This window comes from Limanda limanda, chromosome 17, assembly GCF_963576545.1.
Source record: "Limanda limanda chromosome 17, fLimLim1.1, whole genome shotgun sequence".
Classification (NCBI taxonomy): domain Eukaryota; kingdom Metazoa; phylum Chordata; class Actinopteri; order Pleuronectiformes; family Pleuronectidae; genus Limanda; species Limanda limanda.
In genome coordinates this window covers 3,446,400-3,734,757 of record NC_083652.1, presented here as the reverse complement: position 1 = coordinate 3,734,757, position 288,358 = coordinate 3,446,400, and the positions used below count along the sequence as shown (strand labels likewise).

Below are 288,358 nucleotides of genomic sequence, written 5' to 3'. Positions count from 1 at the left end.
GCACATTATCTACACCAGTGTCTGTTTGGCTTCACAACATGAACCCCGGTTCAGTTTCATGATATTTAAGACTTGTAAACACCACAATACAGATGTACTTATTTATCTGCACGTTGTTGATGCACATTTTAAGAATCTTCTTTGACATAATTCTTTTTTTAAGACGACTGCCTCCTTATCTTCTATATCTTGGGTAAGCACTCTCTGCAGCCGGAAACACTGGGCCCTCGTTCAAATGAATGGCTGCTGCTGACAAACTTGACAGAGAGAAGGGAAGTGCCGCAGTCGGACCGCACACACCTTGATGGATACCTGATATAGCTGACCCGAGACAGAGCGGGAGGTCAAGGTGACACAGGTACACCCACACCTGCACAATAGAACAGAATAGAATAGAATAGAATTAAGGCTAGGCTGGATTGTTTTCCTACTAAACGCTACAAAAAATATAGGATAAATAAAATAAAAACGATGCTACATCTAATCCGTGGATTAAAGCAGTATTATTTCCACGGTGACAGAGACTCTCCCTCTTTCTCTGCTCCTCTTGTTCCTCGTGTTGATGTATGGGCAACTTTAGTAGGAAACGGAGAACAGCAATGTCGCCTGCAGCAGCGAGGGAGTGTCGGTGTCACAAAATCAATGTGGGAGCGGCACAGGAGCAGAGAGAAGTGACACTGAAAATATCAAAAAACATTTTCCGTGGAGAAAAGCTTCAAAATCCACCCTTCTCAGATGTTATATATGAATAATACAAACCAGTCCAGGGCTAAATACACGACAACCCCTGTTTTTAACTGGACACCATGTGTGTTTTGATGTTAATGATTTATTTATTGAAAAAGAAAGAACGAACGAAAGAAAGAAAGAAAGAAAGAAAGAAAGAAAGAAAGAAAGAAAGAAAGAAAGAAAGAAAGAAAGAAAGAAAGAAAGAAAGAAAGACTCTAGGATATTTTAATGGAGTTAAAAAAGTCCAGTGCATTTGCCAAACTGAAGGGACGTGGATTCATTTCGTTATTGCTCCATCCATTCTTCAGGGCCATCAGTCAGAAGGGCTTGCGATGGGACAGTGTGTGTGTCCGTGCCAAGTCATCTGTCTTTTCTTTCATGCCCACCCTTTAGGAACAGGCCGAGACTGGAGCTTCTTTTTTTTTAAGGAATTAATTTTCAAATAATTACATGCTGCTTTAATCAAACCATGGATGGAAACTGAACGAATGTTTTGGATAAAAAAACAGGCCTGATGTTTAAACAACCCCAGTCGTACACATTTTGCATTTACAGTTTGATATATAGCTGTCTTTTTATTTCCCACAGTCGTAAATTATTTCTCTGTATTTAATCCTAGATAAGGAAAATAATTTAAGGGGCCAGCTTGGGGGCCCACTTGCACCTGGCCATCTCTCTGGGATTATTTTTTTTTATTTGTTAGCTTTTTTATTATTTTCCTGGACTCACATAGGAAGCGTTGGGGCATCGACCTGTACGTTCATTTCTCAGTTTTCCTTCAACGCTGAGCAGACAGTACAAACGGAGGAAAAATATTCCGCTGGGGCCACGACAGTGACTTTATGAAATCAATTCAGGTGCATATGGACGCGCTCAGCTTGTGCCTCCAGAGAGCCTCTGTCTTCTATATCTACCCTGTAGATCCGGATTTGTGTACAAATCATTAAAACAATCACAAATTCGCTTCTAGGGGAGTATATAGTGGATTTATACCCGGCGGCGGCGATGGATCAGGACGCAAGGAGCAGAAGGAGCAGAAGGAGCAGAGGGAGGCCTGCAGCTCCTGTTACTCCGCTGTGACGCATTTAAAACCTGCGCCCTTTGGATTCGTTAGTAGAGCAGTAAAAGTGCAAAATAAGAATGAAGAAAAAACGTGTCTCCTCCTCTAATGTGTATTTATTTTTTGAACACAGTAAACACAGATTTATTCCATTGGATTTATTTTAAGGAATGTATTAAATATTTTCGATTGATAATGTCTGCTCTCCTCCTGAGTGCCTTCGTTTAACCTCATACTTTTAAAAGCCAACTCCAGGTTGAACAGGATGGAGCCTTTTTTTCTGGGTTTAATTTAATTGTATTTTTTTTTGTAGTGGGAGGCCTGTTGAAAAATGATGCGGTCTGCCTGCTGAAAACGACGAGGGGTGGTGGTTTGGGGGGGAGGAGGTGGGGTCGATTTAGAGACGGTCAATTTTCTCGAAACAAAGGACTTGGATATCTCTATCATCTTGCCTGTGTGTCCCATGGTCCTACAGTGATAAGACTGCAGGACGAGCACAGAAGCTGCCTTCTGATTGGGAAAAACATTCCTCCTGTTCCATTCACCGCAGTGTTGCGTGTTCCCACAGTGATGCACACGCACGATTTTGTCCTTGAGTTTTCTCTCGATGCTGTAGGACGCAGATTTACTGGTATAAAATAGGGGTTTATCATAAAACTCGTTGGCTGAGAATGAATATTGTGTATTCTCTGTGCGCCCCTGGTGCTGCTCGGGTCTTTCACAACAATAGGAAAGTGACGAGCAGACAGGGAGAGCGTGTCAGGTGTGTTAGGACTTGAAATGTGGAGGTGCTGGGGACATGAATTCTCTCCAGGAGGAAGGGAAAAAAAACAAAGAGGCTGTATGTGTTCAGTAATGCAGCTCAAGGGCAAAACACGCACATTCGGCGCACAGGGACCTGCCATGGCGGTGTGGTTCATATCGAAATCTGGATGTGGAGGGGGGGTTACAACTGTATTCAAAAGGCTGAGGCTGGATTACTATGCACCAGGAGTTAAATGCAGATTCGGCGCCTGTGGGAGCGACGCGGGTTTCAAACCAAAGTGGGACCCGGTGCTGGACTCTCATTCTGAATGCAGAGGTCTGCCCGTGATTTAGGAGGCCGTGGAACCTGAATTAGTTGATGAATTTTCTATCGATCCTAAACAAGCCAGATTTATCTCTGACACGGTGCCGCTGCTGCTGGGTGGCGCCCGAGTCAGGCCACTCTCCCACTCCTCGTTATTAGCGATTTTAAAAAAAAACAGAAAAAGAAAAAAGGAGCAGGGCAAAAGCGAGAGAAGGAAAAAAAAAGAAAACTTTGGCAATCACGTCCCGACACACACCCAATATATACAGAGGAGGTGGTGCAGGCGCCACTACCACCCCCCCTCCGGCGCTTTCTCTCTCCTTTTTTTTTGAATGTGTTGTATTTGAAGTTGCAGCCAGGAGCCTGGTGGGGGGGGGAGCAGAAGGACTCGGTACCGCAGCCTGCATCTGTCCGTGCGTGGCCTCGGCTGCAGAAGTTTTTTTTTTTTCTTCTTCCTTCCACTGCTTTGTTATTGTTGTGATTCTCTGGCTGCTCCGGACGGCATGCGTGTCCAACATGTGGCGCAGAAACAGGCTCTAAATGGAGAACAGTGCATATGGAGAGAGACTTGGGGAAAGGAGGCGGGAGTAGGGGGGGGGGGGGGTTATTGTAAGACTGAATACCAACAAACTGAGGCCATATGATAATGCGCGTGCGGGGGCTCTGTGTATGCTTAATCCCATTTCCTTATCCGGGGTTTGTCTTGGAGGATCGCCATTGGCCGGGCCGCCGTCACGTGGCTTCTTAACTTTGTTCACTTGACAGAAAAGTAGGAGGGTTCAACGGAACAGGAATAACCGAAGAGTAAAGGGATGAGATATAAATTTTAGTTATATATTTCCCGAGTAGGTGCAATTCCACAAAAAGACTCAAATTAATGGCCATGAGCTCCTATTTGATCAACTCCAACTATGTGGACCCGAAGTTCCCCCCGTGCGAGGAGTACTCACAGAGCGACTATCTGCCCAACCACTCTCCGGACTACTACAGCTCCCAGAGGCAGGAGCCGGCCGCTTTCCAGGCGGACTCCGTCTACCACCACCACCAGCTCCCCCCAGCACACCCCCAGAACCCCCACCCGCACCGAGGCGAGCCGCCCTACACGCCGTGCCAGCGCGCCGGGCAGCCCGCCTCGGTGCTGATGTCCCCCCGGGGTCACGTCCTCCCCCCGGCCGGGCTGCGGACCAGTCCCGTCCCGGAGCAGAGTCTCCGCTGCGACTCGGTGACACCCAGCCCGCCTCCGTCGTGCGGCCAGACGCCCCACAGCCAGGGCGCCTCGTCCCCGGCGAGCAACCGCAAGGACCCCGTCGTCTACCCATGGATGAAGAAAGTCCATGTAAACATCCGTAAGTGCTGCATGCAAACTTCTTTCTCTCTCCCCTCTCTCTCTCTCTCTCTCCCTCTCTCTCTCCCTCGTTGCGCCTTTGTGCCTGCGGTTGAAACCCGTGCAGTCAGCTAGGTGTCCACCGTCAAAATCTATGGCTTCCCCTCCCTGTTTTCTGTTAGAAGTAGAAGAGTAGCCCTTGGGTCAAGATTTACGATCGTCTGTTTGCAGGGCCAATATAATTACACCCTCCATAAATTTTTATTACACCTCTGCGCTGAGGTGCCTTTTGAAGTCCGATCTCAGGCTCGTCTGCTCTAATACCTCGCCTTATGACAACTCCGAGCGAGCCCATAAGTTAGATTTTATGCTTTGGTAATTTGATTTTAAGTGGTCGGGTTGTATAAACGGTGTACTTTACTCTGTCGAGCCTTCCTTCCCCACTCGTTGTTCCAGGGGAGGGAAAGTTTTATGGCAGCTGAAATATTCATGTTTATGGAGCCGGCCGTAAAACACCGATGTAGCACCGAATAGCTCCAGTCTCTTATGGCTTCTCGGTAATGTTTCTAATAGACTTGCTGCCTTTTTGTGCACCGGGATAATCGCAGCTCAGGTCCGCGCGACGACAAAGTGCCTCTTTTGCAAAGTCACCGTATTGCGTTCGCTCCACCTGTTTACTCGGTAAGAAAACTATTTTATGCATTATTTGTTTTTCACTCCATGTTCTCTATAGCTGCCATTTTTTTTTTGACACACCGCTGCCGCATGTCGGGTTCGTACTGTCCTGTTGTACCATCAGGATTTGTGTTGAATCATCACCGCCTAATGCCCTTGTGTGTAGCTGCTGCTGCTGCTGCACCCCCCTCCCTCCACACCCCCACCATCTTTATTCTCAACGAGCAGTTTACACAAGACAGACAACGCTACCATCAGTGTCCGTGGCATCCGTGCGTAAAACTGAAAATAAAAAAAGGCGAAAGCGCTCGGCTCGCCTGTTTTCACGCGTTCCCATTATCCAGTGCAGTGTGCGCGCTGACGTGTCGGAACACTCGTCATTTTGTTGTTTTGTGCTTTTATTTTTGCACGCAGCCGTGGCCTCGATTTGCTCTCAAATCACATTGTGTAGCCCGGCGTCAGGCTGGCTGTGCTCGGAGGATTCACACCATCTGACAACATATAGTGTTCAGTGGGAACAAGCAGGGCTCCGACAACAGAGCGTGGCGTTCAGCTGGAACAGAGCTGAAGGCACATGAACAATAAAGGCTCTGTTGAGAAAACAATCACTGCAGGGTCCTGCAAACCTTACAGTCCGCAGAGGTCCTGTCACGGCTGCCATGCCTTTATTTATCTTCGTTGCATGTTCACAATGCAAAACTATTTTCTCTGCCTGTGTTTTCATGGGCTGTTTTCAGTATGTTCACGTTTAGTATTACTAGTAGCTGCGCTTAATACACATGTAGCTAGTCTAATTAAAATATAACAAAATGATATTGACCAGCAATGTATTTATTGCATATTATAATTTCTGAGGCGGTTGTGTTTTTATTTTTAAGTCGTTGCTGAAATGATGACCATTTGCCTTATTTATTCCCACAGTGAATCCAAACTACACAGGGGCTGACGCGAAGCGGTCCCGGACGGCCTACACCCGCCAGCAGGTCCTGGAGCTCGAGAAGGAGTTCCACTACAACCGGTACCTGACGCGCAGGCGCAGGGTGGAGATCGCGCACACGCTTTGCCTGTCAGAGCGGCAGATCAAGATCTGGTTCCAGAACCGGAGGATGAAATGGAAGAAGGACCACAAGCTGCCCAACACTAAGGTCCGCTCCGGGACAACCGGCAGCAGCAACACAAACTCCCAGGCCCTCACCGGCTCCCAGAACCGCTCCGCCGGACCTCTATAGCCCGGCGGCTCGGCTCTTTGTCTCACGCGTCCTGTTTCCTAAACCCGATTCCCAAACTGAACGTCAGACCGGCAGCCACGCTTGTAACCCCCGGAACCTGCACTTTGGACCGGATTAACGCTTTTACTCTGGAGGGAGGGGAGGATGGATGTCTGATGTTACACACTGTTATGACGTGGGAGGATGGAGAGAGAGAGAGAGATTTCCCACTCATGAAAAAAAAAAGAAATGAACAAAATGAACGAGGTGGCGAGGAAGGAGAGTGACAGAAATGAAAAAGAAAGATGCGGTCGCTTCTTTGCTTTCATCCCCGCCATTCTTCCCTCTCTGCGTCTCTTTCTCTGCTTTTTATATCTCTGTCTTTTTATACCCCCCCTCTCTCCCCTCTGTGAGAGAGCATAAGACAGGAGGCTGACTATAGCGTGCTCCAATGTGTGTGTGTGTGTGTGTGTGTGTGTGTGTGTGCGCGCGTTTGGTTCCTGTCTTTTTTTTTCTATCCGAGACATTTTTTTTGGTGAAGATGGATCCTCGTTTTCATCTTTAATCATGCCAAACTCGGGCCCCATTTGTCATGTTTACTCTGCGGGTACAAAGCAAAGGGGTGAACCGCGGCTCTGCCCATTACCCCTCGCGTCTACACCCCCCACCTCCATCTCACACACACACACACACACACACACACACACACACACACACACACACACACACACACACACACACACACACACACACACACACACACACACACACCCTCCCACCCCACTCAAGCACTCAAACACGCACGTGTAATAAATGGAACTCTCGTTTCGTATTAAGTATTCTTACACACACACACATACACACACACACGCACACACACACACACACACACACACACACATACACACGTGCTAAAAAATAATAACTGTTTTTTTTTTTCAGTTTCTGTTTTTGTGTTTGCGGTTCAGAACAAGCTAGCCTGAGAGTTTTTTTTTAAATTGGACTGGTAGTTCCTTTTGAATTGCGTTGTTGGTTGTTAAATGTTGAATGCAGTCGGTCAGGATGACGTGCGTGTAGTTGTGTGGTCCGTTGATTGTTCACGTTGTGTCCATGTTGTGTACAGGGAAACACACTGACAGGGTGAGTCCATGAAGCCTAAACAAAGGACACTGACGTTCAAACCAAATTCCTGGTACAAATAGCCCAAGAACACACTATAAACGCAGCACTATACAATGTACTACCTATTACCTCAGCTGTACTTATATATATATATATATATATACATATATATATATTATTATTGATAATATTATTATTTTGTAATCTTATTTCTCTTACTCGTTGAATGAAGTGACCGCTTTTCGAGCTTTTATATTTTTTAAATTGTGTGACCAGTTATTATAATAATTATTATCACTACCTGCAATACAGAAAAAGCGCTATTAATTTCTTCTATGTGAAAAGTTATTTAATTCTAAGTGAAACGGTTCAAGCCAGAGACTTTGAGAAAAGTGAGCAGCTTGTGATTGCATGTCCGAATGATGTGGATTCTTTTTCTTCTTCCTTTTCCGCTTTTTGCTCGTTGTCTCATCTTTGTTGTGTCCGCACATGAAATGCGCGCACACCTCTCCTCTTCCTCCTCTTCCTCCTCTTCCTCCTTGTGCAACTTTTCTTCTGTAATTGTATTTTTCAGTTAATGTTATTTTTTACATTCCAAAGATCAGTTTCTTCCTCATTGATGATGATGTGTATGATAACTAATGATAGTATTGTTGAACATGTGTTACCTCCCCAGAAATGTAAGTTGCGCCTTCCTCTGCTTCTGCCCACTCAGTGTCTACCTTCTTATTTGTGAATAGTCCATTGAAATTTAAATAAATGGCTGAAAAGTGTTTTTATCTGTCCTGTTTTATCGCCTTTTCTCTCACGCTACGATTCCTTCACGTAAACGTCTTCAAATGTTTTGTTTTATATCAGATTTTCATTAGATTTTGTTCTTGTTTCTAAAATTTTGTAATAGATTAACATCCATGTTGCTTTATAGCGACAGCATCCTCCTCCTCTCAGGTTTAACAGTGAATGGTCTGTGTGGGTTTGTGTGTTTTGTGCGTGTGTGTGTGTGTGTGTGTGTGTGTGTGTGTGTGTGTGTGTGAAATATCCACACACACTCCTCCACCTGCGCACACACATTAAATAATTCCATTTAATTTCAGTGTTGGTTTAAGCCAACAGACGCACAGAGACCTGACGGGAAAAAATTTAGGAGCCAGCGATGATGAATCAGCCCCGGCCCGGACTGATCCTGGTACATTACGTCCTGTAATCTCGTTTTAAATCACAGAGCCGTCTCTCCGTTTCACTCCCGTTCTCCCGTTAATTTAACGGCTGCTCGGGCTCGCGTGCACCGGCCCGACAAAGAGTATGCCCCCCCCCCTCCGCCCCCCTCCCCTCCCCTTCCTTTCCTCTTCTTGATTTGGAAAAAAAAAAACAATTAAATAGCACCTCGGTTCGTGGTCTTTTAACGCTTTAATGAGTGTAATTTTTGCACACGTTTTTTTTTTTTCTCTCCTTATCGTTGTTTTGTGGACCGGTGCCGTGCGCGCATGTGTGTTTTATTTTTTTTATATATTACAAAAAGGGAGCAGGCCGGCGCCATAGCTCAAACCCTGACAACCAAATAGATAATCAACAAGACGAATGGCTTCTTTTGTAAGGCGCGGCTCCCGTATTAATTTTCATTTTCTTTTCTTAGAGCTGGTATCGAAAAAATATAGAGCAAGAGGTGGGGGGAGCGAGAAAATAGCATTCCTCTCGATGAACTTTAAACAAAAAAAAACCTGCCCCCCAAATTGGTCCGTTCGTATTTCTCGGCCCAGAGAAGATTCCCTATTACTTGTTGGTTGATTTCTCCCTGGGCTTCTTGCCACAGAGACTCCCCCGGCCCATTTATCTGTTTTCTTCCTATTTATGAAAGAAGGCTCCTGCAGCAGAAAACCGCCCTCACATCAAACTGTATGTGCGCGCACACACAAACATACACACACAAACATAGACACACACACATACACACACTGCACCAAAATACGTAAACCTTTAGGCTACCTATGGAAACAAGGCTCTTGAACCTGCATTTATAATAATAATAATAATAATAATTGTTGTTATTATTAGTATTCCAATTTGAAGCTTTTCCAGTTCCTGTAAAGTAGCCACACACATATTTTCCTTACAGTGAACACAATAAGATCAGAGAGGAGCTTCCTTACACACACACACACCCCCTCATATACCCGCGGGCGCTGCATCTCTCCTCACATAATATTTGTGTCTAAATCCTGTAATTTTCACTACACAACAAATGTCCTTTATATTGGTACATCTTAACAAAAGCCTCCCCCCCCCCAAAAAAAATATATCCACACATGCACACTCACACATGTGCTTCCACAATAATCACGTAAAGCCCCGGAGCCGTTTGCGGTCCCAGTATAAAAATAAATGGATTTGCGTGCGGGGTGACTCCGCCGTACAATGAAATCCACCCAAAGAATTGTAATTCTTTCTTATTTTTCAGCCACCTTTATCAGCCAGGGCCTTCTGCTGCTTATGTGAATGGGAGCAGGTTTTTTGTTTGTAAGGATCCCCCCCCACCCCCCCCCCACCCCACTCCTTGAAAAGTTCACAGCCATTATTTTCCGGACAGGGCAAGAGGGGACGACACCTCAAGAAAAATGCGAGAATTATACGAGAAGAAATCATTAATCACTTGTTCTTCTTTTAACACTTCTTCTCCGTCTTCTTCTCCTTCTCCATTGTCACCCGACAGCCGCACACAAGAGCCCTTCTGCCAGGAGACGCACAGGGGCAGCGAACAGAGGGACGCACATGGAGGAGAGGAAAGAAAAAGTAGACGTCTTGGAAGACACTCTGGAAGATACCCCCCCCCACACACACACACACCCCTCCTCCCCCCCCTTCCTTATACACATAAACACTAGTACACACACCTCCCCTCCCCACGCACCAGCCAGCTATTTTTTTACACCCCACAAGTATCCCACCATAAGAAAAGAAAAACTTTCTTCCCCCCCCCCCCCCCCCCCTCCTCTTTCATTTGGAAAGAAGAAAATCCCTCCAAAGAAAGTCCCAAGAAATCAGTCGGAGAGCCCACCCGGCGCAAAGGGAAGATGGCCCAGAGGTCGCTCCCAGTGGTGACGTCCAAGGTAAGAGGCCTGGGAGTTTCATTTTGCCTCCACTGTTCTGCCTCTGGCGGGTTGGAGCAGCGCAGGCAAACGGCACCGAGCCAGCTTTTATGGTTTTATTGCCCCCTGTGCGCATTTGGCGAGGTCAGGCGAAGGGGGCATTTATGGCCGCGGGGGCTTTCATTCTGGAGCTGCGTGTTTGTGTTGTAAGGTGTGTGAGAGTGGAGTGTATATACAGCAGCTCCAGATGACTGGCTTTTGTGGTGCTGTTGTCTGTTTTCTCCGAAGTTTGTGCAACTGTTCCTCCGCCACCCTTCGCCTAGGCGGTGTCACCTCTGTGTGTGTCACTCGGGAGGTGTCACATCTGCTGTTGTGCGTAACATGTGCCCGAGTGCGTCTTTTACGCGCAGGGTTTATCAAATCAGCTGGAATAAATTATTTTTTTCAGATTCAGCTGAAGGTGTATTTTTTATTTATATGGCGCATATGATAGAGTCGGACTACCACGGTAATACAGTCATATACACAGGCTTCCAGGAAAATTCATAAATGCTCCAGCTAATATATGGCAGAGTGGCCCACGTGAATTATTCCTGGTTCACCCGGAACTCATTATGCATTTTGTCTTGGCTGTGTTTCTGTGGTCATAGAGTGTTGCTGTGGTTTAGGCCCATAGCTTTTAATGAGCTACTGTTCCATATATGTATGTGAGAATGTGTGTGCGTTTTGTCGGCCAGGTGCAAACAAGGCACAGACACCGAGGTGGGGATATGAATAATATGGCACCCATGCGAAAGGGAGGGGGAGTGGCTGAAAAAGAAAAATTAAAAGAACTGGGGGAGCTCTGGTTAATGGATCTCTCCCGGTTGTGCTCCAAAACAATATACCAGGAAAACAAACGATCTGCAAGGCTTTTCCAAATCAACTTCGAACGATCGCGGGTCGCCATGTGCGCTCAGGCCTCCTGGATCCGCTGAGCCGAGCAGCAGCGGCCTCAGGAAGCCACTCACTTCTGCCTGACCCCTTCAGAAATCAATTTTCCCTGAATTAAAAACAAGAAAGGTGGAGGGGCTCCGGCCTCTCGTGGGGAGAAGGCAGGTCAGGGCGTGATGCGATGCGTGGAGAAGGAAGAGAAACAAATGGCCGGTATATAAGCGGCACGTATCGAAGGGAAGGAGGAGAGGGAGGAGGTGGAGGAGGTGGAGGAGGAGGGGGGTAGAAATCGATGGTCATGCAGGATCAGCGGAATGGCCAAGCTGCGGCCGCGGAGGGTTCAACCAGGGGACAGGTTTTTCTGACCGATGAGGTCGACTGGCTCTGAAGCCAGAGGCTGACCTCCACGCCACACCAGGCCCACCCCCACTCCTGGTGGAGACAAATGACCTATGTGGTCGTTCAAGTTGGAGGACTTGTTGGAGAAACTGCAAGTTTCCCAGCCTGCACCCCCCAGCAGAATGAGGAACTGTGTAGTTTTAAATAGCTAACAATGGAACCCAAACAAGTCTGACATCCAGTGACTTTTGGATCTACGTTTTCCATTAGTTCAGTAGTTTATTGTAGTTATGGAGGCTTACTTATTGATATGATTATTTATCTGACCTTTATTTATTGTAAAATCTGTGTTTTTACTCCAAAGTCCTCACACATTCTCAGGATGGCTTTGAGGACAGTCAACTGAAGTGATGCACTTTGAGCAAATAACTGCAATGTGTACACAAATATGTGGTTGAAGCGGCTGTGTGTTGTTTTGAATAGTTTAGTGGTCAGTGTTCGTGTGTGATCACTTCCTCTTGTTGTTTCTGTCTTGTATTCTACTGAGGACCAACATGAGCGCGAGCTAATACACACCAGGCACTGGCTTCTTCTTCAGACAGCTTTGCACACATATGTCTGCTCTTTGCTGTACACTCTTGTGCTTCATGTTGTGCCACAGGATGCAGCGCAGCAGTAATAAGGGAGGGGTAAACCAATGCTCTATAGCTTTAGTCCTAACAGATTTATGCACAAATCCAGTGCAGTAGTTTGTAAAGTTTCTCAGCCTGAAACCTAGAATGGGGTAAATCTAATTTCTGCCTTCATGCAGGTTCATTAAAAACATGCTTGTTAAATTAAAACCCCTGCTGCTCTGCTGCTGCATAACAGCCCACTGAGCTGTTAGTTAGTGGAAGCACACAGTGATCTCAAGTCTGCCTCTTGCCCCTGCATGTCCTCACGAGCTGTAATTTTTATCTTCTGCAGCTTTATGACTCGTCCTGATGCCTCTCCCCAGCCGCGGGTAGAACTTGTGTGTAGTCTCTGAGGGATTAGCAGTTGAATAAGTGTGACGTGAAAGTGTGGAGCGGTCTGTGGCTCTGTCCAGCAGGCAGCTCCCACTCCGGCCCGGAGTTTACAGAGAAGATGCTTTCGGCTTTACAGTTTGCTGTCAGTGTGGTGACAGTGGATTTACACAGGAAGCTGCATGGCTTCACAGACACACAGACACACACACACACACACAGACACACACACACACACAGACACACACACACACACACACACACACACACACACACACACACACACACACACACACACACACACACACACACATTCACACAGGTGATGGAATTGCACATAAACATGCACTATAATGTTCACATAAGTCTCAGATAACAGAGACACTTACCCAGAAAAGTTCCAACAACCCCCCCCTCCTCTCTCTCTCTCTCTCTCTCTCTCTCTCTCTCTCTCTCTCTCTGTCTCTCTCTCTCTCTCTCTCTCTCTCTCTGGCCTGGGAGTCTTGCGGTGGTTTGCTAATTGCCAGACAAATCGCCCGCGTGTTTTTCCTCCCTCTCTCTCTCTCTCTCCCTCTCTCTCTCTTTTCTTTCTCTCTCTCTCGCTTGTTGCCGCTTTGGCCAAGAAATTTATTATTTTGGAGAGCGCGAGGAGTCGAGGAGGTCACGGTGCAGGCGCGCGAGCTGCAGGAGGAGGTCGTCACCAGAGATATATGGCTGCCAGGCTTTTTACAACTGCAACTGTGTGTGCGTGTTTGTGTGTGTGTGTCTGTGTGTGTCTGTGATCCATTTAAAAGGAGACGTGTATTAAGTATTAGAGAGAGAGAGCCAAATAATGGTTACCAAACGGCCACACGCACATACACAACGTGTTGTTGTAAGCCTATAGGCTGTTGTGGTACAATGCTGTTGCTGCGGGGCTGTGTAGTTACATACAATATTTTAAATCATAAATAATACATAAGATCTGGTTTAGATGTGATCGAGCTCGGAAGGCTTTGAAGAACCAAACCGCAAATAACTTGATGAAGAAAAGACGACACAGGATCTGGGAACAAATCATGAATCACTGTCTATCAGTTGTATGTGCTGCTTTGATTTTAATAATTTAAATAAATAAAGACAACGCATACTTTTACGATTATTATTTCCTCTCCTCTATTTTACGTCAAATCATCACACCCTCGCGACAAACATGCTTCATATTGAGATCACCATGAAGTCTTATCACAGATTGAATATTACTCATTTCATTGCAATTACTCATGAATCATATAAATCAGTCCATGAGTCTTTTTCTGAATCTCTGCTTGCAGCGCGGTGTCGATGCTGCTGCTGCGCACACCAGTGACTGGAGACAAGCGGTGCCACATTCAGTGGGATGATCCTGCGCCTTGTTTGTTACAGCAGCGCTCATATCCGTTAGATGTGAGTGATAAATACGATTCCGCGGCCTGTGTGACTAATGGCGGGGCATTAGGCCCGTGAACGCGTATTGATACCACAGTATTAAACAAACTCCGCCGCCCCCCCACCTTTTACTTATCAATATCCCCATGACAAAGACGCGCAGGCTCCATAATAACATCCTGGATTTGGCAGATTCAGCCTCTCTCATTCAAAGTTTATTGTGAGTGATTTTGGTGAAGGCCTCGTCATGAAATATTTTAAATATCACCACAGTTGCAAGGAGACAATTAATTTCCAGCGTGGCTTTTTTTTTTAAATCTCCAGTGATAATTTATATTCGTTATAAGCCTTCAACAAATTAAAAATGAATAATGCACAAAACAGGAAATGCAAGATTCTCTTCAGATAGCGAGGAAACGTTTTACTCATTAGTTACGCAGATTCCCTCATAAGTAGGAATCTGGGCTCTTTGTTCAAATTGCAGTTACAAATGCAAAATGTGGTGCGAAATATTTATTTTAGGATGCTGCATAAAAACACCACACGTCAATTCATTGTACAGTTTATATCAGCAGTAAACCAGAAGTGCTCATCCATTAGTGTTATGACAAAAGCATTTGGTCAAACTGTGTGAGAACACATGTTCATAATGTGAATCACAGCACATCAGTCAGTCCAGAGAGCAGCGTGGAAACGTAAAACTGTAATAAACACGCAGAGTGTAATGGATGAGTACTGTAACCCAGCGGGCTCTCCCTCAGCCTTTATAAGGCCAACAATGCTCAGGCTGTTTTTTACTGAGCTCAGAAGTCACATATGACAGGATCAATGATGGGACGTGTGTGACAGCGGCTCACACTCACTGCAGCCTATTAAACTGCGCTCTGTCTCCCGTTCCAAGTACAGGCAGGCGGCGTCCACACAATATCTATTATAGATCCAGGCTTTTTTTCATATAATAATGAATCAGCAGCTGCACCGCAATGTGCATTTAAGGGAAAAAATGTTTGATCACGCAAATGTTACTGCGTATTGATTTGGATTGGTCCTTAACATTTACTTGTGAGGAGTAGGGGGTGTTTGGGATTCAACCCCATATCGGAGGAAAGCCCTCACGTCTGGCAGAAAAGAATATATTATATATATATAGAGGGAGAGATTTTTTTTTCTTTTGTTGAAAAAACTGTTGTGCGCGTGCTGCCGTCTCCAGCAGATTTACGATCCTCGGGACGAGTCGAGATGTTCTGGGTGAATCCATCTCTGTCTCTGCTCGACTCGCATCTGTCAATAACTTTAACAACAGCAAATATAATAATAAAAATAATGATAATATTAATAAGGAGAATAATACCATTTTATGATGTAATAATTAACCATTTAATCACGCCTCGGACACTTTAATTTTACGACCATTCTACATCTTAACAAAGAGACATTTTCAGTTTCTCTCCTTTTATTCAAAGGCCAGTTAATCATTAACGAGGAGGAAGAATTTACCTTGTCTTAATCCATCATGGACCACGGGACCCCCAAGATTGCACACAGCTCCCACATCACTTCAACTGGCCCATGCACTGGCACGCTAGTGTTATTCTGCACCAAGCTGATAAAAGTTAGAATAATAATAATGATAATAACCATCAATTAACACATAACACACAGTGGCAGGTGTGGAATATCAGTAGATACTACGTTTTTAAAATATATATAAACATGTAAGAAAGACATTCCTTTCTGTCCTCTGTTCTCAGACATAACAATGGCTGTGGTCGACTATCACACAACACAATTGTTATTAATATTATTATTATCATTATTATTATTATGTTTATTATTATAGTAGTAGTATAATCATTGTTGAGTCATAGTTAAACGCCTGTGTGTCTTTCTGGATGATTTTATATTTGTTCCAAGTTTACGTTGCTGCTTGGCATTGTGCTGTCGACCCGCTCCCAGGTCTCTGCTGCGACTTATCATAGCTGCTGGTTCACACTGTGATTGCCATAATTTATGGCCGTCATTACGCGCGCCATCATCACCACCGCGAATGTTTGATTTCAATCTTGTTGTGGGTAAAATCTCGGGGACCCGCCTCTGTGTTTCCTTCTAAGCAACTTTAAAGCACAGATTGTGTTATTTTAGTACACGTGAAAAAAATCAGCTTGCCACTAAACTGGTTCACTGTTAACACGCCGAGAGTTACAATGCCTCCTTATTGATTTGTACATTTATTTAATTTTGCTTTGCCATGTAAGGAATTTTATCCCAACTCTAAGCTGCATCTGTGAAATGAACCAGCTCCACTGGCCCAGTTGTTTCAATGTGGCAGTGTGGAATATAAAAAGGGAGTGGGTTTGGTCTTAATGCGCAGAGGAGCTCGGGTATTTTCAGCTCCTCCACCTGAAGGCAGGTGCTGTTGTTAGGGTTCTTTTTTCCCTTTTTTTTTTGAAACCCCCTTCTCGCACTGCAGCCGCAGGTCTGGAGGCGGCTGCGGCCCTTTGTGTGACCTTGAAGTGTTCCTTGTTGGCCGCTGTGGAGCTCGCTGAGCCCCGGCACAGACTTCCAGCGCCGGCTCTCGATCCTCCAGCTCCATTGTTCTGCAGCTCCAGCTCCTGATCCTTCTATTGTTGCTGCCACGCGCGGCCTCGCCACGGGTGGTTCTGTCTCTCCGGTGTTTCTCTGTCGGTCTACACTAACACACACACACACAAACACACAAACACACACACATTCTCTCTCTTTTATTCTATGTGCCTCTTTAACATCTTTCTATCTGTGTCCATCTCTTTTTGGAACAGCTCTGTTCTCCTGTGCCACCTGTCTGCCACCTCTCTCCTCTATAAAGACTCATCCTGTTTAAATGAATCACAGCAGTTATCACCAGGGTTTAAAAAAATATATATATTTATGAAAATTTAGTCCAGATAAAATATAATTTCTTGATCCATGTGATCACACAGATGTTGGTGGAGAGCTCGATCTGGTCTGTTTCAATTTCGACGCGGAACATGAATTATAATTGTCAGAAGAATCCTCCGTGATTCATTTCCACTGACACAGTTTTGCTCTTGAATGCGCGACGCGGCTGTTCAATATTTAGTTTAGCTCCGGGACGCACCGAACCTGACTCCGAGCGGGAGGAATGAACTCCTCTGCCATAATCGAACATTTCCTACTTTAGCTGGAAACGGATCCGTTGAAATATAAGACGGGACAGTGTCAGGAATCCCCCCCCCCCCCTCCCCTCCACCAGCACCCGAGTAACGGCGAGCTGAGGCAGAGGTGACAGTGAGGAATAACGAAGAAAGAGTCTGAGGCGGGCAGTCATTTTTTAAAGAAAGGCTGGAACCGAGTTGGTGACAATCATCTTTTATCGCTCTCCCTCTCTATTACAGACCTACCCTGGTTTACTCTACGCACATTACGCCCGGTGGCTCCCAGGCAAGAAGCTGAAAGGTGAACACAGGTTCTCTCTTAATATTTGTGTTTAACAGTCCCTTCCTTTTATTTTTTGAAAAACTCCAACAGAGCCCCTGCATCACGCAGCCCTCCCACTCCCACGAAGTAAGAGGCACCCCCACCCTCACCAACCCCCCCGCCCCGACCGACACGTCACGTGGTTCATTAAATTATTAATGCCGAGGTTAAAGAATAGATATGTATTCGTCAGGAATATAACGGTGAAGCAAGGTGCTCCTCCGGGGTGTGTGTTGGTACGTGTGTGTGCGTGCGTGTGTGCCTGTGTGTGTCTGACGTGGAAATCTCAACTGTCTTTTCAAAGAAAAAAAAAAGAATACAAGCCCCCCTATAGCAGCGGAGAGGGGGGGGAGAGAGAGAGAGTGAGGGAGAAGAGGAGTCACTGAGAAACGCCAACAGAGAGAGAGAGAGAGAGAGAGGAAGAGAGAGAGAGAGAGAGGAGGAAGAGAAAAGAGAGAAGGAGGCTGCAATAAAACAAATTTGGACGGGCGCGCGTCTTGCGGGTCGCTGTGGACACCGTGAGTACTGCGGAAGGAAGCCAGGAAGCAAGGGGACCGCACGGGGGGAAACAGCCACGCGTCTTCCTCCTCATCTCCGCCAGCCGCGATCCCCCCCCACCACTGACTCATAGGCTATTTTAACATCGTGGTAAATATGCAGCCCCCCAAACAACTACCCATCTTCCGCCGTGTTTTCTCATCGTGCATGTTGCTGTTTAGTGTTGTTTACACATGACCCCCCACCCATCATCATCATCACCAGCCATTGTTTATAGGTTGAAGCGGTGCAAAGCAGAGGGGAGAGAGGAGAGGAGGGAGGGAGGGAGAGAGGGAAGAGAGAGAGAGATGGAGGAATGCAATGTTAGCCGATGGCTGTTTATAGTTTAAGAAGCACTTGGATATTCTTCTCCATCTTTCTCCCATCACCTCCTGTCTGCCTCTACATCTCTCTCTATCTGGCTCTGTCTATCCCTCACCCTCCCTCCCTCGCGCTCTCCCTCTCTCTCTCCTCTTCTTCTTCCTCTTCTTCTTTCCCCCCACAGCTAGCTACTTCTCTTGATTTATAGTGAGGCAGGGTGTCAGCGTGCGGCCAGGGCTGCCATTGTGTGTTTGTGAGGGAGTGCTGTTGTTTATGGTGGTGCCCGCGATAAATCATGCTTCCGCGTGCTGTGGGCAGACGGTGGAGAGAGAGAGAGAAATGACGGTCGATGGAGCGATGATGCACCGGAACTAGGAAGCAGGAGGAGAGGGAGGAAGAGATCTCTGCTGCACAGACTCCTCTCCCGGCTCTCCTCCTCTTTCAGCTCCGGTTGTGTCTCCATCGCCTCTCTCCCTCCATTCCCTCACACACACACTCCCCTCTTCACTTGATTATAACTCGGGGTGGGTTTCCTTCTTTCCCCTCCCTCGGTGTGACAGTAGCTGGCTGTAGCTGCGGGTCTTGAATTACTGCGGCGACCAATTAACGGGAGATTTGTTTAAATGTGGCACTCCGGGCGCGCCTCGGCCGCCGTGGAATCTCATAAAGCAGAGACCCGCCGTCAGGAGAATCTCATCTATCTAGCCAGGAGGTGTGAGTGAGTCCAAGTAGCTGAGCCAAGGAAGCTGAAGCCTGCAGAGCTGAACGATGCCGGTTCGACTCCATGACTTTTACATTGAGCAAAATGAGTCCATGCAGGCCCCGTTTGTTTTTTAATCTTTGTGCATTGGCAGTAGAAATTGGCTGTGGAATTCATCATTTATTCGTGTCACCAAAACTACCAGCTGACTGTTGCTTACCACACCAAAAAAAAACGTTTTCTGCTGCGAAATGATTCATCTGCTGCTGCTAATTTTAGAAGCGAGCGGGCTTGTTTATATGGGATCCATTTAAGTTCATGGAAGAAACCAGGCTGCACACTTCAGCCTGGCTTCATTTTTTATACCTCCTCGTTTCTCCCCAATGTGTTTTTCTTTGAATGTTTGCTGGATCTGAGCTGGGCGCCATTATTCATGTCAGCACTCAAGTGTTTCTGTTTTTGCTCAAATCCTTCACCGTGAATCGGAGCTTCTTCTTCTTCTCTTTTAATGTGGCGAGGAGAGCAAGATGCAGAGATTAACCGCCTCCTCCTCGACATTTATACCCACGAATATACATTTAGTTGCATTCTGTAAATGTACAATTCTCCTGCTATCTGAAGTCCAATGCTGTGACTCACAAAGTGAGTGGTTTTGAATTTGGTTGAGGTGTAGCTATCAACTTTTTTTTAAATGTTGCCTTTACCATTGCCAGTAGCATTGGGGTGGTGGAGGTGACTGGAGGGTGGGTGGTGCATTGGGGGAAACGTAATTTCATCCGCTAACCTCATAACGCCCTATAATGGTAGATGACGCTCGTTTTTGTGTGTGTAAAGCCTGGTGGTAATATAAGCTAAATGCAGGACAGTGGACAGTGAACGCATCAGGAAATAATTTTATTATATAGGCTACATACGAAACACATACATTAAAATACATATTGCATTAATAACAACATCAATAATTATAATAATAACTAAAATAATAATAATAATAAAATACACTTGGCTGTATATTGTGCAGATGGATGGATGGGCATAGGGAAACTCTTTACAATTAAATTTCCAAGGCTGGGCTCTTGCACTCCTCCCCCCTCTCTCCCCCCATCTCTCTCCCCATTCGGCCATCACTACCAGTGTAAACCTTAGTGTAACCAAATTAGATCGTCTCCGCGGCTTCCCATCCCATAATAATGGCAGAAGCAGCAAGAGGGGAGCGCTTTTTCGAAATGCGTATTCCTCTCTGTCCGCTGCCGTGTCAGGAGCAATATCCCGCCTCATTTCTGTGGACAGAAAGAGACGGGGAGAGAGATAGGGTGGGAGGGGGGAGGGGGGTTGACAAGATTTCCTTCCTTCCCCTTTTTTCATATATATTTATATAATTCGCCGCGTATCTCCAGCTCATATCTGATGTGGGTGTAATGGAAGCGTCGGGCGCGCATTTGCAGAAGCCACGCGAAGCCGCCATGCTGCCGCGGTGAAGGCAGGTAGGTGAGCGTGGAGGAAAGTTTCAGATGGAAGCACGTTTGGTAAATGAATCAAACCGCAAGTTCCCAACATCAGGGGAGAGGACTGCACGCCAGCAGAGGCAGCAGCCGCTTTATCTTATCTTATCCCGGGCATGTGTCCACGGTTAAGTGTGTTTTGTCTGGCGAGATATAGTCCCACATCAAACCGCGGCAGAAATAGTTCAAATGTTTGAAACGGTGGTGAGAAATGATATCACTGCGTCGTCTGACATCCATTATGGCTGCTATCCGAGCTGCAGGAGGCGGATCTGAGCCCCTGTGAGGCCTCTCTGCAGCCACAACTCTCTCTGCTTCTCTGAACACGGTTCAGTTCCTCTGCCTGAGCTGCTGCACCGCCAGCCTCTCCATATACACGGTTGTTACATGTGGAAAACACAGATAGCCTGAACGACTTGAACGCACCATGAGGCTGAAATTAATGTTTACACCGAAAAACCCTCTGAAGGCATTGTCAGCCCGTTGTGACGTCAGTGGTATAAATGAGGCCGCTGAAAACGTTGCAGTTTTGTTTGTGTGTGTTGCTACAGGCTGTTACACCTTCTTTATTGTGGGACTGAAGCATTTTGCTGAACAGGAGCAGAATCATCTAAGCGACTGGTTTCCACCTTCCGGTGGAGGCTATTAAAGGAATAATGGCGCCTTTTACTCCGATTTGTATTAAAACCCTCGTGAATTTAACTGCGCTCTGGTTTAAAATGGAGCGTCTTGCGCAGTTAAAACCAGCGAGTGAGTCTTTGGCTCAGATTTATTGTTGGTTGAAATCTTATTTTAAATCTTGGTGCAGCAGGAACATTCATCTGCAGCTCTCTTTACTTTTGGGGCGGAAACCCTTAACGAGATCAAGTAGCTACACAGCAGAACGGCACAAATCTGTTTGTATACACTGGGAATAAAACATTCTTTTATTGCATGTGGTCAAAGACAAGGTCGGTGCAGACCCACGCGTCTGGAAGAGACAAGTGTTCACACAAAGCGCATCTTCCCACTCACGGCTTCGGCAGCCATGTTGTTTCGCTCGCTCAAAAACGAGGACAAAATACAGAAGAGATATTTAAGAAAAAAAAATGTATAACTAACTTATGTAACTTGGCCTGTGAATTATATCGAATTTATCAAATTACATGTAATTCATAATATGTAATTTTACATTAGGCTCTGTTTATATCAAGATAAAAGCAAAGCTTAATTGAAAAAATATATACGTAGGCTTTATTTGTAATGTATGTATTCGTATTTTTACTTTGACCACATTAATTTCCTGCAAATACGATGTAAGAAGGACGGAAACGTTATTAAAAATTAATAGAAATGACATAAGTGAAAATAGCGCCGAAGGAAATGTGTTCGATATCCATAAAAGTGGTGCTCATCGCTCCGATCCGCCTTGAGCTATTCCCATAAAAACGCTTCTGCTGAGTTAACTTGTCATTTTAGGCTCGCACATATAATCGTCGCTTGAAGACGCACCCGGTGTCTTTCCCTCAAGAGGAACCACGGGAGCGCTGGAGAGAAACCTTCTCGGTGTCCTTTAAGGAAAGGAGCAGTGATTCTTTGAAAGCAGTTCGACATAAATCAGAGAACCGCTGGGCCTCATAAATCCACAGCGGCTGGACGTTAACAAGCTGAAGATTTAAGTGTGCAGGGCAAAGTAATGTGAACAGCGCGAGTTAACATGGGCTTAAATCAGGAGATGTTTTAGAAAAACAAATGATTATTATTATCAATAATAATAATAGACAATTTTGTAGCATTTAAATATTTTGCTTACATTATCTTTATTATTATTATTATTATTATTATTATTATTATTATTATTATTATTATTATTATTATTATTATTATTATTATTATTATTATTATTATATATAGAATCTATAGCATGAATAGCTCTGATCTCTTACAGGCTGTAGATATCCCGTCTGCACCGGACGCTTCCTCGCCTCGCGCGGTGACGATTATCCGTTTGGGAATAAATCTGGAAGAAGACTCGTGCTAATTTATAATCGTCAGTGTTTCAAGGCGCGTAAAAATTCCGTATCCTGCCCCCCATCCACCCATCTACCCAGCCTCCTCCAACCGGCCGCGGAGCTGCAGCATGCGCCGGAGCGATAAGAAAGAGAGCGAGGGAGAAAGAGGGAGAGACCGAGCTGCTGAGCCGGACATGTCTCCACGGGGACAGGACCGGGACCGGGCGTCCTCCCGCTCCCATTCTGTTCTTTTATCAACCCGGGGACACACGGAGAATAACGTGCAAATGAACGAGCGCTTCGGTATAATTGAACTTCTATCTTTTTCTCTTCTCCTCCTGTTCCTCGCTTTATCTCTCAAGCTCTGTGTGCAGTGTGTGTGTGGCGGTGAAGGCATGTATTTATGTGTGGGCTGATAACACTAATACACGCACAGAGGCAGAAAGAGAGGAGAGAGAGAGAGAGAGAGAGAAAGTCATGTGCGTCTCTTTGAGATTTATTTCGTCTCCACAGATGCGCAGAGGAAAACTCTTTGAGTGTTTACGCGCAGGACAGAGAGAAAGATGTCCAGTGTGTCCAACATGTCCCCACAAGCAGCCTGTAGACGCTCACGCTGCATTTCACTGTTTTAACATTTCAGTCCGCGTGGTTTAAATGTAACAAAACAGAAGCAGCGGTATCTATTTCCCTAATATTGTCCTTCCTGGGGTTTTGCAGGCCCCATAGACCAGAGTGTGGATTAATAACACATTTGTGACATCTGTATGTGTTTAAGCGTTGGGTCATCATGTGGGAGGCCTTGAAATCAGATATGTCTGTTTCATTCATCGCCTTTTTATAATTGTGACATTACGCTGGTTTGATTTTGTTTTCGTGCTATAGGCAACCGTGTGAATAATGTTCGAGACGTGGTCCTGACTGCGGGCCGATGTGTAAACAAGCCTCGCACAGCGGCGGAAACACTTCCCCATGTTGGATGTGCACAGGTCAAATCACAGTGGAATTTCTCCTCTCTCTCTCTCTCTCTCTCTTTCTCTCTCTCTCTCTCTCTCTCTCTCTCTCTCTCTCTCTCTCTCTCTCTCTCTCTCTCCCTTCAAACCTCCTTCCTCATCTCCCTCTCCTCTGATCGCTCGCTGTTGGACGCCATGTAATAACCAACACCTGGCCCCCTGGCGCAGGCGGGACGCACGGGCAGGTCAGACTGAACTCCCCTCACCCCCTGTCTCAGCCCCCAGACCCCACTACAATCGGACAGGAACACGAACCAGAACCAACTCAACCCCCCCACCCACACCCTCCACCCCCCTCGCCTCCCTTTCTCCAGCTCCCTGTAGGATCTGGTGAGCTGTCTAGCTGCCAGTCAGCAGCCCGGTTCAGAAACAGTTCACGGTGTCAGTTCTCCTGTCCTGGGGCGAGAGAGACAACCAAGAGGTCCGAGCGGGGAGAGAGAGGCGGGGAAGACGCGGTGGGTAAAACAGATATTCCATAATCTATAATCAATCAAATCATGAAGGGACGAATCTAAAACCTCTGGGTCTGTAAAGGTCACAGGTCAATGAGGACTCACGGCCACTAGTGAGGACAGTAAGAACTCCAGCGTGGACGCATGAGACGCTGAGCAAGATGCCAACCGGCGGGAGGAAGGAGTAGAAGAAGCGACTGGATGGTACAGGAGGGGTGAGGAGAGGGAGATGCAGAAGAGGAGGAAGGAAATTGGCAGTGGAGGAGAGCTCAGGGAATGCAGAGAAGTCCAGAAAAGCTCTTGCTGTGGAGGAAACCACGTCCAGCTCACTAGGCTCCAGGGAGAGAAAAGCGCGAGCCCGGAGCGCGGTGCTGGCCAGGCGCGCACCGGCCCGGCTGCACGGGGGATTCTGCAGAAGAAGCAGGGGTGGGTGGGTTGCTGTGTTGTGGGGGGGCGGGTGAGCGCGCGCACACAGTGTGTTTTTTAGGGCAAAGTATAGCACCGCGAGCCCCAGCACCGAGCAGTCCCCGTCTGCTCTGGCGCTGCGGGTGGAGCCTTTAAGTGTCGGAGTTCTGCGCTGCGTTATGCCGCGGAGGTATCTCAGTGCGCGCGGCCGGAGCTCTGCAGCGGACCCGCGGGGTGGACCGGCACGAGTTCTGTTTGATTGCCATTTTTAAACTGGGTAGAAAAGACTCGACCTGTCAGGCCGCCTGCGCGTAATTACGCAGCCGGGATCATTGAAGAATAGGTCCAAGGTGTTCCAGTCAGGGTTTCTGTGGTCCTCCATACTCCAGCCGGTGAGTCCGTCCGGGTCCGAACCCTCTGCAGCCAGGAGGGGATCAACCAGGAGATCCAGCAGAGATCCAGGAGGAGAGGTTCCGCGGGACAGCAGGTACGGTCCTCCAGCCCGGGAGGTGTCTCCTCGGTCCGGGTCCCGGTGTGTGTTCCCGTGCACTCCCACCGCTCCACGTGTCATTAATTATCTGTTGTGTGACCGGGGTCGCTCTCGAGCTCTCGAGCTCTCCGGAGCATCCGCCGGGTGTGCCCGTGTTCAAGCTCCACTGCTATCCCAAAAACTTTTTTTTCTTTCTTTCCGTGTGTGTGAATGCAGCTGACGACAGATGCCTCAAAATAGGTAACAGACAAGAGGGCGCTTCGCCATGCTTCGCTCTCTCTGCCCCCCCCCCCCCCCCTCCCTCTCTCTCTCTCTCTTCACTGCGGTGTGGACAGCAGAGAGGTGTGCGCCTGGACTCTGTGTGAGAGAGAGAATGAGTCGTAGTAGAGAATGGCGACCTGACGGCTAGGTGTAAAGAGAGAAGATGCATGCTATAGCCACGTCGTGATTTATGATAGTGTGAAAAGATTGCTTACTCAAGAAGCCGCCACCCCCTCTGTCATTCTTTCTTTCTTTCCCTCTCTTCTCTTCCACATATTGTCATGCGCTCTTATGCCTCCCAGCCCAACCCCCCAAACACACAGCAAATGGTCCAACATAAACAGACTGTTCATCTAAACCACATCTAAGAAAGAGCAGGCCAGTTGTATAGGGACCAAGGCGTTATTACACTCTTAATATTTTAAATTAAGAACAATTTGAGGTTTATTCCACATTAATTGTGATCATTAAACTCTCATTGTTACAGCAGCCACATGTGGAGTTGGATCCATCAGCTTGTGTAAAATAGGAATACAGTCAAATCAATTAATTGGCTGGATGGAGGAGTAACATTGTTATATTTATGTATTAAATATATTTTCATCAAGCAGGTAGGGCCAAAATCTTCTGATCCTTTATTTTTCAGTATTTAAAAATCATTCAAACCTACTTCGTTTTGTCTTGTTGTTGTTTGTGTACTGAACTGCAGGCCGGTGGTCACATGGCTAAATTCTTTCAATAGATTCCAGCACATTTTATCCTCAGACCTGAACAGCAGCCTGCATTATTGCACTGTATCAGCATGAGAGAAAACAGCATTTCTTCTTGTGTTGAATTGTACTGTGAGTAAAGCTCACATGACCTTGGTGGTTTTCACTGGCTTCCAGGTACAGAGACTTAAAAGTCATGAAAAACCCACAGCCGCTGCGACACAGCCACGCTTTAATAGATTTTTTCATACATCACTGACAAACTCTGGGCAAAACAGCCATCAGAGTAAAATATTGGGGGCAGGCGTTCCTAACACTGTCACAGTGTATAAAGGCTGACAGCTCTGGCCCAGATCCATACAGCCGCTCCATCCTGCTCTAACAGGCTTAATAGCAGACCTATCTGCTGCTGGGCCAAGTGGCCTGATTATATTACAATCACTGGCTTCTTATTCTTATCCCTGTGTCATAAGAGGAGCATGTTGTTAGGAAATGGACACCAGCCTGTTGTGCTGCTGCAGGTTGTTCAACACTCAGTGCAAAGGGGCCTCGCAGCAATTTAATAACATCTTAGGAAAATCCATTTTTAAGGGCACTGCCAAACCACAGATGACTACAAACACATATCACCGAGTGCTACTGTCCCCGCGCCAATGCTGGAAATGTAACTTTTGTGAGCAACATGCAGCCACAGGGCCTGACTGTCCTGAAAAGCAACATCCGTTTTGGGTCACACAGCTGGAGACCCAATGACAAACCAGCTGAAAAAGACATTCAGTCATTGGACAAAGTGAGAGGCAGAGCTGCAACTAAACCAAAGTAACATGGCTCTGTTCTTAATATAATCTGAGTTAAACATTGATGCTTAGAGCCTCAACACATCCTCCCTGATCCTTCGGTTGCTTCTCTCTTTGTTTTGAAGGCGAGCCGAGGATCCAGCAGCCCTGGTATGTTACTGTGCATTTAACTGGAGGGCCAGCTGTGTTTTTACACATGGTGACTTCTGTTGTCACTAAAACACCTCTGAAAAATCACTTGCACTACTGTTTCCTGTTAATATAGCTTAAATATGCTCATCAATGTATACGCCTTTAATTTACCTACAGATATATAACCAATATATCCTTTGATCACAATTGAAGATCTAAAATCTTTTCAAAATAATTACTTGGACAGCACTCACAGTTCATAGTGACAACTTAGTATTTAGATTTTGTACACACCTACTCTGTCTTTGGCTTTGAATGCAACATTTAAAAAACTATTGTCTTCAATATCGTGTTAATATTATAATGGTCTCTCTACACTTCTTAGAAAGCACACACACACACACTCTCTCACACACACAGAAGCAGTAACATCCATCCCTCTTCACCCCCTGCCCTGACAGACTTGGTGAGCTTGGCACTTTTCATGGCCCAGGAGCAAAAAGGGCCATTTGACCCCCACACCCCACCTTCCTCTCAACTCCCAAACACCCCCCACCCTCCTTCTCTCTCTCTCTCTCTCTCTCTTGGCACCGGGGCTTCCTTTGAGCTCCAGGTTAAAGATTAGTATCTCTGATAAAGATTAACTCCCTGTCAAAGGAAGGTGCTGATGGCATGAGTTTGTGGTTCAGGACTGTTGGTGACACGGGGTCGAGCACTTCAGGGGGAAAGAGAGCAGGGCTCAAACCATGGCTTGCTGGGTAATGTTGTATAATCTAACATGGCTGCAGGGCTGGGCAATGTGGCCCAAATATTATCAAGATACAAATGTCCATATCAGTCAGTATTGACTTTATTTCTTGGAAGTTTGAAGACTGATCTTGATGAAGAGTGAGTGATTGCAGGTTGTGGTTTTAAACTCTTATATGAGCAGAGAATGACAAACACTTGATAAACAGAAAAACATTTTACAAACATGAGGTCGATCAATTATGTGTTATACCTCCTCACTGTGTTCCCACAAAGCTCACGCATTTGAACAACCCTACATAGCTGGTTATGCTTTTGCAACTGGTGTCAAGTTAAATTATTCAAACAAGGTTCATATGTTTCACTTTATGTTAATGTCACAATATACAGATTTGCATGACCATAATGTTAGATTTCTGCGAAAAGTGTTTTTTGTTTCAAAGAACAGACAAACAAATTCAGCTGTAAAGCCACCACTTGTTCCTCTCTTGCTAATGATTCACTGAAGCCTGTGATTGTTATACGTCCTGTGCATGCTCCCCAGAAACTCTCGTGAGACTGTGAATTGGGAACCAACTGATTTTATTCAGCAGAAGCTTGTGGCCTAAACAGGGTTCAGAAAGGTCAGTAGTATAATGTCTCAGTTATGTATCTACAGCCAAGAGCATCAACAGACCTTATGTGAGGAAGATCTGTTCCGATTTGATGAGCCTGAGCCAAAACAATGGGAGTCGAATCATAAGAGCAGACCTATGGTATTTCTAACGTTTCAGCTCACATCCTGCTATTGTACAGCAGACGTAGAGCTGTGTAATGGCAGTGTTTAGACTGGAGCTTTTTATCATTTAGGCTGGTTGTGAAATTAATAGTCTGTAATGTGTACTAAGTGTACAGGGGATGGGCAGCTCAAAATCAAATCAAAACAAAAATATTGGATATTCTAAATGTTCCTCTCACACAACTGTCCACATCAAACAACTGTCCACATCCAAATGCTTAATGGTTGATACATTTTAAGTTGATTTCAGGTAATTTTTTTAATACCAGTTATTTTCTGTCCTAGATTTGAACACGCACATAGGCAACAAACCAAAACTCTATTTAAACAGAAATAGGGACATGTAAGGTGTCTTCTCCCTCTCCGGAGTGCATATATCTGCTTTATGTGAAAAACTGTGTTGAAACGTGTGTGTCGTCGTCCAAAAGTGGAGGAGATGAAATGTGTTGCAGAGCTCGGTTTGTTTGTCGTCGCTCGCCCATTTGGTGTGGCTGCGTCCCTGGTGTTTGCAGGGATGCTGCATGGCCGTTCGACCTCATTACACTTGAAGGAAAGCTTCCAACGGACTTGATGAAAAGGTCTTTTCAGGGAGACTTGAGGATATTGAATGGTCTTTTTTGGGGGGTGGTCAGATATAATGTGATGGCAGTCGGTGTTCTGGTGGCCTTATGGTATAAAGCGACGGAGAGATAGAAATTGTGTTTTGTTTTTGGAGGAAACAAAAACGCAATCTATTATTGGAAGCGTGCTATGTGAACACATTTTTTTGTAAATCAATTTTTAACCTTTGAATGTAAAAGTTAGTTTTAAGTCACACTAGATTGTACAATGTACAAAGGTATCCTCCTACATTGTCCATAAGTATAAAAATGTCCTTGATTTAAAGTTTCCAGTTTTTGAATGTGACTTATTTTGCACTTAAAATGAGACCAAAAACAGAAAGGTTCAGCTTCTGGAAAAGTGAAGCTTGATGAATCCAAACCAAAATAAATGAAATTCTAACCATGGAGATCATTTGAAAAGAATGTACGTGGCTGGAAGGCCAGTGACGCTGCATCACATGACGTCACATTCAGAGATCTGATTCACTTGGGGGAGAGGGGGGGCTTTGATCAACAGAGAGGTTGTTTCAGCACAAATGTTTTTCAAATTCTCATTCGTGTCAAAGGTTTTTCTTTTTTACTACTTTATATTTTTTAGCTTCAGAGGTTCAATTTATACTGGAAAAGGCTTCTGCTCATCAGAAGATTCAAGGTTCGATCGAGATCAAATTAGGGAGTTTTGTTACTTTATGGCACCAAGTCTGATAGTTTGGTTGAATATATACCTGCAACAACAGTCAGATACATTCACATGCTCTCATATCTTGTGTGGAGTTTGTCAGCTCACATCACTGTGATTATTTTAGGTTCTTTAACAGTGTCCATTAGTGTCTTTGGGCTTTTGTCTCTTCTGTTTTTCGGCTTGAAATGATTCCTATATATTTATAACTGACGTTAAAGTTAGATTAAAAAATACTTTCTGTAAATGTAAGTCACCAAGCAGATTTATGGATTAACACATAAAACAAATGGGATTGTAGGGCACTTTGCCAATGGCTTCATCATTAAAGAACTGAGCTATCACTCCTCCGGGTCAAAGGTCACCTTTGGAGAGCAGTGCCGCAATATGTCACTGTGTGAGTGCTTCAGTGAGGGCTTCCAGTTCCTGTGGTAATACCACAAGCTACTTGCTTTTTTTTACCAAATCTGTGAAGCAGCAGCACTGACATGTGGAGTGGTTTTTGTGGTCGTATTTTGTTTTTCGTTTGGTCAAAGTATGACAAAGAAAAAGACAGAATAAAGCTTAACAGCAGTTTATTTACATTCAATACACCATATTTTACATACCGTGTGTGTGTGTGTGTGTGTGTGTGTGTGTGTGTGTGTGTGTGTGTGTGTGTGTGTGTGTGTGTGTCAGAGTGAGTCGGTGGCCGGCACCACCAGACCAGGCAGAGATAAGAGCAGAGAGGGGTGATAAAGTTTGTTCAGAATATGTGAGACTTTAGAGATGAAGCTGCAGCTGCAGTGAGCAAAAACATTGACCCCACAAAAAAGAAGAGAAAATAAATACTTGTTTTCATGAACCTCAACATACAGACACATGTGTCTAGTCTCTGCACCATTGTTTGAACACGGGATTCATCCAGCAGTTTTCTCTGTGGGGTATAAAGTCAAATTCAAACATGACAAGTGCCAGGATTATTTGAGTCAATGGACTTTGTAACTTCCAGCTCTTGGTCCACATCCATCTCCCAGTCACCTAATACTCTATCATTCTGCACTAACACACTGTGTTGCTTCGTTGAACTCCTGCAGTATGTTTCTGCTGCTTCTGCCTTTTTTCCCAAGCTTTCACTTCATCAAGCGTGAGAAAAAAAACCCTCTACCTTGTTTTTCTTTGGATACGTGACTTCACCCCCTCCTCTCAGCCTGCTCTTGCTCTCAGACATTTGGCTCATCAGCTGTTCTGGGGCTCTGGAGGCGGCCTCCTCCCTTTGTCTCGGCCTATGGGCTAGCTGGCTAAGCTAGTCGGCTCCCGTCATCACTTTGTGGCCAACTTTAGACTAGTCCACTCCTGCTCCGAGGCTCCAAAATTTCCGCACTAACCCGCGGGGCTGAGGGTGGGAGGGGGGGACGCAGGGAGGACTCCCCGGCCGGTGTTGTGATGGCGATGGACGGCAGCCAGAGCTGTGAGTGAGTGAGTGCACGGAGGGAAACAATAAATAACTTTATAGCAGAGGAGCAGGAGAAGCTGTGGTGGTACAGGCTGGTACGGGGAGGTCGGGGGATCCTTGCTTGTGATTTATGTGTTTGGGGGAAGCTGTCAGGAGCAGAAACAGAGGCAGCCGGAGATTTTATTCCAGCACTTTAATAATCACAAGCCACTATTCAACAACGCGGACAGCCCTTTTCATCCCGCGGTCGTGGACGCTATTATACAATTATGCAACTTACATTTTTGAAAAAAGGAAATCTTTATCGCCGCACGCAGCAGCGGATGGATGTTTATTTATCGCTGGATGTGTGTGTGAGGCACATGAGGATATACCGGTGCCCTGTAGCACTCAGGATCCGCGATGTGTGCTGTTCTGTCTGAATGATGCTCAGGTTATCTCTGGGCTGTGTGGAGAGCTATTGGGAAACAGCTGCTAGCATCAGTTTGATATATTTCTCCTTTTATTTGTCCTTTGATGTTTAGCAACATTTCTCGTTTTCTTCCGTGCAAAAATGCGTGTTAACATTAATGTCCGTCACAGGGTTTTGAATTATAACGTCTTAATGATAAAACCTAATTAAAAACAATCGGAGGCAGGATTTAGACACAGCTTCGATACTGACTTTAGCTCTCTCGTTAGAATGAATGCTTGGTGTATGGTCATATTTAGCCTGTATTTATATAATTTAGCAGGTCGCAGCAGTTTAGAGTGAGATAATGATGGTGTAAGGCAGCAGTGTATTTGTTTATTTTCGGTCTTTTTTAGGATCATACCCCCTCACACAGAGATATTTCAGTATTATTTATTATTTGCTAATATTTGTGTGCCTCCTCCATGACTTAATTACCACAAAACTCTTCCAATTTTACTCGGGATTATTTTCTAATCTCTCCATCCCGACTCCAATCTGCATTACCGGTGGGAAGCAGCGCCATTTTTCCACGTTAAACGTCCAGGACTTTCCCACCGTTTCTTTTTAACGCATGCAGAGAAAAAACATGGTAGACCTATTAGGGTGTGTAATATGATAACCAGAATCAATAATATCTGAGATCACTTCCAGCCAGCCTTCAGCCTTCCTTCTCCCCGCTCTTATTACTTTTATTCCGGGATTTCAGCGGGAATCATTTAAGGTCAGAAATACCTGACAGCGGTTTTCTCCTGTCGCAGCCGCTCGATAGACTACAAGAGGTCTGTGCTCTGTATCGGATTTTTTTTTACCAAGACCTTTTGATTGCATCTCTCTCTCTTTTCTCCCCCCCTCCCCTGTACTGCAGTTCTTAGGAGCTTTCTGGAGGCCGTTCTTTTCCATCCAAACATTGGGAAGTAGGAGAAAGTCTTCCGGTGAGTTGGACTGTTTTTCCTCTCTTCCTCGTGAGTCTGTGTCCTACACCGACACATCACTACACCCAATCTGTGGACAGCTGAATTCTGTGCCTCTCTGCTGGACTAATAACATACGAATATTAGAGCTTCACACCGATGAGCTGGTATTTATTTATCTGTCTATTTATCTCATTATTTATTCATGGTAAAAGTTTTTGAAGTGTTTTTTATTCGTCCCCTTGGTAAGGGTTTCGATCTGTGGCTCAACTAATCCACCCCATCATCATGGAATTAATTAATGAGAATGAAAATAATTAGTTAAGTACACAACAATAAATAAATGAATAAATAATAGATATCGTTAGTTATTATTTAAGCTCTTATTATTATTATTATAACTATTATTATTACTATTATTTAGTTAAGGCCATAAAATAGGAATTTTGTAGTTTGTCAAGACTGTGCAGACAAAGTGCGGACTCAATGAAATATCGAAGGGATTTTTAAATGACATAAATATTGTCGGAAAGTACATCTGGAGGAAATATTGGTTTTGTTTTTAACTAATAGTTTATCTTAAAATAAGTTGTCTTATCTTTAAACATCGAATTTAAGTTTAGCATCTGAATACATGCGAAATATTCCTTCCTTGTGTGTGTGGGTGTGTGTGTGTGTGTGTGTGTGTGTGTGTGTGTGTGTGTGTGTGTGTGTGTGTGTGTGTGTGTGTGTGTGTGTGCGCGTGTGTGTGTGCGTGTTTGCGTAGTACATAGTGTAATGTAATGACACGTGCTAATGTAATATAATCCAGAGGTGTGAGGGCCGCGGGTTAGAGTCGCAGCAGGAAACATGCGGGTCAGTTCATCACTTGATAGGACAGTTATTAAAACAGCGCTTTGTACCTGCAGTAATGACACTAATGCTGTAACGCTACAAGTCATAACAGCAACGACACTGCAGCATTAAAACAGTATAGTATTTTCTATCAGACCACATGTAAGCTATACATATATACTGTTGTGAACAGGCTGCTTCATTCATGTGTAATATTTTATAATTGGCATCATGCAGCAGTCTGGTGTTTCCACTGCACAACAGTGAAGCTGTGTGGAAAATATCATTTCATATCTCGTAGTCAGAGGAAATTCCTTAGTGGCATCCTCAGTGTCCTACGTGTCTAAAGTCCCCGAGGGGAAAACGAAGAAAAACAGAAAGAGGATTTCCATTGCTCTGCAGGGCAGAGAGTTTCAGTTGTGAAACCCAATATCCGTGACTCAATCCGAAACACGGAGGCGCCGGTGCGCGTCTGCCATCCAAGGAAAATAAAGAATAAGTCCAGCCTTTACAAGCACCGGCGTGCTCTCACAAGTCAACACATACATGTAATCCCCACCGCCTCGTCCTCCTGCAGCTGCCCTCCTCACACACCCAGGCTCAATGGGAAAAAAGAGAGAAAGAAAGACGTGGACAAAAAAAGAGCTGATTAGAGGTTTGGTTAATGAGTGCAGAGGATTTTCAGCCGTAGTTAGCAGATCCCTCTGTCCAGACACAAAGAGGCCGGGAGGGAAAGTTGCAGCCGGACACATTTCAGGCTCCCACCTCCCCACCTACACCGAGCTCATCCTCTCTTTCCAGCAGCCCACTGCGAATGCTATCTGTTTTAAAGTTGGGCTGTGTATACACACACATACACACACACACACACACACACACACACACACACACACACACACACACACACACACACACACACACACACACACACACACACACACACACACACACACATTCACACACACGCACACACACACACACACACACACACACACACACCGCTGGGTGCGAGAGAACTCATAAATCTTACGTAGCCATAAACGACAGGGCTAGTGTCCTGAATAATAAAAAATACAGTGAAGTGGGAGAGAGAGCTGCAGAGACTGTGTGTGTGTGTGTGTGTGTATGCCTTCATATTTTCATTTCCATTTCGATCTCACCTCTGTGTCTCTTTTTCCTGTGGGGATTCTTGTCATTCTTGTTTTTTTTGTTTTTGTTTTTTTTAGCCTACTTCACCTTTCTCTTCGCATGTTGTTGCACTTCCTTGTGTCTTCCTCCCCTGTGTGTTTAAGTCAAATCACATGAAGAACATGGGCTCTTGTAATGTTTTCTTTTGGTAGGCAGACCTGGAAGGGAGGGGGACTCATAGAGCTTCTCATATGATGTGCCTTTTTGTCCTGTCTTGATTTGTTACTGATCTCTGTGCCTTTTAGGCCACTCTCCTCCTTTTTTTGTTTTTAATGTACTTTTCCTGTGCATATGGAGCAGTGGGGGGAGAGGAGGTGATGGTGTGTTAACATTGTAGCCCTACATGTCCAGTTTCTGTAGGGGAACATGGAAGCAGCTCCAGGAGTGGCTTTGAGAACAAAAAGAAAAGTAACATTTCCTGTAAATTCAGGAAGGAAAGGAAAGGAAAGCCTGTTATGTTTCTGAAACATTAGCAAATTATTCCCTAAAGTTGTCACACACACCAGTTAATGATGAGCACATTTTAGTCTTAAGACCCCCAACCCCCCTAAAACAAACAAAGGCTACTATATGACTTTGGGTTCATATGATGCCATATTTAATCTATGAATATGACTATGAGTAGCTGTAGCTATGCTCTGATCTACTCTTAAAGAACAAATGCATTTCCAGTGACCGTCTAAGATGTTGTCAAGAGTCAACCTCTAATTAAAAATAGTCATTAACGACATAATTAAAATATTCAACTTAGCATTGGCTATGGTGAACGAATTATGAAGTTATGAAAGTTATTTTATTTGACTCAAACCAGGTCTATTCATCTGTCCATTACATTTTCAGAGTTATGATCCATAATACTAATACAGCTTCTAAAGTGGTTTTACCATCGATTAATTTGACTGGATTATCATTGCTTCTCCTTAGTTGGAGACTTGTTGTTTCCTTTTCATGCATATTTATTTATTAAGGTAGAGAACCAATCATTTTAATTAAACATTGCTAAACTAAGTAGCCTATTTACATAAATTATGACCTCCCAACCAAAGCAATCAAAAGCAGCTCGGCTTATCCCAAATTGTAAACTGTAAATATGGCTGCACTACCACAGGCATCTTTTTCCACCTTAAACAGAACCTTGGCCTCCACTTCACACTTGTATAAGGGCCTAATGTAAGACCTATAATTAGTAGAGAAAGAAAAGGGCAAAGAGGCCAACCAAACAAGAGGTGCTTTTTTCACAATAACAAAGTCAAAATAAAAGTTAAGATAATTTAACCCCCACTCCCTCAAAATGATTTCATATTGTATAAAAGTTTTGTCAGAGTTCCCCTGGTGAAACTAGTCAGATGTAGACTTGTAAGGCGGGCACAAGATGACATATTAAATATTAAATATTAAGCTATGAGTGAATGCGAACACATAAACTCTGTTAGCTTGTTTGTTCATAACTGAGGCAGTGACATTAACATAAGTGACGCTGAGCGGATCTGAAGGGGGAACCATCTCCTCCGTGAGACCCGGGCTCGTGACCAACACCACCATAATAATCTGCTACTATAGTAGTAGTAATAGTAGTAGTAATAGTAGTAGTACACTAGTAGTAGTATAGTAGTTCCTGCTGCTGGAGTAAGCCCACCATTGCAGCCTGTCACAGACCGACGCGAGGCGAGAACTCACAGCCAGGAGACAGAGGGGTAGAGGCGGCCGGAGAGAAGCGGGAGACCGGGGAGGACGGAGGGAGAGAGAGAGGAGGAGAAGTAGAAGGCGAAGGGGGAAGACAGACGGAAGAAAACACTGAAAATCCCCTCAAAGGGAATTGCGATGGGGTGACCGTTAATGGTGGACTCGCTCCTCAGAGGCCATGACTGAGTGAATGGCTGGTGGAGATGGAGGCTTAAAAACAGACAGAGATTTGAGGCCATTGTTGTGAGGCGGTGCAGGCAGGACTGCTGCTGCTGCTGCTGCTGCTGGTGGTGGTGGCTGCTGGTGGTGGTGGTGCTGGGGCGGAGGTGGAGGGGGTGGGGGCGGAGGTGGGGGGGCTGCGAGCAGGCAGGCTCCCGGTGCGCCCCTTCAGCTGCTGTGTGCTACAGCTAGCCTGCCGCGTAGCCTTCACCGAACCCGGCCGCTAATTCCGGCCGAGCACACCGAGCGAGCCTCCGCCCCCCCCCCACTCCTCCTCCGCGACCGAACCCGTCCACCTCACTCCTCCGCCGGGCGCTGGTGCACCGCGGCGTCCGGTCTGCAGCCAGCACCGCGCATGCAGCCCGGTCCGCCGCCTCCTCCGCGGGCTCCGGGAGGTGTTGTTGTGGTGCTGGTGGTCGAGAGCAGCAGTGCTAGTCTGGAGGCAGCACCGGAGGGTTTGCGGAGAGGAGGAGAAGAAGAAGGAGAAGAGAGGGGGAGCGGGGAACGGCGGAGAGAGCCATCGGAGTCGTCGCTTATTTATTTATTTGTTATCGATCACCTCGTGGATGTGCGTGGGGACTACTCTGTGATGCTGCCGTGCTGCGGGGTCCGCGGCGGAATGGACCGGGACCACCGGGGCTAAGGAAGGTAAGGAGGAGCACCATCACCACCACCACCACTGCCGGCGGCCGGACAGGCAGGCAGGCGGGCAGGACATGTCGCTGATGCCCGGGCTCGAACAACAAACCCACAGCAGCTCCACAGCGTGTTGGTGTCGCTGAGCAGTTTGTGGAGTGGCTCAGTGATTTATGGCCCAATAGACTTCAATCCCGGTTCAAGAAGAGTTCACAATGCTGGGAGCCGCCGCAGCTCCCCGCCGCAAGCAGCCCCCCTTCTGTCGGCCTTCCATCTCGGTCCTTTTCTTTTTTCCTCCTCTCATTTCTTCTCCTTTTCTGTGCCTGCCTCCTCCTCACTTATAGAGCTATTTATTTACAAAGCACGGGACGACCATTTTTTATCTCATGCTGATCCACTTCTCTCCCTCCTCTCCCCGCGGGTCTCAGTTTGATTATTTTGTCCATATTTGACATTATTATTATTATTTAGATTTTTTTACTACAATATTTAGATATTGTAATTTCATCCCCACGCACATGCTTCACTGTTTGAGCCCAAACGGAGGACACGGACAAACAGCAACATTAACAGCGACCAGGCCGATCCTTCATTGTTTCTGGGCACAGCTCAATATAATTACAAGCCCCCACTACAGCCCCCCTCCCTGTGTGTGTTAATGGGATAAGGAATACGTGGATTGTCCAAGTTAATGCATTCACTGTGTGTGTGTGTGTGTGTGTGTGTGTGTGTGTGTGTGTGTGTGTGTGTGTGTGTGTGTGTGTGTGTGTGTGTGTGTGTGTGTCTCCCTGCCTGCAATGCTCTTCATGGCAGGCGCCATTTGTAATTTTATATCCCAGGATAAAGCACAGACACTGGACACCAAGGCCTCTCTCTCTCTCTCTCTCTCTCTCTCTCTCTCTCTCTCTCTCTCTCTCTCTCTCTCTCTCTCTCTCACTCTCTCTCTCCCTCTCTCCGTTGTTTTTGTTTGGGTGGCTGCTCCTCTGTCAGTGTAAGTGGATTATTCAGGGAGGCGTCTAGTAAACTTGGTGATTGTATTAAGCTCTGGTCCTACAAGCTATAGTGGCAGAGACATTACGTGTCCTGTTTAATGGCGAAACAGCGATATGATTTAATAACATATTCCTCCTACACTCAGTGCCACGGCCTCTCTCTCCCCCCTCTCTCCCTCTCTCTCTCCTTGGGACTATTCCTCAGAGTAAATAATTAGGATTCCAGCTTGTCTCCCAGAAAGATAAATGGCTGACATGTGTGACGTGCTGAGAGCTAGAGTCGGGCTGCTCTGTCTAATCTTTGAAAGAAAAGGAATAATAGTAAAACATCAAGAAAGAGGATTTTGAGTAATTGCATTATTATAACGCTATTTAGCCCGTTTTATAAACATTTAAATGCTACACTTGGGTTATTTTGCGTAGCCCATGTGTTGTTGTTTTTGTAGAAAACCTATCACACATTATTTATTTACTTATTCATTCAGTGATGATTTTCATATTTGCTCTTTTTACCAGCTGCCATTGACGGATTCATTTATTTCTGATAAATAGCATGAAGGCCCAGTGTGCTGCTGGTATTTTTTATTTTCTAACTAAAACACATTCATGAATCTCAAATAACAGCGAGGATTAAAACATGCTACACAACAGGATTTGTTTCTATATAATATGTATTTTTATTCTAGGCCTGACGTCTAAATGATGTCACATATTCAGCCAGTTGTTTTTATTCCAGTCTCTCCACAGTGACGTGTGCGATCGCTGTGATTTAATGACGCTATAAAGCAGTAACAGTAACATGTGTGTGTCCGCATGAACCCAGCGGACTGTTAATTGGTAACAGTTCAGGCCTAAAACACTTCAACCTGCGCGGCTGCAGCACACAGGGGCTCCGGAGGCTCCGCGGCTCCCCCGCTCCCCGTGTTATCTCTGCGGAGGAGAAATGAATGCCAGGTGCTCCCTTGCCTGACAAGCCGGCCACAGGCCCACCCCAGCGGTGAGCTCCAGATAGGGAGTCCACGGGGGCTCACACACTGATTCTTTTTTTTTTTTTACTACCTCCTTTTTTCCCTTAAGGGGCCATGATAGAGCACTCTGACCGCCCGACCCTAATGGATCACTGACTCGTGAAGCTTCTTCCGAGCTTTCTTTCCTTCTTTATCTTCCACCAGCATCTTTTGTCCAAGCCCGAGTGTTTTCGTTTGATTGTTTATCTTTTCGTGATTTTTTTTTTCAAGGCGCACCATTTTAATTAAACAGAATAGGAATAAAGAAAAGAAAATACTTAGCCAAACGCGTTAAATGTACTCATACAAAATCTATCTTTTAAAACAATAAATAACAGTTTCTCACATGCCACATTGCCCACGTGATGACATTCACCGTCAAAACGTTATTTATCAGTCAGCTTCAAACGTCTTGATAATGTGCAGTAATATTCATTCGTTTATTTGATTTGACTTGTTTATTAAAGTCCAGTGTGATGCGGGGACAGGCCGACATTGAGCAATGTTCGCTGCCGCAGACAGACTCCTCTGGCTGGAGGATGAGTGAGGTAACAGCCGAGCAGACTGAATACAGTAAATCACATGTGGGAGGCAGAGGTTGACAGAAATAGGCTACCTACATCAGTCACAAGGAAAACGTAACACAGGCCGCATTCACTGCCACTTATTGCACAACAGCGCGTCACGACCAGATCGAACAACACCTGACACGGTGGGGTAGTGCTTTATTGCAAAAACAAATAATGAATAAACATGAAAACACTGCAGATAATACCTTTGAAAATAATTATGGAAGGAGCGGGGGTTGTATTTGATTTTATTTATAAAAGGAAAAGCATAATATTGCCCTCACATTATTTAACTGAGGAGATAATTAGTAAATTACATAATAGGAAATAAACAATGCTACAACTACTATCACTGTCAACAGTAAGAGTAGGCTAATACCACTAATCATAATTATTATCATTATATATTATTATTATTATTATTATCATTATTATTATTATTATTATTAACCGAAACACTAGCTCATAATAATAATCAGCATTATAATAACCATATAATAATAGTATTGGAAAGTGTGGCACAAGGCACTGTTACGTTGAGGATAGAATATGTATCAACCCATTAATGTTTTCAATCCTAATCTTGTGCCTTGTTAAAAAAAGGAGTTGTTTTGTTTATTAGTCCCAATATTAATAAAAACTGCCCCTTTTTTACTAACTACTTACTTAACTGCTTTTACCATAAACAATGACAATAATGGTAAACGAAGGCAATATTTCTATTTTCTATAACTATTAATACAAGAGTGGGACCACAGTTTGCCCTCCTCATGCCCCCACCACCAGAGCATCTGCAGGCTGTGCACCGGGCTCAGAGGGGAGGGGGAGGGTAAGGGGGGGGGGGGGTGAGGGTGAGGAAAGAAAAGCAGTGGTTTCTATTCATGTCATGGCGCCTTTCATTGAAGGAAGATGGATTTATCGCTCTCATTTCTTTATTCTGCCTCTCCTAACCTTTCAGGTCAGATTGCAGGGGACCGTTGGAGAGACACCGTCACGTGACCCCCGGTACCAAATGGTCTTCCGGCAGAGGTTTTCAACAAGGACCGGAGCACAAGCAGACGCTGCCACTTCTCTCAGAAATGCAGAAGACCACGTACTACGACAACTCCTCGACGCTCTTCGGTGGCTACTCGTCCTACCAGGTGCAGGGGGCGGCAGCGGCGGCAGCAGCAGCCGCCAACGGCTTTGGGGGCTATGATGCCCCGGTCCCAGTGTCCCACCACCAGCCGGCCTTCCAGTCGGCGACCCATCTGGATGTGGATTCGTACCAGCGCTCTGCCTGCTCTTTACAGTCGCTGGGCAGTAACAGTGGCCACCAGCAGCAGCAGCAGCTAGCCAAGACCAAGGAGCTGAATGGCAGCTGCATGAGGCCCAGCCTGCCACCTGAGCACCACCCTGGCTCCCAAGTGTCCCCTCCACTACCCCCCAACCCCAACAACGGTAATACAGGGGCTCAGCAGCCGGGGGGCAGCAATGCGGCCTCCTCAGCCTCCAAATCAGCCCCCAATAAGTCCTCTAATTCCTCCTCCTCAACATCCTCCTCCTCCTCTTCACTGCCCCCGAACCCAACCATGGCCAAGCATATCTTTCCCTGGATGAAAGAAAGCCGCCAGGCGACCAAGCAGAAAAGCGGTTCACCCAGCAACAACTCTGGCAACGGTGTGTTAGATTACACTTATCTCTGTCTTTCTGTCTGTCTTTGCTTTGATACCCCCCCACACACACATGCACAGCCTATACCACATCATCAACATGGCTTAGCACAACAAATTCTCCCTCTAAACCAGTCTGCTTTCTCTCTCTCTCTCATGGCTCCTTCTCTCAGCTTTTTCTGTCCTCCATCTATTTCTTTCCTCCTTCATTTTACTTCCTCATTAGTGTCGTTGTACCTATTATCCAGCCTTCTCCTTCCCACTGCCACTTCCCTCTTTCCTCACCTCTCTTATCAACATCCTCTTTCAAGGCCTAAATCCCGAGAGGATTGAAAAAAGGTTTCTCAGACTATTATGGCAAAATAGGTTTCCACAGGCTCTGGATTGGATGGGGAAATGAACACAGGCAAATAGTCTAGCTTGTTATTATGTGTCTGGCTGATGGGTTGTTTCCTCTAGTCTAATTTTACCCATTGCTTTTTCAAAAGTAACTAATGTTATTAATGGGCTGGATTCACTTAAGCATTTATACATCTCCCCAAGAATGTTTACGTAGAAGCTGAAAAGCATGAGCCAAAAAGTACACATTTGAGTCTTTTCACTCTTTTGATACTTGAGTTACTTAAGTTGTAGGGTGACCTTAAAATTCATTGTTATGTATTGCTAGTAGTAAAATAGGTCAAAGGGCAGATGCATGGCAATCTGACAAAAACTTCTGAAAACGCAAAGCATTTCATGAGTGAGATGAATCCAACTTGTACACTGGAAATTACAGTCATATGCAACAGCAATTCCATTTAAAAGGAAATTCAATTGTGATTTCTTTATACCCTATTTGTCCATTTACAAAACAGTTTCATACCAAACAAATCATTAATATGATAAAAGGCAACATATCATTTTCCACCATAGCATCTTATCATGAATGTCAGGTGATATAAGTACCACCTGTATTGACATTTTTATATCATTGTATGGTTCTGTTTAGACCCTCACAACTTGGTTAGAGTTAGCGAAAGATCATGGTGTTGTTTCACGCTGGCTTCAGACACAGAGCTAGATTTGACCAAAACCACCAGTTTCCCTTAACTTAGCCCTTTGATGCCTAAAGTGTGGATGTGAATCTCTTGCCAGGTCTCTGCCTTGTTTTCACCTCCTGGTGAGTCTGCGGCCCTTAATAAAAGACGCTCTTTATTCATTCAAAAAGAAAAAAAGCCTAGTGTTCATTTAGAAAATAAATATTGCTTACAGTACTCCAGTCAGAGGTTACACTGTCACCCCAAGTAACTGAGAAATCAATTGACTAGTATTATGGCTTTGTTAAGTGCAGAGAGGGAGTCAGGAGGTTGTTAGCCTAGCTTAGCACAAAGACGCAGAAGAAGGCAGGAGGAAACAGCTAGCCAGCACCATATGTGAAGTAAAAAAAAAAAAAACTTAACAGCAAATTTAAATTTGACGAAAAAGTAACAAATGACCTTGTTGTTTAAACTTTACACATGCACAAATGTACAGACAACTATTTGTGGCTTGTGGTTACATTTTAAAACAACTCCCTGGTCAGCAGCAGCCGAGTGGAGTTACTTCCTCAAGCCTCCCTGTAACCGTGTCTGTACAGGCCTGTACCACAGCCTGTGTTCACAGACCATATCTGGCAAGATTAGAAATAGTTTCAAGTAGGGCTGGGCAATAAAACGATGGAGATAATATCACAAAATAACTGATACAACGCCGATAGAGCTCATTCCATCCATGTAATGACGGAAAACACAAACAGCCAATGATAATGAGAATAGCGCCGCACTGAAACCAATCATGTTGCTGGAATGGAGTTACAGCCATGTCCGGTTAGTTTGCTGCACACAGAGTAGGAGAAGCAGCTGGCAGCAGCACACTTGCAATGTTTGGTCTACTGCAGCCGTGCCCACCAGTACATCAGGATTGGGAGCGAGATAAAGGAGAAAATAATGACGGAAGAACGAAAACTCAAGCGACAGCCTTATTGAAGAGGACACACCATCGGACACAGCCCAAGGTTTAAAATACAAGGACGTTGTTGAAAAGAAGGGTCGGAGTAATTTGGTTGTGAGGAAATACTGTGGCTATTTATAGTTTGACAAGATGCAGAGTGGTAGTAGCTGCAAATAGTGTCGAAAGCATGTTCCCAGTAAAGTTATTTACCATCTGAAGCAGTCATTTTAGAAAAATTGATTTGAATTATATCTTGATATATGTATCAATATCGACTGGTATGAAAAAAATATTACGATAAGTATTTTCCCCTATCGCCCAGCCCTGTTGTTTAAAGGCATAAAAAGAAAAAAAGTTGTATGTTTAATGACTGAAACAGGATAATCACATGATGAGGTCAGCGAGGAAATAGATTAATATTTGTGCTTTAACGATTATTCATTGACAAATCTTCAGTAAATGGTACTAAACTCGATGGAGACACTCCCATGTCCTTCTGTCTATAAGCTGGTTGTGTCATCAGTGACAAGTGAGCAGTTGATTACAGTAGCAGGACTGTCACTCAAAGGACAGTCTGGCTAACCAGCTGCCACGAGCCTGCAGCCAATAGCCTGCACGCCCTCCTTCATTCATTTACATACAACTCTCTCCACCCTCTGGTTATAATATGCCTTCCATCGCTCTTCTTCCTCCCCTCTGTGGCCTCCTCCTCTCCTTTTCGCGCCTCCTCAGAAAGCCCCTGCAAGACATGAGGATATTAACAGGATGAGTTTAAATGTCATGTACAATAGAGCAGAGTTTTAAAGAGAGGCGAGTATGACAAGCAGTCGTTTGAAATGATAGATTTGAATCAAATCTGCATGTGTAATAAAAGATGGCGAGGAAGACAGATGTAATATTATTTGAATTGATAGTTATCAGTGAGAAGAAAATGAGTGAATAAGAGTCTTCAGAAGTCTTTCAGTTGACTGGACGAAGTGAGAAGAGATTAGACTGTTTATTGATGAGGATTTCAAACAGTCATTAAGAGACAGATGACACGATGGTGACCTCTCTCATCTTTCTCTCTCTGTCCCATAGAAGTAAACACTGGAGTCAACTGTTAATACTGCTGAGGGACGGATAGAATTATAAACAGATAGGATCTCTGTTCTTATTTTGAGCTGCACTGCATCAGCTATTAATAGTGTAAACACATGGCAAGCATGCACAGACCTCCTGTGGATAGCTCTTTCCTTATTACACTGTTACGATGCCTGTCAACACTGAGTTTAGAGAAATGTATTAAGAAAAGAAAAAAAAGGTGAAAAAAGTTTACAACAGAGTGTAGAGAGCAACTTCAACTGCCAAGATTCTTTTCACTTTTTGTGCAAAAGAAGAAATATCGCAGGGCATCCACAAGGTCCTAAAGTGTATACAATGTGGTAATCTTATGTACTAGGTCTGAAATACGTTTAGGATCATTCATATCTGACGTACTTGACATAGATAGAGTTTATGTTTGTGTTTAAACCGTATTAGAGAGGCGTTGATTCAATTGAATGATCATTTTGAAGGCCGTTGTTAGCATTGTGTTGACAGGTGCTTTGTTCACTTACTCCAGTTAAATGTGTCCTGTAATTCAGTGAATTCAGGTAACTGATCATTTAAAGCCGTATCCACTTCTATACATCTTGTAAAGCACAATGTGATGTCTTCAGCAGCTCAAATTAAGATCGAAAGGTCGGTTTACTTATGACAAAGTAATAAGCTTTCTGTCAATATTAACATTTATTTTTCTAATTTCCAAAACAAACACATATTTTTCCCATGCTAGGAGTGAATTACATCCGGCCAGTTGGTCCCACTGGTGTCCAAAACCCAAAGCTCATGTGACACATTTAACACAAGCAGCAGTTGAATCAAATCAAATCAAATCAATTTTATAAAATAACAAGATGTTCACAGGGAGCTTTTTCACACCATCATCCTCATCAGTGGATATTTGCAGACAAACTGCTGATTGCAGGTCAGCTACACATCTTGCTCGTAGTCTTTGTGTTGCAGCTGCTGTTGCTGCTCGGGGGGGTTTGTCTTTCCAGGCGAGATGCAATTTCGCCGCCCTCGGCCAGCGCCAGGGCCGTGGTCTCTTAATAACTGACACTGTTATGAAGTGTTGACAACTAATATCAAGGGATAATTCAGCCGGCCTGTCCAGACCCCCCTCAGCTTTATTAACAACCTGAATGCTTTCCATTTCCTCCACTATGCAGGAGGACTGTTTGATTCTCTCTGCTTTTCTAGCTCTCTCAATTTGATATTTCATCATCACTTTACCTGATTTTCACTCTATCACCTTTTAAAAAAATATCTACTACATTCACCCCGTAAATATCTTTTATTTTTGGATGGGGATTGTTAGTTCGTCTTACTTATTTCTTTATTGACTGTCCATGTTTTCATGTCATAACATGTAAATGTGTTCTCTTCTGTCCTCAGTATCAGGAGGAGCTGAAAGTGGTAGCAGCGGGGAGAAGAGTCCTACCAGCGGCTCGTCGGCGTCATCTAAGCGGGCTCGTACGGCGTACACCAGCGCCCAGCTGGTTGAGCTGGAGAAGGAGTTTCACTTCAACCGCTACCTGTGCCGGCCACGGCGCGTGGAGATGGCCAACCTGCTCAACCTCTCTGAACGCCAGATCAAGATCTGGTTCCAGAACCGACGCATGAAGTATAAGAAGGACCAGAAGTCCAAGGGCCTGAGCTCCAGCTCTGGTGGACCTTCACCGACCGGCTCCCCGCCCCTGACCATGCAGTCTTCCGCCAGCTTCCTCAACTCAATGCACCCCATGGGTGGGGGAGGGGGGTCAGGCTATGATGCCCCATCTCCACCATCTTTTGGCAAGCCCCACCAGGGAGTGTCTTACTCCATGTCCACTGCCTACTCCAACGTCCCCATGAAGGGTTGCCCCTCCCAGCAGAAGTACGGCGCCCCAGACCCAGACTATGGTGACCCCCATCCCCACCACGGCCTAGTGCAGGCCACCAATGCAGGCTATGGGACTCCCACCAACATGCAGGCCAGTCCAGTCTATGTGGGGGGTGGCAGCTATGTGGAACCCATGCCTGGCTCGGGGCCCTCCATTTATGGGCTAAACCACCTAGGCCCCACACAAGCCCACCATCAAACAATGGACTACAATGGCGGAGTGGCTATGTCAGCCGCCAACCAGCACCACGTGGGTGGGGGGGCCCCCCCGGGTACCTGTGACCCACCCACACACCCCACATACACTGAGCTGTCAGCGCACCACACCTCGACTCAGGGCAGAATCCAGGAAGCACCCAAGCTCACTCACCTGTAGCAGGTTTGGAAAAAAATGACAACGTAGGAAAGAGTGAAGTTGACACAGATCAAGTAACACGACGCGACTCACTAACAGACTTACTAACATGTGGGAAGTGTACTGCTGCCATGGGACGACAGGCGAGACAAAACAAGACAGACTGAAGACATCCTGTGGTTTGTCCTGTGCTCTACAGTCAGAAAGGGGGACAATAAACCCCACCCTGTGTCCACTGCCTTCATAAAGAGCCCCATCAAGTCCGATCAGGCCCAGGGCTTTTGCTGTTACCTTAAAAAGTGCAGACAATTTAATTGCAACTAAACAGAGCTTGTGTCTGTAAGATAGTAGCCGTAATTTCAGCCAAACCATAAACTATTCATGCTGACACAAGTTTGCTCTAAATGAGGAATAGCACATTTCATTTATTAGAGGACGTTTCAGATCAGTTGATTCTCTTGTTACCAATCCTCACATGAACCCTTTTTTCAGAAATATTGCCCCTACTCTGAGTGCATGACTGTTGAATCACTCTGTAGGCAGGGGAGAGAAGGCGCACAGTCACTTGTTCCCAAGGCTCCCCTGAGAACAGTAAAGTTCCTCTTGTGGCACTAGTGCAGAGACATCACCGACAGCATTATTCTAATAATACGACTGCACAGTCAGTCTGAAAACTCCCAATATTAACTATGGAATATTCTAAAAAGCTTTTCATGAAAATATTATTCAAATAACATCTAAATTAAATTACTTTACTGTGTTATGTTTTATATTTACATTACTAGGAAAAAAATATTGGAAAGATAATTATGTACTAGTGATAAACCCCATCCTCCATGGATATCTAATACATTACTGGACTTTACTGGACAATTGTTGCAGTTCAGCTATAGCATTGAGTAAAAAAAGCCCATAATGGCTATGTTAGAGCTATATGTGGTGTAAAATTATACATTGATAATAAAATCTCCCCCGTAAGACACACATACACAAACAGCTCTCCCGCCTGGTAAATGAAATAGTTGAGATTTTAATGGGCAGTTAACGAGGTGGTTAGATTTATGGCGCTGAGCTCTCCCCCCCCCCCCCACCCCAGGCAACACATGTTGTTGTCAGCCGAGCTGAGCTATGTGGAGGGCCCTGCCTCTCCATCAGCCGCAGTGGAAGAGCAGAAATATGTATGACTGAAGCTGGTCTTCTTCTGGCTCATCCCCCCCCCCCCCACCACCATATTCCACAGAGCACATAAAACCACTGGATGGTCTTCCCTTCGCTGTCTCTTTTTGTCTCCTGTCGTACCGGTGTCTGTCAGTCCAGACTCAATCACAAGTAACCCACTGTCTCCTCTCTGTAGCAGCAGCACATGGCTTCTGAAGGAGGCAGAAAATACCCCCCCCCCCCCCCGATACACACACACATGCACACACACCCTCACACATGCACTCGCCACCACCTCCATCACTCTTAACAGGGTTTATGAAGCTACAAGCTCAAAGGCTAAGCTAGCTCCCATAGAGACATATGTGGGTCAAGCTATGTTGGCTAATCACATGTTCGCACATGCACACGTAGCAGTGCTAAGCTAGCTTCCTTTCATTGACACACACAGCCAGGTTTGCCAGCTGTTGACATCTTCAAACAAACACACACGAGGACATGGAAGAGAAATTTTTAAATGTTCTTATTTTAGCACATGAGTGACACAGGGTAAATAATGAGAGTGGAGAACACTATTTATTTATGTTGGGGTAAGTCATTGCCCTCCTCTCTCTCTCTCTCTCTCTCTCTCTCTCTCTCTCTCTCTCTCTCTCTCTCTCTCTCTCTCTCTAGAAGGGTTCAATGACATTAGCGCCACACCATTGCGCAAAAGTCCACATTTTGTATTGTTGTTTTTTTTCTGTTCTCACATATCTTTCACTTTTAACGTGGATACAGGGTATATATTTGAACAAAAATGCATGTCCCAGGAATATGAGATGGTGTGTATCACACATTTTTAAAAACAACTGGTTTCATTGTTCTGAATGATCAGTGAGTGCAGTTTGGGGCAGCGCACACTACAGCCCTATGTGCAAAACAATTAGTAACAAGCTGCACTGCACTCACTGATGTTCAGAAGATGAACTAGTGGTTTTTAATATGCAGATTCGTACACATGCTTTTCACATCTGGGCATTATTGTTGCACTTAGAGTTTACATTTTGATGGGTAAAGGTAAAAAGAAAAATAATAAAATCTTATTTTGAAGACGGAAGGACCTCCAATCAAAGCGTCTTTCGCCAATGTGTGTTCAAGTGAACATTCATATCTAAATATTTATTTGTTATAGCCAGTTTAAAAAGACTTTCTGTTTTGTATTATTATTTATCCTTCATGTATTTATATCGAGAAAAAATACTGTACTTTTTTAGTATTTACCTGTTATGAAAGAAAAAAAAAACAACGTTGTTTCTTGTCCATTGTACTGAAGTTAAATTTTTTAGTTCTTGTATTTTAGAAGAAAATAAGTAGTTTTTATGTTCCTATAATGACCCTTGTACATAAATGTCTTGGCTTGTACAAGGAAAAGGTAAGGATGGGGATTGGTGACCCACCCTTGCATAGTCAGAAAAGTTAGACAAACTATTAGCTGGAAAAAAAAGTCTTTTTGGAGAAAAAAACAAACTTCTTTCTTTGTCATTTGTAGCTCGCTTTTCTTTCACTGTTGAGAGAGTTGTCTGTCGAGCAATTCTTTAATAAAAGGTTATGTTATTCAGAGCTATCGTCAGTTTTATTCAGACTCTCAGGACTCACGGTCTTTCAGGTATCGAAGGTCATTACCCACAAAAGCCAAGAGCATCCTGCCTGACCAGGCAAGTCCTCATAGGCAGCGTCACTGTCAGGTGAAAGCCTGCTAACACCACTCGTATTGGTTGTTATGGCAACAAACCGCCACTCTTCTTCACTGCTGGGTTTTGCTTGGCTTCCAGCTGTGCCAATAAAGATGGCTGCACACCAGGTTTATAACTCAAACCTTCACGCTGATGCATGTTCTGGGTGATTATCCTCTTTTTTCAAGGTAACATATTCCCTACTAACCCTTAAACATCAGCTGGTTAAGAACACAACAAAGATTTTGCTGTTACAATATTGTATCTAAATCTTTTGTGGAAAAGATTTGTCTGATTCATGATGTGTGTTGTTTACATTGCCTCACGTATAATTGACCATTAAGTGATGGTTGAGGCAACAAATTGTTGCTCCATAAGATCTGGTGTTGGTGTGACGTGTTTTATACAGCAGCTCCTGGTTCAGGGATGAAGTTACACTGATGTCAGTATCAGGCCAAAGGATCAGCATCCCTGTCACAAATCACTCCAAATTATTATAATTGAATGAAAAAACGAAACTTCAGTAAAACTTTAAAACTGCTCTTGTCTCCTGTGGCTTTTCAAAGGTTTCTTGCAGGATGCTTGGCAAACATAGCAATCATAGTTTACAATGCTACTGTTTAGCTGCTGGTTAGAGCCAAGACTCCACAAGAATAAGGAGGGTGGCAGATTGAGGAAGAAAAGTTGGTTTGTTAACTGATAAATCGTCTGTCACGATTTGTTCAGGCGCTGAACGAATCGTATAAGTCTATAAATTCAATTAGGGGGAAATTAATGTAGGCAGAGAGATTTATTGTTTAAAAAAACCTGATCTGGGCTACTTTGAACTCCCTTAAACATGCAACCGATGGTGCTGAAGTACCACTGCAACCCGACCTGACCTCTAAACTTGGCAGATTTGCATGAGAAAAATTTGTTTTTCTGCTTGAACATTCCTCATGTGTTCCCTCAAGAATCACAGTAAAATGCAGTAGTGTTTCTTTATGGAGCTACCTCTCTGGAGTAGTCTGACATCTCCTTAGCTCTATTCTGAAAATGGTGAGCAAGACCTTGAAGTCTGTGTTGAAGCTTTAGGGAAAAAAACATTAGCAAGCGGCCCCTTGTGTAAATATTTAGTATTCAGATTTAGTGATCGATTCATGGCCCCAAAACTCTTGGACAGTCGAGTGGACTATGAGTGTATGGATGTCAGCCATGTCTCTGCTGACAGATTGTATGTACTAGTCTCTGTGGATGCAGACACCACTGTGCACCCACACTGTTCTCAACTCAACCATTTGAATGTGTCTCTTTATCACTGCACTGTTCAGCTCCCTGGGTTTTTTTTTTTACTTTTAATGTATCAAAAAGCTCATTTTCATCGTTTGGCAGTAAAATAGTTTCACTTGGAGACACACGATGAGTCCCCTGTGACTGACAGACTGGGGTATCACTGTAGAAAGTGAAGCAGAAGCTGAGAACTTCTCCCTTTCGCTCTTTGTCTCCATGTTTCCTACACACAGACACGTGATGATCCTCGTGCTTCCTGTTTGTCCTGTGTTAATGTTTATGACCAAAATATTGCCCTGAGGCCTGCGCCTTGGCCTGGTCACATGGTCTCTAACCCCACCCCACCCCTCTCTCTCTCTCTCTCTCTCTCTCTCTCTCTCTCTCTCTCTCTCTCTCTCTCTCTCTCTCTCTCTCTCTCTCTCTCTCTCTCTCTCCTGGGCCTGAGAGCAGCAGCTTAAAACTTGGAACATAAATCAGGCTCCCATAAATAATGGCCGCACTTCCCTTTACATCTCCGTTGGACTAACAGACAATAAAAACACCAATAAGCAGAGATTGGATCTAATTTATTGCCTCATAAAAGCAGACGAAGAGCTCGGCTCGACTGCAGCTGAAAACCGCTCAGCTCACAGTGCAACACGCTCACACGCACGTACACAGCACTGCTGCACAGTGTAAACTCTACAGAATATAACAGAGCATTAATAAGGTGACGAGTGTGAGGCTGAAACCTGTTTAAATGGTCACACGTGATCTATATCTGTGCAGCGTGCAGCTGCTCTCAACTTCCAAATCCTAATAATAATGATAATAATAGTAACCTATGAGCTGGTGGAAGCAGTAGCGGTTTTTTATAGGATGAAAACAAGTTGTTTTACTCCATAGACCAAACAGAATGGCGTCTACAATTAAATCGTTATTATATAACATCTGAAACTATTTCATTTAACAATTTATTTAGTTCGAAACCCGGCCCTGGATCGATCAAAATCAATTATTACAAATTATTGTTATTAATTCAAAGGAATTAAAGTTTTTATTTAGATCTTAAGGACAAATAAGAAAATGCACATTATCAGTAAAGTTAGGCCGAAGTAGAGATGCACATAGGGCTACAATCAAATAAAATACTAATTAAATAAATTACATTTAAAAAAGAAAATGGAATAAAGTTGGATAATTCATACACAGTCCACATCTTCAGTAGTAATCCACACTCGCAGTGTTATGGTCGTCGTACTGTCCACCTAAACTCCACATAAACCGGGAAGAGTTTTAAAATAAAATATCTTGTAAAAAGTATTGTTAAAATAAGTAAAAGAACATGTTAGTAGAGCGGTGAGGAGAATGGAGCTCACAGTCAACAGCTTGCTGTTCTAGCTTGTGCTAGCTGTGTGTGTGTGTCCATGCAGCCTCGGCCTACTCACTGCCTGAGCCTTTCTCTCTACGCTCAATAGCCCTCACTCCCACACACCGCACCGCTTTCTCTGGCTCCCTCTCCCTTGTTTTGTCAGAGTCATCGGGTGAAGCCAAATGGCATGGGAAAGAGTCGAGCTAAACAGCTTCTACCCAATTGGCTCCAGTTTCGGATTTTTTTTTTTTAATTCAAAAGATAAAATGTTTCCTTGCGACGTTTCCATGTGCGTAAGAGCCGCGCGTAAAAGCGACGTGAAGATAACAAACCGTGGAGCTAAAGCAGAGAGGGTAAGACTGGAGCTTCCCTTGTTATTGAGGCAGAGAGCGGCCCACTGTCAGCCCCTTTGCAGCCACAGAAAGATTGATCACCGCACTTCTTTTTTTCCCACTCGGGCTTCCACGGGCCCTCCCCAAAATATCCTCTGCTAACCTCCCGAGGTCCTGAACTTTATTTTGAAAAAAACCCTACATGTGCGTTCTGTAAAGTGTGAGGGCCGCGCACTGCTCACTTATCACTCACTGCTACATTCACGTCCCTGCAGCCGTGTTATTACTACCGCTGTTATAGAGGAACATGTCTCCTCTCCTTCATGGCATCATGGAGCGACCTCGCTGTGAACCCTCTCTCTCTCTCTCTCTCTCTCCGCGTAAACACACCGTACATTTTTAACTCTCTCACACACATACACACACACACACACAAACACACTGGTTGGGAGAGAGAAACATGCGAGCTTGCAAGAATAATTTTGGAGTCTGCGTGCAGAGACTATTTTAGGTTGAGATTATATTTAGACAATATCTTTAGGTTTCTGTCTTTCTTTTGAACACACACGCACGCACACTGCTCGAACACCTATTTTAAAAGGTAGAATGATTAAATACATAAAGCAACCTCGTTAAAATACAAAAAATATACACTTACACTTGGGCTCTCTTCTCACCTCCTCTCAGATAAATCTAACTTTCTCTCTGTATGATCTGGGTAAATCTCTCCATCCTCCTGTCCTCCTGAGCCACTGCGCCATCTAAAAGCCCCTCCGCATTTCTTTCTGTGTAAATTTGGGATTTTCAGCTTCTGTCACACTTTATAAGATTAATGAGCTGAGTGCTGTAAACACTGTTTTTTTTTTCTTGGTCCAGAAGGAGCCATATTGCAAACAGAGCTGGCTCCAGCTCCATTCGCCGAATGTTCACTGTCATTACATCACTCACAAGATCGAAGGAAAAACATAATTGTGGAGATGCTCTATTGTTTGTGGTACCGGGATGCGCCGCCGACCCGCCGCCCACACGGCGCACATGGCGACCGACCGCCTTCACTCTTCTCTTTTTTTTGTTGCCCTCCCCAGAATGTACCCCCCGTTAAGACAAAAGAATGGCAGCTATCATGTGGGAGCCCAGAGCCTGTCTCTGCCACAGCATTTGGTGGAAAAATAATAATGCTGCTTCCCACAGCCGTCGCCGCCGCCAGGCCACGGCCACCGATTGGCTGCTTCGGCTCACATGACCAGGAATTGGCTGCAATTTCGTCCCATAGTTGTTCAGTTTAGCTTACCCAGGTCCCCATACGCTAGTAATATCACCAATATACACAATTATTATATAGCCACCGCATTTACGCCACTGCGGTCGGGAGCCTTCACGCTCGTGCGTTTTTTTTCATTTCTTTTTATTTTTTAAGAAGCCATATTGTGTGGTGCGCGTGAGCGGCGTGCGTGTTTATGTGTCTTGTTGTGTTTTTTTTATTTTGGGGAAGGGATTGTTCGGGGGTCTCGTCGTTTGAGGGTGAAACCGGTTTGAGGGAGCTATGAATTTTGAATTCGAAAGGGAGATCGGTTTTATAAACAGCCAGCCATCCCTAGCAGAGTGCCTGACGTCCTTCCCCGCCGCCCTGGAGTCATTTCAAACTTCATCAATCAAGGACTCGACAGTAATTCCGCCTCCCTTCGAGCACACCATCCCCAGCCTCAGCCCCTGCACAGCCAGCCAGCCGAGACCGGCTGCGAGGAGCCAGCAGAACCGGAGAAGCTCTGCCACTAATGGCCTCCAGACGCACCACCGAGGCGCCCAGCAGCCCGGACCGCCGGGGCAGGCCCCCGGCCCGGTCACGGCGACCCCGGCCGGTCCGAGGGCCCACGAGTTTCCCTGGATGAAGGAGAAGAAGTCGTCCAAGAAGTGCTCCAAGCCTGGGGGCAGTTCCGGCGGTGGCGGATCCATCATCCCCCCCGCCTCGTCCTCCCCGTCGCCGACCGCCTCCGGGTACCCATCGGCGGGCATCGAGTCACCCACAGGTCGGTATGCAGGGATGCGGGAGCCGGTGCATGCGTGTGTGAGCGGAGTGTGAGGGATGTGCAGCCGGTTTTATTCTCTGTGTGCATCTTCATTTCACATCCACTTCACAAATAATTCGTTACATACAACAAGGAGATGACATAGCCTTTTTCCTCCGCTCTGTGTGTGTGTGTGTGCGTGTGCGTGTGCGTGCGTGCATTGTGCAGTGCTGTGATGCTGTGTCAACAGGGAAGCCATATCTAGACCCTGCATTATGCTGCAGTGCTGTGCACACTCTCCCATCATGTATCTAAATATGCACACACTGAGAGCTTACACACTTTAATCTGTGTCACTGAGTGTGTAGCAGCTTCACACTGATGCAAACCTCTCACACCAGCATCCTCTCATTTCTCCATCATCTGGTGCTTCAACTTCCAAAATGTATCCTGACTATATACAGAATCATGCACGGTGAGAGGGTTTCTTTTCTTCATCCAGCCTGCACATGGAAGCTGCTGATGCTTGTGTGTGTGTATGTGTGTGTGGGTTCCTGTGATTTCACATCAGCAGCAGCAGCGCCCTCACATTATATATTCATAGCACAACTGAGATGGTAGCCATATTGGATTGAGGAAGGAAATATAATGGCGAAGCTATGTTGAGGTGGGGGGTTGGGGGTTTGAGCTGCAGCCACACAACAGACACACTGCACACAATCTGATTTTACAGGGGGATTGGGCCATTTCTGTATTTTACATGTTTGCCTTGGCCACACACACACACATATGCACACTCACACAAACTCACACCTCCCATATGTATTTTTAAATGAAAACTCTTGTTTCCTTTTCTTCCTCTCTGGCCCAATTTCCTGCCTTTTCTGCTCTCATTCATAAAGTCACTCATGCTCATGGTTGCGTTTCTGACAGATAGCGCCACATTCGTTCCACGTCGATATTCCAACATTTCCCTGCACATTTCCTCCCTGCAGCATGATGTATTTATTTTGCTCTCTCTCCCCTTCCTCTGATCACACGCTGCAGAATCTCTCAGTGAGGCTCTGTGCTCTTTACCGGGGAGAAAACCCCACTTTGAATTTATGATCATCAGTCTTTATTTGCGCTTTGTTTTGGGGGGTTTCGCTCTTTCTGTTTTACCAGCACCAAATTGGTCTCATCTAATAGTTTGCTTGCCAGTGTAATTGGAAGGAGTATTTTTTATGAGATTTGTGTGTGTGTGTGTGTGTGTGCGTGTGTGTGTGTTTTATTAATGTTTTATTACAGAGAGCAGAGCCGAGGGGATTTCTGCTTGATGCCGAAGCAGCTTATTTCTTGGCTCCAAATCCAAGACGCAATAAAACTGTAGAGGTTTTACGGGCTTTTCATGAAGTAGATTACAATTTGAAGTTAAAAGGAAATAACACTAAAATAAAAAATGAGCGTAGTTTAAGATTTTCGCACAATAAATCCCCCTCCTCGCATAATTTTTTTCTCTGTCTCCTTTTATTCGTCCTTTTCCCTGCAGACCCGGGCCAGGATGGCGGAGGAGCCGGGTCCCGACGGCTGCGCACCGCGTACACCAACACGCAGCTGCTGGAGCTGGAGAAGGAGTTCCACTTCAACAAGTACCTGTGTCGGCCCAGGCGGGTGGAGATCGCGGCCCTGTTGGATCTGACCGAGCGACAGGTCAAAGTTTGGTTCCAGAACCGGCGCATGAAACACAAGCGCCAAACGACGCCCCACAGAGACGGCGGCGGAGGCCACGAATCCAGCGACCCGGGCGGGTTCGAGCCGCTGGAAGGAGCCGATGCCTCCTCTCCGTACTCGAGCCAGCCGCTGGAGGCATCTGGCACGGGGGAGGCTACCCTGGAGGGCGAGAGGGTCAGCGGCGATCCATCTTCGGCCTCCGCCTACGCTAGTGACAGCGCGGACAATGCACAGCCCACACCGGAGGAAGGAGGCCGGTCGAGCCGCCCCGAACGCCCACCGCTGCCCGGGGAATCTGGCTCCTCCGAGGGCGCCGCAGCTCACCATTCCCCGCTGCCCTTCCCCACGTCGAGCTCCACCGACCACCCGGGCCTGGCGGTGGAGCTGAGCGAGGCCGGGCCCGGTGCAGCAGCAGCCCGGGCCGCGTCCGACTCGTCTTTCTCCGAGCATCGGCACATCTCCATCACCTCCTGCGGCTCCTCCGCTGCCCCCGCCGCCTCCTTATCAGCCACGCTCCCCGACCTCGCCTTCTTCGCCGGGGACCCGTGCCTGTCGCCCAGCCTGCAGAGCTCCCTGGACAGCCCGGTGGATTTCTCCGAGGAGGACTTCGACCTGTTCACGAGCACACTGTGCACCATAGACCTGCAGCACCTCAACTTCTGAGAGCAGCTGCAACACCGAACAATTCAAACTCTAGAAATAACAAGACCAGTGGACGCTCCGGCCTGTGGAGGACACGCAGCACTCGACGAAGACTCTGTTGTTTTAAAAAGATCAAAGTTTCTCGGCAACATTCCTGAATCATTTCTGAATGAAAATTATGTTGGTTTTAAAATATACTTTTTTTCTTCTTCTTGCTGGTTTAATTTTGCGGATATAATGTAGTTTAAGAGAGACACAGTTATTTTTTATTTATTTTAAAGATCGAAGGGAATTATTTTTTTCTACATTCCAAACGTTGTGGATTTCTTTTCTCCCTGTTGTCCGAATTTATCAGGTATTTATTGCCTTTCTTGATTTTGGTTGAAATGAGTGAACACTTCTCGGTGTGTGTGGATTTATTTCCCTTTTGTTCTGGTGCAGCTTCATGGATCTTTACTAACTTCTCAGGAACTGTTCACGGAGCCTAGGTGCAGAAAGCTGGACTGCTTTTAGAAAACTGAGGAATGCATTCACTCTCTCTCTCTGAACGAGACGAGGCGAGAGGGAAGCCCTGCTGATGACCCGACTTTTAGACCCTAGTTTATTTATTCAGATTCTTTAATAGTGAAAATCCAAATTATTTATTGTATATATATTTTCATAGTGGAATAATAATAATAATAAAACATACAAACATTTACGACGTGGCCCATGTTGTTTTGTATTTATACTTTATGACTTATATACTATGTATTTTAAATAATTAATATTATGATAATTATGTCCAGACAGGGCAGTGCATATTTTTATACTTGCGATATTTATATTTTACTTGAAAATAAATAACTCATGTTTTGTATAATACAGTATATTGTATTGTATAATTCCCCTACACATCAGCAGTGGTGGAAGTAGAAGCCTATATACTACAACAGTGTTTTTTAATATTCTTTAGTTGTAAAAAATTCAAAACCAGCACACACTGTGTGTGTGTGTGTGTGTGTTTGTGTGTGTATATATATATATATATATATATATATTCGGATTTATATATATAAGATTTGTATATAAATATGTATATATATTTATAAACATGTGTGTGTGTATGTGTGTACACACTGTGTGTACACACATACATATACTGTGTGTATATATATATATATATATATACATATATATATATATAGTGCAGTATATAGTTTATACACTCTACACTACACACTATACAATATTAACATGTAGGTTGCTGAAGTGTATGGCACAACTCCTGAGTGTTACCTTGGAGATAACTCTGAGAAACAGTGAGCATGATAAAAAGAGGGAAACCAGTCTAAGGCCAAAGCCTCTAAGTATTTTTCTCTGTCACATGTTAGCTTAGCATGTTTAGCCCTCTCCCTCTGAAGGGAGGCTAATGCTTAGCATGGCATGGACATCCACCAGCAAGTAGCCTTTTAACTGAGTTGGTTACAGTGAAACATATCATCTGTTGATTGGACGTGAGTATGGGGATAGAATGTAGCTGAGGATAACTAGTTCTCTCCCATTGTTAGAGGCCAGTGCAGTGAATGTGTAACCGTGGGTTAGTGTGGCTACAGCTCCTTGCCTGAAGTGTGAGTTGATATGGAGCTAACTAGCTGCACCTCCTCCCACTGAGTCAAAATGGCGCTGGAGACAAAGCAGGATGTGAACAATGAGCAGTGGCAGCCATTACAGGATGACTGGCTCACTGTGACAGGACTAGTGTGTGTGTGTGTGTGTGTGTGTGTGTGTGTGTGTGTGTGTGTGTGTGTGTGTGTGTGTGTGTGTGTGTGTGTGTGTGTGTGTGTTTGTGTGTGTGTTCTGGTCTCTGGGAGGGAGAGAGTCAAGAAGACTATGGAATGATTAGTATCACACAGATTCAAGGCCCATTAATGGCTGAAAGCTTTACTTCTTGTAATACAAATCAATACTGATACTGATACTATTACCACAAATAATAGTGATACTAATATGAATGCTACTTATAATATTATTTACCGTTTCTGGGAAAAACTGATACTTGCTCTCTGTAACCCAAGGATTCCAAAAAAAGGAACAAAGAAGGACCTCAATATTCTGGAATTTCTCCCCTACAAAATTTGTTGTATGTTTTTAATTACTATAACAATGTATTCAGATAAGAGGCGGAATGTAGATTTTATAAACAGAAAACAACACAACTTTAATTGATAACAACTCCAAACCCTGACTGAGCAGTCCTAACCTTAACCTTACACAGCAAAATGGGATCATTGAATGGTTTGACCCACATATTCACTGTATCACTGTCTGATCATTTCATATATGGAACAGTTATATATTCATGTATGATCAATGTGATGAAGTTAACATCTTGGGAAACTGTCAACACAAGTGAAATTGCTCCTTTTCCGTTTGACTTACAAAACACAGAACTTCAGATAAAAGCAGTGTTGTTAAAATTCAGATATACCACAGATAAGTATATTTGTGCAACACAACTATTTATATGCCTTTAAAATATAATAATACCAATTATTTTTGCTGCTGCTACTTCTACTACTACTTAAGCTTCCACTTCTGATAAAAAACATAAATAATACTTAAAATTGATATAATTAATTGTAATAATGAAAACATTGCAAAGTTTAAATAGTGTCAGTGTTGTAACAAGACATACAAAAGACAGTATTTATCAGAATGTAATTTCCTCATTCTAGCTCATGGGTTCTAAGTACAGTTTTCAGTGTAGTTTTTTCCACTGAGATAATCAATACTTGAAGGGTCCAGTCCCAGCCATGCTTTAACTGGTGTTAGTAAATGTTGTTTTATGCGGACTGAAGCTTGTTGGCAGCTTGGGTTGGCTCATGCTGCTGCACAGTGAGATGGGATATGACAAATGAAATCATTGATTGTTACTTGTAAGACAATAACTGGCCCACAAAACCAGAGTGAGGCGCTCTGTCATATGTCCTTTGGTTCGAAGGTGCTCAAATGGCTGGATGCTAAAATGATCAAAAGACAGAGGTCAATCTGTGAAGAAAATCTAAATCAACGAGTTATCTGAATACTATGTGAACTAGTGACATGGTGTGGACAGAAAACAGCAGTGGCCACAGTATGTAATCATGGAGATCTCCACTGATCTAAAGTAACTTGATGAACTTGAATCCCCAATAAGGACAAAAGTATACTGCGCTACACTATTAGGAATAAGGGTACCAAACGTGTTCTTCCTGGTGGACTTTGGTTCTCCCGAACGTTGAGAAGGATCTAAAGTTTAAGGAATTATTTTTCAAGGGTTCTTTGTAAGACATTGGGTCAGGAACCATTTTTCTTCTTTAAGGATTGTTAAAAGAGTGGGTGTTGGTAAAAAAGGGTCTAACCTTTATAAAAGGTACCATCAATTAAAAAGGTTTCTATATGGGGACAAGCCAAAGAACCCTGTATGGTTCTAGTTAACACTTTGATTTCTGAGAGTGTACATCTTAAGAATGGCAGCAGGGTTGCCCGTACATTACGTTTGTTTATCCCTTTTGATTACTGTAAACTTAATTCACAGTTTATTATTATTTTAATTCCCTGTGGTAGACTAAAACATTGTATACTACTGTATTTATGAGGCTTGAGGTCACTTAATATTTCATAATGGGGCTCTTGATACCATAACATGAACATAACGACTATGTTTTCTATCTGAGGTTGATCAAACTTGCACTCTGATTGGTTAACATCTGTAAACCATCCCTTGTGATAAAGAAACCTTGAATTGTTAATTTCACATCCGCGGCTGAACTTTAGAACATAAACTTTTGAATGCCTCTCTCATATTTACAATGTAATCTCAATAGGAAGAGATCTATTCAGTATGGAAAGGAAGCATGATAACACAATTTATCAACTCTTTCAAATGCATCACATAGTAGGTAGGAGTATACTTTAAGAATTGGCAGATATAAAACTAAACAGATGTATTAACTGTAAATTAAGCCTCTTCACAAAGTGCATGACTACAGAACTGGGGCGTGCAGCATACATTCACTGCACTCCCTCTCTCCTGCAACCATCCATCTAAGAGTATCTTGTATACAGAGAGATTACAGCAGAGTACATCTCTATGCTGGGAGACATATCTCACCTTCTGAGTGCCTGGGTGTGTGTGTGAGTGTGTGTGTGTGTGTGTGTGTGTGTGTGTGTGTGTGTGTGTGTGTGTGTGTGTGTGTGTGTGTGTGTTCCAATAATCTCTCTCTTCTGGCTGTCACCGCCTGTCAGCCGGCTGGCATGCTGTGATACACGGACTGCTCCTTTATCTCTTGCATCACCGTCACCATCACTGTTATGATTTCTGCCGGTGTGCGTTTGTGTGTGTGTCTGATATTGCATAACTCAGAAGTGATAGATCACCCACTTAGCTGCAGTAGTGAAATATGTGAGAGGTAGATTTCTATCAATGGGCACCAAGAGGAAACTTACCTTCACGCACGCAGACACGCACACAGCATCAGGTCCTGACGCACTGCTAGACATTCGCATCCTGCAAGTACATTTGAAGAAGAACTCCTAGTGGTAGGTCTGATGTACATGATTTGATTTAAAAATGATGCCAAAGGACAACAACATGGCCGCAGGTAGCCAAAAGAAGGAGGTCACAAGCAGCGAAAATTAGTTTTCACCATTGTATAGATGGGTTCAACCTCAGGGATAGGGTGAGGAGTTCACACATCCGGAGGCGGCTGAGAGTAGAACAGCTGCTCCTTCAGGTCAAATAGTTGAGGTGGTAGGAGCATCTAGTTAGGATGCATCCAGGGCACCTTACTTGGGAGGTTTACTGGGCAAGCCCAACCAGAAGAACCCCTGGGTATCCAGACCTCGCTGGAAGGACTACATCTCCCATCTGGCCCTGGGAACGCCTTGAGATCCCCTGGAAAAGCCGGAAAGCACAGAGACGTGTGGGATGCCATACTTGGTCGGATACCTCATCAACCCGGGTCAGGACAAGTGGAAAACAATGGTTGGAACAAAATGGTTATTTTTGCATAAGGGACTTCATCAGAAGAAAACGTTTTTTCATATTGATTATATATTATATTGTTGAAAATGATGCTTTTATAACTTACCACAACATTGCTTTGAGGAAAAATTGATAATTATACCATATGAAAACCATCATCAACCATCATCAACCAAACTAATTGACTCTTCATATCTTGAAATTAATTCTCCTATTCTAATTAAGCCCCCTCCACTCAAACATGTGCTTTGCGTATTACTGCCTGACGGTGATGTTTGAGCTTCACTGAACGTTTGTTTCCACATTCATCTGCTGGATTGAAGAAGTTTCTTATTGGGCATTTAAAATCTGAGTTTAAAAAACATGAATGCACCAGCAGGATTTGTGAGGTCACTACTGTTATGGAGCTGTGTGACTTATGCAAGTGAGATGCGTAAACTTGACATACCCATGTCAAATACCCAGAGAAGGGACATGTTGAGTAATTACATTTTTATAGATATAACACACAATATATCAATAATTTTTTTTAAATGACTAGACCTTGGTTACATATGTTGTTGACTTTTGTACTAACAGTATTCATAAAGGTTCCATCATAGTTCAAAACCAGAGAAATCCCCAATTTTTTGTTTGTTCCTTCCGCTGTTTGTATCGGTAACTCAAAATGGATCTTGATTATTTATTAATATTTCCTGCATTACGTAGAATTACGTACATCACTTCATCCTCGAACATGACTTGTATCTGAGTCATGCCATGGAGATTATCATAAGCAATGGTGGGGAAGAGAACAGTTCCCATGATCCCAAGCGGTTTCACAAACAAACTCAATGTTTGTTATTGTTTTGATTGAGTAGACAAAGTTACATATTGTATAGGCACATCTGTCCCTACATTTATACAATAAAACTACAATTACATATTCTCTTAACCTAATGAAGATATGTTAAGGAGGTATACGTTGTCAAGTACCTTGACTTTGGTGTAAATTCCTCTTCTGTTGTTGAACGACCTTTCTCTATGCTGCCATCAACTGAATGAAATGTTTCTTTTCAAAAGTTCATGTAGGACCTGCAGATAAATACAGTGATCAGCCGTGATAACAAATGGCAGGATCTTAAAGGTATAGTTCCTCGGTCAATGAAAATTCACTCAGTATCTAATCCTCCCCATGCTGATGGAGGGCTAGGTGAACTGTTTGAGTCCACAAAACACTTTTGGAGTTTCAGGGGTCAACTTTGTTAGAGCAGAATCCAAGACAATTGAATTCAATGGCGAGTCCTTCTTCAGATGTAATAAAACAACCAGTATGGAGGCATGTTGTGTTTTTTCTGTTGCTTTATTTATTTTGTTTTGTGGACTCAAACACTTCACCTTTTTTCCTTTTTTCATATAATCACACTAGGTTCAATACCAAGGGAGGAGGGAATGTCCAAACAGTGCACATATGAAGGTGAATAAAGATGAATGATGCACCTTCACCTGCTCATTCCTGCTGTACAAAAAATATGCCAAAATATTCCATACATGGATGCTGCAATTTTGCAGTTGTGACATCATCATTTGGAGCCAGAGTCTGTGGAGTAGTGATCATAGAGTGGAGCTGCGGTATCAAGGTTCTGCTGCTTCACCTGCCTGACCACTTGTGAGATCTTTTCAGCTGACAATCATGACATGGCACAACATTACATATCATATCACATGAAAACTTGAACATACATCAATGTGATATACAGTATATATGTACACAAATGCAAAGCAAATATCGGGGGTCAAAATTCACCAATGTTGAAACTGAGATGATACTGCTAATCCTGTACATGTGTTTATACGTATGATATTTATATTTCATATATTTGTGATGTATTTTGATCTTTAAATGTTTAAATTGTATTTCTATAGTGATATGGACCTTCGTAGGTGAAATAAAGGTTAACTTAAGTTAACTTGTATTTCATGTCTCACCTTAATAAGAGACAGTTCAAGCATGAGGATGCTCTGGTAGCATCCTCATGCAGAACCAATTGTTGCGTATTGAATTGTGTTTGTCGTCATATTTCCATCCACTATGGGTACATTATGTCCTTGGATCAGATATATGATATCTGACATCACTGCACATGTTTCCAAGGCCCTGACCTTTGACCTTGTGTAGCCTATAAAGCTGATGATTGAGAAACAGAAGGATACAGGTCACAGCACCAGGAGAACATCTGCACCATCAATTCTGCCATGTTCTGTTTATTCAGTTGTGTTGTAAATAATGTGTTTGTTAGCATCCAGTAAGCTAAGTTATCATCTGCTCTGAGACGTATGATCAATGCTCCAGCCTCTGAGGGCCCCATCAATACACACACACACACGGACACACACACATGCATGCAGTGCTGTATATTGAGTTGTCAGGTGGGACCCATGGAGGATACACACCAACAAGATATCAGTGTGTGCGTGTGGATGCACCCCTGCAGTCTCCGAGGTCAATAAAGAGCCATTCCACTGGATTTACTGTTATTTACCAAGGGACCAACAGAGACAATTGTCAGTCAATCCAACTACACCAATTAACAGCCAGTAAACAGACTGCTGAGTGGTCCGCTCACACCACAACACTAACCAGCAGCAGTGGCTTTAAAGCTAAACTGTACTGTTTGAGAAAATAAGCAATAAAGCCATATCAAACAAATACATGGTTAATATTTGGCATTTACCGCTTTGATTACATTTCTCAACAGTTTGCAATTCATTTCTATGATTGAATGGGATCTTCATTCAAAAGAATCAATTATAATCAAGGGTTGAGATGATTTAAATTAAATGAATTCATGAACCTAGGTCTTCGTCACTATTCATGTTTATTGCTTTAACCTGAGGAAATTGGATGGAAATGTCCACGTATAGTATTTAATAGAAACAATAAATAGCCCATTCAACAGAATCATTCCAGTCTACATGACACAGGGGAGAGAGTTACTGTGTTTGTGTTACAAATGTCTGATGCATGTACACTGTGTCTCAGGGTCCTTCTTAACCATCTCATTGGAGTAGAACTACTTTGTAGACTTTCATACTTTTGAGCCACGTGTAAATATGAACTCTCAATTTACAAACCTGTGTAAACAAATTTTTACCCCGACCCTCAATTTTTAGCTGGGTAATGTGGTCAGAAAAGAGAGAACATCTCAAATATTCTTTGTGGGTTTAGCAGTCTTTTGGTCCTAATACAAGGTGCATTTATTGGGGACTACTTGCGGAAGAATCTTAATTATTTATTTGGTTCTCCAGTGAGTATTTCTGGCATCAGGTGAGTGTGTGCGTGTGTGTGTGTGTGTGTGTGTGTGTGTGTGTGTGTGTGTGTGTGTGTGTGTGTGTGTGTGTGTATAGTATTAACTCAAAAATAAACTATGGTGTGTATACATTGTAGTGTCTATGGTAATGAAGGAACATGACTCCCAGAGGTACAGTGTGGTTCATTTATGTGTGTTTGTAAAAAAATGCTCTATGGCTCAGAGGAATAAGATATAACAGACTTATGATACACAGACAAACAGGTAAATGCTCTGGATCTTCTAGGAAAGAAATAGAGATTGGACTCCAGTTCTCACAATGTTCCCTGCAAAACCTTTTAAATATGAACACTAGACTGATTCGCCTTTTACCCACAGTTCCACGTAAAAATACGAAAGGCTTGTCTGTTGGCTGGAGGGAGTTGTTGTCCTGCGTGGCCCTTCTCCTCGTCCGTAGCCCGGGTGTAAATGTGTTGTGCAGATAAGAGCGGCAGAGCTGACAGCAGCTTATCAGAGATGGCTGATAGTAGCGAGCCAGCTCCTCCAGCTCTGATTTCCCTCCTCCACTCTGCGCTGCTCTTGTCCTATTATCATCCCGTGCTCACAGGAGTATGACACCCCAACCTTTGACCTCTGTTTGAACATGTGTTTGGGTATTATTTTTTTTACAACTTGATATTGCCCCCAAGAAGTGGCTGCAGCCGCAGCATAACGATGCATCAAGCTCCAGTTCTTCGGATGGCCACTAGATGCTGTCGTCAAAAAACTTTCACTCAGCTGAAATGATCGGGAAAATCTCTGCGGAATTATTTCTAAACCACTTGTGTCTCGGCGTGGGGTTTCTCCCGGTACTCCAGCTTCCTCTCACAGTCCAAACACGTTCAGATTGGGGTTAGGTAAACTTGAGACACTAAATTGAGCGTAGGTGTGAATGGTTGCTTGTCTCTGTTTGTCGGCCCTGTGACACGCAGGTGAACTGTCTTTTGCCCAATGTCTGCTCTGATAAAGAAGGCCTTTTGATAATAGATGGATGAATAGTCAAGTACACATTAAACTTAAATAAACTTAACAGCATTATAGTTACAAACAGATGAGAGTCAATGCACATTGAGAATCAGAGGAAAGTGAGTGAGGAAGTGATCTGCTGTAAGCCATTACTAATAACAAACCCATCGGTCTAATCAAGAATGTTTCGCATAATCGGAGATGAGCATCTGTGATGGTTTGGCTGGCGATATTTAGTGCAAGTAGGCCTCTGTGAATAATGATACTCAGACTGAGTGTCATATGTCATAAGCTTCTTCATGTCTGTAAAATATTGTCATAAAACCAGCTCATAGGAGCCTCACCACCAAAAGGAACTGGTGTTGCACAACATGTTAATGTAGCTTTATACTTATCTGATGTGTCAGCTTTTAGAGTGGTTAACATAACTGTCAGCAGTCCTTAATGTCCGAGGAAGCTGTTAATGTTTGGAGCCATGTGTTGTTTACTGCTGAAGAGAAATAAATGTGGAGTGGTGTCTCTAATCAGCTACATTTTTGAGTCAAGCTTAAGAACCTGCGGGTATACGACCCTGGTCCACAGCCAACGTTCTGGTAAAGTAACAATGTAAAACAGTCCATAGGAAAACTGTACATATTCAAACTGTAGGCTGAACAGACGCAATGCTTTTTATTCTGAGCTAACCCTGTTTCCAACTTAATCCAGCTGCTCTCCAACATGCAAGTCTGGACATTCTCCTGAAATTTTCCGGAATGGTTGTGTTTGAGAACACAAACGTCTGAAGCAGTTGCTCCAGAAGTTTTCATGAACTTCTCCTGCCAGCCACCTTAATGTCCAGAGAAATATCACAGTTAATATTCCAGAAATGTTATTATTGTTGTTAACATAACTCCCACAATCTCCTACTGCATTCTTCAAATGTAAAAGACAAACTCTGGAAAAATCCCTGGACCTGGTTATCTGGACATTTTCCAGAGTTCATGCCTGAAAACTGTTTTAAATTCACAGAACTGCTTTTGCACCAAAATTGTGGTGATAACCTGGCCGCTGGCTGGATTATATCCCATATGAATGGGGTGTTACATGTAAATGGCAGGATGGTGGCTGTCTGTATCCACTGTCTCTGTATGTTCATAAGGTAAAACATGTGGGTAAGGTTAGGTAGAGACCATATTTTTGGGTAAAAGCATATAAAATATCGCAAAAACAGTTTTTACAAAGTAGATAGGGGGAAAAGTTGTTGTATTAATATAAGGTTATACAGCAAAATGGAAATAGATTCAGGGAATTAATCATGATGTAGAGAAATCACTTGACTTAGGCTAAATGTTAGACAAGTTTCCTCCCCGTTGTTATTTGTGACCACTGAGAAGACTGCAATGATCCTTGAATTAATACAAGAAATAAGCATGGGTTCTCTGCCATCAAGCTCCCCATCATGTAGTAAACAAACTGACATAAAGGACATGAAACCCCTGCTGGATAAATAATCGACTTTAGTGAAGTTGTACTTAATTAAGTGAAACACAAAAAAGGAACAGTTCAGAAGATCTACCTGTCCACTTAGCCTACTTTACATTATGACACACTGGAACATAAAACATAAAAACATCACTGACCAAACTGAAATGCAGCAAAAACACCATTAAGAAAAAAAGTTGGCTCTTTGCCGCATTGACAGCTTCTCTTTCTCTTTTGTCTGGGATGTGTGGACGTTATTTATAACAGTTAATAAATGCTTTTATGTGTCTGCATCAGTGGCTCAGGTTTCAGAGCTGAAGTAAGATTGGAGGCAGTCTGGATGCACAACGCCTCTTTCTTCCACTCTTTCATCGTCTCCCTTTCACTCTCCCTCCTATATCATCTTTCATGATTTTCAGAAAGCCCCTCATATCACACACACACACACACACACACACACACACACACACACACACACACACACACACACACACACACACACACACACAGGCAGACGCTTTTCCTGGAATACTGGAGCGTAGGTTCCTGGTTCTGGAGTCATCTGACCCGTCTGGACTGTGAGACAGACAGTGAAAGCAAAAGGAAGAAAACATTCAGTCTGGTTATATTGGTACGTTTCTACAAAGCAATGTGTTCATTCCATACAGATGTTCATAGTTATTGCTAATATTACTCCTTTGATCAAGGACTGTGATCCATCCTGGATGGACATGACAAATATGTTTCTCAGTCAAAAACAGTAAGAGATAGTCTTGGTATGTTGTGGGTCTTCGCTGATCCTTAAATTCCAATCCTGACTTGAGACAAGACAGATGACCCCACATGAGGTACAAAGGTCAGTCTGCGAAGAAGAAGAGACCCTGCAAACCGGCAGCATGTTAGGAAGTTGTGATATTCTTGAGGCATTTGGTAAAAACAATATAATAAAATGATTTAAAAGGGATAGACTCTCGGGGGTAAACAGCGTTACAACCAAATCCAATACAATTGAAATAAATGGTGACCACTTCTTCAAACGTGAAAAAACAACGGTGTGTACAAACGTGGCTCAAAATCTGACGTGGCCATCTGAAGACATTTCACCTAAAAACATGAAGCTAATGACGCTTATTTGAGTCGAATTTTAATGCTGAAGCTTGCAGACAGTTTGATGACACCACAGGAGGCATGTTATGTTTTTTTTCTTTTGAAGAAGTGGTCCCCAGTTACTTCAATTGCATTGGAATTGGCTGCAACGCTGTTTACATCTGAGACTCAAAAAAGGTTTTGTGGACTCAAACAATTCACCCACCCAAATTTATTGGTGAACTATCCCTTTAAATAGTCGGGATCTACATTTGTTGTTGTTGTTCATTTTGTTCAAATGTTACACTGTGTTATCATATAATTTTTTTTATAGATAGATAGATAGATAGATAGATAGATAGATAGATAGATAGATAGATAGATAGATAGATAGATAGATAGATAGATAGATAGATAGATAGATAGATAGATAGATAGATAGATAGATAGATAGATAGATAGATAGATAGATAGATAGATAGATAGATAGATAGATAGATAGATAGATAGATAGATAGATAGATAGATAGATAGATAGATAGATAGATAGATCGGCCTCCTAGTGGCTTATTTAATGTGTGGGTGTGGCGGTTCTTGGATGTAATATTGGATGTTTTGTTCCTAACACTACAACACTACAGTCAGTAGATATGAAGACGGCAAATATTTGGATGATTATTTTTCCATTTGAAGGAAAACTAACAAACCTTCCCCTCAGTTAAAGCCTCACATCTGCGTATTTCTCTTTGTGTCATATGAATACTGAAACTTTTTGAATTGGAGCAAAACAAACACTCCTTTAGAAAGAAATATAGGATTATATCAGTATTATCTGGTGCTTTTAGACTAAATTGTTAATAAAGCAACAACAACAAAAAACAACCATTGTTAGCAGCTGAGGTAAAGCTGAGCCCGACACTCTGCAGCTCAGCTTCCCTCAAGAGCCAGCTTCATTTGAAAGATATTCCAGCTCTGCCTGCCTCATTTGCATATTCAGATCTGATCACAATTTGGGAATACTCACAATAATAAGATTTTCATGCAGAAGAGGTCGTGGGAAGGACAGTGTTGAATTTGATCAATTTGGTCTCGCGATACATTCAATATCAATAAGATCTGAATAAAACCATGTCCTTTTCCGGTCATGTGGTTCGTCTTCTGTGTCAACCCAGTCACACCAGCATCAGCATGAAAAATTATGCACGTCCATTCGGTTACGGTTAAGCTGCTTGGAGCAAAAGAAAGGAGGTCAAAAATAAACATTGGAAGTTGAATGCTGCTCCCTCACTGCGAGGGGCAGCTAGCCACTCAACAGAATCACGCCTGTTTGCTGTCCTGGTTCCTAAATGGTGGAACGAGCTCCCTATTGACATCAGGACAGAAGAAAGTCTACACATCTTCTGCCGCAGACTATCAATCAATCAATCAATCAAGTTTTATTTGTATAGCCCACATTCACAAATAACAATTCGTCTCATGGGGCTTTAACATTGTGTGACATCCTCTGTCCTTAACCCTCAACAAGAGTAAGGAAAAACTACTAAAAACCCTTTTCACAGGTAAAAATATGTAGAAACCTCAGAGAGAGCCACATGTGAGGGATCCCTCTCTCAGGACGGACAGAAGTGCAATAGATGTCAGGTGTAAGAAAACATCATCAGGATTTTTAGCAGCATCCATTAGGCTAAACATTTTTCAATACTATGTGTCAGGCAGTCCCGCTGCAATCACAGTCTCTGGCCAGCAGCAAGACCACGATCCAGCATCAGGATGGGATCCACTATAATCCACAGTCATTGTCCACCGCCGCCAGTTAGAATCCATTATCAGCTGCCGCCTCGGTCGTGGTCCCTCATCATCCGATGCCAACGCGACAAAGGATCCTCCATTACAACGACGATCAGCTGGCACGATACAGAATCCACCGAACTGGATCCACCATTGCGACCTCCGACACGCGATCCACAATCATAATAAGCCTCCTGGGGCTTTAAACCACAAACCCACTTTGTCTCTGCTTGAACGTGTGGCCTCGGAAAAAAAAACAAAGAGTTAAGACTAAAGACACATCTCTTCTGACTAGACCTTGGTTAAGAAGATGCACTTATATATTGCACTAACATGTGTGTAGTGTATTTGGGCTTTTTTGAAGATTAATTGTAGTCACATTATTCTTGCGGTTCTGGGTTTGTACCCTCATGATTGAATGTACTGATTGCAAGTCGCTTTGAATAAAAACACCAGCTAAATGATGTGTCATGTAATTTAATGCAATTTATTATGGACGTTTGATTAAATATATATAAAATGATTTTGCTGTCCATTATCACTTTATAATTTCACATTATCAGGTATAATGAAATTAAATGTTAAATATATGTTTTATCTTATATTTGCTCCCTTTTAAGGATTTTTAAAATAATACCTTAAGTGCAAGTTAATAGATGAAACAAAATCGTAAAATAAAATAATATTTAATAGGAGTAAGTTATGAGTGCCGTAATGAAAATTGTACATGTATTCCCTTTAATTTTCTTAAAATATCTACAGTAAAATCTTGAATAGTTAGAATCCCTTCCTGTTAGGCAATTTGTCTACAAAGTTAAAGCATAATGTTTGTTTTGTGGCTGCCACTCTTTATGGCGAGACGAATTACAGCGCTTTTATATTATATTCATGTAGAAAATGTGTGAACTTGGGTTAAGATTGTGTCGATGCATAACGGAGCCCTGAAATAGTCGACATGCAATAATGCAGTAAATTCTGTTTCATTTTATAAAAAAACATTGACCATAACACCTTTAATGCAAATAAACCAGCTAGGTTAAACACAAAGTTTCCTAACTTCACTCTGAACCACAGACTGTTTATAAAAAGCTCTGCACACAACGTCCAGCACACAAACAATAAGTAGACCCATAATGAGGACTCACTTAGTTTACAAAGGGAACTTTAGTGTTAAAGTGATTACAGATGAAGTAAGTGATAACAGACAGATAGATAAACAGATCGTGTTTTAATGCCACAATGACGTTGTTCTCACTTGCATGTTGTTCTGATCTGAATAAAGATAAAATAGATAAAAACAGCTACATGTTAATCAGCAGTAATTCAGAAAGCACTGCACTGATAAAATCATTCTAATCTCCTCTGACAAATTCCCATCAGAGGTCTCTGTACAAATTATGACACAAATTACATATTATTATCTGGTGCAAATGAGAAACAGTATAAAACCGCAGAAATAATGAATTTGCTAAAGGACAACTGGATTACTGCGTGAATTTACAGAGTGACAGTTCTGACCATTTGACCTCTCTCACTCTCGGCCACTCTCCTGTAGTATCTCCACCACCCTGACAGCCACGTGGGTGTCATTTAATCTTCTTCTTGTCCCAGTCTGTTTCTGCAGACTTCCTGCCCACTCGCTCTCCTTCTCCTCCCTTTCAGCCCCTCACTGATCATTAACCTCAGTCCTTGTTGCACGCCCACGCTGCTTGTTCTGATTGCGGATGACGGTACGTCTGCTGCCAGGCCCTTTACACGGTGTCCTGAGGGGAGAAATGGATGATGGGTTCATTGGACGCAGTTGAAATGAGGTGGGGGCTAACGAACGGCAAAGAGTCCCAACTGTGAAACAGACACTTCATGAGCTGCATGTAATAGGAAGAAAGAAAGAAAGAAATAAAGACAGAATTAAAGACAGAAAGAAAGAAAGAAAGAAAGAAAGAAAGAAAGAAAGAAAGAAAGAAAGAAAGAAAGAAAGAAAGAAAGAAAGAAAGAAAGAAAGAAAGAAAGAAAGAAAGAAAGAAAGAAAGAAAGAAAAATAAAGAAATCTGCATAGTTGTTCAAGGAAAAATAAATTCTTCCAAAAAGTAAACTTGAACAAAAAGCTTTGCTGTTTGTAAAGAGTTCAATCATGTTGCAGGCCTTTGTTTTACAAACACACACACACACACACACACACACACACACACACACACACACACACACACACACACACACACACACACACACACACACACACACAGAAAGTACATTGTGTTGTTGTCAAGGCGTTCCCTGCTTCCTGTCCTGCCCGACCGGCAGGGTTTGGTCGACCAGAAGGCCTCCTGTCTGCTTTAACCTCATTTCTATAACAGATCAGCTCATTCATTCAATTAGCAAACACACGCACGCACTCGCACATGCACGCCCCGGCGGATCCGAAATCTATGGCCTCCCAATCCAATTGTTGAAAAGTAAACTGATTCCCAAAAGTCCCTGCGATCAAGCTCTCTGTATTGCTCTGCACGATCAATGGAAACCTTTTGATCCATGCAAGGATTTCCTGCCTTCTGAAAGGAAAATGCACCACCAAGAGAAAAAGTCAAATCAATAATTTTGAAAGTCGATCTGTGTCAGTAAAAGAGGGGATGGAGGAAAGGGGAAGTTCTGAGCTGATGGGGAAACTGTTGCAAGGCACAAACAGACGAGGATCTTTCACAGCGGAGTCAGAGTGTTAGACGTGGATACTCAGTCAGCGCTGGATGCTGCAGTGGAGGTCTGTCATCCAGTCCCTCAGCCACACCCCGACATATTTAAGGTTGTCAGAGCAGGACAGCTGGCACTCAGCAGTACAGCATTAGACTCAGTGTAGCAACAAGATGTTCATAGCAGATTCACAGACACAGTGAGTAACACTGGTAATGTTGGTTTAAAAACTGTAAAGCTTTTCAACCACGCTTTGAAAAAGTAACACTGCTAAACTTGAAACACTCTTTAACTTAAAAATACTGAACACACTTTAAGTTGAAGTTGAGACTTATTCTTGTAGGTGTGGGCATCATCCAGAGGTAAAAAAAATAAATAACTAAAATCTAAGAATTCAGGAGGACGTCCACAAGTAGCGAGAGACAGAAACCTTGAGATTAGTTAAATCCATGGATCTGGAACAGAAAATGAAGGTGAACTGTAACATTACTGCCAAAGCAGTTTGTTGTAAACATCCATCTTAGTTTGCAGACACACATTGTTCATCGACATTGATACTTGCTATAATTTTGCATAGCTACCAAACAGTGACCAAAGTTTCTGGTGTGGTCAGCTTTGTATCCAAATTAACTATTTTAATACCTTTGTTCTATTTTTGTTTATGGTGGCTTTACGATACTATTATTTTTCTCTATACATTAAATGACAGCAGTGCAACGTTTTGCCAACGAGATCTAACTGTTTGTACAGCTCTGAGTCACAAAGGAAAAACTCTCTTTGAGCTTCTCTGAGCGGACAAGTCGCAGTAAGTTGCCGAGACTTTGCTCTCTTTAGATAGACGACTCCCACAGAGCTGAAAGACTGAAATTCAGTCGTACTTGCTACATTTTGCATCCAGCGTTTCAAAGATGGCGCTTCATCTGAAATCTAGAGCATATTCTGAGGTACGTGTAGGAGAAGATGCAACGTATGTGTCTCTAAAAATTCAGCAGAGGTGACCATGCTCCTTTTTGTTGCCCCAAGAACCCAGTTGTAGTAAAGCAGAATGATCCTTGAATAAATAACACTGTCACATGAACAGTGATGTAATAGCTGCAGGACTGTGAGGAATGTGAGGTGACTGAGGCTGACTCGCTCTGTGGTCGCAGCACTGAGTGCACTAGTGATAAGGAGTTGCAGTGATAGGACTTACTATGGCACACATGTACAGTACATTGGTTTATGTTGTGCCTGTCTATAGTGGGAGCATGTTGCAGGGGGGAGGACTGGGAGCAGCAGGCCGCCTCACAGCCCCTCTTTTATTCTCAGCCTCTCTCTTTGCTCTGACAGATCCGTGCTGATATCAGATTGATGGGCCGATTTGACTGAAGTCTCTTTGTCGCGCTAATGTCACAGCGAGTGATGGATGAGGCGCGTGCGCCAATACAAACGCCAGTGTGCGCGCAAACTCCGCTCCCCTGAATCGAAAGGTTTCCAGCCTCCTGTGTCCTCCAATCACACACACACACACACGCACACACACGCACACACACGCACACACACAAACACACACAAACACGCACACACACAAACCGGCTGACAACTTTTGGCCTACGGTCACCACAGTGGACGCATAAGCCACGTGACGCACGACAGAGGTACGAGGAGAAGGGAGGAAGAGGAGGAGATTGACGGAGAAGGAAGGAGGGAGTCTTCGGTTTGAGGAGGACAGAATGGAGGGACACATTGTGTAACCTGTGTGGAGGTGAAGAGGTAACCTGACTCTTCCCTGTCCTCTCGCGTAATTCTCCGCTGTCACCGATGACCCATCGGAGCCGCAGTGTGAGTGGAGCTGGTGACAGGCCTTCCATCACAGCGGAGCAGTTAGTGCAGCCGACACTTTCTTTTCCTCCACACTGGAACTTCTGCTCTTTCTTTTCTTTACTTCTTTCATTTTGTTGACATTTTTTTTATATACGCGGATTTTTCATTTCTCCCCCTCCCACACAAAGCCAGCTTTATTTTCTTTTGGGGGTTTAGTGTGAGATGTTTCCATGATTTACTTTCGTTCTACCGTCTGACTCCACATCCTGCTATCTGTTCTATTTTACATCTTTGACTCATATGACACTTTATTGATGGAATCTTTCGATTTTTGATGTAATTCTTACAAAGTTCTACAAACTTGGTCTCTGGGTTCCTGCTCCTCTGACTTCTCTCCGTCCCACTGTGCCTCTGTCTGCATGGACAACATGAACTCGTTTGTGGAATACTCCTTTTGCAATCGACCGGGCCCCGTCGCCTATTCTGCGCCCAAACCTGCGCACCACCACCACAACCACCATCTGCATCACCTCCACCATCCTCTGGAGCAGACCCAGAGCTTCCCGGTGACCTCCGGCTCCTTCCACGCGGGCCCCGCCGCCTCCTCGCCTGCACTGAATGGACCGAGAGGGGACAGCACGACTTACACCGGTGATGGACGGCTGTACGCGGGCACCGGAGCCGGCACCGGCGTGGAAGGAGTCCATGCGGCCCCAGGGTCGACCCACCAGAATCCTCATCCTCATCATCATCATGAACAGCATCAGCAGACGCACAGCGGCTACCATCATCACATGCACCAAACTCAAAGCTTGCAGAGCGGAATACTTCATCCCTACAACAACGGGAATACCTCCAACCCCGGGGCCTACGCGGGTCAGGTGTGTTCCACAAACTCGGAGTACATTTCCGCGACGGGCCCAGCTAACACCGCTCACCCTCAGTATTTCATGGAGGAGTCCGTGGCCTCCACCTACTATCATCAATCAACCTTCCCCAGCTCGGCCTCCACCGTCGGTCCCAGCTACGGGGCCCTGGCAGGGGCCTACTGCGGGCCCCAGGGCGCTCTGGCAGGGCCACAGTTCCAGCAGCAGCTCGGCGGGGGTCTGGACGCAGCCAGCTACATGGGGCTTCCTCACGGGGGGGGTCTCGGGGAGCTGCCGGTCTCTCAGGACCGGGACAGGGGGGATGAGGAGGGCCAGCAGGCCGGGCAGGGACAGACCTTCGACTGGATGAAGGTGAAGAGGAACCCGCCTAAAACAGGTAGGAGAGGACCGGTGCTTCTCTCAGATTATTTTTTTCAAATCATTATCATGTCGAGCATGATCGATCACTCTTTTAATATCATGTGTGAGGTTTCCAGCAGAAGAGGATGTGGCCTCTTATACATTTATCATCGAGGCTGACATGACATTGTTTTTAGGAAGGGCCGAGTGTTTATGAATAGATCAGACGAAAAAAGAAAACGCAGCCTATAGTCAGCAACACAAAATGAAACAGACTTTTATCATAAAAGAAATTCAACAATGTTAAATTTTTCTTGCAGTCTTTTGCTGTAAAATATCTCTGTTTTCAAAATTATATTTTTTTCACTTTCATAAATTTCTTTTATTTCTTTTCATTTCTCGCAGCCATTTCATCAAGTATTAACACAGGTTACTGTAAACAAACCCAACACACACATTTGCTTCATCTATGTTATTTTTAAATATATTTAAGTCATTATGACAACATAGAAAAAAAATTGCATTAAAGACAAGGGAGAAAAAGACGTAGGCCTTTAATTGTTTTAAAATCACACGTCCTCAACACAAACTGGCTGATCAACCGTCATCAGGTAAAACATGGTTTTATAAGGACAGAGTTCTAACGAAAACACAATTTAAAGACTATTTAAGATATATTTTCAACTGAAATACAGGTTACTCTAACGCATGTAGGTTATTAAACTGTAACTGCTGTTTCATCAAGTCGAAATCCACTTTTATAATAAGGACATTTCATTTTTTAATAAGATCAAATTAAGGCATATGGCTCAGTGGGTGTGGTGTGAGCAGGTCTACCTCAGTCAACTCTATCATCCCTGATATGTTTTATTGTTCCACCTCACTCTCTCTTTGTCTCTCTCTCTCTCTTTTTTAAAATGGATATAACAGACGGGTTATTTTGCCCTGGGAAATCTGTCTTGGTCTGTTATCTTTTAACCCCCCTCGCCACACACACACACACACACACACACACACACACACACACACACACACACACACACACTCGCACTCTCTCGCTCTCTCTCTCTGTCTCTCTCTCTCTCTCTCTCTCTCTCTCTCTCTCTCTCTCTCTCTCTCTCTCTTTCCCTATTCCCATTGTGTGTCGTGTTGGTCTGCAGATAGCTGTGGAGCAGATAACGCAACACATGTTGTTCCAGCTTGGTTTTTAGGTTTCAACTGTTAAGATTGATAAATTAGTATTAATAACTGGACACCAGCGATCAAACGGCAAATTAAAATCGATCGATTTTTATTCGTGTATCCCATATTCACACATTTTTGCCTCGTAGGGCTTAAACTTGGCGCGACATCCTTTGTCCTTCACTCTCAACGACACTGAGGGAAAATTACAAACAGAAAAAAACTGGAAAACCCCATAGAAACCTCAGAGGAATCACATGTGAGGGATCCCGGAGAAGTGCAATAGATATCACGTGTAACACAGCAAACACATCAACCAAATATCAATATTTACATGTATAAGAACATTAGTGAGGTGTATCAATATTTAGAGTATTTGTAGAAATAGAAAATGTCTGGAAGCAGCAGTGATCATTGTAATAATGGATGTATAACCAGTACAATACTGTATGTGGGCAGGTATATTGTATAATTTAGTGATCTAGATTTAATCATAATCCATAATGCAAAGTAAGAGACTTCAATGTAGGGTCTATTTCCTGCATGGAACCGTGTCGAAACGAGGGCACGTGTTCGGACACACAATTATATAACACATGTATCATTTATTTATCACTACAAACAGACGCACATTAATAACAGTGCCCCCCCCCCCCCCCCCTCTTCCTCTCTCTCCCTTAGTTAAAGTTGCGGACTTCGGCCTCGCGGGCGCGCACAACAACGCCATGCGCACGAACTTCAGCACGCGGCAGCTGACGGAGCTGGAGAAGGAGTTCCACTTCAGCAAGTACCTGACGCGCGCCCGCCGCGTTGAGATCGCGGCCACGCTGGAGCTGAACGAGACCCAGGTGAAGATCTGGTTCCAGAACCGGCGCATGAAGCAGAAGAAGCGCGAGCGGGAGGGCGCGTCCGCCACGGCCCACTCCTCCTCCTCCTCCTCCTCCTCCTCCGGGACCGGCGGAGGCTTCCACAAGGACCTGGAGGACACCGACCAGTCCTCCGCGTCCACGTCTCCAGGCGCGTCCCCGAGCCCGGAGACGTAGTCGGAGAGTGCGATTGTGACTGTTGACCTATAGACAGCCTTATTCTACTGAGCCATCCACTGTGTAGTACATGAGTTCTGATGTGCTAAACCCAGCAGAGTAATAATCAGCCCATCATCCACTTGAGCTTAGTTAATGATCTCCTACATGTCCCACAATTCATTTTGGCATCTCTAATTCTTCACCTGGACTTTTTATAGGCCTTAGTTTTACAGATAGAGAAGATGTTTCCATGCTGGAGGCCTGTGACCTCATGTGCTCTTGATATAACTATTTGCTCTGGACTATTGCTGAACCTCCCCCCCCCACACACACACACAGTGAACTTTTAGGAATATGTGCTGTGTCAAGAATAACTGTGACCTATAACCAACGCAAGTCAAAGTGTGCTCCATGCAGGTGATGCAAAATAACTATAACCAACTCCCTGGAGGTCATGACCTCTGCTGTCGGTTCAATGCTGTTTATCCAGAACCAAACTCGGAGATGCATGTTTGGATTGACACACCTTTTATATTCCAGTTTCAATTTATTCCTGAATTGGGATTTCAGGGGCTATTTAAAGAGTCAAATGATGAAATAGGCTCCAGATGTTACTGGTGTACAGGGTACAGATGGATCCCCCTGATGATGGGAAGATGCACTTTGGCAGGTCTGAATTACAGAGTTAACCTGCTGGCATTGGGGTTTTAAGGTTTTTGTTGAGTTTTTCATTCAAATGATTGATTTAAACATGAAGTTACCAGCAACATGACATTTATGGTTAGAGATACAGGGAGCCTCTGTTGGCAAAAATATGCGTTTGTGTTATATCTGGTTGTTCTGCAATTGTCTTCTTAAAAAAATGTATGAATATTATTATATATTTTTTATTTTTGAATGTTTCAGGTGTTCTGTGTGTATGTTTCAGTCCACACAGCTATGGCCTTTGCACTATGTGACTACAGGGTAACATTTCAGATGGAGACAGGGTGGTCAGGGGGAATAAGCTCGATGGAATATTCTGTTCCCTTTAGTTTCTACGGATAACGACACAAAGGCTGCGATGCCTTTACAGACACTCAGGACTTTATTTGGGATGTGTGTAAGTGTGATGGTGTGTGTGAATGTGTGGAAGTGGAGGGGGGGGGGGGTCCATGATTAAATAAAACTACTGACAAGGCCCTTCAGATACAAATGTCTCCTTGCTGAGGAGGGAACTTGGGCAATTTCTATTTTTACTGCTTGCCCTTTCTCCCATGAGAGTAAATTATTGGAACCATTTTATGCTATTGATTGTAGAATATGGTAAAACGGTGTCGATTTGAATGGGGTGTTTTCCCCTGGGGTAATTTAGTCTTGGTACTGCTGAGGGCCGTGATACTTTGAACCTGACAAAATCACAATATAGTAATGTTTTTTACTCCTAAACCAAGTCGAACTTCTGCAAATCCAACAAAAGTAAGTGCAGTTAACAGAAGTGTCAGAACAATTTATTTTTCAGAGAAACAGCGAAGAGAACGACATGTTATCTTCTTCAGGATAAATTATATAAACATCATTCAGGAGTACATTTCTTCATGTGTAATGTTGTCAGGTGAAATGTTGGCGTGTACACTGTGAACTGCTGTGACTGGTATCTCTTTAAATTACTGTGCAGGGCACACTGACTGAATGTTACTAGTTCTGCTGCCTTAGAAACTCCTAATCATGAAGTCTGTCTGTGTTTTTATACTGCGAGCTACCTCAAGTAAAGATTATTCTGTCAATTCTGCTCAGATGTCTTGTTTTTTTTCTATTCAAACTGACCAGCGACTGTTTACTATATTATCAGTTTAGCATGTAAATAATTCAATAGATAGTGCACGCTTAAATGTGTTTTTCAGCTGTAAATTAAGTTATTCTACTGCTGTTTGATGAAATACAGAACTGCTGGTTTTAAAACTACATTTATTACCAAATCTGTGAAAAATCTATGGGATGAATACGGCTCATAACACCAACCAGTGTTTTAAACCGACTTGAATCTTGCAGGGCCAATGTTTACGTCATTGCATTTACATGTATACCCTGTAATCAAAGTTGGGCGCCCCCCCCCCCCCCCCGCCACCAGCAACTGCTCCTGAGATCAGGAAGGCTGCGCTCATAATGAATGACGAATCAAAACCCCTAAAACACCGTATCATCTACCATTCAGAGACGTGGCCCATCCTCTCCTGCTCCTTGGCTGTCTCTCTCTCACACATTGTTTGAAATGCGGGCTGAGACAGCTGCATACACGTATGGCCAGTTCACACAGGTTGGGACCACTGTGGCCTTGGAGGTCAGGAAACTCCAGAAGCAAGAACCCTACATATAACAACTCTGTAGAAAAGTGGGTGTGCTGCTGCTGAAGTGGCAGCTCATAGATGCACAATGTAGATAACAAAGCTTTAGCAGGTTAAATAGTGTGGGTGGGTGGGCTGGTGTGGGGCCTCCCATCACTGGGTTTTCAAGGCATTTTTGAATTTCCAGGGTGAAACACTTCACCATTAACTTGGGGGTGAAGTTCCACTCAAATTAGATCTTTTATTCAAGAGCTACACATGAAATATAACTTTATACCTCACGTATACATTAACGTTGGTGCCTTTATATGAAGGAAGTATGAAAGTGGTTCAGAATAACAACAGCAGCTTGGATCTCTGAGATGCTGAAGGTTTTGATTGTTGAACTCAGGGAAGGTTAGCAGCGTTGCAAAATGTGGACCCCAGAACTCCAGAGGCCCCAAAAGCTGGTCTGTTAGACAGTTGGTAGTGTGATTAATTAAAAAGCCCAAACATGCACAACTAAAGCCCATAATTAAAAGTGGGTCTTGCTTTATTACATGATATGGAGACCCTGTTGAGAAGCTGGGACCTAGTTTAGGTCTGCTCATGTGTCAAATTCCTAAATTAATTTGTGTGTAATTTATAATATGCACAACTTGGGCCCTTGTGCTGAAATGGCCGACCAGAGTAAAGGAACCATCTGGAGGTTAATGTGTTCACAGCCGTGAGATCAGAGGAGAGTGGTTACGGAAAATTTACAGTGGAAATGTGCAGTACTGCTTTATTGAAAGTAATAAAGAAGTAATTTAAATTCATATTTTTACTGTCATCAAATTCCATGAAAAGAACCAAATTGTAACAAACATTTGTGACATTTTACACTGTTGTGCAATTTGAATCATCGAAACATGTTGCTTCCTGCTGTTAAAACAAATAACCAAGTTGGAGTGATGTTGCAATGAGTCAATTTTCTCTCAGTGAACCTTTAATTATCATGAAATTTATATTGCACAATATATTTGAGAGGTGTTTGAAGGATTTGAATCTTCATGAGGAGTCAGTGGGTTTGGGGCTTAGTTTCACACAAATGGTGGAGAAGTTAGTAGGGAGGCTTGACATTCCTCTCTCCAGAACCATGTTGCATGTAGAAAAAAAGAGGAAAAAGCTTGAATGGTGACACAGCACAGTCCACAGACTTAGAGGAGGAGGGAGAAGGAATCAAAGACTATGATGCAGAAATGTGCACCACGCTCCCTCAAGAGGTGGAGGCAGCAGATGAAGGTGAAGGAGGGAGAGAGGAAATGATCAAGGATCTGATGAAAGGAGCTGGTTTGTCTTTGTCCTTATGGATTACAGCAACACAACGTTTGACAGAAAACAACACACACAGAGCTTCATCCATTTCAATAGCAAGCTCTCTAGCATTCACTTTGCTGCATGGCCTCTGGATGACCCTCCTCCACACACACACACACACACACACTCAAACAAACACACACACACAGGACTACAGTCAGGAATGTAGCGGGGCTCTGCGGGTGGCTTGCTGACTTGTTGACCTTTGGAGAGCCTCTGGGATATTTAAACACAAGAACACACTCCTCTTCCCCATCATCATCGTCATCTTCACCATCAAAATATGTGGAGATCAAAGATGTTTATTATAGAAATATAGTCTGTGTGGACGTCGCATGACTGTAATGAACGCAATCATTTCATTGGGACCAATTGATTCTCTGGCTGTTTGTGACTAAGTGACCTGTCCGCTTGTGTTCTCTCTGCACGGGACCAGAGTTCTCACAAGGCAGAGAGACATACACAGCTGAAGCAGACCAAGGGAGTCACAAGTGTGCATTCATGGGTTCTGGGGTGTAGCTTTGATGAGAGGCCGGCTGGGGATGTGTTAGTACAGTACGTGTAGCCTGCTCTCTCTAGCTTTTTCAAGATTACTTACCCTGGCTTTACTGCTCAGATGGACAGTAGGCTGAAATAACAACAAACAATAGTGTAAAGTCTTGCACCTTGTAATGTCTGTCCAATGCAAATGTTCACCACCAATAATGGAATTGGTGTGTGGGGGTTGGGGGTTTCACATCTGACTGTGGTAGAACAGAGGCTTCACACTCTTACAAACAATACTTTTTGATATTTTTCATTAAACCTTTGAACAATAACATTTTAACTCATCTCCACATCCTTTGGTAAGAGGCTGATATGTCCTATTGTCTTCAGAATACATTTGAGTACACAGGAATGCAATGAGTTTACATTAAAACAAATTTCCCTCTAAAGACGATTAAAACCAATGAAAATAGAGAGAGCACAGAAAGTATGTCGATGGGAGATTTTCTGCCAAAAAAGAAGAGAGAATATTAGCTATATTTAGTTGTTTTCTTTTATCTTTGGTGCCTTTCTGATGAATCACATGTTCAGTGTCTTTAAGTTCCTTGGGAAATGTTCTACAATTTAAAAGTATTATCATTATTATTATTATTAAATCTGTCTACTTGTCAGGTAGAATCCATAACACCATGTATAATTTTTAACATGTTTCAGAGTAAAACGTTAGAAGGTCTATTTACATTAAACTTTGACTTTGAGATTTGACTGAAAGAGTGACTTTTTTTACGCAAATTGAGTTGATCAGGTGTCAAGTGGTAATTATAGCCTCTAATTTGAACTTATACCAGCCAAGTGTTTTATTTGTCTGACCTTAACACACAGCATATGAGCCATGAGCAGATAAAGGAGATATAAAGAACAGTATATCACTAGATGTAAAGAAATGTTGTAAATTAATGTATCCCAGTGATTTGCAGAACTTTCGAGTCCTGCTGTTTCTAAAACTTCTGTTTTTTTTACACACTGTCCTGCACACTGGGAAAAAAAACTATGAAAACCAGTGGGCATACAACATCTGGCAGTAAAAGTTGCCAAACACTAACTGTCAATATGTACACAAATACAAATACTGTACTTACATTCAGTAACAGGATGTGTATGTTTTCATATATTTTTACAGTGAACTCGATGTAATTTAACATTGAAGACCATTAAACCATTAAACACAAAAATTATCTACAATCTCCATAATATTTATTTAAGGATTACATCTTATATATATATGGTTCATATTTATTAACAAAAGTAATTTGATTTATTTTGAGGCCATTTACATTAAATCAGAACAAGGATTACAAAGAAGTAATATAATACAGTAAATGTTAACACTTTACAATGTAGGTTATTACCCCGTGTAATCAGACACATAAATCCTAAAATGCTCAGACAGACACACACACACACACACAAAATACTCCACATTGTACTGGAGGTACTAAGATTAAGATTAAAGAAAAAACTAAAAGAAAAGTTGTGGTTGGGGTGAAAACAAAAGGAAATGAGGGAGACAAGGGGAAAATAGAGGAGGAAGACAGATAGAGAGAGAGAGAGAGAGAGAGAGAGAGAGAGAGAGAGAGAGAGAGAGAGAGAGAGAGAGAGAGAGAGAGAGAGAGAGAGAGAGAGACTGGAGATTCTTCCAGGTTGACCTCATACAGTCTGACCCCTAACTCCTGTTTTCCTTTCCATAACTCATCTCAAGTTCAACACAGGGCTGTCTGCCCGTGTGTGTGTGTGTGTGTGTGTGTGTGTGTGTGTGTGTGTGTGTGTGTTCATGCCCTCACAATGAGTAGTGAATGATAAAGTGGTGCCGCTATAGTTCAAGAGTTCAGAGTCTCAATTACATACATGGGTGCAAACGCACATGCAGCCATACGTATATGCACGTGCACACACACACACACACACACACACACACACACACTGATATCTACATGACTTCAGAGGACGTTACATTGACTTACAGTCACTTCCTGGAGACTTACTCAAACCTCAACCATAAAACCATGACTACGTCTGACCTAAACCAGAATGTAAACCTTCCAATGTAAGGATTTACATTACTGGGACCTGCTTGTTGTACCCATTATGTTTAGGTCTCACACACACAGGCCTGATATGCATTATAGAACAACAGTTGCTTTGGAAAGAATTTCATTTAAAACGTTTTTAAGAGACAGCAAGTTCCTATTCATTAAAAAAAGAAAAAACTGCAAAACGTTAATGACAAAAGTATCTTAAGTTTTCACTTTGCAGAAGCTCAGGCAGTGATCACAAAGCTTTGCTTGACACCTGGATTCGGGGGCACTGTATCCCATTCTTCCTGTCAGATCCTCTCCAGATCAGCCACAGCGGATGGGAAACATATGTGAGCTGCTACCTTCATGTCTTTCCACACGTTTAGAGTTTGAATTTCTGCACTTATTCAGGGCCACTCCAGGACAGTTGGAGACTTCTCCTGAAGCCACTCACTGACGAGGACGACGGGGAATACAAGGGACATAGAGTCAGTGACCTCATATACAGTAAGTACCTGGGTGTTCACCTGAACATTAAACTGGACTGGCCCAATCATGCCAGACTCTACTCTGGCCCTTCTTGAAGAGTGCTGATTGGTCCAGTCCAGGACTGAGGTCCGTTGGAGTGCAGGGGGAGCTCCAGAAGACTTTTTATGACTCTGTGGTGGCATCTACCATCTTCTCTGGAATAGTTTGCTGCAGAGAGTGAACCGACTGATTTGGAGGGCCAGCTCGGTTCTGGGATACCCGCTTGACCCAGTGGAACTGGTGGGACAGAGGAGAATGATGGCGAATCTGTCTTCTCTCATGGACAACCAGTCCCACCCCCTGCAGGACACCATCACAGCACTTGGCCGCTCCTTCAGCAACAGACTGCTACACCCTAAGATGTCTGAAGGAGAGCTATCGCAGGTCGTTCCTTCCTGCAGCAGTAAGACTGTACAGAGCTCTGCTCTACGTAAATCTACATGCACCACCACTATGGACTGTCACTTTAATATTCTCAACCGTGCAATATTCATTATAGTATACTTATTTGTAAGAAATTCTGTGCAATATAAACCGTTATGTGCAATCCATTTACTGTACATATTCTGACACATAATATATTTCTTTACACTGTATATACCGGTTTAATAATTTATATTTTTTCTATATATTGTTGTATATTTCTATTTCTCTATATTCCCTCACCCAAGTACGGCATGCTACTTATGTGATGTCTTTTGCTGCTGTAACATTGCAAATTTCCCCAACTTATTCTGACCAGTCCTTGACCATTTAAATTGGGTTTCAAGGCAGATACCTGTATCTATCTTCAATTTGTATATGAAATGTAATGCTAGAGTGGCTACAGTCAATTTAGAGGCTAATTTACAAATCACACATTTACTTTAAGGGTCTTAACAATCTGTTAAGTATATGAAAGCATCGTCAAAACAAAACAGATCTCTAGGGTTAGATCCCTCTGCCACAAGACAAGACACAGACATGTAGTGGATGAACAGAACCACATAGATTTAGATAGCTAGTTAGTTCGATTTTGTAAACAAACTAAACATTCCAAAGAACGTACATCATGACACAACAATGACAGACAGAAACAGACATTATGGACAATCGGTACAACAATAGACTGATAGAACATGTTGTGCAAGGACATCGGTCAAGCTGAGCCACATGACCTCCTGTCCACCATGAAGACCTGGAGAGAGGACGGACCACACAAACACACAGGAGGCAACACACAATTCTCACATAAAGGTGAAAGAAACAAACACACAACAGGAGAGAGTGTCCAGGAGGAAGTTGAGACTCCTGGAGAACAAAGATCCAGATCTGAAACATCTGGAATGAGGCGCCGACAGTCAGGGGAGAGAAGGTGGTCCCAGGGTGCTCGGTGGTCGAGCACAGAGAGGACAGGGAGGGCTGGGGGAGACAAGCAGCCCTCCAATGGAATTATCTGAGAGAAGTCATCTGGCCACAGAACCTTTACGTTTTTATTATGGTACCAACAAACAAACAACACACGTTGATCTACTTTGAAATCATTTCAATCTTTTTGCTTTTGTCAGTGTAGAACTACATTAACATGTTTTAGAATAGGTTGGTTTAATTAAATTCAATCAAATTTTATACCTATTATAATTTCTTTGTTATGAAAAGACTGTTGCGTTGTTGTGTATTGATCGTGCAATGACCACAAAATATTAAAAACATTAGACAATACAATGTCCACATGCCTATGAGAGTCAACAACTAACAATAGCATATAGAACCTTATATATCAAAACAACTTTATATATTAATTAGTTTTTTTGAATGAATTATTTATTAAACTAGTTGTAGGTTATATGAATGCATCTGCTCTTCTGAGAGCTTCTGTAAATCTAACTTCAGGAGAGCAGGTCTCTTGATCAATGTGCCCAAGGAGAAGAGAATCTGACCTGCAAAGAGAATATTATTATTGCATTGAAAATTATTGCTACATTTATGTTCTTCATGATTTTATCATATGTACTGAAAATAAAAAAATAGAGGCCTGCAGTGGTATGTAATTAAACAACAATTACATTCTTGTTTTAAACTTTGTTTTTACTTAAGCATTGAAACAAAATAATACATATACATATAATTATGTAGTGAAATTATGTCTTGGTATGTTATTATGGCGTGGCAGTAATGCATCACATATAACATTTCTTACATTCCATTTTATTTAGTTTCAATTACTCCAGCCTTGCTCATTGATTCTAATCTGTACAAAGTTTATACTATTATCATTGTTTTATTAAGTAGTATAAAACAACAAACCTAATAGTTTCAACTTAATATTAAAACATCAGCAGTAGCCTACCAATATATCAAATAATTAGTAAAGATGGAGAGCTGAACTCAATATATATGTGATGTATTATAACAGGATAAATATCAGTTGATGAATGATGACTATAATTCAAATGTATATTTAACAATGGGTTACAGTAAATAACCGAGGGAATAATAAAGGGCTAACACTTGAGTATATTTATTGGATTTGTTCAGTTGTGTGTCTCTCTGTGTGTGTGTGTGTGTGTGTGTTGTTGTGTGTGTGTGTGTTGTTGTGTGTGTGTGTGTGTGTGTGTGTGTGTGTGTCTGCTGGGTCATCCAGAGTTCAGCGGCTCTCCTCCTCCGCTCTGCCCACAGAGAAGCTCTGCAGCCCTGCTGAGCAGCTGCTGAGCCCCTGTGACAGAGGCCTGCTGCTCTGTGGGCCTTTACCCAAAAGGCTAAAATAATCCTAGTACTTATCTCAAAATCCTTCATATGAGGTGGTAAAAGGTGAGAATATGTCTTTTAAAAGTGTCTTAATCTGCAGTCAGACATGCACTCAACTCTGGAGATCCTCTGGACATTCTTCAGGGTTGCACGTGAGACCTCAAGTATCCGAGTGAGAGCCTTCGGATTTCACATCATAAACAATGGAGCCCTCTGTCAAGGGACATTTGATGTAAAGTGGGAGATAAAAAAAATCAGGAGATTTGATCTAAACTGGCGTATTAAAAGTCACTAGCTCTTGAGGCTGAAGCACAAACAAGCATGAAAGCATACAAATTAATTAAATGAGATGTTTTAACCACATGTCCATTTTTTCAACATGATACACGATACCTCCATTTATTATCATTACAGCTTATCCTCAGAGGGTCACTTGGGGTGTTTGAGCCAGTCCCAGCGGACATTTGGTGAGAGGTGAGCTTACACAACTCTACCAATCGCTCACCCTATGGTCCTATCAGCCGGACCAATCCCCAAAAATCTGCATGTGTTTGGACGGTGGGAGGAAACACAGAAAAACTAATTATGAATCTTCTTGTTGTAAGCCATCCACCGAACCACCGTGCTGAACCACAAGAAACATCGTGAAAGAAATAAAGCAGTCGCCACATTGGCTGAGTATTGCCACCTGGGAACTGCAGTGAACCAATGACAGTCTCCGAAACAGAGCATGGTTTCATACATCAAGTACTGTAGGAACCAACCCGTCAAATCAAGTAAATCAATTGACCAGTCGAATAGAAGATTACAGCTCAAACAAAATTCGGGCCCGATTACCTTTTCCTTTACTGTAATTTTAAAAACTGCTAAAGATAGAATTTTGTTGTTGTTGCCTAACATAGAAATTAAATATATTAGACTAGATTTCATGCCTTTAAGAAATCCACCAGCAGAAACAGAAAATTTGACCAAACGTTTCAATGAAATCAGCATGACTGACCATAAGTGCAGGCAAGTATTTTATGTATTTGCAGAAGCATATATTTATTCTATTAGACTCTATTAGACTTTGCAATGATCCTCATCAGGGATCAGAGCACTGCTTTAGACCAGAGGCTGATCGATATGAATCCGTATCCACCATCATTTCAAGCAACCACATAATGTAGAGCAGAGTCAGGTGATGTTAGTCACATTTGGGATTGTTTTTTAGTGAGGAAGCCACAGCACTAAGAGGAGGAAAGACAAAAGGTCATGAACCAACAGTGGAACTTAAATGGACCTTTTTTTGTAAAGTGTGGTTGTCAGCAGGCTGCACTGCTGGGGTCGGAGGTCAGAGGGAGAACAGGGAGCAGGAGGTTATCAGGCCAGACATTCCTGTCCATCCTTCGCTGAGAAAGGACAGGACAGTCAACCACTTCTGCAGTTGGTAACCTCAGCACAGATACTGTCAAACCCGACTAACCAAATGAAAATGTGATTTGAAATGAAAAGGATGCATATAAAGTGCTAAAGTGTTACACATTTCCCCTCGAAAATGTATGATCTAAGTTGTTCGTAAAAATATAATATCTTATCAGTGCTTTCACACAATATAAGCTTTGACTTTTATATGTTTTTAATGTTACTTTTGTGTGAATGTGTGTGTGCATGTGGCAAACAGGCCTGAACACCTATGACTGTTTATATAAACCAATACTGTGCACGTCATGACCCTGTGTCCTCAAAAACACACACACACCCGCACCCACACACACACTTGGGTAAACAAGCTATTGTGCCAGGTTCTTTCAGCACCCTCTGTGTGTTTATGTGTGTGTGTGTGTGTGTCGGTGTGTGTGAAGGAACGGCCTAAGTGCATCAGTTGTCTTCAACACTGGGGCGAAAGCAAGGTCATATCCATCACACAGTGACAACACTCACACACAAACACACACACACACACACACACACACACACACACATACATCCACACACACACACACACACAACAGGACAAAACGACAATGGGTCAAACAATATTTAATGAACAAACATGTTTGACATGAAATCAATCAGTAATAGGGTAATAATACCTTAGTTAATCTAAGTCAAACTTTGCTGTTGACTAACCTGAACTAGCAGTACTGATACCAACACACACACACACACACACACACACACACACACACACTGTGCTGTTCATGGAGGTCAAACACACACTCTGATAATAGCACATTGACAGAGCACTGGCACGTGTTCGAACAAAACCCATAGCTCAGCCCCATGTTTGTTAGTCAACCAGGAAATCCAGAATTTGGTGGAACTCTGCAGAGAACCTCCTCCAATTCTCCGGACTTTACGGGAAGTCATGTCTGAAAATGGCTAAAAGTACGAAGGAAACTAAATGAGCTGAATCAAAAGAGCAAACCACCAAAGTTTGAACTACATTGAACAGGTTAAGTATGAAAGCAGCCTATATTAGACCCCCCACACACAATGTGCTAAGTAAGATTCATCATGCTACATTTAAAATGTTGTAATGTTAGCTTTACTGAAATTATAAAAGTCCGTTAAAATTTCATTAAAAAAGAACCAGAGGAATTACCCTCTGCTAGCAATGTTAATAATAACTTGTTGTAATGTTATCACTTTGAGACGTCACCATCGTGATGATTATAAAAGAAAAATGTTCACACCATAGACAAAGAAGCCTTGCATTTTGTGCAGTTCACTTATGACTGAAGGAAAGTTTAGTGGCGTTCAGTGCCATTGTGTGAACATGAGCGTTTTATCTCTGCTCTGTTTCCTGAAGGCCAGACGATGAGGTCATGACCAAAGCTCACCATCATTCAGCAGCATTTTGAACACACATGCACCTCAGAGCCCTGCCCGGGGAACCACACGCCATTATAAGACGTGGTGCTGCCAGGTGAGAAGACTCTATCCTCCTTTTATGGCTCTATTGCAGCTGTGACTGAGATCTTTCCTTGTGCCTGTCCATGACATTATGGTTGTTTGATGAGTTTAAGGGTTGCCAGGTTTGTAGCTCTTCACTCACCTTCTACCGCTCCAGGTCACACATGACTGAGGTATATTGTCATATTTCTCCGTATCCTCATTGTTGCCAGGTCAGTTTCAAGGTTGCCAGTTTACGGTTCTTCCATCCCCAGTTTGTGACTCATCACAGAACTCTTCATTTTGTCTTCCTCTCCTGTCAGCTCCAGCCTTAAACTTGCCAGTTTGGACTCTTTAACCCCAGCATATGTCGACTTTCCATTAGTCTCCCTGTAGTTGCAGGGTTATTGGTTAATTACCAGGTTTGCAGTAGTTCATCCTCCTTTTATGGCGCCCTGTGACGGAGGTCTGTCTATATTTTGTTTCTCTCCTCACGGTTATTACTGACATAGGTGAGGTTTACATCACTGTATCTTAAACTATGGTTGCAGGACATGAGAAGGGTCATGGTTGTTGATTCAGCGTGGTCATCTTTCCTTTGTTCAGAACTCTGAGGGGATCCAATGTCCAAATGTGTCAGCACCTGCAGGGACGGATATAACCTCTCATGTCAAACTGGAGTGAGAGTATAACAGCTGTCACTCGGTTCTGTTCCCATACATTTACTGTATGTTGTTTGTAGTGTTAAGAATTTAATTTGAGTTTTGGTTTGGCTTTAACACCAAAATGATATATATGATAAATAAATGATATCTTTATAGGACCAATTTCCAACACAAATACATTTAGGAGGAAATGTTGATACTGAAAGTATCAGTAAAAGAGCACTTATATGCACTCATTGAAAATCACTACCTCTGAACATGAAGTGAGACAAGTTACTCATACATATAGGAGACAAGGCAGATAAGGTATATAAATAGAGAGAAGTAGAACCTTTGGTAGGACCCAGCTCATAAGTGATATAGGTTATATTTCACACAACAGTTTTTTTGCTTTGCTCTTCTATGTTCCTGATGTCCCCCCTTTTTCTCACGTTTTCTTTATCTACCATGTTAACTGAGTCTGTGTGTGTCTGAACAGCAGTGGAGATATAAAAAAGAAGCCAGAACTAATAAAAACCATGAAAAAAGAGTTTGAAATTGTCACCTTTACGACAGCCTGACACACTGTCCTGACAGTATCACCACCACGCTCCATCTGTGTGTGTGTGTGTGTGTGTGTACAGAGATAGCCTAGCTGCAGGGGGCCAGGTTTCGTTGACCTATGGCGACCTTTGTTGAGGTCACTGCGAGGTTGGGCCAAGAGATTCTTGACATTTCTCTCTACAATACCTGACCCATGCAGAACGTATCTACCAGTGTGTGTGTGTGTGTGTGTGTGGGTGCGTGCGTGCGTGTGTGTGCATGCGGGGGTCACAGTGTTAGAGGTTGCTTGCAGGACACGGAGAGGTGATGCCGCATCTTGTCTGCAGCACGGCATGGTGGGAAATCTGAGAACAGAGGAGGAGAGACAGAAAAAGAGAGGAGAGAGAGGTCAGCTCGTCGTCACCATCCTGAGGGTTATCTGAGATGGGAGGAGGAGGACAGGAGGAGGGCATGACGAAAAAGTTTAATTCTAAATCTTTGAACAAAGTACAAGAAACCATTTGTCATCGCAGCACTTCCTGAGTGACCCACATTTGTTCCTATTCATTTAGTAAATCTTTAAAAGTTGAAAACAAATACACAAAATAAAAGATTTATTAATTTCTTAATGCAGCAGGTCACTGTAGTTTTCAAACAGCTTGCTGCTTCACTCAGACAACCATTCAGCATGTCGCTGACTCTCTGCTGCGCAAAAGCACTTCCTCCTCTCCCAGAGGCAGGTGAGGCTCACGACGCAGGTGAGAGACATGGTGCATCAATGCTCATTGGCTTTGGCTTAGTTAATCAACAAGCTGACAAATTCCCACCGTCTGCTCGCTCGCTCTCTCTTTCACACACACACACACACACACACACACACACACACACACACACACACACACACACACACACACACACACACACACACACACACACACACACACACACACACACACACACACACAAACACACACACGCACACACACACAGCAGCTTTAATCAAGTCAAAGGCCTCCAGCTGACTGGTACACAGGAAGTCAGATTAATTCACACACTCATCCGTCTTCCAGAGTGCTCTCTTTCACTCTCACAGACACACACACACACACACACACACACACACACACACACACACACACACACACACTGCTGCCATTTACATGCACAATGCTCTTTTACACGCACATGCTCACAAACACCATCCAGCAGTGAGTCTTCTTTCAGACAGCCTGTAGAACATGTGTCACATCTGCCTCTCTCTGCAAGCCAGTCACAAGAAACTAGGAAGTGACACTGCTTCCTCACTGCTCATTGGTCAAGAGAGACAGAATCCATTCATCAACACCAAACAGCTCAACCAGAACAGAGCCGATCATCGATTCAGGATATGAGCACATTGGCATAAACTCTCGTCTAGTGTGTGTGTGTGTGCGTGTGTGTGTGTGTGTGTGTGTGTGTGTGGGGGGGGGGGGGGGGGGGGGGAGGTCTGTATGAATGCACTAGTATCAGAGTATTCATTTCCAAACGTTGTGTGTTCAGTAAGTGTGTATGGTGGTGTGTGTTTAAGTAACAAACCAGATGCTACTTGCTGTGAGAAGCTAGACTGTCTGGTACATCACCCGTGAGAGAGAGAGAGAGAGAGAGAGAGAGAGAGAGAGAGAGAGAGAGAGAGAGAGAGAGAGAGAGAGAGAGAGAGAGAGAGAGAGAGAGTCACAGATATCTTCACACAACCGTCACATCCTAAAAAGCAGACAAAAAAACAGTGACAGCAGTGAGAGTAGTTCAGAAGTTTGTGTTACCCTATCAGGAACAATTAGAAAAAGGAGACACCAGTAGGATAATAAGTATTCTGACTGTTGTAGTACGGTAAAGGCACATACACACTGTAGTAACAGTGGTGGGTGTGTCTCTTTCTTGTGTCTCTTTCTTTCGCAGACACAACACTGACACTCATGTTAGCATGGTCTGTTGAGATTTAACTCAGTGTAACTCTCACAATTCGGGTTCTCATAGCACATGAGCTCACATTACATTCAACATTCAATACATCAGCAAAATCAGCAATTAATCACAAATCATAATAAAACACTGGTTTCATGCCTGATATTGTAGTAAAGATGCAAGAAAAAGTGAATTCTACAGACACATCTCTTCAGATCTCTCTGAGGGAACCACAAATGAAGCAACAGTGCAGTGTGTGTTTGTGTGTGTGTGGAGCAAAGTGTCTTTGTCCCGTAAGTCTATTGCTGTGCTGTCTCATCAATAACCTTCATGTTGATAGGAGAGAGGACACACACACAGGCAGTGACACCCCACAGTGTGATGACTCTTTGTGTGTGTGTGCGTGTGTGTGTGTGCGTGTGTGTGTGTGTGTGTGTGTGTGTGTGTGTATGTGTGTGTATGGTTGTGTGCTTCTTCAGAATGAATAGGGTTTTCAGGTTTAGGAAATGTCTCTGTGTCTTCAGCTCTGTCAGTGGGCAGGTGGTCAGTCCTGCATCTTCTGCCTTCCTCTCTCTTACACACACACACACACACACACACACACACACACACACACACACACATACACACACGCATAGACAAGTGTAGTGAAAACGAGAAGAAGTATGGGATCTAAAAGAGAAGAAACAGAAGACTGGAAAAACTTACAGTTAAGTCAGTGTGTTTGTGTGTGTGTGTGTGTGTGTGTGTGTGTGTGTTTGTGTGGCTGTGGCTGTGGATAATTAAATGCCAATGGGGGAGAACATCTCATTTGCAGTGAAGGTCTTTATAGCAGATTTCCCACATCGTACACACACACACACACACACACACTCACAAAGACACAGACACACACATAGACACACGTTCACACAGACACACACAGGTTAACAAGCAAATTAATGGACAACAGGGAAGCACAAATGATGAAGGAGAGATGTAGATGGAAAAACAGTGAAGAGATTCCATGCGCAGACACCAGGAGAATGAGGAATTTAAGAGCAAGGACAATGGACAAGAACAGAAGGAGATCAGGAGGGATGAAAAGACAGAGCGTGGAGAGTGTCGTCGGGGAGACTAGACATCAGGAAGAGGAGGACAGGAACCAGGATTGGGTGGTCGAGTAAGAGGAGGATGAGAAGGAGATCAGTGTCAGATAACAAAGGGAAGGTGAGAGGATGAAGAGGAGGTCAGGGAGGAAAGCGAGAAGCAAGACGGAGGGGAGGCAGAGGAGGATGTGCGTGAGATGTGCCAAGCTGCTTTCAGACATGCACTGAACTCTGCAGTTCCTCCCTATTTTCTCTGGAGGAGGTGCATGTGTGAACGCAAATGTCAGGGTGAGCCGCTTGGCAGTTTCTGCTGACTTTATGTGCCTGACCTCCTGGTACAGTGCAGGAGAAGTCGGGGGTGTTGATGACGCTTCTAACGTGCGACAGATGCAAAAAAAAATTTGCATTTAAAATATCTCTCGTTGAAAAAGTGGTATCAAACACGTAGAAGACACCAAGGAAGAGGTCAAGAGAGTTTGTGGTGATAAGAGCCGACAACAGAGTCAATGTGTTGTAAAGAAAATCATGTGATCTCCGCAGCAGAGTTAATACGTCACTTCCTGCCTCTGTCTGCTGCTCCCGGCTGCTCCACCTCTTGCCTGAATAATGCGAATGATTTGTTGCTGAGGTGATCGTGTCTGTGCAGAGAACCTCCCACTGTGTGCATGTGTGAAGGGCAAACTGCAGGTAAACCCTGTGGCCAATTCTCTGGACTCTACCCACAGGTCATGTCTGAAAACAGCTTGAGAGAGGTATGAGGAGAGGGATGATGGGAGCAGGAGGAGGAAGGAGGGAAAGACGTCAGGGTGCAGCAGCCAGCTCTGCTGAATAATTCAAAGTGACAGTTCATTTAACCGCTGACGGTCTCTGACTCTAAATTTACACGGCATGCTGAGCACACATTCAACCATTGATAACTTTCGTGACCATTAATACCAGACTGCTGGTCATCTATACCAGTCACAGGTTTAACTGTGTTGTCCGTGTCCACAGGAGACCAAGACTCAGCATAGTTTCACAGCAAAACCATATCAGATGCATTTTACTTTGTTCTTTGCAGCATAAATTGAGAGAGTTGTCTCCTGTCCCCTGATGAGGAAACTGACGTGGAGAGGGTACAAATGCTCAAGCAGAAATACAGACAGTTGCCGATGTTGACAAGATTCACCTTTACCTGAAGAGTTTTGTGCAAACAGTCTGTATCTTATCTGAAGGAAGTAAGATTTGATCTGAACAGCTCGAGAATAAATAGACCCGGGAGCTTTAACTGAGAGCCGTCAGCAGAGCAATGGAAAGATATGTTATACTTTTGAAAAATGGAGCCTTAAGCTACACAGCAGACAAGGAGAAGATGTTTCCGGCATTTATTGAAAAGGTTAAGTCACACTACTGGTGGTAAATGCAGTTTTGATTTCAGACAACTACAGTTCAGTTTTATATTTTAAACAGGCGGTTCAGAAATTAGATCAAATGAAAACGTTTTTCTAATGTAAAAAAAACATGTCCAAAAACCAGGAAAGTCTGTTGATATTCTCCACTGTCAATCACACTTAGTAAAACCAAGAATGACTTAAATTCAAAGGTATTCATTGTTTTTGGCCATCAAACTATAAAAACTATTTTTTCTCTGGCAAAGTGGAAAAGGTGAATCGTGTTAGAGGATAAGGAGGAGGAGAGAGAGAAAAGGGGAAGAGATCTAATGTTAATATCTTCTCACACACAATTAACACCGAGCCTGAGAGGCCATCGTGTGTTTGTGTGTGTGTGTGTTTGTGTGTGTGTGTGTGTGTGTGTGTGTGTGTGTGTGTGTGTGTGTGTGTGTGTGTGTCTGTGTGTGTGTGTCTGTGTGTGTGTGTGTGTGTGCGTGTGTGTGTGGACCTGTGGATTGATGTGTGGCCAAATGAAAGAAGAAGGTTGGAGGACCGTGCTTGAATGGAGCTTAATTTACATGCTAATTTCGGTGTGTGTGTGTGTGTGTGTGTGTGTGTGTGTGTGTGTGTCAGAGTACTGTGATGGTTATTTCAGTCTGGATCAATGGTCAGAGGAGATGACGATGGCCTCAGTGAAGTCACTTTAACACACAGAGAGGACAGGTTTTGAAAAAGGTGACATTCAACTAAAGAGACCAAGCTTAGATTTCAGTAGTAAAGTGGCTAAAGGGGGAAAGTGGGATTGGGTCTTTGACTTGTCAAAAGTACAGCAGTTATTGATGGCATAATTTTATTTAGAAGTAATTTTCAGATATTTCCTGTGATCATAATTTGGAAAACAGAATAATAATAATTATATTTTAAAAAATAAAGAAAATACAAACAAATTTCTCAAGGAACTCCACATCTTCTACTGTAATGGTTTATTTCTTTTGTTTCATTATGATATATTTTAGACCTCTGAGCCAGGACAACAGCTCACATAATCATTTATGTGTATGAGGCTGATTTCAACTTGCACAAAACATGAGAAACAAACCTCACTGGAAACAACAGTAGCGAGTTCAGAGTGGTGTCACATCCTCTGATGGTCTGCTGTTACATAAACTTTCAGCTGCACCATACCACACTGAGAACCTCATTTTATTCTTTTATGACCTCCATTGGGGATTTGTGTCAGGTGAGGGAAAGAGACGAGTGAGGCTGATTCCAGCCGAGTTTGTTACCTTGGGATGATCTGACAGTCACAGAGTGGTTTACACATCCCAGCATGGTGTCCTCGTTCCTTCTTTTTCTCACAGTCCTCACGATCACATGACTCTCAATGTAATGAACGATGGATGTGTGGACTTATCAGTAGAATCGTGTTGGGGTGGAGCAGACGTGCACAAAGAAGAGAGCACAGACTGTAGGTGATATGGATGAGAATGTGTTTAACGGTAGAGGACAACGTTTTGTGCCACTGATGTTGTATCTACACCAGTAACTATTAGAGAGAAATGTGAGTAAGCAGCTATATATATATATATATATATATATATATATATATATATTTAAAAGAACTTCGACAAATACAGTCACATCTGTTTCCTCTCATATATCCTTGTTCTTACCAGCCCAGGTTTCAAACCAGCAACCTTCCTTTTTGCAGAAACTAACTCATTAAATCAGTGGCGTCTTCGTTCCTTTAGTCCTTCCGACTTTAAAGAGTGACAGGCTGGAGGAGCAGAAGAAGAGATGGACATTTAAATGAAGACAGAGAGAGACAGTGAGGAGGGATGGCACTGATTCCGCTGTTACCGTAGCAACCGAGAACCCATCACCCGTTCCCATCAACCCAACCAGCCCAAAACGCCCCCCACTACCCCCTACCCTCATTTACAGTCAGATCCCATCAGGTCCAGACCCTGGCCAACACTGTAACCATAGCAACCAGGCAACAGAGCCAGTCAGCTAGATAGATAGATAGATAGATAGATAGATAGATAGATAGATAGATAGATAGATAGATAGATAGATAGATAGATAGATAGATAGATAGATAGATAGATAGATAGATAGATAGATAGATAGATAGATAGATAGATAGATAGATAGATAGATAGATAGATAGATAGATAGATAGATAGATAGATAGATAGATAGATAGATAGATAGATAGATAGATAGATAGATAGATAGATAGATAGATAGATAGATAGATAGATAGATAGATAGATAGATAGATAGATAGATAGATAGATAGATAGATAGATAGATAGATAGATAGATAGATAGATAGATAGATAGATAGATAGATAGATAGATAGATAGATAGATAGATAGATAGATAGATAGATAGATAGATAGATAGATAGATAGATAGATAGATAGATAGATAGATAGATAGATAGATAGATAGATAGATAGATAGATAGATAGATAGATAGATAGATAGATGCATAAATAAATAGATAAAGTCTATAGTCAACTATCTCTGTCTACAGAAGCGTTTCGGCTCTGTATGTGTTTTAATCACCATCAATACTAACACGCCTAAAGACACATTTTCTGTGACTACTCATGTACACTACAGACAATTCCATGTCCGACCTGACAACTCTGTGATGGCCTCAACCAAGACTGCAAGGAACCTGGGTGTAAGACTCGACAGTCAACTCACCCTTACCACCAACGATACTGAAACAACCCAATCGTGCAGATACATGCTGCACAGCATCTCCCTTCGAAGGTCGCACAGGTTTTGGTCCAGGCTCTGGTCATCTCATACCAAGACTAATGCAGCTCCCTCCTGGCTGGTCTACCTGCTTGTGCTATCCGACCTCTGCAGCTCATCCAGGATGCAGCAGCACGACTGGTCTTCAACCTACCTAAGTTCACTCACACTACTCTGCTTCTCCGCACCCTTCACTGGTTACCATTGGCTGCCCCCATGCATCTACTTGGTCAAACCAATCACCCCAACCCATCAACTCCGCTCTGCAATGGCCAATCGGCTTGCTGCTCCCTCACTACTCAACAAAATCAGGCCTGTTTGCTGTCCTGGCTCCAAATTGTGGTTAAAGCTCCCATTGATATCAGGACAGCAGAAAGACACATCTTCAGCTGCAGGCTAAAGACACATCTCTTCCGACTATACCTGGTTAAGAAGATGATTGTCTAATAAGTTGCACTTATATTTAGCACTCTGTAGTGAAGCTAATGTACTAACATGATTCTTGCTGTTCTGGGTTTGTACCCTCATGGTTGAATGTACATATTGGAAGTCACTTTGGATAAAAGTGTCAGCTAAATGATGTGTCATGTAATGTAAGTGTTGCTTGAGTAACAGCTTGTGTCCTACGCATGTAAACCGTTTTACTGCACAACAGCTTTTGGCAACTGGGTCAGTAATGCTTGTGTTCTACACTTGTGGCCAAGGCTAATACCGTTGTTTTTTCTTCCGGTAGAGTGTCATGTGATAGGGGCCCGATAAATAAGTCAATGCCACATCGGGACCAAAAAGACCCAATCAGGAAGTCATAGTGAGTGTTGTCTTCTTTCCATCTCTGTTTCTGTGCGTCGAGATTAAAATGCAGCCCTTTAAGCATTTCCAAACTCTGGAGTAGTGTAGACAGAGATTTTGAGCCTGATACTGCCTCAAGTCATTAAGTTCTCTGACCAGTGTGATACTATATACATCCTCCCGCTTCGATCATCCCACTCCTCCAGTGGTTCTACAGTATCAACTCATGATCCAATTTTATCTTCATCAAATGGTCTTCTTCTGGAGATGCTTCTCCTCCCAGTAGCTCCTAACTGTCACTGCTTCACCTTGTGTTTGTAAAGTGTGAACTGTAGAGCTGACGGATTGTAGAATGTCAACAGACCAAGTCATTTGTTAGTTCTATTTAAATAATCATGCCAGTGCCATTTGCTCCTTATCTTATAGTAAAGATTTGAGCTTTGTTTTTCAACTTAAAAGTGACACTGCTTCCTGTACGACCTCTGGACTACCTCAACATAAACTGTGTTGGACTCTTGTGACTTGGACCTTTGGACAGATGCTTCTGCTGAGTGTTGAGTCTTATCCCCAGGAAAACATTTGCAAGATTTCAAATGTTTTGTCTCACAAGGTCAGAAGTCACGATTTAATATGTATCACTTGTTCCTGGCTTAGTATCTACACTTCTCCTCTTTAGCATAACTAAGTGAAAGGGTCATTCCAGTAGCTTCCAACCTTAGCCCTATGTTTATAGATGTGGGACTGTAATGAATGATACCTTTGACTTTTGGAATTGGTCCAGTAGATTGCCTCGGCTGCCAGCCGCAACACTCTGGCTGTGGCTACAATGGAATCTTACGGGGCAACTGCGACAGTACCCAGAGGACTTGAGGGTGAGAGTGAGTGAGACATGTGTAATGGGTCGCAGCTGCTAATGTTGGCGATCTACTGTACCAATTTTTAAATGTTTGAAAGTACCATTCATTAACATACCTATGACATTTATAAACATGGAACCTAGGTCGAAATATTCCCCTTTAAAGTTTGAAATATAGCCTCAGTTTATTCCACACATTTATTTCTCACACGTTTATTTGTCTTTGGAAAACATCTTTTAGTTACTTGATATGCTTAGTGTCTTTTGATGGTTGGAATGTCTTTTTTACACTGGCACTCTTTTCTGATCCTTATTTGGTTGTCTCTTTTCATTGTCCTGACCTAAAAAATAAATCATTCACAAGCTTCAGTTTGGTTCCTCAGGCTGAGTTTGGCAGCCTCATGGTAATTATAGATATAATGAATGCACTCATAAACTCTTCTAATAATTTAGTCTTCAAATTGATCTGAATAATCATGGACCTATACAGTATCTTCCTGGGGAACTAACAATATCATACTTGCCTTTATTGTAAATGTTCTATGTTATACATATAAATTGTACATGGACTGCACTGCGCTTGTCTCGTCCTATCAACCACTCGAACAGCTTTAAGTCACATTCATCCATTCACACACTCATTTATACTGCTATAGCATCTGCACACAGCTGTCAGGGATGGTTCGGATTTCAGTATCTTGCCCAAGGAGACTTCAGTAAGCAGGAGGAGCAAGGGATCAAACCTTTGGAGGACAACCTTCTCTTATATATTTTATTTTAATAGTTTGTATTGGATGTTATTCGTTTATTCTTTTGAGAATTTAGCTGACTGTATTTTTTGAATCTTTGTACATATTTGTGTACATTTATTTGCAATATTGTCCAACACGCACTATAAAGTACCATGTTATGTATCAACACATCTTTAGTGTAATGGCTATGATGTTTGTTCTATAATGGGGATTTGTGTATGTGTATGCTTTTGTGTATGCAGCATGGGACAATAAAATGTATCCTGACTGTACCTCCTGAGCCACAGCAACCCAACATATTTTTCTTTTGTTTATGTCTGCCTGCGAGCCAGTATCTCAGTAGAGCTGTACATTTTCCTTCAGATTGTTTTTTCTTTATTAGATAACTGACTTTTTCTTCAGCAGGAGCTGACACAAAGCCTATCAACTTGTCTATGAAGAGAACACAAACTGGAAAAACATGATTGTCAGTAACAGTATACCTATGAAGGGCCTATGTCCAATTTAGAAACAGTGCAGGTTGCCCCCTAGTGTTGTGAATAGTGCACTGCAGGAGTTGAGGAGGACTAGGAGCGGTTCTTTGTGAGGTGTTAAGCCTTCTACTCAGGGACAGCTTTCAGGAGAGTCAAGAGGCTATCTCCTTTTCCCTGTCACATGCTCTCGCTCTCTCTCTCTCTCTCTCTCTCTCTCTCTCTCTCTCTCTCTCTCTCACACACACACACACACAAACAGGAGAGAGAGAGAGAGAGAGAGAGAGACTCCACTCTCTCTGACCCTTTGCTCATATTGTGGAATCACGCTCACAGCCTGCAGGTATCACTGGACACCTAGCTGTGGGCTAAAACTCCACAACTGTAAACACATAAACAAAAACTGAATTTTCAGTATGATATGTTTCCTCCTGAGGAGTGTGAATGGACTGAAAATCTGAATTTAGATCCAACAATTTATTTGGCATTATAACAAAGTTATATTTAATGTGACATTAATTGAGACAAATTTCAGATCGCAAACTAAATGGCATTATTAACAAAGAAATTAAAGAAAAAAAGACAGAAAGAAAGCAGGATCATTATCAGGCACATTCTCCAAGGCTTCGCACAACTTCACCACACAGCTATACCCCAGGGCCCATTGCCATGGGAACACAGTGATGGAGAGAGTGCAGGGCTGATGTCAGGGTCACTAAGAGTGTGAGGAGGAGGAGGAGTGTGTGTGTGTGCGTGTGTGTGTGTGCGTGTGTGTCTGTGTGTGTGCGCGACGTGTGTGTCAGAGATTTTTCTGAACAGATCTGTCAGTACCTCTTTGGACGCTTGCCAAACACATGCTGCTCACTAACTTAGCTCTCCCCTACTCTCTCTGTCTCTCTCTGTCTGTCTGTCTGTCTGTCTCTCTCTCTCTCTCTCTCTCTCTCTCTCTCTCTCTCTCTCTCTCTCTCTCTCTCGCGTGTGCGTGTGTGTGTGTGTGTGTGTTTGATGCTGCTGCCATGCAATCAGTTTTCAATTAGGAGGTTAGTCAAACTGTGCTAACCTCTATTTCCCACTGTAAAGTACATCACACAATGGTTATTACAGTAGATATATACTATCACTGCTGTGTTATTGCACAGGAACTGGATTAAATAGAACTGGTTAATGTTCTAACATTTACTATATATTTCAATTCCCTGGTAGTGTTTGTATAAAATGTATTAACGTGTGTGTCTTTGTGTGCGTGTGTCCATGTGTATGTGTGTCAGTAGGAATGTAGTTTTGATAACATGAGCTCACCATAAAGCAAATAGACATCTGAGATTGCAAAACACCACACACACTCACACACACACACACACACACACACACACACACACACACACACACACACACGCACACACACACACACACGCACACACACATTTTAACACACACACAGGAGTAAAACCTTACACACTGCACTGCCTCCCGCTGGCTGACTGCCATAATAGCAGGCAGTTTATTCCATCTCTCTTGTGTGGAAAGTCCCACAGACCTGCACAGCTCGGCAGCTCATCAGTTGTATGCTGCCAATAATTCTCAACACAATTTCCATGGATTTTGGCTCTAGGTCTGCAGCATTTTTCCCCTATAACTGCATGAGTGTGAACATGGTGTTGTATTATTGCTCTTTTACTTATTAGGCCTATTTTTCTCCACGTTTAATTAATATGTCTGGTGTTTATTTTAAGGGGGTGGCGCGGGACTCTGGAAACCCCAGTATTACTTCAACAAACAATCACAAGAGCCTCTTTGATTATTAAACTGTGTATTGGCTTTTTGGGATGGTCATCGTTTTTTATCATTACAACTGGAGGACAGCATTTTATCGTCATTAGTTTTAGAGAGGAGCCTCTTGAAATCACCAATGTCATGTACACCAAGCTCACTTTATAGGTAGATTTCAAGTAAATATCCATCCCCTGTGCTTATTGATATAAACTATTTTGGGGAGTTAATTCAGTAGCTGTTAACTCAGCACACACTCAACACATGTGGCCATACCAATTTTATCTGCACACTGTTCATTTACCATTTGCAACTGGACAAGAGAACAAAACCATAACTTCTAAGACACAGGCAGATACGGAACAAGCACCAAAGTATAAACAAACCAGTGTGTAAGCATTGTTGTTATGGATCTGGTAATGCTGTTGAGAGATGTCTATAATCAAAGCAGTGTATATGTAGAGGATGGCCTCTGTAAATTATCAAACAAATGTAATGAATGTTCATAATTGTCAGGGATGAGGTTCTCCATATATAGATGCATACACGCTAATCTCAGCCTAAACTAATTGTGACTACACCTGGCGGAATGGATGGGTGGACAGAAAAACATCTCAAAAGTTCAGGTGATGCAAAATATTAAATTTTGTGCTGTTTTGTACATTTTGCTGGTTTAAAACAAATGTTGCATTACTGCCTGATACTTTAGTTTAATTTAAATACACCACTGTCACTGCTGCCTGGTCAAGTTGTTGAAGGGACATTTTCTGACTGCAAACAAACAGATTACAGTTGTCCCAAAAAGAGTAAGTACCTTGCAATAGTAACTGTGGTGTCAACAGTATTTAAGTACTCGTGACGCAATATGCGTACATTTTGCAGCATATATAGCTTTTTTCCAAATAATCCAATTTCATCTTGCTCAACAAACACACATGCATGAAATGTGCACAAGCAAATGTCATCAGCAACTTAAACAGCGACTAGAGAGCAAGTATAGCGTACATTTCAGAACATGGAGGGCCTTCGTCACAGCAAAAGTCTTAACTGCATAGTCATACTAGTTTGGATTCTCTGTGCCCGTTCATGTTCTATGGAGAGCATTGCCAGTCCATTAAGTCTCTCTTGTTGCATTGTACTGTGTAGGTAGGTTTGTATGAGTTTCAACTTTGAGACACACTGTTCTCCTGAAGCACTGAAATAATAATAACCGTGATGCTATAAAAGCATTTGGAAAAACTGATTCCATCCTATTGTCACAGGTGAGTTTGAGTGCGTCTAGTGGTTTAGTTCCAGCTGCTAGCAGTCTACTCAAAGCAGCCAACTCCACAGAAAGGTCTTGCCCATCCACACCTCTAGAGTCGGCGTGTGTCGGGGCTTTTTCCAGTGCTATGGATTCTTGGAGAACATCAACGTAGTTGTGCGAACTGTCTCTGGCTCGTTGGTTTATCATCCTTGCTAACGCTCCCGGGGTCAATATGCAAAACAAACCCTTTTGTTTTTGGAATGCTTGCTTCATCAACAGTCGCCTCTTTTTATATTCGGTGACAGATAATTCTGGTTGTTTAGACATGCTGCAGTATCCTCTCAATGGATTTTTTTTCTCAAAGACAATCTCTGGACCTATACGTATGAGTCAATCAATCAATCAATCAAATTGGAGTCTGAAATAAAGTCAAAGTGAAATGATCACCGGCTTGAGAGAGCTGAGCCCAGGAGGCGGTGAAAGAGGCGACTGCAGGTGCAGAATGATTGACACGTTCCTCAGCAATTCACATTTCGTCGCCCTTGCCAAAGTGCCGCCTTAGGCAATTGCCTAGTTCGTCTATATAGACGTGCAGGCATTGCCTATAGCACAGCCTATGATCCTACACAGAGATATATAAATCAGGCCTATCACTTGCATAAGTCGTGTTCAACATAAACACTGATTAGTAAACGATAGTTTACTGCTCTAGTCATGGTTATTTGCAAACAATATAATAAACTATTCATATAACACCTTTAAAAACACAGATACAAGGTGCTTTACAAGTTACAAAGGAAAAATAAAGGGAAAAAATAGGAAACATTGTCATTACAAAACTCAACCTCCATACATTTGACATTACTTTTCATATTTGACTTGTTCATCTGACCTGCTGTGGACTGACAACCCAGCTTTGATTTCCATTCAAATTGACATAAGCTTGATTGTTCGATGCACCAGTTTCTCTATTTTGTTGTTTCTTCTGCATATGCACATGCACATGGGTGATGCAATACACTGTCCTGCGGTGTCACACTGTCCCGCTGACCTACATGCAGCAGCAATGTGGCTGCAAGGACAGCAAAGAAGACTGCAAGTTACCAGACTACTGGAATGAAAAACATGCAGATAACCAGATACATGAACTCGACCACACGCACACGCACACACACACACACACACACACACACACACACACACACACACACACACACACACACACACACACACACACACACACACACACACACACACACACACACACACACAATAAGCTGAAGAGAGACATTGGGGTGCAGGTGAAGACAGACAGGAGATACTATGTTTGGATTAGAGCATGACTATTAATAAGAACACACACACTCAAAGTAGGGGCGTTTATTTAACCGTCTCTGGGAAAACAAATGATCACACCAAGTTTGTCTTTCATTCCCTCTATTTTCTCCTCCCACCTCCCCCCCACCACCTCTCTCTCTCTCTCTCTCTCTCTCTCTTGTGTCTATCAACAGCGTGATAACGAGGTTGTAAGAGCTCGTTAACCCCACACACACACTACAGCTCAACCGAAACCACAACCGCTGCATGTGTCTTTCGTTCTGTCGTCACCCGATTTGAAAATACTTAAGATGAAGTAATATTTGGCTCAAACATTTGTGTGTGTTTGTGTAAGAGCAAGAGGGAGAGAGAGATTATTCCACATGAGATTTAAAGACCTTTTTGTGTGTGTGTGTGTGTGTGTGTGTGTGTGTGTGTGTGTGTTGTGTGTGTGTGTGTGTGTGTGTGTGTTTGTGTGTGTGTGTGTGTGTGTGTTTCCTTGGTAACTTACATTGTCAAGAGTGTTGGCCACCAGGTGTAAAATGTTGCTTCCTTGGCAACCGTGTAACCAGGAGTAGACAAACCCTGAGGACAGCCAATCAGGGGAGAGGTATTGCTGGCGTGTGTTATAGCCTGGGTGTTATAACAAAATCACATGGTCACACACACTGACCCTCATCCATGTACAATCATGTCATCTTCTTGGCCTACATCATTATATTTTCTACAGAGTTTCTGAGTCATGTCAGGGACCTTTGATGAATGGGGAGAATGGATTTTTGTCCTGATTGAGGTTTATACAGATTCATTGATGCATCATTAATCTGTATTGATAGATTAAGTAAACAGTTGTCACTCATAAACCGTTTTCAGACATGAGCTCCAGAGAATGTCTGCAGAATGAACAAGGCCGCAGGAGGTTCTGAGCTCAGACACGTTCACAGCACCAGACAAATCTCTGCAGCGGTGAGGTGAGGAGTGGAGCAGCAGGCAGAGGCAGCACGTGACATATAATCTCCACTGCTGAGATCACATGTTCTTTTCACAGCACATCAATGGTGTATCTCCTGGAGAATCCCGTCCTGTATGCTCACATTCCATCACTCGGACTTTATGTGGAGGTTTTTAGGGGCCAACTAGAAAAACACTTAAGTAAGTCCAGAGCCGCTCAACCTGATATTTTTGTTCTCACATACACCCCCTACAGAGAATGTCAGGAGATTACCCAGGTGGTGCAGCGTCGACTTTGAAAAACATTTGCTTTGATGGCAACATTTTTCAACCACTTTTCGGCATCTTAGTTAAGTTCTTGTTATTTTAAGTTCGGAAAACTCAGTATACCTATTGTAGAAAGGTTCAACATATTACGATCCCAAAACCTTATTAAGTTAAGTCAATTTTAAAATCAAAATTAAGAATTTGATTTGACTGTACTCAATCTTAAACAAATTATTCTTGTCCATTTGCAATCTGCTTCAAATAATTACATCCATTAAATTCATAACGACGATCTTATCTTATCTTGTAATACTGTTGTCTCCTTTATGACATAGGGACAGAAATCAATAATTAAGACAAACTGTCCCACTTGTTGATGACAGACAGTAAGTTGTCATGTGATGCTAAACAGAACATTCAACAAAATCTTGAATCCTTTATATTTTCAGTTAAAAACCCTTGTAGGGCCTTTAATGAACGTATGTAGTCTGCTTTATGTAGTAGTAGCTTTGACTTACCAATTTTAAGGTAAAGCAATGAGCATTTATCAATTAAGACATTGCATTATGGGATTTTTGTAGCACCACTTCTGAAAAACTGTAATCTGTTTCATGCAAGTCCCACAAAGTGGAAAAAATATGTTTTGGAAATATATCACAAAAAACATTATATTACCTAAACAATATTATCCTTGCATTCAAACAGATCTGACTAAATTAATTTAGCAATCATTGAATACATTTAATGTGGGAGTCACAGATGATAATCGGACAGACGGGACCAGAGCTGCGCTGGTTTAAAGAGACTGTTAAAAAATAATATCATCTTACAGCTGCCTGAGGGTTCCTCATCCTCAAGTTTAAATCACTGAACACTGGACCACACTGCCTCTAGTGGTCGGCCATGTGTGTGTGTGTGTGTGTGGTTGTGTGTATGTGTGTGTGAGGGAGACAGAATAAGTGAGTGAGAGAGAGAGAGCAATAAATTGCATCTTGTATCTCTCTCTCTCTCTCTCTTGAGACAGAGAAATCATTTAGGTGAATTCATTCAAAATTCCCAACGGTGGCAAAGGATGAGTTATGTTCTGCTGGAGTGTGAGAGTGGCTGCGGTGGGTTCAGCGGGTTTCCAGGCCGCTGATGGGCTCTTTCGCTCGGAGCCGGTTGTTCCAAGGTGGGCCTGGTTGTGTGTTCATGACTCACTGCTTTGGAATTGGGTGTGGCGCTGTTAACTTAACCATGAAGGTTTGTTTGTGTCTGATTGACAAGTGAATTGGACCGTGAGTTCACCTGCCCCTCCTCTCTGGCATTTCCCCACTCCTTTAATACGTGACCGATCACCTGCCCCCCCACCGCGCCTCCTCTCTCAGTTTGTGTAAATACTGGTTATGTTTACTTGAAATTGTTGTGTTGCACCTTAAGGTGACGTTCTGAGACATTCTAAAACAAAAAGTCATCCGGGCATGTTTTTGTTGCACAGAAATGCATGTGTTCAGGGAAAGAGAAAGAAACGTGTGTTAGTATTGACTGCATGTAAGTGATTTACAATATGCTCTATTCAGCACTCAACTTGCGAAAGAATAACTAAAAACGTATCTGTATTACTTTAAACACATGAGAAAAATGTATTTAAAGAAGATAAACATGACAAGTGCAATTGTTGTATAATTACTGGAATACGGATCTTAAAGTGGTAATTCTCATCATATTTGTACCATGTTGACAAGATAGTTTTAATACTTATATATGTTACATATATTGAATAAGCACATACATTTTGTTCAAGCCGAATTGATTTTATATTGTGCTTTATGATTCTTAGAGAAGACAGATGGAGCCATAACAACTAGTATTTAAGCTGGAAAGGACTTGAGAAATACAGCACAGTGGATGACCTGTGTAATAATAATAATAATAGTAATAATTATAATTATTATGAACTTTATTTGTATAGCACCACAGGAAATGCATCTCAAAGTGCTTATACAATATAGATACAAATTTAAACGTGTTCATGATAATAATAATATGTTAATAGGTAATTAAGTGCGTATGTTTATATGTACAACCCTGATCACTGCTATTAGACAATTCTCCAAAACTCTGAAAGGCAACTTTTTCTCTCCACAGTCATCAAGTGTTTGCCCATTGTTGGAACTGTTGGGTTTCTTTATAATGTTTTAAGCTTGACCTTGCTATGTAAAGTGTCTTGAAATAATGCAGAACCTGCCTATATACATATACAATTGAACAATACAATATATATACATGAATACATTTAATATAAAAATCTATAGCATTGTTCTACTTTGACCCAACTACGCCTCTGGACTGTGTGACAGTGGCTGTGAAAGTTAATTGCACAGCACGCGTGTGATGGATCTAATAACATCTTGGTCATGATCTGTCAGCCTGTTAGACATCAGCTGGAGGCGTGTCAGATGGTGTGATGGATTCCTGGTGAGTGAGAGTGCACGATCAAAAAAGGTGTACGAGAGCAGAGGCATGTCATCATCCTACATCATCCATCTGCTCCGCTCTCCGGCCGTAGTGCTGACACTTCTGTGAATTGAAAGCTAGTCCCCAAACTTTTTTCTTATTGCCTCCATCATTTAAGTTTTCCTGTGTATGTTTGCTCCTAATTGTGCACAACACAGATCGGTGTATTATGCACATTTTTAATTCAACTGTGGTGGACTGCTCTCTTCATCACTGTTAGATTTTCTCCTGTATAAATAAGTTATGAACATTGATAAGTCCTTACCATTTATGTTAGACTCTGTTGTTTCTCATCAATGCTGTTGTTTGTTGATGTGCACCGTTATACACAACATCTAATGCACTTCTGTCGTGTGGATCCCTCACATGAGACTCGTTCTTTCCCTAGTTTAAAGGAGATGTTATGGGCAGATGACGTCTTACCCTTTTAAGCCTATTGGTAAATTGTGATTTTGACTAATTGACACATTTTTTAGGAAAGGTTTAGGAACAGACTGTGGCTTCAGCGAATGTTAACTGCAGGTCAGTGACATGAATTCTAGTCTTCTGTGTGAAACCTGTGCTGGATTGGCTGCATCTGTCTTATGCTATAAAGTAATTATGAAATTAAGAAATAATTTAAAGGCATAGATTTTGAGTCATTGGGTCAAAAATGTTTTGAATAACAAACCCAACCAAATTATTCTGCTCTCGTTTTCCCTTTATTTACATTTCTATTGTTTACCCCCCCTCTCTCTCTCTCTCTCTCTCTCTCTCTCTCTCTCTCTCTCTCTCTCTCTCTCTCTGTCTCTCCACATTTCACCTATAATTTCTGGCTCTCTCCCTTTTTCAGCCAATAAAAACAGAACATAATTCAGTATTTTTATAGAAGACTCCATTCATAGAAACTTGGCAGCTCACTTCACAGCCTTTCTGTCAAACCACTATGTTCTTTTTTAAGAACCCCCCCCTCTATATCTTGGTGTGTTTGCTTTATAAACAGGCTGCATCCCAGAGGGGTGGTGCTGCAAAACTGAACCAATAGACTGGTATGAAAACGTACATAACCACAGGTTTCCGGCACATCGGCGTCAAGAACGGCGCCATTTAGTGTTGAGTTGGTTCAGCAGCGTTGATGCAGATTCAAACACACACGGTTAACGTGCGTGCTGACAGGCTTCTGTTGTATAAGCAAAAGGGAGGAAGCTGCTAATGCTTTGCCAGATATTGCTCTATACCCTTGTGGACCCGTTAGCACTTAGCATCGAAGAGCATGGACCCCAGTCAAACACTGCTCCTGAAACCAAACCATTCTGCATATTCATCTGTAAATTTTAACACTATGTAATTACTGCTGTGTGTGTGTGTATGTGTGTGTGTGTGTGTGTGTGTGTGTGTGTGTGTGTGTGTGTGTGTGTGTGTGTGTGTGTGTGTGTGTTGTGTGTGTGTGTGTGTGTGTGGGTGGGTGGGTGGGTGTGCTGCAGCATCTTGACATGACGGACCAGCCTCTTTTCTTCCAGCAGCTTCCTGCTGACACATGATTGGCTAAACCTGCCCGCTTGCTGGAGACGTACTCTCTGACCACATTGGCAGTCAAATGTGTTCATAGCTGCTCTGATTGGCTGCACTGCTGAGAAGGGAGAGACTATACTGTTAAAAGATGGGAGAATGGAAGAAACAGTGTTGCACTTGGCGACAATGATTCTTCTAGCCTACACTATGCTTGCACACACACACACACACACACACACACACACACACACACACACACACACACACACACACACACACACACACACACACACTCACACACACACACATAGAATATGAAATTACATATTACGTCGACCTCTTTGTTTCTTTTTACCGTTTGACTTTTTGAATCATCTATGATTAAAACTGGGGCCACTGGGATGTTTAGAGTAACCTCTGACTTCTTGTTTGCTGGTCTGAATGACAAACACATAATGAATTTAATAATCTGATAATATTTGATGAAATGTATTAATTGATTTATTTCTAAGGCCCATGTATAATATTAATATCAAATGTTATTATTTGAGGTTATATACAAGAACTACTTTTCCTGTAAATAGATCAGAGGAAGGTCTTGGAACATCATTAGTAAAACACCCACCACCACATAACACAGTTAAACAAACTACAACATTACACACATCAGTGTAGTTTGATAATTTCCTGTTGCCGAAAGGGGGAACAAAGTCAAAATGGGCATCAATGAACGTGTGAATCAGCAGTAACCTTCGGAAACATGACACAGCATTTTAGTTTAAGGTACGATTCAGCAGTAGTAGGTCAAAATGGTTAAATGATTTGTCTGTTGTTATTCTACATTCTTTATTAATATTATCGTCAACACACATGTTCCTTTACGACCATGAACACACACTGCGGTTTATCAGGGACTAACGACAAGAAAAAATTGTCCTATACAAATGGATTTCCCTATCTTTCATGAAGTGTTTATGTCATACAAAATTACCTTTAAAATCTCCAAAGCTTTAAATATCCAAATATAAAGATAGCCAGTGAGAACCAATATATAAGTATAATCTGCTTGTTGGAAGATTGGTATATATTCATAGTGCATAACTTGCTGATAGCAGACAAATGTGTTTATCTATATCAAGGCTACAGGCCCAACATGTGTTTGAACACAAGTGGAGGTCGAACTCCTCAGTTTGATTCTTGTTCATCTGACTGAAAGTCACTGAGTGAGCTTCAATAATAACGAAATGTGTTTGACGGAGGAAAATGAATGGTTAATTCCAAAATAACTGCTGGAGCGGCCTGTGACTGTGACCTGGCTGTGACCCGCTGACTTCACCCTGACCCTGCTGTGACTCCATTGTGACATCACTGTGACCCTGTTTTGACACCAGCGCGAACTCCCGATGACATCACTGTGAGATGAAAATGCTTTGTCAAAAACTTTGACTTGTCAGTGTCAGGCAGTGCCCACTTTGACCCGTAAACCAATCAGGAGGTCAGTATATCATCATGGGGGGCGGAGCTTTCAAAGAGCAGCGTGATCAGCTCGTGTGAGCAGGCGCTCTTTGATCCCGAGCCCACATCCTCTCTGCGTTTCCTCCCCAGTCGCCGTGGGAACAGTCTCCCTCGACCTGTGACCTGCTCCCCACCTGTCCTGTGAGCTCAGAGCTTCCTGAGCGCTTTGATCACATTCTGATGAGTCATCTGACCACACCCTTGCTTCAGGGTTGGGAGGAGAGCCCTTCGATATTGGAGTCACAACCTTTCCCTGACACTGTTGCCACGGCAATAATGTGGACTGTGAAAAAAAGTTAAAATGTACATGTATTTCATGTTTCTTTTGATCTGCTGGTAACTAGGAGCATAATACATACACACACACACACACAAACTCCCCCACACACATACACACACAAAAATGGACAGTATGTATGAATAGGCTCAAGTCATCATTGTTCGAGGCATGGTACGTGGTACACGTGCACAACCTCACACACACACACACAAACACACACTCCCTTGCTAGCAAACGATGTGCACGCATACGTTGTGCACACACACACACACACACGATGTGCACACACACACACGATGTTCTCACAATACTCGCAAATAAGCACACACAAGCAAACTGTGGATCAGGTGGTTTGTGAGCTGCTACGGTTGAGTGTATTTGTATAGCTGTGCATAAATGTGTGTGTGTTTGTGTGTGTGTCTGTTAGCCAATAGGGCGGTGTTTGTAAGACAGGATTAGGTGTCACCATGGCATCGCTATGTATGGATATGCATGTCACGACGACATCATCGCGTAATGCCCCTCCCTTCGCCAACCTGTCGCCACATGAGCGCAAAATCAGCCGACCAATGGGAACGTGCGGTCTTTACACAAGGAAGGGGGAGGGGGACTTACCCCCCCCCCTCCCACCACCTCACCTACCTTCTCGCTTCTCGCGGTTCCTTCTAGCTCGTCACAACACTGCCCCCTGGTGTTTGGTCTGTGTGGCCGACATCTTTATTATCGTCCTCCTCCTCTTGTTTGCTCTGGTGTTCTTCTTTCTTCTCTGTGTTGCCCACCCTCTAACTAAACAAGATTTGTCATTACCAGTTTCCTTCGCTGTTCCAACCAGACCTCTCATTTTCCTATTTTTCTTTCCTCCATTCTTTCTCCCTGTCTCCTGCTTTACTTCTCTCTTAATTCTTCTGTCTCGACAGATTTTCCTTCCTTCCCTTTGTCTCTCCTAATTTCACCTCCTCTTGTGCCTTTTCCTCTCTTCTCCTCTCTGAGGTCGCAGGGAGGTCAGAGTTCAGAGGGAGTTCACCGTCTCTTCCCTTCAGCCAATGACCGATCACTTCCTTTTTAGACCAGGGTGACAAATGAACGGCGTGGGTATGAGTGTGTGTGTGATAGTGTTTGTGTGGCAATCCTGTCAAGTACATTTCTTTACATCTAAACTGTTTGGAGGAACACTACCGTTGGCTGGATTACGTTCATTATTATATTTGATCTTTGAAGAATAAAATGTATTGATGCCAGTGGACTCGTTTGTGGTCGAGGTCGACGGCAGGCACAAAAGCAGCTGCCACACCAGAGAGGGTTTGCATCCACAACAAAAACACTGTGGTCAAGGTTAGGCTCTTCAATTTTGTTAAATGTAGATAAACCTACAGTATCTAATATTTCTTTGTAATTAGGGCAGACAGCATTTGTTACCAACCCTAACCAAGTGCTGTTAGCATGTCAACAGCACTATAAAAATGTTTAATCACAAGAGAGTATTGTGCAACAAAATTGTATATTTTTGCTGAAGTCAAATAAATAAACTGAGAAATTCTTAATGAAAGCCTCAACATCAACATAATTGTGACTTACCAATCTCTGATTAAGCAACATATCAAGATTACTTAAATAATAATTTTATCTCCTTATTAATCTTTTTCAAATGTATTTGCCATTGCAATTTAATTTTGCAGGAAAAGTATCTTAAAAAATGAGGTTTGGTAAGGGTGGGTTTTCACAAGCAGTGTAATAAGAAAAGAGTCCAAAAGAAGGAAATGCAGTAGAATATTATAAAGGTTACAGACCCTTATTTTGTTTATAATTTCGCAATATATGCCCACAACGTATCGTGTGCATCATAAGTACAAACGGAGTGTGTTTCAATTTTACAAATAATAAAAATTTCGGTATAGGATAACTTAATTGAATAAATTATGAGAAGCAAGATAAAGTGAAACATTCTACAAAATGAAACCACTGAAAAAGAAATGCAGTACATTCCAAGTTGTAGTAAATACACAGTATTTTAAATGACTAATATGGGGATGTATTGAAGCGACTGTTAAAGAGAGAACAGTGGATACATTATCACAACAAATGTGTCTGTCCTCAAACATATTATCTTTTCATGACTTTCAAAAACCAGGCCTGCTTTCCCTTTGACAGTGCATTTCTAAAGTAACACAGTTTTTTATTTTTGTACTCTATGTATCATTTATTTATTCATATTGAGCAGTAATATTGTCTAAAACCACATAAAAATACATCAGTCTTCTGTTTTATCGTAAACACATTACCAAATTCTACATCACCAAATTCGCAGAAACGTGGATTTCGGATTTTGCTTTGTCAAAGACTGGTAAGTTTACTGGACTTTAGAACACCTCGGATTTTAAAAACACGTACGTCCATTATTGTTTTATCCTTTTTCACTTGTAGTGACTTTGTTTAACTTGATTTTTGCACTATTTATTTAGTAAATTTTTCACTTTATCATACCTATTATCTTAAGTTTTTGCTCTGTTAATTCTCATGTAAAATATTGAAGTAAAATTCAAAGTGCTAAACACATATATCACATATACTTTTATATTTGCATATAAAAACCCAAAATTCTCAGGAAAACACAGAGGACATGGTTTCAGTTCTATAGTTAATGACAACGTGTTTCATCAGCATATGCACATAACAATACAATATGAGATCTCATGATGGGAAGGTGCAAATTGTGTGTGTGTCTGTGTGTGTGAGTGAAAGAGACCCCTGTTGCCCCCTCAATGACCCAGTGGCTGGTTCAAGTTCAGTTCAGGGGTTCACTCCATGTTCACATGTCCTGTGCGTGTGTGTGTGTGTTTATCCCTATCTATATATTATATTCTAAAAAAATATATTAATACATTCAAAATCATTTACAAACAATGAAATACAATTTGGTATAATATTTCGCTGTATTTTATTTTTTATCGTAGTTGAATTTTGGTCTAAATTAAAAAAAAAATAATTAATATTAAAATTAGAAGATATAATTAGAGACAATTCATTGTATGAGTTATAATAACTAGAATGACAACTGTATTTATACTAAATGTATTATATTGCGCCAAAAATACATTTACAGACAGATTATATCAACACGTACCTATTTATTGTGCCAGTTCTTTTTTTATAGTGGTACTATTACAACAATTTACTGTAACACTAATAATAACAATATTAATAATAATAATTATTATTATTATAATAGAAGAAGGAAAAGACCTGAATAGTGAAATAATGGCATGTTAATCTGAGAATGGCAGCAACAAATCCAATAATAATTCAAGTATAAAAAAGAATATTGTATATATATATATATATATGGATAGATAGATAGATAGATAGAGAGAGAGAGAGAGAGAGAGGGAGAGAGAGAGATAGTCTTTATTTTCATCCAAAAAACAATACATATTATTATCTCTATTTGTTTCTAAACCTCTTTACAAACCTTTACATTTCTTTTGCAAACATGAATCTAAATGTGTTAAAATGTGATAATCACACTGAATCCCTTTTTAACATACACAGACACACACGCACGCGCGCAAACACAAAGTATATTTCTCTGTTGTGAATTTTAATATTACTGCTGAAGCCTGTAGCTGTAATAGAACTAGGTCCGTAAATCAGTGATAATGTCATAATGGTAGTAAATTAAATATGTTTCATTTAGTTCTGCTGGTGAGAATTCAATTTTCAAGAAATTGTTATTTTTATAGCATATTCTAAAATAGTCTCTTTTAAAAATAATGTGTTATAGTCCTTGCTCATGAAATATAATTGTATGATTACTACATAATTTAAATTGTTATTATGACTATTTTATCACATTGTTCCCTGAAGATCCTGCAGGAGTGTGTGAATTTCCCGGTCTCTCCCCAGATGTTGGGCTCTAACTGGTCTTGACGACGACAGTCACAGTTTCCTGCAGCCTCTCTATCGCTGCTGTATGCTGGTGTTTGTCTTGCTGAAAGGTGAAGTGTCTCCTCAGGACACGTGTACTCTGGAAGGCTCTGTCCAGTCCCCTTGTCTCTGCCACTAGAAATCCTCCCATGGCACGAGGCCGCCACTACCATACATTAGATGAGTAGTGCTTCAGCATAGTTTGTCCTTTGCTTTGCCCAAATGGTTGAGTTCTACACGAGTGTTGTTAAAAGCACACTGTCATGTTAGCTTACAGTGACTCAAAGTGGATTCTGTCGAGTGTGTTCTACCACAAAGAGTTGATTCTGATTCTGATTCTGATTCTGATTCTAACTGAGTACTGCTCAGATGGCTCAGCTGCTCGTCCAGCAGATTTTTCCTTTCTCTGCAGAGGACTTCAGAACATCATGTTTCTCACCTTCCTGCCCAAGGCCCTTCTGGTTTCTAGATGTATCCACGTCGCCACGTCACCTCCTCGATGAAGAGTCCTGGTTTTAAACTTCCTCCAATTCTCAAGTATTGAGGCCTCTTTTGAGAAAACAGAATGAACTGTGTGACATGAATGTACAACATGTTCACAGATGAATTCAGTCAAGGTCTAGACTCATCTTAAAGAAAATCAAAGCTGGCAGGAGGAACTTTATGCCATAAAAAAGGGTCTGAATTATTTAGTAAATGAAAAATGTCCATCCAGAAGTCTCATAAATTTGCACATTTTTTTAAAACACTGTTTTCACCAGTCATTATTTATGTTAGATTTATTTCATCCTCATGAAAAATACATATACAATACAATTAAGTGTGCAAAGAGTGAAGAGATCTGAATACTTGCGGGCCACAGTAGTATTTAACAGAATAAATAATGTTTACGTCCTTGATTTTCCACATTTGATGGTGATTTAACAATCTAAAAGCAAGCCTGTGTGTGTGTAGGTGTGTGTATCAACCTTACACATTGGTACACATACAGCAGTGTACCCACTTAATATGGCTCTGATCTCGAAGCACCTGAAACCAGTTTAACCCCCGCTGAGAGAGAAAGAGAACGAGAGAGAGGACAAGGGAAAGAGACGGATGAAATCAAATGAAGGTGTCAGAAACAGGAAGAGAGAGAGGAAGAAGCAAAGCAACAACAAAGGCCAGATGAAGGATAGACAGAACAACAGAGAGTGAGAGAGAGGAGGGGGTTAAACACAGTTCAGGGGTTCATTTTCTGTTCACGAGTGTGCACACACACACACACACAGCCACCTCTAATGTGTTATCAGGTAGTTAACTGGTGGGAAACAGTGTGTGTGTGTGTGTGTGTGTGTGTGTGTGTGTGTGTGTGTGTGTGTGTTTGTGTGTGTGTGTGTGTGTGTGTGTGTCTGTTCTACAGTATACGTGGAGGCCTTGCTGGAGATTGGTTGGTTTTGATGAGTGTGTGAGTGTGTGTGTATCTGAGTGCATACACACTTTAACCCCAGGAGGTTGCCAGTCTCGGTGCTTGTGTAATATATTCTCATAATGCGTGTGTGTGTGAGAGTGTGTGTGTCTGTGTGTGCGTGCATCGTTGTGAATCTGCTGTGACAATAGGAGCTCCATCTGTTGGTGCAGCTTGGCTACAAATTTGGTGTCACCCGCCCCACTGGAGACGACACACATGCACACACACACAACACACACACACACACACACTGAGCTGTATGGAAATGTGAACTCAGTTTCACCCGAAAATGTATCGTTTGACCTGACTATGTACTCCGCTTCACTCCTCCTCTTCCTCCTAATTTCTGTCTTCATCTTCTCCTACTCCTCCTCTTCCTCTTTTATTTCTGTTTCTCCACCTTCCCTTCTTCCACCCTGCATGCAATAAAAACATTGTTCATATGACAAGAAATCCCAATAATTCACTTCTCCTCCGATCCCGTGTTTCAACAAGAAAGAGAAAATGGATGATATTTAAAATGGAGACCAGAGGAAGACTGGTGCAGAAAACAAGAAAAGAAGAAAGAAAATGAACAGAAGAGAAGAAACTAAGAGGAACAAAGGCGGCAGGTGAGTTTCCAGTGAGAGGTCAGACAGGTCACAGCAGTTCCTCTCTAGTGTTGTCATCACTTTCTCTCTGGATTCATTATGTTCTTTTACTCGTGGTTTAATGTTTCTTCTGCAGCAAGGATCCCAGTCCATCTGTTACAGACCATGAATCAATTCAGAAGAACTTTCCAGAGATATTGTCCAATATTTTTCCAATCCATCTTTAACCAAGTTCCAACATAGGGATGTTGGCAGAAATTAGTGAAGGAGTGCAATCAGAAAGAGAAGACTGATTACTGTGCATTGACAGTGAGGCAGACTGAGAGTGTGTGTGTGCGTGTGTGTGTGTGCGTGTGTGTGTGTGTGTGTGTGTGTGTGTGTGTGTGTGTAAACCCATACCTGGTATTAATGCTGCGGTTGACTGGTGTACAGTGTGTATTGCATGTGATCAGACCATGTCCTGATTTAATAACATTCCCCACAGTCACACATGGGCGACACTTTATAGTCTACAGCTGGAGTTAGATAATGGTCATTTCTATTTGACCTTGTCTTATTACTGCATATATGATTTGTCCCCTGTATTCAGAGTGTTTACCACCTTGCATTCACAGAGCTAGAGATCAGCCATCACTGCAAACCAGTGCAGAAGGTCTGAAGAGGAGGTGACTCTGTCAGATGTGCGTTATCTAAATGCACATCTGATACCTTCTTCCTGCTTTATGAGCACTTCAGCTGCAACACTGGAACAGTTGGACACTGTTTTTTACTCTGCTTCGAGATTCACTCCTGGTGACAACTGCAACACTCATCATTGTGAGTTATATACCGAGGTTGGATGTCCATCTCTCTCACTGTTAGACGAGAAGCACACTGCCTTTTATTAATCTATAAAGGCCCTATTGGTCTTTTACCCCCTTACATCACCTCACTGCTGTCAGTTGATATGGACTCTCTTGACTGGGTTACACTGCAGGTGCCCACTGTGTTTACAGAGCTCAGTTTTTCTCATCATTCATCTGCAAACTAGAATAACATATGGAACAATCTGAAACTCAACTCATGTTTATCTTTATGGCAATTTAAGTTTTTTAATCTCAAATAATTTTTCCTGAAGCAGTTCTTATTTTAGTTGGTTCATTTCTTTTAATGGCTTAAATTGCTTTAAATCGATTTATTCCTTTGGATATTACTATTGTTCATAATTGAGCTGTTTTACATATTTTACTTTTTACTTTATTTGCATAGCACCTTTCATTGAAGCTCATAGTGCTTAAATATGCACATTATGTATCTATCAATGTATTTTTTACTTTGTTTACTTCTGTTTATGTGAATATTAATTCCTGCCTATTTATTCTCGCAACCCTTTCACCCCTTTCCCAACCGGCATTAGCCTCAGCTACCGGTACACAACATGGATAATAAATCATAAAAGCGCTGCTGACCCTGTTGTCTTCGCTAACACCTATTGTGCAGTTAAATTCTGCTTTTTACATTCATACAACTGCTTACATGAGTAGAAGATGAACTATTACTCAACAATCTGTGTACACCAGCTGACGCTTGCCTTCCTGTACAGGCACACGCATGCTCAATGTCGTGTAAGTATGGACAGGGATTAAATGTTATCCGTTAAAACGGAGCCAAAACGCATGTGTGGATGTATATGTGTATTTGCCTGTATAGAATTAGCTCAGTTATATTGAGAGTCAGGCTGTTGAGAGTTGTGAGGACTGGAGATGCTCCTGGAAGAGATGAGTTTTAAAGAGCTTCTTGAAGTTAGAGAGGGAAGCTCCTGATCAGATTATATTTGGCAGGTCCTTCCACCATCAAGGAATCACAAATGAGAACAGTGGTGCCTGTGATTGGTTTTGTGTGCGGGGATGGCCACGCCAGAAGACTTCCTTTGGATGAACACAGTTTGCGAAAAGGAGCAAATGATTGAGTTCAAGTAGACGGGTGGAGACCCAGAGGCTGCTCTGAAGGCAAACATAAATGGCCTAGATTTGATTCTGGCTGCCATATAGCCAGTAGAGGTTGATGAGTGACATGTGCCCCTTTAGACTGATTGAAAACCAGACGCACTGCTCCATTCTGGGTTTCACTGCATGTGAAGTGAGGCGTGGAGTAAGGGCATTGCAGCAGCCGAGGCTAGAGATAACCATGGTCTGTACCGAGAGCCCAACCAGGAGACAGATGCAACATGGTCAGAGAAAGATGGCTGGTTCATCAAACATGACACCTACTTTTATCCTGACCTTGGTTGGGTTGAGGAATGAGACAGTTGTTGATGACATGCTATTTATTTATTTAATGAAAAGTCTTAATCACACCTGGTAAAGCAGACAAATGTTCCAGGACCTTAATATCATGTGGGGTATATTTGGCTTGTAGTTATTTGATCAGTTGTCTGATAAAAAAAAAGTATAATGACTATACATAAATTACAATAAAAGCTAAAATGACAAGCAGCCAACTTCATTTTTTAATGTTGAGGCTCTGTCTTATATCATTAATATAATAGCCTAGTTTTAACATTTAGATAGTGATCTTTGAAAAAACACATCCAAACACTTTTTTAATGGTATTTAAAGTCTGAGGTTATTATTATATTTGTTTGAGTCAGTGGACCTCTACAATAACAACAATTTGCATTTACAGTTTATATTCCGCTCCAGTCTGATGACGAGAGAGTGTCGCTACATCTGTCTCTTAGTTTGAATAGGATTGTATTTACAGGTGGACTGATGAACCCTGGAATTCAAAGTAGAGGTTTTGATTATCGACAGCATGTTAGCATGGTGAATGGCTGCTATTATCAGGAGCAAGTTGGCAAATGAGTTTAATAACAGTTCAACCAGAAATACTTTTCATGTAAAGCACAGTAACAAGCTCACAGCTACCATCTGTAATCAATTGGAATTTAGTTGTCTGTTGGGACTAAAATCATCTGCTCTTTAAAGTGTAATGAAAAGCTTTGTCGACATAACATCATTACAACATTAAGGCAACATCAGCACCATGGGTCCGTGTTATCAGGCTTCACTAACACTGATGTGCTTGATCCTGGGTAACTGGCCCCACAGGTAAACTCTCACTTTGCTCTGGATCTTCAATTCAGCATTGTTTTTGCATGAAAAATGTTTGGTTCCTACTGAGACTCATTTCTCTCTTAATCTGCATTCTTGTTCCTGCATGTCCTCAATGTCAACACTTATAATCCAGGTAGCGTCTCAGTAGTCCACATCCCTAGAAGTGTTCTAGTTCAGCACATTTTAACAAGAGTGATTTGGACTTGTGAGTGAGACAGGACGGACGGGTATCCCAGCATGCTACTCACATCAACCAGCAGTGTAGGAGCCCATTTGCCCCCCCACAAATGCGCTTACCATGCAGTTCAGAAAATGCGACGATCAAAATAATGGCCACTTGTAAATTTGCTTCTTACAGATGTGATAGCCTGTGGAAGAGCAAGACTCCACCCTGCAGACCAGCCGTAGCAAGGCTTTGGTGAAAGACCAGATCCAGATAGTGTATTCCCTCGAGAGGTTAGACTTTTGTATCTGCTCATTGGTTTGTGTGAAGGTAGCACACCATCACCACTAATATTGAGTTACTGACACTGTATTTTACACTTTGTTAATTAGAACTGCAATCTCATTGAAACCTTTTGTCCAGGATTCCAATGTGTTGGCAGACAATTAATACATACAGATCTAAAGTGCGAGACAGAGGCTACCGTTTTTCAGAGGAAATAAGCTGCAGTATCTGTTACCATGGTGATAAGTTACATTGGCTGAATTTTCACCGTACACCAAAATGCCATGGATAGAAAGTGAGGTTGATAAACCGACAGTATCTATTAATATAATGCCTTTATTGTAATTGAATATTGAAAAAAGAAATTTGCAGTGCATCTCCAAAGTATTATAATATATTAAAATAAGACAATATTTCATAAGAATTCATAAAATTTTGATGAAAGACAGTAGTGAACATATCACTAGTGTGTTTTATATTCAGTTTCTGCCAATAGATCCCTTTCACCTAAATCTTACACACTGGACCTTCAAGAAGTAACTTGTGACTTTGAATTGCAAGTTAAAGCTGAAGTGAGTTCACTGTGTTTTTTAACTATAATTTAAATGTGACCATAATAACTGATGCACAACACGGAGGAATTTCTTTCATTGTGCTGTTTTAGGATCTGCTCTTATCAGCTCTATATTCCATGTAAGCACAACCTCTGTCCTTGTCCTCTCCCAAAGCACAGTTTCCCCTGGACGACAGAGAGGAAGATCAGTCTGCTGACCTCCGGTTGACCCCTGTCCGGCTGACCCCGTCGGTCGCCGTGGCAATGGTCGCAGGGGTCATGGTGGAGTCAGAGAGGTCATACTGCTGGTTATCCACACACACAGATTCCTTCACTCTCTCACACACGTTTCTGACATGCAGCAGTTTGTTGCAATGTGTGTGTGTGTGTGTGCATATGTGGGGGGAGTGTGTGTTTGGTAATGACAGACAAACTGCAGTTTGAGCGGTGGCATAGAGAGAAAGACCACACACATTGATACCAAGTTATGAAGTTAAAGAGATACAGGAGCAAACTTTACAATATGGGTGAAGTAAGACTGACGGTCATGGATACCCCGCCCGAAGCCGCACCTGCAGACTACCTGACCCCCCCCCTGGAAAACAAAGCTCAACAACAGACACTGGATGACATGAAGCCCCGCAGCTGTGTCTACTTGGGTTACACATGTAATCTAAGCTGCTCAGTCTTTGGCAGAGAGTTTTGTGATGTTTGCCAATTCATTTCACAGTGGCTGGATTGAGATGCAGCTCGGGGGCTTTTATGATTTTTGCATATTTTTCTCATTGAATAATCAAACATTACATGTTATTTCGCTGACTAGCTTGATCCAATATCCAATTCAATAGCAAATAGAGAAATACAACTGTACAAATTTTAAATGTGAAATTTGATTTGGAAATTTGATCTGTGATCCGTCACAGATAACTGACAAAGCATGACTTACAAATATATAATTATCTCCGTGGAAATTTGCAAACAACTAACAGGTGGTTAAATCTGTCAATCAGGGCAGAGAGGCGGGATATTCTATGAATTATAAATCCAATAAAAAATCCATAAAATTAAATTGATCTGTGAATTAGCAGACAGAGCGAGGTAATGGTGATTAGTGTGTTCAGCATGGCAGAGCTAATTAGAGCAACAGCTGCTGCATGTGTGTGTCGCTGTGTGTCCGTGTGCATGCATGTGTTTGTGTGCACGTGTCTGTGAGGGGATTGATGGTTTCTGGTCTTTCACTTCAATTTTCTTCTCTTCTGACATGTCAGAGGTTGTAAATCAGTATACACACACAAACACACACACACACACACACAGATGCACACACACGGACATACACACGTACACATGCACACACAGGCACTCCATCTGTGCATACTGGGCTTTGTAATTTACGGCCCACTGTGTGTGATTTTTTTTTGCTTCACTGTAATTATTTTCCTATTCCACTTTACTGCCTCCTATATGGTAATATTATAGCTGTATGATATAGAGGTAGGTTTCATGTAACTTCATCATTGAATATATTTAATATTGCAACTGTCTTGTGTTTCATGGAGCCTAATAACAACTGCACACTGTGTTTTCATTTTAGTTTGATGATTGAGTTTGGTTCAGCGTTTTCTAATATTTGTGGGATGACGCGTAGCTCACATTTTACTACTTGTGTTTCTCTGGTCTGCACTGCTCCACATACACACACACCACACACATGATAATGTAATTACATACAGAATGCCATACAAATAAAAGTTTGTTTGACATCTAAATTACTGAAAAGATCCCAAGAGGGTGTAATAATAACTTTCTTCCTCTTTCAATTTCTATGTTTCATCATATTTATTTCTTTCATTTGATATTTGTCTTATTTCCACCACACACACACACACACACACACACACACACACACACACACACACACACACACACACACACAAACACACATACACACACACACACACAAACTCATCTAAAAGGATATTGGCATCAGAATCATTGAGACGACAGAGAGGAACATGTTAATTATGGCCACTGTTGATATTCATGGTCTGCAATTACTGTAATTTAATTTCTCTCTCTCACACACACACACACACACACACACACACACAAACACACACACACACACACACACACACACACACACACAAACACACACACACAAACACACACACACACATACACACATAAACACACACACACACACACACACACACACAAACACACACACACACACACACACACACACACACACATACACACATAAACACACACACACACACACACACACACACACACACACATACACACATACACACACACACACACACACTTTAAGGGTGTCAAGGAACTTAAGCAATTTAAATGAATAAGGTTTAAGGTCAGGATAATGTTTTAAATGGCAGTGTTCGGTTCAGGTTACGTTCATAGTCAAGTTATTATGGATAAAGTTACAGTAAGGAAATCAATGTACAATAAGTGAATGTGATGTCCACTGTGATGTCCCATGAGGGTGAACAAAGACATTTCTGGCAGGAGAACAGGGAAACCAGAGCAGTGTACAGGGTTTAATGGTGGCAAAACCAGGGGCAGGTGAGTAATTGGAAGCAGGCGTGGATGATCAAGGGGGCAGGAGACCTATGGGGACTGGGAGGACTAGACATGGGAGTGCTTCAAAATAAAATTAATATATCAATCAATCAATTTTTATTTGTAAAGCCAATAATCATAAATTACAATTTGCCTCATAGGGCTTAACAAGGTTCTCTGCTCTTAACCCTCAACTAGAGTGAGGAAAGACTACCCAAAAAGATTCTAACAAGGAAAAAAACGTATAAATATTAGAAAGAGGCTTTAACAAATCATTTGTTGATCTCTTATTCTTTTAATATAGGCTCAAGCCTTGTAAATGGATAAATGGATTTGTATTTTTATAGCGCTTTTCTAGTCTGATGATGACCACTCAAAGCGCTTTACAGTACAGTTTCACATTCACCCATTCACACACACATTCATACAGTGCATCTATTCACAGCACTTTGTTATTCTATGGGGGGCCATTCAGGGTTCAGCATCTTGCCCAAGGACACTTCGGCTGCAGATAGTTCAGACTGGGGATCGAACCGCCGACCTTCAGGTTGGAGGACGACCACTCTACCCCTCAGCCACAGCCGCCCACTTGTCATGAACCTATTGTAAAAATTGTATATCTGATCAATGGAGATCAAAATATCTCTGGATGTAATAAGTGTGTTTGTGTCTATGTGTGTAAGGGGGGCACACCCATTTGCGTAAGTAAATTAACACAAGCTCACTGCTTGGTCTGGTTTACAATTTCCATTATAAAACGTTAAAAAAAGAAATTCTGGAGAATATTGTCTTGATTCAGCTGCAGTAAACCTTCTTAACCTTACTTAACTGTGTGAATCACTTAGGCTTCCACGAATATGTTACAGAGATGTGGTCATGAACACAACTGTCAAGCAAGACAATTGGTGGATGTCAGAAAAGTTATTTCACATATATCTGCCATTATAGAACAAATATGTTTGTATAAATGGTCGAGGTGCATTGTTTGAATTTGAAGACTCAAAAAGTATTGTGATAGCTATTTGTGTTGCAGAGATCTTCCATGAGGTGAAATCACGTGTTTGTTTGGCTTTTTCAGACATTTGAATGTCCAGGCCTTAATTGCTCTATAACAAAGGGATTTTAAAGTTATATGATTGTAGTGCCCTTAAATGAAGAGGAATAGTAAAGTAGAAGGATGCAGGAAGAAGGAGCTCTCGCCTTCACTCGTCTGTACTGAGTCACAAACAGTGCTTTCGAAAAACACAGTTTATTAAGTAGGTACGCATCAGTCTTGGGACCACGGTTACCATAGTGTATCTTTTGAACACATTGTTAATTGTTATAATTATATTTATAACCCAATTATTATGTTATTATCATTATTACATGGCCTGAAACTATGAGGTACATTTAAAACCTTTAACTTATTCTTACCCTCATACCGTATGAGCTACTGGTGCTTCTACAATGTTAAAATAGTCACTTAAATCTGGTAAACACAAATACACAGTTTGTATGTAACCGCGGCAAACTTAATTGTAAAAAATGGCGGAGCCACGGGGTCTGCAGCTAATGCTCACTTGGTGTCTGATAGCCACAAACCCTTGCAACAACAGTACAAGATGCTCTTTTCTCTCATATAAAACAACATATAATGGAAATTGTTACCATCAATTAGCTCATGAGTTCAAAATGCTTGGTGCATGGTAATTACCTTCAATGTAAATGTGAATCTACACCATCCAGCCAATCAGGGCTGTAAGAGGAAGAGAAATTCCCGTCTTCCGCGTACGCATCCACCATCCCGACTTTCACACCCTTGTTTTTTGCCTCACTTTGGTGCAGTAATATTGTTAAAGCTTTTAATTGTCCAATATGGACATGATGTTAAGTGATACTAGGCTCTCCTGATTCTAGCGACTAATAAACTCGGTGGTGGGTAGGAAAGCCAGACTCTCAGTCTTCAATCTGTGGGTAATGCTACAGGCACTGAGACCATCTCAACTGGGTCTGGAGCCATGTTTGAACAGAGCCAAGCAGAGAGAAAGTGAGTGAGGGAAAAAGCGAGGGTTGAAAAGTTCAGCTCGCTCCCTGCAGGCAATAAGCAGCTGCGACTGACACATATTCTTTATCATATATTTATCGACTTCTCATTTTTTTCCGAGCTGCCCTCATTTAGCTTCACCCTGAATTCCTCTTAATTCACCTTTCCTTCTTTTTTCTTTCTGTCTTTCTGTCTTTCTGTCTTTCTGTCTTTCTGTCTTTCTGTCTTTCTTTTTTATTTCAGTCTTTCATTGTGGCACACACACCTTCTGTTTCTTCCATCTGTGCAGCAGGCAGGAGATTAAAAGGAACTGAGTCCCATTAAATACACATCAACTTCACACTGCTGTGTGTGTGTCGTCACGTTCATACATACTGTAAGTTTTATAGCATGTACATATCCACATGTGTATGTCTGTGTGTGTATGAGTGTGTGTACGTGCCGCAGAGGGATGATGGCGTAGCAATCGGAGACTGGTTCATCAGGAGGTCAGACACACACACAGACACACACACAGACACACACAAGCTGAGAGGCTGCCGAGAGAGATGGATGGCAGCCTTAGGCTCCCTGCTGCTTTGGTAGGGAAATATATGGAGCTGTGGTAGCCATGGTAACACACACACACACACACAAGCACACACAGAAATACAAATTCATTCATTAACAAGTCTAATGATTCATTTAAAATGGTTTAAGAATGTGTATAAATTTTCACACGTGTGTGCGCATACAGACACACTCACACACAAATACACAAACACACAGACACACTTTTTTCTTGAACCTGACACTTTCATATCGTTATAATATAAAATTACATACAGCATGGATATATTTAGATCTTACATTATAATAAAAAATTGAATTCTAGATTTAGTTTGACATAATGTTTTTATAATGAAATAATAACAACAAAAATGTACTTTTAAAGTTTTAAACCATTTACATTTAGTTTTATTATATTTATTCTTTGGGGGGTGGGGGTATAATACAGATTCCTCTTTAAGGTGAAACTAGTAAAGACTGAATTATAATTAACTGAAAAGAGATAAATAAGTAATGTCAATTTCAGAAAAATTATATATTAATACTCATATATGTGGTTAAATCGTCCTGAATAACTAAGACTTTCCAGCAAATATATGAATAAAGTGTATGAATAAAATAATATTTTTATTTAGTTTATATATTTCATTTGTACATGCATATTTACTTTTTCCTTTCTCTACTTTGTATGAATATTAAAACTATCAATGAATGATTTGCAGCAAATATGTAAAATACTATAATATACTTATTGTAGACCTATAGTGTGCAGCAGATATCAGATACTAATTACTTTGGATTTTTAACACAATTAAGAAACTGTGGGGACACATACAGTACCTGTTATATGTAACAATTGATGAGTAACTGATAAGACAAACTTTTACAGTTAATATATAATATTAGATTACACACATGAACATGTCCTTTTTCAATATTTATCACTTTTAATGAATGTGAAGGAAAATATTCACAAACAGGTTTCAAACTAAATGTCAAAATTCATAAAAACATAATTTAGATGTTCATTCTTTATCTTAAAAACACAGGTTTGTCTGAGGTAAATATATTGATCTATAGATAAATGTATAAACCTCAGTTATTTTCATATCACGTATTTTAATCTAAAAACAGATTCTATTTCTATTACAATTATTGTGATTACAACTGTTGTACATTACATTCTCAATGAAAAAAGCAATTTGTTTTCTTTTTTATACATTAACAAACATCCCCAAATGTTTCTTCATCATCTGAATAATAAGAGTTATGCCAATTATCTGTCATACTTCGACAGATAATTTGTTGATGCTCAATAATGTATAATTAGCCTTTTTTTTCATCGACTATAGAAAATAGTGTGTTTATCAAGTTAATCATCATCAAGAGTTTGCTCCTCACACTGCTTTGGTTCTTTTATGTTTTCTATGATTAATAATTCATTCATTAGAGCGATGACATAGTCACATTATGGGATTTTCCTTATGTCAACCAAAAGCAAATCTTCATACTATAAGGTGCAGACATGTTTTAGCATTAGGTTAAGTTTTGGTTAAGTGAATAGTGTGTATGTGTGTGTGTGTGTGTGTGTGTGTGTGTGTGTGTGTGTGTGTGTGTGTGTGTGTGTGTGTGTGTGTGTGTGTGTGTGTGTGTGTGTGTTTGTTCGTGTTTGTGTGTGTGTGTGTGTGTGTCTCTGTGTCATGAGGAACCATAATGCTGAGAGAAGAAGAGAGAACGGGTTTGAGAGGTAGAATTCTACATGTCAGACACTCTCTCTCTATCTCTCTCTCTCACTCTCCCTCTCTTACTGGAGTAATTGTTGTTCTAATTCCGGACTGGATTCAAGGGAAGTAGTAAATAGAACTGCTCTCTGCAGACTGTAATGACAACAAATGCAAAGGCAATAAAATGGTGATCCCTGTACCAAAATAAATAAAGTGAAAGAGGAAAAGATTGAGGAGAGATGAGCTAAGAAGAAACAGAAGAGGAAGGAAGTGAAAGTGTTGAATTGACATCAGTGGAGACGGAAAAGAAACGAAAGGCAGATCATTATAAAAAAGGATGAGAGGAGAGGTGATGAAATAGTGGTAAGAGAGGAAGCAGAAGAGAGGAACAAAATGAAATATGAAGTTATAAATGTAGGTCAGGGAAATATGAAGAATAAACAGTCATATGTGGTTTGATATTAGTTCCCTGCAGTTAGCATAGCGCATGATAACAATGTGTAGCCAACAGAAACAGCTGAAGCAGCTTGTCCGTGTTGCTGTTGGAGCTTCTTTGACACACAGCTATCAATGAATATCCAATAAATTGTATTCTACTATCCTGCCATGACATTTTCTCACAAAAAAAAAAAAAAAGTGGAGAACAAATTTTCAGTGATTTAAAATAAAAATGTTGGTAAAAGCTTGTTGCTTTCTAAAAAGTATATATGGAAATTAGTTGAGTTTGTGCCTCCCACAAGAAAAATTTTGTTGTTTTCACTTTGCTGTGGTCATGTTCTTAGGTCTAATTATCTTGTATGATTGTTATTAAATAGATGTATTATTACCACTAATCTATACTACTATTTACATACAGTATCATGAATATGTCAGATTCACCTTTCTCTGCAGTGAATATAAATACATATATATATATATATATTGTTTACATTTCTTTTTTATAGTCATACTGATCTTTATTACGTTTCTTTTTTAAGTGATTTCATTCTCATTATTTTACTCATTATAAAGATTACTTTCACTTTCCCTTTTAGACATTATTATAACATCCAAAATGGGGTGAAAAACACATGGGAAAATGTATTCACAGCAAGTGTTGAGCTGGGGCTGCTGCAGGTGTCAAAACTATTCTTTTAAAGCCAATTCTTAGCCTACATAAATGTACATGAGCATCTAGAATGTTTCGTGGGACACAGTTTCTATAGCCTGTGCATGTTTGTTAGGACCGGCATGGACCATCAGAGTGCAGTCCAACATATCTGACTATGTACATGTTATATACAAACCATGTGCTGCAATGAAAGTGTGAACATGTCCATGTGCAGACACCCAATGGAGTAGGCTTTAAACAGGAAAGCATGCCTGTGTGCTGTAGCCACATCTGTGGGATAATATTCTCTCCCTGAAGGGTTCAGTATGCTCGGAGCAAAAGATGTGTCGTCTGAAGTGTTTGAAATACCTGCCATCAAAGCCTCCTGCTGACTGGCCAAATCAACTTCTTCTCCAATCTCTCTCCAAAAGCACATTTTCTTTGTAGTCTTTACATGATTAATCACCGAAATGGGGATAACACACTTTAAATAGCCCCCCCTTTGAGAATTGCCAACCTAATGTAGAGGAGCTGTTTCTGTGTCCCTGTGACCCTGTGAGAGTTGTTGGGGGCAAAAGTCCCAGATATTGGGAAAATTTGCCACAAGGAACAGGCCAAACCGATAGCCAATCACAAACGTCACATTGAATGCCTGCCGCCATGGTGAAAATCCAGGTGTACTGACCGCTAGCATCACAAACGGGCAATAGGCACCCTACAACATCACCAATGGCTGTAGCTGCTTCGGTTGCAGGTGCAAAATCTGAGAGGAACAACTGGCCTCAGGGCACTTCTGGATACCCGTCACATGACTCAGGAAGGGAAAGCAGGTCTTCACCCAGGCTGTGTAGCAGGTTATATTGTAAGGAAGAGTTTTTAAAGCCTTAAGGCCACCTCATCCACCTCATATCCAGTGGCTTTTGAGATAGTTAACAAACTACCCTTTTGCTTTGGTGGTGAAAGAAAGAATGAATTCATGCATAGAAGTAGCTGAATTGAGTTTCCTAAATAAAGTGATTGGATTTAGCCTTCGAGATAGGAAGGAGGGAACTCCGGAATGTGGAAGGACCGTATAGTAGTGTCGAAGAAAATTGCTTTTGTTTTATTTCTTTCTCTTGATATTTTCTTCATGCACCCACATAAAGTTCCTGCTTTTTGACATGGCGTCAAGACCTGTGTTGAGTCAAACTATTTTACATAAATGAACACATACCTGTCTCAAACTCTGGATCTATTTTCCCTGGAAGATGGACTTTCTTACTTTGATTGAATTCAATACACCAGAATGTCCCAATGCAGAAAGATATGTCACATATCTGTCTGCAGAAGCGTCGAAGGGAATGGCCAAATGTGTTACTGGCAGACACTGCCACTGTCAATGCTTATTGAAAAGAACCTGCTGAGGTGTGTCTGCTCCAGACGCTTCCTGGGCACCTTCCACAGGTTGTTCATGTGCTTGTCTAATAGAAGTCTGGTAGAAGATCGTGAACAGACAGAACTCTTTGGAGGGAATATACTGTATATCTCATCTGGCCGGGGAACTCTTCCTCTCAGGAGAAGCTGGAAAATGTTGCTGGGAAGATTGACGTCTGGACTAACTTGCTTAGCCTGCTGCCATGGTGACCAAACCTTGGATAAGTAACAGAAAATAGATGGGTGGATTTAAAAAGTCTCTCTCACAGACTGAATACAAAGATGGAAAACATCGACAGCGTCCCAAAAGTGAAGCCAAATTAACTCCTGCCCCCTGGTGGATGGCTGCAGTATAGGTCATAAACCCTGCCTCCTCAATGTTAGCTGATGGGACATGGGTCAAACTAAAAAGTCAAAATACATGTCCAATTTTTCTCAAAGATGGTTTATGTCATTTCAGGTAGTTTTTATTACACGGAGGTATGTCCAAGTGCTCATTTTTTCCATGAGATTGGTCGAGCATGTGTGTCAGTGAGACTCTGCGGCTGCAGCTACATCTCATGATCACTATTGTGCAGAGTCTGTCTCCAAATGATGTCATCAGTGCAAGATTCACTGTTCAAATCCTGGATATTTGGGCTTCAATTCTGTATGTAGGAGGAGGTGGGGTCACATATTATTAGACTATGTTCTGATATCCCTGCAATGCAGTGCATGTGGGGAGCACTACCACTGGTCCTGGAGCCTGGACAGGAGACTAAAGGAAATGGACACCTCTTCATGATTTCATGTCTGGAAATAAATATATTCAGTGCTTAATAAAGGCATAACCCTTACTAACCATGAGTCATTATCATTACTGTAAGATCTAATTGTTTGTATGGTTAAACTCACAATTGCATAATCTTATAACATGTCTCAGCGACTTCGCTCTCCTCCAGAATGTGACCTCTTGCTGACCATTGCCCTCAGTAGGATTGCAGACTAGCAGAGTGACCAGAGGTTGACCTCTGACCACCAACTCCCTCATGACTCTTATCTCAGTGCAGCTTGGTGTGTGCACTTATACTTTAGGTGTCTATTGATTTCTAATGTAGCATTGTTAAATAGGGCTATACTGAACTCTACCGATCCCAGCATGTGTTTCATGTGTCAGACGTGTTTGTGTCCCTGAACGCAGCTCGTTTCCTGTCCAACATCTGCACCACATAAACACCCTGACATGTGTATGTGTGTGTGTCTTGAGCCTTTGAGTGTGTGTGTGTGTGATCATGCATGTGTGTGTGTGTGTGTGTGTGTGTGTGTGTGTATATGATCATGCATGCATGCGTGTGTGTAAGTGTATATACACAGGCCTTAGTGTGGATTACTGCTCATATATCATCCTGTATGTGAGAGTGTGTGTGTGTGTGTGTGTGTGTGTGTGTGTGTGTTTGTGTGCGTCTTATCCCTTTGCAAGTGACTAAGACACATTTGGCTTTCCATTTTCCATTTCTTCATCTTTAATATCATACACACTGTGATGACGAGAATATCTGAGCTACTCTTCATCTACTACTGTTCTACTTGAAAATCCTGTGTCTGCATATAAAGTGCATCTGTGCCACTGACTGCATGTGTGTGTTTGTCTCTCTCTCTCTTTGTCTATGTGTATGGTATGTCTCCTTTGTGTGTGTGTGTGAGTGTGTGTGTGTGTGTGTGTGTGTGTGTGTGTGTGTGTGTGTGTGTGTGTAGCCCAGTGATTCACTTATCCTCTCCTTCAACATTCCTGCTGAGCAGAGCAGAGGTCACTGTCAGGACAAGTCGCGGTGTGTGTGTGTATGTGGGGCCTCCTCTGTCCAGGATGAAGAATGGTAGGAGGGAGGTGAAGGAGAGGTGAGAGGGTGACAGGCAGGAGGTCAACCTGCGGTCAAATACAAATGCCTCCTCCCTACTAGTACTCCTCCTCACCCCACTTGTTTTTTTTTACATTTCTCCCTCTTCTCTTCTTCCTCTTCACTCCATCTTGTCGCCCTCTTCCTCTCACCCACTTCGCCTCTAGTTCCTGTCCTCTCCTCCTCACATCCATTTTGTTTTCTTGCTTCTTGTCCCCCTTTTCTTCCTTTGCATCCAGTCCATGTTTTCGTTTTTTCCAAAACAAACACACGCATATATATATATATTTATATTGTATGTGAATTGTGTGTGTGTATGTGTGTCCATCACACAGAATGTGACCCTGAGCAGTAATGGACGAAAAATGAGAGTGACCCTTGACCCCCTCATTCCCTCCCTCTACAGTACACTCACCCCTTCTCCCCTTTCCATCTGTCCGCCTCTTTTCGTCTCTCCCTTTTTTTCTTTCTCTTCCTTCTTTTTTCTCTAACAGTCCTGTAGACAGAATTCCTCTGTCCTCCATTTCCACCTTCTCCTCTGTCGTCCCTCTTCGTGTTTTTTCTCTTTGTTCGTGGGTGTGTGTGTGTTTTTTCTGTATTAATTTTTTGGGAGCATTAGTTATTTCTTTTACGCATTGAATATTGTCTGCCTCTCACATGGATTATTTTATGTTCATTCATTCAGCTTTGTGTATATATGTCGGATGTATGCTAGGCACATGTACACTGTATATACATTTAAAAATTCATTCAATACATAAAAAATACAAATTTTTACTAAAAAGTTTTTAATTTTAATCTGATTTGTGAAATTGTGATTTGTTATACTGTTCCTTTGGTAGGTTTCACTAATATTTAAAGCAAATAACTCTCAACCTTATCTAATGTAGATTAAGATTTGGTTTTATCGCGTACGTTTATTAAAATTTATATGAATATCTTCTGGTCTGAAGGTCTGGATTAAGTCAGCATCGATATTAAAATTCTCATCAAATATCAATCCTAGACAAGTCTGTAAATCTATGTCTTATTATAGGAATAATCCCAGTTACGAGAATAAATACCATTTATATGCAGCATACGCTGAATTTGTCTGCATATATTAGTCAATTTATATTAAAATGTCACTTTTCAAGAGATCAATTTTCAAGAGAATTTTTTTTGAATGTTCTTATACATATATATATGTGTGTGAAAAGGTAACGTGAAAAGGTAAGTGATGTTGTTTAATTTCATTAAAACTTCGGTAAAAAAGACAGATAATTATATTTTTACTGAGGTTTAAAAACAGTGGGAGATCAGTGTTAAAAGCAAACGTCAATTATGAATTAAAGATTTATTCAATCATTTTTGATAAGTATCAAAAATTTAAAATACTCTAAATCATTAAAACAAATTCCATCATTTGGTCATATTTGGTTTATATTAGATTTTGAATGGAAAATGTTTGGCATTTTATGGCCAATACCTTTTTTTCAACCTTCATATATATTAGTTCATAAATTACATCACTGGAGACTGTGCATGGAGGCTTTTATTAACGGGAGAACTGAAGGTGAATGATGATATTTTAACATAATTGTCACTTATTATTATTTCCCCTCGATTCTGGAGTTCATATATTAAGAAAAACACCTCTGTTAATACACACACACACACACACAAACACACACACACACAGACACACACACACACACACACACACACACACACACACACACACACACACACACACACACACACACACACACACACACACACACACACAAGAGTCAGTAATGTCCAACCAGTAAAGCTCTCAGGCCTTTTTGCTTTTTGCCACCTGCTGGTTGAAAACAGTAAAACTCTTTCCACATATTTCTTTCCTCAGTCAGTCAGGCAGCTGGCTCGTTGACCCAGAGATGCTTCAACACTAAATAGTAACAAGTATGAGGGGTCAAAGATCAGATGCTTAGTGATCAAAGAAAGAGAGGAGGAGGAGCTACAGAGGTGAACTCACTATCTCAAGGCCCAATTATCTTAGATTGAGATTCACAAAGGAAAAGATTTCAGTCAAATATATTAATCCAATGAATTGAATTGATGTAAAGAAATTGTATCTGTTAAATAGGGCTATTGAACAGTGTCATCATGCCTAACCTGCTGTTTTGCTGTGAGGTGATTGAAGTTCATCCCAGAAGATGTTAGTATTATTTAAGTATTGTGTACATCTGTAAAGTTATACATCAGTCTATTTGACGCCACTAACAGGATTTCTATCGATATCATTCATCAACTGCTAATACTGTCTTCAGTACCCCCATGTGCACTTTTGGTTCAGGGCCAGTTTTGGTGCAGCTCCCTTGGTTCCCATGAAGGAGAGTCCTCGAGCTGCAGCATGTGGGTGTGTTATGCAAAGCTGCCGTCTGGATCTGCTTATGGCACAGGAATTGCTGTATTTGGATTTTTAATGAAAGTGGATTAATCCCACGCTGCAACTTTGTAATAATTACAAATCACTCCTTGTGAAAATCCGCTTAATTTTCTGTGTCAAATTATTTTGTAATGTAATTTATACTTTCCTTGTAGTTACAAAAAAATAAAGAGAAAAACCAAATTGATCACATAAGACGACCTGTTTTCTAGAGTAATCTTTTTTCTCATCATTTAGGAAAAACTGGGTCTAAACGTTATTTATCCTGTCACATCCAATGAGGCCCATCGCTATAGGCCTCGACCCCCAGTATCAGTTTGTTCTTGTGTATGGGAGTACATGTATATCACTCCGACCAGGTTTTACAGCACATGGATGCAAATAATGTCAATCATGAATGTGTGTCACTAAACTTTTGGCCAAGAAGTTTCTTATACATTCACCCAGTTGGTGTAGGTCAAAGATAATACGCAGATAAACACATACTGTACTTACATACAGACTCAGTGTCTGTGTGTGTGGGTCGCTCCTCAGTGTTGGATGGAGTCTGTCTGCTCCGCTTCATTACACACTAATCAATATTTTAGAGAAGCTCTCACACATTCATCACGGGAGACCTCGTTAGCAAGGAACCACCTCCTTGTCTGTCTCCAGCACGTACTAATTACTTTTTTTTCTCATCCCACTCTGTGTCTCTAATTCTTTCCTCTGTCTCACAAGTCTGGTGATCTGCCAAAGTGGTAAATCAAAAGTTTTGGTGAGCCATGCTGTAATGAACACAGCATGCTGTTTTTTTGTTGGTGATTCACCATTACACACACACACACACACACACACACACACACACACACACACACACACACACACTCACACACACTCACACACACACCAACAGAGAGGGAGCGAGAGAGATGGAGAGATCTTGTATGCTTGTTATAAACAACAATATTGATGGTGTATGATGGTGTAGAAGAAGCCTGTGCAGTGTATACGCACACTGAGTCTGACCTCACTTCCACAACACACATGAAAAACACACTTTTACTCACACACACATGTGCACCTGCAGCTCTGTAGCAGATGCTGCTCTCTCTGACACACACACACTCACACACACACACACACACACACACACACACACACACACACACACACACACACACACACACACACAGATCACAAATGATAAAATGCACGTGCAAAAATTATGAAAGCTGTACTTTTCTTTGCTGTTTTGGGGCAGAGTCTTGTTAAATGGCAGCAGGGCAACACCTGCTGTCTGAAAGTTGAACTGCAGCCTCCAGTGGCTCTTCAGCTCATATGATCAAGTATGTTATGTAATATTAAATATTATTATAATAATTTTAAAGACATTTTTAACAATAGCATGTGTTGATTTCAGAACTGTAAAATATCTTAGATAGAGCAGACATTAGTGAGTTTATTTCACTACAAATTGTATTTTATTTAAAGTTTATGATCAAAATTGATAGTATGATTGTTCTCCTATACATTGTTTCTATTTATAACTTACATCTCAACATAGTCATAATGTAGTTCATTCTAAAATAGAAATATTTGAGCTAATTTCATGATACATGAAATTCTCACAAAAATCTTGACAAAATTTTAATATTTCAATGGAAATATCAAATCCACTGAAGACTGAAAAGAGGGCTGTTTTTATTAACAATGTAAATATTACATTTGAGTTTAAAATGTTGAATGGGATTAATCCATGAGTAAAGTGTATAATATCTGAAGTATTATTTACCATTCATAGCATGCTGGATTCAGCTCAGAAAGTAGGCTATAACTTTCCTATTAGTGTTTCCTGACTTTGTTTTTTTTGTGGTTCATATTCCTCAGGGGGAACAGAAGAATAAAACCGGCAGTGATTTAGTCTGTGATCACTCTCTTCGTGTCTCTTCATTGTCTGAACTTGTCTCATTACAGACACTTTCCAGCGGCAGAGCTGTACTAATGTGCTAATGGTATTTTTGAGGAGAAAAGTGACCCTGTGACAACAGGCTGCAGAGCCAAGGTCAATCCTGCTGCAGGGCAAAGTCAGGGCATGGGGTCAGAGGTCCAGAGGTAAAGAGGTCAGACGGAGAGAACACAGAGAGAGAGAGGAACAGAGGGGTCAGTAAGTTCACTGTGGTCAAATGTGTCTATGTATGTATATGTCTTATATGTAATAATAATAATAATCGGCTGGAAAACAAAACATTCCACATTTGTTTAATTCAACAGCAACCCACATATGTTGTCTGCTGTTTATCAAATGAAATGACCATTGTGTCCCTGTGCACTCAAATAAATCCTGGGGGAGCATTTTCCAGAATCATTTAATAATCAGAATCTCTGCTGAAAAATAAAAAATCAAACCTTTAATTATGTGATTAACAGTTTGGGACAATAATTCATTACAGTTAGACAATCACCATCATCATGGTTATAATAATAAAACCTGCTAAAACTAAAATGGCACTCAGTAGAGCACATACCTCCGACAACACCCAACAGTCCCCTTAAATTCAATCTTGCTGGATCAATTTCACACACTCAAAGAAATGTGTCCCCTTAATATGTCAGATTTTTTTCCATTAAGATCCATGAAAAATTTTCCTGGGAAATCAGTGAAAACTAAAATAACACAATCTCACAATGTTTAAAGGCTTAATTCCCAGACCCATACTACAAGCATCCATTCATGGTAAACAGCCCAGTAGTTTTTACGTAATCGTACAAATAATCAAGGAACAAATGGACAGGAGTGAAAAAAAAACCTCTTGGCGGAGGTAACACACAACATTGAGAAGGAAATGGGAAATAAACATCAGTCTGCAATTTGTTAGTAGATGTGAATTAAAAGTAAAACTTAACAGGGCCTAGCAGAAAGAATCTACCTTTTTTTAATTGGAACACAATATAATAGATTTTATTAAAGAACAGGTTGTATTAGTCATTCAATAGTAACCGAAATATAGACTACGTTTACTGGTAATAACAGTGGTCATGCAGATAAAATATGTGTAGTTGGAGGAGTTTTATGTTGACTGGAACAAATTGATCATCTTAATATTCGGCTGGAATGTCATATTTAAAGAACTTTACACAACTACAGTCTCTGGTGGTGTGCACTCAGTCCCCTCCCACCACCCCCTCCCCACTGAGGGGACGATATGAGCACGGTGATGAGCAGCGCCGGGTGTTTGCCAGATTTTTTTTTTAACTCTATCCAAAGTTTAGGTCTCAGAGGGTTTTCTTCTCACATGCTCTCAGAGTCCTTGAAAAGCTGTTTGACAAACTTAAAGCAGTCTGACATGTGTCTTTTACTCAAAGTGGCTTCCGACTTGCCACCATTCTGATGGATGGAGATCTGCTGAGATGGTCGTACTACCAGGAGATTCCCCCACTCTCTGCTGAGGACTTCAGAAGCTCTGCCAGAGGGATCACAAGGTCCAGAGTGATCTTGCTCACCTCCTTCACTGAGGCCATTCCCCTCCCATTTACTAAGTTTGGCTGAGGGCCAGCTCTAGGAAAAGTCCCGGGGCCTTTGTAACAAATTTAAGCACGATTGTGGTTAATGAATTAACTTTAGGTTTAACTCTGGATTTTCAGTTCAACCTGCTCCAGGGCAGGTTAGGTTAGAGATATCAGATCAAACCGGCCAACAGTTCAACTACTGACCAATCAGATCACAGGATAACTAGTGTCAAAGATGTACAGGATACTCACACTTCACTTTGTTTTTAAAACAGACGAAGACTTTATCACACTGAACAAATATACAAGCTTATAAATACTGTTGCTTAAGTTTAATTGGACAAAGATAATTTGATTCCTGACAGAATCCTGAAAGAGTTTATGCTTTCTCTCTCTAATTCTCTGACAGCTTTGAATAACATGTGGAGAAATACTGAACGAATACTAAAATTAAACCCTGTGATGACTTTTATTGAAAAATATTTCCCATGATTCTTAATGAACCATTCCAACTGACCTTATCAGACTACTCTCCTCTTTAACTTCCATTCATAATAGTTAGTTAATCATCAGACAAAAGGTCAAAAACACTCACTCAATGATAAACAGAATAAACATATTATGCCTCCTTTGCTTGTTCAGAGTATAACCTCAGACGGACACTAAATATTAATAAATATTTTGAGGTTGATTTATTTTCACATTATGGGATCATATAGTAGATGTGAACACATAGTTTTATAAAGAAAATATATATTTAGTTATCTTCTAACCTAGAAATTCTACATGCTATATCTCATTTGTCACAATAAAATTGTGCAAGGTTGGATAACATGTTTTAAGGGATACAAAATTTGTTGAGATTTAAAATTTGATCACTGGGGGTTGATGTTTACTGGAGCCAAATAATTTCATGGTTCATTTTTCTGGGGTCTAAAGTTGTACTGTATGCACCAGTCAGTGTAGTCACTCGACTTGCACAGACACCTGCAGTCATTTTTGTCATAAGCATTTGATAGTGTTTTTTTGGGATTTTATCAAATTGAAAATACTTTTTATATTTTTAACATTTTCAAGAAGGTTTAATTCTTATCGTGAGCAGTTCACATAGAAAGTAGAATGAGCTTTGGTTTCTGTGTTCTCTATTCATTCTTTAACACTGTTCTTTGTGTCTGTCTTTGAGATCATTTGCATAGATAGTATATACTGAGTACACAGCTAAACCCTCCACTTACAAGGCACTAGTGCACATACATGCACACTTAGACACACATGCCCACACGTCTCATAAACTTTGTCTGACCCTGGAAGTGAGGACGAGATGATGAGAGGAGGTCACAATGTCAAACTGTGAGAGAAACCAGCTCCACGAATTCCAAGAAACGGATTTATATTCAAATATAGTAATGATATTTATTATTACCGTTCCTTCTTTCTTTCTATTTCTTTCTTTCTGCTTCTGTCTTTCTATCTTTCTTTCAGATCAGACCCATTTGTTTACTTCCTGTCTCCTAAAGCAGCCGTCGCCGTGACAACAGGCATGGTATACCCTCTCCGTGACCTCGGTGGCGTGGAAGTCTACCCCCCCAATCACCCCAGTCACCCTGCAGGGGTGAATTCGAGGTCGTGACGGGAGCTCGAGGTCACTGTGAGTTTGTACAGACACAGAGCATTTGATTTTCTCGTGTATTTCATTTTTAGACAGCAGAGGTTTTAATTTGCGAGTTCCAATCAATATTTTAATTGCAAAAACAGAGTACTTTAGGTGTAGAGTTTTGACATATTAACTTTTTTTATTTTCCAATTTTTAAATTTGCAATTCTCCCACGGCTCTGTTTCAAAAAACAATCTTGAGGAGTAATCCATAGGTCTTTCAAAACACCTCCATAAATTTAAGGTTTGTTGTGAGGTAAAAAAATTGTGAGATTGAAAATCATGTTACAATTTCTATTTGTAAAGCAAGCTGCCTGTGGTCTACAACCTCATGTTATAATAACACTAACAATCTTCAGAAATCTCCAAAGATATGGATTACCTCTCACAGCCCGAAGATAACTTTTTATGTGTAGAAACATTGTAGCGGCCCTTTCAAGAACCAGGAGATTAACAAACCCTCATACCAAAGCAAAATGTAATATTAACTTGGCAGAAAAATAGATAACGCTGTGATGTGCTTCAGAATGTGTCAAAATTAAATTGTCTATTTGCAAAAGAATAAATAAAAATAATCTGAATTAGACAAAAGAAAAAAGTGCCAGCAAAACACAAGGGTGAAAATACAATATGTTCAGGATTATAGGAAAATGTGTTTGTGCTGCCAAAGCAAATGGAGAAAATAGTTGCAAGAAAAAAGACAATTTACGAACCATTTATTGCCGGTTACTCCTTGAGACCCTGCTTCAGTAATTATAGTGAATAGAAGAAATTTGAATTTAAGACACAGTCAAAACTAATGTGAACTTTAGGGTCTCTTTGTTCTCTTTGCATGTGAATCTCTCTCCCTGTGGAATAATCTAATCCAACATCTGCTGCTGCCACACACACACACACACATTTTTAAATGCATACACCCACAGAGACACAAAGGCATCGAGACAAGCAGCTTGAAACTTCTTGCTTGTAACACACTCAGGCACACTTGGCATTAACACAATCCGAGATATTTATGAGTTTCCTTGGTTATTAGAAAGTGGGAGTCTGAACCATCTAACTAAAGTGAATTTCCTAATTTGCTCACCTATTCTCTCTCTCTCTCTCTCTCTCTCTCTCTCTCTCTCTCTCTCTCTCTCTCTCTCTCTCTCTCTCTCTCTCTCTCTCTCTCTCTCCCAGGTGTTGTTACTATGGAAACATTGTCATTTAATTGTAACACAAAGCCTCATGCTGAGCATCACTCTCAAAACACTAACAAACACACACACACACACACACACACACACACACACACACACACACACACACACAGACACACACAGTAAAGCAGCATGGTTTGGACAATCGATTTAAGGAAGTTATGTGAAGAACAAGCTTTTGCCAAGGCTTCTTGAAGTCAGTAAATTCCAAAATAAGTCTAGTGTGTTTTCTTGCACCAGTTTATTTGTTGCCTGGCTGTAAATGGTTGGTATTTATATAGCACTTTTCTAGTCTTGATGACCACTCAAAGTGCTTTTCATTACAGTTTGCCATTCACCCATTCACACACACCCATTCAAACAGTGCATCTATTGGCAGCATCATTTTTTTTTCTTTGAGGGGCAATTCGGGGTTCAGCAGCTTTCCCAAGGACACTTCGGCATGCAGATGGAGAAGACTGGGATCGAACTGCCGACCTCGTGGTTGAAGGAGGACCGCTCTACCACTGAGGCAAAGCTGCCCAGCCGTAGTGTGAACTGAGATTGCTATAACATGTTAACATATGTGAGAACTTTCTTTCATTAAAGGTTCATTCATAAAAGTTGTATCATTCATGTAACCGTAGTGCTAAAAGCTTTGGGACTTAGCGGGCACTGTACAGCCCTCGCTCCTTAGGCTTGGATTGTCCAGTTATCCCACAGTGAAGCTCCAATGCCGACATGTTAAAATTATTGGGGTACAATGATTTCTTATTGCCATGTTTCAAGTGTTTTTCGTTCCTTTCTTAAGTTACAGTTATTAAATAAAACTTATTTCTGATATTCTTTGTTTTTGTCCTTCCATAATAAGTAATGTATAAAGAACATACACCACCCATCTCCTGGATACCTGGGGGCTGATTTGTGTATAAAACTTTACATTTTTGCTGTCCCGGATGGTGGCCATCTTGGATTTTGGGGTCAACAGGATGTCTTAATGTCAATATGATGTCAGAATCACAATCTTTATGGTCAATTTACCACAAAAAGTGTCCTCATACATTATTCTAGGTGCTCTGGTTAAAAAGTTAATTTGTGTATCAAAAATTACGTTTTCGCTCTACCAGATGGTGGCCATCTTGGATTTCGGGGGTCAAGATGATATCTAAAAGGCAAAATTATGTCAGAATCACAATCCGTATGGTCAATTTACCCCAAAAAGTGTATTCATACATTATTCTAGGTGCTCTGGTAAAAAAGTTACTTTTACAAGATGGTGCCTGCTGCCATTTTTGATTCGGCCCTCTAGCGAAAAATGCCGACATTGTTGCGAGGGACATGGGGGCTACATTTTTTATAAAAGGTGTAAAGAAGTCAAATCAGTCGTCAAAACATATTAGCCAGAGAATGGTCACGGAATTGAGGTTCCTGACCCTACTATGTGACTGTGATCCTGCTTCTGCATGTGACTGCAGACAGTGTAACAGATAAGATATGAACACATCATTCTATTCCAATGGAAGCAATTCAGGTATTAAATAAATATACCTAGAATAAGACTTAAATCATATTGTTAGGTAGAAGTAAATAAAGAATATTAGACAAAATAAAAATGAAAGTGCGTGTGTAATATATGTGCAGACATAAAGTACAGACAATGGCAGGAGAGAGGCAACAGTGACATAACAATAAAAGGGGAATGTGAGCTGTACAGTTTGGCACATCACTCTGTAGTTATGTGGGTTATTTAAGTCTGATGGGACCAATGATGTCGATTGTTGAGTGTGACAGCAGCAAGGACCAAGGACCAGCGGCAGCGCTCCCTCACACACTGCAGGTGGAGCAGCCTCATGCTGAGTGTGCGACTAAGAGCACTCGGGGTGTCATGTAGTAGGAGGCTGGTATGGTCCATAATGGCCGACACTTTGGTCATCATTCTTTTCTCCCCCACCACCTCTAATGAGTCTGCAGAGCACAGTGGGAAAGAGGCAGCCCCCCTTATGAGGTTGTCCAGCATCTTCCTGTCTGTTACATTGATGCCACTGTCCCAGAAGACCATAGAAGATGGCTAATGCAACCAGAATCCTGAAACAGTTTGAGGAGTTCCATACTCACCTTGAGGATCAACCTCTGTGTTCAATGTTCAAATTCAATTTAATTCAATTCAATATTCTATAGCGGCAAATCACAAAATACATTATCTTAAGGCACTTTACATAGTAATGTTGAGATCTAATCAAATTATAAAGAGACCCATATACTGATTTAACAGAATTAGAGAGAGGACAGACCCCTGCAGAGCCGTGTGCCACAGATCGCCAAGTCGGGCACACAGTCCAGTAGTCTCACATGCTATTGGTCATAAAAGTGGTCAGCTGTTTAGGAAACTTAGCTGTGATCCATCTCTACTTGTCCTTATGCAGTGACGGTTGTAAGGTATTAAAACCACCAGAAAACACGAGTTCATGCTGCATCAGTGGATGAAGAAGTTGACATTATCATCTACCTAGATATATGGCTCCTCGGGTAACATGGCTCAACCATGTTACCCGAGGACAAGCATTTTAGAGTCTTCCTCACACACAATGTTAAGGTCATTACGTTTTTAGTGATCCTTACTCTCACAGACTCTCACAGTGTACAGTATGTGAAACTGCACACCTTAAAAAGCTGGTCACATATAGTGGAAAATGGAGCTGATGCCATCACAGCCTCCTCCAACTGCTCCACACCACTTCTACTCACTGATGCTTAAACTTCAAAACAATTATCCCACAACCCCTGATTCTAGAGCTGAGCCAGCTATAGGCTGCTTCATCTTGCCCCACAAGTGTGTTTAGGACTTGTTCTGGCAGATCACAGTCAGTTCAGCTCTGCAGCTAAACCACCAACACCATTACACTGAGCAACAGCTCTTCCCATGGTTGTGATGATGCAACAATGGTAGGCTTTTATGGCTCAGGTGTCAAAGCGGGTAGTCCACTAACCACAGGGTTGGCGGTTCAATCCATGGCTTTTCCTCTCAACCTGCTTCCTTGGGCAAGATACTGAACCATATAAAGCTGTGTTTGAGAGTTTGTGAATGGTGTGTGATAGAAAAAGCGTGGCACACAATAGCACTGTATGAATGTGTCTTGTATTCATTAATGAATACAAAAAACTCACTGGTCTGTCTCGTTGGCGTACATGAATGTGTTTATTAAGCTAAGGGCCTAAAAAGATGCTGAAACATTAATGATATAGTGATATTAAGAATATATCATTTATTTTCATATTTTGCTAATATCTCCTCACAGTCTATAGCTGTACGTTCTGTGTGTGTGCTGACTGATTATGTGGCTTAAATATGCAGCCTTGGCTCTATATTTGGAAAACTGGAGCAAAAGCCTGGCAGCACAGTGCTGCTCCAGCCAATCAGCAACAAGGGTATTTGTGCATGTGCACAGAACATATTTCCGTTTCCTTAATGTCCGGAAAGGCCCTTTTACAGCCTGGAAACATCTTCAACACACAGTCCTTTGAGATTTTATTGAGACAAAGATGCAAAGAAGTAATTATTGTTGAGTTTACTGCTTTTTAAACACCACTAAAAACTTCACATATGTCCTTTTATATCTTCCAAATCGAATTAACACATCATCAGAAGAGGTAAAGGAGGTAATTAATGAGGCTTGTGACTGTGTCGAGACAGACATGGAGGCAGGGAGGTAATTATTGCCAATATTACTGCTTTTTAAATGTAGTAAATGTAGTAGAAAGCGTAGATGTGTAGAAACGGCAACTTCAAATGTGAAAACAAGCAGAGAGAGAAGATTTTTAACAAGACAGATTTGAGGAAGGTGATTATTGTAGTCGTTATTGCTTTTTAAAAGCGCATTACACCGAATATTATCACCCCACTGTACGCTCTCTGTGGAGCCATAGCACTGCCACTATTTGTGTGTTTGTGTGTATTTGAATTTGAGAGTTGGGTTGGCTGTTGGATAGAGATGTGTGTTTTGATGTCAGAGCGAAAGGCACAAGCCAGCTCCATTTGCATTCAGTCTCTTCTAATCAGTACCTGTCTTCCAAGGCATTAACCTCACCTCCTCTATCAATACTGCTGCTCTGTATTGTAAAAAGTCTCCGGCACACTAACAGCCACATTTGACAGAGAAGAAGTCAGGGAGCGTTTTAAAAAAGGAGTTTCCTGATAAAGTAAACTGACTTGGATGGAAATCTAAGGAAAAGCCGGTTGAATTTTATACTGGCTTTATATAATTTCTCTTCAACTTATTTTGATTGATTAATTGCATGGAAAACATCCTTATTTAGAAAAATCTGAGCACTCGGGTAAATTTAGGCGTCAGTTCAGTGGAGAATCTCAATTCACTCAGAGTGAATTTAAGGGAAAACTAGCTTGGGGACAAATTTCTTAAGTAAATATTTACATAGTTACAACACTGATTTATCATCATCACCTTAAAATGACAAACTTTTGTGATGTTGATGATTTCTGATGATGTCCAAACTTAGGGGCCGCCACCTTCGGGGACCAGAATAGACCATGAAGGCCAAACCTTGACCTGCACGGTCTGGTCCACGGAAGATTTCTGTGATCTGGGTCAGCAGCTTTTCCTGCCCTTGCTCCTGTCACGTGGCAACAAAGCTGCAGTTGGACACAGTAAGAAAGACAGCCACTTTTTTAGGCTAACGTTAATTTGGTTGATTTGAAGCTTGATATATGTACATATTTAAAAGTATAAGCACATGGAGCCTTTGTTGTTTTGGGATAAAAGGATGCATTTGTAGAGCCCTTCGAAATGGGAGAGCTGACAAATAAGATATTGCATGCAATGCGAAAGGTGCAGCTCATGACGAACCCAAACATTATTAACTGACTGTGCAGTTGTCCTCCTCACCCTGGAGTCTTTTAGTTCATTGTTTTGTTTTCATGGCCTACAGCCTTGCTGTTTGGGCTGACTCTCAGTGCTCACCTCTGTGACAAAAAAAGGCTTCAGGAAGTTACTGTTTCTTGTAACAAAAAAGTCAAGCGAATAAATGGTAAATGGTTTGTATTTTTTTTTTTTTTTAAACATCTTTTTATTCGTTTTTTCGTTCACATACAGCCATAATTCACATATACAGTGTATAAAAAATTCTTAGAGGTAGAAAATAGCGGTAGGATGTCCTACACGATGTATGATGAAAACAACAATGTGCTTAAACTGAGCCAGAACAGCTTCCATGAACCACAATTAACCCTTGAAATGGTTTGTATTTATATAGCGCTTTTCTAGTCTTGATGACCACTCAAAGCTCTTTACAGTACAGTTTTTCATTCACCCATTCACACACACATTCATACATGCATCTATTAGCAGCACTTTGTTGTTCTATGGGGGGGGGGCAGTTTGGGGTTCAGCATCTTGCCCAAGGACACTTCGGCATGCAGATGGGGAAGACTGGGGATCGAACTGCCGACCTTCAGGTTGGAGGACGACCGCTCTACCCCTCAGCCACAGCCTCCATAGAACAATTGCGTCCAAAGTGTTTGCGGTGTTTGCGTCCAAACACTGCATTCAGAGATAAATGGCCACGATGATGCATTAGCCAATAGGTAATTCCTCTCCAGATATACAACATACTGCAGCTTCCACATGCAGATGTTGCAGAAAGTAGAGTTATTCAATTATAATTCAAAGTAATGCAGAATCATCCAATACTTATATATCCATTGGGCAATGTGTGTTGAGTGGTCTCCGCTATCTAAAGAAGCAAATACCATCACTTTCTTACAGCTTTTCCGATTCATGTAGACACACCTTCATGCTAATGAAGGTTGCCACCGTTTATCCATGGAAATATCATCAAAGTGCATAAGTGCATCAATATGATGAGAGTTAAATTGACTCAAAGTTTTTCCGCCTAGGAGTGATTACTGGACTGGCCATAGCTAACTGCATCAGGCTGAAGTCACACACTGAAAGCCTTCCGCTCTTTCTGCTGGATTACGCAGATGTGTCATGAATCACTGGGATTAAAGCAGATAAACCGATTGAAGGGGCAGAGGAGAGAAAACACAAAAACAAATATCTTTCTCGCTTTCTTTCTGTCTTTCTATCTTTCTTTCCATCCTCCCGCTCTCGTCTTATACTATTTCTCTATAACTCTCTCTCTAAATGCAAATGGGGTGGAACATGTATTTGTAGCCAAGGCAACAACAACATTATCGTTAATGGTCGCCGCAGAGACGCTGGCGCTGTAATGGCCGAGAGCGCTCTGTCGCCGTGGGTTACCAGCTGGGTCTCACACACACACTCAAACGAATACATCGGATGGAGGCAGTGTGTACTCCTTTCATTCAAATCCACTTTGCATTGATTTTGCAGTTTGGCTGAAAATGCAACAACTCTGCGTCTCTACCTCCACGGCTCCACCTAAATCAATCACACACACACATACACACACACACACATACACACACAGACACTGTGTTTCGGACAAGTGGCTTGTCTGAGTGACGCCAGACATTCACACACATGCACATGCACGCACAGACACACACACAGAGTGCTGGTGACGCCAGCCTGGTAGCAGTGTATTGGGTCAGTATTGAACTCAAACACTTAGTAACCTCATGAGTGCCTGTCTGTCCACTTGTCTGTCTCCCTCACCCTCTCTTTACAAACCTGGTTGCCTCTCTTTATGAGTCTCTATCTATAGCTCAATTAGTCTATGTTGTGATTGTTGATGTATATATATATGAATTTAATGTCCAAAAACTTTGGAACGGTTTTAGTCAGGAACTGTTTGTTTTTTCTGGATCTGATCTAACGCTTCTTTTCATAAAGGATTTTTTTATGTGTAAGTATTAATTAAATGATATACAACAAGTTTCATATTGGAGTCATTCTGAGTTGATATGAGGAAAAGACAATTTCTCCTGGGAGCTGATGTGATGGTGAAGTGAGTGAGTGAGTGAGTGAGTGAGCGTGTGTGTGTGTGTGTGTGTGTGACTAAGTGTACCTATTACACAAAAATGTATGAACTTGAACACGTGTCAATGGATGACAATAGTTAACATTTCATTTAGGCCTTCCCAATCACTCTCACCCACTCACTGAGCTTAACTCTTTATTCAAAGAGTCTCATAACCTTGGTTACCTCCTGGATACTTACTTTTGGTCATCGGCAATACAAGGGAGGCCACTTAGCAACTAACACACCTCTAGCTCAAAAATGGATGGGGACATGTGGATGCAATTGCCACCACATAAGTTTAAATAGACATGTGTTTTTTCTGATTTCGGTACTGTTGGAATTAAGCCCCTTTCTCTGCATCATCTGAAAAACATCAAACAGGCCTTATTGAGAGTTTTTACCTGAAGTAAAAATTGAATTAGAAATCTCTTCGAGTGAAACGGTGTTAACAGGAGCACTGAGGTCTAGGATCCATATATCAAAGTTGTCCACACCAGGAGACTAGTTTATCATTACATTTTTCAATGCGTAAATGATGTATGAAGTATGAAGTAAGAGGGGGGCCATTGTGTGATGTTGAAGTATTGCTCTGGATAGTATGTAATGAAATTAAACATGTCACATGGGGAATAACATTCAGTTCAAAAGTGAACTTACTCTTTTTCTGCAACACATTGCATATGCATATATATATTCATCTGTTTCTCATCTGTTCTTTTCTGCATCCATATCTTGCAGATGATTTTAGTCGGCAGCCCTCCTGAAGGAACCTGTTCAAACGAGTTCAAAGGCAGGCTCTTTGATATTGGATCAGTTAACACAGCTGAACAATGAAATAAAGACTGTACAGTAATACTGAACATTAACTGTTTATGCTTTATAGTGTGCTACATAGGTGAGTTGTTTCTTTCTACTCTCTCTTCACATCCACACACTCATTAAGATTTATTTTATCATAGGGTACACCCAAACTCAGCTGCTCTCCCGTGCTTTAATCTCATTCTTTATAATCCTCATCCTCACATTCCGTACCCCTCCTAATGGCACATTAAACTAGGCCCATAAGTCCTCAAAATGGCAATGGCAATGTTATTAATACAGCGCATGTTATTACACATAAACTCAATGCGCTTTACATTGAAATCTAAGCATAATCATGAGAAAAGAGGGCACATAGAAAACATAAATAAATATAACAATATAAGCGTGAGTACAATGAAGAAATTGAATCAATGTACACTCAACATCTATCAATCATATCACAACTGTCATGGACAAAACATAATCAATCAAATAGAAACCCCTGTGGCCACACATTAAAAAAACTGCACAAGAAACAAGTGGTAGCATACAAGTACACAAACACACACACACGCACACACACACACACACACACACGTGTAAATGTACCCACACAGAGTTATTAACCATAACTATAAGCCTGTTAAAATATGAAAGTATTAACTTCTGTATAAATGAGGAACCAGCAGTGAAGGACTCAGCAGGCAGCTTGTTCCAGAGTGCAGAACACAGTGAATGCACCAGCTCCAGACATGGATCTAATTCTAGGTAGAGCTAGAAGACCTCTGCCTGATGACCTGAGAGCTCTGATCAAGTTACAATCAGTGAACATGTAGGAGCCGAACCATTAAGAGCATTACAGACTCTTAGAAATTTTTTGAAGCCAATTAAGTGTCTAGGATTCAGTTTGAGCTAAGGTTTGTAAAAAGTTTTAAACTGATAAAACACTGTTCTGTTGATATTGATATTGTGATTTTCTAAATGGATTTAACTTTTGAAAATAATTCCATGGATTGCGACTTGTTCAATTTATTTCGAAGACATTGATACCAATTATAAATAAATTGATTTCTCACTGTTGTCTCTAATCAGCTTTAAGTTAAAATTAATATTTTTGGTAATGTTCAATTGTTTGTTAACATAACTGAGATCATCAAAGGAAAAGAAAAGCTGTGTTGGTGCTACAATGGTACTGTGAAGTTTATTGGTAATTAACATTTTGATATGTTTGTGTTTTTTGGGTGATTAACTTGCAGAAGAAATTGTACATTGATAAAAAAAGACATGCACCAGTGTCCTGCAGGCAAACAAGATTGTATTATTATTTACATTTTTTTGCCTGTATTGCACCACATCGGCCGAGAAGTATGATGATGAAAAAGCTAATAGGTGGAGGCATTAATATCCTTAGCAAGAGGTACGGCATCTGTTGACCTGAAATATAACGGACAAAATATTCTTACTACTATATTCAAGTCCGGGGTTAGAGGCCTGGGATTTTGGCTTTCCTAAGAGGCTCAAACATGCATCTTCTCCCACCACTGGTTGGGTCTTACGCAACTAGAAGAGACCTGGAACAAATCAGGGTGGTGTCGGATTCGGCTGTGACTATGGCTGATGAGAAAATCTGCTGTTTCATCCAATAATACAATTTACAATGTAAAATGTGAAATGCAAAACACATAATCATTTTTTACAACTAAAAGATGTTATCTCTAAGGTAAATTAAAAAATGAATTTTGTTTTTGGATTTGGCTTGGTGGTGGTGTCCAAGAGCTTAGTCATTGATGCATTTACAAAACAAGATATTGTAATATGCCTACTGAGCAGTGGATGCTACAGAGTCCCACTATCGGTATATGACATGACACTTCTGCCAAGCCGGGGTTAGCTGGTGAGCATGCTAACCTCAACAGAAGCAAACTAGCATACAGGTCACATTGGCGCTGTTTTCCAGCTGTTTGCGAGTAAAGGAATGAAGTTTAATGCTTTCTGCTTGACTATTATGTAAACAGCTGTTAATGATAACGTTAGCTGCAAGAATTTAACTATAAGCCCTTTAAATCAATTAGTAGAAGGAGTTTGCAAGAAAGAATACTATAAATTACACAGCCCATAAGACCCAAACTCACAGCCCTCGAAACCAGTAGCAACCCGACCAGCAACTTCCAACCTTGAGTTAAAGGTCCACAACGTCAAGCTATGTGATGTGACCTCAATTAGATACAGGCTGTGGCATTCAAACAATGTTTGACTGTAATCTTTGAGGCGGTGCTATGACTGATTGAGGTCACGTGACCAGAAAAACAAGTAAAGAATCAAAACAATTTTACAAGATTATCATTGACAGAAATGTGCCTGGGATTATTTAGACACCAGTTCATCACTCTGAGGGGAAAAGAAGTAAGAGAGAAGAGTAAGACTAAGACAAAGTGTGTGTTATAGAGAGAGAGAGAGGGAGTGATGGAGAGTGATAGACAGGAGGACGCCACTGTCTCCATCCTTCTCACACACTCTCTTTGTCTCCGATGTGTGTGCAACTGGGGAAGTGTGTAAGGGTGTAGGTGGGTTGATTAACAAGGTTGCAGGTCAAAAGCTATCACACACACCAACACACACACACGCACGCACAAACACACGTATGCACACACACACACACGGACAGAAAAACATATATATATTTGATTTACATACATTTGCCAATAACTTAATAAGGAACATCATACTAATACCGGGTTGTTCCTCCCTTTCTCAAAAACAGCCTCAGTTCTTTATGGCATCGATTCCACAAGATTCCTTTTAGAGTCTCTGTCAGGTGGTCATGATTGTATCATTTCTGCAAATTTGTGAGCTGCATATTTATTCTGCCACTCTCCTGTTCTACCACATCCATGGTTCCATTCATGAAACCAATTTGAGACAAGTTCTGCTATTCTGCTGAAGGTAGCCATTTCAAAATGTAAAACTTTGGAGAAGAAAGCATGAACAAGGTCAACAATAATGCTCAGATAGGAGGTATATTTTGAACAGATTGATTGGTAAATAAGGGGCCTAAAGTGTATGTGAACTCTCTATGGGTATCCACAATTGTCTTTCAAATGTTTACTATGCTGTATATGCAAGCTTGAAAGGTCATCCTGCCGGCTTCAAGAGCAAGCTGTGGGCATCGGATGAGCTGCAAACTGGTGATGAGCATCAGGATGTCTGCAGCAGTACAGGTGAACAGAAGGCTGTGGGTAAGTGGCAGGCTGTGGATGGTGCTGTTGATGGTGGCTCACACAGGTAGCATGGAACTAATTGGCAATTACAACCCTAATACACTAAATAAGATAGAACTGAGAGCTGTGAGGTAAAGGACATTGACTGTGGTAATACTGAAAGACAAACTGTGCAAATAAAAATAAAGGCAGTGGATGAAAGATTAATGAGTGACACTAAACCATGTGATACTGATGCTGAAAGTATAACAGCAGGTGAAGTGAGTGAAAATAAGAAAAAAAGGACAATGAGGAAATGTTGGAGGATTACTCCCTCTCAGTTCTCTGACACTGTTTCACAGCATGATAAGCAGCTTTATTTATTACCAGGGATCAATTTATTCCTGGATGAAACACATTGCAGGCTGTCTGCGGAAATAACTGACTTCTTGTCAGTTTGTCAAGAAAAACCTATTCCTGTCTTAAACAGATTGTTAACAGATGTTAACAGAATATGTTTTATCTTAAAATCTTAACTCAGAGAAGAAATTCCGAAGACAATTCCCTAAATGCGTTAAAACTCTTTGCAATGTGTGATTTGTCATTAGGACTGATTGGAATGTAGAGCTGTGTGTCATCACCATAGCAGTGAAAGTGGACATTATGTTTACGGATGATGTTGCCAAGGGGAAGCATATAGATGGAAAATAGAATGGGACCTAGGATTGAACCCTGCAGGACACCATACTGCACATAAGACAGAGCTGGTAATAGTCACTGAAAATCTTTAGTTAGGAGGTATGACCGTATCAGGGCATGTGGGTGATTCCTGACCAGTTCTCCAGTCTATCGATGATTATGGACTGGTTGTTGTAAATCACTGCGTTTATTACATTAAAAACCTTGGCGTTTTGTTTGTTTTGGTCAGCTGCAGTGGCTGTGGAGTTGATACATCTCTACCTTTTCTGCTGCTTTTTTTCTGGTGATAATTCTTTAGAAAGTGGCAGTTATTTGATTTATGTAGCTAAATATTGCTACATAAAGTTTATGATCAGCCACTGTGGGGTTCATGGACTATCAACTATCAATTACCATTTATCAGTAGTATGCTCCGGCTCCAAAGTGCCTGACTTGAAGTTATTGGTTGCTTACGGTGCAGCTCTGAACTGGAACAGTGTATATCCACTGTTATAGACTTGGAAGCCTAAAACATCATTTTTATCATATATCATTATTATCAGCATATAGGATTTTGCACCCTTCTCCTTTCCAAAGTTAAAAATGAAGCAGTTTACACAGGGTACTTTGACTGACTTACTTTGTACTTTTTGAAAATAATCATATTACTTTAGATTTGACCAAATAATGCTAAAATGACTCTTATATGACTTTTATATTATATAGATAGTCCAGAAGGCTACTCATGCCACTTGGATATTATGTCTAATTTAAGCTAAAACAGTTGTACTATAGAACACGTGCCAGCTAGCTAATTGGTAAGAATAGTGTTAATAGGTAATGATCAGTTACACCATGGTGTATGTCAATTATAGGCTGCCATACACGTTAGAGAGTGACGGGTAAACTTAAGCAAGGTGTTACTGATCAGTGTTTGAAATATTTCTACAGTGTCACCTGGAAGGTCAAAGGTTGTGGGAGAGAGCAGAGTGGCTGCCGGAGGAACTGTGCTACAGGGTTCAGCTCCCCAATCAGATTTAAAACTTTTAACTTTCTCGCTCACGTAAAAACATGTTATAGTTAGTATTTAACATGTTTTATATTTACAAGTTGCATCTCAATTAAAGTTATTTACTCCCTTAGAAAATTGATCGCAGTTATGCATGCTTTGTAAGTGTGTTATATGTGTTTGTGTGTTTTTTTTGTGTCACCTGAAACCTGCAGAATGTTGTTTGTCACACACTCTCACACATGAAACTACTGTACATGCTGCAACTCTACAACACTTGCACACAGATGGAAATATATCATCTCTAGTTGTGGGCGTTGGAAACTGTCTGCAGGGGGTTAGCTGCAGGGCCATGTTTGATTGGGTGACTGATAGTTAGACCTTAACCATAGGTAGATTGATAGAGGGCAAGTATGCAAGGAAGGAGCGGAAGGGGGGTGTTGAGATGAATGGCAGCAGTAACCGTGGGTGAGGACGAGAGACATGTGTTATGTCAGAGTGCCTCCAAGTGGCCGGACAGGACGCTGAGTGCAGTGTGAGTGTGTCGGCCTTCCACTTTTTGTCTCATTAGATTATTTTATTCTTTCTAGTTTATAGTTCTGTAGAATGCTGTAGGATTCCTGATGTAATATATCAAGATTCTTTACATATTTTAAACTTTCTTATATTTTATTTTACAATTGATGATAAGAGATTCTCCACATTGAGTTAAACATATTTCAAAACTCTTCCCACTGTTAAAGGGACGTCAGTTAATGTGGACTAAATCATTTTAGAATGATCTCACACAAAATGCATTCACTAAACAAATTTTCAAATTTTATAAAAATTGAATGTGTGTTCTTAACCTAACACAACACAATACTTACTGTATATTATTTTACATATATTCTACAGATGCACTTAAATAGAAAAATCTAGAAAATAACATAAATTCCAGTTGCCCCTGAATGTTTTGTAATTGTGTGAGAGAATGTGGCATTTAAGTGGATTACGGCACATTCCAGGAAGATTTAACTTTTCCTCCCATCCTACTATCCATTCCTCAACCTAATATAAGAAATTATGTTCCTCAGGTGGGAGGTTTATGGCCAAATATCTCTCCTGGATGCAATGAAAACTGGATGTCTCTACATATCTGCAAAGGATTGTAAGGGATGGACCAGCTGTGCTTTAAGATTCTTTCCTGGGTGTATTGAAAGACATGAGGTTTGATGTGGAATGAAAGCTTGAGGCCAAATGCTGAAGTGATGTGTTTCTATACATGAAATAAAACAAATAAGAAATAAACTATTGAAGCATATTGTAGCATTTATGATTGATTTCAGTAAAAAAAATGTGGTGCTATAAAAGAAAGAAAAACTCATGGGTCGTCTGAGAAAACAGCTTATTACAACCCAAAATTATGTTTTATTGTTAGGGGACCTCCAGCACCCACAGTAATTATGATGGGGGCAAGGGAGGACGTTAGGTGATAAAGCACAAAGCGACAAAAGTCTGCATTAGGAGCAGGGATGAAGAGGATGGATGGGTCACGAAATACAGGACTATGACACACATTGTGTTTGTTTCCTGTACAAAACCAGAGTTGTTTTATCCATGACTTTTATAAAACCTTAATTGTATGTGACTACTGTTACCATGACAATGCAGGTCCTCTAGCCTTTACAAAGTTCTCACCAAAACCATAACCTTTTCCTCAACCTAACCAGGTAGAGTTCCTGCCTAATCCAACCAAAATGTGACAAAACTCTGGCAACCTACTATGGGTCGTAACTGAAGGTAGAGACAAGCAATCTGTGTTTATTTAGGTTATAGGACTTTTTGGAAGAGTGCACAATACATAAACAAATTTTCTGCAGTAGTTTTCATTGTAATGGATTCTTGGTTTATGCTGAATTACTAAATAAAAGATACTTCAGGGACACTAGTGATCTGCATTGTGGTGCCCCCTTTTGTCAGTTTAGCTTTAGGTCAGTGTGTTCTGCAATGTAGGGTTTGGATTGTATTTAACTGTTGTGTCAGTGTTAAGCGTTTTGAAAGGGAACTCAGTGTAGAGATATGTGGTTTGCCAATTATAAAGATAAATTGTATATATACACACACACAAGAATAAACTTAGATATTCGAAATTGATGTAAATGAATAAATTACCATATTTTTTTTAAATGGACGTGTATATAACAGTCGTTGAAATTAAATGATACAGTTTTGTGAATTGGAATTTGAGTATTGACTATTGTATTCATTAATAAATTATGTTTAGATGTACAGTTAATAATTACACCTTAACAAGTGAATATGATCCCTTTTTATAATGTATTATTGTGATATCAATTGTATAATATTTGTATTGCCACAATTTTTATTTAGGTGGTGATGAATACTTTTTTTCTTTAAATAAATGAAATTATTAAAAAGATAATTTTGAAAAAACATTTGAAAGTTGATTGGTTTAAAAATCTATTTATTATGATGTTCATTGTTTTTGGGTTGAGGCCAAAACATTGTCCATGAAAAAATGTCATATGATGGATAAAATAAATCAAATGACTAAATGATAGATTCAAATACAGAAATCCCACAATTGCCACAGTGTTGTTTACTGGAACACAGTCTCCATGTGCTGCTGCAGGATGAATTTACAACATGAAAGAACAAAAGCAGCCCAGCTATAACTTATTTTCTTCCTCTCAAACAGCTTTGCTACGACTCTCTGTCTTTACAAATACACACAGAGGCACAGGACCAATGGAGAACTATTGGTCCTGGAGAAACCCTGATTATTAACTACACTGGCACTGTGGAGCCAAATAATGACCCTTATATATAAAACTTGACAAGCAACTAAACATGATTTTAAAATCAAATCAATCAATAAAAGTTATAATTTAAATGACACAAAATGTATTAGATTGAAATACTGAAAGTTGCATCTTTTTAATATTTTGGTTTCTGAATTTACATTGGAATAAGCCCACAGATTTGTTGAACAGACTTACATTTTTAGATGTGATAATTACCAATCAAATCGGAAGAAAATTGTGACACTGTTAAATAAGTAACAGAATCTGACAGTTACTGAAGCGTATAACAATTTAATTTACATTTTTGGCAATTTCAAAGGAAACTTCAAAGTTAAGCAATCCAGATATTTAAAAAAGGTGGTCACAAAATTTTATTAACTTAATTTCCAATTCAACCTAATTTTTAAATAGACATAATTCATTCAACTCCTCAAGTTTAAGTTCTCCCTTGTCCACAGTTTTGAGGTTACATTTCACTCACTGAGCTACATTTGAGCAAATACAGTGTAATTTGATTAAACACAAAATATGTACTTACAAATTGAGTAAAAAAAAGAGAAGTTGAAGAGATAAAGCTGCTACAGCGTAGAAACTGAAGTGTAATTTCCTCTTCACAGTGCGATGGACTTTCTATTGGACTGGTGGCAGTGTCACCAATCTGTAAGCAAATATACTGAATGATGAAGTAATTCGTCACATAACCGTGAATTTAACCTTAAATATGTTATTCTAGAAAATACTATCTGCATGTGAACTTAAAAAAAAGTTGTGGCTTCAAACATGGCAGCTGGCAGTGTGTGGAGCTTGCATGTCCCGAGCTAGTGTGTGTTTCCACTGGACACGCTATTAAAAGGTCATATGTTCTGACATTTCTGGTCAAGAGGGGAAAGTTATTGATAAATAAAACAACCAAAGAAGGTAAAATAAACAGATTACTACTGCACTGACTGTATTTTAGTGAGTCTAAAACTAACTTCAAAGAGACTTAGTACATACCATGATTACCTATTAACCAGTTCTCCAACAGTGCACAGTGGTTCAGTGGACTGACACACTGTGACACAAGGTCTGAGTGGCCACATGCCTCTGAACAGGCCACTGACCCGGAACTAAAACTACATTGTGACAAAGTTATTATCAGCCCTCTTTCTCTCCTTCTTTCTTTCTTTTTTTCTTTCTGTCGACTTATTGTCCAAATTTTGAACCCATTTTATGAGATGATAATTGTGACACTATAAGTGGCTCTTTTTATCGCTACACTAGTCATCATAACACTCATAGTGATGTGGAGCGGCACATCAACACTGACCGTCACAATCACACCATCATCTTAGGTGCTGAGAGAGTCATTAGTCCCTAATGGCAATTTTTTAAATTTAAATCCTTTTGAAGAATATTGTAGCTCTAGCTACCTGATGGCTGTTATTATAGTCTTTGTTGTAAAGAGCAGGTTCACTCAAGCTTCTGACTCTGTACTTGATGCAACAGCTGCCGCTGCAGTGGAGGGAGTCATTGGACAGAGTATACCTCAAAGACTTGGGGATGGCGAGTCATGGAATTTAGCTAAATGGACCTTTCAGCTGTGAGGATAGTAAGGAAATAGAGAAGTTTCAGTGAAAATAAGTCTGTTTTGTGCCACAAAAGTGTGTTATGTTCACCTACATTACCAAAATAAGAAGTACAGTGCAAAACAACACACACACATGCATGGGACATGTGCACATATGATGGATTCTCTTAATATTCACAAGACCTTTTATAAAATTGTTAATGCCACGTTCACGTATGTTATATACTATATATATTTATTTGGTTATTTTTATGTAAATTGTAAATTTTATGTTTCTTATCCAAAAACATTTAATTTCTCCAGTAGCTCAGGTTGTTAAATACATTAATACAGCGACAATGCATATTTAAATGCTGTTTTCAGTCAGCTGACAGAACATTTCTGTCCGAATGCTCATTAGTATTATTCTATGGTTTTCATCTATAAATATTGAAATAGAATGTTTGCTTACCAAGGCCCAACAGTCTCATTAAATCCAGTCAAGCTGCAGCAAATTACAAACACGTTTTCTGTTCCATCAAGATCAATCAATTATTGAAAGAGAAAATGGTGAAAATGTCAAAAACAAATCACAATATTACAATTTCAATAGGGCCTCACTGTCTGTCAGTGCCTGTCAGTGCTCGGGCCCTAAAAAGTGAAAATATATATATATATATGGATCGGCTCCTTTGTCCTGATCTGAGCCAACATTTAACTCGATCTTTTTTGGACAGTATCCCATCCTTTCAGCAAGTTTGGTTGAAACCTGTTCAGTTGTTTTTGCAGAATCTTGCTGACACACAAACCAACAAATAAACCAACCATCACAGAAACGGACAGGGATGAAAACATAATCTAATCCTTTGCAGAGGAAATAAACCAATCATACTAAATATTTGGGCATCTGGGACCATAACAATCACCATAGCTCCTCAGCATGTACTCATGATATGTGGTATATGTGGTACATTTAAAAAAAATATTTAACAATAATATGTAAACTGGGGGAAATGTCTGAAGGCATGACAGGTTGTTTCACTTCCAAACTGTGGGATAATCTCCTCTGTAAAGCAGCCCTCCTCTCAACTCTGCTAATTTTCCCAACCTTTCATTTTGTAGCCAGGTGTTTTTTCTTTTTCACCCTCTATATCCAACCCATCAGCGTTGAGGATGGAAAGCCATCTATTAATGAACAAATTGTAATTGTCGTTAGGATGACTGTGCAGGGAGATGGGCCTTTCAGAAATAAAGGAATATCCTACTTAATTAATAGTGGCATCAATCATGGTGTGGCCGGATTGGCTAAGAGGCGGTCCATCAAGACACGAGAGAGGGAGAGAGGTAAAATGATGACAGAGAAAGAGAGGAAGGCGTAGAGGAGGTAAAGAGAGAGGTATTAATAGATTCTACTAAGTATGCTCCTTTCTTACTTCATGTGCTTCTCCATTAAAGATGAAAAAGGGGGCTGCCAGGAATATGTATACATTGATATAGTTCATTCAAATATTCCTTATAAACATGACTGGATTTTGTCCATCATTGTTGACTTTTATTACTTTTCTTCTTTCCGGTTTGTGTTTTTAATCTTGCAGGGTACATGTGCAGAGGAAGTCTATTCCCTTATTGCTGGAGAAAGAAATACCAGCATGAATCAGTGTGTGCCAGTACTGTAACACACACAAATGTCTTCTTCAAAACTCACTGACACCATCACACAACTGTTATAGGCCAACACCAAGCAGAGGATTGACCTGGAAATGTTTCTTTTATAAATTATTTTTTTGAATGAACAGCATCTAATTCCAATTACTCTTAAGCCTGGAAAACTTACCAGGGTTTCCAAGCCTCAATCAACCAACAAACCAGGTTTGATGGAGTTTCTATGGCGTTTCAGATAGATGTAGAGATAAGCCATTTTCAGATAGGAACTCTGGAGATTTTTGGCACAATTGGGTCCGAACTTTCTCTGGATTTTGTCTTTTACTTAAGAAGGAGATTCTCAACTCAGCCGCTTTCACAACAACACAGAATGTGTTCAGGTGATGGGTGGTGCTGCAGGCAGAGGTGGAGATCACATGTTTGTTTTTACAGCACATCAAGACCGACATCGGCCGTTATCACCCTCTAGACGTCTTTGTCGGCATGTTCTACATCTGCGTGTTGGAGACGTCATCAATCCTCCAATTAGCTTGCTGTGAATCCAGCAAATAATATCTAGCTGTTTTCTCAGGCTCATTCGAAAATTATATAAAGTTTTAACCAAAGACCTTGCAGGAGAAACTCTGCAAAGTCCACAGCCTCTCACTCAAACATTTGCATTCTCTTAAACCCCCTTTTACATTTACTCATGTGTATCCGATCTGTGTTATAACGGAAGGCTTGCATTGCAGCTGCATTTTCCATATGTGAAAGGCAAACTGCGAGAAAGTCCGGACCTTAATTCTCCAGAGTTCATGTCTTAAATCAGCTTCACAGAACTGCATTGTCTTAATTGCTGTACTACCACATCGTAGTACAATTATATAACAGTAGGTACAGTAGCATTTCAAATTTAGTAATAACACAATCCCTGGTGGAGAAAGGAGACAGCTGTTCACCCCAGAGTAGACATTGTCACCGGATCCCCTCACTGTGGGATCAAGGTCTGAGCCGTTCCCTTGGTGGACACCACACGTGCTCTCGCCTGGTTGTCAAGAATATGGTGAAGGATGACTCATCTGACCATATCACTTTTTCCCCCCACATCTGTGTAGACGAGTGCCTGTGGTTTTTTGCACCACTGACCTTTCGTGTGTACATTTATCATTTTTACTGAGGGGGTCAAACATTCCAATCCTAGCTTTCTACCTGGGTATTTAAGTCTTCATTGCCCGAGCCCCAACCTACAACTTTAACAGGTTTGTGTGCACTTCGATAGAGCAAACATGGAACCTTCATGTTTCAGAATCTGCCTTAAAGGATTCTTGAGTTTTTTCTGTGATCAAAAGCCATGTCTTAAAGGGTGGACCACCAACAAGGATACTGATTAGCATAAGTTATGGATACATCTTAATTGTTTCACTAAAATCTAAAGATGAAAACAAGACTTGTGATCCTCTAAGATAATGTGACTTGTCAAGAAACAGCCTTTGGACCGAACAGATCCATCGCACTGGCAGGTGAGAGACATAGAGAGACACAGACAGACACGTTTATGGAGAGGATGAAATCGAATGACGAGACATTTACACACACGCAAACACACGCTCACACACAAACACACACACTGGCTTAGCAGATGTCAGTTGTATCTCCCATCCCGCAGGCAGTGATGAAGTATTGTGTGTGTGTGATTGCATGTGTGTTCATTTGTCTCCCTCAAGCTAGAAAGCAAGCCATCCAAAACACAACCTGCTGTTTGGACAATACACCCTGATGGCAGGCAGTAAAACAATTGTGTGTGTGTGTGTGTGTGTGTGTGTGTGTGTGTGTGTTACTATATTCTCTCTGTATCACTGTACTGTGTGTGAGGTTTCAGAATGTAACTCTTCCTCTCTGTCTAAACATGCTGCTTATTAAAATCTGTTGTAGAAAGCCAAAGATGGAATGGTCACACTTAAGTGACATTCGAAGAAGAACATTGCTCTGGTTTCACTTGCTGTATGTTTCAGGTATTGATTAGAGCCTACGGTCAAAAATAAACATTATTTAGGGCTCCCAGTCAGTCGTATTGATCCACATGAACACAAACATAAATACTCTGATGTCATTCTGTGATCTCCAGAGGTATAACACTGTTTGTTCCACAAGCGTTTAAGTTGTGGCTAATTGTGAAGCCACAGTTGCTGTTTTTGTTTTTTCAAAAGAGAAAGCACCTGGCAACTATTCCAGTGATTGTTTGGACAAACTGAAGCTACCTTTCATAGGAGACAGTTTCCAGCACTTCCCCTTGAGCGAGAGGCACACGTGTCTCTGTGTATACACTGTTAGGTGAGTGGCAGAGAGGGCACCAAGCAGTTTGTTACCCAGACGGAGGCTTGTACTGCAAACTTTTCTAGAAATTACCCAGAGGATTTGAATGCACATGTTCAAATCAGCTGTACTGGATATTAAATTGACCCTCTGTCTTTCAGTTTGAGAAGAGGACTTACTGATTTAATTAATTTGCAATGCTTGTGCTCAAACTGTGCCATGCACTCAGATATTTTGCTTCTTGTCCAGCACACCAGCTTCAGCTCTTCTCCTCACGGTCATGCTGCCTCTTGGCACATGTCTCTCTCATTTCTCCTCTGCTCTTGGATATTTTTTGTGCAACCAATAGATTGTGATGTGAAGTGAAAACATGCATATTTGTGCGTGTTTTAGCTTTTTTTCTTTAAGAGTCCTGCACAGGCTCTTACTTTTACTATTCATGCACTCTATTACTTTATTCTCGCTCACACAGAAGCACCATCAGGAGAAGAGCTGGTGCTGGAGCACAGGAAATCAAAACACAGGCAGGGTATATTTAAAATTGAGTTCATGGTTTTCAGTTAGAGAATAACAAAATTTGAACATGAAATCAGTGAGTCCTGCTGTCAAACTGAAAGACTGTGCTCTTGAACAAAGATAGGGAAAAAGCCATCTGAAACCTGCTGATGCATCATGAATAGATTGATTACAGGACAACAGTTTATGTCCTCAATTTCACACATTGACCAAAAACCATCAGCTGTAGCTGGAGGCAAAATGTTTTTTGGTTGTCTGTCCAGCCCATCCTAGAGAGTGTGGTGAAGAAATGACTTGAGGGAATTCATTCAAATTTGGCCCAAACATTCACTTGGACTCACAGATTGCTGGATAGATTTTGCTAGGCAAGGGTCAAAGATCAATACACACATCACTTCTCAACACTACCAGGTTCTGGTCAAAGGTCAAGGTGCCCGCCTGTTTTGGGAGAGGGCATCTCAAGGCAGCTTAAGGAAGCAAAATTTGTCACACACATTCACTTGGACTCAGGGATAAGCTAAATACATATTTGTGGTGAAAGGTCAAAGTTATACTGACGTCACAAAACAAATTTTTTGACATAACTCAAGAATTAATGACCCAACTATGAAAACCTTTCAGACAAATGTTTAATTGGTTACAATGATAAAGCGATGACATTATAAATGCTAAAGGTCAAAGGTCAACTTGACTGTCATAACATACCACAAAAACACTTCCCATTGTTTGTCGTCCTAACTCAGGAGGAGAAGGGAAGATTGTGAGTATATTTCCGGAAACTTGACTGGATCTTCAACTATTTTTATCCTGCCTACCTTTGCTACATTAACAAACTCACACCTGTCGTGCAGTAACTTCAGCCTCAGAAGTTGCTGGTATCAGGTTTGTCTGTTGTGTCCCTCACCTTTCCACCTTGTCGGTTTTTCGATCCCTCTGTGTGCATCTGTCTCGCTGATAATAAATTGTACGTTTTTCGGATGGTAAGTCTGTCGCTGTTATCTCCCCACTTCATGCCTCAGTCAACCCCCCCCCCATCTCCTGCCTCTTTTTTCTGTCTGTTCAGTCCTTGTCTTTTTCATCTAAACTCAACCCTCCTCCTCCCTCCAATTCCATTCACCCCCCTCTTTTGCCTGCTAAGTTTAAAGTTTAGTTTGTTGCCATAATGTTTCTTGCCTTGTTCCATTTCTTTCTTTACTTCTGTGTTTCTTTATTTCTTGAATAACTAACAAAAAAAATGGTTTTGTTTGTTTATTCTTTTAATTGCTCCTTTCTATCCTAGTTCCCCTTATTTCCTTTCTTCCTCATTTTTCTTCTCACCCGTTCCTCTCATTCTTTCCCTGTCAGTGTTAGCGTCAGCTCACAGACTGCTGGTAAGCCTCCACAGATAGCATCTCAATTGAAGCCCCAACCAGCCCGACCCTGTCACCCTGTCCTCTTTTATTCCCTTCTCTAATGGTGGTTTTTGTGTTTTCTTTGGGTTATGTTCTGTCTCCTGTACCTCCTTCCTGTCTGACATCCACACCCTGTCGCTATAAAACTGTCACGATGCTCATAAGGTGGCAGCCCGGTCTTCTCTGATCTCCTTCTAACCCTTGAAAACACATGCTCAGATGGCTTTAAAAATATTCCACCAGGCAGGTGCCATCAAGCATGAGGCCACCCGGTAAAGTTTGACTTGGCATTAAAATGATTCTGTCATGCGTAACAATGGTTCAGGGTCAACTATAAAGGAACCACATAGTTTAACAACTTTTTTTATTGGGGTTAGTGTAAGAAAAGAGGAGGGAAATTACACGCAGTGAACAGACAGCCAGGAGTTGAACTGGCAAACTGCTGCAAGGAGTATACAGGTATGTGGTATTCGCACAAACTATCGGACGTATGCATCTCTAATCAGCCAACTGATTTTTAAGCTAGTGAATTGGATGATGATGCTTCCTCAAGCTCACTTTGTGGACGGTCAGCAGGATTGCTCCCAAACAACCCATTTCTATAAATTGTATTCAACCGGTATTAGCCGCTGACTTATATGCTCCATTATGCACCATGATACATTAGTGACAATCAATCAGACATTGAGGCATCTCAGTGTGACCCCGACATCACACACCCACCCACCCACACACACACACACACACACAAACACACACACACACACACACACACACACACACACACACACACACACACACACACACACAGTATTTAGACGTACCTGCCCTCTCCTGTCCGGTCTTCCCACAATAGAGGACATTTGTCTGTTAACGAAACACTTAGAAGACAAACTTACACACACACTCCTCTTTTTGTAGTAAGTCAACAAAACAGGTGTTGACCTGTTTCTCTCTCTCTCACACAGAAGGAACAAATGTAAACACGCAGGAACACACTGTGATGAGGGAAATATGGCTGACACGTAATGGAGAGACAAAGCTAATATTTGTATCATTTCCTGCTTCTTTCCTTCCTTTCTTTTCTCTCCTCCACTTCTTCTCTTTTCCACAACCTCCTCTCATGTCATATCTTCTCCTCCTCTTTCCCTTCACTCACTCTATTCCTTCATCTTCTAGCCGTTTAGCCTTTATTCAGTATTCAGATTAAATAAACACAAACTGGGTGGTGGAATCCAACCCAAACATGTACAGCTGCATTTATTTTATTTATGTATTCATTAACCTAAACTGAGGTGCTTGTTGAGGTTCAAAGTGTAACATTGGTGTCACGTCTGTGGGATAAGTAGCCCGGCACAGACTTCGACAGCCCATTTTATCAATCGATGCAGGGTGTATCATTTCTCAAGATGATACATGTTTCTCATTCGGTCAAGGTTGTTGTTTCTGTAGATGGCTTTACCTCTTCTCAAGCTGTCTGGATTGTCTATGTGCAGAGTGCCACAGGGCGCTATTCTAGGACCACTTTTATTTTTGTTTGTTTTTTTACTTTGGACCAAATTGTTAAACGGTGTTGCTATTGCTACAAATGTTATACTTAGCTGTAATTGTCCTGCCTTCAATCTGAATCAGCTACATTTAATTTGATATATTTGCCTTACTGGAGTTCTTTTTACAAGCCTTGAGCAAACTCATGAACATGCTGCCTGCTATTCAGTCTCTTTGCCCAGCACATGATACTGAATACTAACAACCTTGGAGTTATGTAGACCAGACAAACTTAATAATCTGACATGTCCCTTCAGCAACAGGGACAGGTAGACTGGTCAGGGTTAAGGGAGAGATCTTCTTGAAAATAACGTGGTCCAGAATGATTAGGACCTGACACTCTGATGAAATATCACATTCAAAACGATCCATAGCACCACAACATGTCTTATTCATTTATATGCAGTCTGTCAAAGTTTTCATGGGAGTATTTAAGGGGTTAAACTATTCAGATGTTGAGAAATTAAAAGGTCAGTTAAACGGCAAGACACACTTTTGCCTGCTTGGACATTAAGATCTGAAACAGTGCTTAACTGTTTAACTTAAAGCTGTGAGGATATCAATGTGTCTTTACATAACAAAGCAATGTTTTGGAAGAAACACAATAATACCAGGAGGAAATTTTTAGACAGATTGTTCTCTGTCATCAGAGGCAACTTAAGGATTATTAAACATATAGGGATGCCTTTTCACTGTGTATTGTATTATCTATTGTATTGTCAAGGGTTCTTTCTTTCTCATTTTCTTTAGCTATGTATTTACCTTCTTTATCTCACCAGTGTCTCACCAACTCTCCCTCCTCTTCCATCTCTCTGTCCCTCTCTCTCTCTATCTCCAGGGTTTCTGTTAGTTAATGAGGTTTAAACTCAGATCCCCATCAGTGCCTCCAGCTTGGATTCACTGAGACCTGCTTTACTGTGTGTGGTGTGATTATTCACTAGAAGTCCCACGTGTGTATGTAAGTGCATCAGTGTGATTAACACAACTAAGCCATGTGTGTGTGATGTGTGACTCCTAACACACAGTGTGCACACATCCTGTGATTTTACGTTCATGTGCACGTGCAAGAAAAGTACAGAAAGGCAGCTGCTGTTAATGTGGAACTCATTAAAAGCGTAATATGAATCATTATTACTATTTTATCTGTTTTTAGTCATTTATATAGCTTTATTTTTAAATGTTCATGTCTGTATGGTTTTCTATCAAGTAGTCACTGATGATTTGGTGAAACCATTTACACAATCATATTATATTTCATCAGTAATTCTCATATATCTCATATACATGGTAAGATTTGAAATTATTGTTACACAACACAACATGGGATCTTACTTTTGCTAAAAAAGAAAGTTGGAAAATACTGCTGCACCTCTAGCGTTGCGGTCCCGCCTATGTTCTCGATGTGCCCATTTCTCAACAGTTTCAATGTCTATCCTAGCTAATATGTCAGAAACATTTGCAACACCTCCTGTACCCATTTCAAAGTAAAAGCACTCCTGCATTTCTGTTGACTCAATCCATTTTATTGTTTTAACAAGGTTTTTATTGTTATCTAATCAGGGGATTTACTTGGAGTTATGGCATTCAGCTGAGAACGAAGGCTACTTTTATTCAAGTAAATACAGTGATCATACGTCAAACCACATATCGCAGCCCAGCAGCAGGCACGCAGCAGACACACTTCCTGCGTGAACAACAGACGTACACCAGAAACAGCAGGTCAGCGAGGCAGCCACAATCACCCAGTGTGGCCCAGGCAATACAAAAATGAATATTGAGTTATAACCTGTGTAGAGATATGTATGTTTCAGGATTCAGATAAGTTTGGGACTCAATGTGGAGAACACAGTACAACAAATATGGGAACTGAGCACAGCAAATTAAACAGTAATTGCAACTTGAAATTTTGTGACCAGCTGATAAAAAATATACAATATGCCAAGGGACAGTATTGCAGGGAAAATAAGTTTCCAGGGGAACATGGTGAAGAGTCCAGTGAGGGGAAGTTTCATGTTCTAAAAGCTGAGAAAAAATTGTCTCGCAGCCACATTTCTTTTCAACCCCTGACCTAACTCTAAGTTCCTTGGAAGCATATCTCCAAGGATCCTAAATGGAACACAAACACAAGCTGCATAACCAAGCCAAGTAACAGAGGTTGTAATTCCTGAAGCGGCTGAAGAATGTTCAACCGTGCTATCATGCTGTCATTATCTATTACTGTCAGGTACTGGGCACTATACAAACAGAGGCAAGTGTATCAGGAACCTGTGTTTCAAAGCAAATACGTGGTGCACATGAACTGCACCAAATAATGCTTACACTATGAATATTTTATTTGAAAAAAAAATCTCAAACCATACATACAGGCATGTGGGACTTTAAGTAAATAATCACACAAGTATAACATAAATCTTGTCCTCCATGACATTTCCTCACAGTGTGTGTGTGTGTTTGTGTGTGTGTTCTTCGTCTGCCTATGCATGTGTTTGTATGTGCACACCATCATGAATTTTAAATGGAGTCCCTACGCAACACTGTGAAAAAAATGTTTGTCCAAGAATAAAATAAATATGCATGCGCACAGTCATTCTCATGTGTGTCTTTGTGCGTGTGTGACTGTTTATCGGAGCAGAAAAGAGCAGGAAGTAGCAAGTCCCACTGCCCTGAGGTACACCTTCATTAGCTCAACAGGGAAACGCTCTGTTTGTGTGTGTGTGTGTGTTTGTCTGTGTGTGTGTGTGTGTGTGTGTGTGTGTGTGTGTGTGTGTGTGTGTGTGTGTGTGTGTGTGTGTGTGTGTGTGTGTGTGTGTGTGTGTGTTGTGCGTGCTTGGTCCTTTGCTCCAGCGGCTCTTGAAGTAATGTGTTTCACAATCTACTAGCTTTCTCCTTCCCTGTAGCACAGCTACACTAATGACTAACCAAGGGCTGATGCACACACACACACACACACACACTAACACACACACAGACACACACACACTCACACAGCAGTGAATTTATAGCTGCAGAGCAAAGATACCAAGCACAGATTAACCAGGGAGAGAAGGGTGGGAGTATAAAGTATATAACAAAACTGAGTACCCAGCTGTGCAATAGCTAAAATTGTAATTCAAACTGTTGTATTATGGTGATTGGGATATTGTGTATTGAAATGAAAGATATTTCCCCTCATGTATGAAAACAATCAAACAAGTAAAACAAATTTGATTTGATTTGTCATTTTTAGTTCAGGTGAAAAAGCATGAACAAGTTCATACAATAACTACAATGTGAACTTCATAAAGATGGGAGAGGAAACACGAGCATCAGTGGGCCTCTCAACACAAGCCAGAGGTATTGGGATATAGTCAAAGTTATCAAATTGACATAAAGTCAAATGATTTATTCACTTACACTAATGCATTACGTTTGAGTAACGTACAATAATAAAATCCACCATTAAAGTTTTCAGCCATTGGCCTGTGTTTATGTTAACTTATAAAAGTTGTCAGAAAACCATCCTTCAATTATCGGTCACTCTTCCAGTAGTATCTTTATTTGTGATGCATTCACACAGAGCTAGTGTAGCTATATGTTAATTGCCCAACTAATTAGATGAGCTTGACCTCTGAGTGCACTGCTGCTTTTGCATAGAATGGTTCAATTATTCAGGGGTTTAATTTGCTCTCTGACCCCAGAGCTGCAGGATCCAGATCTGAATTATAATAATAATAATAATACAACTGGTGCTGCTATCATATCTTATTGTTTTCATTTTAACAACCAGTCAGACAGAGCTTAAATATGATGGTTACACAGCTGATCCTGGTCTCTCTCTCCTCTCTCTGCCCCTTTCTCCCCCTCTCTTCTAAATTTTTTCTCTTGTCACTCCAACCGGTCGAGGCAGATGGCCGCCCACATCGAGTCTGGTTCTAGAGGTTTCTATCTGTAAATTAGTGAGTTTTTGACTCTCCTCAGTCTCCAAAGTGTTATTGTGGGAACTGTTGAGTTTCTCTATCATTTTTAAGATCTCAACCTTCTATGATAAGTGCTTTGAGATAATAAGGGTAAGGATTTGGCTCGATACAAATAATGAGTTGATTTCACAGCAACGTTAATTCACCTACATCGCTAAATGTCATGCCAATTGCAACCTACTACTTACAAGGTATTTGTTAATACAACATGTTTGACTGACAGCTGCAAAATATCACCTTCAAGTTGAAATTATTCCGAAAGTCACGTGTTCCATTATAGTAGACTGATGTATGTGAACAGTAGACGAACAGATACATAACCTCCTCAAAGAGCCTCAACTTAAACATGTGCATTCATCATAGTGTTGCACCTCTGGCTTGTAAAGAGTTTGGACCCAACATTTTTTTTTTAAATTAACCCTTAGTACATCCACTGTATATTTTTCCATAGTGCTCCTCAAATTTACTTTTTCTTTACTCCTAATAAGCAAAGGTTAGTGACGGCTACTGCTCTTGATGTGAACTTTCTACTCCTCTACTAGGTTTGATTGTTGTCCTTGTAGGAGTCAGGCCAGATTCCTCTTCCTGTTGTTTGGTATGTAGTTTATTTGTTACCGGGCAGACTGATGACCATATTAATTCAAGGTGACGCTCAATTGGTTGAAGTAATGTTGCATAGACAGCATCGCTTCCAGTGATTGGATGATCAGTCAGTGTCTTCCAGCCCCAAGGGTGACAGTCTGTCTCCCCCTAACCCTAAACAAAACAGGATTACATCACATCCTGTCTGTCTGTCTCTCAGTCTGTCCGTCCAACATGTTGTGCTGAACTGTCTGTAACTGTAGAAGTCTGTCCACAAACAGAAATTAAATGAAGCTCCCGTGATCTAAATATTAGTCTGACCACAGATGGCTAATCAGATACCATCTTATGTTACATCCATCACACACACAACCACACACACACACACACACACACACACACACACACACACACACACACACACGCACAGTGTATTTGATACAATTGTTCACAAATGCCAGTTTTATACAATTATTAATAAAAACACCCAAATAACATTTGAATCATCATCATTGAATTGTTCCTGTGTAAATCCATAACAGCATTTCTGACTTATGTTGCACATCAGGCATGAAACAAAATGTTGTAAACTTCATATTTTCAGGATAGCTGGAACGAAGTTCTCCAGAGGACTAAGATGTTCATCCTGACCAAGAGGGGAGGAGGATGTCTGGATGTCTGGATTCTGCTAGATTCAAGGTGGTTTACTCCATCACGCCTCTGACAGTGTGCAGGTGATAAACAGCATTCAGAGCATTGCACGCGCTGGAAAGTCAAACACCTGTATGGACACATTTATAGATCACTTTTTATAAGAGGGCTGTACTTCTACTCTTCAAATCACAATCACCACTACAGAGAATAAAACTGGCACCTGACCATGATCATTTTCCTGAATTAAAATATCCTACCTCTCTTAAAAGCCATTTGTTTTAATCCATGGTTAGTTTTGGTACGATCTCTGCTTTGTGTTGAGCTCATCATTAACATCTCTTTGTCACTATGCCAGCACATGGGTATGTAGTTATTTCCCCAAGCTATGTATTACAAATAGTAGCCGATTGAAATTAAATTATAAATTGTGTCCAAATGAAGGGGGCGCCTCTTTCAGGGGCTGCATTTGCTAGGACGAGGCTGTCCCATTTCAAAGGCTCCAACGTGTGGATCCTTCTCAGGCCAACCTATCCCACAATTCATTGGCTGACAAGCTGTTTTTCATCTCGTTTGATTATGCTGGTGGCAAGTGAAAAGAACAAAACATCCAATGCTTACATCTTTAAATGTGAGTATCAGGCTTCAAACACCTAATGTGTTCAAAACCGAGGGGGATTCATGTTTTTTGTCTTGTCCAAATGCTGTGTTGCTTGAAGGCAGCGGTAAGGGAGGGACAAGCTGGTCATGCATATTACTGAAATCCTCCCTCCCCCCCTGACAATCAGCTTATCCTCCATGTTTTAGTTCAGTCAGACAACTCACGTTCAAATGTTTATTGCAACAGTAGAACAGGTTAGTGTTTGGCGTCTAGTCTCAGACTTAGTCACTCCCCTCGATATGATTACATAGATATGATGGGAGTGATGAGCAAATACTTGTAACCCCCCAGTGAGAGCCTATAGGTGGATGGTGGGGTGGTGGAGGAGCTGACGCAACTGGCAGCAACACTGAGGCAACAGCGGGGCAAGCAAGGGGAGTGATGGGAAATAGGTTCTGCTTAAACAGAACGCCTAATAAGGTGGGTGTGTATCATAGATAATTGTGGAGAGTGAGGTACATCACATGATGTATGTCACAAGCAGTGGCAGTGGATGTCACATGATCTGTATGGGCTTATTAGAGCTTTTTTTGATACATTGTATTTATTAATAAACTCACAAATGAATAAATAACGATACCATTATTTCACAACCATAAGGGGGGAAGTGGAATCATGACCTCAGTCCTGATCATAGACCTGACCGTTTACATGCTGGTAGCCAGTAGAACTAAATAATGTTCTCTTTGTATTATTCAGCTGTTCTCGTTAATGCTGACTCGTCAGTCAGCACTATTGTAAAGATTTCACACATGAAGGAGTTGTGTGCTTAACTGCCTGTAAAGGGCGACTTTTAGGGATCTGAGGTTAGATGTCAATACTCTTCTCAACTATTGATACATTCAGTACAGACACACTTGCAACAAAACACTCCCATACACACAGCCTGCAAACAACAACACACACAGACACACAAACGAACGCACCCACACTGATTAAAACAAATTAAAATCTATTCATACACTCTTTATCCAAACAAACGCAGCAAATAAACCACTGCACATGCACACACATACACTCATATACACACAAAGCTGGCTCCCACAAATTAATTTGCCAGCCTTCTCATATCAGGCTGATGGAGAGAGAGTTAGGGTTGAAAGGCCGGAGGGAAGGAAACACACCGTTTTCCAGCTGATTAATTTTTCCAATTTCATCGAGACACGACCGTAACCTGCTTCAATTAAAACACCACTCTGGAGACAGATACTGTGTGCGTGAGTGTGTGTGTATGTATGCAGAGAAGATGGTTGTATTTTATTGAGTGGAAAATTGAATCAAATTGTGTCTTTCAAACAGTCTGTTCTCCTCCTCCACTCCCTCACTACACCTTCTCCTCCTCTATTTCTTCTTCCTCCTCTTTTCTAATAATCCGTCCTGTTCCCTGTACATGATCCAGGTTCTTTCTTCATTTCTTTTTTACCAGATAAACAAGACTAAAGCTGCTTTCAGAAATGCACTGAACTCTAGAGATTGTCCGGAGATTGTCAGGGGGGCTCTTTGTGCGAACGCAAATGTCTAAGTGAGAGGCTGTGAACTTCTCCGGAGTTCTTTCTGCCAGCCTAAATGCTAGTGTCAGTCAAACGGCAACATGCTCACACACTCCATTGGCCGAAAAACATAGAAGCTTAAGGACATTGTGGTTGCATCTACTGAGTAATTCATATCAATGGTTGTATTACTCCGTTTTGTATGTACAGGGATATTTTACTAGAAAATGTTGATCTGCCGGTGGCGTAAGAAGAACACTTCAGTAGCTTCTTCATTTTCTGGATTTATTCCTCCCACCCCTCTTGTAACGTGTTGGAGGAATGTCAGAGTGAGCCCATGTGAGAACGTCCATTTAATTTACAGTAAGTGAGTGGGTGTATGGACGATTCCAACTCGCGAACAATACAAAACTGAAAAAAACAAAACAATTATCTCAGGATGATAAGGAACCGTACATGGGGAAAAAAGCTGTCACCCGTGTCGATGTGCTGTCAACGAAAGAAGGTGATTTCGCTTTAATGTTGTGGACATTTTCCTGTTGTGAAAGCGTCGGAGCATGGACAATCTCATGCTGCATTCTTCCTATGTGAAAGACAAACTCCAGATCCAATTTTCGTGACATTTTCCAGAGTTCTTGTCTGGAAATCATTTAATTTGATGGTCCCTTTTAAGAAAGTTAATAACTCAAACTATGTACAACAGATTTATCAAATCCTTATTGCTTCTGTTGCTTTTGCAGTCTTTCTTTTTAAACCAGGAAGTAATGTACAGTGCGAGGAGTGAGGCGCGCCATTGCTTCTGATTCTGTGATTCAGTTTACAAGTCTGAAGATTCAGTGGCTCCTCTCTGTTCAAATCATATATAGACTGTATAAGGGTGGACAACATGACAGCTTCCAAAAGCGAAGCCATAACATCTCCATCGCCCCCTGGTTGCTAGCTGCAGTAATGGTCATAAACCACACATCCTCCATGTTAGCAAATGTGACATGAGCCAAACTAAAGAGTCAAGATACTTCATTTTCGATAAGTTTGTTTTTGATTTTTAATTCAGTGCCATAGAAATGGAGTAAAACATCATGATTGACAGCTGAGACTGACTGGCATTTGGTCAAACATGTATATTGAAAAGGACATTGATATCACAGCCCCACTCTACAGAACATCAGGGGGAGAAGAGTGTTGTGGATTAATGGGTCAACAAAGCATGTGATTACATCCATAACGGAAAACTAGTCGCCCCAGCTAGATCACTGTGATTTGTGTACATTTGAAAAGAGGTGGAAGTGTAACTTGGAGGATGAAGTGGGACTAATAGGAGGGGAAAAAAACACCACAATGAATTAGGAGAACAGAAATCGGGTAATCTTGTTCTCCATCTGATGTCAGCAAATGAAAACAGGCTTCGTATTAGTGCATCTGTCTCTAATCTGTCTTAGCCTTATAGCAGTGCATATCTTGGTCTGTTGCTTTCCAGCCACCTCCAGGGCTTTTACCGTGTGTTCCTCTGCTCAGCAAATATCACGATTACAGTAACAGTGAAATCAATTTAAATGTTAACATCACACAAATTGCTATCTCATTAATGGTGCTCCATCCAACAAACTCTGCACATCCAACCACAACGCAGTGCTCTCTCTCTCTCTCAGGCTCGCTCTCCTCCCCTCCCCTCTGACATACTCATGAATCTCCATTAGGAGAAGAATGAAGACACACACCAATGTCACTTTGAAGAAAGAGAGGGAAGAGGAGGAAGAGAAGGGAGGGGAAAGAGAAATGAGGCAAGGGAAGGAGTGGAGGGAAAAAGGAAGTAGCAGGTTGCTGAGTAATCTAACAAAGTCACTTTGACAGTCAATTGGTGAAATGAGTAGTAGAAGTGCAGGAAGGAGAAGTCACATGGTCTATTGTTCATACGTCATCAGATTTTTTTCTTGTACATCAGTAACAGTAAAACACGCGGTTCATAGCCTATAAAAAATTAAAATGTACATAAAAATATAACCTAAAAAAATGAACTACAACATAATAAATAGTATCATATTGAATCAATTAGTTTACAAGCAGCTAATAATACAGTTTTTATTATTATTATCATTTTGATAACTTTGATACTGATGGTATCTTATAAATATCACTGGTGCTGATCTTCGTCATTCAGATGATAATTTTCAGTACTTTGTCTTCATAGTAAAAGCAAAACATTAGTTTTGTCACAATAATCCTTTCAAGACAACATTGACTCTAAAATCTTGAATTTACTTTTGTTTTGCCTATTTGGAACTTTTTTTAAAATGTAAAAAAGAAAACCCATTTTTAAACTTAGGTATTGAACATATTGACAAACAGACCCGTAGGCTGTATATAAAGATGGATGACAGAAATATAACTGAGTAATATCAAAGACCCATTCATTCCTCAAAAAACAATTGTTTATGCTTCATGTGGTACTTTAAACTACAGCAAATCAACCACAACTCATCTTTCAACGTCAAGATTATGAAATGTGATTTGGAAACATATTGTTTTATTCAAGTATCTATAACAGGCCCAAACTGTGGAGTGAGGAGCAGAGCTGCATTCACATTGAATGATGGTGACCACAGCAGTGACATGAAAAGACAAATTTGATGCAGGCCTGAAGCAGAATTAACAAAATCCACAAACAGTTGCTTTGATGAATATTATCCTCTCTGTCTGTCCAGCCACAGAAACAGTGTGACGGCTTGTTTATTAAGTCTACTTGATTCCTGTTATGGAAGTTTTCTGGAAACTGGTGAAAGGAGCTCTCAGGCAGCAGCTGATGTCTTAAGCAGAATATTTTAATGTACACTTGATGCATCAAGGAGACCAGAAGGTGAAACAATATACATGTCTCCCACAGCATCCCCATACTGTATATCTCCCTATGAATGAATGAAGAGGAAATCTAGGTTATTTTAAAACTAAAACCAGTAAAAGCATCAGGAATGGATCTTGAATGACTATATTAAAAGAAAAGCATGCTAAGAACAATTGTCATTACTACAACAAAGGAAAGGTAAAAATAAAGTAATAGTAGTAAATAAGTAAAAATAGCGATTTTCCATTGCTTTGAATATCTCAGTGTCACTATTGACAAAAAAAATGTTTGGCTACTGGGGAGGCTGAAGGAAAAGTAACTAAACTCAGTCTATTTGCTGAGCATGCATATGTATCGCCATGCGTCTTGCAGTTGAAACGGATACTGGATGACTGGGTTTGTCTTTCCTTTGGTTGAAAGTAACTATTGAACAGTGGCTGAAAGATCGAATTATTCAAAAGTGGCAGAGGGACCTCAGAAGTATGACATCATGTGATATCTATGTAGAATTCTGTTTGAACATTCTGTTTCGAAATAAGTATCTGCCATAGTATTATCCCAAGCACCCATCTATGTGTAAATCAATTCTTTAGACAATCCAAAATGTATTGGTACACTTGGTGCTTTTTGGAAGAACGTCCTTCCTTTGTTGAAGTAACATTGTTCAGCCATGCCGTGTGCCATTGTTTTGTTTTTGTATGTTCGGTTGGTGCTCCACATCATGTGATCAAGTTCATGAGTCACATTAGATAAGTTAAATAAATGAAAATGACTGAGAGCCCCTGACTACAATGCAACAACTTTTGAAAAATGAAAACAAACAAAATAAATATATATATATACAGGTATATGTAGTTGTTTTTAATCTGCCTCTTTAAAGCAAAAAGCAGTAGAGATCTTGTCTTAACTAGTGTGACAAGTGATTAAGCCGAGCCTTTTTAGACTTTTTCATCTTTTTGTTTTGCCCTTGTCTTGTCTGGGGTCCATGTTAGCCTGCTCTGCAATGGTGAAAGGGTGTGGGGTCACAGGAGGTGGTGGAATACTTGGTATCCGAAAAAGACACTGACCCTTCAGGCCTGCAAAAGACTCTGCAAGAGGGGTCACAGGAGGTGGTGGAGGCAACCCCATAGGGTGGTGGCACTCCTTAGCTGCTTTCAGACATGCACTGTACTTTGCAGTTCCTCTGTATATTCTCCAGAGGAGGTGCATGTGTTAACATAAATGTCAGAGTGAAACGCTCTGCAGAATGTATCCAGCCGGCCCCCTAGTATAAAGTCCGTAGAAATCCAGGAGAAGTCGATGTGTGAGCACAGCAGGGGATCCCCCACTGGATGGATCACGAGCGAGAAGGGGGGTTGATGATGCTTCTAAAGGCTCTTATATACTTCTACGTATCCGTTTCTCAGAGATGTCTCAGCGGGGGACAAAGAGTCTTTTTGATTTTTACTTCTCCGACGACTATCCGTCTAAAAACAATTCCCCGCCAAACCCATAGGTGGCGCAACGGAAGACGAGCTCAGAGAAGCCTACCCCATTTGGGAAGAAGAAGTCCACGTGTCTCTGTTTATCTCTATCGGCTCGCCTCCCACACACTGAACCATGGCAACTAACAGAACTAAATAAAGTGACACCCAGCGTGTCAAGATGCTGATGTAATCGTTTCTTAGCGCAGCGGTTCCCTGGTCTTGTTTCCGAACTGTGTTGCTGATTCCACAGCTTGAATCTGCTTGAGGCTACATGTAGCTAGAAGCTACCCGGAGCTAGCTCCCCCCCAGCTTCCACACACAGTCAGCAGGGACTCCCGGCACTAACAACTACTATCCAGTGTTTGCTTCTAACCTGACGGTATTATAGAAACAGTGTCATGATAGAAGTGGAATTAAAGTCGTGACGGCGGGTTCTTGCACTGTTACCACCACAGTTAGCATGGTGGCTAGCCTAGCCCGCTAGCCTAGCCTGCTAGCGCCGTTTTGAAAGCTCGTTATAACCGTCTGTGACCGTGCACACATGCCCTCAGTGCTCTAACGAGCCACCGTCAGCCGGACAACTCCGCTGGCTTAACACACACGTCACATTAATCGTAGAATCAGAGTTGTGTTCGTGTTTGTTGCTACAAGTAAACAGAAAGTTTGAGGTCCGGAAATACGGAAATGACGTCATACGGAAATGATGTCGTTCGCGGACCAATCACAGCCAAGAGCGGTCCATCGGGTCTCCAACATGAAGACGGATAGTTAGAAAAATCAGACATGTACGAAAAGCTGTCCGAAGCACTCGGAGAGGGCGTTTCACGACGGATAGGGCGATCTTATCTGTCCGTAATAGAAGAAATGGAGAGGCATAAATTGGCCTTAACACGTGACTGATGCAACAGTGAAAAAACGCAAAGAAAACAAATATGGTGACACATTCATATCTACTGGCTGGCTGCAGTGCTTGTTTGTGCTTGTGTGCATTTCTTATACAGCTCACAGATCATTTGATCTAAGATTATATATCTTAGATTATAAGAGGTCAGCTGACTAGCTACTGAACTTCTAAATCCAGATGTTTTGAGCGTTGGCGTATCGAACAGGTTCCTGGATCGACAGGACCACTCGGTCCTCAACTGCTTTGGTCAGCCCAACAGCCCTGATACCGAGTTGCTGGAAGGCCGTGTTGAAGGAGGTGTCTTCTGGAGGCACCACCTCCAGCCCCACCTCTCAAGGGCCCGGGAGCTTGGAGGTGAGGGGCTGCTGCTTCTCTTTCAGGCCATTGGCAACTGTCAGACCAATCAACTAAACATTGTAGAACTTCTAAAACTTTCTAAATTGTACACTCTACACACACATACACATACACACACACACACACACACACACTCACACACACACACACACACACACACACACACACACAGTAAGCAGCAGACACACACACACACAGAAAGCAGCAGACAGCAAAGGGAAATGAGTTCAACATTCCTAATCTGTTCTACCGATAGTTCCCATGGTGTGTGTGTGTAGTTTAAGTTGTGTATATGTTTTTAAGTGCAATATGCATGTCTATATGTGCTTGCATAGCTATTCCATGATATTTTCCTTGCATGTTTTTGTGTGTGTGTCAGGGAGTATTCTTAGCTCCTGCTGCGTTGTTACTGTCTCTCTGGGAAACAGGCATATCCTCCGAAGCCCCAGTTCCTCTCAGGGGTCACAGCATAGGTCAGAGTTGAGGTGTCAGGAAGGTCATTTCCGTGATGATAATTCTCCTCCCACTCAGACACCAGGGACATTTTTGGCACTGTGAAAATCATACAATCACAAACCAGCGACTCCACTCAGCATGGGGTGAGCGAGCATACACATCTATCTGTCTCTATTGCATACTTTCTCGCTCTATTTGACCTGCCTCCAGGTTAGCCCTCTCTTTCTTCTTTGTCTCTCTTTCGCACTTTGTTCCCAGAAGAAAAGACATGTTCTCTTTTTGATGTCCTGATGATGAATGATAAGGTACGACATCATCATTCTGACTTTACTAAGACTGACAACAAAAAGATGATATCGATATGCAAAATGAAATTTTGCATATCGATAAACACATTTGCCCCAAATGCTCTTATGCCTCGCTCATAACTTGGTGCTCTATGTCCAGCCTCATAGTTACACAAGTCTAGGCTTAAGCTTAGATGGCCTCACTAAGACAAGCCACAAATACTGGTCAGGAGCTGGCGTAAAGTCAAAGTGTAAGTTGGTAAACGTAGATTAATCAACCACTGACATTGTGCAAGGTTGTGGTCCAAGGACTATCTAAAAAAAAAAAAGTATTGATATTGTTATTATTATTATTATTTTTATTTTTTTATTATTATTATTATTTTATTATTATTTATTTATCTATATTACACTAGATGATGCATTTTAATTACATTATTAACAATTTAATTTTCCCTCTTGTTTCCCTCTTGTATGTTTGTGTGTGTGTAGATATATATATATATTTTAGCATATGAACAAATGAACAGTGTACAATGTACAATACAAATCTTTATTTAGCTTCTACGAGTTTTTAACACATATAATTTGTGTTTATTGCTCAAATTATATTTTAAAACAATGTTAATAAAATAATACAAAGAATAGATTTGTTAAATTAGCTGCTCTTGTACTGAAGAATGCACAACCTATTTGGAAGACTCACACTCATACAAATACAAACTTTAAAAATAGGAGGGGCTGTTGTATTCTCTCTGCCTCTCACCTAATGAGCCACAATGGTGTGTGTGTGCATCTTTGAGTAGGTGTGGTGGAGGGCACTGACCAGTTCCCAAGCAATGAAATTGTACAGGATGTTACTATTTGCAAGGGCGCACTGGCCAGCACACACACATACTCTTGCACACACACACGCATACATACAGCCCACCATTCGTTCCTTGTCACCGTCTTGCATTCCTTCTCCATCTTCCATTTTTCCTCCCACACTCCCTCCTCCCTGTGCCGTGTGATCCAGCCATCCATCCATCCTGTACTCCTCCGCAGGGATCCCTCCCCCTCTTCCCCCCCTCGTCTTCCTTGCCTTCCCCCGTCTGATCTCTGACCTCGTCCAAACAGACAAACATTTATGTAGCAAAAGCAACAGTGATATTCTGGTAATTGAGCAGAGGCTTACCCCCAGATTGACCAACAGTATCTTGTTTTTGTTCCGAGTAGTGCATGTGCTATCTGATGTTGACTGTGTAGTGATTTATTGTTTTTCAGTAGTTTAGTTTGAACATCAAAAATATATGCCAGGATGTAGAAGAAAAATAATATGAGGGTAAAAATTGGAAAAGGAAAAAAACACAATGAGATCCTAACTGAAACTTTGTAACTCCTGAAAAACAAATACATCTTGTATGACTGAATGAATCAGTCAACAGACAGTGAATCAATAAACAATATGCAGACAGGCCTTACTTTCAGCTTTAGTGTCTATATAAGTTCATGTTCACAGACTTAGATGGATGATGTTGTGTGACTCCCCTACTCCTCTCATTGTATGACCCTTTCTCAACAGAGAATAGATGAACAATTTGATTGGAAACAGTTTTTTTTATTTTATGCCTTCAGTTCCCCTGCAGCCTTATTTGTTTAGCAATTTGATTTGATAGTGGTAAAATATCTAATTCAAAAGTTATAATATGCTTGGCAAAGTGATTCCATCTTTGGGAGATTCTTAAAATGCATTATCATGTGTGCTTCCTGTTGTCTTTGTAGTAAAGCTACATTAGGAAACTATCATCTATTGGCTCCTATATAAACCTACTTGTGGCCATATTGGACACTTTGAAGTTTGACGTTCCCATTGGAATGACACTGGGGAGATTTTCTGGACCATCCAGAAGTATTTTAAATTCCATGCTCTAAAGAAAAACAACTGCGAAAATAGAAATCTCACAGATAACTTGTCTTTATAATGGGTTTATGTTATGGCCATCAGTCTGAATAAATTCATCTTGTGTTTTTTTTCCATTTGTTTTTGATAGCAGAAGTCCCTTGATACTCTGGAACATAACTTAATATTATAACAGATGATGTGTCAATTCCAAAGGCAGCTGAGTCTCTGTTTTTTTTCACACGGTTCAAGTTCAATTTGTTTTATTTGGTATATTATTGATGCTTTATATACACATATATACTGATGTTCATCTGAGAAGAGCTAGACTAATGACAAGTACACACCAATATTTTAGTTCATACGTTATTGGCTTGTTCATAGATTGTCATCTTTATACTGTACTGGCTTAAAAACTGGGCGCCCAATATTGCCATGAGTGGATAACCAATTGAAAATCTCTGTGCCCCACAATACCCACACCACAGGTTAACTTATTACTGCAGTGGCTTTTCAAAATATGCCTGTTAGTAGAAGCTAATTGTTTTGACGGCTTTCATTTGCAGCTTTCTTGACAGCATAGTCCAAAGTTGAAAAATGACAAACAAATGACCCGATACAGAAAAATGTTTGGAGGTATGGCTCTCCTGGGGCTGGCGGGGGGGGGGAAGTGTAGACTAAAAAAAGATGTGTAAATGTTTAGTCTCTGGATTTGGAAGTAGCCCATGTTCTCAGTGAAAAGTACAGTAAATATATCATTAATAAAAGGAATGAGGCTGTTTTCTCACCTTTCTCACCTCAATCTCTCTGTCTTCATTCTGCAGTTATCTCGACTCCAGAGCTACAGTATGACACCATAAACTAAAAAATGCATCCATGATCTATACTGCTTATCTTTTAAGGGGTCACAGGGGAGCTGAATACCAAGTGGCATTGGATGAGAAGTGGGGTGAACCCTGGATGTGATGTGTGATATCCTGTCCTCTGCAGAGCTCAGAGTGAACATTTACAGACAAAAAACATTCACACTCAAATCCACACATGCAATAGAGTTTCCAATCAACCTAACCCCAATCTGCATGTCTTTGGACTGTGGGAGGAAGCTGGAAACCCACACAGACACTGAGAGAACATACCTACTCCACAGACAGACCACCGGCCAAGCTGGGATTCGAACCGGGAGGAGGAGTGCTCTCTCTCTGCAGGGTGACACATGTAGTGCTGATTGGTCCTCGGTCTGTTGAGCAACTCAATTATTTCTGTTGATACCAGTAACACCATGACACCTCGAACAGCAAGCCTGTTAATACACACACAAACACACACGTGCGCACACACACACACTCACACAGTTGATACAGCAGGGTTAAACTGCTCGATCTCCTCCTTCAGAAAAGGTCATTGTTAAACACTTCATCTCTCTATCTCATATTAACTGACATATAAACACACACACATTTACATATCGTTCTGCTGAAGACATTTACGTTTTTTTGGTTAAAAGCTTGTAATCCCACCAGCCATCTGTGCATGCCTGCGTGCATGTGTGTACAGAACCACGGGGGTTCCAGATGTGTGTTCTGCAAAATACCACGAAAAATCTAAAAGCCATGGATTCCAATTAGTAGAAAAAAATTAGGCCAAGATGGAATGAGGATAGAAGGAAGGAAGGAAAGAAAGAAAGGATAGTGAGAAAGAAGGAGATAATCAGTGAAGGAAGGAGGGATGAGCTCAGCTGTGTCCTCTTCTCATTTTTAATCTCAACCCAATTAATTGGGCTGAATTAATCTCACAGTGGGCAAACACGCACACACACTCATACACACACACACACACACACACACACACACACACACACACACACACACACCCCTGCTTATACTCACATACACACATGCATTTCTCCCTTTCCTAACCCAAGGATAACGTATGCTCGCTCTCACATATGAACACACATGCACCATTTTCCATATGAAACACAAAGTCAACCTTGTGAATGAGCAAACACACACACACACACACACAACCTGCTGTGAGCTCAGTGGCAGACATCACAGTCGGACATGAAATACTGTCCAATAGCATCATTCATCTGCTCCCTGTTTCTCTCTCTCTCTCCATCCCTCCATCTTCACCCTCATTACTCTTCTAACTCCTCCTCCCTCTTCCTCTCATCACCATTCTGCTCTCTCAGTCCTTACCCATGTCTATTTCTCCCTTTCTTCCTCGTTTATTTTTATCTCGTCTTCCTCCAAACCTACAACAACTCAGGTTTTCTCTTAACCAAACTGTGTGATATGGTGAAAAAATGCCCATCATGTAAGCTACCTTGTTACCATAGCAACAGACTGCTCATTTCACATGCTGTATCAGATAATGCTAACCTTTTTTTTGCTAACAATCACATTTTATAATGACGTCTATCATAAATTATTATAAATTATTAGATCTATGTAGGTTTTTGGTTGTATCTTTTGTGTTATAGGAATCAGAAATGCAAACATTTATAAATTAAAAATATACATGATGTTATTTTCTGAATAAACCCATGACACCATATGATGGCGAATAATTTTCTGATCAATATAAGCTATAGGTTAAGCTTTATTATTCGCAAAGATAGCCTTGGAATTGTCTTTTTGTTTTTCAGACCATATTTGTGAGTTGACTTTGACCTTTAACTGATCTGCTCCAAAGGTTAATCATCTGGACATGCTCTCCCAAGTAATACTTCCAACAAGTTTAGTGTATAATTGTCCATGCATTGTTTAATTATTTTGCACAGACACACACACACACATGCACACACACACGCACACACACACACACACACACACACACACACACACACACACACACACACACACCGAACAAGGACATAATAACAGAACCAGCAGTTCAGTATAGTGTAACATACTGTCGGCCATTTTCACTTTGAACTTTGATAGTAGAACCACTGCCCTTTTAGACTGTGGCTAATGATATTCACATGTATCCTACAGTAGATACCTCACTGGCTGCTGCCAACAATGTGTCAACACAACTGCCATATTGAAATAAGGTCTTTTTAGTTCTCAGGTACAATATTAATCTTTTCACACACTATTTTCATAAATTGTACAAAGACTATATCATAAGGCTTGTACATGTAGTTGGAGTGTAAAATTCTGTTTTATCAAATCAAGCAGAAGAGGAGAACACAACAAGAGGATGTTATTAAAAGAGCTCCATCGCAAAAGATTTAAACCATGATGGCAATATGATTTTTCATGGTGTATATTATATAAAGAAGCTTCATCTCCTATTGCAACATTAAAGTGACAAGATTCGTGCATGCCATGGTTTCTTTGCAAATCCATTTTCCATTGCACTTCGTTGCATTTTGCTTTCATCGATACATGGAGATAAAAAGTTTTAAACTGTGTCTCGAAATTTTGAATTTTAGATTTTTCATCTCAAGCAAAAATACTCATAAAATTCAAGTGTATGTGTGTCTGTCTGTCTGTTTGTCAATCAAATGTCTATAGTATATATTTTTTTTTATCCTAGAGATGTAAATCATCTTTGAATATCCTGGTGGATTGATTTCCCATGAACACTAGAAAGAAACAATAAGACCCAGTCATTCTGGGGGGAAACAGTGTTGCTTCCTGATGCCACCTGGTGGAAGAACAGAAAACTATAAAGCTATGTCTGCCATTACACAAAGGTGACAGTCATCCCCCTGTGACCTGTGATCTTATTCCGGGAACTAAAGATTATTGCGCTGTTTTCAGGAAAAACAGTAGTTCAGCGTCAATAAGACACAAAGGAAGCAACTTGAGAAACCACACGCACACGCACACACACACACACACACACACACACACACACACACACACACACACACACACACACACACACACACACACACACACACACACCACAGCCAGTCACCGAGTCTGTATTGTTTCAATGTGTATTTAGTCACACTATTAGAGAGGGGGGTCCAAAGATCACAGGTCTTGGATCATGCCCCTCCTCAATGTCCACCCACACAAACACACACACATACACACACAGAGAGACACACACACACACACACTGACCTCTGACCTGCTGACTCCTCATTTGTCTCACTTTTGCTGTCTGACCTTCTCTTCCTTTCTTCCTTTTACTCACCGCACCTCTCTCTTGCCCTCTCTCTGTAGTTTTTTTCTGTCAGGTCATATATTTACATAGATAATTCCTCTTTCATCTTTTTTACAAGTAGTCCAACCTGATAAACTCTCATCTCCTGTCTCTGCTTTAAAAGATAAGTATCTTTTATGGCAATAACAAACTAATAACTACATAACAACAATGATCTAAAAGATAAAACGCTTTTTGTGGCCCATGCAGCTCCACTATAGTACAATAAACTGTTAAAATCAGTGAGATAGATAGATAGATAGATAGATAGATAGATAGATAGATAGATAGATAGATAGATAGATAGATAGATAGATAGATAGATAGATAGATAGATAGATAGAGAGAGAGAGAGAGAGAGAGAGATAGATAGATAGATAGATAGATAGATAGATAGATAGATAGATAGATAGATAGATAGATAGATAGATAGATAGATAGATAGATAGATAGATAGATAGATAGATAGATAGATAGATAGATAGATAGATAGATAGATAGATAGATAGATAGATAGATGGCATGTGTTTACTTGCTGATTCTGTTTGGACAAGCATGGCAATGGACAGGGAGAGCAAGCGGCCTATAGGCTGCATATATGTGCAGGGTTCTTTCTGAGTATATTTCTCTGTTTCTCACTATAACCTCTTTTTCAGTCACCTTTTGAACCTTTGACCAGCTGCCAGGTTCACCCGTCTACACACACACACACACACACACACACACACACACACACGCACGTGCACACACATTGATCCACAAGCCCTTAGGAGGGGTCATCCAGGGGCTACAGTGACCAGTGCAAGGGTCAGTCTGGGGTTACAATGTTACCACGCAAAGAAGGCAAACCTCTGTCAAGGTCAGTGAATGGTCATTGCAAACATGCAAACATACTCGCACACTATAGACTTCTGTCACACTCTGGTATGCAAATATGACATAATTATATGGGTGCAAATACACACACACAAAGATACTTTTTTCCCAGACTTAAACTCATCTCTGAAGTGGATAAATCCACACTATATTTAAAGTAAAAACAGCTATAGATGTCATTTAAAATTGTTGTTAGTATTTTTGTCACTCTTCTAAAACCTGCTGCTTGGGATACAGAAATGAACAATTCCCATCATATGTAATGACATTGGGAGTGGAAAGGGAAAAATCACTTTTAGGCAATCTAGAATAGAGGCGGATCGTGGCCGTCTGTTTTGACTGGTTGGGGTGAGTGGCGAGAAATGGGAGAGAGAGGAGATAAAGGAGGGAAGAGAAGAGAGCGAGAACAGGAACTATGCTGTTGTATTCGAGAACTGTTGGATTGGTTGTTATCGTGTTGATAATAATAGTGATTGTGATTGTAGAGGAAAACCCAAACCCACACTGGGACTATGCAACTCTGCACTGTTACATTGGCAGTGACCAGTTTGTCCAGAAGGTGGCTCTGCATCCTTCTCCAGGACAATGACCTGGCATGTAACGCTACACCTCAGCCTAGGCACAGCGACCTGGCCTTCAACCCTGACCTCTGATACCAGCTGGGTTCAGCCCGGGGTCGGCTCTCACACACACCCACCGGTTCAGACAGGGGTCAGTGGGTAGGTACCACTGAGGGTCCCTACAATGATTCAGCTGCTTGATGCTCTTTATCAAGCACAATAAGCCTGACACTTTAATGAGACAGCTTTAAATGAACATTCACTGAACATCAGTTTTTTTTGATTTGGTCATTATCCACATTATGGATAATGCATTAAAATAATAGATTAGATTAAAGCTGCCCTGTCAATATTGTTGTATTAACGATTGATCAAATGTCTATGTGTAATGTGAAATAAGACTGCCTTTGTTGATAAAACCAATTATCACCAAACTCTGCGGCTTTTCTCAGCACTACAAGGCTTTTTGGCTTCTTTTAGCGAAGTGATTTGGTTTCTCATCGACTATCATTAACCCTGGAGCAGCCGTAGAGAGAAAAAATCTAAATGTCGAGGCCACATTTTACGACATTGAGCACTCAAATTGCTACTGCGTGCACACCAGATTAAATTCATTCCAATGGTTTGATGAATTTGTGCACAGGAGACCCAGCACAACAAAGCAGCCTTTCCCAGAGCAAGCTGATATCCTGAGTTAGAGACTTTATTCTGTCATTCTTCTCATTTTCCAAAGACAAGTGTTGCAGTATGAATGTCTTAGAGAGGCTGTGAAATCTTAATTACTCCCAAGCATACCCCATTCAATATAATTTATCAAATTGTGTCAGACATGGTGAAGTAAATGTGAGGATGCATGTGACTGTGTATGAGTGGTTATCCAAATAAGGTTTTACCAGAAACCAAAGACATTGACTCGTGTTGTGGTTTTGTATCTGCACTATGCCTCTTTTGGATGATGGATTTTATCTTTGGACAGTCTTACAGAAAGTACATCAAAAAGGAGCAGAGCAAATAAAGACTGTCGTGTTATGTCGCCATTAACACACCGGTCCCGTGCATTTCCATGGCAGCCAGAGTTGGTGAAACAATCGCCTCGGCAGCCATCTTGAGTGGAGCACAGGCTCAATGAGGTATTTGTAAGCTTCAACTCTTTTCCCCTTCACTGATCTCAGTCCGGGGTTTTTATTTACGAACTCATTCAGAAGTGATTCTTAAAAAGAAATCCACCTTGTGCTATGCAAACATCATCATCACTTCCTCTTTAAATGGTAATTCATGTTCATTTATAGTCATTGTTTGCTAATGCGAATGTGCCATGAAGCTTCAATTTGATCAAAGGAAATAAGTCACCTTCACATGAAATACTGAAGCTGCGTGAGCATAGAAATCTCTTCTGCCACGTTAAATTCTAAAGCCAATAGAATTATTTGTCAAAAAAATAAATATGAGAATATCTCGTTGATAATCGTTCATGTCAGTAAAAATACACTGAAACAGCTTATTGCAGATAAAAACACGGAACATCAAAAATGTGCTTCATGGCCCCTTCTTCTACCTTTCTACCTACTTTAGATCATAATAAAACAACAATATCAAAGTCTAGATGATTGAAAATTATTTATGTTCTCTGCTTCCTCTGCCATCAGGGGAGATGCCAACAATAAGACCAGACATGACAACTAAAGCATGCTTATCATTTTAGTTTTTTTAATGACAACTCAAAGTTCATGTATAAGGTTTGGGAGAGAGAGAGAGTGTGTGTGTGTGTGTGTGTGTGTGTGTGTGTGTGTGTGTGTGTGTGTGTGTGTGTGTGTGTGTGTGTGTGTGCGTGCGTGCGTGCGTGCGTTTGCGTGCGTTTGTGTGTGTGCGTTTGTGTGTGCGTTTGTGTGTGCGTTTGTGTGTGTGCCTCTTTTAAATACGTTTTTACATCTTACATCCTACATTTGTTGACTTCCATTGTGCCCTATTTTGAGGGTCAGCACAGGTTGAAGTTGAGTCTGGGTTCAAATCCTGGTCAGAACACAGAGAGCCGTATAATTTCTTTAGATCTGATCGACAGTGCCACTACAATTTAAGTTGAATTGGTTTTCTGCTACATCACAGACTCAAATGATCAACTTGTCATATATGTATTCTCTGCTGTTTGCAGGGGTAGTGTCTCCATTTTTTTTTATTCCCTTTTCATTTAAAAATTTGTATTGGACAGTGGAACATACATTCTGCTGCTGGTGTTTTCCATTGGTAATAACTTGTTACTAAATAAAATAACATTACCTATATTATATAATTAAGGGGGAAAAAACCTTCAGAGAGACATTTCACTGTTGAACTGCACTCTATGTTTATTCTACACTTAGATCAACTTCAGAGTATCCTCCATTTAGATTTAGATTTACAATAAAGGCCCAAATAACACCTTCCTGCAACATGCACACAGCATACTGTCAACACAAAGAGGCCCAACTACCAGAAGGATTTGTTCTGATATACCCCTATCACCATTAACCCTGTGTGTGATGATGCCCTCCCTCTCATGTAGCCTTATACAAACAAATCCCATTCTGTAACACAAGTACAATGTTATGTATCCTTGTGCCTTATTATGCAAATTTCCTCTTGGTAACATACACCTGTATATCACGAAGACTACACCACCATGCAGCACAAATCTGCAAAAAGATCAAATGAACACAGGAACATTTAGCAGCTTAAGACCCAAGCCACTGTAATGGCGGTGGTGGATACCAAAATGTAGCTAAAAGAAGAGTGGACATAGTGATATCAACTCCTCTAAAACACACCTTCAAATTAGTGCTAATGGTTCTGACTTTGGTGATCCTCTGACTTTCCATGCGGAGTTGGGTTAAAAGTCTCAGCTGTTGCTTGATTGTTAATGTTTTTGTAAATATCTGCAAAAACATTAACAATCAGCCAACAGCTGTACTTTGATAATGACCAAATGTTAGAAATCACACTAAACTAAGAACATGGCAAACATTATACCCAGTATATTGTGAATAAAGTTGTTCATAAATGTGTAAAAATTAAGTTATTGGAGGAAACCTCTCAACACACCAAAGAGCCCACATAGTCTTCTGTAATCAAATCACCAAACAGCACAATGCACATGCATACTACGTTATTTTATCGTAACAAAAATTGTGTAGACAGTCCAGCGGACTAATGAACGGTGGCTTAAGCATGCCTTATTAGAATCAGCACCACAATCAATTTTTTTCAATATTGCATAATTGCTAAATTTGGGGTTTCTTTCATTTCTTTTTGTAAATTTCCATGATGATTTATAAATAAACACATTAGGGCCCCTTCACATTGCTAAAGAGCAAAAGAAAGGAAGTAAAACTGGGTGTGGGTGTATACAGGTCTTCATTTTGTTTGGATGTATTGAAAATGAAGATGTGCAGAAAAGATTTCAGGGCTGCGATCACTGTGGAGCAGACGTGAGACATGAGAGAGAGATGGAAGAGGAAGACAGAAACGTAGTGGGTTCAACAGCAGGGCAACGACTCTCTTCATATACTCCATCACACACGCGCGCACACACCCTGGGGGCACACAGCACAGCATGCTGCCATGCATTAAGGCATTTTTGTATGTGAGTGTGTGCAGATATACCAAATGAGCACCTTCTGGTTTCTCTGGCTCAAAGAAAAAAAAATCATGGAGGGAGAGCTGCAAGCAAGAACTAAAAAAAGAGTAAAGGAAGAGAAAAAACAAGTAGGAGGTGGAAGAGGGAAAAACAAATTGATGATTACAAAACTGCTTATCACAGTTAAAAATAACAAAGGATACATAAAGACAAGTGACTCCACTTTAAATAAGTGTTTGCATCCAGTCCTTTCAAACCAGCATGGATTACATAATAAGCCTGGGGAAAAGAAAATTAGGACAGAGAAAACAAGAGGAGAGAAAGTAGGTTAAAACCACAGATTAAGAGAATAAACATTAGCTTACTTGATCGTGTGTGTAAATATATATAAAAACAGAGAGAGAGAGAGGTTACATTTTAACATGTTTCAGAAAGTTTAACAATTTTGTTTATGAATCTATTTTTATTTAAGATTTAAAAAACTGAAACCTCATATACAAGTGTTCAGAATGAATAAAAACTTCAATTAATTATACATACCAGAACAAAATTATATTATAAAAGTAGGTAATTGTAAAATCCCCTATTTAATAAGTATGTAGCTTATATGAAATGATTTATACAATTACATATATAACCAGGATTGCTCAACCATGGAAAGTACCAACTATACAGGACAAACACTGCAAAATCAACAGTAGCTCCTGTAGTTGTAAGTATAACGAGAAACTGCGATTTCGGCTATTATCTTCTATTACGCATGCACAATGCAAACTAGTCGCGTCGACGCTAACAGGAAGCGAATCGTAAATAACATTTCTAACATTTCTAGGACTGCAAAGCAGCACTGGGCGGGTCCGAGCCCATGCATTTTGCCTTTTGCCTGAAACAAATAAATAATAACTGAGGAAATATTGACACATAGAGCTGTTCAGGCTTGGACTCTGATCATGAGACAGAAGTTTGGTGGTGATAGGACAATGCACAGTGGAGTTTTGACAACATCGTCTCCCCTTGGCGAAAGGATGAGCCTTCGCCGCTCCTCAATGTTTAACGCTTTGAGGAAATGTCCCAATTCTGAGAGAGAGAGAGAGACGTCATCTTTGCAAGACATAAAGATTCCGTGGATATATAACTACTGACACTGTCAGTGCAGGTGTGGAGTTGTTTGTCTACGGCTCAGCATCAAAGGATTTATGGTCCATGTATGTCTGTGATACAGAACATCGTGTTTTGATGGCGTGTAATCAAACTTTGACGCCACGCCACGGTCACACAGTTTGACGAAAAATCGATCTTTGAGTTAGTTTGTATCTTCATCGTGTTGTGATGATTACAATTTCAATAGGGCCTCACTGTCTGTCAGTGCCTGTCAGTGCTAGGACTGCAAGACAGCACTGAACGGGCCCGAGCACATGCGTTTTGAACAGTGGCATGCGTTTTGCGCACTGCGGCAAGGATAAACGATTCACTTCCTAAGTTCGTCACGTGATGTCAATCCTTGCCTGCTAATTGCTCATTAGATTAAATGTGTTTGTTTTGAATCACTGCCCTATGATCTATGTTGTTTTATATAGATCTGTGATCCAGTAGCACACAGATTGACCGACGGAACCAAACCATCCCAGCACAAACACAAGCATATAAAAATAATGATCTTAAATGTTATGGATTGGGGACATCACAGGTGTCTCTGAATTTAACAATCCTGCTGTTTGACATTTACCGTCATTCATGTCAACAAGGGCTCCTCCGTCATCGCTGCTCCACTGTCCGTGCGTGTGTGTAATGCTGCGTTCCAGACGACTCGTATGTAAGATATTCTGACCTGAAATGGCCCAATTCCGACTTCACTTCGGCATGCTGATGGGTCAGACTGGGGATCGAACTGGCGACCTTCAGGTTGGAGGTCAACCACTCTACCCCTCATCCACAGCCGCCCCTGTATGACTCCTCATATGCCTTTTTAGATGGTCCCTTTGGTTATATCTTTTACCACATTCAGAGCAACTAAACGGTTTTTCTCCAGTATGACTCCTCATATGCCTTTTTAGATGGTCCCTTTGGCTATATCTTTTACCACATTCAGAGCAACTAAACGGTTTTTCTCTAGTATGACTCCTCATATGTGCATTTAGATGGTTTCTTTGGTTAAATCTTTTGCCAAATTCAGAGCAACTAAACGGTTTGTCTCCTGTATGACGCCTCATATGTATATTAAGATCGTTCTTTTGCCTATATCTTTTATCACACTCAGAGAAACTAAACGGTTTCTCCCCTGTATGACTCCTCATATGTTTATTTAGATGGCCGCTTGTGTTAAATATTTTCTCACACTCAGAGCAACTAAACGGTTTCTCTCCTGTATGAATCCTCATATGTCTTTTTAGATCGCCCCTTTGGTTAAATCTTTTACCACACTCAGAGCAATGGAGTGGAGTTTTTTGTTTACTGCTCAGCATCAAAGGATTCATGGTCCATGTATGTCAGAGATACAGAACATCGTGTTTGACGTGTAATCAAACTTTGACGGCACGTCACGGTCACAACGTTTGACGAAAAATCTATCTATGAGTTAGTTTGTATCTCTTTGAAGTTTATCTGATGTAAGCTCTGGTACAAGTGCCTCAAAGTAAAAATGGGGAATATGGCCAAAATGGCCACTTAATGCAAATTGTTGTGTTTTTTTAAATCCTTTCAATTTCAATAGGGCCTCACTGTCTGTCAGTGCCTGTCTGTGCTCGGGCCCTAATTAATGGTATGAAAGAACTGCCAGATTAAAATCTGTTCAAGAATATTTTCTACATTACAGGTGGGGTTAATGAAGATCACTGGAGCTTGACCTCATCTGACAGGGTTGCAAGGGTTCATGGGACCAAACAAAGTTGGGAACTGAGCTTAGCAAATGGCCTCAAGATTCAAATGTGCTGGGCTTGGCTGAGATTTGCTGATAATGTTTTGCTTAAACCAGGCTTTTTCTGACTTTTTACACCAACTCTATGCTGACCAGTGATCTCTGCTGTTTTCGTAAAATGTTCCCTCAGCGCTGCCTGAATGGAATTTGTCTCACAACACTTTGATGCTCCTGCCACAAAGTCCTTTGCAGCCCATCTGCAGAGAAGCCTTTGAGAACCCTAACCCGAACCCTGAGGTGCTTCATCTGCTCTTCGACCTGTGTTCTCTTTGTAGTCTCTCTGATCACATTGTGGTTATGGTCCAGTGCAGCATGGAGCTGCGCCTCAAAGCCCTCTGTCAGGAACTTTTTTCTCTTTGTGTCATACTTATGCTCACATTTCAAAATCATCTCACCAGATGCCCACTGGTGTGTGTACGTGATGTGGTGCAGGGCAGATATCCACTCTACTTCAGCTTCGTCACACTTCTGTAACATGAGCTAGCACAGCATGGATGCTTGGTGCTCATCCTCCAATCAAGTAGCTTCTCATTGTGGCACTTAAGCAGACTCTTTTTCACACAGTATACAATGTGCCACAGATCATACGTGATGTTGACATACTCCTCTCGCATTAATCTCTGAGCAGACAAGTGGCAATCAGTTGCTCTGGCACAAAGATGGAGACAATGTGTTCCCCCAGCTTCTCCAGACCTTCGACCTCTAGCCAGTAACTGCTCTTCACTTCTATGCAGTCACAGTCTCAACCACCAGCCCTGACTTTGGTTCAATCAGTGAACAGCTGCCATATGATGCATCGTGACCTGGGCTTTTTTTTCACTTCGGGGATGACATCATGCCTTTTGGATGTTGATCCACTGTGGAGGTGTTTAACAGACCTCGATGAATGGAGTGCATTTATTCCCTGTAACAAATACTGCAGGAACTGACTGCACTCCGTTACACCCTCAACGTAAAATAGGAATGCCAGGTATAGCTGTGGCCATTGTGCATTATGTCTTCACCTCCATCTCAAATCCATTATTACAAACAGTTGGCAGCTCCATAAGACATTGAACTATCCCAACAACACTCTGTGCAGAGTTCTAATAGCTCTTGTGTAAATGCTATGCTCTATCTGTCTTCTGGCTGATTGAACTCCTCACCCTCAAATTCAGTCAAGTTAATTTCCCTTTGTTCTTCACTCAGGCAAAATTCATCATCGGGCTCATCTACGCTGTGCACTCTCCTCATGGACCGACCCCTCACTGCTCATGCACTCAAATGATATCTCACTGTGGTGATGAAGCCCTTGGCATTGGGATGCTGACCAACACAATGAGGTAATCTACTGATGTACAGTAATGGGGTTGTTGATGAAGGAACACCATGTTATTTTTCTGTCATCAATGACTGTGTCAATGCTCACATTTCAGTGCCCTTTTCCTTCCCCCTCAATTTTATAGCTCAGATCAGTCTGGGTACTGACATTCACCATGTTTCTGCTGCCTTGACTTTCTTCCACTTCCTGACACGCTTAACCCCCTTTTCACTGGTCGAAAAACCCACTAACACCCACTTACATTGCTGTCTGCAAACTCTTAGGAGTGAAATGAGTGAATTGTCTTTTTTAAAAGCATATACCTGTTAAGGTTGATGTAGAATTATTAATTTTGTATTAACTGGCACTCCACATATAATATGTGAAATGAACTTGAAGTAAGGAAACAGATTTTATGACCTATATATTGCAAAGATGACAAAGCATAACTGGCTGAAATAAAAAATATAGTACTTGTCCAATCGTTTCTTTTCGTACAGCAAGCCCCACTCAAAGTTTCCTGTACTTTCATTAAGTATTACAACTTAAGGGGGGGGTGGGGGTAAAAAGTATGCCTCACAACCTTGTCCCAGCGGCGGAAGAGTACAGAGTTCCTGCAAAGGTTAGTTCCTGAGGAAATTGTCTGTGGTGGAAATGCATTTTATGTCCAATCAATTAAATTTGAACATGACTCCAATTAGTTTGTAGATAAATCTTAGGGATAATTAAAGCAAAAGGAATACATCGAACATTATTGGGAGGGCCACAGCAAAATCCTTAATACTAATCGATTTTTAATAAGCTAGAATTTTTTTGCTTTGTCATTGTTAAGTGGATATTGATGGGAAAAATACCATTTCTATCCAACTAAAACTAGACCTACAATCAAGTGTATTGTACAGTACATAAAGTATGGATACACACATGTATACATGAGCTGAAGAGAATAAAAGAACACAATGACTATTCATACATTTTACTGAAAAATGTGACAGTACATATATACACATTTGACTGTCTTAAAGGTTCAATCATGCACTGTATGTGAGTTTAAACCCATAGACGCACAAACACGAGGTTACCCTCTCCCCAAGGCTCAACACATGACATATATGTGTGTTGTCATGGCAACAACTGTCACGCCTCCAAGTTCTCCCTCTCACCCTTTTTCTGCAATGTAGTCGACCCAACGAGCGTCTTCATTAGATTGGAAATAGCGGAGAAAAAAATGACAAACAATAACTACCATTGTGTGTTTGTGTGAGTTCGTTCCCAGCATCTCTTTCCCTTCACTGTGTACACTCTCTATCCCTCTCTACCGTTCTATCCTCTTCCATTATCTCTCTCTCCATCAGCAGGTCATTGTGAGGTCGGGAGGAAAAATGAGGTGGCTCGCTGCCACTGATGAAAATCTCTCTCTCTCTCTCTCTCTCTCTCTCTCTCTCTCTCTCTCTCTCTCTCTCTCTCTCTCTTCTCATTTCAGTGATTTCCCATTTTGCCTCTTTCCTCTCCTCTCAGATCTTTTCTTCATATCTTTCTCATTCTTGTAGTTGTCCCTCTACACACTTGAAAAAGAAGAAATCTACAGTTACTTTTAGGAGTTTAGTGAAATTTACATCAATGTAGATTTTAGACTGAGCGACAAAAATACAGATACAAAATGCAAGGAACTATAATTATGCAGATCGTTTTCCGCTCCCAAATACACTGGATCCCAGAATGGCCTGTGTGGGTTATGCCTGTATGTACTGTATGCCTGAAAACTACTTCCTGCAATGTACTCACACGTGTTCAGCTGTCTTGAACAGGCACACAGGAAGGTGGAGTGAAATCCAGCTCTCAAAGAGGCGGGGGAGATAAGGTAGTCATTGGCATTAACTTTGTTAGGCGTTATTCTGCTTTCATAACAATAACTTAAAAAACATAATCTCACAGAAACTTTATTTCATTTCCAAAGTTGATGTTGATGTTCAATTTTGGTTCATGCAATTTATAATTTTTACAGTACGCTGTACCCACTCAAGATTTTAGACTTTAAATTTATTTTAAATGTATCACTTATTGGGCTCTATTTTGAATATTAAAGCACGTGGTCTAACGTACATCGCACAAGTGCATTTAAGGGTGTGTTTCAAATTGGGCATGTTTAAGGCATAGCACACAATTTCCTTTAAAGGTTCAGTGTGTAGAATTTATTGACATCTAAAGGTGAAGTTGCATGTTGCAGCTGAATACCCCTCACCTACCAAACATAAAAGAGAACCTGTAGAAACCTTCAGTTGTCATAAAAACTCAAAAGCTGTTAAGTTTGTCCAGTTTGGACGACAGTTAAAAACATGGCGGCCTCTGTGACCACTCCTGGTGTAAATATAAACTATTTAATTATAGAGGGCCCATTCTAGGGTAAGTAAAACAAAAAATCATACAATTTAGGTGATTACACACTAGTGAAAACATCTCTAGGATTATTTTATATAAAATGTCTGCCAACATATCCTTTTCTTCTGAACCTTTAAAGGCTGCATAATCTTGAAACGTTGCAGGTGGGTAAGAGAGAGGAAACTGTTTCACTTAGAAGAAATCATCTCTTTATGTATACGCATTGTGCTCCTGCCTGTTTAGACACATATTACCATCTCGATATTTCCCCCTTAAACCAAATATATAATATTGCCACAGTGACTTCGGAGCAGGTTTTTTGGTATGTTTTTGCTGCCTGTATACAGCAATAGACCAACATTGGGCCAGACCACACATCATTGGAACACCAACACAAGGGCACAGTGCATTTGAAAAGACAGATGTTAATGAGTGTAAGTGTGAAAGGAGCTATAGAGACAAAGAACCTTTCATGCTCACATTCCCACCAAAAGGCAATCAACGTAACCAGCTTGTCTTTGGACCGCAAGAGGAAGTCAGAGTATTCAGAAGAACAAGGCACAAGGACACAGGCCCGAGACGGACACAACTTTCGAACTGAGGACCGTCGTACTGAAAGGTGACAGGGCTAACCGCTGCACCACAACGTCCCAAAGTCCATTTTAAATCGTTGACTCTACATCTATGCATACAACGTGGTCTGGGTTCCTTGTGGTTCTGAGAAGTATTCGAGACAGATGTAGCTTTCAGATAAAAAGCTCTGAAAGTGAAATTAAACCATTATATTCAACTGTATTTTTTATTTAGTATGATTTGTGAACATTTACATGCCATGGTTAGCAGTTAAGACAAAATCTGTAAATGTTAAATGTCTTGCCTTGTAATGAATCATAAATTAGGAAAGTAATGGTTGTAATACAGACAGGGGAATGAATGCAAAAATAACTAAATGTTTATTATATATTTCATATATATCAGTATGTTTTTTATGTTGAATATGTACTGCATAAGTCCTAATAATGTTGTTAATGAAAAAAATATATAGCAATTGTAGTTTAAATTGTTCAGTGCTGATGCCCCCAGTGAATATATGCATGTAGTAAAGGTAGAAATAAAAAAGATTCAAAGATTCTCAACGTTCAAACTTCATGATTTGCTTTTTCCCCCTTTATGCTCATCACCGCTTTCAGCTGGAAACATCATACAAGGTTGAAAATGTCCAGCATGTTTCATACATTATTAAATGTATTCAATTATTTTATATAATTTTCTAATTTACAAAACCTAAATATGCTGAATTTAGTTTCAACTTAATTTCCAGTGGATTGATCTTCTCTGCACCACTGCACCATCTGCTGCTAGAAAGTGACATTATACCAACCAGCTGTGACCTGTAACAACCAGAGTCACTGTTTGTTGTCATGCTGGCATCAATAATGTGATAAAAATAGAAAATAAAATAAAAACATATAAAAGCAACCAGGGAATATTAAATGAATTTGAATACACTGAATGGTCAAATGGACAATACTTTGTGTTTGTGTTCAGACACTAAATTCAGCACCTTACAGTTTTATTGTATTGGTTTGATTAATATATTGTTTTAATGTTTTATTTTATATTTTTATGTACATAATATATATATATATACTTAGACAGTATACAGTATATGTGAGTTCATATATATTTGTATGATTGTGTATGTGTGTGTGTGAGAGAACATGTGTTTTTATAATATATTCATGAACAAAATAACTTCAATATATATATTTATTATATTATTAATATTATGTACAAAAAACAATAGCTTTCTAAATGAAGTAAATTAAATTAAAATAAAGGTTTTTTTTAATTTGTTTTCATTCTTTGTTTGTACCTGAGAAATTACCAAATAAAACCATAAAAGAGCCGCTGTATATTTTAAAACAATAACATGAAATTAAAGGGCAATTTCACAAACTTTCTAAAAAAAACAACTTTCGATTTATTTGTTTGTAGACACACACACCCACACACACAGGCATTATTTGTTATATTTTTTGTAGAATCATTGGACTGATTTCCTCCATCTCTACATTCACAGCAAAAGGTACGTGACGGAGCAGAGTGTGCTTTCACTGTCAAGTTAGAGAAATTTGATTTGTCACAAAAGAATACAATGATGATAAATCCACACACTTCTGGGGTCACATGGTAACCAAATATGTTATTATACTGTGTTTCTCACAGCAAATGAAAGCCATACATTTCAGCACACTTTCAGGTTTCAGGTTATTTATTATAGCTGAATCCCCCGCTGATCCTCAGATACTGACGCCAGCTGTAATTTAGTGTTCGGTATTCACACTGACTTTATGCCTCAGAGCAGAGCTTCCCTCTGTCTCTCTTTTGCATTAAGCATGCCACATATGACATGTTACCTGCTATGCAAGATTCACACAAGAATGTCAGCTGTCTGACAAAAGCAATATGCATTAATCAGTCTTAAACACACAGTAAATCTGTGAGCTGCCTTACCTTACCACTGGCAATATTTCCTGCAGTTTCTGTGTTAAGGCCTTCATAAAATCCAGCCCTAGAACCAGGAGCTAACAGCTAACACACCTCTCTGCACTAACAGACAGGTGTACTTCTTGAGATCATGAATATTTTCCAATTATTACTTTTTACTTACAGTTGATGCACAGAAACCATTCCTCATATCTCCTTCATTTTGTTTCTTCCTCATGTTTGTATACACTCACTAATGAAAGCCATCAATAGAAGCTGTGGCAGTGATTAGAGTATCAAAGCTGCTCAAAGTTAACAATATTAATGCAACAGATGAATGATGCTTGACATGTTTCAGGGTTGAATCTGCAGTATGAGGAGAAAACTGGCTACCAAGCTCTATCTGGTGGTAGAAAGTAGAACTGCAACCACAAAAAAGATGTGAGGATCAGCTGTCAGCGTCACCAAAAAGCTCAAATAAATTCAAGTGAGAACAAGTTGAGTTTCTGCATTTGAACACATATCCAATATCGATATACTGGTACAAATCAATGCTGAGGTTTCAGCCTCAAACCAGTATTTTTTTTAACTGAACATTCACTCATCAATCCATGAGTGAATGTTTCAAAGTGAGTGCATGTTTCAAACTTTCTTTTACTAATTTATCAAAAATCTAAATCTCTCACCGACAAAGAAATTCAGACCCTTAATTTGGTACTTTGTAGAAGCTCTTTTTGGTAAAAATCACAGCTTGTGTCCTCTTGGGTGAATCTCTACAGGCTGAGCCCACCTGGATTTTTGCCGTTTATCCCCAATCTTCTTGACAGAACCTTTAAATCTCCATGAAAAGGGATGAGATGTGTCTTTGAGCTGCCATCTTCGGGCTCTACACAGATGTTCACTGGAGTTTAGGCCTGGTCTTTGACCAGACAACTCAAGATTAGTGACAGACTTGTTCATAAACCACCAGCACTTATTTTGGCTGACAGCTTTGGGTCATTGTTGTGCTCAAAGGTGAATCTCCTTCCAGATCTTAGGTCACATGAGCAGGTTTTCTTCACCTCTCTGTATTTGGCTACATTCATCTTCTCCAATCCTTCTGACCAGCATCCCTGTCCCTGCTGCTGAGAAGATTTACCCAGGTGATGAGTTATAAATGTCGTGTCTTGAAAATAAATAATTGTTTGAATCAACAGACAAGATAATATTTCTTGAAATGTTGATTCAACTCCAAACAGCCTGTCATATAGATGTCGTGGCTTTTATCTGACTGCTCTATAATAACGGTCTGATTGATAGTGTTCTGTTGAGATGGCCGTCCTTATCCTTGGTCAGTCAAGGTTGATCCCAACGTCTCCTCCACCCTCACACTCACCTCCGGCTCGGCACCAGGCTGCATGCTGAGCCCAATACTTTACTCAATTTATATTAACTACTGCACAGTGGTTCATATCACCAATTCAATAATTATATTCACAGACAACACCATGGTGGTCAGATTCCCTTCAGGAGGAGATGACGCTTCCCTTCAATCAATCAATACATTTTATTCATACAGTTCATATTCACAAATCACAAATTGTCTCATAGCACTTAGCAAGGTGCAACATCCTCAGCCCTTGACCCTCGACTAGAGTGAGAAAGAATTACAGAAAAAAAACAGACAAAATAATAGGGAAAAAAACATGATGAAGAAACCTCAGAGAGAGCTGCACCCCTCTCCCAGGACGGATGTTATAAGGTGAGGTCCGGAAACATCCAATGTCTGTGCTCCTCTTGTCTACCAACACCACGGCTGCTGTCAAAAAGAACAGCCGTGTATATATACTTCCGAATCCTGAGCAAAAAGCTGCTAGTGACCTTTCATTGCTCCACAATAGAGTATTTGGACCATCACAGTGTATGAGTTTGTTGGCTGCTCGGCAGCAGACAAACAGTTCTGTCCAGGGTTGTTAACACAGGACAAACCATCAGCTGCTCTCCTCCCTCACTCCAATACTCTGCAAACACCCACTGTACCTGTGCAGAACCAAAACATCCGGCCTCCGTCTGGCTCTGCCCTCAGGTGGAGCTACAGGCCACTAAAAACCCCTGAACAGTTTTTCCCTCGGGCCATTCAGTCTCTAAATCAATATACAAAATAAAAAACTGTCCTAGTGCAACTGTCACAGTGGTAATAACATTTTCATTCTGTTTCACTGTATTATTGACCTGTGCAATGTTTTCTATGAATTGTAGGAACTGTACAATGACCGCTGGGGAACCTGCTGACTGAGGCACTTTAGTTGTTTTTTTAACTATTTTAGTATTTTTTTTTAACTGCATGGTATAATTTGTGGGATTAGTTGTTTTTTTTTAACTTTTATTTTGATTCTTATCCACCAACCTGGACTAGCACTCTGAATTTCATGGTAATTTTTACTATACAAAGTTAATAAAGATTTTCTATTATTCTATTCTATTTTTAATGGATATTTTCTCTAATCTCTGCAGAGTACGACTGCATTTCTATGTCGTTTAAGGGAGAACATCTGTGGAGTTAAAATGATTGTATGAACATTACATCCATTTTCCACAACAGATAATTCAGACGTCCTCCTGAAAGTCAAACATTTTTTTTGCATAAAACATTTACCGGCAGGTTTATATATTTAGAATCATTTTAAGTGATCAATCACTTTCTTAAAAAGTCTCCAGAATTGTTGTAATACACAGCACAGCTGGCGTTATTAGCATTGCATTTTTATAATTGATATATAATTGGTGTTATTCATGTGAACAAGACTCATAATAACTTATAAACATTTGTATTTACATTAAAGCTATTGTGTGATCATGAACCGTGTCATGTTGTGAATGTTATGTGTAGATTGGAATATATCCTAGCCTAATCTTTTATTAATTTAAGATCCAATATATAACGTATGTAGCTGCTACATCTGCTGCTGCTATCGAGCAATAATTATAAGACTGAGTCGTGACTTAAAAATGATTAGAACTTTATCCCAGCTTACAAATGACCATATGAAAAGGGTTTTTTGTGATATCCTGAGCCGGATGCAAGTCGCCAGCAGATGGCAGTATTGCATAGGCAGAGGCAGGAGACACGCACACACTCAGGTCAAGACTCAACAATTTATACGGCCTCTTTACTACATCACTAAATTTAACCTTATATGAGCCTATAAAAAATATATCCCAAAACAGAAGGTCTAGAAGTGTCAATATAATTATTTACCAAAGGAACATAACTTCTATAAACTCTCTTCCTGCATATAAATGAACTGCATTGATAAAAACAATCAAATTAAGTCAACCACGCTCAGTCCCATGCTCCCAGAATGCAGGCTTACTTGTCGTCCCTAAAGTCTCTAAAAGTTTAGGAGGAGCCAGAGCTTTCAGCTTTCAAGCTCCTCTCCTATGGAATCATCTCCCAGTTACATCTCGGGAGGCAGACACGATCTGTACGTTTATGTGTGTAGGCTTAAAACCTTCCTTTACGAATAAAGCTTATAGTTAGAGCCGGTCCAGGTTTGTCTTAGACCTGCTCTTAGTTTGCTGCAATAGGTCAAGAATGTCGGGGGACACATGACAAACGGAGCTTCTCTTCCCAGCTTCTCCTTCCTCTTTAACATCCTGATCACATCAAAGAAATGAATATCTCGTCAATACATGTTACTGTAGTGACTTCTTCCCCAGAGTCCCTTTGCCTTAACGTCTGCAGTGGATTATGATGGTGGATCGCGTTCAGATATCGTGATTGTAATGGTGGATCCGTATCAAGCTGGCTAATCGTGATAATAATGGCAGATCCTGTATCGTGTTGGCATCTGATAATGGTGGGGGACCACAATCGAGGTGGCAGCTGATGGTGGATCCTAATGGCGACAGTGGACAATGACTGTGGGCTATTGTGGTAACCGATCTTGATGGTGGATCCCGATCGTGGTGACTGCTGACCATAGACTATGATTACAACAAGACTGCTTGATATACAATATTACGCGTCAGATACTCGACCATTACAGACAATAATCCATCAATTCATTGACCTTCCATTATGCTACAAAGTGTGTATTCTAATTAATGCTGCAAGTACCCTTATCTTGCTGATGTTCTCCTTTACACGTGACATCTATTGCACTTCTGTCCGTCCTGGGAGAGGGATCCCTCACATGTGGCTCTCTCTGAGGTTATTATGTTCTTTTTACCCTGTTAAAAGTTTGTTTTAGTAGTTTTTCCTTACTCTTGTTGAGGGTTAAGGGCAGAGGATGTCACACCTTGTTAAAGCCCTATGAGAAAAATTTGGATTTGTGAATATGGGCTTTACAAATAAAATTTGAATGATTGATTGATATTAGATGTAATGAATGTTTGATACTCTTTCTAATCTTGAGAAGGTGTGCATGAAGCTTTGATATTTTTGAAGTGATGTTGCTCTGATGTGTTGAAGCCTCCTATTGGCTAATTTGGTGCTTGGAGGAGTGCATTGTGGGAAGACATGAGGATTATGAATCCAACCAATATCTAAGATGTAGACTGACAACACATAATTTACTGTGTCCAACATCATATTATGCTTCAAGATAGTAGTAAATAACAACATTCATTATAATAAATATTAATAGTGTACATGTAATGATAAAAGACTGCTACTATAGGGTGACCAAGATGGGTAATAGTATAGTGATCAGTAATGATGACCTGAGATACATTACCAGGTGAAAGCTCATTTAGCAGGTTTTTGTGAAGGGGGTCCTTGTTGAGCTGCTAGAACCAGACAAAGTACATTTGTGCTTGTGTGATAACATTTCGCATATTCCTACTCTGTAAGAACAAAAGCCTGCTATGACATTTGAATATTCTGGTGATTTGGCCGGAGGTCTAAGAACATGTAAAGTTAATAATACAAACTGAACATATTTGATTAGCCCTTTAATGATGATGTGCCTAACAACCCAAAGCATTAAAATTACTGAGCTGCAAAGCAAGGATTAGCTCAACAGTTTACATCTCTGTTTATGACAACCTACTTTTGTCAGCAGTTCTTTTTAAAGCAAAGACTCAGCTCCACTCAAGAATGACCTCAAAACCTTGAAAACCTGCTGGCAGCACCACCATCACCACTACCATCTGACATCAGATGCCTTGCTAAAGACAAACATCTCCAGGAATCATATCATAGAGTAGAGTTGAAAGTGAAATCCCTGTACAATAATAACCTCCTGTTTTCAGCCCTGTCTGTGTGTTTGATGGTTGGTTTGTAAGCAAGATTACGCAAAAACGAATGGATGGGTTACCAGGGAATTTGGTGGATGGATGCAGTATGGGTCAGGAAGGTATTTGTGTAAGAAGACAGTCACACAACTGTTCCTGGTCTCTCTCTTTTGTCCACCTCTTTACCACCAATCCTTTCCTCTCTCTGCCATTTTCTCCTCTCACCCTAACAGGTGTTGTGATTATATCAAATGTGATTTGCTTGCGGGCTCATATCCGCTGCATTAACGCACACACATACAGGATGTGGAATGAACTTATGTGACCTGTAGTATTGCTCAATAGGGCAGAAGCCTGCGTTATCTAGACAATTGTCAAACTGCTATTATTTGCATAAATGTGTGGTGTCAGTTATTGGTTTTCACTTCACTGGCTGGTGTTCAAATGCTTCTTATCTACGAGAGGTGAGATCAAGCGTAGTTCCCGGCGACGACACAGGCCGCTCACATAGTGTCTGGCTCTACAGGTTTCTTCTTGTTAAAAGGGATATATTTTTCTCTCCAGTCATCAGCTCTTGCTCGTCAAGGGAACTGTTGGGTTTCTCCATAACTTTGTATGAACTTGACTTGAATTTAAGAAATTAAGTTAAGTTGCAGATCTGGGTCAGGGGTTGTATCCAGGAGTTGTTTTTCTTTCTTTAACATTATGATGTATAGGGCTTTACATTTTCACTGATTTCCCCGGGAATGAATCATGGATCTTGTTGAAAAAAGATCAGGTTGATCTAGGTAACTCACATAATAATAATAATAATAATAATAATAATAATAATAATAATAATAATAATAATAATAATAATAATAATAATAATAATAATAATAATAATAATAATGACATTATTTCTATAGCACTTATCTAAACAAAGTGACAAAGTATAGATATTCTGTTCAGTCCGATTGAAGAGCCAAATCATAACATAAAAAGGTTGGCTGATCTCAGGTTACAACCCGGATTATAGGGAGTCAAGAAGCCAAGAGCTGCGAAATGTATGCGGGACCCATCCCATTTTGAGCTTTAAAAGTCATCAATAGAATCTTAAAATCAATCCTGAATTTAACTGGTAACAAGTTAAGGAATCAAAGAATTGGCGTGATATGAGCCCTATGGTTTACTATTGTTTATATTCGAGCAGCAGTGTTTTGAACAAGCTGCAAACTAGTTATCACAGATCGGCTGAGGCATGTATACAGGGTGTTGCGGTAATCCAGGCGGGAGAAAAAAAAGGCATGTATTCACTTTTCTAAGTCCGAGAGAGATAGAACCAATTTGATTTTGGACATTTTTCTACTTGGAAGTAACAGGATTTAATGATTTGATTAACATGTGTTTTAAATTTCTGATGAGAATCTAATGTAACACCTTGATTTGTAGTTGTAGTTTTAATATTGGCTGCCAGGGGACCGAGAAATGATAGGGGTATGCCTGCTAGCTGGTCGGGGTGAAGATTATTACTTCAGTTTTATTTGAATTTAAAGGGCCCATATTGTGGAAAAAAAAAATGTTTGTGCTTTTACTATCCGTAATGACTTGAAGAGGGTCAGTAGGGACCCTCAAAGTATGAAAAACAGTCACTTTGCTGACTTTTTCACTGTCCATTCTAAGAAATATGTTCGGAACCTCTGTACTGTAACTCGGGACATTACCCTTACATTCGCAGACTGCTTAATCTTGAACAAACATGAGGATTGTGTAACTTACTGTTCAGAAAGATCCTGTTGTATCCGACTGTAAATATGTGGCTGGTCTTCTCTTCTATAGCTGCAAACATAACAACGTGTCTTTCAGCTGTGTTTACCAGAGAGATTGTCTTTGAGCCAGAATGAGACCGGTGATAGCTGTGGTCACGTGTCACTCAAAGTGCAGTCAGCCAATCAGAGGAGGGGCTCAAGAGGCAGTCGAAAACAGCCTGTTCTGTCTGCAGCTCTAGAGAGAGGCAGAATAGAAGACATGGATATACACATTGCAGTAGTTTTTTCGTGTTTAAACTACTGATATATCATCTTAGGGGTACCAATACCTCAAATTAAATCCCAGTAAGGTGTTAAATATGGGCCCTTTAACTAAAGGAAGTTAAGTGGCATCTATTCCTTCCCAATAATTTTGGATATGTAAGGGTTTTTTTTTTTTTAAATGGGGCTTTAATTTTGTGGGAGTGATTTGTCAAGATTTGGCTTTTTCAAAATAGGTTGAATGGTAGCTTTCTTAAAATAATCAGGGACTCAGCCTGAGGAAAGGGAGCAATTAATAATTCTAAGGAGACAAGGGTTGGTAATAATGTTGTTCTGTCACACAAATGTGAACTATGTTTATCCTTGCAACAGCGTCCCCTTGGGGCAGTTCAGATGTGTGTTGTGCCGGGGTCAGGGAGTGATTCCCCCGGAAGTGACGCAATTTACCTCTATGTGTGGTTTTATAGACGGGAGCTCTTAAGTTGTATCGCCCTCCTGCGGCTAACGCATTTTCTTTTTACGAAATTTCATTAAAGTTCGCTAAATACCCACCGTGGACTTCTTTGATTGTTTACGCTGGCTGGATAGCTAGCGCCCCGCTAGCGAGACCTGCACAACTGTCATGGATATTTTGCTTAAAGAAAGATAAAAAAAATGTCTAGAAGTGGCTAGAAGGGCATAAGGAGCAGGGTTTCTATTGATGGTTTTAAAAAGGATTCTGGGATTATGTGGATTACTGGTGATTAGATTAGAGAAATACTTTGCTCTTGCAGTTTTAATTTAGTTATTAAAGGAATTCAGGAGGTCTTTCAAATACAAATATTGGACATGCAGTTTTTCTTTTCTCCACTTCCTTTCTAATTTTCTGCACAGCCTTTTGAGTTCTCGTGGCCTGTCATCAACCCATGGAGAAGTGATAACAGGTGATTTCATTCTTGTTTTAATAGGGGCTATGATATCTAATGTGGTTTGGCAGGTATTATTAAAGCCTTTGAGTAAAATATTCGGATCGGACAACTAGTAAGGGTTATGGTCAAGAAGACATGTGGAAAGATTTGATGAGAATTTTGAGGCACTTTATTCATTTAAAATGCTTGAGCTTTTGGTGGTTTTGTGGAACAGGGAGTCAAACTCAACGCAAAGATATCTACACTACATAGACAAAAGAATTGGGACTCGCCTTTTAATCACTGAATTCAGGTGTTTCATTCAGTCTCATTGCCATTGGTTGGACTGTAGGCCCCTAAGTTCCAGTGAAGGTAAATCTTAATGCTTCAGCGTACATAGACATTTTGGACATTTCTATGTTTCCAACTTTCTGGGAACAGCTTGGGGAGGGAACCTTTTCCAGCATGACTCTGCCCCAGTGCACAAAGTAAGGTCCATAAATACACGGTTAGGTGAGTTTAGTGCGGAAGAACTTGACTGGCCTGCACAGAGCCCTGACCTCGACCCCATAGAACAGCTTTGGGATGAACAAGAACTGAGATTGCAAAAACGCCATCAGTGTCTGACCTCCCAAAGGCTCTTCTGGGTGAATGGGCAAAAATTCCCAACAGGCACGCTCAAAAATCTTGTGCAAAGCCTTCCCGGAAGAGTGGAAGTTGTTGTAGGCGCAAAGGGGGGGCCAACTCCATATCATGACCTATGGATTTAGAATGGGATGTCATCAAAGCTCCTGTAGGTGTCCCAATATCTTTGTCCATTAATGTATGTGTGTGGTGCAGCTTAGTTGAGTACAGACAGACTGTTGGGTCTTGGTGGTGGTATGCACTCCAATGAGAGCCATTCTAGTTTAGTGTGGACCTTTTGGGATGAACAGTAATCGAGAGAGCTCAACGTAATGCAAATTAAGAAACCATCTTCATCAATTTGACAACACATGTGCTGTGAAAAGACACAACACACGCAAATACAGACATGCGCTGCAAAAAATCTAAACGACAACTGGAATGTTTCAAGGGGGCCTAAAAAAAGTGATTAACCTGGCTTTGTGAAGTTATTGTAGTCTGCTACTCCTCAGTGGTGATGGAAATTCACAAAGCATTAAACTACAGCCAGGTTCAGCACCTTTTTCGGGTCCCCTGGAAATATTTCCCTTTTGTCGTCTTGTTCCTGTGTTGTTTTTTTGAACTTATTTTTTATTTAGTTTTCAACAAGACAATATGCATTTCCAGACAGTTACTTTCTTTGTCCATTTTTCAACTGTATACAATATTGTTATACATGGTATTCAAGTACAGTGTGCAATGCATAGAAAGAACAACAAACATCAAACAGTGCTCACTCCAAGAGAAAAAGAGGGGGGATAAGAATAGGAATTAATGATTGATTACATACATAATTTATTAAATTAAAAGAGGAAAGAAAAAAGAAAAAACAAGTAAAAATGAAAAGAAAACCAGGGATAAAGAAATAGTAATTGTCCACTCCAGAATGTAGTAGCATAGGCGCTATATATGCTTTTCAGAGAGGATGGTGTAAACCCTCATTGTATTAATAACACAGAGACAGGACCCCATCGTTTAGTAAAGATAGACTTTTGGAACCTTAATGAATATGTGATTTGCTCCATTTGGGAGATGTCCCATACTTTTTGGGTCCATATATTGTCTGTGGGTAGGGTTGCAAAGGGGCGGAAACTTTCCGGAAACTTTCCATGGGAAGTTAAACTCGGGGATTATGAAAAAAAAAAAAAAAAAAAACGCAAATTAAACGCTGAGCAATAAAAACATCATTCAAAACTCTATTTTAAAAATGTATGGAATGCAGCACACCCTCCACTGTGCATTCTTCCATCACATGCACAGATAATTCCCAGCATCCTGCACACTATAGCAGGGCTGATTGAGGCCTGCTGTAGTGTGCAGGACTAGTCAGGTAAGTTTCGATGATATTACTGGGGACAATATATTAGCATGCTGATTGAGGATTGCTCATCTGTTCATCTAGCCTATTTCTATTCATTTATCCATCAATTGTAAAATATTTTTACAGACGATTCCACTTGTTTGGCTATTTATATCTCTGGCATTGCATTAGTGTGTTTTTACAAACTTTTTTCTCATCTTATTCTACAGAACAAGGCCACGTGCAGAATCTCATGTGTTGTTACATTTCACCCCAACCAATGTAGAAGGAAAGGCTGTGTACATTTGCAAATACTGTGCAAAGACCTATGTTAAGAATGCCACAAAGATGCAGAAGCATATAGTCTCAGGCTCTAATCAGCCCATGACAAAACAAAATGTTTATATTTATGTCTGTATATGACAAGGCAAATACAGTTAGTAAAATTTCCCACAACATTTCCAGTTAATTCCCGTTAATTCATGTATATTCCCGTTAATTCCCATGGAAAGTTTCCAACTTTGAATATTTCCGGAATTTTGCAACCCTATATGTGGGTCGGTCTGGTTTTAACCATTTGATGGATATATACTTCAATGCTGCTGTGAGTAGTGTGTTTAGCAAGTATTATTTGGCCTTCCCGTCTGTTCCTGTGTTTTGAGTTACATTTTGAGGATAGAGTGTGTTTCACCTCCACGTCTCCTCCTGAGTGGGTGGGTCTGGTTTTGCTTGTGCCCTCAGTAGAAGTAAAACTTCACATCCCACAATGCACTCGCCACGCTGTCCATCCGTAACATCCGGCAGTGCTGTTGGCGGGCAGAACGGGAGCTGGTGCTGGTTGTTAGCGACGCTGGGGCTATTGTGTGATTCAGCAGCGAAGCACACTGAGGAAAACCAGCCCGCAGACCCCCGCCAGGCCCCCGGTAGCACCGTGCAGCAGCCGGCGCGTCCTTGACCTGTTCCCCGGTTACAACGCAGGATCGCATCGGTGTTTCTCCTCGGGCCCAACGCAAGCCCACTCGAAGCTTTCCCCGTGAAGGTAAGACTCACTGGCCGCGGTGAGAAAACACACCAGCCATGTTGCCCCCTGGCTGCAGGAGGAGGCCGCCACACAGGGTTTCTTGTTCGTTGTGTGTGTGTGAATCGCTAAATTGCGCGGTGTAATCTGGAAAATGTCCGGTTCTGTTTCGGGATTCGTCGGCTGTGTTTGTGGCGCCAGCAGCAGCGTGCTCGTGCAGGCGCTGGTGTGACGCTGCTCCCGGGAAGCAGCAGGGCTCTTTGTGGGTCTTTGTGTGACTTGTGCACATCGAACCTTCAGTGTGCAGGTGTTACAGGTCCGTGCAAGTGTGTGTGAAGCTGCGGCCGTCGCGGTGGGTTCGGTGTTTCATCTGGTTGCAGGAGAGGGGCGTTTTACTTCCACCACAGCAAACACCTAAAACATGAGGTGTTGGAACGACACACACACACACACACACACAAACCCACAACTTGTAGGCTGTCAGAATTCGATTTTTTTTTTGTATAGTTGTGTGCTTTCATATGTAAGACTGAACTGTGTGAGTATATAGTTGAATGTCCGGTGGTGTGTAGCCGCTCCAACTCGAGCTGGATAAAGTATAAACACTCGGCGCCACCGCAGCCATTCGTGTCTTTTCTACCACATCTGGCCCGGGTCACTAGCACGAGTGAATGGGAGTTGCACGGGTCCATCCACACAACGGCACCATTCCGCGCTGTGAAACCTCACTTCAACATGGCGGCTCGCTCCTGTGCTTTTCCTCGGAGCCTGTGAGTTCAAGTGGAGCCTGTGCTCAACCCTCCCCCCTGTGTTTCGGGGGGCGCCATTGCTGTGCAGAGATCCCACTCTCTCAGGTGGGCTCCGTCCGAATACTGTCACCCGAGTGCTGCCTCCTCATGCACCTCAGCTGCAGCAGCAAGTGGCCGTGGCTATGTGCAAATCCTTGAAGCATGTTCCTGGTTTGCTTTGGGCAAATGCAGCTGGAAGTGGTGAATCAGTATGAGTCAGTATTTTGTTTTTAGTAGATAAAGGGGGGCTGTTCAACAAGGCACCAAACTTGCATATATTACATTATTCAAGATGCTTAAACTTAACTTAGTGTAGCGAAGCGGTGACTCGGGTAGTTATCGCCACCTGAGGAGTTTCACCTCAGGAATATTACTAGGTGAAGTGTGTGCAACAGCACTGGTTCGTTTGAATCACTGGGGCAAGACGTGTTTAAATCAATAAGGAACTCCTTTTAATAAACAAAAATGCATATAATCAAGACACAATAAACACACAAAACAAACCAAACACTTGAGTTAAAATATGTAGTTATTGGACAGGTGCTGTGGCCCGGAGGCAGCGACCCAATTCCTGGTGGAGGGAGTTTTTCACGACCCGTTTTGTTGGGTGTGCTGTGTCACGGGTGGTTTGTTTTATTAATCCCATTCCCCCTTTTGTTTGGTTCTCGTCGCCACGGTGAGTCACAGCCCTGTTGGTATATGCATTTTTGTTTATTAAAGTAGTTCCTTATTGATTTAAACACGTCTCTTGCCCCAGTGATTCAAATGAACCAGTGCTGTTGCACACACTACACCTAGTAATATTCCTGAGGTGAAACTCCTCAGGTGGCGTTGTAGGCAACCATAACTACCCCGAGTCACCGCTTCGCTACATTCGCATAGTGCAACTTCATAGTGGTTGTCTACCGCTAGTAAACTGTTGATTATTTGTGCCCTTGTGGCATAAACGTCATCATCCATTCCTGTCTGCAAGGGTACACATGGACCCCCATAAGGAGCCAAAATGTGTGATCACTCTGACTGAAAGGTGCATGCTCCATGTACAATGTGTTTTGTTATGCATTGCTTTCCAGTCTAACCTATGGAACGCTCTTGGTTTGATAGCAAAGAAGTCGTTGTTTATCTCTTGGAAAGATGGCTGCACGCTCGCACTGCACAGGACTGGAGTTTTCAGCCGACATACACTGCTCGATCAGAGACAATATTCAGAAGTTGGCAAGCGAGTCACAGAGAATTCAGTTTCTAGCACTTGTCAGGCAATGCTTGTGCATTTGTTTTTGGGGCGTGGCTGTGATTAGATTGGAGGGGTGTGTCGGTTGCATCATTTATTAAGTGTAGCCTACTCTTGCTAGCATATCCGGCATTACCAATCTGTGCTTTAAAAACATGCTCAAGTGTAGTTCACTTAACACAATTGAGCAGTTTTCAGACATGAAGTCCAGATAATGTCTGCAGAATTGGGTCTAGACTTTTTCTACAGACTTTGTCTTTCACACATGAACAATTATAGAGCCTTTTTCCTATCTTTGTTCAAGAGAGTGGTCTTTCAGTTTGAGAGCATGACTTGTTGAATGAATTTATGTTCAGATTTTGTATAACTTTTCATCAAAACCCTGCCTGTGCACTCAAATAGCCCCTGTTTGCAGTAAATTTGCTCTGCTTCTGCCCAAACTGTGTGCTTGCAATCAGATATATTGTTGCTCGCATGGATTTCTTGTGCTTCAGCCCTTCTCTGCAGTCGGGCTGCTTTCTGTGTGCTCGTGAATCGTCTGCCCTTGGATTGTTTGCAGTCATGTTGGCTTAACTTCAGAGCGTCCCATGCGGGCGGTTACTCTTTAACCGGGTTCATACACTCCCGCCCTCCACGGGTTTATTATATGGACTTTCTAGCACACAGAGTAGCCAAAAAAAAACGGTGTAGCTTTTATTATAAAATAAAAAGTATGTGCGCTGGTATGTACTATAACTGTCTATGTATTCCTAAATTCAAGGAGAAAGCAAGGGGAAGTCCATGTAATAAAGCTGTGGAGGGCAGGAGTGGATGAACCCGGTTAAAGAGTAACCGCCCGCACGGACTATGAAGTAAAGCGAATGCGCCCGCAACAAGGCAGGGATACTTTCATTTTATCCGTTGACCAGTGGTCAACTGGCATTCTATTGTTTGGGGAACTTCAACAGGGTTGAAATCCAAGAGCAGAGGAGAAATCCGAGAGCAGGCGATTCACGAGCGCATAGAAAGCAGAGGATCTCCAGCAGCTTTATTTGTAATCATTTCTGCACGTTTCCTTTTTGGTTCAGCAGAGGCTCCCTCATCAGACGTCAAGCTGGCGACCGTAGCAGTCAAGAAAGGCAAGAAGGCCGAGGAGGAGGAGCAGCCTGCCGCACCTGCAGCAGCGGCACCAGAAGAAGCAGCAGCAGCAGCACCACCAGCAGCAGCAGCAGCTCCGGCCGTGGCAGAAGGAGCAGCAGCAGCAGCAGCAGCAGCTGAGGAAGAAGAGGAGGAGGAGTATGTGGTGGAGAAGGTTTTGGACCGCCGGGTAATGAAGGGCAGAGTGGAGTTTCTGTTGAAATGGAAGGGGTTCTCAGAGTGAGTACAAGTCTGTCTTAGCTAATAACGTTCACTTTAACTCATTAGGATATGATTTCTGTACTGGTTGGATGTTTTGGTCACAGGTGGAAGTTTTATAATCTAATATCGAGTTTTGCTTTAAAGGGACTCTCACCTTTGTTGCATTTTTACACTTTTTTTTGGATAAGGTTAAATTGGTATTAATAAGGTAATGACACTCTAAAATGCAAGACAGACCCACCAGGAGTAAAAACAAACAATTATTTCACTCTCATAATATTTAGTGAAAACTTCAAACAATAAAATTCTTCAGACCGAAGGACCTTATTGGCCGACAGACCTGTCTGTTTGCTGCATGGACATGCAGGTTTTCCGTCTGCTTCTTGTGGCGCATTCGGGCCCGCGTCATCAAGGCGCGTCCTCATGTGAATGTAAATGTATATAACTTACCGGTGCTTCTGAATCCGAATCCATTGCTCACGTGCGTGCGCGGAGGCAGTAGGTTGTAAGTCTGCTTGTAAATAAAGTTTCTTCAAAAAAATAAAAACACCGGGATGGTTGTAAATCTGCTTGTGTAAATAAAGTTTCTTAAATAAAACACCGCGGATGGGAACGAGGGGGTGGGGCATTGGAGGAAGGCGGGATGATTTGAATGTGCTGTAATTCTCAAATGCAACAAAGGTGAGAGTCCCTTTAACAGTTTAGACTTTTACAATTTTGTGTGAGGTTTTATCAAAGCATCTACAATATTTGTGTGCTCTTTTTCCAGCGAGGACAATACCTGGGAACCACAGGACAACTTGGACTGTCCTGACCTTATTGCAGAGTACATGCAGAAACACAAAGAGAAGGAGGAGAAAAAGAAAGAAACCAAGAGGAAAGCTCCCACCGAGGCCACAGGAGACTCAGCAGAACGAGGGAGTAAGAAGAAGAAGGAGGAGGTAAATGACTTATCAGCACACAGGGCTTTTAATGCTCATTCTCGGAGCAGAGTCTCCTGCCAGTCTTTTTTTGTCTTCTTCTTTAGTCAGTCTGGTTTTCTTTTACTTCCTGTCTCCAGGGGGAGAAAGCCAGAGGTTTTGGTCGAGGTCTGCAGCCGGAGAGGATTATTGGAGCAACAGACTCGAGTGGAGAACTGATGTTCCTCATGAAGTGGTGGGTCTTCACTGTCAGTTTCACTGTGATTAAAAAAAGACGTTTGTCAGGCAATAGGATTACATTTCGCTTTTAAACTCGTTAAAAAAAGTTTAAACCATATTTTTGTAATGGATTCTAGAATCCTGCGTACAGGTATATACGTTTATATATAACATCTGACAGAGGCGAGTCCGCATCGTCTCCGTTACGATGTCACACGTGCCTCCTCTTCACATGCACGTGTCCTGCTTCCATGGAGAGCAGGTCCGCCGTACAGATATTGCAGGTAGTTTTTTTCGGGCTGTTTAGAGTGGAGTTCTCTAGAACTTTTTACTTCCTGGTGCGCGGGGCAGCGGAGGCCGCCATTGGTCCATGTCTTGTTGCTATTGCACATGCGCGACTTTCAAAGATAGGAAGGGAGCGAGATGGCTCACTCCTCAGGTACTTCCATCAGCATCTCTGGTAAAACGCTGTTTAGTTCCACTGCGCGGCACGAGAAACAGGCGCTATGAACGATTCATCGACGAGTAAATTCGTCGGCGACTTTTTTTGTCATCGATTTTTGTCGACTAATCGTTGCACCCCCATTAATAGATTCAGAAACTGAAACGCTGAAGTGCTTTTCTTTGAAAGGGGTTGGGGAAGTGTTGGAAATCCATATGTTTGTGAAATAGACAGATAAACATTGTGTTTCACATATGGCTGGGCGATATGACAAATATGATATTTTTAGGCTATTTCGCGATACACGATATATATATCTTCGTCTTTTTCATCTCTCCAGGGTAAAACCAGATTGGCAAAGGTAAAATTAAGTTCCTCAGTCCCACGATTGGTCTTTAGGGGTGTTAAAGGTAGGTATGACGATGAGCAGCTGAGCTAGTTGGAAATCACTCTCAGGAGTACTTGGGGATGCCGTTTGTAAGAGGGTATTTTATTATTACCAGAATAATGCCTACAAGGCAGTCAAATATAAAATAAAACAAAAGAGCAAAAAAACAAATGATTACAATATCAATATACTTTCCGTGAAAATACTTCTAGGGAGCTCGTAGACTCACGTCCTCTCAGTTGCCGCTCCCTTCACTTAGTGAAGGTCCGGCTTAAATGGTATCTAACCCCGCCCCCACCACTGGAACAAACCAATACAACATTCTCCACAGGGGTGTTCCAGGTCCGTAAAAACACAGAAGCTTTAACAGCTAATAAACTTAGTTCCATATGCCTGGAACAATGCACGGTAACATATTTAACACAATTATTACTTGAAGGCATAGCCCACTATTCCTATAACAGCCTAAACAAAACTTAAACCAAATGCGGGTTCACTTCCGGAAGTGAACCGGAAGTGAGCGTCTATTTATATCCGTATTTCCGGACTGCTCGCTTTCCCCAAACACCGGCGCGACACTGAACCACGGTAACGAGCAAAGCATACACTTAACATCAACACATACACTTAACATTAGACACATATGTTTAAACGGGCAGTGTACTATTGCCGCGACGAACGCCGTGCGCTCCGTCACACACCCCCCTCCTTAAGCGAGAGCGTCCATGTCATGGCGCGAAAGGAAGTCAGCAATAACATTGTCTTTGCTAGCCTTGTACTTCACAGTAAACTTGTAGGGCTGCAACGACAGGTGCCAACGGGTAATCCTTGAATTAAAATCCCTCATGCGATGGAGCCACTGTAGGGCTCTGTGGTCCGTCTCAAGGACAAAGTCTTTGCCCATCAGATAGTACTTAAGAGTGTCAATGGCCCACTTAATAGCCAACGCCTCTTTCTCAACAGTGGAGTAGCGAGTCTCGCGAGGGAACAGTTTACGGCTCACATATTGTACTGGTCTTTTGTCCTCCCCCTCCCCCTGCAACAACACTGCCCCCAGGCCAAGGCCTGAGGCGTCTGTCTGCACTGTAAAGGGCAAGGAAAAGTCCGGGCTCTGGAGCACAGGATACCAGCCGACTAATCCCAGGAATGACCTCACCCCCTTTTTAGTACAGGGCGGCTGGGAATCGCGGATGGCGTCCACCTTGCCGATTTGAGGTCGGATAGTGCCGCTGCCCAGGCTGTAGCCTAGGTAACAGACCTCAGACCTGGCAAGCTGGCACTTGCTAGCGTTCACCACCAGCCCTGCTCGATGGATCCGCCGGAAGACATCGCGAAGGTGATGAAGATGCTCCGCTCAGGAGGAACTATGTATAATAACGTCATCAATATAGGCCGCGGCGTAGTCCTCAGCGCCCCTCAGCACCTCATCCATGAGACGCTGGAAGCTTGCTGCGGCGCCATGAAGGCCAAAGGGCATGACCCGGAACTGGTATAGACCCGATGGAGCACGGAAGGCGGTCAGCTCCTGTGCTCGGGGGGAGAGTGGTACCTGCCAGTACCCCTTACACAGGTCTAAAGTGCTGAGGAACTTTGCCCTCCCCAAGCGCTCCACCATCTCGTCCACACGGGGCATGGGATAGGGGTCAAATGTCGAGATGCTGTTCAGCTTTGAAAAGTCAATACAGAAGCGGAGTCCGCCATCCTTTTTTGGAACTAGGACCACCGGACTGCACCACTCACTGTGCGAAGGCTCAATCACCCCCATCTCCAGCATGTCCTGGTTAAGCATCCCCAGGAACTGCTCTAGTATGACCTGGTCACAGATCTGCTCCTTGGATTTCGTCTCTGGGTCCAGCCACTTCTCCAGGAGGTCTTTGAGTCGACCTCCTGGGGTCTTGGTGTGGTTGGTGCATCGGACATAAAAACAACAATATATATGTATGTGTGTGTGTGTAGACAGAACAATAAGTTATTGGGCACATGCGGTACTAAGGTTTTTTGCCTCATGGAACACTATTTTTCAAATTTCAAACAGTCTTGTGCAATACATGTATTAATATCGCGATGACGGTAGGGGTGCAACGATTCGTCGACGTCGTCGACGAAAATCGATGACAGGAATAGTCGCCGACGAATTTACTCATCGATGATTCGTTGGTTACGTCATAGCACGTGTTTTTCGTGCCGTGCAGCTGAACTAAACGTCGTTTTACCGGAGGTGCTGATAGAAGTAGCTGAGGAGTGAGCCATCTCGCTTCCTTCCTATCTCTGAAAGTCGCGCATGTGCAATAGCGTCAAAACACGGTTCAATGGCGTCCTCCGCTGCAGCAGCATCGCGCACCAGAAAGTAAAAAGTTCCGGAGAACTTGACCCGTAACAGCCCGAAAAAAAACTACCTGCAGTATCTGTACAGAGGACCTGTTCTCCATGGAAGCAGGACACGCACATTTGAGGAGGAGGAGTCACGTGTGACATCGTAACGGTGACGATGCGGACTCGCCTCTGTGAGATGTTATATAAACACGTATATACCTGCGCGCAGGATTCTAGCATCCATTACAAAAATATGGTTTAAACTTTTTATTAACTAGTTTAAAAGCGTTATGTTATCCTATTGCCTGACAAAAGTCTTTTTTTAATCACAATTATTTAGTCAGAAGAAGACTGTAGTTTCGTTTGTTGATGTTTTTATTGCTGTTACTTTCCCTGTCATTTTTGTTAACAGGAAAAATTAATACTTGATTTTTAATTTATTTGTTTTATTAGCACTTTGCCTGTCCTTGCTTTTAAATGGACAAAAACTTGATTTGTCTTTGATTTTGTGTCAACAGTACCCTTATATGCAACAAAGTTTATTAAAAGACGTTTTTTTTGAATGAAGTATACATTTTTATTGCCTTTATTTTCAGTCATCACATGCCTCGAACAACCTCAAGCTAAAATTAAAAGCTGTTTGCTAAATAAGAGCAATTGAGAATTTGTGTCATTCATAATCCGATTAGTCGATTAATCGTTTCAATAATCTGTGACTAATTGACTATCAGAATAGTCGTTAGTTGCAGCCCTAGATGACGGCAACATTTTTATATATATATATATTATGCAGGTTGAAGTATCCCTGTTCACTTGGAACAGGGGAAAGTATATAAAAATACAGGACTGGTCTAAAAATTCAGTTCAAGTCATAGCTTTTTGATGAAAGTTTTCGGTCACTACATTCTCTGACATGTATCTTTCTCCTCTGCCTTTATATTTTTCTTTCAAATTCTAAATACAGGAAGAATTCAGATGAAGCGGACCTCGTCCCAGCCAAGGAGGCCAATGTCAAATGTCCCCAGGTGGTCATCTCTTTCTACGAGGAGCGCCTCACCTGGCACTCTTACCCCACGGAGGAGGAGGAGAAGAAAGAAGAGGAGAAAAAAGACTAGAGGAGTAGGAGGCGGAGTTGTAGGGCAGAAAACCAACTTCAACTATGTGCTGCTGAACTGTTGTCCAAGTTAGTAGACTCTTGCAGCCACTTTGGCAGAGAAGTGATTAAAAAAAAGAAAAAAAACCCAAATCATTGGGATTGAACTGCCAATGTAGCTGAGAGAGAAAAGAAGTGTGTTTTCCTGCCCTGGAAGGAGACAGCCCTGCTTTCCTCAAAAGATGCTCCCACTTGTGTGTCAACTGAACACGTAAGAAACACTTTAAAGAGGTATGTTGACACTTAAGTTCCTCTCCTTCGCTTTACTTCCCTCACCAAGAACATGTCACTTAATAGGAGTCGGTGCCTTTGTTCTGCTAGTATTTGTCATTGTCGTCACAAACTATTAGATTGAATCCTATGAAACCATTAAAAGTGTTTGTCTCTTACATTCAGTGACAAGTGCTTGGTGTTGGAGATAATAGGGATACAGAACAGGCTGTCAAGTTACCTCTTTAATACATGTATTCATCTGAGAAGTAAGCAGAGTGTTTGGCTGTGGTTGGCAAGTTTGCCACTACCCCCAGTCACCGGTTCTCTTTTAGACAACCTGTATTAGATAAGAGGGTGAAGTGGATTGTGGTGGTTTGGTGAGAACAAACTTTCCTCCCTGTTGTGACAGAAGACACAGGCGGGAACTTCTTTTGAATGGGAAAGATGTGAGGTATTATGGAGGAGTTAAAGAATGGACAGAAACCTTTCTCACAGTATCCGTTCTCTTTGTGCCACCCACGTTCTCATTATCCCGGTTCCACATTTGAAACTCCAAACATCAGAGGACTGTAAATTTCAGAGTAGCTAGATACAATCGTTACATGAACAGACCAGTTGTTGGCTTAAGCCTTTGCGCGTTCCACCAGCCAATTGTGCAGCCAACCAGCCAGTGTTCAGATGTCCTGCGTTTTCGTGCTTATTTTTTTTAATACCTGACAGCTTTTTTCGTCATTGTAGCCATGGACAAAGCTCCAGCTTGTACTTTGCTTCCTGTTAGTTTTTTTTTAAATTTTTTGAAAATTAAAACTTCATAAAAAAAAGTATTTTTATCAAACCTGAGCTTAGTTTTTTGTGGTCATTTTACGGAGGTTCATTGGCAAACATTTTTTGTGATTGTAAATCTGCTGATCTGTTACAATTTACAGAGTGGGCTTAATGTAAGTTAGGTTTGATCCCAAAACTTCTAAAGTTGGTTGGTGAGCTGTCAGATGGCTGGTGTGTGTGTGTACACACTGAACTGCTTCAGACAGATCAGCAGCTGGCTGGGTGTCATTTCCACTGAGTGATGGGTACACAGTTTGACCTCAATTGAAGACTTGCATGGAGCAGATTCTCAGCCGTGTACACTTGGCCCAGAATGCTTTTGTCAAACCAACACCTCCAGCCTCTTGTGTGGCCGGTTAGGTGGAGGTTCCCCAATGAGACCAATGTTCTATCACTCAGTGGATGTGTACTCAATAACAAATACAACTGTGTTCTCCTGCCCATTATGAAAAATCTTAATTTCCACAACCTTGTTTTTAATCTTTTCACACATGTATTATCTAGGCTGTATTATTTAGCTTGCACTTGCCGGGCGACACTCAAGACATAATGACTCTAATAATGATTTTCAGTAGCTCCTGGTTCCTCTTGCTCGCAGAACGTACTATGTTCCACACTCTTTCATATTTGCAAATAGAATAGAGCTGTTGAGTTCTGCATGACCAATATAATCACTTCATATTGAATGTAGCCCGGCTGTGCTTATTTACAGGTATACTCTATTAAAGCTAATATCGTAGCTCACTCTGTTAGCGGACCTAGGTTAGCAAGTTCAAATCTCCTTTCCCATAAGAGTTTACTATGGGTGGCCTTTTCCTGCTTTGAGTTATCTTGAAAAGATAATTTAATTCAGAAAATTAAATTTCCATAATTATATTTTTCTATTCCCAGTGGATGTTACCTCTGCTTCACCTCACACTGCGTCACATCACGATCCTAAACAGAGCAGCTATTTTTAAATAAAATTACCCTTTTTCCCACAGAATTTGGTAATTTTTAATGAACCCTAACAACGTGTGACATGTTGAAAAAGGTATATAATGACCTAAAGCAGTAAGTTGCATAAAATACATGACAAGTGACTACAGGTTGTCTAAGCATAATCAAATTCCTACAGTATTTCACAAAAATACTCGCTATACATTTAACTGGTACCACATCTAATGTTTCTGAACCAAAAACGTTTTTTAAATCTTTGACTTGTGTGCTTCCCAATTAACAGTACAGCGCTATTTTCAGAGTGCTCGCTCGAGCTGTAATGCTATTGCTAGCTTGCACTATGGTCTACCGTCCACGCAGCAGTTGTGCCATGAAATGCAGTTCTTTACCTCACGCGAGAACCTATCTGTCACTCTTCAGTCTGTATACCTGTCACTGTGAATCTGTTGCGTGTGCAGTGCTGCCCTTGCTACCACCAATTTCTTCCTAGTTAATTCTGTGGGAAACGGCAACTTCCATTTGTCTTTTCATCTGGGTCCAAATTACAGGTCTAAATGTCAATCTTAAAATTTGTATTCTTTTAGCCAGTGTTTGTTTAGCTGTAAAAACATTGGTTGTTACAGGCTCTTATGTCTTCACTGTGTGCATCAGTCTTGTGACTAAAATATCCTGCAGTCAGGCTCCCCCTTGACAGGAAGGGATTGAATTCGCTGTATCTGGGTCCGCTACTTAGCTTTTCTATCTTGTCTCTGAAACCTTTCTCAGTGTTTAGCAGATTAGCTTGTGTTATCCTGTTGCTTGTATATTGGTTTCACGTGGATTGTCACTGTCAGGCTGATCTTACTTTGTCTGTTTTGGACAATAAAGTTTTTTTGTTTTCATAATAATTTGTACTGTGGTGTCTCAAATGCTTCCGGTCTAATGGCATACAGTAAGAAAGACAGCCACCAACTCTTTCTTTACATTTAAGAGCTGTCTGATGCCTAAAACCATCCGCCTTTTTTTTGTGCTGCCATTTGTGTCAAACAAAACAAATGTGGGTATGTCACAATATTAAAAACTCCTTGTCAGTATCAACATGGTATCAGTTTTAATATTCCCTGAATGTATAAAACCCAGTCTTCAGCCAATGCTAACAAGAGTGTATATTTTGTTAATACAGTCAACATTTGATTGCCAAGTTCTGCCAGCTGTCCTGGTTATACACATAATTGAAGCTCGGTGGGGCGGCTGTGGTCCAGGAGGTTGAGCAGGCTGACCTCTAGCCAGAGGGTTAGTGGTTTGATCCCACATGCCCAAGTGTCCTTGGGGCAAGATAATACTGAACCCCAAATTTCCCCTGATGGCTGCGCTGACCGTGTCTGAGTAGTCACCAATACTAGAAAAGCACTTAATATACAGACCATTCACCATTTAAACACACAGGCGCAGTTGTAATGCGCAACATTTGCGCTGATACCCGTTTTTGTAACCATGTAAACACAAGAGAAGGAAATAAGGTTTTAATATTACAAAAGTTGAGGTGCATGTCCTTGAATACAACCAGGCACAGTGGGCAAACACAAATAAAAATGCTTAACAACCACAACAATGAATATATCTTGTTCCATCTGAAGATGTGAGGCATGCATGCAGGTTTCAAAGTTCTCACCGTCAAAATATCTTTATATTTTGGTGTAAGCAAATTCATTCCATTTACTTGCCTCTGCTCTTCAACGGGCACAGGTTTATATGAAGACTGAATATGATTTATTAACGAGGTATCCGCCAAGTGAAGCATCAAGTTTTTTTTTGTCTTAATAATTAATGTATCACCAACTGAAAATGTGTTTTGACTGTGTACTGTAAAGGGGGAAAAAACTATCTTTGAATAAAATACTTCCCCTGTACGTTCATGTCAAAGTTTATTAGCACCAACAGGTCAAACTTCTGCCAATTCTGTGTACTAATAATTGCTCTCTAATGAGTTCGGTCTTGCTCAGCTATTTCTACAACCACCAGAGGGTGACACGCTAACTTCAAAACCCCCCCACTATCCTTGAAGACCTGATGTTATAAATCTATCATTTGTAATTTCTTTAAATCTATACTTGTGATAAATCTTACACCTTCCATATCCCCAACCCCCATACAGGAACATTAATGGCTTCAAAACTCCTGGTGTATTTATCCCATATTTTATAGACCTGCTATGACAGTAGGTTTCATTAATGCCCCCCCCCCCCCTTCTGCTACATTTGGAAAACAGATTCCTGCCATCTTCTTTGGAACAGGCACCAGGAGTGCTACAGTTTCACAGAGACTGATATGTGGTAAATTTGTAAAAACCCAAATCCACATATTTAAAAAGGCACAGTTAAAACCCACTGCTATCATGCTTTCAGTTGACAGGAAATGAAAATCAATGCCGACACAACTTCTTCAGAAAATGAATCATTCTTCATTCAGTTAAACAGTGTATAACCAAAAAGCTCTATCTGCGATTCCAAAACCCTAAAAGCCTTAAATATTTGTACACCGGGTTTTTTAGACTTTACATTGTACCTCTTCAACATAACAGTAAATTGGAGGGAGTGTCCAACAGCCTATATCGGCTGTGAGTGGCCAGGTGTGGGGATCCACGCTCCCTGTCCACTAAATTCTTCATTGTCTGCCTTCCATCACTTGCTTTGTTCACAGCTGAATCACGTGATGAATACTGACATATCCCACTTTCTTCTCAGTTAGTTCATCATACCTTCTAACATTGGTATTTTAGGTGTGAATTATAAGTGCTGCCACGTCAATCAGCTGTCCTTCTGCATCATTGAAGTGATGCCAGCAATCTATCTTTGGTGGCTCTGTCATTGTCTGCACTTGGCTGAATTAGTCGACAGCCAGGGTCCAGCCTGCTGTCAGCCTGCTGGATTGTCCCTTCTCACGGGCAGCTGATGTGAGGAGAGCAAGGTTTTGCATAGGCATAGAGCTGTTTGTTTTTCATGATGGTCCCAGATCATCAATTGTCTTTTATTTGGAGTCCAATGAGTACAGACATCCCAAATTTATTCCAGTTGAATCCCACGCCTGTCAAGAGTTGGAAGTCTTTTTCCAGTGTAGAAAAATGTTTGTAGTGACGAATGGAGAGCAACTCATCTTCGAGTAAAGCTTGACTTATCAACAACATCATCAGGACAATAAAAATAACGCTTTCCTGCGTCTTGATTCCCTCTCTAGCCAGCCACTTATCTCTTTGGGTGTTTGAGGATTTAATGTTCTCTTTCAACATCTTCATTTAACACCCACAAAGGATCCCTGTATCCCTACACATCATTCCTCAAAGGAATCTCAAATCTCCCTTTTTTTTCAAATGTCCAGAACTCCAGTGAGTATATTCCCTCCTCACTTCTTCTTGTTCCTCTGTTTCTTGCCTGTTTTTTCTCCCGTCAGTGGCCCCCATCCTTCTTGTTGGTGTGAAGCCACCATGACACTACCATTTGGAGCAAAATTAAGAGAGTACTCTGCAGAATCCAGTGGCCTTCCTTCTCCATCCCTCAGCCTTGAAAAGACTTCCTGATACAAAGTGCCCAGTCTGCGTTTCATTTCTTGCAAATTCCTCAGGGCGTCCTGTTTCTCTCGGACCAGTCGCGTACGGCGGCGCCTCAAACCTGAAACATTGTCCTCCAGTCCCTGCAGCACATTCAGTTTCCTCTTCCTGCAGTTCTGGGCTGCTATCTTGTTCTTACCACGGCGCCGTATGTCCCTGATAAGGCTTAGCTGCTCCTCATTGAGTTTATAATTGGTCAGCAAGTCATTAAACTCTTCCACTGGCAAATTAATAATCAGCTCGCTGGAGAAAGGGATCTTCAAGCCTCGGGCACGTCGTTCATCTCGGCTTCGCATTTTGGTCTCAGAGATGTGTCTGGAAGAGGAGTAGTGGTAATGCCTGGGGTTGGGATGTTGTGGAGAGGATTTAGTGTGTTTGGTGGGTATCTTGTGTGATGGAGAGGAGGCGGCGGGCAAGGGCTGGTTGTATGTGTGATCATGGTCAATCTGCTCAAGCCAAGTAAAGTCATTTAACAGCTTGTGATCACCATAGTTAACAGGGAGGAGTTTCTTAATGTCTTCAGGATACCCTCCTCCTGCTGCCCCCATCTCCTCCTCATCCAGCTCCTCCTGCTTTATGGTCAGCTCCACTTCCATATCTGAAACAACTAATCCTTCCTCAGCATCTTCTTCCTTGTCTTCATAGAAGGGACTTTCTACATCTGAAATAGAGGATGATGAGGAGTTTGATGCAGACGAGGAGGAAGATGAATAATACGAGGCATCAGAAGCACATGGAGAAGCAGGGCTGTAGCTGAAGTCCAGGGAAAGACCAGAGTCAGTGTCCTCCTCATCACCATCTAGAAGCAAAGATCAATGTAAGTTCTATGGCTTTACGATGAGGACTCAAATTTAGTATTGTGCCCCCAAAGGAATGTTCACAGTTTTGCAATACAAAAGAAAGTTCAAAGTGTTAGTTGGATGCCTATTTATTACCTTGCTGATGTTGTCCTGGTTCACTCTGATCCTCTGTGACTGCCATGGAAGAGTGATCACCATCCCTGTTAGTGTCAAGGTAGCCCTCCTCCTCCAGCCGTGCTGCCATCTCTGGACTGAATCCTTCCTCCAGAGCCAGGTCCAACAATCTCATCTCATCCAAGATGGCAGCATCCTCTAGGAGGTCACTCATTTGGCCAGGGAGATCTTCATCACCAACATCTTCCTCATCAACTAGAAAGGCACTTGAGGGAGATATCGGAAGGTTCTGAGTCATATCATTAGTGTCTGGGGACAGGGAAGGACTGGGAGCTGTAAAGTCACGTGAATTTAAGTTAACGTTAAAGCTAGCGAGGTCCCCAGGATAGAGAGCATATTCTACACTCTGACTTTCTTCCAAGTTATCCACTGGATCTTGAGCTAACAGGTTAATGTTGAAGGTACTCGAGTTATCATCTGGATTTTGTCCCATTGAGAAATCTTCTGAAGGTTCGTCAGCCAAGAGATCCATGTGATCTGGAGGCCTGTGTATGGTATTCACGTTTGAGTTTTTGGAAACATCCCATGTATTGAAGGCTGATGTGTGATCATCCAACTCCGCACTGGGAGTGAGGGAGAGAAGGGCTGGCTCGAGCCGGGGCTGGCTGGCAGGCCACAAGAAACCTAGAGAGACAGAGGGGTCGTTTAGTAAAATGTAAACGATTATAGAATATGCAACTTTTCATATGAGCATTCGTGGAAGATTGATAAAATAAAAAAAATAAAAGATTTGTCTAGTTTTTAAAAGGTCCAAATATTAAATATTGACCAAAAGCTCTAACTTGTTTTGTTTTTCATTGGAGTTTCTCAATTATCATGACAACGATTTAGATAATATCACTTTGTCTATATGTGGAATTTGTGGAACTAAACAATGTCCAGAACAATCAGCCACTTTATCCATTGAGGGAAAACTACGAGATGTGGTAGATAAATAAGTTTGACCTTCGTTTGAGACTTTTATTGTCAAATTGCTGTCTCCAAGGTCAAGAATCCATATTTCAGCTCAGTTGTGAGATGAATTGTTATGAAAAACTGATTGATTTTGAGGACTTACCAAGCTGCAGGGGAGTTTCTACTAGATGGGCATCCTGATGAGCGGTTATGCCGTTGTCAAGGTTGTTACAGTTTAGGTTAAAAGTTTCTGACTCAACAGGGGGTCTCGACTCTAAGACGTCCAATGATGTCATCGTGTCAACATCTGTGTTCTGGAGAGGAAGGACACATAGCCAATCGAGTTTTGTTTGTTTGACTCTTTTGCTAAATGGAATTTCACATTTGTTCTATCTTCCACTGACCTCAGGTTCCATAATAGCAAACAGGTCCTGCCAGTCAAGCTCCAGGTCCAAAGTGGGATTATCAGTGGGGATGATGGGGGACAGCAGGGGCTCCCTGCCTGAGTGGTGACGTCCCAGGTCTCCCCCTCTACCGCCATCATTACTTAACTGATGGACATAAAAAGCAGTTTAATAAGTACAGTTTAATGTTGAACAAGGAATCATCAGAACGGACTGAAAAGAAGAGAGAAGGCTATGGCAATACCTCTTGTTCCTCTGTGAAGGGAAAGGTTGCCTCCAAGAGCCTCAAACACTCCTGAAGGGGAAAGGAACTCTGGAAATAAGGAAAAAGATAGGAAAAGAGGTTTAGAGAGAAATGGAAAAGACATCTATCTGTGTTTGACTAGCTGGTTGACTTCTCCAGTAATATCTATCTTTTATTAGCCATGCTAGTGGCATAGCTCAAGGGGTGGCACTGTTGGTCTGTCTGCCTGCCTGCCTGTCAATCATTCCAGCCTATACTATCTAAACAACATGGATAGGCCATCATGGGACTTTATAAGGAGTTGTACGGTCCACAGAGGACGAATCCCACTTAACTTGGGGCTCCCTGATAATGTTTCTAGTTCCACCAACAAGTTGATATTTTTGGCTTTTAGTAAAATATCTTATAACTCTTAAATGGAGAGTCATACAATTCCTCAAAGATGTTAATGCTCGGAGGAGTTTTCGTCTAGTGACAATGTGAGGTTTACAGCAGGGCTGTGGTTTGTTACCCTTGTTCAAGTAATGTACATCCTGTCGAGAACATGATGTCCGTATAAAAGTCATGGCAATCACAACCAATTTCAAAACCACACCTGACAACCTAATGCTTGCTACAGGATATGACATGGGATAACCACATTCATAATGATTAATCCTCTGGAGACCCTGACTACATGTATCAAATGTTACTGCAATCCGTCCAGTAGTTAATATTTTTGTCCACAATGTCATCTCTCATATCCTGCAGCTATTCATGGAAATAGAGCTACTTTGAAACTGTCTATTTCTTGTTTCTGAGAGAATAAATCTCCGTCTCTCTAGAAAATCTATTTCTGTTTAACTCTGTTGCAAATAATGATGACGAGAGTTTACATTCACAATTAGATATAGAGGCGCTCTGATCATTCATGCTCAGTCTTTGGATGTGGTATCCACAAGTTGCCTCTCACAAATCTTCCTTTACCGAAAAGCAGTCTCAGCTTAACCCACCTGTGGCAGTATGAGAGGAATGACTCAAAATTCACCTGTAAGGGTTCTTTCACACACCAATGGAGGTTTTTCAGTACTAAGAAATGTCTTCACATCTTCACCATATCGGATTTATTTCAATTTTCATTTGTAACGCATAGTTAAACACAGCTATATGTATTACAAGCCAAGTGTAACAGGCACCCTAGCATGCAGCTGCCTAAGTGTGTCCCCCCCTATTTTCTATTCTGCTGAGCTGGCCCAGCATTCAAAGATGAAGCTTCTGACTCTGATTTCAACATATAAGACTCTGATCAGCTAGACTAACACACACAAGTTTACATATACCTTCTACTAGCCTATACATACTCTATACTCGCCAAGTACTTTTTAGGAACACCTGGAGCTAACAATTTTTTTTTTGGTGGGGGGGGATTGGGTCAGCCACGTTGGCTTGGCTGATTTTTTTACAGAAGTAATAGCATAAAACAAGCAATGGCCATGTGTGTTAGGGTCAGACACAAACTCAGGGCTTTAACCAACTAACATTAACTGAATCAGGCTTGAGTCGGTTTAGATAAAGAAGACAGGATGTGTGTTGGGTTCAGGTGTGGCCCGGTTAGTTTCCTCTCGCTCGCATACAGGTTTGGACAGAAAAATGCAACTGCACTCTAAGGCAGAGTCCTTTCAAAGGGCTTCAAAGTCTTAGAAAAATACAAGACTTGTGTCCAATGCCAAACTGAACGCACGCCCTCTGCTTTACACTCGGTTTCTAGCAAAATTGTATGTTCTCTATTTTGCTTAACTATTTTTTTCCATGTGCCTTTTCACTATGGCACAAGTGAATTAATTTCAAAATAATCAGAACATTTTCAACAATATTTATAAGGTAAATGATTCCCAATAAAGAGATGAAACACACAAGATATTGCACGTTAGTAAGTGACTTGGATCACAACGTCTTACCTGTTCCGCTTCATTGTGAGTCAACTCTCTGTTAGCACGGCTGTCAGAACCCTCTGTTCTCATGTAATGGCTATGCATCCTTGCCATGTTGTCCTCTTCATCCTCCTCTTCCTCTCCACTCTCATCCAGATCATCACTGTAATGAAGCTCATTTTGTATTTCTTCCTGGTTGAGACAAAAAGGACAAATGCTCAAGTCAGACAAGCAAATGTGCAAAAAGACCTCAACAGTGAGTTAACACGGCAAGTTCTTCAGTGTAAGCTAAGGCTTAAACAGGCCAGCTTGATATTTCAAAGCACTGGTTCCACTGGGTTGCAACCCCAGGACCTTCGGCATGTACAGCAGAAGTAATGACCACTACACTATTTCTTGGCCAATATATAGTCCAGCACATATGCCTTAAATGTGCCTTAAGACTGTTTTTCATCTTGTCACTCTCCCATAAAAGGTCTGACTGATGGAGTGTTAATGGGATTGTGGTTCTATAAGCAGGTTCTCCTGTCTCTCTAAAGGATTTGTGAAGCTTTGTGTGAGTGATTGTTAGATTCCTGGTCCCCTCCTTATATTGTGTACAAATGTTTACATAAATGCCGAGTCAATTTGGACTCCAGTCAAGATAGACATCAAGGATAATTAAACATAATTGAAACAACATTGCTCCACATGACCACACTGCGATGTCTTGGCAAATGTATGAACACCTTTGTAAATGAGTGGGATTCGAGCTCCAAACGTCTCCATGCTATTTAATAGGGTAGTATAATGCTGGGGTACTGTCTTCTATACTATCAATCTGTATGTTCAGAATGTAAAGGCTCCTGTTATGCCCAGAGACAGACAGCCAGGCTCAGAATAGCTTTAACCTTCTCCTGACCTGGCTTTGGGGTTACAGACAACCCCAGAGACCCGAAGCAGCTGGCCTGAAACGTATGTAGTCTGGAACATACATATACATACATATGGTTTAGGCCAAGTCAGTCTCCTACACAGCAAATCAAAGTGGTAAAACTAGACACCTTCTCAGAGCTTGACACTCGGGATAGACGGCAGCTCATCACGCTCTCCCGCACGATGAGTCATGAGTCTTTGTATATTAATATTAACTCCAACAATCAAATATACAAAGACGCCCCCTCACAAAGGCATAGGGCACATGGGACAACGGCAACAAGCCCATGACAAGAGGGGAAAAAAACAAGTCATATATATCTGGATAAACTAATATATATATAGATTATCTGGATAAACATATATATGGATATTAGTTTATCCAGATACTAATGGGTAACTTAGTATCCATTCCCAAGTCTTCTCACTGCAATTTGTGTAGGTACAGCAGAAAAAGAGAGAGAACAGCACTGGCTAGTTAAGGTCAGTACCAGGATTTAATGGTTTGGATCTATTCTGCAGTGAGAAGATTTGGGAATGGATACAGTCTAAGCTTCATAAACATCCCATCAAAAGCCTTTAAATAAAATGTTTACCTCAGTCATTTTGTGACCAAAGACAATTGTGTCAAACTTGGACTATATATTCTGCAGCCAGGACAGCCTCACAGGGTTTTGAACCCATGGCATTATGCGTGTGAAGCAGACATAACCACTACCCTATGGAACACTATGTTCAGCCAGTAATCACGGGATATAAGAGTTCAGTCAGCCAACTCAAGTGGTACAGATTATATGTGAATGTAGAACAGTGGCAGCTGAGGACAGCATAGCCTTAAGGTGTGTGACAGCAAAAAAATGGGCAGAACGTTGACAGCTGAAGTAGAGCAGCGTGACACCAGTCTCTAACCAGAGGTGAACCACACAATGTAGGACTAATAACCTCTACCCCATGGAACCTCTTGGGACATTAAATAACAGCTGCAAAAACATGGCAAGAAAAATTACATGTGAAAGAGTGAAAATACTCTTTAACTGGAGAAGATAAACAAGTGCCCTGTTAAATACAGAGATCTGATTGAAACCTGTAATAAAATCTTTCATATTACATTTGTAGCTAGTCGTTCAGTCTAGAACTATATTTCGAATGGTATTTTTCTTTACTCTTGTTAAGGGTTAAGGACAGAGCCCTATGAGAAATTATGATTTGTGAATATGGGCTATGCAGATAAAATTTGATTGATTGACATGTTCAAATACAATATTACACACTTAACTTTCACATTATCTTTTTCTTGTGGCATGAAAAACAAAATTCTGTTTCAGACATAAACTCCAGTTTTGCCTTTCAAACATAATCGATGCAGCAGATTATCGGTTCAGATGTTTCAAAACAGACATCTCATGAGGGTTCAGGAGGGGTGGAGCAGCAGACAGAGGCAGGATGTAAGGTATAAATTCCACTCTGCAGATCTGGTGTTTTTGTTCACAGCACATCAGCACCTGCGTAGACTCATGTCACCAAAACCTCTCTAGACATCTTCGCCTGTGTCTTCTACGTGTGTGGCTCCGCTTTTCATCGGAAGATATTTGTTTTCTTGTTAGAAACTTCATCAATTCCCACTCGCTCGCAGTGAATCCTGCAAGGAATACCTTGCTGTGTTCTCACATGGGCTCATTCGGATATTATCTGTAGTTTTAACCAGGGGGCTGGCAGGAGAAACTCTGGAGCCTCTCACTTGGACATGCACGTTCTCACATACACCCCCTCATGAGAATATCAGATGATTATCCGGAGTTCAGTGCATGTCTGAACTAAACCTTTTGGAATTACATGCATTTAAAAATACCTGGTCTTAAAATATATTTAGATCTTCATCCAATTTACAATAAACATCAACAGTTTAAGTTGGAAAAAGTATATGAACTCCTCAGCTAATGACATGAAGCTAAAAGATATTTATAAAAAATAAGGTTAGGGGCTCAAATAATGTGTCTGTGTTGTTCAAATCTGCTGATGTGAGGCATGCCTTGCAGAAAATATCTAATATCTGATTGGAGATCAAGATTAGTTGATTTGCATGAAGCTGGAAACTTAATAGGCATAGCAATGTGTTCATAATGGTTTGCTGCACCAGCAAATTTCTGTTTTCTTTCTGCACCATCTGGATAAAGAGGCACAAGTTAGAAGCTCTTAGTTTACGGGTCTCTGCCTCTTTGCATCTGAGTGTGGGGGTGTGTGTCTGCAGCTGCAGTAAACAGGGGGATTGCAAAACTGAAAGAGGTAAATGTGTGTCAGTGCGCAATAGCCCAGTGATCAGGTTTCAAAACAAGCCAGTCAGTGGCGGGAAGGAAAGTAATAAAGTATTTTTTGCATATGCGTGACTGTGTACGAGTGCCATTTGATATGAGGGGAATTCAACAACACTTTAATATTTACTCTCATTTTGAGGCAGAGAGGGGAGCAGATGTGTGTACTCAGATCTGTGTGTGCTATATCAGGTTTGATATGTCCTGTGAGTGTTTGTGGTAAAATGACACTAAGCTTCATCTGTAGTTGCAGCTCCTAACACACTGAAATGCTTTAGTCCCAAAATTGCTTTTTCACATCTTTCAACACATTAAGAGATCATTCTTGTTTCCTTAGTTGCGTCACAAAAAATACAACAAAAAAAACTCATACTCATAATATACAGTTTCCTACAAAGACAAGCAAACAAACAATGTCTTTATCAGGTTGTTGTGAAAGTAAATACTCAAACAAATACAAAATATGTATTTGAATATGCCTCCTTGTCGCCATTGTTGAAGCCTATGTGTGTATATCATGTAGGCTTTATCCTGTTGCTGCTGTGTACCAAAATAAATCCACAAACATCTAAACTGAAGTGATGTAATATCATATGTGCACACATGCAACAGTTTCCCAAGTAAATGGAGCTTGTTGCTCTGCTTGACACATGGGAACTCTTCTGTATGTGCGTGTCCAAGCTGGATATGTAGGCCAGTATCTAGGTTATTTATATATGGTACAGACTGTTTGTGTGCACCAGGTCTGTATTGTGCCAAGTGCATTTTATGGAGTCTTTAGGAGTTTTTTTTTGTTACACTTTACTGTGTGATTCTAAATGATGTGATTTAAGTTGTTAATTTCATTGCTAATGATGATTGGTGTTGCAACAATCAGAAATATTTACATGTATCTTCTTAGCATAATATTTTGTACAGTGTAGTAAGGTTACATCCAGCTTCACTCTGTAGAATGTCTGCTCAACTCTGTAAGCCAAAGGGTGAAGAACGGCTCCTTTAACTATTTTTGATGTCCCTCCATACACACAGAGTTCCATAGATCAGTTTCAGCAGGTCTTTTATGGCCACAACATAAGTCAGGTACTGTAAGTGTCATTGTTGGTGTCATTGGACAAAACTTGTCCAGGCATGTCTGAGGTGTGGCCATTAATAAATGGCACTCAAAGTACAAGCTCATGCAAGCAGGAACATAAGGTCACACATGAGGTGCCAAACAGATCGCCTCCATCCATAACACTTGTCCTTCCTTAGGGTACCCACATGTAGGATAGTAAGTTAGGTCACCTGGGTAGGTCACCTAACTTACTAACCTACATTTACCATCAAATAGAATAGATAACATTCAAAAGGGGCAATATTAAAACTTTGTTATTGCTTCATAGCAAACAAAAGCATTAACGAGTGCAAGCTCAGCATGTTCAGAGTTGCAATTTTGGTTCACCATAAGCCATTGTGGTGGAAATCAAGAACAGTGTTAACTGTTTCTTTGCCTCTATGTCTATCACCTCTTTCCTTCTTGTGTAGATTACAAAGATAACCTTTAAATCAGGAACTAGATTAAAGAGATGATGCAACAATTTAACAGAATTCAGAAATTCAAAGCTTTATCTCTGACTTGGAGAGACAATGGAATTCGAGATTTGTGTTGTGTTGACAGCACATCAACACTAGTGTCAACACAGAGCAACACAAACAGCAGAACTGACATGAACTTCTTCCACCTGCATGCTATATCGAGGCACCAGACCTTGTCTGATTCTTCTTGTTGTTGTGACTGCATGTGACCCGGATAGTCTCCTGCTGCATTCTTCATGTGAAAGGCAAACTCCAAATCTTCTGGACATTTTCAAGAGCTCATGTCTGAAAACGGCTTAAGCTTCATCTGCCCCTTCCTAATACTTTTTCTGGGAAGGCCAACTACCCTAACAAGCTTATTCTTAAACCATGACATTAAATGTGGGCTATGTACACATATACAGCTACAGTAGTGAAAGCACCATGACTGATGAGCACCCAGGCTGCTGTTTGTGCCTCTGTTTAAATGTGTTTAACCATATTCCCACCAGCAGGGTGCGTTAACTGTACTGATGGTGCAGCTACAATTTCCTGGTGAGGTCATCTATGGTGAGGCAGGTTTTCTGATGACTCATCTAACTCTGACTCATTATTTCACGTGACAATACAGTCAGTTATGGTGACAGACAAAAACAGCACCCTTTCACACACTAGGAACTCATAAATGAATAGCTAGTTAATTCCTAAATCTTTAAGTCTATAATCTTCAAATCAATGTACTTAATATATAACACACAGACTGTTTAAAATACAAATTACTTTAACTTCTAGAAGCAACCTTTTCTTATATTAGTGCCAAGGACATTGGTGATCTCTCTGCTTTTTGATTCTTGCACCACCCCACGTTTTGGTTTTAATTTAATAATCTCAACAGCTATTGAATGGACTTACATTCTACTATTTGCTTAACCAAGAAGGTGATAGTGGAAAGTACCACACCCATTGAAAACTTCTGAATATTTGCACAGTCACCCTGACCATGTTTGAAGGCAAGAACTAGTATGGCTGTAATTTTAAACTTTAAATTTTAATATCTAGACTACAGGTTTTTGGAATTTGAAAGTATGGATTCTGGGAGTGTAGAGGTCAACACTGTTGCCTCGCCACAAGAAGGTTCCCTGGTTCTGCCAGGGTCTTTCTGTGTGGAGTTTGAATTTTCTCAACATGTCTGTGGGTTTTCCTCGGTACTACAGCTTCCTCCCACAGTCCAAAGACAGGCAGATTGAATTAAGTTGATTGGAGACGCTAAAATAATTGTAGGAGTGAATGTGAGAGTTGAATTTCTCTGTATGTTGGTCACTGTGATAATCGACCTATCCAGGGTGTACCCCGCCTCTCGCCCAGTGTCAGCTGGGATTGGCTCCAGCTCCCCGTGACCCTCTAAGGATAAGCATTGGACATAATGGATGGATGGATTCTACATTAAAATGCCAAGTTTTTTGGATTTAGTCAATATTGAAAAAATATGCGAGATAATACAAAGTCCAAATTGCCATGGTTCAAACTTAATTGGACACTGACTAATTTCTCTTGCCGGTTTGAATCATTGGCTGCTGAGGATTACATTGCAGTGGTGAGGGTGTATGCTTTACTCTTAGATGTGGTCAATGTGACCTTCATGCCCACTAAACACAGTGATTGATGAGGTGTTGAAAGGAAGTAGGCAAGATTGAAACATCTCTATCAAACTCTCTTCTTTGATTCTTACCAAGCAAAATTTGGATAAAAATATATTTTTTTCAACTCGGATGTGTCATTATTCTAGACTCCCACCCTTTGCAACCTTTCGAGTGCAAGTGCAACAGCTAATAATAGTTTTGACTGCAGAAGCGGTTGGACCACTTGCTGTATGGAACAGTTTGTCTCAAACAAAGTGGGTGGAAACTATTCCATAAGGGCAGAGACACCAAGCTTGAGTATCACGGTTGTAAAAGCAGTCAAACTGTGCACAAGGAGGATTATTGCTCCAGATCCCACAGATCTATGGCATGGGTCAATGTCAACAGACACAGCTGATCTGAACTGAACTTATCATCATGAACCCTTGTACCTGAGCAGAACTCTGAGGAACCTGGTTAATATTGAGTAATGATATAACTATTTCTGCATGAAAACACATATCATATCTTGTGGGAACCAAAACAACTGTATAGTGGAATTATACAGCAAAACCCACAGTAGTTTTCTGTTTTTTAAGGGAGATTTCTCATTCGGACTTCAGTTTGCTACCTTGCCAGCATTTAGTTAGTCTACAACTTTCTGCGTGACATCCCATCTCCTCCATGTGTCTAACCCTTTCTTTGGAGAATTGTAATATGTTTAACAGGACTGGTTAAGACAGCTCGACAGTCGAGACAGCTTTCACTTTTATTCCCATTTCCCCTTTTAGTTCACCTTTGCTTGTTTCTTTGCACAATAAGTGTTTTTGTAGAGAAAACCTGGTTTTATTTTGCTTCCCTTTCACCAACAATGAGCTGAGTTATAAAACTTAATTAAAAATCCTTTAAGATCAATGTTTTTTGGTCATAAAATGTATAATTCCTAGAAATAAGGTGGGATTTGCATGAGTTGATTTAAAAATCCTGCTCAACACAGTAGTAACTTTCCCGGTCTTGGCTAAAAAGACTATTTGACCTCATAAAACATCCTTAAACGTGAAACTCTGATGTTACTCAAGAACATTCTAAACAGTACATTTTCTAAACAAGACAGTGCAAAATTAAGAGCTGTACCTCTTTTTCTTCAGCCTCCACTTCTTCCTGCAAGGTACCAAGTCCAGGTCTAGGCTCCACAGTCAGACCAATCAAGTCTCTCTCCACCCGGGCAGGAGCTCTCTCCAGCAGGGAGGACTGATCTGGACAATCAATGGTTAGAGGATCTGGCTCCCTATGGACCAGCCATGTCTCCAGCTCAGCATTAGGAATCTGTGGAGAAAGTGAAGAAACACATTGGCACTCGTTTCCCCCTCATGAACTACAGGACCTGCTGGTAATCCAACCAAAAACTGCTTATTACATGCATTGGACCTGTAGACCTCACATGGTTCAAGACATTTAGTGACATTTCAAAATGTGGAGCTAAAGTCGTTTAACAGTAGAGAACAGTTTTATTCATAACTTTTGATAATTAGTTCGAGAAGAACCATAAAAGATCCCTTGAACTAGCTTTTATTCCATTTAACATCTGAAACTGCATTTACTTTTTTTAATTCAAGTAAAAAGTTTTGCTTCAAAGGAAGTGAATTAATGAGAATCTGAGGCGATGGTGGAAAGTCTTAGTGCTAATCCAGCCATTCATATTATGTGGATAAATACAAAACCTTATAATAACTAAAGGTAGAGCCTGACAGGTTTCCTACCTGTAGTCTGTCCAGAGAGCGGACCCAGCCCAGTAGCCTTCTAGTTGTGAAAAATCCATCCAGGTCTACATTCTTGGGGTGCAAGCCGTGGCCATCCTCCAAGTGGTTGCGGAGATTGTGGAACTGTGTCTGGGTCAGTGCCGAGGTCGGACCCAGGATCATCTCTTGCAAGGAAGGAGGCAGGTAGGTCTCCAGTCCCACGTCGACCCTCACTCCACAGAGACTCAGCAGGATGGCCACCTGGATGAGGCCCTCTGTGAAGTATTTCTTTAGGCACAGCATGGCCATTGCTGTCTCCGAGGAGAAACAAAGGAGTAACAGGTGGGACCCTAGTCACCACCAGTCAGTTTGTAGTGTTCTTGGGAAAGTTGTAAGGTCCTTAGCAGCTCTGTCGGGCACAGCTCTGTAAGAAGACCTCCCTTTGGAGGGAGGAGGGGCTAGGGAAAGAACCCTCAAATCCCCATTCACACTGGGCCTAAACTAGCAAATCTCTTCAGTAATTAAAAAAAGTCTAAAATTAAAGTCCTTTTTTTATAACTTAAATGCTAATTTAAAATTGGACCTGATAGTTATTAATAAAAATCTAAACGGAGATTTGCTGTTGAAGATTCTTCTTCTCACAGGCTCATCCAAAACACAAGTTGGTCTTCATGGAGACTCCACGCTTCCTGTGAAAGAATACATCCATTTACTTCAGAGTAGAAGACTTACAATGTGCAATGCTGAATGTTAACTTAATTTAATGTTTTAGCTTTTCTCTCAATCTGATAATGGTTTGCTCAACTAATCAATACATTCTTTAAGACATTCAGCTTGAAATCACAGAAAACAGAAAATCTTCATGCCTGCAAACCTCAAACGAGTTCATTGTGATGGTGTTTGGTTACAAAAATGATTGTATTAACATGAAGTACTTTGTATGGTATTGTTATGTTGTGCTTCTGTCATTACTTCACAACTGCTCCTATAGCTATTAGGCAACTAGTTCACGACTGCTAAAGTCTTCTGCCATACACTTATCATGTCACCGCCACCACTGTGCTAATGATGATAATAGCAGGTCCAGTCTTTTGTTGTCTGTGGCCTGCTCTGCAGAGAGGCAGCAGTTTAACTGTAGGTTTGACAGTGAGTGTGGGAAGATAAGGCAGAAAGACACGCATGCAGGGCAGAGCCGAGCAGAGCAAGCTTGCTGCAACACCCTCAGAAACTTCTAGCTAGTTCCTGAAAGGGTTTGGTAACCACCTGCCTGCCCCACACTGCCTGGGTTACTCACTGCTGCCACATGATGTAATTCCCAGAGTTGCCCTGTCTCCTCCCTCACAACAGTCACTGGGTTGTCTTTTCATGCTCTGATATTCTGTTGACAAAATTGTAGTGGCAACACTACAATACCCAGCTTTACAGAAAACCAACTATACTCATAGTTGTACTGTATCATCTCATACCCAGTGTAGACAAAAATGACTTCATACTGTGTTGCACTGAGGAGATTATGGTCTCAGTATTCCATGGTTACATGGTCAACAATAGACAAAGGTGGAGCCTACAAACCCAGCAGGTAATTTATCCCTTCCTCAGCTCTTAGAGAGTCATAACTCTTTCCATGTTAACCTTGTTGTTTCACGCTGTGTGTGGTGTATCTTTTCACAAACTGTCCCAGAGACATTTCCACACTGGTCAACAGTCAGGGTGTAATATCCTGCTCTCCTCTCTGTAAAGCTGCACAGGTCAAATAAAGTCAATGAGAAGTTAAATATCACTACCAGATTTTAGTTCTAATAGTAACGTTTTATTTGAATACCTTCTATTACTATTAGAATAAGTTAGAAACAAAAGTATTATTTTTAATAATAATTTGTATAAAAAGTTCAAATGTTGTGTATTAAGTATCAAGTACTTGAAATGTAGTAACTGTATGTAATAGTACATACAGGCTGCATACATTCGAGCCCTGTGTAATACACTAACATGCCTTATACTGATGTGTACTTTGTCAAGTACAACTAACTCAGTTTCTGTCTGCTTGTCGTTGTTGTTCCTGATTTCCTCCTGCGTGTTTCTGAAAACACAGGAAATCTACACGAGCCGGACCAACAAGTCTCACAATGTTGCCGCAAGACTGGCGGCAACATTGTAAGACTTGTTGGTCCGGCGTGAACTGTGGCTGTGATAAACAGTGACAGCGACACAAACATTACACACAAACAAACAACGTCAACGTGAACTCACATGAAAACAAAGGAATATCCCTCCGCTGGCGAGTAAGTAAGAAGAAGAAGATATAGAAGCAGCTGCTGTTGGAACCAACAGAGTGAGGATATGAAGGATGAGTCTCACCAGACTGAGGAGGTGAAGGAGGTGGAGGAGGTGGCGGTGAGTCTCGGCTTCTGCTGCTGTCTGACAGCGCCTCTGTGCCGGCTTCAGTTTCTCTGCTGCTACGGAGGGTGCAACTGCTTTAAAGCACCACCCCGTCATGACGTATTCAACTCCTCCCCGGGAAAACCCACTAAGTAAGTGTGTGGGGGGGGGGGGGGATCGGATATATGATGCGTTATATGATGCATTATATGATGCAATATATTATGAAAAACTTGAAACAATGATATTTATTGCCTTTATATCCAGCAAAAACAGGGTCATGAAAAAAAGTATTAAAATTATTATATTATCGGGGTGGCTGTGGCAGTGGTCGTCCTCCAACCTGAAGGTCGGCGGTTCGATACCCAGTCTGAACCATCTGAATGCCGAAGTGTCCTTGGGCAAGATGCTAAACCCTGAATGGCCCCCCATGGAATAACAAAGTGCTGTGAATAGATGCACTGTATGAATGTGTGTGAATATGGGTGAATGTGAGACTGTACTGTAAAGCGCTTTGAGTGGTCATCAAGACTAGAAAAGCGCTATATAAATACAAATCCATATATAAATACAAATCCATTTATCTTGGAAAAGAAAGAAAAAAACTGTAAAAAATCAATGAATTTGAACATTGACCAGTTTATTGTAGTTTTTATGTGTTTTTGATCAGCATAACAAACCCATCCATATAAACATGTACATACCTATAACCATATATTGCTATTATAAAATTAATAATAATAAATCAAATCTTCAAGATGCTAATTTCCGTATAGAACTGTAAATGTGATGTTGGTGACACAAACTGAAGTTGTAGCACTTTAGACTTTCTTATTAAAATACGTCTATATAGATGTTTGCACAACGACATCATCAATTATTCAGTACAAAGATCGAACTGGAAATCAAATTCCCATCACAGCCCCTGTATTGAACCTTTGACACCTGATGCGATTATATGAGAAATCATTTCAGCTTAGCAATTATTTTACAACATATCAAAACAATGAGGTGGTGTATGATATATTTTTATGATCAAATAAGTATAATTAATTATTTTAAAATGTAATATCACTGCAAACTTCCACTAGTCTCGATTTGGTTTCTCTTATGCACCACAACATTTGAGTGACATAGCAGCTGGCTCTGTGAAAAGATAAATACCCAGTGATCTCGACAACACTTATGGTTGTTCTTAAGGTATTTCCATGCTAACCATCTAATGTTCCATCTAGGCGACTGTATGAAGAAAGAAAGAATAAAAAGAAAATAAGCAGAACTAAATCCAGAATGAATGACTGATGCTCATCCTTCATAGGAGACAGTCATTAGATGTGATACACATCATAGATCAAAAGTGATCCGGCTCAGTTAATATTTTCTATATCTTTGTGGTGATTGAATTTTATCATTCAGTATTTCAGGTATTCCCAAATTAGTTGTTCTTGATCAACACAATTCCTCATTTGAACTTTTCCTTTGTAAATTTTTGAATAAAAATCATATCTACCCTTCAAATCCACAACATGGGTTAAAAATGACCCTTATTCATTTCCTGTGTTAATTCATGGGTGTTTCAATGCTTTTTTTTTTAAATAAATGTATTTTTGTCATTTAATATTCATTAAATATGTTGTTCTTGATTAGCACAAATTCTTTTTTTCTCTTTTTCCCTTCTTACTTCATAAACAAACACTATTACACACATGGGTCAAAAATGACCCAGACAGTATGTTTTCACTATGGAACACCTACCTTTCATTTCACACAGCTGCTTTTGCACATTTAATGCATGTAAGTCTTATTTTACAATCCATAACTTGTGAAAATAAGAAATATGTACAATATTAACTAGCCGTTAGCTAGCTTGCTTCTTTTTTGGCTAGCAACCATAGCTAGATCAACATAATAACTTGAAATATAACAGTAATAGACAGATTGATATGCATTAAAAAATATGCTTTTGATTTTCTTTATCCAGAGTGTTAGTATGGCTGGTCGCAATCATTTCAGACTTACAGTTGGCATGTTCATAAAGATGCTGTATGAAGAACAGGATGAGGAAAACGAGGAGCTTATCTTTGGTCTTCATTCTGAGTCTGAAATGTCTGATGCTGAGGACCTGGACTGTGTTCACCCGTGCAGAGTTGTTTACTTAACTTCAAAATGCATTTCCCGCTGAAAGTGCGGTGTGAATGCTGAGTTGCTGAAGTACTTGGCTGAATAAAGCTGAAATGTGTGACGGTGGAACGTGATGATGTCACCAGTTCCTTGCGTGATGTCACCACTCTAGAAAACATAGAAGCTTATAATAAATCCAAATAGAACAAGCCTCATTTTCACTCTTCAGAAACCAACGGATGAAGTCACGGACTCTATGTCCATCTATATATACAGTCTATGGTTCAAGCACGAAGCGAGCAGAGGTAAATATTGTACCATGTTGTTTATATTTGAAAAATAAATATTTAATAGCAGAAGCAAGTTTAAAAAATAAAATAAACATGCATTGATATTTATTCTTTATTTATTGTATAATGAAGGTAATCAGTATACTGTAGTAATAATGGATATCTTGGCATCTCTTTGAGCAGCTTAAGTTTCAATGCCAAATAGAATTATGATTAAAGCCCTCAAAAAGCCAATTCATTTGGCTGAAAAAAATAAACAATAACAGCTACAGTTTCTAGGTCTGCAAAGCAGCACTGAGCGGGCCGAGCACATGCATTTTGAAGCGTTGCCTGCGTTTTGCGCACTGCTGCCAGGATAAACGCTTCACTTCCTGCGTCGGTCACGTGATGTCGATCCTTGCCTGCTAATTGCTCATTACGGTCAACGCTATCAATTGCACATCAAACTGTGAACATTGTATGTAGATTGAATGATATTTGTAAAACAAAGCTTATTTCCTGTTGCCAGTAGGTGGCGCCATCAGTATTATTACATACAGACTAATAGATCTGTTCAAGTAGGGGCTCTGATGTAGCGTGAGCAATTTTGTCAATTAGACAATGTTACAACAAGTTTATTTTCACACTGATCAGTAGGTGGCGCTATGACCCTGAGGAAATATTGACACATAGAGCTGTTCAGGCTTGGACTCTGATCATGAGACAGACGTTTGGTGCTGATAGGACAATGCACAATGGAGTTATGACAACATCGTCTCCTTTGGCGAAGGATGAACCTTCGCCGCACCTCAATGTTTACACAGTTTGAGGAAATGTCCCAATTCTGAGAGAGAGAAAGAGAAAGAGAGATCTCATTCATTCATTCATTTCTCGTTCAGGCCAAATAAGAAATAAAATAATATTTAACTGGAAAACTAATTTTGTTCTGATGCTCGTGTTGTGTGTCCGTGTGTGACAACAACTCATTAGTGTGTGAAATTTATACGGTTATTTTAACTCTATTAACATTGATTGTATCACTTGTCCAAATCCCACCACATTCAACGCTGCACTTCCTGTGACAGTTCTGTACTAAGCTGGGACTCAGTTGCAAAAGGAAGCACGGGAGACAAAAAATAAAGTACAACATAAAACTTTACTTTAACAATCCAGAGGTCATACACGGGTAGGTAGAAGAGAAGCAAAAAAGTCCATTCAGGGAAAAGGCACAAAATCCAAAGTCAGCAATCAAGGCAGAGTCCAAAACCAGGTAAGCAAACACACAGAACTTAACGCTGGAGAGCATGAACACACAAAGGAGACAATGACAATCTGGCAGAGGGGGAGGGCAAACACAGGGTATAAATAAGGAAAGCTTAATGACAAACAAGGTACAGGTGTGTAGGGAAACCAACAGGAAGTAGAACTACACACTAGACACCAAGGCCTGAGCAGATGGCACCGTAACCTCATGAAACAGGGGTGACTGATATCCATATACACACTGGAAAGGAGAAAGTCCTGTGGGTGAGACAGGGAGAGAATTATGAGCATACTCAATCCAGATCAAATTTATGCTCCAAAGGGAAGGATTTTTTGACACCACACAGCTCCTGGTTGTAATATTCAGTCTGGCCGTTCGACTGGGGGTGAAAACCGGAGGAGAGGCTGGCTGTGGCACCAATAAGCCTGCAGAATTCCTTCCAAAACCTGGAGGCAAAGTGGGGTCCCCGGTCCGACACCACATCCTGAGGGAGTCCGTGTAATAGAAAATCATGAGACAACGCAACTTAGGCAGAGGGACAAAATGAGCCATTTTAGAAAATCTGTCCACAATGGTGAGTATGACTGCGTAACCTTCTGTAGGAGCCATCCAGTAACAAATTCAATGGAGATGTGCGCCGAGGGTCGCCGGGGAATGGGCCAAGGGAGGAGCAAACCGTAGGGCCGCTGGCGAGAGGTCTTATTCTCGGGGCGCAGACGGGGCATGCAGCGAAGAACTCCTGGACATCCTCCCTAATTCAACATTTAATCTGTCCTATTAACGTGAAGGTTTCTGATCTATGCCTTGCTCTCAGCAGATTTTTTTATTTCTAATTAAAACAGAGGTTTTACACATGATTACACATATGTTACTTTGCACTTAGTTTGAATCAGTTTTGTTTAACAGATGAAGCAACTCACTGTGTTCAGGAGGACGTCTCACTTGGAGAATTAGAACCTCCATCATCTGATCTCAGCAGCTCTGAGGCACCTGGATCATTTACAGCTGTACGGTCAGAAATACATCGTTAGTCCATCCTCCTCTGAGCAGACACTTTCATTACAAACCACCAACACTGCAGGGAACAGTCCTGAAAACTCTTCAGCACAAAATGAATCTCATCTACAGAGGGTTTACTAGAGTCCTCTGGGTCAGGTTCCTGTGGGGAACCTCTTATCCATTGAAATAAATATGGGCAGTAGTGTAGACAAGGCCTGAGTGAACATTTGTGGAAATTCTGAAGACATTCCCTCAAGGCATTCCTGAGATATTGTGTGCACGAGATGGGGACGAACAGATGAACAGCCTGAAAACATAACGCCCCCCTGACTGTCGCCGCTGTGGACCAGTACAAAGTGGACCAAAGAGGTGTTGGGGGAGTTTTATAGAACTGGACATGTTAGTACTTTCAGCTGCTGTGTAAATGTGACGTGACGTCCTCATGAAGCATGTTAGTATAAAAAGAAAACAGAATAGAAATAGACGTTTTACTTACGAAGTGAAGTACATTGGGCTGAAATAAAAAGAAAATACAAATGATTTCAGTTATTACAGTAAAAACACAAACTGTGTGCTGGACGCTGTGTGCAGAGCTTTTTATAAACAGTCTATGGTGCAGAGGGAAGCTAGAAAACTTTGTGTGAACCCTGCAGCTCTTGAAACAGAAGTTGGTGTGTGAGGAACTGACGTTTGTTTCACAAGCCTTAATTAGAAAATCTAAAACAAAAACACCAGACAAATATTGGATAAAGCTTCTGTGTTGGTCTCTCACCTTTCTTCCTCCTGTACACGATGAGTCCAATGACGACAGCGTGAGCAACCACTGCAGCGATGATGATGATGATGATAATAATGGTGGTCACGCTGATGGGCTTCTCTGTTGAGCGGAATAATAAAACAAAGCATCACAACCTGAACAGATAAAGCAGGTTGGATGACAATAATCTCCCTGAACCACAATCCTGTCCTGAGACACAACAAACACACACAGACACTAAACGTGTGAGTTTGTCCTGCTGTTGTTTCTACTTTCAGTTTTCTTCTGTACATAATGACTGTATCTGTGCTTATTCATGCTGGTTTGTCTTAAACTTTACTTCCAGTCACTAAATAATTTCATTGACTCATCTTCTACAACAGAGCAGCAGTTAAGTCTTAACAGTGACTATAATGTTTACATGTTGAAATCATAGACTAATGGAAATAAACACAGACGACACGTCTCCACCTCCTCCCACTTTCTAGAAATGAAGCTATATATCCCAGATACAAACACCGCCATCTTGCACATTTGGACTCTGTGCAGTAGTAAACAGAGGAATGGAGCCACGGTAACGAGGTCCTGCCGATACACATGCTCTGTCAATCACGAGCTTTTAATCATGAGCTGTCAATCATGAGCTGTCAATCATGAGCTGTCAATCATGACATTTCACCCTGTTTTTATAGCATCAACCAGCGACCGAGGCACTTTGGCTTCACTTTTGAGGAGCCGTCATGTCGTCCATCTTTATTTACAGTCAATAGTTGAAATGGTTATAAACTGCCTGAAGAAATGTAACTAAACGTCTGTTGTTACTCGAGGTAAAGAACGAGAGATTTGTTTGTTTATTCTGCTTCTTTAATTCTGTAGAATAGAAGTTTTCATATCAAACATCCACTCTGATCCTAATATGTCTGTGAAAGGCTCACATCTGACCAATGATAAACCAGTCTGGCTCTAGTTGAGACCTGCAGAAACACTTCATGGAATAAAATAATACAATCATAAAAGTGAATTTAAACTTTTATAAATATGTAAATCTCTTTGATCAATGATAATATTAATAGTAATAAAATCCTCAGACACTGTTGCAGAAACATTAAAACTAACTTAATTTTTCAGGATCACATGATGGTGAAGGTGGGGCACATGCACTTGTTTAACACTGATCTAAATGTATTTATATACATTGATGCAGGAAAACTTCTCCTGCTCCACATCAGCCAACGTGACCTGCAGGACTGTTATTGTTAACTAAAAACGCGTGTTTCGCAGCATCATCACTTGTTCCAGTCTCACCTCTGTTGGACTCGACTGAGTCTTTGTCCAGTTTGGTGACTATGTCCTCCTTCACACCAGAGATCTGGAACACACAGTCGTACCTCCTCCAGTCTTCAGGGGAGATTAATGAAACGTTAAGGTCAGCGCTCATCTGGAAGGTCCCGTCATGGTTGGGGAGGACCTCTCCGAGGTACACATCCTCATAATGCTCCTCCCCGTCTTTCCTCCAGAACAACATGGCACTGTCGGGGAAGAAACCTGTAGCGTAGCAGCTGACTGGAGAGGAGGGAGACTTCTGGAGGAGAGAAATCCTGGGAAGCTCTGGGGAGGAAAAAGAAAGACAGTTAATGGGTTATTATAATGTATTGCACACTCATAATATCATTCCTGTGTGATTCCATTTATTTGCATTAGTCATGTCTGTTAATATACAAGACAAGTGAAAAAACTGAGATGTGAGTGAGAGACAGAGGCTGAAGTGATGCAAAGACACTGGGGTGGACGATATCAATCAATCAATCAATCAATCAATCAATCTGATATGACGTATAAAAGTAATATCACAGAATATATTGACAGGTTTCATATCACAATGTGTATTAAGTGAACTTAATGTAGTGGACAGGTCCTGATCACTTCTGATTAATGTTGGTATTTTTGGTTAAAGTGCAAAGTGAGTGCAGGTCGGTCGGGCAGAGAGGAGGGAGGACACTCCGGCTGGGTCTCCACTCAGGGGCGGCTTCCTTCAGAGGACCCAGTCCAATCCATTCATCAGTGACTCCAAGTGAACTGTGCCAGAGGTAATGAAATTCCCAAGGGGCAGTGCTATTATTATGTCACACTCACAGGAACATGAGGTCACTGTGACCTTGACCATTGACCTCCAGGCACCAAAATCTAATCAATAACCAATCAATATTTGAGTCCTTGTGAAAGTTAGTACCAAATCTGAATCCGATCTTACGATATCGTGTGTTCAGAAAACATAAACATACTATGCGCGGCCACCTTGACCTTGACCTTTGTCCACCAAAATGTATTCAGGTCATTTGTGAGTCAAAGTGAATGTTTGTGTCAAATGTGAAATGATTCCTTGATGGTGTTAGAGATATCACCTTCGCAAAGCAAAAATGTCCCTGTGAATCACTTCATCCTTGACTCCAAGTGAATATTTGCACCAGATTTTAAGAAATGGGACGACCCGAGAGCATGATGCCTGCGCCCACTAGGTGTGAGAAAGTAAGAAAGAGGAACATCAAGTTGATGGAGGTTCTGTGATGTCACCTGTTCTCAGCAGAGAGCTCCTCCCCTGCTCCAGGAACTTCTTCAGCCAGGAAGGACACTCCTCGAGAAGATAGTTCTTACTGCGAGCGATAAAAGTTTTATCCTGCTCCATCTTCAGTTTGGTGATGAAACTCTGTGGTGTTGGAGCGATCCATGTCTCTGTCTCCAGGTCCAGTGATATGAAGTCTTCTCCATCATAACCATACTGCTTAAAACCATTAACTTCTCCAGTCTCATCGTCCCATTCACATCCTAGCATCTGCTGGATAATGTGAAGATCTGAGAGAGAGACAGAGATCTGAGCTGTTATTATCACATCTTCACCACACACACACACATTTCTGTAGCATCAAACTAGAACCTCCCTCAGTGGAGAACAAACCTCCACCAAGGCCCAACTGTCACTCATAAACATCAGTCCCCTAAACGTGTCTTATTTGTTTCATCAAGATCCGCGAGTTTCTCTCTGAAAATCAAGGAAAACGTTGAAAACCCTAAAGAGATAAAAGATGTTCCTGGATCAGCCCTTGATCTGCTCCTGAGTTTGATGAGTTCTTCTCTGACCCACAACACATCCTTCCGCTGAATTAAGTGATAACAACTAATTCACAGTTGTTGATCTTTATTATTTTCTGCTGATCACGTCATAAGTTAAATGTCCTTTTCAGCAATACAGTATATAAATGTCTTCTGGCTTTGACTCTGTGTTTGGGTGAATCTAATCAAACGTGTAATTCTCTGCTATGTTCATTACTTTGTGGACACACTGTGGTCAGCACAGGGACGTTCATCTGTTGCTCTACGGTTTATTTTATATATTTAAGGTTCAAACTAATCATTCTTGTTGATTATGTATTTTTTTATTAATCAATTTACGCTTATGTTTAAACTGAAGAAAAAATCTGAAAGTAGTGAAAATGTCTGTGACTGTTTTTAATTCATCAAGAAGTACGAGAAACAACAAACTCTAATATTTAAGAAACATCACAAAACATATGAGATTTTTACCTGATAAAAAAATTCTGATCATTTAAAAATCTATTGATCACGTTTGTGTGTGTGAGTGTATTTATGTGGGAGTGAGATTGTGTGCGTGTGAGTGTGTGTATGATTGTGTGCGTGCCTTTAGGTGTGTGAGAGTGTGATTGTGTCGTTGAGAGTGCATACGTTTTGCTGTGTATGTGTGTGTGTGTGTGTGAGAGAGTGTGTGTTTTTGTGTGTGTTGGGTTATTATTAGATAGTGTAATGTAAACAAAGCTCCAGTTTTGTTGAAGCGTTCCTTTGCGATTTCAATGTGGTTTTTGTAAACCTGCTGTTTATCCAAATAATACTGAGTCTGACTCTCCCAGTACTGTGAATCAGTTGTGCTTAACATCCAGTCCTGTTTGGGTTCTGCTTTCTTTGTGTTGCTGTCATAGTGAAACATCTGAACTTCATCGATCAAACCAACAGCCACAAACTCTGGAAAGTTTGGGACTTGAGAGGACGCAGTGTAGAAATACTTCAGAGAGTGAGTCCCTGCAAGAAAAAGTTCAAGTCATGACTTTATTTTTCAGACTGTTTTATAAATCACTCAGAGTCAAAAAGACATGAGCCACATTCAAGACAACTTCAGCTTTTGTGAGGTAAACAAACACAAAAACACATTCAGAGATAAAACCTCTGCTCCAGAGTCCAGACACTCTTTACTTTGAATATTCTGCTACGTCTTAATTAAATTTAATTCAATCTAACAACTCAAATATTTAATATTAGAAAATTATTTGAAGTGAAACTATTTCAATTTCCAGTTACTCTATGAGATTTTTATTTTCATAAAGTCCTCAAATAGTTGGTTTCTCTCTCTTTATTTATTCATATATTTATCCATATATACACATATACATTTATACTGGACCCAGTTAACAAAACAAAGTGGGACATTGTTACAGGAAGGGCTTGACTATTTTTTTTTAATGTATACACTCAAAAAATATTTGACAACAATAACATATTGACAACATCTTCATTAGGTTGTCAAAACCATTTGTGATTCAGATCCATCGCCTGAAAATAATTAATCTGTGTGTTTGGCACTGACATGTAATTGAGACTTGATGTTTCAATGTTGAACACAAGAAGCACCTGCTTCTTTTCACTGACATCATTTACATTAGAGATGAATTTTTGTTTTGTGCTACTTACAATGTGTGTTGATTGTATTGGAGGAGGAGGTCACATTGATAACAGATCATTAATTAGTAATATCTCATGTCAGTGATGTTACTCACGGTCTTTATCAGCCTTGATGTTGAAAATTGTACCAACAAAGCAGGAAGCTGTTTGTGCTCAGCAGGTTCCTGTTACTATGGAAACAGCGCTATCTACTGACTACAATAAAAAAAAAAAAACTGAGTCGTCGGCTTATTTGTCAGTGTACACAGTTTAGATGAATAACTGGAGTGTTTGAGTCGCTGGGAGATGAATCATAAATAATTAAAATAATGCTTAAATAAATATATATTTACATAAAAACAGTCTTGATTCATACCAACAGACTGAACCTGTTATTTCTTCACAACTTTTTATAAACCAACATGTAACATGAGACACGTCATGAACAACAAGGTCTGAAATAATAAAGTTCATAATGTGCACAAGACAAGAAACTCTTGGTTTTATCGCTGAGTTTAAACGTTGCTTTGTTTTTCACTGTTTCTTGATTCATCAGTCTGTTGGACTCTTTCGCTTCAGAATCGCTGCGTCATTTCGTCCAGAACCAGCTCAGACCGTGTCGATCTTAATGATTCTGACCAAAGTAAGAAATCAAATAACGTCAGGATCCAAAGAAAGAAAAGTCCCTGTTCAGTTGATCTTTTCAGAAATAGAATATAACCTTTCCTTCTTACAATGATGACATTCACCAACATGAACTTTTAAATCATGTCTTTTTTTTTTAAACATATATTTATTGGTTTTATATAGTTTTATACATTTACATCAATTTACAAATATACAAGACCCTTCCCCAACCTGAGCATATGGCAGCATAAATGGAAATAAATATTACAAAAGTCACAGAAATTGCTAAGATATGATTCCAACATAAATTAAAATACAAAACATTACAATTAAACTACTAATTTGTTTAAACTAAATTAAAACAAAATTGAATATGTAAAATAGATTTCAGTCACTAACAAGAAACATAGCACAGCACACATTCCTCATACCAGATTAGTCACTTCACATTTCCAATGCCTCTTCAATGTCATCATTCTTAACAAAGTCCAAAAACATCTCCCAGATACTGTAAAATTGAGAAGCTTTCTTCCTAACTACATATGTTAACTTCTCCAGAGCCAAACTCGACGTTAAGTTTTTTAACCAGTGGCCTAGAGAGGGGCAACGAACATTCCTCCAAGTCAGAGCTATTGAGCGCCTGGCCTGTAGAAGACACAGATCAACCATTTTTCTTTCTCTATTAGACAGAGATCAATTGTCCGGATAGATGTTTAATATACATAGCTTAGGATTTAGAGGTACTGGAGAAGAGGTAATTTGAGAGATATATTGTAACACCGAGATCCAAAATGTTTGAATCTCCTCACATTCTAACAAACAGTGGTATAAAGTACCTTGATGAATATTGCACTTATAGCATCGATCAGGCATATTAGGATCAAACTTGTTCAACTTCACAGGGGTGATGTATGTTCTCATTATCCACTTATATTGTATTAATCTCAGTCGTGAGTTAATGGTTTGAGTATGTACCGTTGAACATATTATACCCCAATCTTCCACTGAAATGTCCTCTTATAAGTCCCCTATCCACTGCTGTCTCTTATTTTCAGTGTTGTCTTTATGGTTTTCCACCATTATGTTATATAGTTGAGTAACCAGCCCTTTGTTGGAACATGTTTTTGTAAAAAATATCTCCAGTGTGGACATTGGGGGTTGTTGCACTGAATTCTTTAAACATGTAAGAATAAAACTTAAAGAAGTGTTTCTGTGGTACATCATATTTTGCTTTCAGCTCGTCAAACGACATTAGAGTGTTGCCCTTATAAAGATCTAGTAGTTTACTTATGCCCTTACTTAACCATGCTTTAAAACCCATGTCATTCTTAGCCGGGCTAAAAATTTCATTCCCCCAGATGGGTGAGAAACAGGACAACACTGGGAGATCTCCAAGATATCTATGCACTTCATGACAGACATCAATGGTGTTCTTCACAAAGGGATTATCTGTGTTTTTTCTTAGTTTTTTAAGGGGAGCTGAGTATAAAAAGCTATCCAGCGTTAAACCATTTGACGACAACATTTCAGTTTGTAACCAGGGCTGAGCATCCTCTTTAGAAAACCAAAACATTGCGGCCCTCAATTGTGCCGACCAGTAGTACCACTGTAAATTTGGTAGTTGTAACACTCCCCTATCATAAGGCAAGTATAGAAGAGAGAGTCTAAGTCTTGGCTTCCTGTTGTTCCAAATAAAGTTTGAAAGCAGCTTACTCACTTTAGAGAAAAAAGAAGGTGGAGGAGCTAATGTGATTGATTGAAAGATGTATAAGCATTTAGGCAATATATTCATTTTAATTATGTTTATTCTTCCCAGTATAGACAGAGGTAATGTTGTCCATCTTTGGACATCTTCTGACAAATTTGCTAACATGGGCTCATAATTAGTTGCACTAAGGGTGTTTATCTTAGGTGTTATTCTAATACCGAGATATTTAAAACCGTCTATAGCATTTACAAATGGGTGGGATACCTTTGGATTTCTTCTCTCCTGTTCATTTAGGAACATAATAGAAGATTTATCTTTGTTCACTTTAAAACCTGAGAAGCTACCAAACCGGCTGATCAACTTTAAGAGGGATGTTATTGATTTAACAAGATCTGATAGAAATACAATGGTATCATCTGCAAACAATGCTATATGATGTTCCAGATCTCCTGCCTTAATGCCACAAATTGAAGGGTGTGATCTTATTGCTATTGCCAGTGGTTCCATGGCTATTACAAAAAGTAGGGGTGAAATTGGAGAGCCTTGTCTCGTGCCTCGAGAGTTTAAACGGTTGTGAAATCAAATTATTTGTAGATACTACTGCAGATGAATCAACAAACAGAATTTCAACCCATCTACGAAAGTAATCACCGAACCCAAAACGCCTAAGCACCTCCAGGAGAAAGGGCCATTCGACTCTGTCAAATGCCTTCTCCGCATCAAGTGACAGGACGGCAGTGTCAGGGGCCCCCTCCCATACATGAATTATATTGAGAGCTCTCCTCACATTGTGGAACCCCTGGCGATTTTTAACAAAGCCATTTTGGTCTGTGTGTATCATGGTTGGTAGGGCGGTCTCAAGTCTCATAGCCAGGGCTTTAGCAATGATCCTTGCGTCAGAGTTCAAAAGTGAGATTGGTCTGTGGGAGCCACATTCTGTTGGCGGTTTACCTGGCTTCAGAATAAGCGTGATTTAAATCATGTCTTTGAAACGTAATTAAACTTCTCAAATCTGCAACAAAGGAACCAAATATCAAACATTACAATAGACCTGAAATCATTTTAGTGTCTTTTAAAAACATGGAGCATTTTTCCTTTCACTTCAAATCGACCAAATACAATCAAATAAAGTAGAAACGTGGACTTTAACTCACGTGCCGTCGCGCTGTGTGCTCCTGCCAGTAGAAGCAAGGAAAGTACAGTGAACATGGTGAGCGGTGGTGTATTCCTCTTTGCTGGGCTGAAGGTAGATGAGCTCCTGTCTCCACAGAGAGACTGACTGTGATGAAAACAGAAAAACCAGGGGAGACGAGGACAAACTGTGAGGCGGGGACATCCTCTGAACCAATGGGAATTCAGGATTAGCCTCTACGTCACTTAAAACCGGGTGAATCTCAGCCACTGAGGTTGTAAAAGGAAAAGTGAAAGTAACAAACTAAGTAGTGTCATAACTTCACACCCTGTAGAGTAGAATAATATAATTTTAAGATCATTTATACCTAGTGCAACACATTTGTAAAATAATCTGTTTATAGGATTATTGTATTTGTAGGATAATGTATTTGTACCAGTGCATTGTACATCTTTCGAACATCTTTGAAGATCGGTAAATGCTATCAATTGCACATCACACTGTGAACATTTTATGTAAATTGAATAATAGTTGTAAAACAAAGCTTTTTTCCTGTTGCCAGTAGGTGGCGCCATCAATATTATTACATACAGACTAATAGTTCAAGTCGAGGCGCTGATGTAGCGTCAATCGGACAATGTTACAACAACTTCAATTTCACACTGATCAGTAGGTGGCGCTATGACCCTCAGGAAATATTGACACATAGAGCTGTTCAGGCTTGGACTCTGATCATGAGACAGAAGTTTGGTGGTGATAGGACAATGCACAGTGGAGTTATGACAACATTGTCTCCTTTGGCGAAGGATGAACCTTCGCCGTACCTCAATGTTTACACGGTTTGAGGAAATGTCACAATTCTGAGAGAGAGAATATATAGGGAGCTGGAATTGGGAGCATATTGTAAAGTTACCTCTATATAACTGACAGTGGATTCAATAAAGAGCGACAGCATCAGTAAAGGTTGGAGAACAATCTTTAGTTTGAATTGTAGCTATGATTGGCAACAGTGATCTCTCCCGTTAGTCTTCACTTGATATATAAGATCCCTTGTACGAGTTGTCTAGTTGTTTAGTGTGTGTATGTTCAGTGAAAAACAGGCAATAGACACATTCTTTTTCTTTAGAAAACTTTTTTTTAACACATTTAATTGCAGCTTTTGACAAAAGGTCAAAGACACGGTCTTGGTGAATAAACTTCAAACATTTCACTGAACAGAAAGCAACACTTGACAATAATAATTTTAAACTGGGATATTAGATAAATGACAGTCATGCAGAAAAGTTTAGTCTGAGTTTACATTCTTGTATTTCAGTTAATGCTTATGAGTTACAGAGCAAACTACAACACGCTTCTTTCTATTCACTGCCACAAACTTATAAAAACTAGGCAGAATGTAAATAATATAATCTCCTGCTGCATTGTGCATGTGTGTAAGGAAAACTCTGGAGAAAGTCCAGGAGCAAGTGTGCGACATTCTCTAGTGTTTTCTGAAAACATAATTATACAAGGCAAATATCAATGCAATGGCACATACAAAATACAATTTAGCCACTTACATAGTCTTTCTTTTGTTCAGAGTAAAGAGGCTAACAATGTAAAAATAATAATAATATTCTATAATATTAATATACAGCTTTCCATCAACTAACACTCTTTGACCAGAGGAAAATGCCATAGTGGAGGAAACCCTCCTATGGCCAATTTCAGAAACAGTGGTCCAGAAGAGGACTTAAAATACAATTTTATTCTCGTTATATTAAGAAATTATTCTTGAAATCCCCCCAAAAAAAGAACTTCCATGGCTTAAATACTCTGTCGTTGACATGAGCAAAAAAAACACTTAATGTTTTTTAAATCCTTCTTATTTCATAAAAACAACACAGGAGTGCTTTTTATTTATCTTTCTTCAAACAAGAACAGTCCTTCATCACATCTACAAAGCAGGAAACCAATTATGTGCAATACTGGACAACCTACCAACAATGAAGTAGTCGAATGTTAATGTTTATGGAGTGTTTAAATACAATGACCTTTTTCTGCAATAAATGGTAGACCTATGTCATAATGTTGTATGATATACTTATTTTGTATTACAGTTAATGATGGCTGGTTTGCAATTCCACATTTCATTTCTATTTCAATTAAAAGCCAAATTTACGCATTCGGAATGTCATTGGTTTGGAAACTGGAACTTCGAGGTGAGATAACTTTAATTTAAATAAATATTAACTTATAATAATAATAATTCAAAGACAACAACATACCAGCATTAATGCGATGATGTCATGAAGTTCATATATACCATAAAAATTACCTAATAGCTTTGAACCTATTTCTGTTGTACTTTCTCATTATTCTTGGACTATCACAGGATAAACCTCCCGAGTTTGGCACAACACCATAGGTGGTGAGGCGAGTGGTCTTTACTAGTTAGACCTTCGACTTTATATAAAAATGGAAGAAATTACAACTCCCCAAAAGTGAAGCAAAACCATCTTGAATGCCCCCTTGTGGCTGGACGCAGCACAGGTCATAAATCCAACTTTTTCCATGTTAGCACATGGGACAAAGCATCATTTTTGTACAACAGGAAGAAGTGGAGATGCATCATCCATCTTTATATAGAGGCATTGGTTTAGACTCGTCTGTAATTAAACTAACTTAGATAGAGCACTATATTTGGAGGAAGTTGTAGTGGTTTTCTACGCTAACTGATGACATTGTGAATCAATCCTAATTGTCTTGTGCTGAACTAGATGCCAATCAGTTTTTTCCACAGAAATGATTCAATCCATAGCGGTCACAGGGGGGCACATGCCCACTAATGAAGGTCACTTGGTTCATAATTATACATTTTGTATGGCGAGCTGCCACAGTCATCACTGAATAATTTACAATTGTGAAATATTGGAGGTTGAAATGAAAAGTAAGGTGATCATCAGCCAATAGGATCCATCCACTGGGGATAATCACTGAATATCTGTGCTAAATTTGTTTCTATTCAATTCAACAAATCCACCAACAGCTGCAGCAAGTGGGTCTAAAAACAAAAAGTGATAGAGGAAAATTGCGAACTACTTATTGGCTGAGATAACAAGAATTGAAATGATTAAGGAATAACGTTGATGGTCAAAGTGTTTTGTTGTTAGTTATACTTCAGGAGAGCTTTTCCCAGCACAGGGAGACTGGGCAGATCCCACTGACCAGCAGTAAAGAATTCAGGCAGCTCTGTGGGTGAAGCATTTTCTCTGACGTAAATACAGGTTTAGAAATGTGGGAACTAAAATGATTTTTTTTCCTTCATATTTTCCTACTTCTCCCACTCAGGGAGCTGATTCTCGTCACACAAATACTCAGATTTCCTTGAAATTATGCACGTTTAAGACTTCAAGCTTTACAACTAGATTTTCCTGGATTTTTCTCGACTCTTCATTTTTAAAGCACTGTGGTGACTTCACTTCACTTATATTGAATGCTTCTTGCAGTGAGTTCAGAGGTTTTAGTTACAAACACTGAAGTTATAGTCTTTAATTGCATACCACAGTTCTCCCTCATGAATGAGACTGCTATAATTAAAATAGTGAAAAGGCTTGTTATCATTACAATACTTTGGTTGCATACAAAGTTTGTACTTTGACCATGTGGATAGTCATGTAAGCAGGAAGTAAAGTGGAGACTTTATAGAATAACGTCCATATATTTTTAAATGAGTCAAAGTGTTACGAGAATCAAGTTGGGATATTTTTAGAATCGTTACATTTTCATAAGAAAAAGTAACATTTCAAGATTTAAGCTACATTTTCACAAGATTAAAACTCTGAGTAGTGATTTTAATGAATAAAATAAAATAAACTATGATGACTACTAATCTGTCATATCAGGCCTCAATATGACTATGCTGAACAGAGAGCAGAACACACTCCACACTGCAACTACAGTGCTACACATGTCATGTATGTAGAGCAAAAACAGTCTCAAAATAAATGAAATAATACAGTGAACAGTCAATGAAAGTGCAACTTTAGGCAGGAAACAGTCAGGGATACTTTAAACGTGTTAATGATGATTCCTTTCGTTTTCCTATTGGACCATAGAGTAGGTCTCATCATTCACTGCTGAATAATAATTTGTTCATTACATAAACCACCCCTTGTTCCATTAACTCTTTTCTAATGCTTTTTCTTCTAGTAATTCTCTCCGCCTATGTTCTTCCTCTCCTCTTCCAATTTCCCACCTACTTCTTAACCTCAATTTATTTTTTCCTTCCCCTTAAGGCCGGCGCATGCTTCTGTAACTGCGTCTGCGGCTTTTCACACAGCTGTGTCAACGGACTCGTTTTAATTTATGGTTCCCCAAGGGTTGCGCTTGATGCAAAGCAATTCACCGCCAGACCACTAGGCGGAGTAATGTTTTTTTTCTAAGTCGGCCCTTCTTTGTGTGTGGAAGTTGTCGTTGACTGTTTATTTACATCGCCACTGCGGCTCCTCAGTGCCTTTTTCTGCCGGACAAATCTGCCAGTCAGTGACGGGTTATGCTAGTGGTCATAGTTTCGGATCTCTTCTGCCAAACAATCTTCTATTTGGTCCATATTCGTTCTTCTAAAACTTCCGTGGTTTCTGCCGGTATTATCGGTCATGAAACCGGTAATGCGACTTTGGAAAGGATGTAGTTAGCAGACCAATCACAGCCTTGCGGGCTGCGTGAGGCTTGCAGAGCTTTGCTGTATAGTTAGAAAAATTGGGCGACGCACGTGAGCACGAAAGAAGGGATACGTAAGCACGTAAGGGGCCCGGAAGGGCTCTTGCGCTTCCGGGCCCCTGAAAACGCAGAAGCATGCGCCGGCCTTTAGACTGCACCCAACCTGTCCTCCTCAACACCCGCACACACCTTCTCTTCCTTCTCCTCCTCCTCCTCCTCCTCTCTAGGATCCAGCTTCCTGTTCCTGTCCCAGGGCCACTAACAGGAGTCCCATGGGTGTCCTCTTCAAACCGATGCTTTCCAGTTTATTCTCCAGCTTGTTCTTGAGGCTCCGCAGTCTCATCGACGCATGGACCAGAACCGCTGTGAAGTAGCGATACAGACAGAGGGATGAAGTTATGCACTCTAAATAGTTTAAGTTAAATGAGCTGAATCTTTTTAAACTAAAAATAGTTGATTCTGAGTGGTGACAACACGCTGAACTCAAATTACAAAACATTTTTTAAGGAGTGAACAATGCCCTCTATTTGCAACATATTTCAGTGTGTGTGTTTGTTCCTGTTGTCTTACTCAGTATAGGGAAGGCTATGCCAAACAGGAAGACAGCCACGCCTCCCAGCACCAATATTAAGAGGTAACTGGCCACCAGGACAGCCACCACACACATCAACGGGTGGTTTCTACGGAAACGGCGAATGGGAGCTTGGTTCTCGGCAGCCCAGACAAAGCCAAGGAACAACAAGGAGACCACCACTGCCCCAACAAACAACTGGAAGGGTCGGAAATACCTGAGAGCAAAGACACGTATGGGAAGTGATGAAAACATCTTTGCCTCAGAGTTATATCACATCTTACTGGGACACACATCAATAAAACTGCCTTTCGGAGGCTGAGAGGAAGAATACAATTAATGTATTTATTAAACTTATTATTTACAGAAAGACCAGTCTACTGCACAAAAGATGCATAGCAGTTTGTTATTTTGAGTTTAAACCTAGCTAGAAAATGCTAGCAGACATTATTAGCCAGTGCGTTAATCACACTGATATTTTGTCCTGACTCTCAGGTGTCTAGGGTCGATGTCTGCACTGTATGAATGTATGTGTGAATGGCTGAATGGTAAAACTTTACTGTGAAGTACTTTGAGCTATATAAATACAGACTACAGCTCTGATACCTGTGACCAATTGTGTCACCATAATCGTGATAGAAAAATGTCTCACTGTGTCATGTTGACACTGAAGTGATCAACACAGGGAAGTGATCAACACTGTACATTATAGCAGTGATGACGGCAGGAGTTCCCTGAAGTGAACGGTCCTCTGACCGACAGTGGAAACAGATGATGAGGATCTGCAGCCTCCCTCTGTTTCCAACAGATCGAAATAAAAAAGGAAAGGTCAGTCTGGTCTGACACATCAGAATAATAGACTTCTCTCTTATGTGTCAAACTGTAAGTGAGGTTAAGTGTGTACTTCCAGTGTGTTGGCTCTGAGAGACGAGAGGGGGAGACAGAGGGAGGTGCGGGAGGAGAGGGACACGTCAGAATAACACAACTCACCCCACGAGCAGCAGCAGGCCCAGCGCGGACAGGAAGTAGTTGCTCTGGTAGTAGAGCAGGTTGTTGATGATCCGGTTGTTCCAGCGGTCCAGGTCGCGAACATCTGGCAGCGCGAACCTCGCCGAGCTCAGGAGGAAATCATCCAGGCTCCGGAGGGGAGGCGGTCGCACGCCTTCCATCTTTACCCCAAGATAATAAACTGGGCTTCCCAGGATGCAACGCGGGGAGAAGGGGGCGGGGTCGTGTTGTGCGACAGGGGTGGGTACGACTTTTTGACTCTGTTGAAGGATTATTTATATAGTCTGAGAAATTTGACTGTTTCAAAGTTAATACACATTTTAAAGATGAGAACTAAAACCTCTCGTCATTACAAACTGAATGATTCTTTATGGTCACACCCATAAATGCAGAATGACAGTTTCAAAGAATTTCTATGTGAATTCAAAGAATATATCAAGGCTCCCCTCTTAGTCGTATACACTAAACAAGTAACACGACGATCCAAATGTACAATGAACTTTTCCTCTTTTTTTTCTATTATTTTCTCAGCTCTATGTTTATTTTCAGCCAACAAATTTAAAAAGTATTCATGGAACCTAATGAACTTCAGAAATACGATTCTAAGAGAAGGATTTTATTATAATTATTATGGTTATGATTATGATTATGATTATGCTTGTGATTATATTTATTATTATAGGTTGCATTTGGGGATTGGCCATCATTGATTGGATATTTTCTAGGCGCGAAAGGAGAAGGAGCAGGAAAAGGCAAGGTTGGAAACAAACCTTTGGCGACTAATAATAATAGACATCCTTCTCTGTGAAATAATGTTACTGATGTTCATTAGGCTCCATGATTCCTTTTTAAATGTGTTGGCTGAAGTAGGAAGAACTTGGGTTATTGATTATAAAAATACACTTGTTGCAAAAGACCTACAACAACCAATCTTTCTCTCTTTTATTTAATAGTGGTATTCTACTGATTTTCATTTTTCAAATAGAGTTGAGCTGACTGGTCTCATGGAGGAGTTATAAATAACAGTTGAATAATGTCTTTTGTGGTTCTTCACTAGTCTGAGAAAATAACCCTTGATAATAATGTCACCAATCTCAATACAAAAGGGGTTGAGACTTCAAACGTTTAAAGAGGAAGCTTTTGCTACTAAGTGGAACATCAAGCGTCTGTGGTTGTCAGGTGGGAAGGAATTACTTAAAAGAAAACTTCTGTCAAGTTGCATTATGACAAATTGCTTTGCAGCTTTACTCATAGTACAGGAATTCCAAGATATCAGGATATGTTATATTCACACATCCAACAGGATTTGGCCACATGCATCCCAGACTTTCTCCAATTGTGGCGTGATTGATCGGATCACAAGGCCCATTGAGGATGCCCTGGGGTGCGTTCACACATGTCCTAAGCGGATCACTCAGGACTATCTGCAGACTCAGTGAGAAGACGGGAAAAGGTCTGGAGACACCCTCTGGCTTAAAGAAGAAACGCAGGTTAGAAGGGAGAACATTGCTCTGGACAGAATTGAAACCAACCTTTCTTTTCATATGGTTCCGCAGCTACACCACTAAGCTATATATTTGAAGATCTGTGATTACATAGGCATTAATCAAACACCATATTGGCTTTAGAGGTGTGAGGTTGAATAGCCCTGGCGTTGTGACACATCAGATGAAATATGATACTAATGTCAGTCCATCAAAACTACAGTTAAAATAGACACTAATGTTTGATAGGAGTGGAATATCTGAAATATGATAATTGCACGTACAATTTTAAAACAGCCTCACAGTTTCCAGTGGCATTTCTCATGTCATTATCAAGACAGACACACCTACAAAACTCATAAGACATTTTATTTACATAGCACACTACATAGAATTCAAAAGAGAGAAACAATAAAGACAATAACATAACCTCATTAAACACTGAAGGCAATTCTCAAGAGCTGAGATTTGAAAGTGTGACATGATTTGACTTGTTGACTGAGGCTTTAACCTTTCGTGCTTTTTATAAAGGGTGGGTTGGTTGGTTCTTTGTGTGGTTCATGACTTTTTTGAATAGGGTAGATTGGGTTGGTGTTTATTTAATTAGTATTTGCCCACACTTTGCGTATGGGTGTATGTTGTCCTAAAGCCAACTTCATGGTAGACTGAACACAATGTAGACTGAACATGAACTCTTCTGTTTTTCAATATAAATGTCTTAACAAAAAAACACCATTTCATTAGAAAAGAGGATTAAAGCAGCTTGGTTTGGACCGACCCAGTTTACAGATTCAGCAGCAGGCAAGTGATCGAGGACGTGCTCACACCTGCGGGGCTTCTCCTGCTCCGGTTAACCCGAAACAGACTTGAATAACTGGATGTGTTGTCAGTAATGTCTTTTATTGCTTCCCCTGTTTAAAGAGTCGGCACCCAGGTACGCTGGGGGTACGATACTGTCAGGCGTGTTCGTTTATCCTTAAATATGAGAGAAGCCGATCCAAGGTTTTGGTTCAATCAAGTGTTTTATTTAAAGATACAATGAAGAGTTATTCATAGCTATGGACAATTATCACAGCCTATGCTAATTAAGTTAGCAGTAGGAAGTTGACAATGGCCCGAACAGCAGGGGTTTGATATAATTATATCAACAGATTTGATGTGATTGGTTATAAAATATTGGAGGGGTGTCACTGCAAATCACTTTGGATCTCCCTTATTGGTCCAGCCGCAGTCCCACGCCTCTTGTCCCCGAATCCAGGAAGTGACATAGCAGCAGCTCTCCGTCATGCGCTCCTACGCTACTCTGCTGGTTGCTAGTCAACTCTATCCAGCTACTCTGATGTTGTCTCATAACCTAGCCTTGAGTAGAAACATGTCATGCTCCAGCCATCTTGGCAGCACCAAATGAAACATAAGTTAACAAACTCTTTCTAGACTCTCCTATCAAGACAGCTGTGAGACTGACCATCGTTGTGACGCACATACATTGCTAGCAAATTCCAAATATTAAATAGATTAAGAGAAAGGTTTAAAATAATGATTTGTATAAGGTATTATACCTGACTCAAACTGCTCCAACCTCCCCTCCTGCCTTTATTGCAAAGAGTGAGTGCCATTGTAATTGGAGAAACTATTATTGTGTTTCTGCTTCATCAAAACAATCCTGACTGTGTAAACATTCGCATCCTCGAAACTATACAATGTCATACTGACTTTGCCCCAGAAAGGCCAGCTCCATGAACTCCATGTCTGATGTTGAATACAGCTAATGAAAATATGCTTTAATATCAAAAAAGTTAATTATGAGGACAAGTAAAAGATACATTATTGGCACTAAACAGCAACGGTTATTAAATTCATTTGTATGAAGGCATAATATCTAACCAAAAATACTTCTATCTTTATTTGGTTAGAATTCTGTCAGCCACAACCTATAGTTAAAAGTTGGAAATCCCAACAATACCTAAAACATGTCTCTGAAAAACGCAATCAACATCTCCCCAGTCAATTAAACAACACAATTAGGCTACATTTTTTCGGCAGGTTTATCATGGCTCAGTAGCTCGATAAAGGCTAAAGGATTGGCAAATTGTGGTGTTTTGATGTTTTTGTTGAGTCTGGCTTCAGTGTGTTTGCCCAGCCCCCAACACTGCGTCCCCCAAATAGATTGCATGACCAGCCGCCACAGCTGAACACCATGTCGCCCCTGAGGAAGCAGGGACTTTTATTGTGAAAGGCCAGAGAGCCCGAGGAGCAGGAGGAGGAAGAGGAGGAAGAGTGTCGGGAGCGCGCTCAGCTGCACACTCCGTCCCGTGCTGCTCTCCGGTTGGCTGCTGTGTTCGCGGGAGCGCGCTGGCAGCAGGGATCTCGGAGTGACAGTCAGAGCTTCCACGTCAACACAGCGAGCAGCGGCGGCGATGGAGTCCTCGTCTCTGGTGAGCCTCTCCTCTCCGGGCCCGGGGAGCTCTGCTCTGCCGGGACGGAGGGGCGTCATGTCGGCGTCAGTGTGTGTCTGTGTGTGTATATATACTCGTGTACATGTGAACTGTTTGTGTGAGCGTGCGGAACATTTGTTGCATCGTGACAGTTTCGGTGGTGAGCGACAGACCGGAGGAAAAGAGGGGAGGTGGCTCAGCTGCAGGTTGTTTATACACACAAGGTTTGATTTGTCCTCATCGTTCATGTTAGTGGGATCCTCAGTGGTCCACTGTGGACGCTCAGGCCTGATGTGACACACACACACACACACACACACACACACACACACACACGCACACAAACACACATTTTGATTTCATTCTAAGTGTAAAGATACGACAGGTTTTCTGTGCTGGTTACACTGCGACAACTTATTTAGTTAGTTAACTCCATTGCAATAGACTGGCTGACACAACTGGGTAACTGGCACAGCTGTTACACACACACACAACACACAACACACACACACTGAGAGAGAGAGAGAGAATCCCGTGCAGAGCTCAACAGGACGGCACATAAGCCAAAGCTCCAGATCCTGCAGAGATCACTTGTAGACAGACACCGGTGAGGAGACACGGTCGTGTGTGTTTGTGTGTTTGTGTATGTGTGTGTGGTTAAAGCAGGTCTGTGTGTTTAAATGTCTGCTTGTGTTGAGCATGTGTGTGTGCCCAGATCGGTTGACGTGTAGAGCAGAGTACGTGCCACGTCCACCATTCTCTCTCTCTCTCTCTCTCTCTCTCTCTCTCTCTCTCTCTCTCTCTCTCTCTCTCTCTCTCTCTCTCTCTCTCTCTCTCTCTCTCTCTCTCTCTCTCTCCCCCCCTCCTTGCGCACCATGTCTCTCAGCCTTGTTTGTATTTCCATGTCATTCTTTCTTCAAAGGATTGAATACATAACTTAACTTCATGAATTCATATGATGCAACATTCACTCCAGTGTACTTTTTTCTCGAGTGTATTAGGTATAAGGGTACTGATACTACAGTTTAAAAGTAAATACATAACTATTGTAATCACAATGAACTTAAACAGTCATTATTATTTTTGCATGCGCCTTCATAGTTGACGAGATGAAGCTTATTTGAATTACTTTATTTTCTGTTCAAAGATTATTCTCTTCACAGTCATATTTCATCAGCTCATTGTGTGTTTTGAATGAAAAATGTATTCAGCAAAGTAATTTGTAAATGTGGTTGAGTTGAAGTATAAAACTAAATGAACTGCTCAAGTATCCAATGTGCTTGGCTTTCCACCACTGACATTTACCTGACTGAATAATATAACACTGTTAAAGGAGCCGTAATGTGCATAATGAGCCACTTTACTTTGATGGATAAGTGATTCAGATCAAAACCAACTTTGTATTAGAAGGTTCACCCTCATATCACTTCTGTTTCCCAGATAGAAGATACGATTGTGAAATCTTCAAACAATATAAGACTACAGCTTGCTTAGGCCATTTTTGCTTATTGTGAGTTAAGGAGTTTCTTAAGTTTACGTTACCAGCTCCTTTAAATTGATATATATATTTTTTTGTGCAACCTAAAAAAACAGTCTGAAAATCTAATGTCATATTTTCTATAAAGGTCATGAAACAACCCACAGTCACTGCCAGTAATTCTGTGTTATTACAGCATCTAAATGGCTACGTTGTCTGTACAGTGTATCATGACCATAATGTGGTCAAAATGAAAAAGCAAAGAAAATAGCAGTCTTGAAATACAGCCAAGGCCAAATTGTATGAGGCTGCAATCTTTTATGTATTTTTTCTTATTACGGGGAACAGATTCCAGACTGCTAAACCAGTCTTCTGGTATAGTCTGAATCCATGACTTATTTAAACACGCACGTCAGACAGAATCTGTCTTTATGTTAAAACCAAACAGGCAGGAAATTAGCTGTCATTTTGATGCAGAGTGACTTACAATACTGAGTGAACTAAACTCTCTCCCTCTACAGTAGACATTTAATTTGTATATTTGCTGTGAAACTTTAGATGCCATGGGGTGTTTGTTATCATCTAATGTACAGAGCTGCTCCCCCAGAATCAGCAGGTGGTTGTGCTGGCAGTTTAAAAACACATTATTTTCGTCGCATGTTAAGTGTCATTATTTCCAACAGGTTTGATCACACAAACTCTCATTCTCTCAAAATCATTGTTACCTATTACTTCTATGAGGCTAGTTGAACGTGTTGATGAATCTAGTTTGCTAACATACAAAGCAGTTAGAGAGAAATATCTGACTTGACTAACACTTAATTTAAATTATGTTTAACAAATAGACACCGTTATTGTCATCTCATAGGAGAAAATAGTACACCTGCCCCCTTGAAGGTGAAGGTTTGAATGATCAATTGGTGACTGTATGATGTTTGTCTACTGGATGTTGTGTGCAGACTCTATGGGTCAGTTGGAAGACTTTGTGTTCATCCTACCTGGTTTATCTGCAGTGAAGCTGCTGTGCTCCCATGATCAACCTTTTGCACTGATGATATAGTGAATGTTTTTCATGAAATGAAACTGAATTTGCTTTATTACTGTTCATATGTGTGGCTTATTCAAATGAGCATGTTTGACTTCTTCATACATTGCATGTCGGCTAGTGCAGAGGTCTGTTTAGCAATCGACACAATCTTCAGAACCTATTCCACAACTTTTCAAAATAAAAGCTCTGTAATTAAGTTCTTCATAAACTATTGCAGCAACCAAAGAAACAATGTCCCCTGACTTTGACGTAAAATTGCTAAAGAGAAAGTGACTTTAAATGTTGTTAACATGATGAAGATCTGCACCCATGACACCAATAAATGTCTGTGTTAATTGTCGTGTATTTCCTCAGCAAACTTTTGTAAAGCGATCTTTTTTGGAATATTTGGGGTTATTTAATTTCATTGTTTAGCATTTCTGAAGATTTCCACTATATTGCAAGAGCTTCATCAGCACATATACTTTGTCACTTGTCCTGGAATTGAAGTAATGTTCAGATGTCCCACCTTAAATGTGGTAACTTAAAAAGTGTAATAGCTGTCCATTCTTCTAATACATCAGCAACACACAAGTCTTAAGACAACCTGATTGATGACGGAAAATGGAATTGAATGTACTTCTAGATGTGTGGTTATGATCACCATTAATAAATTAATTAATTTCCTACTTTCTTAAACAAAGCTCATTTTCCTTTTCAAGTTCATTTTATATACAGGTTATACTGTAGTAATATTGGAGTCTGGGTTGTAAGTTTCTGGTCTAAGTTCTGTGATACACTCTGACTGTGAATCTATGCTAGTCAGTGCATAACAGAACTTTGTCCCGGGTCTTAAAACACTTCACAAGGATGTACAGACGGATGGAGGAATGAATAAATATAGTGTCTGCAGAAGAGTGGAAACGTGAAACCAGCTTGAACTAAAACCAGAAGCATATCAATATGGAAGAAACTGTGAATGCAGTCTGGTGTTAAGTGTATAATCTGGTTAGTCTGGGCAGCGTATTGTTTGATGTGTGGCCCAGAGTGAATACAAAGCAGGGTGTAGCTGGAAAATCAGAGTTTATCTGGACAATATAGGTCGATACGCCACTCTGACCAGGTGTGGGAGGACTGGCTGACTGTGGCATTATGTCCTAGATATCTGCCTGAAGTGACTCAGCAAAGCTGACACATTTAAGATGGTCTGTCTTTTATTATTGCAGGAACCTACGCTGTACACAGTGAAAGCTGTTTTCATTCTTGACAATGATGGCAACAGACTTCTGTCAAAGGTAAGGTTAAAGGACCATACGAGTGAACTCAAACACTTTCGCCCCTTTACTAAAAACTACCAAAATCATATGTTTTGAGTGCTGAATAGTATAGACTCTGATTGGCTAGCAGGTGTGGATAACATTTGAAACACCTGACACTCAAGACATTGCTTTTTCGTTACCATTCTAAATTGATGAACTTGTATTTATAATCAAGCGTTCTTAAGAAGAAATATTTTCTTAAATTTACAGCTTTTATGAAGATTTTAACATACAACACTGTTTTCTTAACTGTGATTTGTTCTAAATTAAGAACACAATCTATGCTCACTTAGAGCACTCTTATGCACACTTGAAAAATTACATGCTCGTGCAATTTATGTATATAATATATAATTTATAATATTTTTCTTTTTTAATAGTTTACAGGAAATGCATCACTTAAAAATGGAACTTAAACATTATGACTTAAAATTACATTACATTACATAGTGCCGGTATAGTCCCTACTAAATGTAGAGGATTGCTCACACATCCATGCAGTGCCATGTACTCGTAGCCCCAAAGGTTTGGAAACACTTGAAAGGAGCCAGAGTAACTTTACTCATATATGTTTCTGTTCCAGTATTATGACCCTGAGCTCTACCCCTCCATGAAAGAGCAGAAGAGCTTCGAGAAGAACATTTTCAACAAGACACACAAACAAGACAGTAAGCTCCTCTCTGTGTTTTTCTGTTTCGGTGTGTCACAGGACACAACCCTCCATTCAAACTGTTCTCTGTGGCATTGGGGGGGGGGTTTTCCTACTTTACAAATCAATCAACAAGCAAACAATCAATGGCAAATAAAATAAAGTGGAAATAATGGCAGATCTGGCGTACGTTTTGTACCTATAGTTTTGAACTGATACGGAAAATGTATTGTGATTATCTTTAATTATCTGTCTTGAACTTGAATTTATGTTTCTTAAAAATAGAGGGGAGTTGATTAAAAGTTATGTTGTTAGCCCCAGTTGTTCCTGATCTCTGATCTTAAATATAACCACATGCAGACTTTGGATTATAATTTATACAACTGCCTGTGAGTAATCTGATTAAATTGAAAAGTTCAAAACCGTCATACTCAGGCTTTTGTTAAGTATCTGGTTCGACTTTAGCCATTGCTTTAATTGCATATACTTTACTTAACTAAAAAGCAGTTCAAGAATAATTCCATATTTGGGCAATAAAAACAACCTGTATAGACCATAGGTGAGGCCAGCATCTCCAGTTAATAGGTTAATAGAGCCAGAAGAACGCAAACCAGCCACCGACAATGTCATCCCAGCCCAAACCCAGTCACATTAGGCCCATGGTCCTCAAGATAGGGGATTGTTTGCACCTATGCAACTATATTACAACCAGCGAGCTAAAAAAGAAATACAAAAATTGACAAGGTAGAGGAATAACTGTTCTGCCATTTTTCCTTTTGAAACCGGGCCTGATTAGAATATTTAACACTGACACACACACACACACACACACACACACACACACACACTCACACTCACACTCACACTCACACTCACACTCACACACACAAACACACACATCTCCTCTAAAGCACAAGCCACCTAGGATCTAAACCATATATGGTCATGGTCTAGTGATGGAGGTGTTAGCACAGTTCTGGAAAATCTACAGAAAGAGAGCCTTTGGATTTTCTATTTGTAATTTGTCTTTATATAACCTTTAGACCGATATCACATTCATTTATCTGTTCAGAGAAACCACACACTTTCTGAGGTTTATCGTGCCAAGGTGAAGTGGGATTCTCATTTTCTCCAAGCTGATACCTGAGTCTTTATCCCAGGCCTCTTTATCACCAACCTACATATCCCTCCTTTTGTCCAAAATTCCTCCTTCATTCTTGCTTTTCTCCTCTTTCTTCTACACCTGTGACACTATATCCCCTCTCTCTCCCTCCCATCTCATCCTCCCTTTGTTTTGCTCTTCTGTGTGTGGCATTTCTTCACTCCCTGTTTTCTCCCTACTTTCCTTGTCTTTTTCTCTCTATCTCTTATTTTCTTTCCTTTCCAACTCAGTTTTTTCTCTGACTTACTTATTCCTTAGTAAAAACAGAGGTTTGGGTCTTTTCTTTCATCCCTAACCCATCCTTCTCTCCTTCTCTTTGTAGATGAGATAGCTTTCCTGGAGGGGATGACCATTGTCTATAAAGGCAGTATAGACCTCTTCTTCTATGTGGTGGGAAGTGCTCAGGAGAATGAGGTAGGGTCAGCTTAGCTCTCTCATTGCAACAATTAAGTTTTTTTCTGAAAATAATAATGATCTGAGACACTCTAAGAGGATGTATCATGTCACTACAGATTAGCTGTATATATATATATATATATATATATATATATATATATAGCATGATAATTTTTGAAGGTGCAATTTTCTGATCATTCTTCTGAGAGATTTTCTCTGGACCTTTGTGAGCCTGAAAATGTTCGCCCCATGACGACATCAGGGGCCTTCCATGATAGTTTAAGAGCCTGACACTGATGTTATATAAACTGAAGTTGAGAGAGGGGATTGGTTGTGGCGGCTCTCAGTTTTCAGCATAAAAATGCTCTGATAACCAACTGTACTGTATGCTAACCGCCTTGTATCATAGTAGAGAGACAAAGTTAGCGAGTGGCTATTGTGGGGTATGTAGCAGCTTAAGCTCTTTTCACAGGAGTTGGTGGAAAACTAAATAGAGCTAAAAAGAGAATGAGTACTTTAACAAATGATCATTAGAAGAACCCCATATGCTAATGTTGCTCTAGGTCTGTTGCATGTGTATATAGGCAAGTGTTTTTTAGGTTTTTGTGTTAAAGGGAATGCAACTGTTGTTTTTTTAGTTTGTTCAGCTAACCCCATTTTCGTAGCAAGCAAAAATGTGGTGGCAAACAGCTTTAACTTTATTGAATTCTGCCCCATAGTGGCCATAAAAAAACTCATGAAGGCAGCTTCAAAGTCAACATTTTTACAAATCTTCCTTTTTCTCTCTGTAGCTGATGCTGATGTCAGTGCTGAACTGCCTGTTTGACTCCCTCACTCACATCCTCAGGTACGTTCACTCACAAAACCTTAAAAAAAGTCCAGCTCCTAACACAGAAATTCACAACGTTTGATATTCAGAATAGTTCTGACAGCGCAGTCAGTGCTCACCAATGCATTGTCCTTTTGTGATATTAGAGCTTTTATCCTGCATGTAGCCTCGGCACCATCAGTGCTCATGGTAGTCCATGTACTCCTCCTCACTAACGATACCAGAGCCCCACTCAGAGAAATAACAAGTCTTTGTGTTGAGACGGCTGTGAAATTCAACACTGGGGTCGTTCAATGTGGCCGCAACATTAACAGCCAAAGTGTGGCTAATGTGGTTGCTATGGGAACCGATGCTTTAGCAATGCAGAGTGCGAGTGATGGAGACAATCAGTGATTATATTATCTGAGAGTATGAAAGGTGACAGAATAATGATGACAATAAGAAGATGTAAGTGTTACAATATAAAATCAATGTAGCCCTTTATTTTAAGTATCAATAGTAAATGGCCTCTAAAAGCTGTTTAAGAATGTTTTATCATCATATTGGCCAGATAATACCAACTAGCTATCAGCCAAAGTAGCTACAGGGAAATTGGGGTGATAACATGTATTTGTTTGTGCTGCAAATTAAAGTGAATCGAGAAATCCAACCACTTTATCATGTTTTATGACAGCCAGTATTTTTTATTCAGTGATGGTTTGATTATCAAAGAGGACATGTGAGTGTGGGGGAGAATTGAGAGCTGAAATCATTGTTTATAGTGATATTTTATTTTATTAAGAAAATGAGAAACTATACAAAATATATTGACTAAAGAACAAAGAAAACAAACACAAATGCCCTGGATCCAGGCAACGACTCCTCTAGGATCTGAGGCTTTCAACGCATGGCAACCCAGAACATATGAAGATTACTTCTGATTGCTTGGACAAAGAATAGGGTAACAAGCAATGTTAGTAATTACTTTTAGTTCTGAGGTATTATTTATACAGGCTGGCTGTTTTCCCTGTTTCTGGTGTTCATGCTAAACTAGACTAACCATCTATGACTCCAGTTTCTCAACATCATATGAGAAATAGCAGTTTAGAAGAATACTAAACTAGAGGTGAAAACATAAGGATACTCATCTGGATGCAGAATGTTGTGGATGTGACCAATTGATTTGTTTTTTAATCTGCAGGAAAAATGTGGAGCGGAGATGTTTACTTGATAACATGGAAGGAGTGTTCCTAGTTGTGGATGAAATTATTGATGGAGGGTAAGAGAAAATGTTCATGTGTGCATTTATTTTTACCGTCTGCAACACATAAGCTCTTCAAAAACATTGTGACAATTTACCGTGTGTTCAAATTAGCCAACATTTAAGCTAAGCTTGGATTTGTTTTTTATCATAATTGATCAGTTGATAATTTTTATACATTTTTTTTCAGTTTATGTAATTCTACCTCTGGTTCTGATTGTCTGCTTAATCTTTTTGCCAGGGTGATTCTGGAGAGTGACCCCCAGCAGGTTCTACAGAAGGTCAACTACAGGGTAAGAAGACTATGAATTATTCTGACCTACCTGTCATATCCGTTGGCTTATTTATGTTAATCAATGCAAAATCTAATGAAAAAGATTAGGACTAATTATTATATTATATAAAACACCAGACCAGACTACATTAAGACTGGTATTGTAGCTTTTCTCTTTAGCTTCTTGCCTCCTCTTACCTGCTTTACCTTTCTCTCTCTCCTTCTCCCTGTCTTTTGTTCTGATTGGTGTCAGCTAATGTCAGAGCCAGCCTATGGCTTCGTCCTGTTTGATTACATTACTAGTAACCTAGAGGGACAGACAGACAAGAGCCAGCTGCAGTAGACAGACAGACAGAGGGTGAGAGAGAGAGAGAGAGTCAAAGAGAAGGATAGTGAAGTGAAGCGAGTGCATGAATGAATGAGAGTGCGACAGAGACAGGGGAGAGACCAAGGAGGGATGGGCGAGACAGATGAGGTAAATGCATGGTGAGAGAGCATGACGACTAACAGAGGGGTGCAAAAAAAACAGGCTGGCGACAGGATTTTGTATATTAAAACATTTACCTGGAGCAGGTGCTAGAGGAAAAGACAAGAGAGCACAACATTCCTCAGGTCCTATCCTCTGGCGACCAGGAATACATGAACATTTAATGGAAATATATTTAAATGAGAAATTTGAGTCTGTGGATCGACAGAGAGAACAACATTGTTAACTCTTGAACCACCTCAGATAAATTGTTTTAAAATTCTAAACTTCTAATATGAGTAGTGATTGGCTGGCTACTAACTTTTAATATCACTGACTTACAGTATTTAATTGTGTGTGTGTGTGTGTGTGTGTGTGTGTGTGTGTGTGTGTGTGTGTGTGTGTGTGTGTGTGTGTGTGTGTGTGTGTGTGTGTGTGTGTGTGTGTGTGTGTGTGTGTGTGTGTGTGTGTGTGTGTGTAGTTTGCATTCTGTACCGTTTTTGCATTTCTTCTGTACACCCAACAATGTTATTGTGTTTTGCAGGCGGATGAGAACCCATTATCTGAACACAGCGTTGCTCAGGTAATACACACACAAACCTTTACTTTACACACTCGCAACAATGAATTAACTAGGAGCGGACTGCTTTTTTTCGTTGCTATAAAGGTCTAATTATCACTTTTCTGCAAAGCAACTTAAAGTGATAGTTCACCGAAAATGTTTAATTCACTTATTATCTACTCACCACTCTGCTGATGGAGGGGTGAGTGAAGAGTTTCAGGGTTAAACAGTGTTGCAGCCATATCCAATACAGTTGAAGTAACTGGGGACTCCTTGTAACGTACATTCACGTTCACACACACACCGCACAAGATAGCGCCTCTATACTCTCCCCCAAGGATCAACATTGTTTAGCCTTGAAAATCCCTTTCACTATGGACCTTGTCTTCAGATCGTGTTAGTGTTGAGCCATTTGAATGCCATATTCATGAGGAGCTCCTATGGCCGACTAGACTTGTGTTTCCTCTGTGTTTACTTAGTGTAGACCAGAGGATAAAATACAAAAGCACAAATGAATGAAATAATTTGGCAGGAGTCCTTTAAAGAAACTTCACATGCAAACACCTAAATCCTGCAGCAGATGCACATGTGAACTCACCCTGTGGCTGCATACACTGCATGTTTGCTTCACTACTGTACAGCTTCTCACATCTGCCTCGAGGGAGCTTAACTCTCACATGATCTAACAAATCAAAGAAACAGACAAACGGTTCTGTTCTCACACAGAATAATTAGTAGCGGTTCAGCTTTTGTCTGCACATTAGCCAGGCTGCATGCTAACGCTGTAGCTCACCTTGCATGTTAAGGCAGCAACCAGCATGGCTTCATTTGCAAAGCACTGTACATCACTAATTGGCTCAATAGTTAATGAACTGATTGATGGGTTAATGAATAAATGGTTTTATTAACAGTCTCTCAAGCAGAGTTGCTCTCGCAGTACTGGACATATATTGAAGTGCTTCACAGATCACTCTTCTGCCAAAACACATGCATTTACTCTGGATCTAGTACTAGTCATGCTTGAATTCAAATGTTTTTCTGATGTCTGCTTATGTGCAAGGATCGGCATGTGCATGGACGTGTGTGTGTGTGTGTGTGTGTGTGTGTGTGTGTGCGCTCAAGCTTCTAAGCCTCTCTTTATCTGTTGCTTGAACCCTCACAGCACATAACAGAGAAACTGGCCTTGACCTCTAACGTAAGTTTCTACTAACCTCCCCACACTACACTTCAAAACTTGTCTATTGTAGTACACGCATGAAATTATTCTGGACGCTGCAGTGCCTGTCAAATCCTTTTGAAGGCTGGGGTATTTTGTTCAGCTTTTCATTTAGTCTAAATGTAGGTAAACATGTGATGACATTTCATTACTTTGTGGCAGATATGCTACGAAAACGGAAGCAGACTGAGAAACACTGCAAAGTATAACATGACATACCATGTGCAGTTCCACACAGGGGCTGTGATATCTATCATGTCATATGTACAAATGATACGGTCTCAGAGGTGTAGTTGTGTTTTTGCTGTACACTCACCTCTGGGTAGTTCCTTATATCCACTTGAAATGTACTCAAGTGTCATATCATATCTTAAATTACTAGACTGACATTAAAATATTGAATTTTTTTTAGTGATGCATTAATGTGTTAGTAGCATTTTACTTTTCTAACTGGAGCTTAAAGTAATTTAAACAGTATATCATATTTTACTGTATCTATGGAAAATCTAAATCTGTAAAGTAACTCCAAAGCTGTCAAGTAATGCGAACATTTCCATATACTGTTGTGAAAAAATGAAGCACCAAGAAATGGAACATTAACAGATTAATTTCAGACCCTCTGAACAAGCAAGAAGCTTTATCCTCACTCATCCTCTTTGTTTTGTATGAGTGAAAACTTTATAAGTGATTGTCAGTAGAGAGAATAACTCCAGCAAGGCCCGACACTCCCCTTATGAAATATTTTTGTTCGGGAAATTCACCCAATTGCACACACTCATAAATTTCAGTCCTGTAAACATGTCTGATTTTGTAAAATATCGTATCTCACAATGTTAAAGAAAGAGGAAATCATTTTTTTCCCCTTCTGGTCCTAACCCATACTTCATCCCTCCACCATGTTCCTTAGTAATGCTTCCAGGAGGTTCTGCATAATCCTGCTAACTAAGTGACAGACAGCCAAACAAACAAACAAACAAACACTGTATGTAATAGAAAATAACATAATGTAGAACTGTAGGAAGCCTCAGACCTCAGCACTGCACACATATGCTGCAGTCAGAAGCAGGAGGCAGATAGAGCCTGTTACCTGAGCTCCAGGCGCCCCCTGCTGTCAGGATGAGGAGGCAGCAACAACCTTAGTGCTCGAAAGTCTGGTTATGAGGACTGAATCAACAGTGGAAACAATGCTGCTGATTCGGAGATGATCATTTATGTCTCTCTGTTATATTTTAAATGAACAGCCTCCACACAAAAATCTAATACAAGTGAATTGAATTTAAAACCATCAGATGAAAAATGTCTTTGTTAAATGTTTTACATAAACTGACGAAAATAACATGTCTGTCTCCCTACAAATGTGAGAGAAATATAATTAATTGGTTTTGTTTAACCGTGCCAGATAGCATTTATTTCACTTTTCAATAGTCAGTCAACAGACTCTGGGTACTATTGGAAAAACCATCAGAGAAATTTAGATTTGCACTTGATTTGATGAATTAAATGCTATAATATTATTATAAAATTTAACAGTTTACTGACCGACTTCCAAAGAGAAAGGTTATTGTCATCATCTCACACTTACACTCTGTGCTAGCAATGTTGACTGCTATTTAAGTCTTACAGTAATTTTAACCACCAGAGAAATTATGATTTGCACTTGATTTGATTAATTAAATGATATAATATTATTATTAAAGTTCAACAGTTTACTGACCGACTTCCAAAGAGAAAGGTTATTGTCATCATCTCACACTTACACTCTGTGTTGACAATGTTGACTGCTATTTAAGTATTACAGTAATTTTAACTCATGACTGAAAGAGGCTGCATTTTTATAGTAATTAATCCCATCATATGCAGGCCTGTGTGTTAAGATGATGATTCATTGTTTAATTTTTTTTTTTTATGTTCAGTTATTAAAACTTTTTGTTTGTTTGTAAAGTATCAACATTACTATCATACTATCTACTATATGTCTGACCTCTAGTGTTGGAGTAGTGGTACTTCAACACTTCATAGAAATCACTGCACTGACACCAAACATACATTTTATCTTCAACATGAATAAAACAACAAGTTTTATACAGCATGCATTGTAGTTCATAGTGTATCAAAAGGTGTTTTCAAGCTGCTTTCTTTTCTGTTGCATCCTAAACCAAACTAATGAATACAGATGAGATTTTCTCTTCTAATTCTGCAAACAGTCATGTCAATTCACATAGTAATCAAACAAATCTTCCTCAGGGAATGCTTTTCTAGTTTATATTTTAATGTATTATGTTTTATTTTTATTGGGGGTTATGTATTGTTCATGTGTTATATTTTACTACTTTGCTCTGTTATATAACATTTTGTTCTTGCTGTCTCTAGGTTCTGCAGTCAGCCAAGGAGCAGATCAAATGGTCCATACTGAAATGACGTGGACCAGACAAATTTAGGATTCATAAGAATTGTCCTTGAGAATGTTTCTTGTCCCAAAGCTATTTTTGTAGTAACAGAGTTAAAGGGAAGCTCATCACGAGCCTGTTGGGTAGTAGGCTGCTTTATATATAAATTAACCAGTGCACTGGCATTTTGTTACATTGTGGGTGGTTAATGTAGTAGGTTTGAGATCGATCGTTGTCTATACACACCTGGAGAGATGTTATTTAATTAATCCACGCTCTTCACTCTTCTGTTGAAACCGGGCAGCTGTCGAAGACTAAACGAATCGAACATACTGGAAGCTTTGTTTATTGCTTTTGTTTTGGTGGTGCAGGATCTTCCAGTCTTAATCAATCACATGTTTGCATGTTGTTGATGTGCAAACATTTTCAGATTACACATCTCTAGCCCCAAAATGTTACATGTCCAAATGTTCATGGAACACTTATGTTACCAGCATCTACATAAACGACACAAGGCTGCGTCCTGTGAATTGTTACTGTTTGTGAGTCAGTATTTGATCTAAAGATTAAAATTAACAAGGATAATCTGGGAAATAAAAAGTAACACACCACAATGTTAAATTATTCACCCTGACATGATTTGTGCACTAAACTGCTCAGTTTAATAAAGATGCAGATGTTCTGACTTTGTGAAGGTTCCTTAAACAACATTACTGATTTGTAAAGTTTATTTAAAGACTGTAAATGATTGTAAAGATAATAACACTAAACAAATGACATTATGTGTTGGAGGCAGTATGTTACTGTTGCACTGTCAGAACCTTTATTAAAATTTCCCTTTGAATAGAATTCCCACATGAAGATAAGTTCATATCTGCACATATAATGGATTTTATAATGAAAGGGACCTAAAACTAATGTATGTTTTAAGTCAAAAGTATTATAGATATTAAATATTTGACTTGGTAAAAAGAAGAAATAGCCAAAGACAAAGTCATAATTTTGTTTACATTGGTATTAAAAGAAGCTGTTATTTTGTTAAGCTAATATTTGTGAGGCTGATAATAAAACTGTATATATATGGTCGTTTCAAACTGTGTCTCCGACTTATTTCTTCTTTTCTTAATCCACTATGACCAGAAACATGTCAAAGCCAATGGTTGCTTCTGGTTTTATTACCTAAGGGAAATTAATCTCTGATCTAGGAAGATAAGCAGCAAAGTAAATAACCATCAGTTTCTGTTGGTTGAGGATGAGGCTCTTCATTTCAGGGTGGGTTGAGGATTTTGATTGATACACTCTCAACAACCAAAGAATGGTTTAAAATAAATCTCTGTAAAGACTGATATAAAACCACCTCTTCCATGAGGGCCTGTGGCTTCTTACCCAGGCTTACTAATCTGATGTTGCACATATGGCTGACATGATGCTGAAAATCATTTAACTTTTCTTAACACACATATTTAAGCTTAGTTTTGGTTACAGAATGTGAAATAACACTTGATTAATTAGAGTGAAAGCAGATGAAGGAACGACCCATGTCAGTGTAGAAACTAAACTCTGAGGCTACAAAGGTTATAGCCGACAATCTTTTATTTTCCTTATTGTTAAAACAACAGTAGATGACCTGGTCACTTTTTGTCCACAGTTTTTGTGATAACCCTAAAAATAAATGGTCTGAAGAATTGATTGTTACTGTGTAAATGTCCTATGGAGCGATTCTTCATATCAAAGCCGGCCGTTGTAGCAAAGCTTTGTCAAAAAAAAGCAAGAATGAGAAGAGTATATGCTACTTACTGCCTCAGGGCTAAATTATGGATTTTAGGATGTCACTGTTTGTCAGTTGTCTGGTTGTCCATCCTGAGCGAAACAGCAATAGTCACAACTGTGTCATTGACATAGATGCAGAAATACAGAATGAAGAAATGTTGAAATAGAGAGACAAATAAGTTAAGCGCTGTAGAATACATTTTAAGATATTTATTTTATCTCAGACATTTCTTTCGTAATGTATTGGGTTATGATGAGTTATTTATCTCAGCTTTCTTATATCTGAATATTTATTTTGATTACTGATGATCGAGTCAATCTCCAGCCTCCACAGTTGACTTTCTTCAGTGAAGAAAGGCAGCAGACAGTCTGCTGCTGCAGGAGGCCATGATTGTGTGCTAAGGGCGGCTGTGGCTGAGGGATAGAGTGGTCGTCCTCCAACCGGCGGTTCGATCCCCAGTCTGAACCATCTGCATGCCGAAGTGTCCTTGGGCAAGATGCTGAACCCTGAATGGCCCCCCATAGAATAACTAAGTGCTGCGAATAGATGCACTGTATGAATGTGTGTATGAATGGGTGAATGTGAAACTGTACTGTAAGGCGCTTTGAGTGGTCATCATCAGACTAGAAAAGCGCTATATAAATACAAATCCATTTACCATTTCAAGTAATCAATGAATAAGCCGCCTTGAAGAGGACTAATCAAATAATGAAACGTGCCGCTGTGAGCATGGATGACAAATACACAACCTGCAACACCTCTGATAGATAAACATGGTCAACACCTGTCAGTTTAACACACTCACTTATCTTTCATCCACACATTTGGTTTAACCCACATCACTGTGGGTTAAACTGTCTTCTCAGTGAATTGGGATCAGAACGACGTTGATATGAAGTTTGGGGGAGTCACATCAGATGGTTCCTTCTAACCCAGCTTAACACAACTTAAAGTGGAATTCATTTTCAGTATCATATAAGTATGTGTTGGACCAGTTTTACTCACCAGGAACCAGGAAATATCTGAAATCAAAGCATATTTCATTCAAGAATAACTTTGCTTAGATATACAATATGCCTGCCCACATTACTGCCACTGTCTCTGCTTCCTTCTTCCTTGCATGGCTCCCATTCATCTCTTTTTTTGTATACTTTATAACAATTGATACACCTTTCCATTTATGTAAGACACTGTCTTTTCTCATGAAAGATGTAAATATTATTATTTTGTTGAATTGCTCTGTTACATTTGGTGTCTATTGCACCTCTGTCTGTCCTGTTTCTCTGTTTCTTCCCTGATAAAAGGTTATTTTTGTTGTTGATTTTTGTAGCGGGCAGATGATGTTGCACCTAGTATGGACTTGATTGATTAATTGAGTGACTCTAAAAAGTGGTCCAATCTGTTTGTTTGCAACAACAGTGGAAGACTTACTGAGCCAGGACCATAATTATTTTAAGAATAAATATGTACTGCAGTTGAGTTAATGGAACAATGTTAGCTTGGGTGTGGACATGTTTACATAGTTAATTGGAAATGCACATTAGTCTACCATGTTAAAGTTCTTTGTAAGTCTCTGCAGCGTTATATAAATAATCATCATTTCTTCAAAACTGACTGTACCACACAACAATAACAGAGTGACCTCATCGGCATCATCGTCCTCCTCATCATCATCTTCATCATCGTCATCATCCTCAACAGGTGGGCGGCTGTGGCTGAGCGGATGGCTGTGGCTGAGGGGTAGAGCAGTTGTCCTCCAACCTGAAGGTCGGCAGTTTCCCCAGTCTTCCCGCAAAGCGTCCTTGGGCAAGATGCTGAACCCCGAATAGAATAGATGCACTGTATGAATGTATGGGTGAATGTAAAAACTGTACTGTAAAGAGCTTTGAGTGTCATCAAGACTAATACAAAAATATACAAAAATATACAAAAAGAAAAGAAAAGAACAGGTGGTTTGGTTTTCAGCAGGGCAGATTTGTGTATTCAGAGAGTAAACTCTGTTTTTTGTCCTAATCCTGTCTGATATGGCAGTTGTCAAATCTGAGGTTTGTGTGTGTGTGTTGTGTGTGTGTCGTGTGTGTGTGTGTGTGTGTGTGTGTGTGTGTGTGTGTGTGTGTGTGTGTGTGTGTGTGTGTGTGTGTGTGTGCGTGTGTGCGTGTGTGTGAAGGGATCACTTCCTTTCATTGAGAAGTCATTACCACAGCTGAAGGAAATGATATCATGAAAGTAGACAGTTTGACGGATCACTTGTCGGACAGCACAGGCAGGACTCCTTAAAGTTTGTGTTCACAGTCGTTTCTGTTCTTTCCACTTATGTCGTCACTCGCTTGTTGACAAGAGACTCGGGCTGAATGGAGACTCCTTCTCACTGCCATGACGTGTGTGTGCCTGCTTCACTGCCTGGTTTATATACCACACTAATAGAGTCACTCTCACTACCACTGGCTGGAGGGAATTTACATACATCCGCTGATTGGCCAGGGTTTTGACAGTGATAAATTGGCCAAGCTCTGATTGGATAATTAAGCTGTGATGCCAGAAAATGTGGGTTGGGCAAAACAGGGAGAGAGACCCCAAAGAGGAGAGAGAGAGAGAGAGAGAGAGAAAATGGAAGGGAGAGTGGTATAGAGTGTGTATGTAAGAGAGAGAGAGTGGGCGGGACACAAATGATACCCTGAAGGGCAGAGCAAGAGAGAGAGAGGGAGAGAGAGAATAGGAATATGGAGGGGAGAGAGACATAGAGTGTGAGTGAGAGAGAGTTAGTGGGTGGGATAAAATTGAGGAGAGAGAGAGAGAGAGAGAGAGAGAGAGAGAGAGAGAGAGAGAGAGAGAGAGAGAGAGAGAGAGAGAGAGAGAGAGAGAGAGAGAGAGAGAGAGAGAGAGAGAGAGAGAGAGAGAGAGAGAGAGAGAGAGAGAGAGAATGGGAATATGGAGGGGAGAGAGACATAGAGTGTGAGTGTGAGAGAAAAAGTGGGTGGGATAAAATTGAGGAGAGAGAGAGAGAGAGAGAGAGAGAGAGAGAGAGAGAGAGAGAGAGAGAGAGAGAGAGAGAGAGAGAGAGAGAGAGAGATGTGTGTGTAACCATAGGCAAAGCTTTGTTTGTGTGTGTGTGCGTGTGTGTGTGTGTGTGTGTGTGTGTGTGTGTGTGTGTGTGTGTGTTGCTCTATCCATCTTAATTTATGAGATTTAAAAAGCTGGGCTGGATGAGTGAGAAAGTATAGATCTCTACTCAGTCTCTACACTGACGTTCTAACTTTCCATTTGGCCTCTGTCACTCAATGTTCAGGTGTTGTTTGAGCTGTGTGTCATTTTGGCTTGTCTCCGCACGGCCAAATGCTCTGCCTGCAAACCATCACCTTTAATCTGATGGGGAAATGTAATTATGTGCTTTTTCTACAGCCGGCTCCAGCTGGAAGCCTGGCTGTAAAAACTAATTAGCACCAAGGAACGCCAAGCCTCTGACACCATAAGGAGTCAGGAGGCACTGCCAACAACAGCCAGACACCGCGGCCGCCAGAAACCTCCAGGGATCTCCAGAGAGGCTGAGAGCAAGTCTGAAGACCCCTGGGGACCCCCAGAAGGAGCCACTATAAGTAGTCGTTTGACATTTTGGTTAATGTTCACATTCTTGCTAAGAGTAAAATGAGATGAGATTGATAGCATTCTCATGTTTGTGTGTAAATGTAGCTTCAATCAGGCTTCAACCTCATGTAACTCTTCAGCAACCCGGTTGTGTAACTTACAAAACCTTCTCTTCTCTCCTTCTAAAGAGTTGAGCTCTGAAATGGAGAAATGTCTTTAAATTCCTGTTCATCTGGAGACCTTATACACAAACTCCACAACCCAACTCAGTCTCTTACTTAAAAAATCGTCTTAAGGATCAGGAGCTTATGTCCAGAGACCTTTAAACATTCAGGGACCTACAGAAATTCTTGTAGTTTCCAAAAATCTTGAGAAACCTGTGAACAAACCTTCATAAACCTAGAATAAAACCTCTGGGTGTTTTCAGAACTGCCAGTAGAGGATCTTTCAATACTTTCAACTCCAGCGACTCTCACAATGTTCAGATAGATCTAAACACCTTGAGAAGCCTCCAAGATACTTTGGAAACCTTTGAAAGCCTCCACAGAATGTTGGAGATCTCCAGACCATACTGTATAGATGGGCTGGTTTTGCACTGGTGTATAATGTCAGACCAGATCTGTCTGGTTTATTCAGCCTTACAGCCCCAATGAGGTTATACCACCACCACAATAAATTAAAACATGATCTGTAGAGACTTGTAGCAATCCAGAGCTGTCGGTGTGCCCAAGTGGCGTAAGGTGGGCCTCATGGACAAACTCAATCAATCCTCCCTCGGCAGTGAAAAGAGAAACACAACACATGGCCTTTATGCTGTTCAGCAGCATGGCTCCTTTTTTAAATAAATAGACACAGAATAAATATAACCAAAGTCTTGGCTACAGCGAAGAGAGGGGCCTCACGTCACCATCTGGCCAAAGATCATCTGTACAAGATGAATCACTCAATATTAAAAAGCCATTTCACCTTCCACACACACATATCCCTGTCCAGCCTTGCACAGCTACACACCACACTTATGATCAGTTTTAGACTTAAATCAGGGTTAAAGAGTATATATATGTTGTATCCATTAAACCTGAACCTCTAACTAAAGCCTAAATCTAAGTGTAATTCTAAATTTAAAATGTACCCACCAGGCTTAGGAAATACTCATAATCTATCACTTGATCTGCTGTACTTTGTGGGACATGTTAAACCCATGAGACAGCAAAAAATGGGATCGCACACACATGCATGCTCACTCACAGGTTATAAATGATGCCCCTGTGCTTGAGAAAACAAACTGGTTCCACGCAGGGTCTCATGCTCTGATTGGAGAAACACAAAACCAGCCGGCAGAAAAAACACACGGCCACAATTAGCAACAGGAAAACCATTTATCCCAGTGTGAAGGTAAACATGTAGAGACAAGTTAATGAAAATAGAGGGAAAGCAGAGGTGGGGCGAAAAAGCCAGAAAGCAGGGGAGTGCTTTGGATTAACTCTGTGACTTTTGGATTCTTTCACTACGACAGTTAACTTAAAGCACCAGGTCTGTACCCAACATTTTTAGAAAATGTAAAGGTTCTGTCAAGTGATCAGCATTTACATAAACAAAAAAATATCATCATGAATGCTCTCAAATGTGAGACATATTTTAATTTGCTTTTTAGAGATTACAAAAGTTTCTATTTTTTTTTTTTTTTTTTTACCACTTCATGACCGGTCAATTCTCGAGTGTACTGAATGTACCCTGGTGAATAGAATGGGCAATAACAGTTGGCTTCATATTTCTGCAGATTTTTTATGTTACAATGTATTTTATGTTTTGACAAATGGGCACAGCCATTCATGCACTTTTGCCCTTTTACCACTAGATGGTGCAAAAAAATCAGTTTACAGTCAAGGACAACAATCACTACTCTCTCTCTCTCTCTCTCTCTCTCTCTCTCTCTCTCTCTCTCTCTCTCTCTCTCTCTCTCTCTCACTCATTGAGAAATTCATTCATTTTACACATTAATCAACAATCTATAATAATGATTGTGGGTAACTATACGTGTTGTGCAAAATGAATGATCAACTGTGTACTGTATGTTGTAGTGAATCTAATGTTTACATCATCTTGTACAAACATTTTGTGTTAGAGATGCACCCAGTCCTGGACGCTTTCACAATATTTGTTTTTGGAGTAGTTGTAGTTTAATAACTACATGACCATGTATGATAATGACCTGATAGCTTCTCATAATTAATGCTGCCTGCTGTTTTCATCTTCCTCACAAAGAGCTCCACTGCTTTACCTTTGATTGATGTTCAATTCTATCATCTTCCTCCAAAATGAAGCGCCTCTCACTTTCACAGCTTCAGATTGATTTACTCACAGAATCTCCCTCAACAGAGGCCTTTGACTGTCCTGCTGTCACATGAGAAATGAAAGATGCTCGCATAAATGGTCATACATTCATCTTACTCAGCTTCAGTTAGTATTGTGTAATAAGTGATAAAGCAATTAATTTGAATGATAAATTTGAAGCAAGTGCACACACGCACACTCATACAAACTTTTAGAATCTCAGTTTCTGCTGCTTGAGTTTTGACCATTTGTCTTCCCACCAACAAAAGTGCCTTGATATCTAGTATCATGTTTCACACCCATGTTTATGTACATGTGGGGAGTGATTTATGGAAAATTGGTCAAATTCATTATTGCAGTGTGTTGCCATGACTTACTATGTGTTGCTGAATCAACCATGGCGCCTTGATCAGCTTTGATCAAATGGTGACCGCACACACACATGCACACACACACACACACACACACACACACACACACACACACACACTCACACACACACACACAAACACACACACACACACACAATCACACAATCACACACACAGGCTTGTTGTCAATGCTCCTCTGTGATTGTCACAATGGCATTCACTCACATTTTTATTTTCACACGCACACAGACAGACAGGTGGTTTGAATAGCTGTCCGTTCCGCCTGTCTAAAATGACCAAAGGCTATGGAGGACAAAGGGGGAGTGACAGGCTCCTCTGATTGGTCATGGCAGACTTTGACTGACATGTGATGGCAGCTGGGTGGGCTGTGTGGGAGCCATGCTGCTGTTTGTTTGTATTTGTTGCTGAGCAGCGCAGCCGACACAGTGACAAAGAAACTGTACCACGTTCAACCAGAAGTAGATTGAATATATCAGATAAGCATTGAAAATGAATAATCAATATGCACTGACTGATTTTGTTTCACTATATTTTAAACCTCTAGCTGTTTATGTTGATGTAAATGCAGATGCGACCATTCAGCTGTTGACAGTTCACTGACACTGCTTTCAGTGTTTCCACTTCAAATGAAATTCAAAACCTAATTTTACCAGTGACACATTAGCCGCATTAATCCTCCCCTTGAAATGAATTTTCAACTCTTTTCAGTGGTTATAATTTGTGTGAATCCTCTGACCTTTTCAGTGCTCTACTTTAACCAACAAAAACACATTCAGCTTAGACATCTTCTCACACCATTTACTTTAACTGAGTTCAGTGTTTTCTCCTCAGCCAATTTTTTGAACAAATATCATCCTTCAGTTTATGAGCTCAAAATTGGATTTGATTTCTATCAGGACCGACCTCCATCTTTCTCATCATCATTAACTGACATCTAGACTCCTTTCAGCGCTTTCATTTTGCTCAACATCAACCAGGATTTACAGTTCACATACAAATGAGACACAACAAGTGAAATGAATGAGCTTGAGAGGAGTGGGTGGGTGTTTAAATGTTGTACAGAGTCAGACAGATTTTTTACCTCTGATTTCAGTGTTTAGCTGGAGTTGGTTTTCCATATCCTGACCAGCTCTGTACTTGCCACCGTCAACAAAGCAAATTAAAAGAGCAAAATCAATGGGGAGTGCAGACTCAGACCAAACGCAGACAGACACAGAAACTATGTCCACACAGTGCAGGGGGCTATGTGGGTGGGGCTTGTTGTTTGAGGGTAAGACAGGATATACAACTTATACCTCTTATACCTCTTTAACCCCTAAATAAGCAGGTATACACAGGTTTTTTAAATGCGGGTAAACCAGCTTAAAATGCAATTGATTAATTCCCTATTGCCAGAGGAAGAGCTTGCCTTTCTGTTTTTTCCCCAGTGCATCATGTTTGACTTCACAAACACCTAAGATTGAGGCGCTCTGTCATCTTTTTGGCAAATTAGCACATCCACCCAGGTGTCATTGGACAAAAGCCAGATGTTAGCGGGTGTGAGCAGTTGTTCCACCATTCTCCCAATTATTTCGAGGCAAATGTGTCATTACTACCTTATGCTTGGGGAAAATTTTTTGTAACACTTTTTTGATAAATTAGTATAGTCTTTTTTTAAGTGAATACTTTTAATTAATAGGAAACCATAACTTTGAACTGCACCAGAGTAGAAGGTAAATCTCTGACAC

At 41.1% G+C, this 288,358-nt stretch overlaps 9 protein-coding genes across 17 annotated transcripts; 6 read left to right on the top strand and 3 right to left on the bottom strand.

The window, feature by feature from the left end:
* The first annotated feature begins 3,674 nt into the window (after nucleotides 1–3,674).
* hoxb4a (homeobox B4a) lies at nucleotides 3,675–6,147 on the top strand. The gene is made up of 2 exons (XM_061090353.1): nucleotides 3,675–4,204; nucleotides 5,779–6,147. Exons 1-2 carry the CDS (start codon nucleotides 3,736–3,738, stop codon nucleotides 6,084–6,086), a joined length of 777 nt encoding a protein of 258 aa, XP_060946336.1. The 5' UTR covers nucleotides 3,675–3,735; the 3' UTR covers nucleotides 6,087–6,147.
* A 4,072-nt stretch (nucleotides 6,148–10,219) lies between these two features.
* hoxb3a (homeobox B3a) lies at nucleotides 10,220–47,110 on the top strand. Its single transcript, XM_061090352.1, has 4 exons — nucleotides 10,220–10,291; nucleotides 32,299–32,365; nucleotides 40,431–41,131; nucleotides 45,571–47,110. Exons 3-4 carry the CDS (start codon nucleotides 40,552–40,554, stop codon nucleotides 46,431–46,433), a joined length of 1,443 nt encoding a protein of 480 aa, XP_060946335.1. The 5' UTR covers nucleotides 10,220–10,291; nucleotides 32,299–32,365; nucleotides 40,431–40,551; the 3' UTR covers nucleotides 46,434–47,110.
* Nucleotides 47,111–53,777: 6,667 nt separating this feature from the next.
* hoxb2a (homeobox B2a) lies at nucleotides 53,778–57,292 on the top strand. Its single transcript, XM_061090149.1, has 2 exons — nucleotides 53,778–54,261; nucleotides 55,769–57,292. Exons 1-2 carry the CDS (start codon nucleotides 53,778–53,780, stop codon nucleotides 56,611–56,613), a joined length of 1,329 nt encoding a protein of 442 aa, XP_060946132.1. The 3' UTR covers nucleotides 56,614–57,292.
* Nucleotides 57,293–75,137: 17,845 nt separating this feature from the next.
* On the top strand, nucleotides 75,138–78,169 carry hoxb1a (homeobox B1a). The gene is made up of 2 exons (XM_061090689.1): nucleotides 75,138–75,981; nucleotides 77,808–78,169. The coding sequence occupies exons 1-2, from the start codon at nucleotides 75,138–75,140 to the stop codon at nucleotides 78,167–78,169; spliced, it is 1,206 nt and encodes a 401-aa protein (XP_060946672.1).
* Nucleotides 78,170–138,874: 60,705 nt separating this feature from the next.
* cbx1a (chromobox homolog 1a (HP1 beta homolog Drosophila)) lies at nucleotides 138,875–224,110 on the top strand. Its single transcript, XM_061089772.1, has 9 exons — nucleotides 138,875–138,894; nucleotides 140,146–140,262; nucleotides 141,772–141,912; nucleotides 180,285–180,433; nucleotides 212,374–212,475; nucleotides 215,541–215,829; nucleotides 216,581–216,752; nucleotides 216,872–216,966; nucleotides 221,058–224,110. The coding sequence occupies exons 1-9, from the start codon at nucleotides 138,875–138,877 to the stop codon at nucleotides 221,206–221,208; spliced, it is 1,236 nt and encodes a 411-aa protein (XP_060945755.1). The 3' UTR covers nucleotides 221,209–224,110.
* A 600-nt stretch (nucleotides 224,111–224,710) lies between these two features.
* On the bottom strand, nucleotides 224,711–241,802 carry nfe2l1a (nfe2 like bZIP transcription factor 1a). 2 transcript variants are annotated; one of them, XM_061090902.1, is made up of 9 exons: nucleotides 241,619–241,802; nucleotides 239,390–240,057; nucleotides 238,764–238,955; nucleotides 231,260–231,424; nucleotides 229,323–229,391; nucleotides 229,079–229,225; nucleotides 228,838–228,988; nucleotides 227,742–228,404; nucleotides 224,711–227,605 (listed from the first exon to the last, which is right to left on the bottom strand). In XM_061090902.1, exons 2-9 carry the CDS (start codon nucleotides 239,675–239,677, stop codon nucleotides 226,602–226,604), a joined length of 2,679 nt encoding a protein of 892 aa, XP_060946885.1. In that variant the 5' UTR covers nucleotides 239,678–240,057; nucleotides 241,619–241,802; the 3' UTR covers nucleotides 224,711–226,601. The 2 variants fall into 2 exon arrangements, with proteins under 2 accessions (XP_060946885.1, XP_060946886.1); XM_061090903.1 differs by having other exon boundaries at nucleotides 241,727–241,802.
* A 3,472-nt stretch (nucleotides 241,803–245,274) lies between these two features.
* Nucleotides 245,275–255,483, bottom strand: LOC133023461 (major histocompatibility complex class I-related gene protein-like). 5 transcript variants are annotated; one of them, XR_009683061.1, is made up of 7 exons: nucleotides 255,372–255,483; nucleotides 249,729–250,007; nucleotides 248,463–248,765; nucleotides 247,173–247,277; nucleotides 246,897–246,914; nucleotides 245,995–246,406; nucleotides 245,275–245,885 (listed from the first exon to the last, which is right to left on the bottom strand). XR_009683061.1 is itself a non-coding variant. In XM_061090498.1 (7 exons), exons 1-7 carry the CDS (start codon nucleotides 255,424–255,426, stop codon nucleotides 246,327–246,329), a joined length of 1,101 nt encoding a protein of 366 aa, XP_060946481.1. In that variant the 5' UTR covers nucleotides 255,427–255,483; the 3' UTR covers nucleotides 245,275–246,326. The 5 variants fall into 5 exon arrangements, 4 of the variants coding, with proteins under 4 accessions (XP_060946481.1, XP_060946480.1, XP_060946479.1 ...); XM_061090498.1 differs by adding an exon at nucleotides 250,985–251,246 and having other exon boundaries at nucleotides 245,275–246,406; nucleotides 249,729–250,006; XM_061090497.1 differs by having other exon boundaries at nucleotides 245,275–246,170; nucleotides 246,322–246,406.
* Nucleotides 255,484–256,496: 1,013 nt separating this feature from the next.
* On the bottom strand, nucleotides 256,497–261,790 carry praf2 (PRA1 domain family, member 2). Its single transcript, XM_061090499.1, has 3 exons — nucleotides 261,612–261,790; nucleotides 260,621–260,838; nucleotides 256,497–260,413 (listed from the first exon to the last, which is right to left on the bottom strand). Exons 1-3 carry the CDS (start codon nucleotides 261,788–261,790, stop codon nucleotides 260,274–260,276), a joined length of 537 nt encoding a protein of 178 aa, XP_060946482.1. The 3' UTR covers nucleotides 256,497–260,273.
* Nucleotides 261,791–265,469: 3,679 nt separating this feature from the next.
* On the top strand, nucleotides 265,470–279,237 carry copz2 (COPI coat complex subunit zeta 2). 4 transcript variants are annotated; one of them, XM_061089688.1, is made up of 10 exons: nucleotides 265,470–265,548; nucleotides 269,279–269,347; nucleotides 269,955–270,039; nucleotides 271,505–271,596; nucleotides 272,370–272,425; nucleotides 273,588–273,665; nucleotides 273,889–273,940; nucleotides 274,932–274,970; nucleotides 276,112–276,144; nucleotides 278,536–279,237. In XM_061089688.1, exons 1-10 carry the CDS (start codon nucleotides 265,531–265,533, stop codon nucleotides 278,581–278,583), a joined length of 570 nt encoding a protein of 189 aa, XP_060945671.1. In that variant the 5' UTR covers nucleotides 265,470–265,530; the 3' UTR covers nucleotides 278,584–279,237. The 4 variants fall into 4 exon arrangements, with proteins under 4 accessions (XP_060945671.1, XP_060945673.1, XP_060945670.1 ...); XM_061089690.1 differs by lacking the exon at nucleotides 276,112–276,144; XM_061089687.1 differs by lacking the exon at nucleotides 265,470–265,548 and having other exon boundaries at nucleotides 269,240–269,347.
* The last annotated feature ends 9,121 nt before the right edge of the window (nucleotides 279,238–288,358 follow it).

Excerpts from the sequence above, each read along its gene's own strand:
- hoxb4a (XM_061090353.1), top strand. The coding sequence starts at position 3,736 with ATGGCCATGAGCTCCTATTTGATCAACTCCAACTATGTGGACCCGAAG. Across the intron at positions 4,205-5,778 it reads GAAAGTCCATGTAAACATCC|TGAATCCAAACTACACAGGG; the intron begins GTAAGTGCTGCA and ends TTATTCCCACAG.
- hoxb3a (XM_061090352.1), top strand. The coding sequence starts at position 40,552 with ATGCAGAAGACCACGTACTACGACAACTCCTCGACGCTCTTCGGTGGC. Across the intron at positions 41,132-45,570 it reads CAGCAACAACTCTGGCAACG|TATCAGGAGGAGCTGAAAGT; the intron begins GTGTGTTAGATT and ends TTCTGTCCTCAG.
- hoxb2a (XM_061090149.1), top strand. The coding sequence starts at position 53,778 with ATGAATTTTGAATTCGAAAGGGAGATCGGTTTTATAAACAGCCAGCCA. Across the intron at positions 54,262-55,768 it reads GGGCATCGAGTCACCCACAG|ACCCGGGCCAGGATGGCGGA; the intron begins GTCGGTATGCAG and ends TTTTCCCTGCAG.
- hoxb1a (XM_061090689.1), top strand. The coding sequence starts at position 75,138 with ATGGACAACATGAACTCGTTTGTGGAATACTCCTTTTGCAATCGACCG. Across the intron at positions 75,982-77,807 it reads GAGGAACCCGCCTAAAACAG|TTAAAGTTGCGGACTTCGGC; the intron begins GTAGGAGAGGAC and ends TCTCTCCCTTAG.
- cbx1a (XM_061089772.1), top strand. The coding sequence starts at position 138,875 with ATGGGGTCAGAGGTCCAGAG. Across the intron at positions 212,476-215,540 it reads TCGAAGCTTTCCCCGTGAAG|CAGAGGCTCCCTCATCAGAC; the intron begins GTAAGACTCACT and ends TTTTTGGTTCAG. Across the intron at positions 216,753-216,871 it reads GTAAGAAGAAGAAGGAGGAG|GGGGAGAAAGCCAGAGGTTT; the intron begins GTAAATGACTTA and ends TCCTGTCTCCAG.
- nfe2l1a (XM_061090902.1), bottom strand. The coding sequence starts at position 239,677 with ATGGCCATGCTGTGCCTAAAGAAATACTTCACAGAGGGCCTCATCCAG. Across the intron at positions 229,392-231,259 it reads CTCACAATGAAGCGGAACAG|AGTTCCTTTCCCCTTCAGGA; the intron begins GTAAGACGTTGT and ends CCTTATTTCCAG. Across the intron at positions 227,606-227,741 it reads ACCAGGACAACATCAGCAAG|ATGGTGATGAGGAGGACACT; the intron begins GTAATAAATAGG and ends CTTTGCTTCTAG.
- LOC133023461 (XM_061090498.1), bottom strand. The coding sequence starts at position 255,426 with ATGTTCACTGTACTTTCCTTGCTTCTACTGGCAGGAGCACACAGCGCG. Across the intron at positions 251,247-255,371 it reads AGCACACAGCGCGACGGCAC|GGACTCACTCTCTGAAGTAT; the intron begins GTGAGTTAAAGT and ends TTTTTCTTGCAG. Across the intron at positions 248,766-249,728 it reads GAGCTCTCTGCTGAGAACAG|AGCTTCCCAGGATTTCTCTC; the intron begins GTGACATCACAG and ends TTTCCTCCCCAG.
- praf2 (XM_061090499.1), bottom strand. The coding sequence starts at position 261,790 with ATGGAAGGCGTGCGACCGCCTCCCCTCCGGAGCCTGGATGATTTCCTC. Across the intron at positions 260,839-261,611 it reads GGCCTGCTGCTGCTCGTGGG|GTATTTCCGACCCTTCCAGT; the intron begins GTGAGTTGTGTT and ends CTTTGCTCTCAG. Across the intron at positions 260,414-260,620 it reads CATAGCCTTCCCTATACTGA|CGGTTCTGGTCCATGCGTCG; the intron begins GTAAGACAACAG and ends GCTACTTCACAG.
- copz2 (XM_061089687.1), top strand. The coding sequence starts at position 269,255 with ATGGTCTGTCTTTTATTATTGCAGGAACCTACGCTGTACACAGTGAAA. Across the intron at positions 269,348-269,954 it reads GCAACAGACTTCTGTCAAAG|TATTATGACCCTGAGCTCTA; the intron begins GTAAGGTTAAAG and ends TTTCTGTTCCAG. Across the intron at positions 272,426-273,587 it reads TCCCTCACTCACATCCTCAG|GAAAAATGTGGAGCGGAGAT; the intron begins GTACGTTCACTC and ends TTTAATCTGCAG.